This window comes from Spermophilus citellus, assembly GCF_964194105.1.
Source record: "Spermophilus citellus genome assembly, chromosome: 16".
In the NCBI taxonomy this organism is placed as follows: domain Eukaryota; kingdom Metazoa; phylum Chordata; class Mammalia; order Rodentia; family Sciuridae; genus Spermophilus; species Spermophilus citellus.
In genome coordinates this window covers 24383391-24671748 of record NC_138196.1, presented here as the reverse complement: position 1 = coordinate 24671748, position 288358 = coordinate 24383391, and positions in this window count along the sequence as shown.

Below are 288358 nucleotides of genomic sequence, written 5' to 3'. Positions count from 1 at the left end.
GTCATCAAGATTGTGTGAAAAAATGTGTGCTGAGATTTCAGGAAACTCGTAGTTTTTTGGAAACTTGGCAACCCCTTTCCATGAAAGTGTTTTGCGCCGGTCTCTGCTTAGGGCTACATCAATAGGAAACAAACCATAGAGACAGAACTTGGAACTAATATATTGTGTTAAGTTTCAAAGAGCTAGCCCAAACCGTGTTGGATTTAGAGTTCCAACTACATGTATCCATATAGGAGAAAACAGAGTGAAACCTAAAAATTAAAACTGTTACTGCCAACGAACGGTTTAACCTAGAAGAACGAAATTTGGTGAGCCAAGTGGGAATGGGGTACTGATCATTACCTGAAATTGTCATCAAGATTGGGCGAAAAAATGTGTGCTGTTTTCATGAAACTCGTAGTTTTTTGGAAGCTTGGCAACCCCTTTCCAAGAAAGTGATTTGCGCCGGTCTCTGCTTAGGGCTACATCAATAGGAAACAAACCATAGAGATAGAACTTGGAACTACTTTATTGTGTCAAGTTTCAAAAGCTAGCACAAACCGTGTTTGATTTAGAGTTCCAACTACATGTATCCATATATTAGAAAACAGAGTGAAACCTAAAAATTAAAACTGTTACTGCCAACGAACGGTTTAACCTAGAAGAACGAAATTTGGTGAGCCAAGTGGGATTGGGGTACTGATCATTACCTGAAAGTGTCATCCAGATTGGTTGAAAAATGTGTGCTGTGATTTCAGGAATCTCGTAGTTTTTTGGAAGCTTGGAAACCCCTTTCCAAGAAAGTATTTGTGCTGGTTTCTGCTTAGGGCTACATCAATAGGAAACAAACCATAGAGATAGAACTTGGAACTACTTTATTGTGTCAAGTTTCAAAGAGCTAGCACAAACCGTGTTGGATTTAGAGTTCCAACTACATGTATCCATATAGGAGAAAACACAGTGAAACCTAAAATTTAAAACTGTTACTGCCAATGAACGGATTAACCTAGAAGAACAAAATTTGGTGAGCCAAGTGGGATTGGGGTACTGATCATTACCTGAGAGTGTCATCCAGATTGGGTGAAAAAATGTGTGCTGAGATTTCAGGAAACTCCTAGTTTTTTGGAAGCTTGGGAATCCCTTTCCATGAAAGTGTTTTGCGCCGGTCTCTGCTTAGGGCTACATCAATAGGAAACAAACCATAGAGATAGAACTTGGAACTACTTTATTGTGTCAAGTTTCAAAGAGCTAGCACAAACCGTGTTTGATTTAGAGTCCCAACTACATGTATCCATATAGGAGAAAGCAGAGTGAAACCTAAAAATTAAAACTGTTACTGCCAACAAACTGTTTAACCTAGAAGAACGAAATTTGGTGGGCCAAGGGGGATTGGGGTACTGATCATTACCTGAAAGTGTCATCAAGATTGGGTGAAAAAATGTGTGCTGTGATTTCAGGAAACTCGTAGTTTTTTGGAAGCTTGGCAACCCCTTTCCATGAAAGTGTTTTGCGCCGGTCTCTGCTTAGGGCTACATCAATAGGAAACAAACCATAGAGATAGAACTTGGAAATAATATATTGTGGCAAGGTTCAAAGAGCTCGCACAAACCGTGTTTGATTTAGAGTCCCAACTACATGTATCCATATAGGAGAAAACAGAGTGAAACCTAAAACTTAAAACTGTTACTGCCCACGAACGGTTTATCCTAAAAGAACGTAATTTTTGAGCCAAGTGGGATTGGGGTACTGATCATTACCTGAAAGTGTCATCCAGATTGGGTGAAAAAATGTGTGCTGTGATTTCAGGAAACTCGTAGTTTTTTGGAAGCTTGGCAACCCCTTTCCATGAAAGTGATTTGTGCTGGTCTCTGCTTAGGGCTACATCAATAGGAAACAAACAATAGAGAGAGAACTTGGAACTACTTTATTGTGTCAAGTTTCAAAGAGCTAGCACAAACCGTGTTTGATTTAGAGTTCCAACTACATGTATCCATATAGGACAAAACAGAGTGAAACCTAAAAATTAAAACTGTTACTGCCAACGAACGGTTTAACCTAGAAGAACGAAATTTGGTGAGGCAAGGGGGATTGGGGTACTGATCATTACCTGAAAGTGTCATCAAGATTGGGTGAAAAAATGTGTGCTGAGATTTCAGGAAACTCGTAGTTTTTTGGAAGCTTGGCAACCCCTTTCCATGAAAGTGTTTCGCGCCGGTCTCTGATTAGGGCTACATCAATAGGAAACAAACCATAGAGATAGAACTTGGAACTAATATATTGTTTCAAGGTTCAAAGAGCTAGCACAAGCCGTGTTTGATTTAGAGTCCCAACTACATGTATCCATATAGGAGAAAACAGAGTGAAACCTAAAAATTAAAACTGTTACTGCCCACGAACGGTTTAACCTAGAAGAATGAAATTTGGTGAGCCAAGTGGGATTGGGGTACTGATCATTAAGTGAAAGTGTAATCCAGATTGGTTGAAAAAATGTGTGCTGGGATTTCAGGAATCTCGTAGTTTTTTGGATGCTTGGCAACCCCTTTTCATGAAAGTGATTTGCTCCATTCTCTGCTTAGGGCTACATCAATATGAAACAAACCATAGAGATAGAACTTGGAACTACTTTATTGTGTCAAGTTTCAAAGAGCTAGCACAAACCGTGTTGGATTTAGAGTTCCAACTACATGTATCCATATAGGAGAAAACAGAGTGAAACCTAAAAATTAAAACTGTTACTGCCAACGAACGGTTTAACCTAGAAGAACGAAATTTGGTGATCCAAGGGGGATTGGGGTACTGATCATTACCTGAAAGTGTCATCAAGTTTGGGTGAAAAAATGTGTGCTGAGATTTCAGGAAACTCGTAGTTTTTTGGAAGCTTGGCAACCCCTTTCCATGAAAGTGTCTCGCGCCAGTCTCTGATTAGGGCTACATCAATAGGAATCAAAACATAGAGATAGAACTTGGAACTTATATATTGTTTCAAGGTTCAAAGAGCTAGCACAAGCCGTGTTAGATTTAGAGTCCCAACTACATGTATCCATATAGGAGAAAACAGAGTGAAACCTAAAAATTAAAACTGTTACTGCCCACGAACGAGTTAACCTAGAAGAATGAAACTTGGTGAGCCAAGTGGGATTGGGGTACTGATCATTAACTGAAAGTGTCATACAGATTGGTTGAAAAAATGTGTGCTGGGATTTCAGGAAACTCGTAGTTTTTTAGAAGCTTGGCAACCCCTTTCCATGAAAGTGATTTGCGCCAGTCTCTGCTTAGGGTTACATGAATAGGAAACAAACCATAGAGATAGAACTTGGAACTACTTTATTGTGTCAAGTTTCAAAGAGCTAGCACAAACCGTGTTGGATTTAGAGTTCCACCTACATGTATCCATATAGGAGAAAACAGAGTGAAACCTAAAATTTAAAACAGTTACTGCCAACGAACGGATTAACCTAGAAGAACAAAATTTGGTGAGGCAAGGGGGATTGGGGTACTTATCATTACCTGAAAGTGTCATCAAGATTGGGTGAAAAAATGTGTGCTGAGATTTCAGGAAACTCGTATTTTTTTGGAAGCTTGGCAACCCCTTTCCAAGAAAGTTATTTGCGCTGGTCTCTGCTTAGGGCTACATCAATAGGAAACAAACCATAGAGATAGAACTTGGAACTACTTTATTGTGTCAAGTTTCAAAGAGCTAGCACAAACCGTGTTGGATTTAGAGTTCCAACTACATGTATCCATATAGGAGAAAACACAGTGAAACCTAAAATTTAAAACTGTTACTGCCAACAAACGGATTAACCTAGAAGAACAAAATTTGTGAGCCAAGGGTGATTGAGGTACTGATCATTACCTGAAAGTGTCATCCAGATTGGGTGAAAAAATGTGTGCTGAGATTTCAGGAAACTCCTAGTTTTTTGGATGCTTGGCAATCCCTTTCTAAGAAAGTGTTTTGCACCGGTCTCTGCTTAGGTCTACATCAATAGGAAACAAACCATAGAGATAGAACTTGGAACTACTTTATTGTGTCAAGTTTCAAAGAGCTAGCACAAACCGTGTTTGATTTAGAGACCCAACTACATGTATCCATATAGGAGAAAACAGAGTGAAACCTAAAAATTAAAACTGTTACTGCCAACGAACGGTTTAACATAGAAGAACGAAATTTGGTGAGCCAACTGGGATTGGGGTACTGATCATTAACTGAAAGTGTCATCCAGATTGGTTGAAAAAATGTGTGCTGTGATTTCAGGAAACACGTAGCTTTTTAGAAGCTTGGCAACCCCTGTCCATGAAAGTGATTTGCGCCGGTCTCTGCTTAGGGCTACATCAATAGGAAACAAAATATAGAGATAGAACTTGGAACTACTTTATTGTGTCAAGTTTCAAAGAGCTAGCAGAAACCGTGTTGGATTTAGAGTTCCAACTACATGTATCCATATAGGAGAAAACAGAGTGAAACCTAAAAATTAAAACTGTTACTGCCAACGAACGGTTTAAACTAGAAGAACGAAATTTGGTGAGCCAAGGGTGATTGGGGTACTGATCATTACCTGAAAGTCTCATCAAGATTGGGTGAAAAAATATGTGCTGAAATTTCAGGAAACTCGTAGTTTTTTGGAAGCTTGGCAACTTCTTTCCAAGAAAGTTTTTGCGCCGGTCTCTGCTTAGGGCTACATCAATAGGAAACAAACCATAGAGATAGAACTTGGAACTACTTTATTGTGTCAAGTTTCAAAGAGCTAGCACAAACCATGTTTGATTTAGAGTTCCAACTACATGTATCCATATAGGAGAAAACAGAGTGAAACCTAAAAATTAAAACTGTTACTGCCAACGAACGGTTTAACCTAGAAGAACGAAATTTGGTGAGTCAAGTGGGATTGGGGTACTGATCATTACCTGAAAGTGTCATCAAGATTTGGTGAAAAAATGTGTGCTGATTTCATGAAAATTGTAGTTTTTCGAAGCTTGGCAACCCCTTTCGAAGAAAGTGATTTGCGCCGGTCTCTGCTTAGGGCTACATCAATAGGAAACAATCCGTAAAGAAAGAACTTGGAACTACTTTATTGGGTCAAGTATCAAACAGCTAGCACAAACCGTGTTTCATTTAGAGTTCGAACTACATGTATCCATATAGGAGAAAACAGAGTGAAACCTAAAAATTAAAACTATTACTGCAAACGAACGGTTTAAACTAGAAGAACGAAATTTGGTGAGCCAAGTGGGATAGGGGTACTGATCATTACCTGAAATGTCATCAAGATTGGTTGAAAAAATGTGTGCTGAGATTTCAGGAAACTCGTAGATTTTTTGAAGCTTGGCAACCCATTTCTATGAAAGTGATTTGCGCCTGTCTGTTCTTAGGGCTACATCAATAGGAAACAAACCATAGAGATAGAACTTGGAACTACTTTATTGTGTCAAGTTTCAAAGAGCTAGCACAAACCGTGTTTGATTTAGAGTTCCAAATACATGTATCCATATAGGAGAAAACAGTGAAACCTAAAAATTAAAAGTGTTACTGCCAACGAACGCTTTAACCAAGAAGACCGAAATTTGGTGAGCCAAGTGGAACTGGAGTACTGATCATTACCTGAAAGTGTCATCAAGATTGGGTGAAAAAATGTGTGCTGAGATTTCAGGAAACTCATAGTTTTTTGGAAGCTTGAGAACCCCTTTACATGAAAGTGATTTGCACTAGTCTCTGCTTAGGGCTATGTCAATAGGAAAAAAACCATAGAGATAGAACTTGGAACTACTTTATTGTGTCAAGTTTCAAAGAGCTGCACAAACCGTGTTTGATTTAGAGTTCCAACTACATTTATCCATATAGGAGAAAACAGAGCAAAACCTAAAAACTAAAACTGTTACTGCCAACGAACGGTTTAACCAAGAAGAACGAAAATTGGTGAGCCAAGTGGAATTGGGGTCCTCATCATTACCTGAAAGTGTTATCAATATTTGGTGATAAAATGTGTGCTGAGATTTCAGGAAACTCGTAGTTTTTGGAAGCTAGGTATCCCCTTTCCATGAAAGTTATTTGCACCAGTCTCTCCTTAGGGCTACATCAATAGGAAACAAACCATAGAGATAGAACTTGGAACTACTTTATTGTGTGAAGTTTGAAAGAGCTAGCACAAAACGTTTTTGATTTAGAGTTCCATCTACATGTATCCATGTAGGAGAAAACAGAGTGAAACCTAAAAATTAAAACTGTTCCTGCCAATGAACGGTTTAAACTAGAAGAACGAAATTTGGTGAGCCAAGTGGGATTGGGGTACTGATAATTACCTGAAAGTGTCATCCAGATTGGGTGAAAAAATGTGTGCTGAGATTTCAGGAAACTCGTAGTTTTTTGGAAGCTTGGCAACCCCTTTCCATGAAAGTGATTTGCGCCAGTCTCTGCTTAGGGCTACATCAATAGGAAACAAACCATAGAGATAGAACATGGAACTACTTTATTGTGTCAAGTTTCAAAGAGCTAGCTCAAATGTGTTTGATTTAGAGTTCCAACTACATGTATCCATATAGGAGAAAACAGAGTGAAACCTAAAATTTAAAACTGTTACTGCCAACGAACGGTTTAACATAGAAGAACGGAATTTGATGAGCCAAGTGGGATTGGGGTACTGATAATTACCTGAAAGTGTCATCCAGATTGGGTGAAAAAATGTGTGCTGAGATTTCAGGAAACTCGTAGTTTTTTGGAAGCTTGGCAACCACTTTCCATGAAAGTGATTTGCGCCACTCTCTGCTTAGGGCTACATAAAGAGGAAACAAACCATAGAGATAGAACTTGGAACTACTTTATTGTGTCAAGTTTCAAAGAGCTATCACAAACCGTGTTTGATTTAGAGTTCCACCTACATATATCCATATAGGAGAAAACACAGTGAAACCTAAAAATTAAAACTGTTCCTGCCAACGAACGGTTTAACCTAGAAGAAGAAAATTTGGTGAGCCAAGTGGGACTGGAGTACTGATCATTACCTGAAAGTGTCATCAAGATTGGGTGAAAAAATGTGTGCTGAGATTTCAGGAAACTCGTAGTTTTTTGGAAGCTTGACAACACCTTTCCATGAAAGTGATTTACACGAGTCTCTGCTTAGGGCTACGTCAATAGGAAAAAAAAACATAGAGATAGAACTTGGAACTACTTTATTGTGTCAAGTTTCAAAGAGCTAGCACAAAACGTTTTTGATTTAGAGTTCCAAATACATGTATCAATATAGGAGAAAACAGAGCAAAACCTAAAAATTAAAACTGTTACTGCCAACGAACGGTTTAACCTAGATGAACGAAATTTGGTGAGCCTAGAGGGATTGGGGTACTGATCATTACCTGAAAGTGTCATCCAGATTTGGTTAAAAAATGTGTGCTGAGATTTCAGAAAACTCGTAGTTTTGGAATCTTGGCAACCCCTTTCCATGAAATTTATTTGCGCCAGTATCTGCTTACGGCTACATCAATAGGAAACAAACCATAGTGATAGAACTTGGAACTACTTTATTGTGTCAAGTTTCAAAGAGCTAGCACAAACCGTCTTTGATTTAGAGTTCCAACTACATGTATCCACATAGGAGAAAACAGATAGAAACCTAAAAATTCAAACTGTAACTGCCAACGAACGGTTTAACCTAGAAGAACGAAATTTGGTGAGCCAAGTGGGATTGGAGTACTGATCATTACCTTTAAGTGTCATCAAGATTGGGTGAAAAAATGTGTGCTGATTTCATGAAAATTGTCGTTTTTTGGAAGCTTGGCAACCCCTTTCGAAGAAAGTGATTTGCGCCGGTCTCTGCTTAGGGCTACATCAATAGGAAACAATCCGTAGAGAAAGAACTTGGAACTACTTTATTGGGTCAAGTTTCAAACAGCTAGCACAAACCGTGTTTGATTTAGAGTTCGAACTACATGTATGCATATAGGAGAAAACAGAGTGAAACCTAAAAATTAAAAGTGTTACTGCCAACGAACGGTTTAACCAAGAAGAACGAAATTTGGTGACCAAGTGGGATTGGTGTACTGATCATTACCTGAAAGTGTCATCAAGATTGGGTGAAAAAATGTGTGCTGAGATTTCAGGAAACTCGTAGTTTTTTGGAAGCTTGACAACCCCTTTCCATGAAAGTGAATTGCACTAGTCTCTGCTTAGGGCTACGTCAATAGGAAACAAACCATAGGGATAGAACTTGGAACTAATATATTGTGTCAAGTTTCAAAGAGCTGCACAAACCGTGTTTCATTTAGAGTTCCAACTACATGTATCCATATAGGAGAAAACAGAGCAAAACCTAAAAACTAAAACTGTTACTGCCAACGAACGGTTTAACCTAGAAGAACGAAAATTGGTGAGCCAAGTGGGATTGGGGTCCTCATCATTACCTGAAAGTGTTATCAATATTTGGTGATAAAATGTGTGCTGAGATTTCAGGAAACTCGTAGTTTTTTGGAAGCTTGGCAACCCCTTTCCATGAAAGTGATTTGCGCCAGTCTCTGCTTAGGGCTACATCAATAGGAAACAAACCATAGAGATAGAACTTGGAACTACTCTATTGTGTCAAGTTTCAAAGAGCTAGCACAAACTGTGTTTGATTTAGAGTCCCATCTACATGTATCCATGTAGGAGAAAACAGAGTGAAACCTAAAAATTAAAACTGTTACTGCCAACGAACGGTTTAACCTTGAAGAACGAAATTTGGTGAGCCAAGGGGGATTGGGGTACTGATCATTACCTGAAAGTGTCATCAAGATTGGGTGAAAAAATGTGTGCTGAGATTTCAGGAAACTCGTAGTTTTTTGGAAGCTTGCCAACCCCTTTCCATGAAAGTTATTTGCGCCAGTCTCTGCTTAGGGCTACATCAATAGGAAACAAACTATAGAGATAGAACTTGGAACTACTTTATTGTGTCAAGTTTCAAAGAGCTAGCACAAACCGTGTTTGATTTAGAGTTCTCCATACCTATATCCATATAGGAGAAAAAAGAGTGAAAGGTAAAAATTAAAACTGTTACTGCCAACGAACGGTTTAAACTAGAAGAACGAAATTTAGTGAGCCAAGTGGGATTGGGGTACTGATCATTACCTGAAAGTGTCGTCAAGATAGGGTGAAAAAATGTGTGCTGAGATTTCAGGAAACTCGTAGTTTTTTGGCAGCTTGGCAACGCCTTTCCATGAAAGTGATTTGCGCCAGTCTCTGCTTAGGGCTACATCAATAGGAAACACACCATAGAAATAGAACTTGGAACTACTTTATTGTGTCAAGTTTCAAAGAGCTAGCACAAACCGTGTTTGATTTAGAGTTCCAACTACATGTATCCATAAAGGAGAAAACAGAGTGAAACCTAAAAATTAAAACTGTTCCTGCCAATGAACCGTTTAACCTAGAAGAAGAAAATTTGGTGAGCCAAGTGGGATTGGGGTACTGATCATATCCTGAAAGTGTCATCCAGTTTTGGTGAAAAAATATGTGCTGAGATTTCAGAAAACTCGTAGTTTTGGAATCTTGGCAACCCTTTCCATGAAATTGATTTCTGCCAGTATCTGCTTACGGCTACATCAATAGGATACAAACCATAGAGATAGAACTTGGAACTACTTTATTTTGTCAAGTTTCAAAGAGCTAGCACAAACCGTCTTTGATTTAGAGTTCCAACTACATGTATCCATATAGGAGAAAACAGAGCGAAACCCAAAAATTAAATCTGTTACTGCCAAGGAACGGTTTAACACAGAAGAACGAAATTTGGTGAGCCAAGTGGAATTGGGGTACTGATCATTACCTGAAAGTGTCATGCAGATAGGGTCAAAAAATGTGTGCTGAGATTTCAGGAAACTCGTAGTTTTTTGGAAGCTTGGCAACCTCTTTCCATGAAAGTGATTTGTGCCAGTCTCTGCTTAGGGCTACATCAATAGGAAACAAACCATAGAGACAGAACTTGGAACTACATTATTGTGTCAAGTTTCAATGAGCTAGCACAAACCGTCTTTGATTTAGAGTCCCAAATACATGTATCCATATAGGAGAAAAGAGAGTGAAACCTAAAAATTTAAACTGTTACTGCCAACGAACGGTTTAACCTAGAAGAACTTAATTTGGTGAGACAAGTGGGATTGTGGTACTGATCATTACCTGAAAGTGTCATCGAGATTTGGTGAAAAAATGTGTGCTGAGATTTCAGGAAATTCGTAGTTTTTTGGAAGCTTGGCAACCCCTTTCCATGAAAGTGATTTGCGCCAGTCTCTGCTTAGTGCTACATCAATAGGAAACAACCATAGAGATAGAACTTGGAACTACTTTATTGTGTCAAGTTTCAAAAAGCTAGCACAAAACGTGTTTGATTTAGAGTTCCAACTACATGTATCCATATAGGAGAAAACAGAGTGAAACCTAAAAATTAAAACTGTTACTGCTAAAGAACCGTTTAACCTAGAAGAACGGAATTTGGTGAGCCAAGTGGGATTGCGGTACTGATCATTACTTGAAAGTGACATCAAGATTGGGTGAAAAAATGTGTGCTGAGATATAGGGAAACTTGTAGATATTTGGAAGCTTGGCAACCCCTTTCCATTAAAGTGATTTGCGCCGGTCTCTGCTTAGGGCTACATCAATAGGAAACAAACCACAAAGATAAAACTTGGAACTACTTTGTTGTGTCAAGTTTCAAAGAGCTAGCACAAACCGTGTTTGATTTAGAGTTCCAACTGCATGTATTAATGTAGGAGAAATCAGAGTGAAACCTAAAAATTAAAACTGTTACTGACAACGAACGGTTTAACCTAGAAGAACGAAATTTGGTGATCCAAGTGGGGATGGGGTACTGATCATTACATGAAAGTGACATCCAGATTCGGTGAAAAAATGTGTGCTGAGATTTCAAGAAACTCGCAGTTTTTTGGAAGCATGGCAACCCCTTTCAATGAAAGTGACTTGCACCAGTCTCTGCTTACGGCTACATCAATAGGAAACAAACAATAGAGATAGAACTTGGAACTACTTTATTGTGTCAAGTTTCAAAGAGCTAGCACAAACCATGCTTTTTAGAGTTCCCACTACATGTATCCATATAGGAGAAAACAGAGTGAAACCTAAAAATTTAAACTGTTACTCTCAACGAACGGTTTAACCTAGAAAAACGAAATTTGGAGAGTCAAGTGGGACTGGGGTCCTGATCATTATCTGAAAGTGTCATCCGGATTGGGTGAAAAAATGTGTGCTGAGATTTCAGGAAACTCGTAGTTTATGGAAGCTTGGCAACCCCTTTCCATGAAAGTGATTTGCGCTGGTCTCTGCATAGGGCTATATAAATAGGAAACAAACCATAGAGATAGAACTTGGAACTACTTTATTGTGTCAAGTTTCAAAGAACTAGCACAAACCGTGTTTGATTTAGAGTTCCAACTACATGTATCCATATAGGAGAAAACAGAGTGAAACCTAAAAATTTAAATTGTTACTGCCAACGAACGGTTTAACCTAGAAGGACAAAATAAGGTGAGCCAAGTAGGATTGGGGTACTGATCATTACATGAAAGTATCATCAAGATTGGGTGAAAAAATGTGTGCTGAGATTTCAGGAAACTCGTAGTTTTTGGAAGCTTGGTAACCCCTTTCCATGGAAGTGATTTGCGCCAGTCTCTGCATAGGGCTACATCAATAGGAAATAAACCATAGAGATAGAACTTGGAACTACTTTATAGTGTCAAGTTCCAAAGAGCTAGCACAAACCGTGTTTGATTTAGAGTTCCAACTACATGTATCCATATAGGAGAAAACAGAGTGAAACCTAAAAATTAAAACTGTTACTGCAAATGAACAGTTTAACCTAGAAGAACGAAATTTGGTGATCCAAGGGGGATTGGGGTACTGATCATTACCTGAAAGTGTCATCAAGTTTGGGTGAAAAAATGTGTGCTGAGATTTCAGGAAACTCGTAGTTTTTTGGAAGCTTGGCAACCCCTTTCCATGAAAGTGTCTCGCGCCAGTCTCTGATTAGGGCTACATCAATAGGAATCAAAACATAGAGATAGAACTTGGAACTTATATATTGTTTCAAGGTTCAAAGAGCTAGCACAAGCCGTGTTAGATTTAGAGTCCCAACTACATGTATCCATATAGGAGAAAACAGAGTGAAACCTAAAAATTAAAACTGTTACTGCCCACGAACGAGTTAACCTAGAAGAATGAAACTTGGTGAGCCAAGTGGGATTGGGGTACTGATCATTAACTGAAAGTGTCATACAGATTGGTTGAAAAAATGTGTGCTGGGATTTCAGGAAACTCGTAGTTTTTTAGAAGCTTGGCAACCCCTTTCCATGAAAGTGATTTGCGCCAGTCTCTGCTTAGGGTTACATGAATAGGAAACAAACCATAGAGATAGAACTTGGAACTACTTTATTGTGTCAAGTTTCAAAGAGCTAGCACAAACCGTGTTGGATTTAGAGTTCCACCTACATGTATCCATATAGGAGAAAACAGAGTGAAACCTAAAATTTAAAACAGTTACTGCCAACGAACGGATTAACCTAGAAGAACAAAATTTGGTGAGGCAAGGGGGATTGGGGTACTTATCATTACCTGAAAGTGTCATCAAGATTGGGTGAAAAAATGTGTGCTGATATTTCAGGAAACTCGTATTTTTTTGGAAGCTTGGCAACCCCTTTCCAAGAAAGTTATTTGCGCTGGTCTCTGCTTAGGGCTACATCAATAGGAAACAAACCATAGAGATAGAACTTGGAACTACTTTATTGTGTCAAGTTTCAAAGAGCTAGCACAAACCGTGTTGGATTTAGAGTTCCAACTACATGTATCCATATAGGAGAAAACACAGTGAAACCTAAAATTTAAAACTGTTACTGCCAACAAACGGATTAACCTAGAAGAACAAAATTTGTGAGCCAAGGGTGATTGAGGTACTGATCATTACCTGAAAGTGTCATCCAGATTGGGTGAAAAAATGTGTGCTGAGATTTCAGGAAACTCCTAGTTTTTTGGATGCTTGGCAATCCCTTTCTAAGAAAGTGTTTTGCACCGGACTCTGCTTAGGTCTACATCAATAGGAAACAAACCATAGAGATAGAACTTGGAACTACTTTATTGTGTCAAGTTTCAAAGAGCTAGCACAAACCGTGTTTGATTTAGAGACCCAACTACATGTATCCATATAGGAGAAAACAGAGTGAAACCTAAAAATTAAAACTGTTACTGCCAACGAACGGTTTAACCTATAAGAACGAAATTTGGTGAGCCAACTGGGATTGGGGTACTGATCATTAACTGAAAGTGTCATCCAGATTGGTTGAAAAAATGTGTGCTGTGATTTCAGGAAACACGTAGCTTTTTAGAAGCTTGGCAACCCCTTTCCATGAAAGTGATTTGCGCCGGTCTCTGCTTAGGGCTACATCAATAGGAAACAAAATATAGAGATAGAACTTGGAACTACTTTATTGTGTCAAGTTTCAAAGAGCTAGCAGAAACCGTGTTGGATTTAGAGTTCCAACTACATGTATCCATATAGGAGAAAACAGAGTGAAACCTAAAAATTAAAACTGTTACTGCCAACGAACGGTTTAAACTAGAAGAACGAAATTTGGTGAGCCAAGGGTGATTGGGGTACTGATCATTACCTGAAAGTGTCATCAAGATTGGGTGAAAAAATATGTGCTGAAATTTCAGGAAACTCGTAGTTTTTTGGAAGCTTGGCAACTTCTTTCCAAGAAAGTTTTTGCGCCGGTCTCTGCTTAGGGCTACATCAATAGGAAACAAACCATAGAGATAGAACTTGGAACTACTTTATTGTGTCAAGTTTCAAAGAGCTAGCACAAACCATGTTTGATTTAGAGTTCCAACTACATGTATCCATATAGGAGAAAACAGAGTGAAACCTAAAAATTAAAACTGTTACTGCCAACGAACGGTTTAACCTAGAAGAACGAAATTTGGTGAGTCAAGTGGGATTGGGGTACTGATCATTACCTGAAAGTGTCATCAAGATTTGGTGAAAAAATGTGTGCTGATTTCATGAAAATTGTAGTTTTTCGAAGCTTGGCAACCCCTTTCGAAGAAAGTGATTTGCGCCGGTCTCTGCTTAGGGCTACATCAATAGGAAACAATCCGTAAAGAAAGAACTTGGAACTACTTTATTGGGTCAAGTATCAAACAGCTAGCACAAACCGTGTTTCATTTAGAGTTCGAACTACATGTATCCATATAGGAGAAAACAGAGTGAAACCTAAAAATTAAAACTATTACTGCAAACGAACGGTTTAAACTAGAAGAACGAAATTTGATGAGCCAAGTGGGATAGGGGTACTGATCATTACCTGAAATGTCATCAAGATTGGTTGAAAAAATGTGTGCTGAGATTTCAGGAAACTCGTAGATTTTTTGAAGCTTGGCAACCCATTTCTATGAAAGTGATTTGCGCCTGTCTGTTCTTAGGGCTACATCAATAGGAAACAAACCATAGAGATAGAACTTGGAACTACTTTATTGTGTCAAGTTTCAAAGAGCTAGCACAAACCGTGTTTGATTTAGAGTTCCAAATACATGTATCCATATAGGAGAAAACAGTGAAACCTAAAAATTAAAAGTGTTACTGCCAACGAACGCTTTAACCAAGAAGACCGAAATTTGGTGAGCCAAGTGGAACTGGAGTACTGATCATTACCTGAAAGTGTCATCAAGATTGGGTGAAAAAATGTGTGCTGAGATTTCAGGAAACTCGTAGTTTTTTGGAAGCTTGAGAACCCCTTTCCATGAAAGTGATTTGCACTAGTCTCTGCTTAGGGCTATGTCAATAGGAAAAAAACCATAGAGATAGAACTTGGAACTACTTTATTGTGTCAAGTTTCAAAGAGCTGCACAAACCGTGTTTGATTTAGAGTTCCAACTACATTTATCCATATAGGAGAAAACAGAGCAAAACCTAAAAACTAAAACTGTTACTGCCAACGAACGGTTTAACCAAGAAGAACGAAAATTGGTGAGCCAAGTGGAATTGGGGTCCTCATCATTACCTGAAAGTGTTATCAATATTTGGTGATAAAATGTGTGCTGAGATTTCAGGAAACTCGTAGTTTTTGGAAGCTAGGTATCCCCTTTCCATGAAAGTTATTTGCACCAGTCTCTCCTTAGGGCTACATCAATAGGAAACAAACCATAGAGATAGAACTTGGAACTACTTTATTGTGTGAAGTTTGAAAGAGCTAGCACAAAACGTTTTTGATTTAGAGTTCCATCTACATGTATCCATGTAGGAGAAAACAGAGTGAAACCTAAAAATTAAAACTGTTCCTGCCAATGAACGGTTTAAACTAGAAGAATGAAATTTGGTGAGCCAAGTGGGATTGGGGTACTGATCATTACCTGAAAGTGTCACCAAGGTTGGGTGAAAAAATGTGTGCTGAGATTTCAGGAAACTCGTAGTTTTTTGGAAGCTTGGCAACCACTTTCCATGAAAGTGATTTGCGCCACTCTCTGCTTAGGGCTACATAAAGAGGAAACAAACCATAGAGATAGAACTTGGAACTACTTTATTGTGTCAAGTTTCAAAGAGCTATCACAAACCGTGTTTGATTTAGAGTTCCACCTACATATATCCATATAGGAGAAAACACAGTGAAACCTAAAAATTAAAACTGTTCCTGCCAACGAACGGTTTAACCTAGAAGAAGAAAATTTGGTGAGCCAAGTGGGACTGGAGTACTGATCATTACCTGAAAGTGTCATCAAGATTGGGTGAAAAAATGTGTGCTGAGATTTAAGGAAACTCGTAGTTTTTTGGAAGCTTGACAACACCTTTCCATGAAAGTGATTTACACGAGTCTCTGCTTAGGGCTACGTCAATAGGAAAAAAAAACATAGAGATAGAACTTGGAACTACTTTATTGTGTCAAGTTTCAAAGAGCTAGCACAAAACGTTTTTGATTTAGAGTTCCAAATACATGTATCAATATAGGAGAAAACAGAGCAAAACCTAAAAATTAAAACTGTTACTGCCAACGAACGGTTTAACCTAGATGAACGAAATTTGGTGAGCCTAGAGGGATTGGGGTACTGATCATTACCTGAAAGTGTCATCCAGATTTGGTTAAAAAATGTGTGCTGAGATTTCAGAAAACTCGTAGTTTTGGAATCTTGGCAACCCCTTTCCATGAAATTTATTTGCGCCAGTATCTGCTTACGGCTACATCAATAGGAAACAAACCATAGTGATAGAACTTGGAACTACTTTATTGTGTCAAGTTTCAAAGAGCTAGCACAAACCGTCTTTGATTTAGAGTTCCAACTACATGTATCCACATAGGAGAAAACAGATAGAAACCTAAAAATTCAAACTGTAACTGCCAACGAACGGTTTAACCTAGAAGAACGAAATTTGGTGAGCCAAGTGGGATTGGAGTACTGATCATTACCTTTAAGTGTCATCAAGATTGGGTGAAAAAATGTGTGCTGATTTCATGAAAATTGTAGTTTTTTGGAAGCTTGGCAACCCCTTTCGAAGAAAGTGATTTGCGCCGGTCTCTGCTTAGGGCTACATCAATAGGAAACAATCCGTAGAGAAAGAACTTGGAACTACTTTATTGGGTCAAGTTTCAAAGAGCTAGCACAAACCGTGTTTGATTTAGAGTTCGAACTACATGTATGCATATAGGAGAAAACAGAGTGAAACCTAAAAATTAAAAGTGTTACTGCCAACGAACGGTTTAACCAAGAAGAACGAAATTTGGTGACCAAGTGGGATTGGTGTACTGATCATTACCTGAAAGTGTCATCAAGATTGGGTGAAAAAATGTGTGCTGAGATTTCAGGAAACTCGTAGTTTTTTGGAAGCTTGACAACCCCTTTCCATGAAAGTGAATTGCACTAGTCTCTGCTTAGGGCTACGTCAATAGGAAACAAACCATAGGGATAGAACTTGGAACTAATATATTGTGTCAAGTTTCAAAGAGCTGCACAAACCGTGTTTCATTTAGAGTTCCAACTACATGTATCCATATAGGAGAAAACAGAGCAAAACCTAAAAACTAAAACTGTTACTGCCAACGAACGGTTTAACCTAGAAGAACGAAAATTGGTGAGCCAAGTGGGATTGGGGTCCTCATCATTACCTGAAAGTGTTATCAATATTTGGTGATAAAATGTGTGCTGAGATTTCAGGAAACTCGTAGTTTTTTGGAAGCTTGGCAACCCCTTTCCATGAAAGTGATTTGCGCCAGTCTCTGCTTAGGGCTACATCAATAGGAAACAAACCATAGAGATAGAACTTGGAACTACTCTATTGTGTCAAGTTTCAAAGAGCTAGCACAAACTGTGTTTGATTTAGAGTCCCATCTACATGTATCCATGTAGGAGAAAACAGAGTGAAACCTAAAAATTAAAACTGTTACTGCCAACGAACGGTTTAACCTAGAAGAACGAAATTTGGTGAGCCAAGGGGGATTGGGGTACTGATCATTACCTGAAAGTGTCATCAAGATTGGGTGAAAAAATGTGTGCTGAGATTTCAGGAAACTCGTAGTTTTTTGGAAGCTTGCCAACCCCTTTCCATGAAAGTTATTTGCGCCAGTCTCTGCTTAGGGCTACATCAATAGGAAACAAACTATAGAGATAGAACTTGGAACTACTTTATTGTGTCAAGTTTCAAAGAGCTAGCACAAACCGTGTTTGATTTAGAGTTCTCCATACCTATATCCATATAGGAGAAAAAAGAGTGAAAGGTAAAAATTAAAACTGTTACTGCCAACGAACGGTTTAAACTAGAAGAACGAAATTTAGTGAGCCAAGTGGGATTGGGGTACTGATCATTACCTGAAAGTGTCGTCAAGATAGGGTGAAAAAATGTGTGCTGAGATTTCAGGAAACTCGTAGTTTTTTGGCAGCTTGGCAACGCCTTTCCATGAAAGTGATTTGCGCCAGTCTCTGCTTAGGGCTACATCAATAGGAAACACACCATAGAAATAGAACTTGGAACTACTTTATTGTGTCAAGTTTCAAAGAGCTAGCACAAACCGTGTTTGATTTAGAGTTCCAACTACATGTATCCATAAAGGAGAAAACAGAGTGAAACCTAAAAATTAAAACTGTTCCTGCCAATGAACCGTTTAACCTAGAAGAAGAAAATTTGGTGAGCCAAGTGGGATTGGGGTACTGATCATATCCTGAAAGTGTCATCCAGTTTTGGTGAAAAAATATGTGCTGAGATTTCAGAAAACTCGTAGTTTTGGAATCTTGGCAACCCTTTCCATGAAATTGATTTCTGCCAGTATCTGCTTACGGCTACATCAATAGGATACAAACCATAGAGATAGAACTTGGAACTACTTTATTTTGTCAAGTTTCAAAGAGCTAGCACAAACCGTCTTTGATTTAGAGTTCCAACTACATGTATCCATATAGGAGAAAACAGAGCGAAACCCAAAAATTAAATCTGTTACTGCCAAGGAACGGTTTAAAACAGAAGAACGAAATTTGGTGAGCCAAGTGGAATTGGGGTACTGATCATTACCTGAAAGTGTCATGCAGATAGGGTCAAAAAATGTGTGCTGAGATTTCAGGAAACTCGTAGTTTTTTGGAAGCTTGGCAACCTCTTTCCATGAAAGTGATTTGTGCCAGTCTCTGCTTAGGGCTACATCAATAGGAAACAAACCATAGAGACAGAACTTGGAACTACATTATTGTGTCAAGTTTCAATGAGCTAGCACAAACCGTCTTTGATTTAGAGTCCCAAATACATGTATCCATATAGGAGAAAAGAGAGTGAAACCTAAAAATTTAAACTGTTACTGCCAACGAACGGTTTAACCTAGAAGAACTTAATTTGGTGAGACAAGTGGGATTGTGGTACTGATCATTACCTGAAAGTGTCATCGAGATTTGGTGAAAAAATGTGTGCTGAGATTTCAGGAAATTCGTAGTTTTTTGGAAGCTTGGCAACCCCTTTCCATGAAAGTGATTTGCGCCAGTCTCTGCTTAGTGCTACATCAATAGGAAACAACCATAGAGATAGAACTTGGAACTACTTTATTGTGTCAAGTTTCAAAAAGCTAGCACAAAACGTGTTTGATTTAGAGTTCCAACTACATGTATCCATATAGGAGAAAACAGAGTGAAACCTAAAAATTAAAACTGTTACTGCTAAAGAACCGTTTAACCTAGAAGAACGGAATTTGGTGAGCCAAGTGGGATTGCGGTACTGATCATTACTTGAAAGTGACATCAAGATTGGGTGAAAAAATGTGTGCTGAGATATAGGGAAACTTGTAGATATTTGGAAGCTTGGCAACCCCTTTCCATTAAAGTGATTTGCGCCGGTCTCTGCTTAGGGCTACATCAATAGGAAACAAACCACAAAGATAAAACTTGGAACTACTTTGTTGTGTCAAGTTTCAAAGAGCTAGCACAAACCGTGTTTGATTTAGAGTTCCAACTGCATGTATTAATGTAGGAGAAATCAGAGTGAAACCTAAAAATTAAAACTGTTACTGACAACGAACGGTTTAACCTAGAAGAACGAAATTTGGTGATCCAAGTGGGGATGGGGTACTGATCATTACATGAAAGTGACATCCAGATTCGGTGAAAAAATGTGTGCTGAGATTTCAAGAAACTCGCAGTTTTTTGGAAGCATGGCAACCCCTTTCAATGAAAGTGACTTGCACCAGTCTCTGCTTACGGCTACATCAATAGGAAACAAACAATAGAGATAGAACTTGGAACTACTTTATTGTGTCAAGTTTCAAAGAGCTAGCACAAACCGTGCTTTTTAGAGTTCCCACTACATGTATCCATATAGGAGAAAACAGAGTGAAACCTAAAAATTTAAACTGTTACTCCCAAAGAACGGTTTAACCTAGAAAAACGAAATTTGGAGAGTCAAGTGGGACTGGGGTCCTGATCATTATCTGAAAGTGTCATCCGGATTGGGTGAAAAAATGTGTGCTGAGATTTCAGGAAACTCGTAGTTTATGGAAGCTTGGCAACCCCTTTCCATGAAAGTGATTTGCGCTGGTCTCTGCATAGGGCTATATAAATAGGAAACAAACCATAGAGATAGAACTTGGAACTACTTTATTGTGTCAAGTTTCAAAGAACTAGCACAAACCGTGTTTGATTTAGAGTTCCAACTACATGTATCCATATAGGAGAAAACAGAGTGAAACCTAAAAATTTAAATTGTTACTGCCAACGAACGGTTTAACCTAGAAGGACAAAATAAGGTGAGCCAAGTAGGATTGGGGTACTGATCATTACATGAAAGTATCATCAAGATTGGGTGAAAAAATGTGTGCTGAGATTTCAGGAAACTCGTAGTTTTTGGAAGCTTGGTAACCCCTTTCCATGGAAGTGATTTGCGCCAGTCTCTGCATAGGGCTACATCAATAGGAAATAAACCATAGAGATAGAACTTGGAACTACTTTATAGTGTCAAGTTCCAAAGAGCTAGCACAAACCGTGTTTGATTTAGAGTTCCAACTACATGTATCCATATAGGAGAAAACAGAGTGAAACCTAAAAATTAAAACTGTTACTGCAAATGAACAGTTTAACCTAGAAGAACGAAATCTGGTGAGCCAAGTGGGATTGAGGTACTGATCATTACCTGAAAGTGTCATCAAGATTGGGTGAAAAAATGGGTGCTGAGATTTCAGGAAACTCGTAGTTTTTTGGAAGATTGGCAACCCGTTTCCATGAAAGTGACTTGTGCCAGTCTCTGCTTAGGGCTACATAAATAGGAAACAAACCTGAGAGATAGAACTTGGAACTACTTTATTGTGTCAAGTTTCAAAGAGCTAGCACAAACCGTGTTTGATTTAGGGTCCCAACTACATGTATCCATATAGGAGAAAACAGAGTGAAACCTAAAAATTAAAACTGTTATTTGCCAACGAACGGTTTAACCTAGAAGGAAGAAATTTGGTGAGCCAAGTAGGATTGGGGTACAGATCATTACCTGAAAGTGTCATCAAGATTGGGTGAAAAAATGTTTGCTGAGATTTCAGGAAACTCGTAGTTCTTTGGAAGCTTGGCAAACCCTTTCCATGAAAGTGATTTGCGCCAGTCTCTGCTTAGGGTGACATCAATAGGAAACAAACCATAGAGATAGAACTTCTTATTGTGTCAAGTTTTAAAGAGCTAGCAAAACCGTGTTTGATTTAGAGTTCCCACTACATGTATCCATATAGGAGAAAACAGAGTGAAACCTAAAAATTTAAACTGTTACTGCCAACGAAAAGTTTAACCTAGAAGAACGAAATTTGTGAGCCAAGTGGGATTGGGGTACTGATCATTACCTGAAAGTGTCATCAAGATTGGGTTAAAAAATGGGTGCTGAGATTTCAGGAACCTCGTAGTTTTTTGGAAGCTTGGCAACCCATTTCCATGAAAGTGGTTTGCGCCAGTCTCTGCTAAGGGCTACATCAATAGGAAGCAAACCATAGAGAGAGAACTTGGAACTACTTTATTGTGTCAAGTTTCAAAGAGCTAGCACAAACCGTGTTTGAATTAGAGTTCCAAAAATATGTACCATGTAGGAGAAAACAGAGTGAAACCTAAAAATTAAAACTGTTACTGCCAACGAACGGTTTAACCTAGAAGAACGAAATTTGGTGAGCCAAGTGGGATTGGGGTACTGATCATTATTTGAAAGTGTCATCAAGATTGGGTGAAAAAAGGTGTGCTGAGATTTCAGGAAACTCGTAGTTTTTTGAAGCTTGGCAACCCCTTTCGATGAAAGTGATTTGCGCCAGTCTCTGCTTAGGGCTACATCAATAGGAAACAAACCATATAGATAGAACTTGGAACTTCTTTATTGTGTCAAATTTCAAAGACCTAGCACAAACTGTGTTTGATATAGAGTTCCAACTACATGTATCCATATACGAGAAAACAGAGTGAAACATAAAAATTAAAACTGTTACTGCCAACTAACGGTTTAACCTAGAAGAACGAAATTTGGTGAGCCAAGTGGGATTGGAAACCTCATCATTACCTGAAAGTGTCATCAAGATTGGGTGAAAAAATGTGTGCTGGTATTTCAGGAAACTCATAGTTTTTTGGAAGCTTGGCAACCCCTTTCCATGAAAGTGATTTGCGCCGGTCTTGGCTTAGGGCTACATCAATAGGAAACAAATCAAAGAGATAGAACTTGGAACAACTTTATTGTGTCAAGTTTCAAAGACCTAGCACAAACCGTGTTGGATTTAGAGTTCCAACTACATGTATCCATATAGGAAAAAACAGAGTGAAAGCTAAAAATTAAAACTGTTACTGCCAACGAACGTTTTAACCTAGAAAAACGAAATTTGGTGAGCTAAGTGGGATTGGGGAACTGATCATTACCTGAAAGTGTCATCAATACAGGGTGAAAAAAAGTGTGCTGAGATTTCAGGAAACTCGTAGTTTTTTGGAAGCTTGGCAACCACTTTCCATGAACGTGATTTGCGCCAGTCTCTGATTAGGGCTACATCAATAGGAAACAAACCATATAGATAGAACTTGGAACTACTTTATTGTGTCAAGTTTCAAAGAGCTAGCACAATCTGTGTTTGATTTAGAGTTCCAAATACATGTATCCATATAGAAGAAACAGAGCGAAACCTAAAAATTAAAACTGTAACTGCCAAGGAACTGTTTAACCCCAAAGAACGAAATTTGGTGAGCCAAGTGGGATTGGAAAACTGATCATTACCTGAAAGTGTCATCAAGATTGGGTGAAAAAATGTGTGCTGAGATTTCAGGAAACTCGTAGTTTTTTGGAAGCTTGGCAACCCCTTTCCATGAAAGTGATTTGCGCCGGTCTTGGCTTATGGCTACATCAATAGGAAACAAACCATAGAGATAGAACTTGGAACAACTTTATTGTGTCAAGTTTCAAAGACCTAGCACAAACCGTGTTTGATTTAGAGTTCCAACTACATGTATCCATATAGGAGAAAACAGAGTGAAACCTAAAAATTAAAACTGTTACTGCCAACGATCGGTTTAACCTACAAGAACAAAATTTGGTGAGCCAAGTGGGATTGGGGTACTGATCATTATCTGAAAGTGTCATCAAGATAGGGTGAAAAATTGGTGCTGAGATTTCAGGAAACTCTTAGTTTTTTGGAAGCTTGGCAACCCCTTTCCATGAAAGTGATTTGCGCCAGTCTCTGGTTATGGCTACATCAATAGGAAACAAATCATAGAGATAGAACTTGGAACTACTTTATTGTGTCAAGTTTCATAGAGCTAGCACAAACCGTTTTTGATTTAGAGTTCCAACTACATGTATCCATATAGGAGAAAACAGAGTGAAACCTAAAAATTGAAACTGTTAGTTCCAATGACCGGTTTAACATAGAAGAACGAAATTTGGTGAGCCATGTGGGATTGGGGTACTGATCATTACCTGAAACTGTCATCAAGATTGGGTGAAAAAATGTGTGCTGAGATTTCAGGAAACTCTTAGTTTTTTGGAAGCTTGGCAACACCTTTCCATGAAAGTGATTTGCGCCGGTCTCTGCTTAGGGCTACATCAATAGGAAACCATCAATACAGAATGATCTTGGAACTACTTTATTGTGTCAAGTTTCAAAGGGCTAGCACAAACCGTGTTTGATTTAGAGTCCCAAATACATGTATCCATATAGGAGAAAAGAGAGTGAAACCTAAAAATTTAAACTGTTACTGCCAACGAACGGTTTAACCTAGAAGAACTTAATTTGGTGAGACAAGTGGGATTGGGTACTTGTCATTGCCTGAAAGTGTCATCCAGATTGGGTGAAAAAATATGTGCTGAGATTTCAGGAAACACGTAGTTTTTTGGAAGCTTGGCAACCCCTTTCCATGAAACTGATTTGCGCCGGTCTCTGCTTAGGGCTACAAAAATAGGAAACAAACCATAGAGATAGAACTTTTTATTGTGTCAAGTTTTAAAGAGCTAGCACAAACCGTGTGTGATTTAGAGTTTCAACTACATGTATCCATATAGGAGAAAACAGAGTGAAATCTAAAAATGTAAACTGTTACTGCCAACGAACGGTTTAACCTAGAAGAACGGAATTTGGTGAGGCAAGTGTGATTGGGGTACTGATCATTACCTGAAAGTGCCATCAAGATAGGTTGAAAAAATGTGTGCTGAGATTTCACGAAACTCGTAGTTTTGTGGAAGCTTGGCAATCCCTTTCCATGAAAGTGATTTCCGCCAGTCACTGCTTAGGGCTACATCAATAAGAAACAAACCATAGAGATATAACTTGGAACTAGTTTATTGTGTCAAGTTTCAAAGAGCTAGCACAAACCGTGTTTGATTTAGAGTTCCAACTACATGTATCCATATAGGAGAAAACAGAGTGAAACCTAAAAATTTAAACTGTTACTGCCAACGAATGGTTTAACCTAGAAGAACGAAATTTGGTGACCCAAGTGGGATTGGGGTACTGATCATTACCTGAAAGTGTCATCAAGATTGGGTGAAAAAATGTGTGCTGAGATTTCAGGAAACTCGTAGTTTTTTAAAAGCTTGGCAACCCATTTCCACGAAAGTGATTTGCGCCAGTCTCTGCTTAGGGCTACATCAATAGAAAACAAACCATAGAGATAGAACTTGGAACTACTTTATTGTGTCAAGTTTCAAAGAGCTAGCAGAAACCGTGTTTGAATTAGATTTCCAACTACATGTATCCATATAGGAGAAAACAGAGTGAAACCTAAAAATTAAAACTGTTACTGCCAATGTACGGTTTAACCTAGAAGAACGAAATTTGGTGAGCCAAGTGGGATTGGGGTACTGATCATTACCTGAAAGTGTCATCGAGATTGGGTGAAAAAATGTGTGCTGAGATTTCAGGAAATTCGTAGTTTTTTGGAAGCTTGGCAACCCCTTTCCATGAAAGTGATTTGCGCCAGTCTCTGCTTAGGGCTACATCAATAGGAAACAACCATAGAGATAGAACTTGGAACTACTTTATTGTGTCAAGTTTCAAAAAGCTAGCACAAACCTTGTTTGATTTAGAGTTCCAACTCCATGTATCCATACAGGAGAAAACAGAGTGAAACCTAAAAATTAAAACTGTTACTGCCTACGAACCGTTTAACCTAGAAGAACGGAATTTGGTGAGCAAAGTGGGATTGGGGAACTGATAATTACTTGAAAGTGACATCAAGATTGGGTGAAAAAATGTGTGCTGAGATATAGGGAAAATTGTAGATTTTTGGAAGCTTGGCAACCCCTTTCCATTAAAGTGATTTGCGCTGGTCTCTGCTTAGGGCTACATCAATAGGAACAAACCACAGAGATAGAACTTGGAACTACTTTATTGTGTCAAGTTTCAAAGAGCTAGCACAAACCGTGTTTGATTTAGAGTTCCAACTACATGTATTAATATAGGAGAAATCAGAGTGAAACCTAAAAATTAAAACTGTTACTGCCAACGAACGGTTTAACCTAGTAGTACGAAATTTGGTGAGCCAAGTGGGATTGGGGTACTGATCATTACTTGAAAGTGACATCCAGATTCGGTGAAAAAATGTGTGCTGAGATTTCAGGAAACTCGCAGTTTTTTGGAAGCTTGGCAACCCCTATTAATGAAAGTGACTTGCGCCAGTCTCTGCTTACGGCTACATCAATAGGAAAAAAACCATAGAGATAGAATTTGGAACTACTTTATTGTGTCAAATTTCAAAGAGCTAGCACAAACCATGCTTGATTTAGAGTTCCCACTACATGTATCCATATAGGAGAAAACAGAGTGAAACCTAAAAATTTAAACTGTTACTCCCAACGAACGGTTTAACCTAGAAGAACGAAATTTGGTGAGCCAAGTGTGACTGGGGTCCTGATCATTACCTGAAAGTGTCATCCGGATTGGGCGAAAAAATGTGTGCTGAGATTTCAGGAAACTCGTAGTTTTTTGGAAGCTTGGCAACCCCTTTCCATGAAAGTGATTTGCGCTGGTCTCTGCATAGGGCTACATCAACTGGTAACAAACCATAGAGATAGAACTTGGAACTACTTTAATGTGTCAAGTTTCAAAAAGCTAGCACAAACCGTGTTTGATTTAGAGTTCCAACTACATGTATCCATATAGGAGAAAACAGAGTGAAACCTAAAAATTTAAATTGTTACTGCCAACGAACGGTTTAACCTAGAAGGATGAAATAAAGTGAGCCAAGTAGGATTGGGGTACTGCTCATTACCTGAAAGTGTCATCAAGATTGGGTGAAAAAATGTGTGCTGAGATTTCAGGAAACTCGTAGTTTTTTGGAAGCTTGGTAACCCCTTTCCATGGAAGTGATTTGCGCCAGTCTCTGCATAGGGCTACATCAATAGGAAATAAACCATAGAGATAGAACTTGGAACTACTTTATAGTGTCAAGTTCCAAAGAGCTAGCACAAACCGTGTTTGATTTAGAGTTCCAACTACATGTATCCATATAGGAGAAAACAGAGTGAAACCTAAAAATTAAAACTGTTACTGCCAACGAAAAGTTTAACCTAGAAGAACGAAATCTGGTGAGCCAAGTGGGATTGGGGTACTGAACATTACCTGAAAGCGTCATCAAGATTGGGTGAAAAAATGGGTCCTGAGATTTCAGGGAACTCGTAGTTATTGGAAGCTTGGCAACCCGTTTCCATGTAAGTGACTTGCGTCAGTCTCTACTTAGGGCTACATAAACAGGAAACAAACCACAGAGATAGAACTTGGAACTACTTTATTGTGTCAAGTTTCAAAGAGCTAGCACAAACCGTCTTTGATTTAGGGTCCCAAATACATGTATCCATATAGGAGAAAACAGAGTGAAACCTAAAAATTAAAACTGTTATTTGCCAACGAACGGTTTAACCTAGAAGGAAGAAATTTGGTGAGCCAAGTAGGATTGGGGTACAGATCATTACCTGAAAGTGTCATCAAGATTGGGTGAAAAAATGTTTGCTGAGATTTCAGGAAACTCGTAGTTCTTTGGAAGCTTGGCAAACCCTTTCCATGAAAGTGATTTGCGCCAGTCTCTGCTTAGGGTGACATCAATAGGAAACAAACCATAGAGATAGAACTTCTTATTGTGTCAAGTTTTAAAGAGCTAGCAAAACCGTGTTTGATTTAGAGTTCCCACTACATGTATCCATATAGGAGAAAACAGAGTGAAACCTAAAAATTTAAACTGTTACTGCCAACGAACAGTTTAACCTAGAAGAACGAAATTTGGTGAGCCAAGTGGGATTGGGGTACTGATCATTACCTGAAAGTGTCATCAAGATTGGGTTAAAAAATGGGTGCTGAGATTTCAGGAAACTCGTAGTTTTTTGGAAGCTTGGCAACCCATTTCCATGAAAGTGGTTTGCGCCAGTCTCTGCTAAGGGCTACATCAATAGGAAACAAACCATAGAGATAGAACTTGGAACTACTTTATTGTGTCAAGTTTCAAAGAGCTAGCACAAACCGTGTTTGATTTAGAGTTCCAGCTACATGTATCCATATAGGACAAAACAGAGTGAAACCTAAAAATTAAAACTGTTACTTCCAACGAACGGTTTAACCTATAAGAACGAAATTTGGTGAGCCAAGGGGCATTGATGTACTGATCATTACCTGAAAGTGTCATCAAGATTGGGTGAAAAAATATGTGCTGAGATTTCAGGAAACTCGTAGTTTTTTGGAAGCTTCGCAACCCCTTTCCATGAAAGTGATTTGCGCCAGTCTCTGCTTAGGGCTACATCAATAGGAGACAAACCATAGAGAGAGAACTTGGAACTACTTTATTGTGTCAAGTTTCAAAGAGCTAGCACAAACCGTGTTTGAATTAGAGTTCCAAAAACATGTACCATGTAGGAGAAAACAGAGTGAAACCTAAAAATTAAAACTGTTACTGCCAACGAACGGTTTAACCTAGAAGAACGAAATTTGGTGAGCCAAGTGGGATTGGGGTACTGATCATTATTTGAAAGTGTCATCAAGATTGGGTGAAAAAAGGTGTGCTGAGATTTCAGGAAACTCGTAGTTTTTTGAAGCTTGGCAACCCCTTTCGATGAAAGTGATTTGCGCCAGTCTCTGCTTAGGGCTACATCAATAGGAAACAAACCATATAGATAGAACTTGGAACTTCTTTATTGTGTCAAGTTTCAAAGACCTAGCACAAACTGTGTTTGATATAGAGTTCCAACTACATGTATCCATATACGAGAAAACAGAGTGAAACATAAAAATTAAAACTGTTACTGCCAACTAACGGTTTAACCTAGAAGAACGAAATTTGGTGAGCCAAGTGGGATTGGAAACCTCATCATTACCTGAAAGTGTCATCAAGATTGGGTGAAAAAATGTGTGCTGGGATTTCAGGAAACTCATAGTTTTTTGGAAGCTTGGCAACCCCTTTCCATGAAAGTGATTTGCGCCGGTCTTGGCTTAGGGCTACATCAATAGGAAACAAATCAAAGAGATAGAACTTGGAACAACTTCATTGTGTCAAGTTTCAAAGACCTAGCACAAACCGTGTTGGATTTAGAGTTCCAACTACATGTATCCATATAGGAAAAAACAGAGTGAAAGCTAAAAATTAAAACTGTTACTGCCAACGAACGTTTTAACCTAGAAAAACGAAATTTGGTGAGCTAAGTGGGATTGGGGTACTGATCATTACCTGAAAGTGTCATCAATACAGGGTGAAAAAAAGTGTGCTGAGATTTCAGGAAACTCGTAGTTTTTTGGAAGCTTGGCAACCACTTTCCATGAACGTGATTTGCGCCAGTCTCTGATTAGGGCTACATCAATAGGAAACAAACCATATAGATAGAACTTGGAACTACTTTATTGTGTCAAGTTTCAAAGAGCTAGCACAAACTGTGTTTGATTTAGAGTTCCAACTACATGTATCCATATAGAAGAAACAGAGCGAAACCTAAAAATTAAAACTGTAACTGCCAAGGAACTGTTTAACCCCGAAGAACGAAATTTGGTGAGCCAAGTGGGATTGGAAAACTGATCATTACCTGAAAGTGTCATCAAGATTGGGTGAAAAAATGTGTGCTGAGATTTCAGGAAACTCTTAGTTTTTTGGAAGCTTGGCAACCCCTTTCCATGAAAGTGATTTGCGCAGGTCTCTGCTTATGGCTACAACAATAGGAAACAAACAATAGAGATAGAACTTGGAACTACTTTATTGTGTCAAGTTTCAAAGAGCTAGCACAAACCGTTTTTGATTTAGTGTCCCAACTATATGTATCCATATAGGAGAAAACAGAGTGAAACCTAAAAATTAAAACTGTTCCTGCCAACGAACGGTTTTACCTAGAAGAAAGAAATTTGGTGATCCAAGTGGGATTGGGGTAGTGATCATTACCTGAAAGTGTCATCCAGATTGGGTGAAAAAATATGTGCTGAGATTTCAGGAAACTCGTAGTTTTTTGGAAGCTTGGCAACCCCTTTCCATGAAAGTGATTTGCGCCAGTCTCTGCTTAGGGCTACATCAATAGGAAACAAACCATAGAGATAGAACTTGGAACAACTTTATTGTGTCAAGTTTCAAAGACCTAGCACAAACCGTGTTTGATTTAGAGTTCCAACTACATGTATCCATATAGGAGAAAACACAGTGAAACCTAAAAATTAAAACTGTTACTGCCAACGATCGGTTTAACCTACAAGAACAAAATTTGGTGAGCCAAGTGGGATTGGGGTACTGATCATTATCTGAAAGTGTCATCAAGATAGGGTGAAAAATTGGTGCTGAGATTTCAGGAAACTCTTAGTTTTTTGGAAGCTTGGCAACCCCTTTCCATGAAAGTGATTTGCGCCAGTCTCTGGTTATGGCTACATCAATAGGAAACAAATCATAGAGATAGAACTTGGAACTACTTTATTGTGTCAAGTTTCATAGAGCTAGCACAAACCGTTTTTGATTTAGAGTTCCAACTACATGTATCCATATAGGAGAAAACAGAGTGAAACCTAAAAATTGAAACTGTTAGTTCCAATGACCGGTTTAACATAGAAGAACGAAATTTGGTGAGCCATGTGGGATTGGGGTACTGATCATTACCTGAAACTGTCATCAAGATTGGGTGAAAAAATGTGTGCTGAGATTTCAGGAAACTCTTAGATTTTTGGAAGCTTGGCAACACCTTTCCATGAAAGTGATTTGCGCCGGTCTCTGCTTAGGGCTACATCAATAGGAAACCATCAATACAGAATGATCTTGGAACTACTTTATTGTGTCAAGTTTCAAAGGGCTAGCACAAACCGTGTTTGATTTAGAGTCCCAAATACATGTATCCATATAGGAGAAAAGAGAGTAAAACCTAAAAATTTAAACTGTTACTGCCAACGAACGGTTTAACCTAGAAGAACTTAATTTGGTGAGACAAGTGGTATTGGGTACTTGTCATTGCCTGAAAGTGTCATCCAGATTGGGTGAAAAAATATGTGCTGAGATTTCAGGAAACACGTAGTTTTTTGGAAGCTTGGCAACCCCTTTCCATGAAACTGATTTGCGCCGGTCTCTGCTTAGGGCTACAAAAATAGGAAACAAACCATAGAGATAGAACTTTTTATTGTGTCAAGTTTTAAAGAGCTAGCACAAACTGTGTGTGATTTAGAGTTCCAACTACATGTATCCATATAGGAGAAAACAGAGTGAAATCTAAAAATTAAACTGTTACTGCCAACGAACGGTTTAACCTAGAAGAACGGAATTTGGTGAGCCAAGTGTGATTGGGGTACTGATCATTACCTGAAAGTGCCATCAAGATAGGTTGAAAAAATGTGTGCTGAGATTTCACGAAACTCGTAGTTTTGTGGAAGCTTGGCAATCCCTTTCCATGAAAGTGATTTCCGCCAGTCACTGCTTAGGGCTACATCAATAGGAAACAAACCATAGAGATATAACTTGGAACTAGTTTATTGTGTCAAGTTTCAAAGAGCTAGCACAAACCGTGTTTGATTTAGAGTTCCAACTACATGTATCCATATAGGAGAAAACAGAGTGAAACCTAAAAATTTAAACTGTTACTGCCAACGAATGGTTTAACCTAGAAGAACGAAATTTGGTGACCCAAGTGGCATTGGGGTACTGATCATTACCTGAAAGTGTCATCAAGATTGGGTGAAAAAATGTGTGCTGAGATTTCAGGAAACTCGTAGTTTTTTAAAAGCTTGGCAACCCATTTCCATGAAAGTGATTTGCGCCAGTCTCTGCTTAGGGCTACATCAATAGAAAACAAACCATAGAGATAGAACTTGGAACTACTTTATTGTGTCAAGTTTCAAAGAGCTAGCAGAAACCGTGTTTGAATTAGATTTCCAACTACATGTATCCATATAGGAGAAAACAGAGTGAAACCTAAAAATTAAAACTGTTACTGCCAATGAACGGTTTAACCTAGAAGAACGAAATTTGGTGAGCCAAGTGGGATTGGGGTACTGATCATTACCTGAAAGTGTCATCGAGATTGGGTGAAAAAATGTGTGCTGAGATTTCAGGAAATTCGTAGTTTTTTGGAAGCTTGGCAAACACTTTCCATGAAAGTGATTTGCGCCAGTTTCTGCTTAGGGCTACATCAATAGGAAACAACCATAGAGATAGAACTTGGAACTACTTTATTGTGTCAAGTTTCAAAAAGCTAGCACAAACCTTGTTTGATTTAGAGTTCCAACTCCATGTATCCATACAGGAGAAAACAGAGTGAAACCTAAAAATTAAAACTGTTACTGCCTACGAACCGTTTAACCTAGAAGAACGGAATTTGGTGAGCAAAGTGGGATTGGGGAACTGATAATTACTTGAAAGTGACATCAAGATTGGGTGAAAAAATGTGTGCTGAGATATAGGGAAAATTGTAGATTTTTGGAAGCTTGGCAACCCCTTTCCATTAAAGTGATTTGCGCTGGTCTCTGCTTAGGGCTACATCAATAGGAACAAACCACAGAGATAGAACTTGGAACTACTTTATTGTGTCAAGTTTCAAAGAGCTAGCACAAACCGTGTTTGATTTAGAGTTCCAACTACATGTATTAATATAGGAGAAATCAGAGTGAAACCTAAAAATTAAAACTGTTACTGCCAACGAACGGTTTAACCTAGTAGTACGAAATTTGGTGAGCCAAGTGGGATTGGGGTACTGATCATTACTTGAAAGTGACATCCAGATTCGGTGAAAAAATGTGTGCTGAGATTTCAGGAAACTCGCAGTTTTTTGGAAGCTTGGCAACCCCTTTTAATGAAAGTGACTTGCGCCAGTCTCTGCTTACGGCTACATCAATAGGAAACAAACCATAGAGATAGAACGTGGAACTACTTTATTGTGTCAAGTTCCAAAGAGCTAGCACAAACCGTGTTTGATTTAGAGTTCCAACTACATGTATCCATATAGGAGAAAACAGAGTGAAACCTAAAAATTAAAACTGTTACTGCCAACGAACAGTTTAACCTAGAAGAACGAAATCTGGTGAGCCAAGTGGGATTGGGGTACTGATCATTACCTGAAAGCGTCATCAAGATTGGGTGAAAAAATGGGTGCTGAGATTTCAGGGAACTCGTAGTTTTTGGAAGCTTGGCAACCCGTTTCCATGAAAGTGACTTGCGTCAGTCTCTACTTAGGGCTACATAAACAGGAAACAAACCACAGAGATAGAACTTGGAACTACTTTATTGTGTCAAGTTTCAAAGAGCTAGCACAAACCATCTTTGATTTAGGGTCCCAACTACATGTATCCATATAGGAGAAAACAGAGTGAAACCTAAAAATTAAAACTGTTATTGCCAACGAACGGTTTAACCTAGAAGGAAGAAATTTGGGGAGCCAAGTAGGATTGGGGTACTGATCATTACCTGAAAGAGTCATCAAGATTGGGTGAAAAAATGTGTGCTGAGATTTCAGGAAACTCGTAGTTCTTTGGAAGCTTGGCAACCCCTTTCCCATAAAGTGATTTGCGCCAGTCTCTGCTTAGGGCTACATCAATAGGAATGAAACCATAGAAATAGAACTTGGAACTACTTTATTGGGTCAACTTTCAAAGAGCTAGCACAAACCGTGTTTGATTTAGTGTTCAAACTAGATGTATCCATATAGGAGAAAACAGAGTGAAACCTAAAAATTAAACTGTTACTGACAACGAACGGTATAACCTAGAAGAACGAAATTTGGTGAGCCAAGTGGGATTGGGGTACTGATCATTACCTGAAAGTGTCAGTAAGTTTGGGTGAAAAAATGTGTGCTGAGATTTCAGGAAACTCGTAGTTTTTTGGAAGCTTGGCAACTTTTTCCATGAAAGTGATTTGCGCCGGTCTCTGCTTTGGGCTACATCAATAGGAAACAAACATTAGAGATAGAACTTGGAACTACGTTATTGTGTCAAGTTACAAAGAGCTAGCACAAACCGTGTTTGATTTAGAGTTCCAAATACTTTTATCCATATAGGAGAAAACAGAGTGAAACCTAAAATTTAAAACTGTTACTGAAAACGAACGGTTTAACCTAGAAGAACGAAATTTGGTGAGCCAAGTGGGATTCGGGTACTGATCACTATTTGAAAGAGTCATCAAGATTGGGTGAAAAAATGTGTGCTGAGATTTCAGGAAACTCGTAGTTTTTTGGAATCTTGGCAACCCCTTTCCATTAAACTGATTTGCGCCAGTCTCTGCTTAGGGCTACATCAATAGGAAACAAACCATAGAGATAGAACTTGGAACTACTTTATTGTGTCAAGTTTCAAAGAGCAGCAGAAACCGTGTTTGAATTAGAGTTCCAACTACATGTATCCATATAGGAGAAAAGAGAGTGAAACCTAAAAATTAAAACTGTTACTGCCAACGAACGGTTTAACCTAGAAGAACGAAATTTGGTGAGCCAAGTGGGAATAAGGTACTGATCACTATTTGTAAGTCTCATGAAGATTGGGTGAAAAAATGTGTGCTGAGATTTCAAGAAACTCGTAGATTTTGGAAGCTTGGAAACCCCTTTCAATGAAAGTGACTTGCGCCAGTCTCTGCTTATGGCTACATCAATAGGAAACAAACCATAGAGATAGAACTTGGAACTACTATATTGTGTCAAGTTTCAAAGAGCTAGCACAAAATATGCTTGATTTAGAGTTCCAACTACATGTATCCATATAGGAGAAAACAGAGTGAAACCTAAACATTTAAACTGTTACTGCCAAGGAATGGATTAACCTAGAAGAACGAAATTTGGTGAGCCAAGTGGGATTGAAGTTCTGATCATTACCTGAAAGTGTCATCAAGATTGGGTGAAAAAATTGGTGCTGAGATTTCAGGAAACTCGTAGTTTTTTGGAAGGTTGGCAACCCCTTTCAATTAAAGTGACTTGAGCCAGTCTCTGCTAAGGGCTACATCAATAGGAAACAAACCATAGAGATAGAACTTGGAACTAATTTATTGTGTCAACTTTCAAAGAGCTAGCACAAACTGTGTTTGATTTAGAGATCCAACTACATGTATCCATATAGGAGAAAACAGAGTGAAACATAAAAATTAAACTGCTACTGCCAACGAACGGTTTAACCTGGAAGAAGGCAATTTGGTGAGCCAAGTGGGATTGGGGTACTGATCATTACCTGAAAGTGTCATCAAGATTGGGTGAAAAAATGTGTGCAGAGATCAGGAAACTCGTAGTTTTTTTGGAAGCTTGGCAACCCCTTTCAATGAAAGTTACTTGTGCCATTCTCTGCTTACAGCTATGTCTATAGGAAACAAATCATAGAGATAGAACTTGGAACTACTTTATGTTGTCAAGTTTCAAAGAGCTAGCACAAACCGTGTTTTATTTAGAGTTCCAACTACATGTATCGATATAGGAGAAAACAGAGTGAAACCGAAAAATTAAAACTGATACTGCCAACGAACGGTTTAACCTAGAAGAACGAAATTTGGTGAGCCAAGTGGTATTGGGATACTGATCATTATTTGAAAGTGTCATCAAGATTGGGTGAAAAAATGTGTGCTGAGATTTCAGGATCTCGTAGTTTTTTGGAAGCTTGGCAACCCCTTTCCAAGAAAGTGATTTGCGCCAGTCTCTGCTTAGGGCTACATCAATAGGAAACAAACCATAGAGATAGAACTTGGAACTACTATATTGTGTCAAGTTTCAAAGAGCTAGCACAAAATATGCTTGATTTAGAGTTCCAAATACATGTATCCATATATGAGAAAACAGAGTGAAACCTAAAAATTTAAACTGTTACTGCCAACGAATGGTTTAACCTAGAAGAACGAAATTTGGTGAGCCAAGTGGGATTGAAGTTCTGATCATTACCTGAACGTGTCATCAAGATTGGGTGAAAAAATTGGTGCTGAGATTTCAGGAAACTCGTAGTTTTTTGGAAGTTTGGCAACCCCTTTCCAATAAAGTGATTTGCGCCAGTCTCTGCTTAGGGCTACATCAATAGGAATGAAACCATAGTAATAGAACGTGGAACTACTTTATTGGGTCAACTTTCAAAGAGCTAGCACAAACCGTGTTTGATTTAGTGTTCGATCTACGTGTATCCATATAGGAGAAAACAGAGTGAAACCTAAAAATTAAACTGTTACTGACAACGAACGGTATACCCTAGAAGAACGAAATTTGGTGAGCCAAGTGGGATTGGGGTACTGATAATTACATGAAAGTGTCATTAAGTTTGGGTGAAAAAATGTGTGCTGAGATTTCAGGAAACTCGTAGTTTTTTGGAAGCTTGGCAACTTTTTCCATGAAAGTGATTTGCGCCGGTCTCTGCTTTGGGCTACATCAATAGGAAACAAACATTAGAGATAGAACATGGAACTACGTTATTGTGTCAAGTTGCAAAGAGCTAGCACAAACCGTGTTTGATTTAGAGTTCCAAATACATTTATCCATATAGGAGAAAACAGAGTGAAACCTAAAATTTAAAAATGTTACTGAAAACGAACGGTTTAAACTAGAAGAACGAAATTTGGTGAGCCAAGTGGGATTGGGGTACTGATCATTATTTGAAAGTGTCATCAAGATTGGGTGAAAAAATGTGTGCTGAGATTTCAGGAAACTCGTAGTTTTTTGGAAGCTTCGAAACCCCTTTCCAATAAAGTGATTTGCGCAAGTCTCTGCTTAGGGATACATCAATAGGAATGAAACCATAGAAATAGAACTTGGAACTACTTTATTGGGTCAACTTTCAAAGAGCTAGCACAAACCGTGTTTGATTTAGAGTTCGAACTACATGTATCCATATAGGAGAAAACAGAGTGAAACCTAAAAATTAAACTGTTACTGACAACGAACGGTATAACCTAGAAGAACGAAATTTGGTGAGCCAAGTGGGATTGGGGTACTGATCATTACCTGAAAGTGTCATTATGTTTGGGTGAAAAAATGTGTGCTGAGATTTCAGGAAACTCGTAGTTTTTTGGAAGCTTGGCAACTTTTTCCATGAAAGTGATTTGTGCCGGTCTCTGCTTTGGGCTACATCAATAGGAATCAAACCATAGAGATAGAACTTGGAACTACTTTATTGAGTCAAGATTCATAGAGCTAGCACAAACCGTGTTTGATTTAGAATTCCAACTATATGTATCCATATAGGAGAAAACAGAGTGAAACCTAAAAATTAAACTTTTACTGCCAACGAACGGTTTAACCTGGAAGAACGAAATTTGGTGAGGCAAGTGGGATTGGGGTACTGATCATTACCTGAAAGTGTCATCAAGTTTGGGTGAAAAAATGTGTGCTGAGATTTCAGGAAACTCGTAGTTTTTTGGAAGCTTGGCAACCCCTTTCCATGAAAGTGATTTGCGCCAGTCTCTGCTTAGGGCTACATCAATAGGAGACAAACCGTAGAGATAGAACTTGGTACTACTTTATTGTGTCAAGTTACAAAGAGCCAGCACAAACCGTGTTTGATTTAGAGTTCCAAATACATTTATCCATATAGGAGAAAACAGAGTGAAACCTAAAATTTAAAACTGTTACTGAAAACGAACGGTTTAACCTAGAAGAACGAAATTTGGTGAGCCAAGTTGGATTGGGGTACTGATCACTATTTTAAAGTGTCATCAATATTGGGTGAAAAAATGTGTGCTGAGATTTCAGGAAACTCGTAGTTTTTTGGAAGCTTGACAACCCCTTTCCATGAAAGTGATTTGCGCCAGTCTCTGCTTAGGGCTATATCAGTAGGAAACAAACCATAGAGGTAGAACTTGGAACTACTTTATTGTGTCAAGTTTCAAAGAGGTAGCACAAACCGTGTTTGACTTAGAGTTCCAACTACATGTATCCATGTAGGAGAAAACAGAGTGAAACCTAAAAATTAAAACTGCTACTGCCAACGAACGGTTTAACCTAGAAGAACGAAATTTGGTGAGCCAATTGGGATTGGGGTACTGATCATTACCTGAAAGTGTCATCCAGATTGGGTGAAAAAATGTGTGCTGAGATTTCAGGAAACTCGTAGTATTTTGGAAGCTTGGCAACGCCATTCCATGAAAGTGATTTGTGCCGGTTTCTGCTTAGGGCTACATCAATAGGAAACAAACCATAGAAATAGAACTTGGAACTACTTTATTGGGTCAAGTTTCAAAGAGCTAGCACAAACCGTGTTTGATTTAGAGTTCCAACTACATGTATCCATATAGGAGAAAACAGAGTGAAACCTAAAAATTAAAACTATTACTGCCAACGAACGGTTTAACCTAGGAGAATGAAATTTGGTGAGCCAAGTGGGATTGGGGTACTGATCATTACCTAAAAGTGTCATCAAGATTGGGTGAAAAAATGTGTGCTGAGATTTCAGGAAACTCGTAGTTTTTTGGAAGCTTGGCAACCCCTTTCCATGAAAGTGATTTGCACGAGTCTCTGCTTAGGGCTACGTCAATAGGAAACAAACCATAGAGATAGAACCTGGAACTACTTTATAGTGTCAAGTTTCAAAGAGCTAGCACAAACCGTGTTTGATTTGGAGTTCCAACTACATGTATCCATATAGGAGAAATCAGAGTGAAACCTAAAAATTAAAACTGTTACTGCCAACGAACGGTTTAACCTAGAAGAACAAAATTTGGTGGGCCAAGTGGGATTGGGGTACTGATCATTGCCTGAAAGGGTCATCCAGATTGGGTGAAATAATGTGTGTTGAGATTTCAGGGAACTCGTAGTTTTTTGGAAGCTTGGCAACCCCTTTCCATGAAAGTGATTTGCGCCAGTCTCTGCTTAGGGCTACATCAATAGGAAACAAACCATAGAAATAGAACCTGGAACTACTTTATTGTGTCAAGTTTCAAAGAGCTAGCACAAACCGTGTTTGATTTAGAGTTCCAACTACATGTATCCATATAGGAGAAAAGAGAGTGAAACCTAAAAATTAAAACTGTTACTGCCAACGAATGGTTTAACCTAGGAGAACGAAATTTGGTGAGCCAAGTGGGATTGATGTACTGATCATTACCTGAAAGTGTCATCAAGATTGGGTGAAAAAATGTGTGCTGAGATTTCAGGAAACTCGTAGTTTTTTGGAAGCTTGGCAACACCTTTCCATGAAAGTGATTTGCGCCGGTCGCTGCTTAGGGCTACATCAATAGAAAACAAACCATAGTGATAGAAATTGTATCTAATTTATGGTGTGAAATTTCAGATAGGTAGCACAAACCGTGTTTGATTTAGAGTTCCAAATACATGTGTCCATATAGGAATAAACAGAGTGAAACCTAAAAATTAAAACTGTTACGGCCAAAGAACGGTTTAACCTAGAAGAACGAAATTTGGTGAGCCAAGTGGGATTGGGGTACTGATCATTACCTGAAAGTGTCATCAAGATTGGGTGAAAAAATGTGTGCTGAGATTTCAGGAAACTCATAGTTTTTTGGAAGCTTGACAACCCCTTTCCATGAAAATGATTTGCGCCAGTCTCTGCTTAGGGCTACATCAGTAGGAAACAAACCATAGAGGTAGAACTTGGAACTACTTTATTGTGTCAAGTTTCAAAGAGGTAGCACAAACCGTGTTTGATTTAGAGTTCCAACTACATGTATCCATATAGGAGAAAACAGAGTGAAACCTAAAAATTAAAACTGCTACTGCCAACGAACGGTTTAACCTAGAAGAACGAAATTTGGTGAGCCAATCGGGATTGGGGTACTGATCATTACCTGAAAGTGTCATCCAGATTGGGTGAAAAAATGTGTGCTGAGATTTCAGGAAACTCGTAGTTTTTTGGAAGCTTGGCAACCCCTTTCCATGAAAGTGATTGGCGCCAGTCTGTTCTTAGGGCTACATCAATAGGAAACAAACCATAGAGAGAGAACTTGGAACTACTTTATTGTGTCAAGTTTCAAAGAGGTAGCACAAACCGTGTTTGATTTAGAGTTCCAACTACATGTATCCATATAGGAGAAAATACAGTGAAACCTAAAAATTAAAACTGTTACTGCCAACGAACGGTTTAACCTAGAAGAATGAAATTTGTTGAGCCAAGTGGGATTGGCGTACTGATCATTACCTGAAAGTGTCACCACGATTGGGTGAAAAAATGTGTGCTGAGATTTCAGGAAACTCGTAGTTTTTTGGAAGCTTGGCAACCCCTTTCCATGAAAGTGATTTGCGCCAGTCTCTGCTTAGGGCTACATCAATAGGAGACAAACCGTAGAGATAGAACTTCGAACTACTTTATTGTGTCAAGTTTCAAAGAGCTAGCACAAACCGTGTTTGATTTTGAGTTCCAACTACATGTATCCATATAGAAGAAAACAGAGTGAAACCTAAAAATTAAAAGTGTTACTGCCAACGAACGTTTTAACCTAGAAGAACGAAATTTGGTGAGCCAAGTGGGCTTGGGGTCCTGATCATTATTTGAAAGTGACATCAAGATTGGGTGAAAAAATGTGTGCTGATATTTCAGGAAGCTTGTTGTTTTTGGAAACTTGGCAACCCCTTTCCATTAAACTGATTTGCGCCAGTCTCTGCTAAGGGCTACATCAATAGGAAACAAACCATAGAGATAGAACTTGGAATTACTTTATTGTGTCAAGTTTCAAAGAGCTAGCAAAAACCGTGTTTGATTTAGAGTTCCAAATACATTTATCCATATAGGAGAAAACAGAGTGAAACCTAAAAATTTAAACTATTACTGCCAAAGAACAGTTTAACCTAGAAGAACAAAATTTGGTGAGCCAAGTGGGATTGGGGTACTGATCATTACCTGAAAGTATCATCCAGATTGGGTGAAAAAATGTGTGCTGAGATTTCAGGAAACTCGTAGTTTTTTGGAAGCTTGGCAACCCCTTTCCATGAAAATGATTTGCGCCAGTCTCTGCTTAGGGCTACATCAGTAGGAAACAAACCATAGAGGTAGAACTTGGAACTACTTTATTGGTTCAAGTTTCAAAGACCTAGCACAAACAGTGTTTGATTTAGAGTTCCAACTACATGTATCCATATAGGAGAAAAGAGAGTGAAACCTAAAAATTAAAACTGTTACTGACAACGAACGGTTTAACCTAGAAGAACGAAATTTGGTGATCCAAGTGGGGATGGGGTACTGATCATTACCTGAAAGTGTCATCAAGTTTGGGTGAAAAAATGTGTGCTGAGATTTCAGGAAACTCGTAATTTTTTGGAAGCTTGGCAACCGTTTTCCATGAAAGTGATTTGCGCCGGTCTCTGCTTTGGGCTACATCAATAGGAAACATACCATAGAGATAGAACTTGGAACTACTTTATTGAGTCAAGTTTCATAGAGCTAGCACAAACCGTGTTTTATTTAGAGTTCCAAATACATGTATCCATATAGGATAAAACAGAGTGAAACCTAAAAATTAAAACTGTTACTGCCAACGAACGGTTTAACCTAGAAGAACGAAATTTGGTGAGCCAAGTGGGATTGAGGTACTGATCATTACCTGAAAGTGTCCTCAAGATTGGGTGAAAAAATGTGTGCTGAGATTTCAGGAAACTCGTAGTTTTTTGGAAGCTTGGCAACCCCTTTCCAAGAAAGTGATTTGCGCCAGTCTCTGCTTAGGGCTACATCAATAGAAGACAAACCATAGAGAGAGAACTTGGAACTACTTTATTGGTTCAAGTTTCAAAGACCTAGCACAAACAGTGTTTGATTTAGAGTTCCAACTACATGTGTCCATATGGGAGAAAACAGAGTGAAACCTAAAAATTTAAACTATTACTGCCAATGAACGGTTTAACCTAGAAGAACAAAATTTGGTGAGCCAAGTGGGATTACGATACTGGTCATTACCTGAATCTGTCATCAAGATTGGGTGAATAAATGTTTGCTGAGATTTCAGGAAACTCATAGTTTTTTGGAAGCTTGGCAACCCCTTTCCATGAAAGTGATTTGCGCCAGTCTCTGCTTAGGGCTACATCAATAGGAAACAAACCATAGAGATAGTACTTGGAACTACATTATTGTGTCAAGTTTCAAAGAGCTAGCACAAACCGTGTTTGATTTAGAGTTCCAACTACATGTGTCCATATGGGAGAAAACAGAGTGAAACCTAAAAATTAAAACTGTTACTGCCAATGAACGGTTTAACCTAGAAGAACGAAATTTGGTGAGCCAAGTGGAATCGGGGTACTGATCATTGCCTGAAAGTGTCATCAAGATTTGGTGAAAACATGTGTGCTGAGATTTCAGGAAACCCGTAGTTTTTGGAAGCTTGGCAACCCCTTACCATGAAAGTGATTTGCGCCAGTCTCTGCTTAGGGCTACATCAATAGGAAAGAACACATAGAGATACAATTTGGAACTACTTTATTTTGTCAAATTTCAAAGAGCAAGCACAAACCGTGTTTGATTTAGAGTTCCAATTACATGTATCCATATAGGAGAAAACAGAGTGAAACCTAAAAATTTAAACTGTTACAGCCAAAGACCGGTTTAACCTAGAAGAATGAAATTTGGTGAGCCAAGTGGGATTGTGGTACTGATCATTACCTGAAAGTGTCATCAAGATTGGGTGAAAAAATGTGTGCTGAGATTTCAGGAAACTCGTAGATTTTGGAAGCTTGGCAACCCCTTTCCATGAAAGTGATTTGTGCCAGTCTCTGCTTAGGGCTACATCAATAGGAAACAAACGATAGAGATAGAACTTGAAACTACTTTATTGTGTCAATTTGAAAGAGCTAGCACAAACCGTGTGTGATTTAGAGTTCCAACTGCATGTAACCATATAGGAGAAAACAGAGTGAAACCAAAAAATTAAAACAGTTACTGCCAACGAATGGTTTAAACTAGAAGAACGAAATTTGGTGAGCCTAGTGGGATTGGGGTACTGATCATTACCTGAAAGTGTCATCAAGATTGGGTGAAAAAATGTGTGCTGAGATTTCAGGAAACTCGTAGTTTTTTGGAAGCTTGACAACCACTTTCCATGAAAGTGATTTGTGCCAGTCTCTGCTTAGGGCTACATCAATAGGAAAGAAACCATAGAGATAGAATTTGGAACTAGTTTATTGTGTCAAGTTTCAAAGAGCTAGCACAAAAAGTGTTTGATTTAGAGTTCCAATTACATGTATCCATATAGGAGAAAACAGAGTGAAAACTACAAATTAAAACTGTTACAGCCAACGACCGGTTTAACCAAGAAGAATGAAATTTGGTGAGCCAAGTGGGATTGCGGTACTGATCATTACCTGAAAGTGTCATCAAGATTGGGTGAAAAAATGTGTGCTGAGATTTCAGGAAACTCGTAGTTTTTTGGAAGCTTGGCAACCCCTTTTCATGAAAGTGATTTGCGCCAGTCTCTGCTTAGGGCTACATCAATAGAAACAAACCATAGAGATAGAACTTGGAACTACTTTATTGTGTCAAGTTTCAAAGAGCTAGCACAAACCGTGTGTGATTTAGAGTTCCAAATACATGTAACCATATAAGAGAAAACAGAGTGAAACCAAAAAATTAAAACAGTTACTGCCAACAAACGGTTTAAACTAGAAGAATAAAATTTGGGGAGCCTAGTGGGATTGGTGTACTGATCATTACCTGAAAGTGTCATCAGGATTGGGTGAAAAAATGTGTGCTGAGATTTCAGGAAACTCGTAGTTTTTTGGAAGCTTGGCAAACCCTTTCCATGAAAGTGATTTGCGCCAGTCTCTGCTTAGTGCTACATCAATAGGAAACAAACCATAGAGATAGAACTTGGAACTACATTATTGTGTCAAGATTCAAAGAGCTAGCCCAAACCTTTTTTGATTTAGAGTTCCAACTACATGTATCCATATAGAAGAAAATAGAATGAAACCTAAAAATTTAACTGTTACTGCCAACGAATTGTTTAACCTAGAAGAACGAAATTTGGTGAGCCAAGTGGGATTGGGGTACTGATCATTAACTGAAACTGTCATCAAGATTGGGTGAACAAATATGTGCTGAGATTTCAGGAAACTCGTAGTTTTTTGGAAGCTTGGCAACCCCTTTCCAAGAAAGTGATTTGCGCCAGTCTCTGCTTAGGGCTACATCAATAGAAGACAAACCATAGAGAGAGAACTTGGAACTACTTTATTGGTTCAAGTTTCAAAGACCTAGCACAAACAGTGATTGATTTAGAGTTCCAACTACATGTGTCCATATGGGAGAAAACAGAGTGAAACCTAAAAATTTAAACTATTACTGCCAACGAACGGTTTAACCTAGAAGAACAAAATTTGGTGAGCCAAGTGGGATTACGATACTGATCATTACCTGAATCTGTCATCAAGATTGGGTGAATAAATGTTTGCTGAGATTTCAGGAAACTCATAGTTTTTTGGAACCTTGGCAACCCATTTCCATGAAAGTGATTTGCGCCAGTCTCTGCTTACGGCTACATCAATAGGAAACAAACCATACAGATAGTACTTGGAACTACATTATTGTGTCAAGTTTCAAAGAGCTAGCACAAACCGTGTTTGATTTAGAGTTCCAACTACATGTGTCCATAGGGGAGAAAACAGAGTGAAACCTAAAAATTAAAACTGTTACTGCCAATGAACGGTTTAACCTAGAAGAACGAAATTTGGTGAGCCAAGTGGAATCGGGGTACTGATCATTGCCTGAAAGTGTCATCAAGATTTGGTGAAAACATGTGTGCTGAGATTTCAGGAAACCCGTAGTTTTTGGAAGCTTGGCAACCCCTTACCATGAAAGTGATTTGCGCCAGTCTCTGCTTAGGGCTACATCAATAGGAAAGAAAACATAGAGATACAATTTGGAACTACTTTATTTTGTCAAATTTCAAAGAGCAAGCACAAACCGTGTTTGATTTAGAGTTCCAATTACATGTATCCATATAGGAGAAAACAGAGTGAAACCTAAAAATTTAAACTGTTACAGCCAAAGACCGGTTTAACCTAGAAGAACGAAATTTGGTGAGCCAAGTGGGATTGTGGTACTGATCATTACCTGAAAGTGTCATCAAGATTGGGTGAAAAAATGTGTGCTGAGATTTCAGGAAACTCGTAGATTTTGGAAGCTTGGCAACCCCTTTCCATGAAAGTGATTTGTGCCAGTCTCTGCTTAGGGCTACGTCAATAGGAAACAAACCATAGAGATAGAACCTGGAACTACTTTATTGTGTCAAGTTTCAAAGAGCTAGCACAAACCGTGTTTGATTTAGTGTTCCAACTACATGTATCCATATAGGATTAAACAGAGTGAAACCTAAAATTTAAAACTGTTACGGCCAAAGAACGGTTTAACCTAGAAGAACGAAATTTGGTGAGCCAAGTGGGATTGGGGTACTGATCATTACCTGAAAGTGTCATCAAGATTGGGTGAAAAAATGTGTGCTGAGATTTCAGGAAACTCGTAGTGTTTTGGAAGCTTGGCAACCCCTTTCCATGAAAGTGATTTGCGCCGGTCTCTGCTTAGGGCTACATCAATAGGAAACAAACCATAGAGATAGAATTTGGAACTACTTTATTGTGTCAAGTTTCAAAGAGCTAGCACAAACCGTGTTTGATTTAGAGTTCCAACTACATGTATCCATATAGGAGAAAACAGAGTGAAACCTAAATATTTAAACTGTTACTGCCAACGAACGGTTTAACCTAGAAGAACGAAATTTGGTGAGCCAAGTGGGATTGGGTTACTGATCATTACCTGAAAATGTCATCAAGATTGGGTGAAAAAATGTGTGCTGGGATTTCGGGAAACTCGTAGTTTTTTGGAAGCTTGGCAACGCCTTTCAATTGAAGTGATTTGTGCCGGTCTCTGCTTAGGGCTACATCAATAGGAAGCAAACCATAGAAATAGAACTTGGAACTACTGTATTGGGTCAAGTTTCAAAGAGCTAGCACAAAATGTGTTTGATTTAGAGTTCCAACTACATGTATCCATATAGGCGAAAACACAGTGAAACGTAAAAATTAAAACTGTTACTGCCAACGAACGGTTTAACCTAGAAGAACGAAATTTGCTGAGCCAATTGGGATTGGGGTACTGATCATTAGCTGAAAGTGTCATCCAGATTGGGTGAAAAAATGTATGCGGTGATTTCTGGAAACTCGTAGTTTTTTGGAAGCTTGGCAACCCCTTTCCATAAAAGTGATTTACGCCGGTCTCTGCTTAGGGCTACATCAAAAGAAAACAAACCATAGAGATAGAACTTGGAACTACTTTTTTGTGTCAAGTTTCAAAGAGGTAGCACAAACCGTGTTTGATTTAGAGTTCCAACTACATGTATCCATATAGGAGAAAACACAGTGAAACCTAATATTTAATCTGTTACTGCCAACGAACGGTTTAACCAAGAAGAATGAAATTTGGAGAGCCAAGTGGGATTGGGGTACTGATCATTACCTGAAAGTGTCATCAAGATTGGGTGATAAAATGTGTGCTGGGATTTCGGGAAACTCGTAGTTTTTTGGAAGCTTGGCAACCCCTTTCCATGAAAGTGATTTGCGCCAGTCTCTGCTTAGGGCTAAATCAACAGGAAACAAATCATAGAGATAGAACTAGGAACTAATTTATTGTGTCAAGTTTCAAAGTGCTAGCACAAACCGTGTTTGATTTAGAGTTCCAACTACATGTATCCATATAGGAGAAAACAGAGTGAAACCTAAAAATTAAAACTGTTACTGCCAACGAACGGTTTAACCTAGAAGAACGAAATTTGGTGAGCCAAGTGGCATTGGGGTACTGATCATTAGCTGAAAGTGTCATCCAGATTGGGTGAAAAAATGTGTGCGGTGATTTCTGGAAACTCGTAGTTTTTTGGAAGCTTGGCAAACCCTTTCCATGAAAGTGATTTGTGCCCGTCTCTGCTTTGGGCTACATCAATAGGAAACAAACCATAGAGATAGAACTTGGAACTACTTTATTGTGTCAAGTTTCAAAGAGCTAGCACAAACCGTGTTGGATTTAGAGTTCCAAATACATGTATCCATATAGGAGAAAACAGAGTGCAAACTAAATATTTAAACAGTTACTGCCAACGAAAGGTTTAACCTAGAAGAACCAAATTTGGTTAGCCAAGTGGGATTGGGATACTGATCATTACCTGAAAGTGTCATCAACATTGGGTGAAAAAATGTGTGCTGAGATTTCAGGAAACTCGTAGTTTTTTGGAAGCTTGGCACCCCTTTCCATGAAAGTGATTAGCACGAGTCTCTGCTTAGGGCTACGTCAATAGGAAACAAACCATAGAGATAGACCTTGGAACTTCTTTATTGTGTCAAGTTTCAAAGAGCTAGCACAAACCGTGTTTGATTTAGAGTTCCAAATACATGTATCCATATAGGAGAAAACACATTGAAACCTAAAAATTAAATCTGTTACTGCCAACGAACAGTTTAACCTAGAAGAACGAAATTTGGTGAGCCAAGTGGGATTGGGGTACTGATCATTACCGGAAAGTGTCATCAAGATTTGGTGAAAAAATGTGTGCTGAGATTTCAGGAAACTCGTAGTTTTTTGGAAGCTTGGCACCCCTTTCCATGAAAGTGATTAGCACGAGTCTCTGCTTAGGGCTACGTCAATAGGAAACAAATCATAGAGATAGACCTTGGAACTTCTTTATTGTGTCAAGTTTCAAAGAGCTAGCACAAACCGTGTTTGATTTAGAGTTCCAAATACATGTATCCATATAGGAGAAAACACATTGAAACCTAAAAATTAAATCTGTTACTGCCAACGAACGGTTTAACCTAGGAGAACGAAATTTGGTGAGCCAAGTGGGATTGGGGTACTGATCATTACCGGAAAGTGTCATCAAGATTTGGTGAAAAAATGTGTGCTGAGATTTCAGGAAACTCGTAGTGTTTTGGAAGCTTGGCAACCCCTTTCCATGAAAGTGATTTGCGCCGGTCTCTGCTTAGGGCTACATCAATAGAAAACAAACCATAGAGATAGAACTTGGAACTAGTTTATTGTGTCAAGTTTCAAAGAGCTAGCACAAACCATGTTTGATTTAGAGTTCCAACTACATGTATCCACATAGGAGAAAACAGAGTGAAACCTAAATATTTAAACTGTTACTGCCAACGAACGGTTTAACCTAGAACAACGAAATTTGGTCAGCCAAGTCGGATTGGGGTACTGATCATTACCTCAAAGTGTCATCAAGATTGGGTTAAAAAATGTGTGCTGAGATTTTAGGAAATTCGTAGTTTTTTGGAAGCTTGGCAACCCCTTTCCATGAAAGTGATTTCCGCCAGTCTCTGCTTAGGGCTACATCAATAGGAAAAAACCATAGAGATAGAACTTGGAACTTCTTTACTGTGTCAAGTTTCAAAGAGCTAGCACAAACCGTGTTTGATTTTGAGTTCCAACTACATGTATCCATATAGGAGAAAACAGAGTGAAACCTAAATATTTAAACTGTTACTGCCAACGAACGGTTTAACCTGGAAGAACGAAATTTGCTGAGCCAATTGGGATTGGGGTACTGATCATTAGCTGAAAGTGTCATCCAGATTGGGTGAAAAAATGAATGCGGTGATTTCTGGAAACTCGTAGTTTTTTGGAAGCTTGGCAACCCCTTTCCATGAAAGTGATTTGCGCCGGTCTCTGCTTAGGGCTACATCAATAGGAAACAAACCATAAAGATAGAACTTAGAACTACTTTATTGTGTCAAGTTTCAAAGAGCTAGCACAAACCGTGTTTGATTTAGAGTTCCAACTATATGTATCCATATAGGAGAAAACAGAGTGAAACCTAAATATTTAAACTCTTACTGCCAACGAATGGTTTAACCTAGAAGAACGAAATTTGGTGAGCCAAGTGGGATTGGGGTACTGATCATTACCTGAAAGTGTCATCAAGATTGGGTGAAAAAATGTGTGCTGAGATTTCAGGAAACTCGTAGTTTTTTGGAAGCTTGGCAACCCCTTTCCATGAAAGTGTTGGCGCCAGACTGTTCTTAGGGCTACATAAATTGGAAACAAACCATAGAGATAGAACTTGGAACCACTTTATTGTTTCAAGTTTCAAAGAGCTAGCACAAACCGTTTTTGATATAGAGTTCCAACTACGTTTATCCATATAGGAGAAAACACAGTGAAACCTAAAAATTAAAACTGTTACTGCCAACGAACGGTTTAACCTAGGAGAACGAAATTTGGTGAGCCAAGTGGGATTGGGGTACTGATCATTAGCTGAAAGTTTCATCCAGATTGGGTGAAAAAATGTGTGCTGGGATTTCATGAAACTCGTAGTTTTTTGGAAGCTTGGCAACGCCTTTCCATGAAAGTGATTTGTGCCGGTCTCTGCTTAGGGCTACATCAATAGGAAACAAACCATAGAGATAGAAGTTGGAACTACTTTATTGTGTCAAGTTTCAAAGAGCTAGCACAAACCGTATTTGATTTAGAGTTCCAACTACATGTATCCATATAGGAGAAAACACAGTGAAACCTAAAAATTAAAAGTGTTACTGCCAACGAACGGTTTAACCTAGAAGATCGAAATTTGGTGAGCCAAGTGGGATTGGGGTACTGATCATTACCTGAAAGTGTCTTCAAGTTTGGGTGAAAAATTGTGTGCTGAGATTTCAGGAAACTCATAGTTTTTTGGAAGCTTGGCAACCCGTTTCCATGAAAGTGATTTGTACCGGTCTCTGCTTAGGGCTACATCAATAGGAAACAAACCACATAGATAGAACTTGGAAATACTTTATTGTGCCAAGTTTCAAAGAGCTAGCACAAACCGTTTGGATTTAGGGTTCCAACAACATGTATCCATATAGGAGAAAACAGAGTGAAACCTAAAAATTAAAACTATTACTGCCAACGAACGGTTTAACCTAGAAGAACGAAATTTGGCGAGCCAAGTGGAATTGGGGTACTGATCATTACCTAAAAGTGTCATCAAGATTGGGTGAAAAAATGTGTGCTGAGTTTTCAGGAAACTCGTAGTTTTTTGGAAGCTTGGCAACCCCTTTCCATGAAAGTGATTTGTACCAGTCTCTGCTTAGGGCTAAATCAATAGGAAACAAACCATAGAGATAGAACTTGGAACTACATTATTGTGTCAAGTTTCAAAGAGCTAGCACAAACCGTGTTGGATTTAGAGTTCCGAATACATGTATCCACATAGGAGAAAACACAGTGAAACCTAAAAATTAAAACTGTTACTTCCAACGAACGGTTTAACCTAGAAGAACAAAATTTGGTGAGCCAAGTGGGATTGGCGTACTGATCATTACCTGAAAGTGTCATCAAGATTGGGTGAAAAAATGTGTGCTGAGATTTCAGGAAACACGTAGTTTTTGGAAGCTTGGCAACCCCTTTCCATGAAAGTGATTTGCGCCGGTCTCTGCTTAGGGCTACATCAATAGAAAACAAACCATAGAGATAGAACTTGGAACTAGTTTATTGTGTCAAGTTTCAAAGAGCTAGCACAAACCATGTTTGATTTAGAGTTCCAATTACATGTATCCATATAGGAGAAAACAGAGTGAAACCTAAAAATTTAAACTGTTACAGCCAAAGACCGGTTTAAACTAGAAGAATGAAATTTGGTGAGCCAAGTGGGATTGTGGTACTGATCATTACCTGAAAGTGTCATCAAGATTGGGTGAAAAAATGTGTGCTGAGATTTCAGGAAACTCGTAGATTTTGGAAGCTTGGCAACCCCTTTCCATGAAAGTGATTTGTGCCAGTCTCTGCTTAGGGCTACGTCAATAGGAAACAAACCATAGAGATAGAACCTGGAACTACTTTATTGTGTCAAGTTTCAAAGAGCTAGCACAAACCGTGTTTGATTTAGTGTTCCAACTACATGTATCCATATAGGATTAAACAGAGTGAAACCTAAAATTTAAAACTGTTACGGCCAAAGAACGGTTTAACCTAGAAGAACGAAATTTGGTGAGCCAAGTGGGATTGGGGTACTGATCATTACCTGAAAGTGTCATCAAGATTGGGTGAAAAAATGTGTGCCGAGATTTCAGGAAACTCGTAGTGTTTTGGAAGCTTGGCAACCCCTTTCCATGAAAGTGATTTGCGCCGGTCTCTGCTTAGGGCTACATCAATAGGAAACAAACCATAGAGATAGAATTTGGAACTACTTTATTGTGTCAAGTTTCAAAGAGCTAGCACAAACCGTGTTTGATTTTGAGTTCCAACTACATGTATCCATATAGGGGAAAACAGAGTGAAACCTAAATATTTAAACTGTTACTGCCAACGAACGGTTTAACCTAGAAGAACGAAATTTGGTGAGCCAAGTGGGATTGGGGTACTGACCATTACCTGAAAATGTCATCAAGATTGGGTGAAAAAATGTGTGCTGGGATTTCGGGAAACTCGTAGTTTTTTGGAAGCTTGGCAACGCTTTTCAATTGAAGTGATTTGTGCCGGTCTCTGCTTAGGGCTACATCAATAGGAAGCAAACCATAGAAATAGAACTTGGAACTACTTTATTGGGCCAAGTTTCAAAGAGCTAGCACAAAATGTGTTTGATTTAGAGTTCCAACTACATGTATCCATATAGGCGAAAACACAGTGAAACGTAAAAATTAAAACTGTTACTGCCAACGAACGGTTTAACCTAGAAGAACGAAATTTGGTGAGCCAAGTGGCATTGGGGTACTGATCATTAGCTGAAAGTGTCATCCAGATTGGGTGAAAAAATGTGTGCGGTGATTTCTGGAAACTCGTAGTTTTTTGGAAGCTTGGCAAACCCTTTCCATGAAAGTGATTTGTGCCCGTCTCTGCTTTGGGCTACATCAATAGGAAACAAACCATAGAGATAGAACTTGGAACTACTTTATTGTGTCAAGTTTCAAAGAGCTAGCACAAACCGTGTTGGATTTAGAGTTCCAAATACATGTATCCATATAGGAGAAAACAGAGTGCAAACTAAATATTTAAACAGTTACTGCCAACGAAAGGTTTAACCTAGAAGAACCAAATTTGGTTAGCCAAGTGGGATTGGGATACTGATCATTACCTGAAAGTGTCATCAACATTGGGTGAAAAAATGTGTGCTGAGATTTCAGGAAACTCGTAGTTTTTTGGAAGCTTGGCACCCCTTTCCATGAAAGTGATTAGCACGAGTCTCTGCTTAGGGCTACGTCAATAGGAAACAAACCATAGAGATAGACCTTGGAACTTCTTTATTGTGTCAAGTTTCAAAGAGCTAGCACAAACCGTGTTTGATTTAGAGTTCCAAATACATGTATCCATATAGGAGAAAACACATTGAAACCTAAAAATTAAATCTGTTACTGCCAACGAACGGTTTAACCTAGAAGAACGAAATTTGGTGAGCCAAGTGGGATTGGGGTACTGATCATTACCGGAAAGTGTCATCAAGATTTGGTGAAAAAATGTGTGCTGAGATTTCAGGAAACTCGTAGTTTTTTGGAAGCTTGGCACCCCTTTCCATGAAAGTGATTAGCACGAGTCTCTGCTTAGGGCTACGTCAATAGGAAACAAATCATAGAGATAGACCTTGGAACTTCTTTATTGTGTCAAGTTTCAAAGAGCTAGCACAAACCGTGTTTGATTTAGAGTTCCAAATACATGTATCCATATAGGAGAAAACACATTGAAACCTAAAAATTAAATCTGTTACTGCCAACGAACGGTTTAACCTAGGAGAACGAAATTTGGTGAGCCAAGTGGGATTGGGGTACTGATCATTACCGGAAACTGTCATCAAGATTTGGTGAAAAAATGTGTGCTGAGATTTCAGGAAACTCGTAGTGTTTTGGAAGCTTGGCAACCCCTTTCCATGAAAGTGATTTGCGCCGGTCTCTGCTTAGGGCTACATCAATAGAAAACAAACCATAGAGATAGAACTTGGAACTAGTTTATTGTGTCAAGTTTCAAAGAGCTAGCACAAACCATGTTTGATTTAGAGTTCCAACTACATGTATCCACATAGGAGAAAACAGAGTGAAACCTAAATATTTAAACTGTTACTGCCAACGAACGGTTTAACCTAGAACAACGAAATTTGGTCAGCCAAGTCGGATTGGGGTACTGATCATTACCTCAAAGTGTCATCAAGATTGGGTTAAAAAATGTGTGCTGAGATTTTAGGAAATTCGTAGTTTTTTGGAAGCTTGGCAACCTCTTTCCATGAAAGTGATTTCCGCCAGTCTCTGCTTAGGGCTACATCAATAGGAAACAAACCATAGAGATAGAACTTGGAACTTCTTTACTGTGTCAAGTTTCAAAGAGCTAGCACAAACCGTGTTTGATTTTGAGTTCCAACTACATGTATCCATATAGGAGAAAACAGAGTGAAACCTAAATATTTAAACTGTTACTGCCAACGAACGGTTTAACCTGGAAGAACGAAATTTGCTGAGCCAATTGGGATTGGGGTACTGATCATTAGCTGAAAGTGTCATCCAGATTGGGTGAAAAAATGAATGCGGTGATTTCTGGAAACTCGTAGTTTTTTGGAAGCTTGGCAACCCCTTTCCATGAAAGTGATTTGCGCCGGTCTCTGCTTAGGGCTACATCAATAGGAAACAAACCATAAAGATAGAACTTGGAACTACTTTATTGTGTCAAGTTTCAAAGAGCTAGCACAAACCGTGTTTGATTTAGAGTTCCAACTATATGTATCCATATAGGAGAAAACAGAGTGAAACCTAAATATTTAAACTGTTACTGCCAACGAATGGTTTAACCTAGAAGAACGAAATTTGGTGAGCCAAGTGGGATTGGGGTACTGATCATTACCTGAAAGTGTCATCAAGATTGGGTGAAAAAATGTGTGCTGAGATTTCAGGAAACTCGTAGTTTTTTGGAAGCTTGGCAACCCCTTTCCATGAAAGTGTTGGCGCCAGACTGTTCTTAGGGCTACATAAATTGGAAACAAACCATAGAGATAGAACTTGGAACCACTTTATTGTTTCAAGTTTCAAAGAGCTAGCACAAACCGTTTTTGATATAGAGTTCCAACTACGTTTATCCATATAGGAGAAAACACAGTGAAACCTAAAAATTAAAACTGTTACTGCCAACGAACGGTTTAACCTAGGAGAACGAAATTTGGTGAGCCAAGTGGGATTGGGGTACTGATCATTAGCTGAAAGTTTCATCCAGATTGGGTGAAAAAATGTGTGCTGGGATTTCATGAAACTCGTAGTTTTTTGGAAGCTTGGCAACGCCTTTCCATGAAAGTGATTTGTGCCGGTCTCTGCTTAGGGCTACATCAATAGGAAACAAACCATAGAGATAGAAGTTGGAACTACTTTATTGTGTCAAGTTTCAAAGAGCTAGCACAAACCGTATTTGATTTAGAGTTCCAACTACATGTATCCATATAGGAGAAAACAGAGTGAAACCTAAATATTTAAACTGTTACTGCCAACGAACGGTTTAACCTGGAAGAACGAAATTTGCTGAGCCAATTGGGATTGGGGTACTGATCATTAGCTGAAAGTGTCATCCAGATTGGGTGAAAAAATGAATGCGGTGATTTCTGGAAACTCGTAGTTTTTTGGAAGCTTGGCAACCCCTTTCCATGAAAGTGATTTGCGCCGGTCTCTGCTTAGGGCTACATCAATAGGAAACAAACCATAAAGATAGAACTTGGAACTAATTTATTGTGTCAAGTTTCAAAGAGCTAGCACAAACCGTGTTTGATTTAGAGTTCCAACTATATGTATCCATATAGGAGAAAACAGAGTGAAACCTAAATATTTAAACTGTTACTGCCAACGAATGGTTTAACCTAGAAGAACGAAATTTGGTGAGCCAAGTGGGATTGGGGTACTGATCATTACCTGAAAGTGTCATCAAGATTGGGTGAAAAAATGTGTGCTGAGATTTCAGGAAACTCGTAGTTTTTTGGAAGCTTGGCAACCCCTTTCCATGAAAGTGTTGGCGCCAGACTGTTCTTAGGGCTACATAAATTGGAAACAAACCATAGAGATAGAACTTGGAACCACTTTATTGTTTCAAGTTTCAAAGAGCTAGCACAAACCGTTTTTGATATAGAGTTCCAACTACGTTTATCCATATAGGAGAAAACACAGTGAAACCTAAAAATTAAAACTGTTACTGCCAACGAACGGTTTAACCTAGGAGAACGAAATTTGGTGAGCCAAGTGGGATTGGGGTACTGATCATTAGCTGAAAGTTTCATCCAGATTGGGTGAAAAAATGTGTGCTGGGATTTCATGAAACTCGTAGTTTTTTGGAAGCTTGGCAACGCCTTTCCATGAAAGTGATTTGTGCCGGTCTCTGCTTAGGGCTACATCAATAGGAAACAAACCATAGAGATAGAAGTTGGAACTACTTTATTGTGTCAAGTTTCAAAGAGCTAGCACAAACCGTATTTGATTTAGAGTTCCAACTACATGTATCCATATAGGAGAAAACACAGTGAAACCTAAAAATTAAAACTGTTACTGCCAACGAACGGTTTAACCTAGAAGAACGAAATTTGGTGAGCCAAGTGGGATTGGGGTACTGATCATTACCTGAAAGTGTCTTCAAGTTTGGGTGAAAAATTGTGTGCTGAGATTTCAGGAAACTCATAGTTTTTTGGAAGCTTGGCAACCCGTTTCCATGAAAGTGATTTGTACCGGTCTCTGCTTAGGGCTACATCAATAGGAAACAAACCACATAGATAGAACTTGGAAATACTTTATTGTGCCAAGTTTCAAAGAGCTAGCACAAACCGTTTGGATTTAGGGTTCCAACAACATGTATCCATATAGGAGAAAACAGAGTGAAACCTAAAAATTAAAACTATTACTGCCAACGAACGGTTTAACCTAGAAGAACGAAATTTGGCGAGCCAAGTGGAATTGGGGTACTGATCATTACCTAAAAGTGTCATCAAGATTGGGTGAAAAAATGTGTGCTGAGTTTTCAGGAAACTCGTAGTTTTTTGGAAGCTTGGCAACCCCTTTCCATGAAAGTGATTTGTACCAGTCTCTGCTTAGGGCTAAATCAATAGGAAACAAACCATAGAGATAGAACTTGGAACTACATTATTGTGTCAAGTTTCAAAGAGCTAGCACAAACCGTGTTGGATTTAGAGTTCCGAATACATGTATCCACATAGGAGAAAACACAGTGAAACCTAAAAATTAAAACTGTTACTTCCAACGAACGGTTTAACCTAGAAGAACAAAATTTGGTGAGCCAAGTGGGATTGGCGTACTGATCATTACCTGAAAGTGTCATCAAGATTGGGTGAAAAAATGTGTGCTGAGATTTCAGGAAACACGTAGTTTTTGGAAGCTTGGCAACCCCTTTCCATGAAAGTGATTTGCGCCGGTCTCTGCTTAGGGCTACATCAATAGAAAACAAACCATAGAGATAGAACTTGGAACTAGTTTATTGTGTCAAGTTTCAAAGAGCTAGCACAAACCATGTTTGATTTAGAGTTCCAATTACATGTATCCATATAGGAGAAAACAGAGTGAAACCTAAAAATTTAAACTGTTACAGCCAAAGACCGGTTTAAACTAGAAGAATGAAATTTGGTGAGCCAAGTGGGATTGTGGTACTGATCATTACCTGAAAGTGTCATCAAGATTGGGTGAAAAAATGTGTGCTGAGATTTCAGGAAACTCGTAGATTTTGGAAGCTTGGCAACCCCTTTCCATGAAAGTGATTTGTGCCAGTCTCTGCTTAGGGCTACGTCAATAGGAAACAAACCATAGAGATAGAACCTGGAACTACTTTATTGTGTCAAGTTTCAAAGAGCTAGCACAAACCGTGTTTGATTTAGTGTTCCAACTACATGTATCCATATAGGATTAAACAGAGTGAAACCTAAAATTTAAAACTGTTACGGCCAAAGAACGGTTTAACCTAGAAGAACGAAATTTGGTGAGCCAAGTGGGATTGGGGTACTGATCATTACCTGAAAGTGTCATCAAGATTGGGTGAAAAAATGTGTGCCGAGATTTCAGGAAACTCGTAGTGTTTTGGAAGCTTGGCAACCCCTTTCCATGAAAGTGATTTGCGCCGGTCTCTGCTTAGGGCTACATCAATAGGAAACAAACCATAGAGATAGAATTTGGAACTACTTTATTGTGTCAAGTTTCAAAGAGCTAGCACAAACCGTGTTTGATTTTGAGTTCCAACTACATGTATCCATATAGGGGAAAACAGAGTGAAACGTAAATATTTAAACTGTTACTGCCAACGAACGGATTAACCTAGAAGAACGAAATTTGGTGAGCCAAGTGGGATTGGGGTACTGACCATTACCTGAAAATGTCATCAAGATTGGGTGAAAAAATGTGTGCTGGGATTTCGGGAAACTCGTAGTTTTTTGGAAGCTTGGCAACGCCTTTCAATTGAAGTGATTTGTGCCGGTCTCTGCTTAGGGCTACATCAATAGGAAGCAAACCATAGAAATAGAACTTGGAACTACTTTATTGGGCCAAGTTTCAAAGAGCTAGCACAAAATGTGTTTGATTTAGAGTTCCAACTACATGTATCCATATAGGCGAAAACACAGTGAAACGTAAAAATTAAAACTGTTACTGCCAACGAACGGTTTAACCTAGAAGAACGAAATTTGCTGAGCCAATTGGGATTGGGGTACTGATCATTAGCTGAAAGTGTCATCCAGATTGGGTGAAAAAATGTATGCGGTGATTTCTGGAAACTCGTAGTTTTTTGGAAGCTTGGCAACCCCTTTCCATAAAAGTGATTTACGCCGGTCTCTGCTTAGGGCTACATCAAAAGAAAACAAACCATAGAGATAGAACTTGGAACTACTTTTTTGTGTCAAGTTTCAAAGAGGTAGCACAAACCGTGTTTGATTTAGAGTTCCAACTACATGTATCCATATAGGAGAAAACACAGTGAAACCTAATATTTAATCTGTTACTGCCAATGAACGGTTTAACCAAGAAGAATGAAATTTGGAGAGCCAAGTGGGATTGGGGTACTGATCATTACCTGAAAGTGTCATCAAGATTGGGTGATAAAATGTGTGCTGGGATTTCGGGAAACTCGTAGTTTTTTGGAAGCTTGGCAACCCCTTTCCATGAAAGTGATTTGCGCCAGTCTCTGCTTAGGGCTAAATCAACAGGAAACAAATCATAGAGATAGAACTAGGAACTAATTTATTGTGTCAAGTTTCAAAGTGCTAGCACAAACCGTGTTTGATTTAGAGTTCCAACTACATGTATCCATATAGGAGAAAACAGAGTGAAACCTAAAAATTAAAAATGTTACTGCCAACGAACGGTTTAACCTAGAAGAACGAAATTTGGTGAGCCAAGTGGCATTGGGGTACTGATCATTAGCTGAAAGTGTCATCCAGATTGGGTGAAAAAATGTGTGCGGTGATTTCTGGAAACTCGTAGTTTTTTGGAAGCTTGGCAAACCCTTTCCATGAAAGTGATTTGTGCCCGTCTCTGCTTTGGGCTACATCAATAGGAAACAAACCATAGAGATAGAACTTGGAACTACTTTATTGTGTCAAGTTTCAAAGAGCTAGCACAAACCGTGTTGGATTTAGAGTTCCAACTACATGTATCCATATAGGAGAAAACAGAGTGAAACCTAAATATTTAAACTGTTACTGCCAACGAACGGTTTAACCTAGAACAACGAAATTTGGTCAGCCAAGTCGGATTGGGGTACTGATCATTACCTCAAAGTGTCATCAAGATTGGGTGAAAAAATGTGTGCTGAGATTTCAGGAAACTCGTAGTTTTTTGGAAGCTTGGCACCCCTTTCCATGAAAGTGATTAGCACGAGTCTCTGCTTAGGGCTACGTCAATAGGAAACAAACCATAGAGATAGACCTTGGAACTTCTTTATTGTGTCAAGTTTCAAAGAGCTAGCACAAACCGTGTTTGATTTAGAGTTCCAAATACATGTATCCATATAGGAGAAAACACATTGAAACCTAAAAATTAAATCTGTTACTGCCAACGAACGGTTTAACCTAGAAGAACGAAATTTGGTGAGCCAAGTGGGATTGGGGTACTGATCATTACCGGAAAGTGTCATCAAGATTTGGTGAAAAAATGTGTGCTGAGATTTCAGGAAACTCGTAGTTTTTTGGAAGCTTGGCACCCCTTTCCATGAAAGTGATTAGCACGAGTCTCTGCTTAGGGCTACGTCAATAGGAAACAAACCATAGAGATAGACCTTGGAACTTCTTTATTGTGTCAAGTTTCAAAGAGCTAGCACAAACCGTGTTTGATTTAGAGTTCCAAATACATGTATCCATATAGGAGAAAACACATTGAAACCTAAAAATTAAATCTGTTACTGCCAACGAACGGTTTAACCTAGAAGAACGAAATTTGGTGAGCCAAGTGGGATTGGGGTACTGATCATTACCGGAAAGTGTCATCAAGATTTGGTGAAAAAATGTGTGCTGAGATTTCAGGAAACTCGTAGTGTTTTGGAAGCTTGGCAACCCCTTTCCATGAAAGTGATTTGCGCCGGTCTCTGCTTAGGGCTACATCAATAGAAAACAAACCATAGAGATAGAACTTGGAACTAGTTTATTGTGTCAAGTTTCAAAGAGCTAGCACAAACCATGTTTGATTTAGAGTTCCAACTACATGTATCCACATAGGAGAAAACAGAGTGAAACCTAAATATTTAAACTGTTACTGCCAACGAACGGTTTAACCTAGAACAACGAAATTTGGTCAGCCAAGTCGGATTGGGGTACTGATCATTACCTCAAAGTGTCATCAAGTTTGGGTTAAAAAATGTGTGCTGAGATTTTAGGAAATTCGTAGTTTTTTGGAAGCTTGGCAACCCCTTTCCATGAAAGTGATTTCCGCCAGTCTCTGCTTAGGGCTACATCAATAGGAAACAAACCATAGAGATAGAACTTGGAACTTCTTTACTGTGTCAAGTTTCAAAGAGCTAGCACAAACCGTGTTTGATTTAGAGTTCCTACTACATGTATCCATATAGGAGAAAACAGAGTGAAACCTAAATATTTAAACTGTTACTGCCAACGAACGGTTTAACCTGGAAGAACGAAATTTGCTGAGCCAATTGGGATTGGGGTACTGATCATTAGCTGAAAGTGTCATCCAGATTGGGTGAAAAAATGTATGCGGTGATTTCTGGAAACTCGTAGTTTTTTGGAAGCTTGGCAACCCCTTTCCATGAAAGTGATTTGCGCCGGTCTCTGCTTAGGGCTACATCAATAGGAAACAAACCATAAAGATAGAACTTGGAACTACTTTATTGTGTCAAGTTTCAAAGAGCTAGCACAAACCGTGTTTGATTTAGAGTTCCAACTATATGTATCCATATAGGAGAAAACAGAGTGAAACCTAAATATTTAAACTGTTACTGCCAACGAATGGTTTAACCTAGAAGAACGAAATTTGGTGAGCCAAGTGGGATTGGGGTACTGATCATTACCTGAAAGTGTCATCAAGATTGGGTGAAAAAATGTGTGCTGAGATTTCAGGAAACTCGTAGTTTTTTGGAAGCTTGGCAACCCCTTTCCATGAAAGTGTTGGCGCCAGACTGTTCTTAGGGCTACATAAATTGGAAACAAACCATAGAGATAGAACTTGGAACCACTTTATTGTTTCAAGTTTCAAAGAGCTAGCACAAACCGTTTTTGATATAGAGTTCCAACTACGTTTATCCATATAGGAGAAAACACAGTGAAACCTAAAAATTAAAACTGTTACTGCCAACGAACGGTTTAACCTAGGAGAACGAAATTTGGTGAGCCAAGTGGGATTGGGGTACTGATCATTAGCTGAAAGGTTCATCCAGATTGGGTGAAAAAATGTGTGCTGGGATTTCGTGAAACTCGTAGTTTTTTGGAAGCTTGGCAACGCCTTTCCATGAAAGTGATTTGTGCCGGTCTCTGCTTAGGGCTACATCAATAGGAAACAAACCATAGAGATAGAAGTTGGAACTACTTTATTGTGTCAAGTTTCAAAGAGCTAGCACAAACCGTATTTGATTTAGAGTTCCAACTACATGTATCCATATAGGAGAAAACACAGTGAAACCTAAAAATTAAAACTGTTACTGCCAACGAACGGTTTAACCTAGAAGAACGAAATTTGGTGAGCCAAGTGGGATTGGGGTACTGATCATTACCTGAAAGTGTCTTCAAGTTTGGGTGAAAAATTGTGTGCTGAGATTTCAGGAAACTCGTAGTTTTTTGGAAGCTTGGCAACCCGTTTCCATGAAAGTGATTTGTACCGGTCTCTGCTTAGGGCTACATCAATAGGAAACAAACCACAGAGATAGAACTTGGAAATACTTTATTGTGCCAAGTTTCAAAGAGCTAGCACAAACCGTTTGGATTTAGGGTTCCAACAACATGTATCCATATAGGAGAAAACAGAGTGAAACCTAAAAATTAAAACTATTACTGCCAACGAACGGTTTAACCTAGAAGAACGAAATTTGGCGAGCCAAGTGGAATTGGGGTACTGATCATTACCTAAAAGTGTCATCAAGATTGGGTGAAAAAATGTGTGCTGAGTTTTCAGGAAACTCGTAGTTTTTTGGAAGCTTGGCAACCCCTTTCCATGAAAGTGATTTGTACCAGTCTCTGCTTAGGGCTAAATCAATAGGAAACAAACCATAGAGATAGAACTTGGAACTACATTATTGTGTCAAGTTTCAAAGAGCTAGCACAAACCGTGTTGGATTTAGAGTTCCGAATACATGTATCCACATAGGAGAAAACACAGTGAAACCTAAAAATTAAAACTGTTACTTCCAACGAACAGTTTAACCTAGAAGAACAAAATTTGGTGAGCCAAGTGGGATTGGCGTACTGATCATTACCTGAAAGTGTCATCAAGATTGGGTGAAAAAATGTGTGCTGAGATTTCAGGAAACTCGTAGTGTTTTGGAAGCTTGGCAACCCATTTCAATGAAAGTGATTTGTGCCGGTCTCTGCTTAGGGCTACATCAATAGGAAAGAAACCATAGAGATAGAACTTGGAACTAATTTATCGTGTCAAGTTTCAAAGAGCTAGCACAAACCGTGTTTGATTTAGAGTTCCAAATACTTGTATCCATATAGGAGAAAACAGAGTGAAACCTAAATATTTAAATTGTTATTTCCAACGAACTGTTTAACCTAGAAGAACGAAATTTGGTGAGTCAAGTGGGATTGGGGTACTGATCATTACCTGAAAGTGTCATCAAGATTGGGTGAAAAAATGTGTGCTGAGATTTCAGGAAACTCATTGTTTTTTGGAAGCTTGGCAAGCCCTTTCCATGAAATTGATTGGCGCCAGTCTGTTCTTAGGGCTACATCAATAGGAAACATACCATACAGATAGGACTTGGAAGTACTTTATTGTGTCAACTTTCAAAGAGCTAGCACAAACCGTGTTTGATTTAGAGTTCCAACTACATGTATCCATATAGGAGAAAACACAGTGAAACCTAAAAATTAAAATTGTTACTGCCAACGAATGGTTTAACCTAGAAGAACGAAATTTGGTGAGCCAAGTGGGATTGGGGTACTGATCATTACCTGAAAGTGTCTTCAAGTTTGGGTGAAAAAATGTGTACTGAGATTTCAGGAAACTCGTAGTTTTTTGGAAGCTTAGCAACGCCTTTCCATGAAAGTGATTTGCGCCAGTCTCTCCTTAGGGCTACGTGAATAGGAAACAAACCATAGAGATAGAACTTGGAACTACTTTATTGTATCAAGTTTCAAAGAGCTAGCACAAACCGTGTTTGATTTAGAGTTCCAAATACATGTATCCATACAGGAGAAAACAGAGTGAAAACTAGAAATTAAAACTCTTACTGCCCATAACGGTTTAATCTATAAGAACGAAATTTGGTGAGCCAAGTGGGATTGGGGTACTGATCATTACCTGAAAGTGTCATCAAGATTGGGTGAAAAATATGTGCTGAGATTTCAGGAAACTCGTAGTTTTTTGGAAGTTTGGCATCCCCTTTTCATGAAAGTGATTTGCACCAGTCTCTGCTTAGGGCTACATCAATAGGAAACAAACCACAGAGATAGAACTTGGAAATACTTTATTGTGTCAAGTTTCAAAGAGCTAGCACAAACCGTGTTTATTTAGAGTTCCAACTACATGTATCCATATAGGAAAAAACAGAGTGAAACCTAAAAATTAAAACTGTTACTGCCAACGAACGGTTTAACCTAGAAGAACAAACTTTGGTTAGATAAGTGGGATTGGGGAACTGATCATTAACTGAAAGTGTCATCAAGATTGGGTGAAAAAATGTGTGCTGAGATTTCAGGAAACTCGAAGTTTTTTGGAAGCTTGGCAACCCCTTTCCATGAAAGTGAATTGCACGAGTCTCTGCTTAGGGCTACATCAATAGAAAAAAACCATAGAGATAGAACTTGGTACTAATTTATCATGTCAAGATTCAAAGAGCTAGCACAAACCAGTTTGATTTAGAATTCCAACTACATGTATCCATATAGGAGAAAACAGAGTGAAACCTAAATATTTAAACTGTTACTTCCAACGAACGGTTTAACCTAGAAGAATGAAATTTGGTGAGCCAAGTGGGATTGGGGTACTCATCATTACATGAAAGTGTCATCAAGATTAGGTGAAAAAATATGTGCTGGGATTTCGGGAAACTCGTAGTTTTTTGGAAGCTTGGCAACGCCTTTCCATGAAAGTGATTTGTGCTGGTCTCTGCTTAGGGCTACATCAATAGGAAACAAACCATAGAAATAGAACTTGGAACTACTTTATTGGGTGAAGTTTCAAAGAGCTAGCACAAACCGTGTTTGATTTAGAGTTCCAACTACATGTATCCATATAGGAGAAAACACAGTGAAACCTAAAAATTAAAACTGTTACTGCCAACGAACGGTTTAACCTAGAAGAACGAAATTTGGTCAGCCAATTGGGATTGGGGTACTGATCATTAGCTGAAAGTGTCATCCAGATTGGGTGAAAAAATATGCTCTGAGATTTCGGGAACCTCGTAGTTTTTTGGAAGCTTGGCAACCCCTTTCCATGAAAGTGATTGGCGCCAGTCTGTTCTTAGGGCTACATCAATAGGAAACAAACCATAGAGATAGAACTTGGAACTACTTTATTGTGTCAAGTTTCAAAGAGCTAGCACAAACCGTGTTTGATTTAGAGTTCCAACTACATGTATCCATATAGGAGAAAACAGAGTGAAACCTAAAAATTAAAACTGTTACTGCCAACGAACGGTATAAGCTAGAAGAACGAAATTTGGTGAGCCAAGTGGGATTGGGGTACTGATCATTAGCTGAAAGTGTCATCCAGATTGGGTGAAAAAATGTGTGCGGTGATTTCTGGAAACTCGTAGTTTTTTGGAAGCTTGGCAACCCTTTTCCATGAAAGTGATTTGCGCCCGTCTCTGCTTTGGGCTACATCAATAGGAAACAAACCATAGAGATAGAAATTGGAACTATTTTTTGTGTCAAGTTTCAAAGAGCTAGCACTAACCGTCTTTGATTTAGAGTTCCAACTACATGTATCCATATAGGAGAAAACAGAGTGAAACCTAAAAATTAAAAGTATTACTGACAACGAACGGTTTAACCTAGAAGAACGAAATTTGGCGAGCCAAGTGGAATTGGGGTACTGATCACTACCTAAAAGTGTCATCAAGATTGGTTCAAAAAATGTGTGCTGAGATTTTAGTAAACTCGTAGTTTTTTGGAAGCTTGGCAACCCCTTTCCATTAAAGTGATTTGTACCGGTCTCCGCTTAGGGCTAAATCAATAGGAAACAAACCATAGAGACAGAACTTGGAACTACTTCATTGTGTCAAGGTTCAAAGAGCTAGCACAAACCGTGTTTGATTTAGAGTTCCAAATACATGTATCCATATAGGAGAAAACAGAGTGAAAACTAAAAATTAAAACTGTTACTGCCAACAAACGGTTTAACCTATAAGAACGAAATTTGGTGAGCCAAGTAGGATTGGCGTACTGATCATTACCTGAAAATGTCATCAAGATTGGGTGAAAAAATGTGTGCTGAGATTTCAGGAAACTCGTAGTGTTTTGGAAGCTTGGCAACCCCTTTCCATGAAAGTCATTTGCGCCAGTCTCTGCTTAGGGCTACATCAATAGGAAACAAACCATAGAGATAGAACTTGGAACTACTTTATTGTGTCAAGTTTCAAAGAGCCTGCACAAACCGTGTTGGATTTAGAGTTCCAAATACATGTATCCACATAGGAGAAAACACAGTGAAACCTAAAAATTAAAACTGTTACTGCCAACGAACGGTTTAACCTAGAAGAACGTAATTTGGTGAGCCAAGTGGGATTGGGGTACTGATCATTCCATGAAAGTGTCATCAATATTGGGTGAAAAATTGTGTGCTGAGATTTCAGGAAACTCATTTTTTTTTCTAAGCTTGGCAACACCTTTCCATGAAAGTGATTGGCGCCAGTCTGTTCTTAGGGCTACATCAATAAGAAACAAACCATAGAGATAGGACTTGGAAGTATTTTATTGTGTCAAGCTTCAAAGAGCTAGAACAAACTGTGTTTGATTTAGAGTTCCAACTACATGTATCCATACAGGAGAAAACACAGTGAAACCTAAAAATTAAAACTGTTACTGCCAACGAACGGTTTAACCTAGAAGAACGAAATTTGGTGAGCCAAGTGGGATTGGGGTACTGATCATTACCTGAAAGTGTCTTCAAGTTTGGGTGAAAAAATGTGTGCTGAGATTTCAGGAAACTCGTAGTTTTTTGGAAGCTTGGCAACGCCTTTCCATGAAAGTGATTTGCGCCAGTCTCTGCTTAGGGCTACATCAATAGGAAACAAACCATAGAGATAGAACTTGGAACTACTCTATTGTGTCACGTTTCAAAGAGCTAGCACAAACCTGTTTGATTTAGAGTTCCAACTACATGTATCCATATAGGAGAAAACAGAGTGAAACCTAAAAATTAAAACTGTTACTCCAACGAACGGTTTAACCTAGAAGAACGAAATTTGGTGAGCCAAGTGGGATTGGTGTACTGATCATTACCTGAAAGTGTCATCAAGATTGGGTGAAAAAATGTGTGCTGAGATTTCAGGAAACTCGTAGTGTTTTGGAAGCTTGGCAACCCCTTTCCATGAAAGTGATTTGTGCCGGTCTCTGCTTAGGGCTACATCAATAGGAAACAAACCATAGAGATAGAACTTGGAACTAATTTATCGTGTCAAGTTTCAAAGAGCTAGCACAAACCGTGCTTGATTTAGAGTTCCAACTACTTGTATCCATATAGGAGAAAACAGAGTGAAACCTAAATATTTAAACTGTTACTTCAAACGAACGGTTTAACCTAGAAAAACGAAATTTGGTGAGCCAATTGGGATTGGGGAACTGATCATTACATGAAGGTGTCATCAAGATTGGGTGAAAAAATGTGTGCTGAGATTTCAGGAAACTCGTAGTGTTTTGGAAGCTTGGCAACCCCTTTCCATGAAAGTGATTTACGCCGGTCTCTGCTTAGGGCTACATCAATAGGAAACAAACCATAGAGATAGAACTTGGAACTACTTTATTGTGTCAAGTTTCAAAGAGCTAGCACAAACCATGTTTATTTATAGTTCCAACTACATGTATCCATATAGGAGAAAACAGAGTGAAACCTAAATATTTAAAGTGTTACTGCCAACGAATGGTTTAACCTAGAAGATGGAAATTTGGTCAGCCAAGTCGGATTGGGGTACTGATCATTACCTCAAAGTGTCATCAAGATTGGGTTAAAAAATGTGTGCTGAGATTTCAGGAAACTCGTAGTTTTTTGGAAACTTGACAACCCCTTTCAATGAAAGTGATTTGCGCCAGTCTCTGCTTAGGGCTACATCAATAGGAAACAAACCATAGAGATAGAACTTGGAACTACTTTATTGTGTCAAATTTCAAAGAGCTAGCACAAACCTGTTTGATTTAGAGTTCCAACTACATGTATCCATATAGGAGAAAACAGAGTGAAACCTAAAAATTAAAACTGATACTGCCAACGAATGGTTTAACCTAGAAGAACGAAATTTGGTGAGCCAAGTGGGATTGGGGTACTGATCATTACCTGAAAGTGTCATCAAGATTGGGTGAAAAAATGTGTGCTCTGATTTCGGGAAACTCGTAGTTTTTTGGAAGCTTGGCAACCCCTTTCCGTGAAAGTGATTTACAGGAGTCTCTGCTTAGGACTACGTCAATAGGAAACAAACCATAGAGATAGCACTTGGAACTACTTTATTGTGTCAAGTTTCAAAGAGCTAGCACAAACCGTGTTTGATTTAGAGTTCCAACTACATGTATCCATATAGGCGAAAACAGAGTGAAACCTAAAAATTAAAACTGTTACGGCCAACGAACGGTTAAACCTAGAAGAACGAAATTTAGTGAGCCAAGTGGGATTGGGGTACTGATCATTACCTGAAAGTGTCATCAAGATTGGGTGAAAAAATGTGTGCTGAGATTTCAGGAAACTCGTAGTGTTTTGGAAGCTTGGCAACCCCTTTCCATGAAAGTGATTTGCACCGGTCTCTGCTTAGGGCTACAACAATAGGAAACAAACCACAGAGATAGAACTTGGAAATACTTTATTGTGTCAAGTTTCAAAGAGCTAGCACAAACCGTGTTTGATTTAGGGTTCCAACTACATGTATCCATATAGGAGAAAACAGAGTGAAACCTAAAAATTAAAACTATTACTGCGAACGAACGGTTTAACCTAGAAGAACGAAATTAGGCGAGCCAAGTGGGATTGGGGTACTGATCATTACCTAAAAGTGTCATCCAGATTGAGTCAAAAAATGTGTGCAGAGATTTCAGTAAACTCGTAGTTTTTTGGAAGCTTGGCAACCCCTTTCCATGAAAGTGATTTGTGCCAGTCTCTCCTTAGGGCTAAATCAATAGGAAACAAACCATAGAGATTGAACTTGTATCTACTTTATTGTGTCAAGGTTCAAAGAGCTAGCACAAACCGTGTTTGATTTAGAGTTCCAAATACATGTATCCATATAGGAGAAAACAGAGTGAAAACTAAAAATTAAAACTGTTACTGCCAACAAACGGTTTAACATAGAGGAACGAAATTTGGTGAGCCAAGTGGGATTGGGGTACTGATCATTACCTGAAAGTGTCATCAAGATTGGGTGAAAAAATGTGTGCTTAGATTTCAGGAAACTCGTAGTGTTTTGGAAGCTTGGCAACCCCTTTCCATGAAAGTGATTTGCGCTAGTCTCTGCTTAGGGCTACATCAATAGAAAACAAACCATAGAGATAGAACTTGGAACTACATTATTGTGTCAAGTTTCAAAGAGCTAGCACAAACCGTGTTTGATTTAGAGTTCCAACTACATGTATCCATATAGGAGACAACAGAGTGAAACCTAAAAATTAAAACTGTTACACCCAACGAACGGTTTATCCTAGAAGAATGAAATTTGTTATGCCAAGTGGGATTGGGGTACTGATCATTACCTGAAAGTGTCATCAAGATTGGGTGAAAAAATGTGTGCTGAGATTTCAGGAAACTCGTAGTTTTTTGGAAGGTTGGCAACCCCTTTCCATGAAAGTGATTTGCGCCAGTCTCTGCTTAGTGCTACATCAATAGGAAACAAACCATATAGACAGAACTTGGAACTACTTTATTGTGTCAAGTTTCAAAGAGCTAGCACAAACCGTCTTTGTTTTAGAGTTCCAAATACATGTACCCATATAGGAGAAAACAGAGTGAAACCTAAAATTTAAACTGTTACTGCCAACGAACGGTTTAACCTAGAATCATGAAATTTGGTGAGCCAAGTCGGATTCGGGTACTGATCATTACCTGAAAGTGTCATCAATTTTGGGTGTAAAAATGTGTGCTGAGATTTCAAGAAACTCGTAGTTTTTTGGAAGCTTGGCAACCCCTTTCCATGAAAGTGATTTGCGCCAGTCTCTGCTTAGGGCTACATCAATAGGAAACAAACCATGGAGATAGAACTTGGAACTACTTTATTGTGTCAAGTTTCAAAGAGCTAGCACATACCTTCTTTGATTTAGAGTTCCAACTACATGTATCCATATAGAGAAAACAGAGTGAAACCTAAAAATTAAAACTGTTACTGCCAACGAACGGTTTAACCTAGAAGAACGAAATTTGGTGAGCCAAGTGGGATTGGGGTACTCATCATTACCTGAAAGTGTCATCAAGTTTTGGTGTTAAAATGTGTGCTGAGATTTCAGGAAACTCATTGTTTTGGAAGCTTGGCAACCCCTTTCCATGAAAGTGATTTGCGCCAGTCTCGGCTTAGGGCTACATCAATAGGAAAAAAAACATAGAGAAAGAACATGAAACTACGTTATTGTGTCAAGTTGCAAAGAGCTAGCACAAACCGTGTTTGATTTAGAGTTCCACTACATTTATCCATATAGGAGAAAACAGAGTGAAACCTAAAAATTAAAACTGTTACTGCCAACGAACGGTTTAACCTAGAATCATGAAATTTGGTGAGCCAAGTCGGATTGGGGTACTGATCATTACCTGAAAGTGTCATCAAGATTGGGTGAAAAAATGTGTGCTGAGGTTTCAGGAAACTCGTAGTTTTTTGGAAGCTTGGCAACCCCTTTACATGAAAGTGATTTGCACCAGTCTCTGATTAGGGCTACATCAATAGGAAACAAACCATAGAGATAGAACTTGGAACTACTTTATTGTGTCAAGTTTCAAAGAGCTAGCACAAACCTTCTTTGATTTAGAGTTCCAACTACATGTGTCCATATAGAAAAAACAGAGCAAAACCTAGAAATTAAAACTGTTACTGCCAACGAACGGTTTAACCTAGAAGAACGAAATTTGGTGAGCCAAGTGGGATTGGGGTACTGATCATTACCTGAAAGTGTCATCAAGATTGGGTGAAAAAATGTGTGCTGAGATGTCAGGAAACTCGTAGGTTTTTGGAAGCTTAGCAACCCCTTTCCATGAAAGTGATTTGCACCAGTCTGTGCTTACGGCTACATCAATAGGAAACAAACAATAGAGATAGAACTTGGAACTACTTTATTGTGTCAATTTTCAAAGAGCTAGCAAAAACCTTCTTTGATTTAGAGTTCCAACTACATGTATCCATATAGAGAAAACAGAGCAAAACATAAAATTAAAACTGTTACTGCCAACGAACTGTTTAACCTAGAAGAACGAAATTTGGTGAGCCAAGTGGGATTGGGGTACTCATCATTACCTGAAAGTGTCATCAAGTTTTGGTGAAAAAATGAGTGCTGAGATTTCAGGAAACTCGTAGTTTTGGGAAGCTTGGCCACACCTTTCCATGAAAGTGATTTGCACCAGTCTCTGCATAGGGCTACATCAATAGGAAACAAACTGTAGAGATAGAACTTGGAACTACTTTATTGTGTCAAGTTTCAAAGAGCTAGCACAAACCGTGTTTGATTTAGAGTTCCAACTACATGTATCCATATAGGAGAAAACAGATTGAAACCTAAAAATTAAAACTTTTACTGCCAACGAACGGTTTAACCTAGAAGAACGAAATTTGGTGAGCCAAGTGGGATTGGGGTACTGATCATTACCTGAAAGTTTCATCAAGATTGGGTGAAAAATTGTGTGCTGAGATTTCAGGAAACTCGTAATGTTTTGGAAGCTTGGCAAACCCTTTCCATGAAAGTGATTTGCGCTGGTCTCTGCTTAGGGCTACATCAATAGGAAACAAACCATAGAGATAGAACTTGGAACTACTTTATTGTGTCAAGTTTCAAACAGGTAGCACAAACCGTGTTTACTTAGAGTTCCAACTACATGTATCCATATAGAAGATAACAGAGTGAAACCTAAATATTTAAACTGTTACTGCCAACGAACGGTTTAACCTAGAAGATCGAAATTTGGTCAGCCAAGTCGGATTGGCGTACTGATCATTACCTCAAAGTGTCATCAAGATTGGGTTAAAAAATGTGTGCTTAGATTTCAGGAAACTCCTAGTTTTTTGGAAACTTGACAACCCCTTTCCATGAAAGTGATTTGCGCCAGTCTCTGCTTAGGGCTACATCAATAGGAAACAAACCATAGAGATAGAACTTGGAACTACTTTATTGTGTCAAGTTTCAAAGAGCTAGCACGAACCTGTTTGATTTAGAGTTCCAACTACATGTATCCATATAGGAGAAAACAGAGTGAAACCTGAAACTTTAAACTCTTACTGCCAACGAACGGTTTAACCTAGAAGTAACAAATTTGGTGAGCCAAGTGGGATTGGGGTACTCATCATTACCTGAAAATGTCATCAAGTTTTGGTGAAAAAATGTGTGCTGAGATTTCAGGAAACTCATAGTTTTAGGAAGCTTGGCAACCCCCTTCCATTAAAACTGATTTGCGCCAGTCTCTGCTTAGGGCTACGTCAATAGGAAACAAACCATAGAGATAGAACTTGGAACTACTTTATTGTGTCAAGTTTCAAAGAGCTAGCACAAACCGTGTTTGATTTAGAGTTCCAAATACATGTATCCATACAGGAGAAAACAGAGCGAAACCTAAAAATTAAAACTGTAACTGCCAATGAACAGTTTAACCTAGAAGAACGAAATTTGGTGAGCCAAGTGGGATTGGGGTACTGATCATTACGTGAAAGTGTCATCCAGACTGGGTGAAAATATATGTGCTGAGATTTCAGGAACCTCGTAGTTTTTTGGAAGCTTGGCAACCCCTTTCCATGAAATTGATTTGCGCCAGTCTCTGCTTAGTTCTACATCAATAGGAAACAAACCATAGAGATAGAACTTGGAACTACTTTATTGTGTCAAGTTTCAAAGAGCTAGCACTAACCGTGTTTGATTTAGAGTTCCAACTACATGTATCCATATAGGAGAAAACAGAGTGAAACCTAAAAATTAAAACTGTTACTGCCAACGAACGGTTTAACCTAGAAGAACGAAATTTGGTGAGCCAAGTGGGATTGGGGTACTGATCATTACCTGAAAGTGTCATCAAGATTGGGTGAAAAAATGTGTGCTGTGATTTCGGGAAACTCGTAGTTTTTTGGAAGCTTGGCAACGCCTTTCCATGAAAGTGATTTGTGCTGGTCTCTGCTTAGGGCTACATCAATAGGAAACAAACCAGAGAAATAGAACTTGGAACTACTTTATTGGGTCAAGTTTCAAAGAGCTAGCACAAACCGTGTTTGATTTAGAGTTCCAACTACATGTATCCATATAGGAGAAAACAGAGTGAAACCTAAAAATTAAAACTTTTATTGCAGACGAACGGTTTAACCTAGAAGAACGAAATTTGGTGAGCCAAGTGGGATTGGGGTACTGATCATTACCTGAAAGTGTCATCAAGATTGGGTGAAAAATTGTGTGCTGAGATTTCAGGAAACTCGTAGTGTTTTGGAAGCTTTACAAACCCTTTCCATGAAAGTGATTTGCGCCGGTCTCTGCTTAGGGCTACATCAATAGGAAACAAACCATAGAGATAGAACTTGGAACTACTTTATTGTGTCAAGTTTCAAAGAGGTAGCACAAACCGTGTTTATTTAGAGTTCCAACTATATGTATCCATATAGGAGAAAACAGAGTGAAACCTAAATATTTAAACTGTTACTGCCAATGAACGGTTTAACCTAGAAGATCGAAATTTGGTCACCCAAGTCGGATTGGCGTACTGATCATTAACTCAAAGTGTCATCAAGATTGGGTTAAAAAATGTGTGCTGAGATTTCAGGAAACTCGTAGTTTTTTGGAAACTTGACAACCCCTTTCCATGAAAGTGATTTGCGCCAGTCTCTGCTTAGGGCTACATCAATAGGAAACAAACCATAGAGATAGAACTTGGAACTACTTTATTGTGTCAAGTTTCAAAGAGCTAGCACAAACCTGTTTGATTTGGAGTTCCAACTACATGTATCCATATAGGAGAAAACAGAGTGAAACCTAAAAATTTAAACTTTTACTGCCAACGAACGGTTTAACCTAGAAGAAAGAAATTTGGTGAGCCAAGTTGGATTGGGGTACTGATCATTACCTGACAGTGTCATCAAGATTGGGTGAAAAAATGTGTGCTGAGATTTCAGGAAACTCATAGTTTTTTGGAAGCTTGGCAACCCCTTTCCATGAAAGTGATTTGCAGGAGTCTCTGCTTAGGGCTACGTCAATAGGAAACAAACCATAGAGATAGCACTTGGAACTACTTTATTGTGTCAAGTTTCAAAGATCTAGCACAAACCGTGTTTGATTTAGAGTTCCAAATACATGTATCCATACAGGAGAAAACAGAGCGAAACCTAAAAATTAAAACTGTTACTCCCAACGAACGGTTAATCCTAGAAGAATGAAATTTGGTGTGCCAAGTGGGATTGCGGTACAGATCATTACCTGAAAGTGTCATCAAGATTGGGTGAAAAAATGTGTGCTGAGATTTCAGGAAACTCGTAGTGTTTTGGCAGCTTGGCAACCCCTTTCCATGAAAGTGATTTGCGCCTGTCTCTGCTTAGTGCTACATCAATAGGAAACAAACCATATAGACAGAACTTGGAACTACTTTATTTGTCAAGTTTCAAAGAGCTAGCACAAACCGTCTTTGATTTAGAGTTCCAAATACATGTACCCATATAGGAGAAAACAGAGTGAAACCTAAAAATTTAAACTGTTACGGCCAACGAACGGTTTAAACTAGAAGAACGAAATTTGGTGAGCCAAGTGGGATTGGGGTCCTGATCATTACCTGAACGTGTCATCCAGATTGGGTGAAAAAATGTGTGCTGAGATTTCAGGAAACTCTTAGTTTTTTGGAAGCTTGGCAACAACTTTCCATGAAAGTGAATTGCGCCAGTCTCTGCTTAGGGCTACATCAATAGGAAACAAACCATAGAGATAGAACTTGGAACTACTTTATTGTGTCAGGTTTCAAAGCGCTAGCACAAACCGTGTTTGATTTAGAATTCCAACTACATGTATCCATATAGGAGAAAACAGAGTGAAACCTAGAAATTAAAATTGTTTCTGCCAACGAACGGTTTAACCTAGAAGAACAAAATTTGGTGAGAAAAGTGGGATTGGGGTACTGATCATATCCTGAAAGTGTCATCCAGATTGGGTGAAAAAAATGTGTGCTGAGATTTCAGGAAACTCGTAGTGTTTTGGAAGCTTGGCAACCCCTTTCCATGAAAGTGATTTGTGCCGGTCTCTGCTTAATGCTACATCAATAGGAAACAAACCATAGAGATAGAACTTGGAACTACTTTATTGTGTCAAGTTTCAAAGATCTAGCACAAACCTGTTTGATTTAGAGTTCCAACTACATGTATCCATATAGGAAAAATTCAGAGTGAAACCTAAAAATTAAAACGGTGACTCCAACGAACGGTTTAACCTAGAAGAACGAAATTTGGTGAGCCTAGTGGGATTGGTGTACTGATCATTACCTAAAAGTGTCATCAAGATTGGGTGAAAAAATGTGTGCTGATATTTCAGGAAGCTCGTAGTGTTTTGGAAGCTTGGCAACCCCTTTCCATGAAAGTGATTTGTGCCAGTCTCTGCTTAGGACTACATCAATAGGAAACAAACCATAGTGATAGAACTTTGAACTAATTTATCGTGTCAAGTTTCAAAGAGCTAGCACAAACCGTGTTTGATTTAGAGTTCCAACTACTTGTATCCATATAGGAGAAAACAGAGTGAAACCTAAATATTTAAACTGTTACTTCCAACGAACGGTTTAACCTAGAAGAACAAAATTTGGTGAGCCAAGTGAGATTGGGGTACTGATCATTACCTGGAAGTGTCATCAAGATTGGGTGAAAAAATGTGTGCTGGGATTTCGGGAAACTCGTAGTTTATTGGAAGCTTGGCAACGCCTTTCCATGAAAGTGATTTGTGCTGGTCTCTGCTTAGGGCTACATCAATAGGAAACAATGCATAGAAATAGAACTTGGAAGTACTTTATTGTGTCAAGTTTCAAAGAGCTAGCACAAACCGTGTTTGATTTAGAGTTCCAAATACATGTATCCATATAGGAGAAAACAGAGTGAAACCTAAAAATTAAAACTGTTACTCCAACGAACGGTTTAACCTAGAAGAACGAAATTTGGTGAGCCAAGTGGGATTGGTGTACTGATCATTACCTGAACGTGTCATCAATATTGGGTGAAAAAATGTGTGCTGAGATTTCAGGAAACTCGTAGTTTTTCGGAAGCTTGGCAACCCCTTTACATGAAAGTGATTTGCGCCAGTCTCTGATTAGGGCTACATCAATAGTAAACAAACCATAGAGATAGAACTTGGAACTACTTTATTGTGTCAAGTTTCAAAGAGCTAGCACAAACCTTCTTTGATTTAGAGTTCCAACTACATGTATCCATATAGAAAAAACAGAGCAAAACCTAGAAATTAAAACTGTTACTGCCAACGAACGGTTTAACCTAGAAGAACGAAATTTGGTGAGCCAAGTGGGATTGGGGTACTCATCATTACCTGAAAGTGTCATCAAGTTTTGGTGAAAAAATGTGTGGTGTGATTTCAGGAAACTCATTGTTTTGGAAGCTTGGCAACCCCTTTCCATGAAAGTGATTTGCGCCAGTCTCTGCTTAGGGCTACATCAATAGGAAACAAACCATAGAGATAGAACTTGGAACTACTTTATTGTGTCAAGTTTCAAAGAGCTAGCACAAACCGTGTTGGATTTAGAGTTCCACTACATGTATCCATATAGGAGAAAACAGAGCGAAACCTAAAAATTAAAACTGTTACTGCCAACGAACGGTTTATCCTAGAATCATGAAATTTGGTGAGCCAAGTCGGATTGGAGTACTGATCATTACCTGAAAGTGTCATCAAGATTGGGTGAAAAAATGTATGCTTAGATGTCAGGAAACTCGTAGGTTTTTGGAAGCTTGGCAACCCCTTTCCATGAAAGTGATTTGCACCAGTCTGTGCTAAGGGCTACATCAATAGGAAACAAACAATATAGATAGAACTTGGAACTACTTTATTGTGTCAAGTTTCAAAGAGCTAGCACAAACCTTCTTTGATTTAGAGTTCCAAATACATGTATACATATAGAGAAAACAGAGCAAAACCTAAAAATTAAAACTGTTACTGCCAACGAACGGTTTAACCTAGAAGAAAGAAATTTGGTGAGCCAAGTGGGATTGGGGTACTCATCATTACCTGAAAGTGTCATCAAGTTTTGGTGAAAAAATGAGTGCTCAGATTTCAGGAAACTCGTAGTTTTGGGAAGCTTGGCAACCCCTTTCCATGAAAGTGATTTGCGCCAGTCTCTGCTTAGGGCTACATCAATGGGAAACAAACTGTAGAGATAGAACTTGGAACTACTTTATTGTGTCAAGTTTCAAAGAGCTAGCACAAACCGTGTTTGATTTAGAGTTCCAACTACATGTATCCATATAGGAGAAAACAGAGTGAAACCTAAAAATTAAAACTTTTACTGCCAACGAACGGTTTAACCTAGAAGAACAAAATTTGGTGAGCCAAGTGGGATTGGGGTACTGATCATTACCTGAAAGTGTCATCAAGATTGGGTGAAAAATTGTGTGCTGTGATTTCAGGAAACTCGTAGTGTTTTGGAAGCTTGGCAAACCCTTTCCATGAAAGTGATTTGCGCCGGTCTCTGCTTAGGGCTACATCAATAGGAAACAAACCATAGAGATAGAAATTGGAACTACTTTATTGTGTCAAGTTTCAAAGAGGTAGCACAAACCGTGTTTATTTAGAGTTCCAACTACATGTATCCATATAGAAGAAAACAGAGTGAAACCTAAATATTTAAACTGTTACTGCCAACGAACGGTTTAACCTAGAAGATCGAAATTTGGTCAGCCAAGTCGGATTGGTGTACTGATCATTACCTCAAAGTGTCATCAAGATTGGGTTAAAAAATGTGTGCTTAGATTTCAAGAAACTCCTAGTTTTTTGGAAACTTGACAACCCCTTTCCATGAAAGTGATTTGCGCCAGTCTCTGCTTAGGGCTACATCAATAGGAAACAAACCATAGAGATAGAACTTGGAACTACTTTATTGTTTCAAGTTTCAAAGAGCTAGCACAAACCTGTTTGATTTAGAGTTCCAACTACATGTATCCATATAGGAGAAAAGAGAGTGAAACCTAAAACTTTAAACTGTTACTGCCAACAAACGGTTTAACCTAGAAGAAAGAAATTTGGTGAGCCAAGTGGGATTGGGGTACTCATCATTACCTGAAAATGTCATCAAGTTTTGGTGAAAAAATGTGTGCTGAGATTTCAGGAAACTCATAGTTTTAGGAAGCTTGGCAACCCCTTTCCATGAAAGTGATTTGCGCCAGTCTCTGCTTAGGGCTACATCAATAGGAAACAAACCATAGAGATAGAACTTGGAACTACTTTATTGTGTCAAGTTTCAAAAAGCTAGCACAAACCGTGTTTGATTTAGAGTTCCAAATACATGTACCCATATAGGAGAAAACAGAGTGAAACCTAAAAATTAAAACTGTAACTGCCAATGAACAGTTTAACCTAGAAGAACGAAATTTGGTGAGCCAAGTGGGATTGGGGTACTGATCATTACGTGAAAGTGTCATCCAGATTGGGTGAAAATATATGTGCTGAGATTTCAGGAACCTCGTAGTTTTTTGGAAGCTTGGCAACCCCTTTCCATTAAATTGATTTGCGCCAGTCTCTGCTTAGGTCTACATCAATAGGAAACAAACCATAGAGATAGAACTTGGAACTACTTTATTGTGTCAAGTTTCAAAGAGCTAGCACTAACCGTGTTTGATTTAGAGTTCCAACTACATGTATCCATATAGGAGAAAACAGAGTGAAACCTAAAAATTAAAACTGTTACTGCCAACGAACGGTTTAACCTAAAAGAACGAAATTTGGTGAGAAAAGTGGGATTGGGGTACTGATCATATCCTGAAAGTGTCATCCAGATTGGGTGAAAAAAATGTGTGCTGAGATTTCAGGAAACTCGTAGTGTTTTGGAAGCTTGGCAACCCCTTTCCATGAAAGTGATTTGTGCCGGTCTCTGCTTAAGGCTACATCAATAGGAAACGAACCATAGAGATAGAACTTGGAACTACTTTATTGTGTCAAGTTTCAATGATCTAGCACAAACCTGTTTGATTTAGAGTTCCAACTACATGTATCCATATAGGAAAAAACAGAGTGAAACCTAAATTTAAAACGGTGACTCCAACGAACGGTTTAACCTAGAAGAACGAAATTTGGTGAGCCTAGTGGGATTGGTGTTCTGATCATTACCTAAAAGTGTCATCAAGATTGGGTGAAAAATTGTGTGCTGAGATTTCAGGAAGCTTGTAGTGTTTTGGAAGCTTGGCAAACCTTTCCATGAAAGTGATTTGTGCCAGTCTCTGCTTAGGACTACATCAATAGGAAACAAACCATAGAGATAGAACTTTGATCTAATTTATCGTGTCAAGTTTCAAAGAGCTAGCACAAACCGTGTTTGATTTAGAGTTCCAACTACTTGTATCCATATAGGAGAAAACAGAGTGAAACCTAAATATTTAAACTGTTACTTCCAACGAACGGTTTAACCTAGAAGAACAAAATTTGGTGAGCCAAGTGAGATTGGGGTACTGATCATTACCTGGAAGTGTCATCAAGATTGGGTGAAAAAATGTGTGCTGGGATTTCGGGAAACTCGTAGTTTATTGGAAGCTTGGCAACGCCTTTCCATGAAAGTGATTTGTGCTGGTCTCTGCTTAGGGCTACATCAATAGGAAACAAAGCATAGAAATAGAACTTGGAAGTACTTTATTGTGTCAAGTTTCAAAGAGCTAGCACAAACCGTGTTTGATTTAGAGTTCCAAATACATGTATCCATATAGGAGAAAACAGAGTGAAACCTAAAAATTAAAACTGTTACTGCCAACGAACGGTTTAACCTAGAATCATGAAATTTGGTGAGCCAAGTCGGATTGGGGTACTCATCATTACCTGAAAGTGTCATCAAGATTGGGTGAAAAAATGTGTGCTGAGATTTCAGGAAACTCGTAGTTTTTTGGAAGCTTGGCAACCCCTTTACATGAAAGTGATTTACGCCAGTCTCTGATTAGGGCTACATCAATAGGAAACAAACCATAGAGATAGAACTTGGAACTACTTTATTGTGTCAAGTTTCAAAGAGCTAGCACAAACCTTCTTTGATTTAGAGTTCCAACTACATGTATCCATATAGAAAAAACAGAGCAAAACCTAGAAATTAAAACTGTTACTGCCAACGAACGGTTTAACCTAGAAGAACGAAATTTGGTGAGCCAAGTGGGATTGGGGTACTCATCATTACCTGAAAGTGTCATCAAGTTTTGGTGAAAAAATGTGTGCTGTGATTTCAGGAAACTCATTGTTTTGGAAGCTTGGCAACCCCTTTCCATGAAAGTGATTTGCGCCAGTCTCTGCTTAGGGCTACATCAATAGGAAACAAACCATAGAGATAGAACTTGGAACTACTTTATTGTGTCAAGTTTCAAAGAGCTAGCACAAATCGTGTTGGATTTAGAGTTCCACTACATGTATCCATATAGGAGAAAACAGAGCGAAACCTAAAAATTAAAACTGTTACTGCCAACGAACGGTTTATCCTAGAAACATGAAATTTGGTGAGCCAAGTCGGATTGGAGTACTAATCATTACCTGAAAGTGTCATCAAGATTGGGTGAAAAAATGTGTGCTGAGATGTCAGGAAACTCGTAGGTTTTTGGAAGCTTGGCAACCCCGTTCCATGAAAGTGATTTGCACCAGTCTGTTCTTAGGGCTACATCAATAGAAAACAAACAATAGAGATAGAACTTGGAACTACTTTATTGTGTCAAGTTTCAAAGAGCTAGCACAAACCTTCTTTGATTTAGAGTTCCAAATACATGTATCCATATAGAGAAAACAGAGCAAAACCTAAAAATTAAAACTGTTACTGCCAACGAACGGTTTAACCTAGAAGAACGAAATTTGCAGAGCCAAGTGGGATTGGGGTACTCATCATTACCTGAAAGTGTCATCAAGTTTTGGTGAAAAAATGAGTGCTGAGATTTCAGGAAACTCGTAGTTTTGGGAAGCTTGGCAACCCCTTTCCATGAAAGTGATTTGCGCCAGTCTCTGCTTAGGGCTACATCAATAGGAAACAAACTGTAGAGATAGATCTTGGAACTACTTTATTGTGTCAAGTTTCAAAGAGCTAGCACAAACCGTGTTTGATTTAGAGTTCCAACTACATGTATCCATATAGGAGAAAACAGAGTGAAACATAAAAATTAAAACTTTTACTGCCAACGAACGGTTTAACCTAGAAGAACAAAATTTGGTGAGCCAAGTGGGATTGGGGTACTGATCATTACCTGAAAGTGTCATCAAGATTGGGTGAAAAATTGTGTGCTGTGATTTCAGGAAACTCGTAGTGTTTTGGAAGCTTGGCAAACCCTTTCCATGAAAGTGATTTGCGCCGGTCTCTGCTTAGGGCTACATCAATAGGAAACAAACCATAGAGATAGAAATTGGAACTACTTTATTGTGTCAAGTTTCAAAGAGGTAGCACAAACCGTGTTTATTTAGAGTTCCAACTACATGTATCCATATAGAAGAAAACAGAGTGAATCCTAAATATTTAAACTGTTACTGCCAACGAACGGTTTAACCTAGAAGATCGAAATTTGGTCAGCCAAGTCGGATTGGTGTACTGATCATTACCTCAAAGTGTCATCAAGATTGGGTTAAAAAATGTGTGCTTAGATTTCAAGAAACTCCTAGTTTTTTGGAAACTTGACAACCCCTTTCCATGAAAGTGATTTGCGCCAGTCTCTGCTTAGGGCTACATCAATAGGAAACAAACCATAGAGATAGAACTTGGAACTACTTTATTGTTTCAAGTTTCAAAGAGCTAGCACAAACCTGTTTGATTTAGAGTTCCAACTACATGTATCCATATAGGAGAAAAGAGAGTGAAACCTAAAACTTTAAACTGTTACTGCCAACAAACGGTTTAACCTAGAAGAAAGAAATTTGGTGAGCCAAGTGGGATTGGGGTACTCATCATTACCTGAAAATGTCATCAAGTTTTGGTGAAAAAATGTGTGCTGAGATTTCAGGAAACTCATAGTTTTAGGAAGCTTGGCAACCCCTTTCCATGAAAGTGATTTGCGCCAGTCTCTGCTTAGGGCTACATCAATAGGAAACAAACCATAGAGATAGAACTTGGAACTACTTTATTGTGTCAAGTTTCAAAAAGCTAGCACAAACCGTGTTTGATTTAGAGTTCCAAATACATGTACCCATATAGGAGAAAACAGAGTGAAACCTAAAAATTAAAACTGTAACTGCCAATGAACAGTTTAACCTAGAAGAACGAAATTTGGTGAGCCAAGTGGGATTGGGGTACTGATCATTACGTGAAAGTGTCATCCAGATTGGGTGAAAATATATGTGCTGAGATTTCAGGAACCTCGTAGTTTTTTGGAAGCTTGGCAACCCCTTTCCATTAAATTGATTTGCGCCAGTCTCTGCTTAGGTCTACATCAATAGGAAACAAACCATAGAGATAGAACTTGGAACTACTTTATTGTGTCAAGTTTCAAAGAGCTAGCACTAACCGTGTTTGATTTAGAGTTCCAACTACATGTATCCATATAGGAGAAAACAGAGTGAAACCTAAAAATTAAAACTGTTACTGCCAACGAACGGTTTAACCTAGAAGAACGAAATTTGGTGAGAAAAGTGGGATTGGGGTACTGATCATATCCTGAAAGTGTCATCCAGATTGGGTGAAAAAAATGTGTGCTGAGATTTCAGGAAACTCGTAGTGTTTTGGAAGCTTGGCAACCCCTTTCCATGAAAGTGATTTGTGCCGGTCTCTGCTTAAGGCTACATCAATAGGAAACGAACCATAGAGATAGAACTTGGAACTACTTATTGTGTCAAGTTTCAAAGATCTAGCACAAACCTGTTTGATTTAGAGTTCCAACTACATGTATCCATATAGGAAAAAACAGAGTGAAACCTAAATTTAAAACGGTGACTCCAACGAACGGTTTAACCTAGAAGAACGAAATTTGGTGAGCCTAGTGGGATTGGTGTTCTGATCATTACCTAAAAGTGTCATCAAGATTGGGTGAAAAATTGTGTGCTGAGATTTCAGGAAGCTTGTAGTGTTTTGGAAGCTTGGCAACCCTTTCCATGAAAGTGATTTGTGCCAGTCTCTGCTTAGGACTACATCAATAGGAAACAAACCATAGAGATAGAACTTTGATCTAATTTATCGTGTCAAGTTTCAAAGAGCTAGCACAAACCGTGTTTGATTTAGAGTTCCAACTACTTGTATCCATATAGGAGAAAACAGAGTGAAACCTAAATATTTAAACTGTTACTTCCAACGAACGGTTTAACCTAGAAGAACAAAATTTGGTGAGCCAAGTGAGATTGGGGTACTGATCATTACCTGGAAGTGTCATCAAGATTGGGTGAAAAAATGTGTGCTGGGATTTCGGGAAACTCGTAGTTTATTGGAAGCTTGGCAACGCCTTTCCATGAAAGTGATTTGTGCTGGTCTCTGCTTAGGGCTACATCAATAGGAAACAAAGCATAGAAATAGAACTTGGAAGTACTTTATTGTGTCAAGTTTCAAAGAGCTAGCACAAACCGTGTTTGATTTAGAGTTCCAAATACATGTATCCATACAGGAGAAAACAGAGCGAAACCTAAAAATTAAAACTGTTACTCCCAACGAACGGTTAATCCTAGAAGAATGAAATTTGGTGTGCCAAGTGGGATTGCGGTGCAGATCATTACCTGAAAGTGTCATCAAGATTGGGTGAAAAAATGTGTGCTGAGATTTCAGGAAACTCGTAGTGTTTTGGCAGCTTGGCAACCCCTTTCCATGAAAGTGATTTGCGCCAGTCTCTGCTTAGTGCTACATCAATAGGAAACAAACCATATAGACAGAACTTCGAACTACTTTATTGTGTCAAGTTTCAAAGAGCTAGCACAAACCGTCTTTGATTTAGAGTTCCAAATACATGTACCCATATAGGAGAAAACAGATTGAAACCTAAAAATTTAAACTGTTACTGCCAACGAACGGTTTAAACTAGAAGAACGAAATTTGGTGAGCCAAGTGGGATTGGGGTCCTGATCATTACCTGAAAGTGTCATTCAGATTGGGTGAAAAAATATGTGCTGAGATTTCAGGAAACTCGTTGTTTTTTGGAAGCTTGGCAACCCCTTTCCATGAAAGTGATTTGCGCAAGTCTCTGCTTAGGGCTACATCAATATGAAACAAACCATAGAGATAGAACTTGAAACTACTTTATTGTGTCAAGTTTCAAAGAGCTAGCACAAACCTGTCTGATTTAGAGTTCCAACTACATGTATCCCTATAGGAGAAAACAGAGTGAAACCTAAAAATTTAAACTGTTACTGCCAACGAACGGTTTAACCTAGAAGAACGAAATTTGGTGAGCCAAGTGGGATTGGGGTACTGATCATTACCTGAAAGTGTCATCAAGATTGGGTGAAAAAATGTGTGCTGAGATTTCAGGAAACTCGTAGTTTTTTGGAAGCTTGGCAACCACTTTCCATGAAAGTGATTTGCGCCAGTCTCTGCTTAGGGCCACATCAATAGGAAACAATCCATAGAGATAGAACTTGGAACTACTTTATTGTGTCAAGGTTCAAAGAGCTAGCACAAACCGTCTTTGATTTAGAGTTCCAAATACATGTACCCATATAGGAGAAAACAGATTGAAACCTAAAAATTTAAACTGTTACTGCCAACGAACGGTTTAAACTAGAAGAACGAAATTTGGTGAGCCAAGTGGGATTGGGGTCCTGATCATTACCTGAAAGTGTCATTCAGATTGGGTGAAAAAATATGTGCTGAGATTTCAGGAAACTCGTTGTTTTTTGGAAGCTTGGCAACCCCTTTCCATGAAAGTGATTTGCGCAAGTCTCTGCTTAGGGCTACATCAATAGGAAACAAACCATATAGACAGAACTTGGAACTACTTTATTGTGTCAAGTTTCAAAGAGCTAGCACAAACCGTCTTTGATTTAGAGTTCCAAATACATGTATTTATAGGAGAAAACAGATTGAAACCTAAAAATTTAAACTGTTACTGCCAACGAACGGTTTAAACTAGAAGAACGAAATTTGGTGAGCCAAGTGGGATTGGGGTCCTGATCATTACCTGAAAGTGTCATTCAGATTGGGTGAAAAAATATGTGCTGAGATTTCAGGAAACTCGTTGTTTTTTGGAAGCTTGGCAACCCCTTTCCATGAAAGTGATTTGCGCAAGTCTCTGCTTAGGGCTACATCAATAGGAAACAAACCATAGAGATAGAACTTGGAACTACTTTATTGTGTCAAGGTTCAAAGAGCTAGCACAAACCGTGTTTGATTTAGAGTTCCAACCACATGTATCCATATAGGAGTAAACAGAGTGAAACCTAAAAATTAAAACTGTTACTGCCAACGAACGGTTTAACCTAGAAGAACGAAATTTGGTGAGCCAAGTGGGATTGGGGTACTGATCATTACCTAAAAGTGTCATCAAGATTGGGTGAAAAAATGTGTGATGAGATTTCAGGAAACTCGTAGTGTTTTGGAAGCTTGGCAACCCCTTTCCATGAAAGTGATTTGTGCCGGTCTCTGCTTAGGGCTACATCAATAGGAAACAAACCATAGAGATAGAACTTTGAACTAATTTATCGTGTCAAGTTTCAAAGAGCTAGCACAAACCGTGTTTGATTTAGAGTTCCAACTACTTGTATTCATATAGGAGAAAACAGAGTGAAACCTAAATATTTAAACTGTTACTTCCAACGAACAGTTTAACCTAGAAGAACAATATTTGGTGAGCCAAGTGGGATTGGGGTACTGAACATTACCTGGAAGTGTCATCAAGATTTGGTGAAAAAATGTGTGCTGGGATTTCGGGAAACTCGTAGTTTATTGGAAGCTTGGCAACGCCTTTCCATGAAAGTGATTTGTGCTGGTCTCTGCTTAGGGCTACATCAATAGGAAACAAAGCATAGAAATAGAACTTTGAAGTACTTTATTGTGTCAAGTTTCAAATAGCTGGCACAAACCGTGTTTGATTTAGAGTTCCAACTACATGTATACATATAGGAGAAAACAGAGTGAGACCTAAAAATTAAAACTGTTACTGCCAACGAACGGTTTAATCTAGAAGAACGAAATTTGATGAGCCAAGTGGGATTGGGGAACTGATCATTCCCTGAAAGTGTCATCAAGATTGGGTCAAAAAATGTGTGCTGAGGTTTCAGGAAACTCGTTGTTTTTTGGAAGCTTGGCAACCCCTTTCCATGAAAGTGATTGGCGCCAGTCTGTTCTTAGGGCTACATCAATAGGAAACAAACCATAGAGATAGGACTTGGAAGTACTTTATTGTGTCAAGTTTCAAAGAGCTAGCACAAACCGTGTTTGATTTAGAGTTCCAACTACATGTATCCATATAGGAGAAAACAGAGTGAAACCTAAAAATTAAAACTGTTACTGCCAACAAACGGTTTAACCTAGAAGAACGAAATTTGGTGAGCCAAGTGGGATTGGGTTACTCATCATTACCTGAAAATGTCATCAAGTTTTGGTGAAAAAATGTGTGCTGAGATTTCAGGAAACTCATAGTTTTTGGAAGCTTGGCAACCCCTTTCCATGAAAGTGATTTGCGCCAGTCTCTGCATAGGGCTACATCAATAGGAAACAAACCATAGAGATAGAACTTGGAACTACTTTATTGTGTCAAGTTTTAAAGAGCTAGTACAAACCGTGTTTGATTTACAGTTCCTAATACATGTATCCATATAGGAGAAAACAGAGTGAAACCTAAAAATTAAAACTGTAACTGCCAATGAACAGTTTAACCTAGAAGAACAAAATTTGGTGAGCCAAGTGGGATTGGGGTACAGATCATTACCTGAAAGTGTCATCAAGATTGCGTGAAAAAATGTGTGCTTAGATTTCAGGAAACTCGTAGTTGTTGGAAGCTGGCAACCCCTTTCCATGAAAGTGATATGCGCCAGTCTCTGCTTAGGGCTACAACAATAGGAAACAAACCATAGAGATAGAACTTGGAACTACGTTATTTTGTCAGGTTTCAAAGAGCTAGCACAAACCGTGTTTGATTTAGAGTTCCACTACATTTATCCATATAGGAGAAAACAGAGTGAAACCTAAATATTAAAACTGTTACTGTCAATGATCGGTTTAACCTAGAATCATGAAATTTGGTGAGCCAAGTCGGATTGGGGTACTGATCATTACCTGAAAGTGTCATCAAGATTGGGTGAAAAAATGTGTGCTGAGATTTCAGGAAACTCGTAGATTTTGGAAGCTTGGCAACCCCTTTCCATGAAAGTGATTTGCGCCAGTCTCTCCTTAGGGCTACATCAATAGAAAACAAACCATAGAGATAGAACTTGGAACTACTTTATTGTGTCAAGTTTCAAAGAGCTAGCACAAACCTTCTTTGATTTAGAGTTCCAACTACATGTATCCATATAGAGAAAACAGAGTGAAACCTAAAAATTAAAACTGTTACTGCCAATGAATGGTTTATCCTAGAAGAACGAAATTTGGTGAGCCAAGTGGGATTGGGGTACTCATCATTACCTGAAAGTGTCATCAAGTTTTGGTAAAAAATTTGTCCTGAGATTTCAGGAAACTCATTGTTTCGGAAGCTTGGCAACCCCTTTCCATGAAAGTGATTTGCGCCAATCTCGGCTTAGGGCTACATCAATAGGAAAAAAACCATAGAGATAGAACTTGGAAGTACTTTATTGTGTCAAGTTTCAAAGAGCTAGCACAAACCGTGTTTGATTTAGAGTTCCACTACATGTATCCATATAGGAGAAAACAGAGTGAAACCTAAAAATTAAAACTGTTACTGCCAACGAACGGTTTAACCTAGAATCATGAAATTTGGTGAGTCAAGTCGGATTGGGGTACTGATCATTACCTGAAAGTGTCATCCAGATTGGGTGAAAAAATGTGTGCTGAGATTTCAGGGAACTCGTAGTTTTTTGGAAGCTTGGCAACCCCTTTCAATTATAGTGATTTCCGCCAGTCTCTGCTTATGGGTACATCAATAGGAAACAAACCATAGAAATAGAACTTGGAACTACTTTATTGTGTCAAGTTTCAAAGACCTAGCACAAACCGTGTTTGATTTGGTGTTTCAACTACATGTATCCATATAGGAGAAAACAGAGTGAAACCTAAAAATTAAAACTGTTACTGCCAACGAACGGTTTAACCTAGAAGAACGAAATTTGGTGAGCCAAGTGGGATTGGGGTAGTGATCATTACCTGAAAGTGTCATCCAGATTGGGTGAAAAAATATGTGCTGAGATTTCAGGAAACTCGTAGTTTTTTGGAAGCTTGGCAACCCCTTTCCATGAAAATGATTTGCGCCAGTCTCTGCTTAGGGCTACATCAATAGGAAACAAACCATAGAAGTAGAACTTGGAACTACTTTATTGTGTCAAGTTTCAAAGAGCTAGCACAAACCGTGTTTGATTTGGAGTTCCAACTACATGTATCCATAGAGGAGAAAACAGAGTGAAACCTAAAAATTAAAACTGTTCCTGCCAACGAACGGTTTAACCTAGAAGAACGAAATTTGGTGAGCCAAGTGGGATTGGGGTACTGATAATTGCCTGAGAGTGTCATCCAGATTGGGTGAAAAAATGTGTGCTGAGATTTCCGGTACCTCGTAGTTTTTTGGAAGCTTGGCAACCCCTTTCCATGGATTTGATTTGCGCCAGTCTCTGCTTAGGGCTACATCAATAGGAAACAAACCGTAGAGATAGAACTTGGAACTATTTTATTGTGTCAAGATTCAAAGAGCTAGCACAAACCTTCTTTGATTTACAGTTCCAACTACATGTATCCATATAGAGAAAACAGAGCAAAACCTAAAAATTAAAACTGGTACTGCCAACAAACGGTTTAACCTAGAAGAACGAAATTTGGTGAGCCAAGTGGGATTGGGGTACTCATCATTACCTGAAAATGTCATCAAGTTTTGGTGAAAAAATGTGTGCTGAGATTTCAGGAAACTCATAGTTTTTGGAAGCTTGGCAACCCCTTTCCATGAAAGTGATTTGCGCCAGTCTCTGCATAGGGCTACATCAATAGGAAACAAACCATAGGGATAGAACTTGGAACTACTTTATTGTGTCAAGTTTTAAAGAGCTATCAAAAACCTTGTTTGATTTAGAGTTCCAACTACATGTATCCATATAGGAGAAAACAGAGTGAAACCTAAAAATTAAAACTGTAACTGCCAACGAACAGTTTAACCTAGAAGAACAAAATTTGGTGAGCCAAGTGGGATTGTGGTACAGATCATTACCTGAAAGTGTCATCAAGATTGCGTGAAAAAATGTGTGCTGAGATTCAGGAAATTCGTAGTTGTTGGAAGCTGGCAACCCCTTTCCATGAAAGAGATATGCGCCAGTCTCTGCTTAGGGCTACAACAATAGGAAACAAACCATAGAGATAGAACTTGGAACTACGTTATTTTGTCAGGTTTCAAAGAGCTGGCACAAACCGTGTTTGATTTAGAGTTCCACTACATTTATCCATATAGGAGAAAACAGAGTGAAACCTAAAAATTAAAACTGTTACTGCCAACGAACGGTTTTACCTAGAAGAACGAAATTTGGTGAGCCAAGTGGGATTCGGGTAGTGATCATTACCTGAAAGTGTCATCCAGATTTGGTTAAAAAATGTGTGCTGGGATTTCGGGAAACTCGTAGTTTATTGGAAGCTTGGCAACACCTTTCCATGAAAGTGATTTGTGCTGGTCTCTGCTTAGGGCTACATCAATAGGAAACAAAGCATAGAAATAGAACTTGGAAGTACTTTATTGTGTCAAGTTTCAAAGAGCTAGCACAAACCGTCTTTGATTTAGAGTTCCAAATACATGTAGCCATATAGGAGAAAACAGAGTGAAATCTAAAAATTAAAACTGTTACTGCCAACGAAAGGTTTAACCTAGAATCATGAAATTTGGTGAGCCAAGTCGGATTGGGGTACTCATCATTACCTGAAAGTGTCATCAAGATTGGGTGAAAAAATGTGTGCTGAGATTTCAGGAAACTCGTAGTTTTTTGGAAGCTTGGCAACCCCTTTACATGAAAGTGATTTGCGCCAGTCTCTCATTAGGGCTACATCAATAGGAAACAAACCATAGAGATAGAACTTGGAACTACTTTATTGTGTCAAGTTTCAAAGAGCTAGCACAAACCTTCTTTGATTTAGAGTTCCAACTACATGTATCCATATAGAAAAAACAGAGCAAAACCTAGAAATTAAAACTGTTACTGCCAACGAACGGTTTAACCTAGAAGAACGAAATTTGGTGAGCCAAGTGGGATTGGGGTACTCATCATTACCTGAAAGTGTCATCAAGTTTTGGTGAAAAAATGTGTGCTGTGATTTCAGGAAACTCATTGTTTTGGAAGCTTGGCAACCCCTTTCCATGAAAGTGATTTGCGCCAGTCTCTGCTTAGGGCTACATCAATAGGAAACAAACCATAGAGATAGAACGTGGAACTACTTTATTGTGTCAAGTTTCAAAGAGCTAGCACAAACCGTGTTGGATTTAGAGTTCCACTACATGTATCCATATAGGAGAAAACAGAGCGAAACCTAAAAATTAAAACTGTTACTGCCAACGAACGGTTTATCCTAGAATCATGAAATTTGGTGAGCCAAGTCGGATTGGAGTACTGATCATTACCTGAAAGTGTCATCAAGATTGGGTGAAAAAATGTCTGCTGAGATGTCAGGAAACTCGTAGGTTTTTGGAAGCTTGGCAACCCCTTTCCATGAAAGTGATTTGCACCAGTCTGTGCTTAGGGCTACATCAATAGGAAACAAACAATAGAGATAGAACTTGGAACTACTTTATTGTGTCAAGTTTCAAAGAGCTAGCACAAACCTTCTTTGATTTAGAGTTCCAAATACATGTATCCATATAGAGAAAACAGAGCAAAACCTAAAAATTAAAACTGTTACTGCCAACGAACGGTTTAACCTAGAAGAAAGAAATTTGGTGAGCCAAGTCGGATTGGGGTACTCATCATTACCTGAAAGTGTCATCAAGATTGGGTGAAAAAATGTGTGCTGAGATTTCAGGAAACTCGTAGTTTTTTGGAAGCTTGGCAACCCCTTTACATGAAAGTGATTTGCGCCAGTCTCTCATTAGGGCTACATCAATAGGAAACAAACCATAGAGATAGAACTTGGAACTACTTTATTGTGTCAACTTTCAAAGAGCTAGCACAAACCGTGTTTGATTTAGAGTTCCAACTACATGTATCCATATAGGAGAAAACAGAGTGAAACCTAAAAATTAAAACTTTTATTGCCAACGAACGGTTTAACCTAGAAGAACGAAATTTGGTGAGCCAAGTGGGATTGGGGTACTGATCATTACCTGAAAGTGTCATCAAGATTGGGTGAAAAATTGTGTGCTGAGATTTCAGGAAACTCGTAGTGTTTTGGAAGCTTTGAAAACCCTTTCCATGAAAGTGATTTGCGCCGGTCTCTGCTTAGGGCTACATCAATAGGAAACAAACCATAGAGATAGAACTTGGAACTACTTTATTGTGTCAAGTTTCAAAGAGGTAGCACAAACCGTGTTTATTTAGAGTTCCAACTATATGTATCCATATAGGAGAAAACAGAGTGAAACCTAAATATTTAAACTGTTACTGCCAATGAACGGTTTAACCTAGAAGATCGAAATTTGGTCACCCAAGTCGTATTGGCGTACTGATCATTACCTGAAAGTGTCATCAAGATTGGGTTAAAAAATGTGTCCTGAGATTTCAGGAAACTCGTAGTTTTTTGGAAACTTGACAACCCCTTTCCATAAAAGTGATTTGCGCCAGTCTCTGCATAGGGCTACATCAATAGGAAACAAACCATAGAGATAGAACTTGGAACTACTTTATTGTGTCAAGTTTCAAAGAGCTAGCACAAACCTGTTTGATTTAGAGTTCCAACTACATGTATCCATATAGGAGAAAACAGAGTGAAACCTAAAAATTTAAACTGTTACTGCCAACGAACGGTTTAACCTAGAAGAACGAAATTTGGTGAGCCAAGTGGGATTGGGGTACTGATCATTACCTGACAGTGTCATCAAGATTGGGTGAAAAAATGTGTGCTGAGATTTCAGGAAACTCGTAGTTTTTTGGAAGCTTGGCAACCCCTTTCCATGAAAGTGATTTGCAGGAGTCTCTGCTTAGGGCTACGTCAATAGGAAACAAACCATAGAGATAGCACTTGGAACTACTTTATTGTGTCAAGTTTCAAAGAGCTAGCACAAACCGTGTTTGATTTAGAGTTCCAAATACATGTATCCATACAGGAGAAAACAGAGCGAAACCTAAAAATTAAAACTGTTACTCCCAACGAACGGTTAATCCTAGAAGAATGAAATTTGGTGTGCCAAGTGGGATTGCGGTACAGATCATTACCTGAAAGTGTCATCAAGATTGGGTGAAAAAATGTGTGCTGAGATTTCAGGAAACTCGTAGTGTTTTGGCAGCTTGGCAACCCCTTTCCATGAAAGTGATTTGCGCCAGTCTCTGCTTAGTGCTACATCAATAGGAAACAAACCATATAGACAGAACTTGGAACTACTTTATTTTGTCAAGTTTCAAAGAGCTAGCACAAACCGTCTTTGATTTAGAGTTCCAAATACATGTACCCATATAGGAGAAAACAGAGTGAAACCTAGAAATTAAAATTGTTACTGCCAACGAACGGTTTAACCTAGAAGAACGAAATTTGGTGAGAAAAGTGGGATTGGGGTACTGATCATATCCTGAAAGTGTCATCCAGATTGGGTGAAAAAAATGTGTGCTGAGATTTCAGGAAACTCGTAGTGTTTTGGAAGCTTGGCAACCCCTTTCCATGAAAGTGATTTGTGCCGGTCTCTGCTTAAGGCTACATCAATAGGAAACGAACCATAGAGATAGAACTTGGAACTACTTTATTGTGTCAAGTTTCAAAGATCTAGCACAAAATTGTTTGATTTAGAGTTCCAACTACATGTATCCATATAGGAAAAAACAGAGTGAAACCTAAATTTAAAACGGTGACTCCAACGAACGGTTTAACCTAGAAGAACGAAATTTGGTGAGCCTAGTGGGATTGGTGTTCTGATCATTACCTAAAAGTGTCATCAAGATTGGGTGAAAAATTGTGTGCTGAGATTTCAGGAAGCTTGTAGTGTTTTGGAAGCTTGGCAACCCCTTTCCATGAAAGTGATTTGCAGGAGTCTCTGCTTAGGGCTACGTCATTAGGAAACAAACCATAGAGATAGCACTTGGAACTACTTTATTGTGTCAAGTTTCAAAGAGCTAGCACAAACCGTGTTTGATTTAGAGTTCCAAATACATGTATCCATACAGGAGAAAACAGAGCGAAACCTAAAAATTAAAACTGTTACTCCCAACGAACGGTTAATCCTAGAAGAATGAAATTTGGTGTGCCAAGTGGGATTGCGGTACAGATCATTACCTGAAAGTGTCATCAAGATTGGGTGAAAAAATGTGTGCTGAGATTTCAGGAAACTCGTAGTGTTTTGGCAGCTTGGCAACCCCTTTCCATGAAAGTGATTTGCGCCAGTCTCTGCTTAGTGCTACATCAATAGGAAACAAACCATATAGACAGAACTTGGAACTACTTTATTTTGTCAAGTTTCAAAGAGCTAGCACAAACCGTCTTTGATTTAGAGTTCCAAATACATGTACCCATATAGGAGAAAACAGAGTGAAACCTAGAAATTAAAATTGTTACTGCCAACGAACGGTTTAACCTAGAAGAACGAAATTTGGTGAGAAAAGTGGGATTGGGGTACTGATCATATCCTGAAAGTGTCATCCAGATTGGGTGAAAAAATGTGTGCTGAGATTTCAGGAAGCTTGTAGTGTTTTGGAAGCTTGGCAACCCCTTTCCATGAAAGTGATTTGTGCCAGTCTCTGCTTAGGACTACATCAATAGGAAACAAACCATAGAGATAGAACTTTGAACTAATTTATCGTGTCAAGTTTCAAAGAGCTAGCACAAACCGTGTTTGATTTAGAGTTCCAATTACTTGTATCCATATAGGAGAAAACAGAGTGAAACCTAAATATTTAAACTGTTACTTCCAACGAACGGTTTAACCTAGAAGAACAAAATTTGGTGAGCCAAGTGAGATTGGGGTACTGATCATTACCTGGAAGTGTCATCAAGATTGGGTGAAAAAATGTGTGCTGGGATTTCGGGAAACTCGTAGTTTATTGGAAGCTTGGCAACGCCTTTCCATGAAAGTGATTTGTGCTGGTCTCTGCTTAGGGCTACATCAATAGGAAACAAAGCATAGAAATAGAACTTGGAAGTACTTTATTGTGTCAAGTTTCAAAGAGCTAGCACAAACCGTGTTTGATTTAGAGTTCCAAATACATGTATCCATATAGGAGAAAACAGAGTGAAACCTAAAAATTAAAACTGTTACTGCCAACGAACGGTTTAACCTAGAATCATGAAATTTGGTGAGCCAAGTCGGATTGGGGTACTCATCATTACCTGAAAGTGTCATCAAGATTGGGTGAAAAAATGTGTGCTGAGATTTCAGGAAGCTCGTAGTTTTTTGGAAGCTTGGCAACCCCTTTACATGAAAGTGATTTACGCCAGTCTCTGATTAGGGCTACATCAATAGGAAACAAACCATAGAGATAGAACTTGGAACTACTTTATTGTGTCAAGTTTCAAAGAGCTAGCACAAACCTTCTTTGATTTAGAGTTCCAACTACATGTATCCATATAGAAAAAACAGAGCAAAACCTAGAAATTAAAACTGTTACTGCCAATGAACGGTTTAACCTAGAAGAACGAAATTTTGTGAGCCAAGTGGGATTGGGGTACTCATCATTACCTGAAAGTGTCATCAAGTTTTGGTGAAAAAATGTGTGCTGTGATTTCAGGAAACTCATTGTTTTGGAAGCTTGGCAACCCCTTTCCATGAAAGTGATTTGCACCAGTCTGTGCTTAGGGCTACATCAATAGAAAACAAACAATAGAGATAGAACTTGGAACTACTTTATTGTGTCAAGTTTCAAAGAGCTAGCACAAACCTTCTTTGATTTAGAGTTCCAAATACATGTATCCATATAGAGAAAACAGAGCAAAACCTAAAAATTAAAACTGTTACTGCCAACGAACGGTTTAACCTAGAAGAACGAAATTTCCTGAGCCAAGTGGGATTGGGGTACTCATCATTACCTGAAAGTGTCATCAAGTTTTGGTGAAAAAATGTGTGCTGAGATTTCAGGAAACTCGTAGTTTTGGGAAGCTTGGCAACCCCTTTCCATGAAAGTGATTTGCGCCAGTCTCTGCTTAGGGCTACATCAATAGGAAATAAACTGTAGAGATAGATCTTGGAACTACTTTATTGTGTCAAGTTTCAAAGAGCTAGCACAAACCGTGTTTGATTTAGAGTTCCAACTACATGTATCCATATAGGAGAAAACAGAGTGAAACATAAAAATTAAAACTTTTACTGCCAACGAACGGTTTAACCTAGAAGAACAAAATTTGGTGAGCCAAGTGGGATTGGGGTACTGATCATTACCTGAAAGTGTCATCAAGATTGGGTGAAAAATTGTGTGCTGTGATTTCAGGAAACTCGTAGTGTTTTGGAAGCTTGGCAAACCCTTTCCATGAAAGTGATTTGCGCCGGTCTCTGCTTAGGGCTACATCAATAGGAAACAAACCATAGAGATAGAAATTGGAACTACTTTATTGTGTCAAGTTTCAAAGAGGTAGCACAAACCGTGTTTATTTAGAGTTCCAACTACATGTATCCATATAGAAGAAAACAGAGTGAAACCTAAATATTTAAACTGTTACTGCCAACGAACGGTTTAACCTAGAAGATCGAAATTTGGTCAGCCAAGTCGGATTGGTGTACTGATCATTACCTCAAAGTGTCATCAAGATTGGGTTAAAAAATGTGTGCTTAGATTTCAAGAAACTCCTAGTTTTTTGGAAACTTGACAACCCCTTTCCATGAAAGTGATTTGCGCCAGTCTCTGCTTAGGGCTACATCAATAGGAAACTAACCATAGAGATAGAACTTGGAACTACTTTATTGTTTCAAGTTTCAAAGAGCTAGCACAAACCTGTTTGATTTAGAGTTCCAACTACATGTATCCATATAGGAGAAAACAGAGTGAAACCTAAAACTTTAAACTGTTACTGCCAACAAACGGTTTAACCTAGAAGAAAGAAATTTGGTGAGCCAAGTGGGATTGGGGTACTGATCATTACCTGAAAATGTCATCAAGTTTTGGTGAAAAAATGTGTGCTGAGATTTCAGGAAACTCATAGTTTTAGGAAGCTTGGCAACCCCTTTCCATTAAAGTGATTTGCGCCAGTCTCTGCTTAGGGCTACATCAATAGGAAACAAACCATAGAGATAGAACTTGGAACTACTTTATTGTGTCAAGTTTCAAAAAGCTAGCACAAACTGTGTTTGATTTAGAGTTCCAAATACATGTACCCATATAGGAGAAAACAGAGTGAAACCTAAAAATTAAAACTGTAACTGCCAATGAACAGTTTAACCTAGAAGAACGAAATTTGGTGAGCCAAGTGGGATTGGGGTACTGATCATTACGTGAAAGTGTAATCCAGATTGGGTGAAAATATATGTGCTGAGATTTCAGGAACCTCGTAGTTTTTTGGAAGCTTGGCAACCCCTTTCCATGAAATTGATTTGCGCCAGTCTCTGCTTAGGTCTACATCAATAGGAAACAAACCATAGAGATAGAACTTGGAACTACTTTATTGTGTCAAGTTTCAAAGAGCTAGCACTAACCGTGTTTGATTTAGAGTTCCAACTACATGTATCCGTATAGGAGAAAACAGAGTGAAACCTAAAAATTAAAACTGTTACTGCCAACGAACGGTTTAACCTAGAAGAACGAAATTTGGTGAGCCAAGTGGGATTGGGGTACTGATCATTACCTGAAAGTGTCATCAAGATTGGGTGAAAAAATGTGTGCTGTGATTTCGGGAAACTCGTAGTTTTTTGGAAGCTTGGCAACGCCTTTCCATAAAAGTGATTTGTGCCGGTATCTGCTTAGGGCTACATCAATAGGAAACAAACCAGAGAAATAGAACTTGGAACTACTTTATTGGGTCAAGTTTCAAAGAGCTAGCACAAACCGTGTTTGATTTAGAGTTCCAACTACATGTATCCATATAGGAGAAAACAGAGTGAAACCTAAAAATTAAAACTTTTATTGCCAACGAACGGTTTAACCTAGAAGAACGAAATTTGGTGAGCCAAGTGGGATTGGGGTACTGATCATTACCTGAATGTGTCATCAAGATTGGGTGAAAAATTGTGTGCTGAGATTTTAGGAAACTCGTAGTGTTTTGGAAGCTTTGCAAACCCTTTCCATGAAAGTGATTTGCGCCGGTCTCTGCTTAGGGCTACATCAATAGGAAACAAACCATAGAGATAGAACTTGGAACTACTTTATTGTGTCAAGTTTCAAAGAGGTAGCACAAACCGTGTTTATTTAGAGTTCCAACTATATGTATCCATATAGGAGAAAACAGAGTGAAACCTAAACATTTAAACTGTTACTGCCAACGAACGGTTTAACATAGAAGAACGAAATTTGGTGAGCCAAGTGGGATTGGGGTACTGATCATTACCTGACAGTGGCATCAAGATTGGGTGAAAAAATGTGTGCTGAGATTTCAGGAAACTCGTAGTTTTTTGGAAGCTTGGCAACCCCTTTCCATGAAAGTGATTTGCAGGAGTCTCTGCTTAGGGCTACGTCAATAGGAAACAAACCATAGAGATAGCACTTGGAACTACTTTATTGTGTCAAGTTTCAAAGAGCTAGCACAAACCGTGTTTGATTTAGAGTTCCAAATACATGTATCCATACAGGAGAAAACAGAGCGAAACCTAAAAATTAAAACTGTTACTCCCAACGAACGGTTAATCCTAGAAGAATGAAATTTGTTGTGCCAAGTGGGATTGCGGTGCAGATCATTACCTGAAAGTGTCATCAAGATTGGGTGAAAAAATGTGTGCTGAGATTTCAGGAAACTCGTAGTGTTTTGGCAGCTTGGCAACCCCTTTCCATGAAAGTGATTTGCGCCAGTCTCTGCTTAGTGCTACATCAATAGGAAACAAACCATATAGACAGAACTTGGAACTACTTTATTGTGTCAAGTTTCAAAGAGCTAGCACAAACCGTCTTTGATTTAGAGTTCCAAATACATGTACCCATATAGGAGAAAACAGATTGAAACCTAAAAATTTAAACTGTTACTGCCAACGAACGGTTTAAACTAGAAGAACGAAATTTGGTGAGCCAAGTGGGATTGGGGTCCTGATCATTACCTGAAAGTGTCATTCAGATTGGGTGAAAAAATATGTGCTGAGATTTCAGGAAACTCGTTGTTTTTTGGAAGCTTGGCAACCCCTTTCCATGAAAGTGATTTGCGCAAGTCTCTGCTTAGGGCTACATCAATATGAAACAAACCATAGAGATAGAACTTGAAACTACTTTATTGTGTCAAGTTTCAAAGAGCTAGCACAAACCTGTTTGATTTAGAGTTCCAACTACATGTATCCATATAGGAGAAAACAGAGTGAAACCTAAAAATTTAAACTGTTACTGCCAACGAACGGTTTAACCTAGAAGAACGAAATTTGGTGAGCCAAGTGGGATTGGGGTACTGATCATTACCTGAAAGTGTCATCAAGATTGGGTTAAAAAATGTGTGCTGAGATTTCAGGAACCTCGTAGTTTTTTGGAAGCTTGGCAACCACTTTCCATGAAAGTGATCTGCGCCAGTCTCTGCTTAGGGCTACATCAATAGGAAACAAACCATAGAGATAGAACTTGGAACTACTTTATTGTGTCAAGGTTCAAAGAGCTAGCACAAACCGTGTTTGATTTAGAGTTCCAACCACATGTATCCATATAGGAGTAAACAGAGTGAAACCTAAAAATTAAAACTGTTACTGCCAACGAACGGTTTAACCTAGAAGAACGAAATTTGGTGAGCCAAGTGGGATTGGGGTACTGATCATTACCTAAAAGTGTCATCAAGATTGGGTGAAAAAATGTGTGATGAGATTTCAGGAAGCTCGTAGTGTTTTGGAAGCTTGGCAACCCCTTTCCATGAAAGTGATTTGTGCCGGTCTCTGCTTAGGGCTACATCAATAGGAAACAAACCATAGAGATAGAACTTTGAACTAATTTATCGTGTCAAGTTTCAAAGAGCTAGCACAAACCGTGTTTGATTTAGAGTTCCAACTACTTGTATTCATATAGGAGAAAACAGAGTGAAACCTAAATATTTAAACTGTTACTTCCAACGAACAGTTTAACCTAGAAGAACAATATTTGGTGAGCCAAGTGGGATTGGGGTACTGATCATTACCTGGAAGTGTCATCAAGATTTGGTGAAAAAATGTGTGCTGGGATTTCGGGAAACTCGTAGTTTATTGGAAGCTTGGCAACGCCTTTCCATGAAAGTGATTTGTGCTGGTCTCTGCTTAGGGCTACATCAATAGGAAACAAAGCATAGAAATAGAACTTTGAAGTACTTTATTGTGTCAAGTTTCAAATAGCTAGCACAAACCGTGTTTGATTTAGAGTTCCAACTACATGTATTCATATAGGAGAAAACAGAGTGAAACCTAAAAATTAAAACTGTTACTGTCAATGAACGGTTTAACCTAGAATCATGAAATTTGGTGAGCCAAGTCGGATTGGGGTACTGATCATTACCTGAAAGTGTCATCAAGATTGGGTGAAAAAATGTGTGCTGAGATTTCAGGAAACTCGTAGTTTTTTGGAAGCTTGGCAACCCCTTTCCATGAAAGTGATTTGCGCCAGTCTCTCCTTAGGGCTACATCAATAGAAAACAAACCATAGAGATAGAACTTAGAACTACTTTATTGTGTCAAGTTTCAAAGAGCTAGCACAAACCTTCTTTGATTTAGAGTTCCAACTACATGTATCCATATAGAGAAAACAGAGTGAAATCTAAAAATTAAAACTGTTACTGCCAATGAATGGTTTAACCTAGAAGAACGAAATTTGGTGAGCCAAGTGGGATTGGGGTCCTCATCATTACCTGAAAGTGTCATCAAGTTTTGGTAAAAAATTTGTCCTGAGATTTCAGGAAACTCATTGTTTCGGAAGCTTGGCAACCCCTTTCCATGAAAGTGATTTGCGCCAATCTCGGCTTAGGGCTACATCAATAGGAAAAAAACCATAGAGATAGAACTTGGAACTACTTTATTGTGTCAAGTTTCAAAGAGCTAGCACAAACCGTGTTTGATTTAGAGTTCCACTACATGTATCCATATAGGAGAAAACAGAGTGAAACCTAAAAATTAAAACTGTTACTGCCAACGAACGGTTTAACCTAGAATCATGAAATTTGGTGAGCCAAGTCGGATTGGGGTACTGATCATTACCTGAAAGTGTCATCCAGATTGGGTGAAAAAATGTGTGCTGAGATTTCAGGGAACTCGTAGTTTTTTGGAAGCTTGGCAACCCCTTTCCATGAAAGTGATTTCCGCCAGTCTCTGCTTATGGCTACATCAATAGGAAACAAAGCATAGAGATAGAACTTGGAACTACTTTATTGTGTCAAGTTTCAAAGAGCTAGCACAAACCGTGTTTGATTTGGAGTTCCAACTACATGTATCCATATAGGAGAAAACAGAGTGAAACCTAAAAATTAAAACTGTTACTGCCAACGAACGGTTTAATCCAGAAGATCGAAATTTGGTTAGCCAACTGGGATTGGGGTAATGACCATTACCTGAAAGTGTCATCCAGATTGGGTGAAAAAATGGGTGCTGAGATTTCAGGAAACTCGTAGTTTTTTGGAAGCTTGGCAACCCCTTTCCATGTAAGTGATTTGCGCCAGTCTCTGCTTAGGGCTACATCAATAGGAAACAAACCATAGAGATAGAACTTGGAACTACTTTATTGTGTCAAGTTTCAAAGAGCTAGCACTAACCGTGTTTGATTTAGAGTTCCAACTACATGTATCCATATAGGAGAAAACAGAGTGAAACCTAAAAATTAAAACTGTTATTGCCAACGAAAGGTTTAACCTAGAAAAACGAAATTTGGTGAGCCAAGTGGGATCAGGGTACTGATCATTTCCTGAAAGTGTCATCCAGATTGGGTGAAAAAATGTATGCTGAGATTTCAGGGAACTCGTAGTTTTTTGGAAGCTTGGCAACCCCTTTCAATTATAGTGATTTCCGCCAGTCTCTGCTTATGGGTACATCAATAGGAAACAAACCATAGAAATAGAACTTGGAACTACTTTATTGTGTCAAGTTTCAAAGACCTAGCACAAACCGTGTTTGATTTGGTGTTTCAACTACATGTATCCATATAGGAGAAAACAGAGTGAAACCTAAAAATTAAAACTGTTACTGCCAACGAACGGTTTAACCTAGAAGAACGAAATTTGTTGAGCCAAGTGGGATTGGGGTAGTGATCATTACCTGAAAGTGTCATCCAGATTGGGTGAAAAAATATGTGCTGAGATTTCAGGAAACTCGTAATTTTTTGGAAGCTTGGCAACCCCTTTCCATGAAAATGATTTGCGCCAGTCTCTGCTTAGGGCTACATCAATAGGAAACAAACCATAGAAGTAGAACTTGGAACTACTTTATTGTGTCAAGTTTCAAAGAGCTAGCACAAACCGTGTTTGATTTGGAGTTCCAACTACATGTATCCATAGAGGAGAAAACAGAGTGAAACCTAAAAATTAAAACTGTTCCTGCCAACGAACGGTTTAACCTAGAAGAACGAAATTTGGTGAGCCAAGTGGGATTGGGGTACTGATAATTGCCTGAGAGTGTCATCCAGATTTGGGGAAAAAATGTGTGCTGAGATTTCAGGTACCTCGTAGTTTTTTGGAAGCTTGGCAACCCCTTTCCATGGATTTGATTTGCGCCAGTCTCTGCTTAGGGCTACATCAATAGGAAACAAACCGTAGAGATAGAACTTGGAACTACTTTATTGTGTCAAGATTCAAAGAGCTAGCACAAACCTTCTTTGATTTACAGTTCCAACTACATGTATCCATATAGAGAAAACAGAGCAAAACCTAAAAATTAAAACTGTTACTGCCAACAAACGGTTTAACCTAGAAGAACAAAATTTGGTGAGCCAAGTGGGACTGGGGTACTCATCATTACCTGAAAATGTCATCAAGTTTTGGTGAAAAAATGTGTGCTGAGATTTCAGGAAACTCATAGTTTTTGGAAGCTTGGCAACCCCTTTCCATGAAAGTGATTTGCGCCAGTCTCTGCATAGGGCTACATCAATAGGAAACAAACCATAGGGATAGAACTTGGAACTACTTTATTGTGTCAAGTTTTAAAGAGCTATCAAAAACCTTGTTTGATTTAGAGTTCCAACTACATGTATCCATATAGGAGAAAACAGAGTGAAACCTAAAAATTAAAACTGTAACTGCCAACGAACAGTTTAACCTAGAAGAACAAAATTTGGTGAGCCAAGTGGGATTGGGGTACAGATCATTACCTGAAAGTGTCATCAACATTGCGTGAAAAAAATGTGTGCTGAGATTTCAGGAAACTCGTAGTTGTTGGAAGCTGGCAACCCCTTTCCATGAAAGAGATATGCGCCAGTCTCTGCTTAGGGCTACAACAATAGGAAACAAACCATAGAGATAGAACTTAGAACTACGTTATTTTGTCAGGTTTCAAAGAGCTAGCACAAACCGTGTTTGATTTAGAGTTCCACTACATTTATCCATATAGGAGAAAACAGAGAGAAACCTAAAAATTAAAACTGTTACTGCCAACAAACGGTTTTACCTAGAAGAACGAAATTTGGTGAGCCAAGAGGGAATGGGGTAGTGATCATTACCTGAAAGTGTCATCCAGATTGGGTGAAAAAATATGTGCTGAGATTTCAAGAAACTCGTAGTTTTTTGGAAGCTTGGCAACCCCTTTACATGAAAGGGATTTGCGCCAGTCTCTGCTTAGGGCTACATCAATAGGAAACAAACCATAGAGATAGAACTTGGAACTACTTTATTGTGTCAAGTTTCAAAGAGCTAGCACAAACCGTGTTTGATTTGGATTTCCAACTACATGTATCCATATAGGAGAAAACAGAGTGAAACCTAAAAATTAAAACTGTTACTGCCAACAAACGGTTTAACCTAGAAGAACGAAATTTGGTGAGCCAAGTGGGATTGGGGTACTGATCATTTCCTGAAAGTGTAATCCAGATTGGGTGAAAAAATGTGTGCTGAGATATCAGGGAACTCGTAGTTTTTTGGCAGCTTGGCAACCCCTTTCCATGAAAGTGATTTCCGCCAGTCTCTGCTTATGGCTACATCAATAGGAAACAAAGCATAGAGATAGAACTTGGAACTAATTTATTGTGTCAAGTTTCAAAGAGCTAGCACAAACCGTGTTTGATTTGGAGTTCCAACTACATGTATCCGTATAGGAGAAAACAGAGTGAAACCTAAAAATTAAAACTGTTACTGCCAACGAACGGTTTAATCCAGAAGATCGAAATTTGGTTAGCCAACTGGGATTGGGGTAATGACCATTACCTGAAAATGGCATCCAGATTGGGTGAAAAAATGGGTGCTGAGATTTCAGGAAACTTGTAGTTTTTTGGAAGCTTGGCAACCCCTTTCCATGTAAGTGATTTGCGCCAGTCTCTGCTTAGGGCTACATCAATAGGAAACAAACCATAGAGATAGAACTTGGAACTACTTTATTGTGTCAAGTTTCAAAGAGCTAGCACTAACCGTGTTTGATTATAGAGTTCCAACTACATGTATCCATATAGGAGAAAACAGAGTGAAACCTAAAAATTAAAACTGTTATTGCCAACGAAAGGTTTAACCTAGAAAAACGAAATTTGGTGAGCCAAGTGGGATCGGGGTACTGATCATTTCCTGAAAGTGTCATCCAGATTGGGTGAAAAAATGTATGCTGAGATTTCAGGGAACTCGTAGTTTTTTGGAAGCTTGGCAACCCCTTTCAATTATAGTGATTTCCGCCAGTCTCTGCTTATGGGTACATCAATAGGAAACAAACCATAGAAATAGAACTTGGAACTACTTTATTGTGTCAAGTTTCAAAGACCTAGCACAAACCGTGTTTGATTTGGTGTTTCAACTACATGTATCCATATAGGAGAAAACAGAGTGAAACCTAAAAATTAAAACTGTTACTGCCAACGAACGGTTTAACCTAGAAGAACGAAATTTGGTGAGCCAAGTGGGATTGGGGTAGTGATCATTACCTGAAAGTGTCATCCAGATTGGGTGAAAAAATATGTGCTGAGATTTCAAAAAACTCGTAGTTTTTTGGAAGCTTGGCAACCCCTTTCCATGAAAATGATTTGCGCCAGTCTCTGCTTAGGGCTACATCAATAGGAAACAAACCATAGAAGTAGAACTTGGAACTACTTTATTGTGTCAAGTTTCAAAGAGCTAGCACAAACCGTGTTTGATTTGGAGTTCCAACTACATGTATCCATAGAGGAGAAAACAGAGTGAAACCTAAAAATTAAAACTGTTCCTGCCAACGAACGGTTTAACCTAGAAGAACGAAATTTGGTGAGCCAAGTGGGATTGGGGTACTGATAATTGCCTGAGAGTGTCATCCAGATTGGGTGAAAAAATGTGTGCTGAGATTTCAGGTACCTCGTAGTTTTTTGGAAGCTTGGCAACCCCTTTCCATGGATTTGATTTGCGCCAGTCTCTGCTTAGGGCTACATCAATAGGAAACAAACCGTAGAGATAGAACTTGGAACTACTTTATTGTGTCAAGATTCAAAGAGCTAGCACAAACCTTCTTTGATTTACAGTTCCAACTAAGTGTATCCATATAGAGAAAATAGAGCAAAACCTAAAAATTAAAACTGTTACTGCCAACAAACGGTTTAACCTAGAAGAACGAAATTTGGTGAGCCAAGTGGGATTGGGGTACTCATCATTACCTGAAAATGTCATCAAGTTTTGGTGAAACAATGTGTGCTGAGATTTCAGGAAACTCATAGTTTTTGGAAGCTTGGCAACCCCTTTCCATGAAAGTGATTTGCGCCAGTCTCTGCATAGGGCTACATCAATAGGAAACAAACCATAGAGATAGAACTTGGAACTACTTTATTGTGTCAAGTTTCAAAGAGCTAGCACAAACCATGTTTGATTTGGAGTTCCAACTACATGTATCCATATAGGAGAAAACAGAGTGAAACCTAAAAATTAAAACTGTTACTGCCAACAAACGGTTTAACCTAGAAGAACGAAATTTGGTGAGCCAAGTGGGATTGGGGTACTGATCATTTCCTGAAAGTGTCATCCAGATTGGTTGAAAAAATGTGTGCTGAGATATCAGGGAACTCGTAGTTTTTTGGAAGCTTGGCAACCCCTTTCCATGAAAGTGATTTGCGCCAGTCTCTGCTTATGCCTACATCAATAGGAAACAAACCATAGAGATAGAACTTGGAACTACTTTATTGTGTCAAATTTCAAAGAGCTAGCACAAACAGTTTTTGATTTAGAGTCCCAACTACAAGTATCCATATAGGAAAAAACAGAGTGAAACCTAAAAATTAAAACTGTTATTGCCAACGAACGGTTAAACCTAGAAGAATGAAATTTGGTGAGCCAAGTGGGATTGGGGTAGTGATCATTACCTGAAAGTGTCATCCAGATTGGGTGAAAAAAATGTGTGCTGAGATCTCAGGGAACTCTTAGTTTTTTGTAAGCTTGGCAACCCCTTTCCATGAAAGTGATTTGCGCCAGTCTCTGCTTACGGCTACAACAATAGGAAACAAACCATAGAGATAGAACTTGGAACTACTTTATTGTGTCAAGTTTCAAAGAGCTAGCACAAACCGTTTTTGATTTAGGGTCCCAACAACATGTATCCATATAGGAGAAAACAGAGTGAAACCTAAAAATTTAAACTGTTCCTAACAACAAACGGTTTAACCTAGAAGAACGAAATTTGGTGATCCAAGTGGGATTGGGGTACTGATCATTACCTGAAAGTGTCATCTACATTGGGTGAAAAAATGTGTGCTGAGATTTCAGGAAACTCGTAGTTTTTTGAAGCTTGGCAACCCCTTTCCATGAAAGTGATTTGCGCCAGTCTCTGCTTAGGGCTACATCAATAGGAAACAAACCATAGAGATAGAACTTGGAACTACTATATTGTGTCAAGTTTCAAAGAGCTAGCACAAACCGTGTTGGATTTAGAGTTCCAACTACATGTATCTATATAGGAGAAAACAGTGTGAAACCTAAAAATTAAAACTGTTACTGCCAACGAACGGTTTAACCTAGAAGAACGAAATTTGGTGAGCCAAGTGGGATTGGGGTAGTGATCATTGCCTGAAAGTGTCATCCAGATTGGGTGAAAAAAATGTGTGCTGAGATTTCAGGGAACTCGTAGTTTTTTGGAAGCTTGGCAACCCCTTTCCATGAAAGTGATTTGCGCCAGTCTCCGCTTATGGCTACATCAATAGGAAACAAACCATCGAAATAGAACTTGGAACTACTTTATTGTGTCAAGTTTCAAAGAGCTAGCACAAACCGTTTTTGATTTAGAGTCCCAACTACATGTATCCATATAGGAGAAAACAGAGTGAAACCTAAAAATTAAAACTGTTCCTGCCAACGAACAGTTTAACCTAGAAGAACGAAATTTGGTGAGCCAAGTGGGATTGGGGTAGTGATCATTACCTGAAAGTGTCATCCAGATTGGGTGAAAAAATATGTGCTGTGATTTCAGGAAACTCGTAGTTTTTTGGAAGCTTGGCAACCCCTTTCCATGAAAGTGATTTGTGCCAGTCTATGCTTAGGGCTACATCAATAGGAAACAAACAATAGAGATAGAACTTGGAACTACTTTATTGTGTCAAGTTTCAAAGAGCTAGCACTAACCTTGTTTGATTTAGAGTTCCAACTACATGTATCCATATAGGAGAAAACAGAGTGAAACCTAAAAATTAAAACTGTTACTGCCAACGAACGGTTTAACCCAGAAGAACGAAATTTGGTGAGCCAAGTGGGATTGGGGTACTGACCATTACCTGAAAGTGTCATCTAGATTGGGTGAAAAAATGGGTGCTGAGATTTCAGGAAACTCGTAGTTTTTTGGAAGCTTGGCAACCCCTTTCCATGTAAGTGATTTGCACCAGTCTCTGCTTAGGGCTACATCAATAGGAAACAAACCATAGAGATAGAACTTGGAACTACTTTATTGTGTCAAGTTTCAAAGAGCTAGCACTAACCGTGTTTGATTTAGAGTTCCAACTACATGTATTTATATAGGGGAAAACAGAGTGAAACCTAAAAATTAAAACTGTTACTGCCAACGAACGGTTTAACCTAGAAGAACGAAATTTGGTGAGCCAAGTGGGATTGGGGTACTGATCATTACCTGAAATTGTCATCAAGATTGGGTGTAAAAATGTGTGCTGAGATTTCAGGAAACTCTTAGTTTTTTGGAAGCTTGGCAACCCCTTTCCATGACAGTGATATGCGCAGGTCTCTGCTTAGGGCTACATCAATAGAAAACAAACCATAGAGATAGAAATTGCAACTACTTTATTGTGTCAAGTTTCAAAGAGCTAGCACAAACCGTCTTTGATTTAGAGTTCCATATAGGCGAAAACAGAGTGAAACCTAAAATTAAAACTGTTACTGCCAACGAACGGTTTAACCTAGAAGAACAAAATTTGGTGAGCCAAGTGGGATTGGGGTACTGATCATTACCTGAAAGTGTCATCCAGATTGGGTGAAAAAATGTGTGCTGAGATTTCAGGAAACTCGTAGTTTTTTGGAAGCTTGGCAACCCCTTTCCATGAAAGTGATTTGCGCCAGTCTCTGCTTAGGGCTACATCAATAGGAAACAAACCATAGAGATAGTAATTGGAACTACTTTATTGTGTCAAGTTTCAAACAGCTTGCACAAACCGTGTTTGATTTAGAGGTCCAACTACATGTATCCATATAGGCGAAAACAGAGTGAAACCTAAAAATTTAAACTGTTACTGCCAACGAACGGTTTAACCTAGAAGAACTAAATTTGGTGAGCCAAGTGGGATTGGGGTACTGATCATTACTTGAAAGTGTCATCAAGATTGGGTGAAAAAATGTGTGCTGAGATTTCAGGAAACTCGTAGTTTTTTGGAAGCTTGGCAACCCCTTTCCATGAAAGTGATTTGCGCAAGTCTCTGCTTAGGGCTACATCAATAAGAAACAAACCATAGAGATAGAACTTGGAACTACTTTATTGTGTCAAGTTTCAAAGAGCTAGCACAAACCGTCTTTGATTTAGAGTTCAAACTACATGTATCCATATAGTAGAAAACAGAGTGAAACCTAAAAATTAAAACTGTTACTGCCAACGAACGGTTTAACCTAGAAGAACGAAATTTGGTGAGCCAAGTGGGATTGGGGTACTGATCATTTCCTGAAAGTGTCATCCAGATTGGGTTAAAAAATGTGTGCTGAGATTTCAGGGAACTCGTAGTTTTTTGGAAGCTTGGCAACCCCTTTCCATGAAAGTGATTTGCGCCAGTCTCTGCTTATGCCTACATCAATAGGAAACAAACCATAGAGATAGAACTTGGAACTACTTTATTGTGTCAAGTTTCAAAGAGCTAGCACAAACAGTTTTTGATTTAGAGTCCCAACTACATGTATCCATATAGGAGAAAACAGAGTGAAACCTAAAAATTAAACCTGTTACTGCCAACGAACGGTTTAAACTAGAAGAACGAAATTTGGTGAGCCAAGTGGGATTGGGGTAGTGATCATTACCTGAAAGTGTCATCCAGATTGGGTGAAAAAATGTGTGCTGAGATTTCAGGGAACTCTTAGTTTTTTGTAAGCTTGGCCACCTCTTTCCATGAAAGTGATTTGCGCCAGTCTCTGCTTAGGGCTACATCAATAGGAAACAAACCATAGAGATAGAACTTGGAACTACTTTATTGTGTCAAGTTTCAACGAGCTAGCACAAACCGTGTTTGATTTGGAGTTCCAACTACATGTATCCATATAGGAGAAAACAGAGTGAAACCTAAAAATTAAAACTGTTACTGCCAACGAACGGTTTAACCTAGAAGAACGAAATTTGGTGAGCCAAGTGGGATTGGGGTACTGATCATTTCCTGAAAGTGTCATCCAGATTGGGTGAAAAAATGTGTGCTGAGATTTCAGGGAACTCGTAGTTTTTTGGAAGCTTGGCAACCCCTTTCCATGAAAATGATTTGCGCCAGTCTCTGCTTATGCCTACATCAATAGGAAACAAACCATAGAGATAGAACTTGGAACTACTTTATTGTGTCAAGTTTCAAAGAGCTAGCAAAAAGAGTTTTGGATTTAGAGTCCCAACTACATGTATCCATATAGGAGAAAACAGAGTGAAACCTAAAAATTAAAACTGTTATTGCCAACGAACGGTTTCATCTAGAAGAACGAAATTTGGTGAGCCAAGTGGGATTGGGGTAGTGATCATTACCTGAAAGTGTCATCCAGATTGGGTGAAAAAATGTGTGCTGAGATTTCAGGAAACTCGTAGTTTTTAAAAGCTTGGCAAAACCTTTCCATGAAAGTGATTTGCGCCAGTCTCTGCTTAGGGCTACATCAATAAGAAACAAACCATAGAGACAGATCTTGGAACTACTTTATAGTGTCAAGTTTCAAAGAGCTAGCACAAACCGTCTTTGATTTAGAGTTCCAAATACATGTATCCATATAGGAGAAAACAGTGAAACCTAAAAATTTAAACTGTTACTGCCAACGAACGGTTTAACATAGAAGAATGAAATATGTGAACCATGTGGGATTGGGGTACTGATCATTACCTAAAAGTGTCATCAATATTGGGTGAAAAAATGTGTGCTGAGATTTCAGGAAACTCGAAGTTTTTTGGAAGCTTGGCAATCCCTTTCCATGAAAGTGATTTGTGCCAGTCTCTGCTTATGGCTACATCAATTGGAAACAAACCATAGAGATATAACTTGGAACTACATTATTGTGTCAAGTTTCAAAAAGCTAGCACAAACCATCCTTGATTTAGAGTTCCTACTACATGTATCCATATAGGAGAAAACAGAGTGAAACCTAAAAATTTAAACTGTTACTGCCAACGAACGGTTTAAACTAGAAGAACAAAATTAGGTGAGCCAAGTGGGATTGGGGTACTGATCATTACCTGAAAGTGTCATCCAGATTGGGTGAAAAAATGTGTGCTGAGATTTCAGGGAACTCGTAGTTTTTTGGAAATTTGGCAACCCCAATCCATGAAAGAGATTTGCGCCAGTCTCTGCTTACGGCTACATTAATAGGAAACAAACCATAGAGATAGAACGTGGACTACTTTATTGTGTCAAGTTTCAAAGAGCTAGCACAAACCGTCTTTGATTTAGAGTTCCAACAACATGTATGCATATAGGAGACAACAGAGCGAAACCTAAAAATTAAAACTGTTACTGCCAACGAACGGTTTAACCTAGAAGAACGAAATTTGGTGAGCCAAGTGGGATTGGGGTACTGATCATTACCTGCAAGTGTCATCAAGATTGGGTGAAAAAATGTGTGCTGAGATTTCAGGAAACTCGTAGTTTTTTGGAAGCTTGGCAACCCCTTTCCATGAAAGTGATTTGCGCCAGTCTCTGCTTAGGGCTACATCAATAGGAAACAAACCATAGAGATAGAACTTGGAACTACTTTATTGTGTCAACCTTCAAAGAGCTAGCACAAACCGTGTTTGATTTAGAGTTCCAACTACATGTATCCATATAGGAGAAAACAGAATGAAACCTAAAAATTAAAACTGTTACTGCCAACGAACGGTTTAACCTAGAAGAACGAAATTTGGTGAGCCAAGTGGGATTGGGGTACTGATCATTACCTGCAAGTGTCATCAAGATTGGGTGAAAAAATGTGTGCTGAGATTTCAGGAAACTCTTAGTTTTTTGGAAGCTTGGCAACCCCTTTCCATGAAAGTGATTTGCGCAGGTCTCTGCTTATGGCTACAACAATAGGAAACAAACAATAGAGATAGAACTTGGAACTACTTTATTGTGTCAAGTTTCAAAGAGCTAGCACAAACCGTTTTTGATTTAGTGTCCCAACTATATGTATCCATATAGGAGAAAACAGAGTGAAACCTAAAAATTAAAACTGTTCCTGCCAACGAACGGTTTTACCTAGAAGAAAGAAATTTGGTGATCCAAGTGGGATTGGGGTAGTGATCATTACCTGAAAGTGTCATCCAGATTGGGTGAAAAAATATGTGCTGAGATTTCAGGAAACTCGTAGTTTTTTGGAAGCTTGGCAACCCCTTTCCATGAAAGTGATTTGCGCCAGTCTCTGCTTAGGGCTACATCAATAAGAAACAAATCATAGAGATAGAACTTGGAACTACTTTATTGTGTCAAGTTTCAAAGAGCTAGAACTATCCGTGTTTGATTTAGAGTTCCAACTACATGTATCCATATAGGAGAAAACAGAGTGAAACCTAAAAATTTAAACTGTTACTGCCAACGAACGGTTTAACCTAGAATAACTAAATTTGGTGAGCCAAGTGGGATTGGGGTACTTGTCATTGCCTGAAAGTGTCATCCAGATTGGGTGAAAAAATGTGTGCTGAGATTTCAGGGAACTCTTAGTTTTTTCGAAGCTTGGCAACCCCTTTCAATGAAAGTGATTTGCGCCAGTCTCTGCTTATGGCTACAACAATAGGAAACAAACCATAGAGATAGAAATTGGAACTACTTTATTGTGTCAAGTTTCAAAGAGCTAGCACAAAGAGTTTTTGATTTAGAGTCCCAACTACATGTATCCATATAGGAGAAAACAGAGTGAAACCTAAAAAGTAAATCTGTTACTGCCAACGAACGGTTTAACCTAGAAGAACGAAATTTGGTGAGCCAAGTGGGATTGGGGTACTGATCATTACCTGAAAGTGTGATCAAGATTGGGTGAAAAATCGTGTGCTGAGATTTCAGGAAACTCGTAGTTTTTTGGAAGCTTGGCAACCCTTTCCATGAAAGTGATTTGCGCAAGTCTCTGCTTATGCCTACATCAATAGGAAACAAACCATAGAGATAGAACTTTGAACTACTTTATTGTGTCAAGTTTCAAAGAGCTAGCACAAATAGTTTTTGATTTAGAGTCCCAACTACATGATCCATATAGGAGAAAACAGAGTGAAACCTAAAAATTAAAACTGTTACTGCCAACGAACTGTTTAACCTAGAAGAACGAAATTTGGTGAGCCAAGTGGGATTGGGGTAGTGATCATTACCTGAAAGTGTCATCCAGATTGGGTGAAAAAATATGTGCTGAGATTTAAGGGAACTCTTAGTTTTTTGGAAGCTTGGCAACCCCTTTCCATGAAAGTGATTTGCGCCAGTCTCTGCTTAGGGCTACATCAATAAGAAACAAACCATAGAGATAGAACTTGGAACTACTTTATTGTGTCAAGTTTCAAAGAGCTAGCACAAACCGTGTTTGATTTGGAATTCCAACTACATGTATCCATATAGGAGAAAACAGAGTGAAACCTAAAAATTAAAACTGTTACTGCCAACGAACGGTTTAACCTAGAAGAACGAAATTTGGTGAGCCAAGTGGGATTGGGGTACTCATCATTACCTGAAAGTGTCATCTAGATTGGGTGAAAAAATGTGTGCTGAGATTTCAGGGAACTCGTAGTTTTTTGGAAGCTTGGCAACCCCTGTCCATGAAAGTGATTTGCGCCAGTCTCTGCTTAGGGCTACATCAGTAGGAAACAAACCATACAGATAGAACTTGGAACTACTTTATTGTGTCAAGTTTCAAAGAGCTAGCACAAACCGTGTTTGATTTGGAGTTCCAACTACATGTATCCATATAGGAGAAAACAGAGTGAAACCTAAAAATTAAAACTGTTACTGCCAACGAACGGTTACCCTAGAAGAACGAAATTTGGTGAGCCAAGTGGGATTGGGGTACTGATCATTTCCTGAAAGTGTCATCCAGATTGGGTGAAAAAATGTGTGCTGAGATTTCAGGGAACTCGTAGTTTTTTGGAAGCTTGGCAACCCCTTTCCATGAAAATGATTTGCGCCAGTCTCTGCTTATGCCTACATCAATAGGAAACAAACCATAGAGATAGAACTTGGAACTACTTTATTGTGTCAAGTTTCAAAGAGCTAGCAAAAAGAGTTTTGGATTTAGAGTCCCAACTACATGTATCCATATAGGAGAAAACAGAGTGAAACCTAAAAATTAAAACTGTTATTGCCAACGAACGGTTTCATCTAGAAGAACGAAATTTGGTGAGCCAAGTGGGATTGGGGTAGTGATCATTACCTGAAAGTGTCATCCAGATTGGGTGAAAAAATGTGTGCTGAGATTTCAGGAAACTCGTAGTTTTTAAAAGCTTGGCAACCCCTTTCCATGAAAGTGATTTGTGCCAGTCTCTGCTTATGGCTACATCAATTGGAAACAAACCATAGAGATATAACTTGGAACTACATTATTGTGTCAAGTTTCAAAAAGCTAGCACAAACCATCCTTGATTTAGAGTTCCAACTACATGTATCCATATAGGAGAAAACAGAGTGAAACATAAAAATTTAAACTGTTACTGCCAACGAACGGTTTAACCTTGAAGAACGAAATTTGGTGAGCCAAGTGGGATTGGGGTACTGATCTTTACCTGAACGTGTCATCCAGATTGGGTGAAAAAATGTGTGCTGAGATTTCAGGGAACTCGTAGTTTTTTGGAAATTTGGCAACCCCAATCCATGAAAGAGATTTGCGCCAGTCTCTGCTTACGGCTACATTAATAGGAAACAAACCATAGAGATAGAACGTGGACTACTTTATTGTGTCAAGTTTCAAAGAGCTAGCACAAACCGTCTTTGATTTAGAGTTCCAACAACATGTATGCATATAGGAGACAACAGAGCGAAACCTAAAAATTAAAACTGTTACTGCCAACGAACGGTTTAACCTAGAAGAACGAAATTTGGTGAGCCAAGTGGTATTGGCGTACTGATCATTACCTGCAAGTGTCATCAAGATTGGGTGAAAAAATGTGTGCTGAGATTTCAGGAAACTCGTAGTTTTTTGGAAGCTTGGCAACCCCTTTCCATGAAAGTGATTTGCGCCAGTTTCTGCTTAGGGCTACATCAATAGGTAACAAACCATAGAGATAGAACTTGGAACTACTTTATTGTGTCAAGTTTCAAAGAGCTAGCACAACCGTCTTTGATTTCGAGTTCCAACTACATGTATCCATATAGGCAAAAACAGAGTGAAACCTAAAAATTAAAACTGTTACTGCCAACGAACGGTTTAACCTAGAAGAACTAAATTTGGTGAGCCAAGTGGGATTGGGGTACTGATCATTACCTGAAATTGTCATCAAAATTGGGTGTAAAAATGTGTGCTGAGATTTCAGGAAACTCGTAGTTTTTTGGAAGCTTTGCAACCCCTTTCCATGAATGTGATATGCGCAGGTCTCTGCTTAGGGCTACATCAATAGAAAACAAACCATAGAGATAGAAATTGCAACTACTTTATTGTGTCAAGTTTCAAAGAGCTAGCACAAACGGTTTTGTATTTAGAGTTCCAACTACATGTATCCATATAGGCGAAAACAGAGTGAAACCTAAAAATTAAAACTGTTACTGCCAACGAACGGTTTAAACTAGAAGAACGAAATTTGGTGAGCCAAGTTGGATTGGGGTACTGATCATTACCTGAAAGGGTGATCCAGATTGGGTGAAAAAATGTGTGCTGAGATTTCAGGAAACTCGTAGTTTTTTGGAAGCTTGGCAACCCCTTTACATGAAAGTGATTTGCGCCAGTCTCTGATTAGGGCTACATCAATAGGAAACAAACCATAGAGATAGAACTTGGAACTACTTTATTGTGTCAAGTTTCAAAGAGCTAGCACAAACCTTCTTTGATTTAGAGTTCCAACTACATGTATCCATATAGAAAAAACAGAGCAAAACCTAGAAATTAAAACTGTTACTGCCAACGAACGGTTTAACCTAGAAGAACGAAATTTGGTGAGCCAAGTGGGATTGGGGTACTCATCATTACCTGAAAGTGTCATCAAGTTTTGGTGAAAAAATGTGTGCTGTGATTTCAGGAAACTCATTGTTTTTGAAGCTTGGCAACGCCTTTCCATGAAAGTGATTTGTGCCGGTCTCTGCTTAGGGCTACATCAATAGGAAACAAACCATAGAGATAGAACTTGGAACTACTTTATTGTGTCAAGTTTCAAAGAGCTAGCACAAACCGTGTTGGATTTAGAGTTCCACTACATGTATCCATATAGGAGAAAACAGAGGGAAACCTAAAAATTAAAACTGTTACTGCCAACGAACTGTTTATCCTAGAATCATGAAATTTGGTGAGCCAAGTCGGATTGGAGTACTGATCATTACCTGAAAGTGTCATCAAGATTGGGTGAAAAAATGTGTGCTGAGATGTCAGGAAACTCGTAGGTTTTTGGAAGCTTGGCAACCCCTTTCCATGAAAGTGATTTGCACCAGTCTGTGCTTAGGGCTACATCAATAGGAAACAAACAATAGAGATAGAACTTGGAACTACTTTATTGTGTCAAGTTTCAAAGAGCTAGCACAAACCTTCTTTGATTTAGATTTCCAAATACATGTATCCATATAGAGAAAACAGACTAAAACCTAAAATTTAAAACTGTTACTGCCAACGAACGGTTTAACCTAGAAGAAAGAAATTTGGTGAGCCAAGTGGGATTGGGGTACTCATCATTACCTGAAAGTGTCATCAAGTTTTGGTGAAAAAATGAGTGCTCAGATTTCAGGAAACTCGTAGTTTTGGGAAGCTTGGCAACCCCTTTCCATGAAAGTGATTTGCGCCAGTCTCTGCTTAGGGCTACATCAATAGGAAACAAACTGTAGAGATAGAACTTGGAACTACTTTATTGTGTCAAGTTTCAAAGAGCTAGCACAAACCGTGTTTGATTTAGAGTTCCAACTACATGTATCCATATAGGAGAAAACAGAGTGAAACCTAAAAATTAAAACTTTTACTGCCAACGAACGGTTTAACCTAGAAGAACGAAATTTGGTGAAGCCAAGTGGGATTGGGGTACTGATCATTACCTGAAAGTGTCATCAAGATTGCGTGGAAAATTGTGTGCTCTGATTTCAGGAAACTCGTAGTGTTTTGGAAGCTTGGCAAACCCTTTCCATGAAAGTGATTTGCGCCGGTCTCTGCTTAGGGCTACATCAATAGGAAACAAACCATAGAGATAGAAATTGGAACTACTTTATTGTGTCAAGTTTCAAAGAGGTAGCACAAACCGTGTTTATTTAGAGTTCCAACTACATGTATCCATATAGAAGAAAACAGAGTGAAACCTAAATATTTAAACTGTTACTGCCAAGGAACGGTTTAACCTAGAAGATCGAAATTTGGTCAGCCAAGTCGGATTGGCGTACTGATCAGTACCTCAAAGTGTCATCAAGATTGGGTTAATAAATGTGTGCTTAGATTTCAAGAAACTCGTAGTTTTTTGGAAACTTGACAACCCCTTTCCATGAAAGTGATTTGCGCCAGTCTCTGCTTAGGGCTACATCAATAGGAAACAAACCATACAGATAGAACTTGGAACTACTTTATTGTGTCAAGTTTCAAAGAGCTAGCACAAACCTGTTTGATTTAGAGTTCCAACTACATGTATCCATATAGGAGAAAACAGAGTGAAACCTAAAATTTTAAACTGTTACTGCCAACAAACGGTTTAACCTAGAAGAAAGAAATTTGGTGAGCCAAGTGGGATTGGGGTACTCATCATTACCTGAAAATGTCATCAAGTTTTGGTGAAAAAATATGTGCTGAGATTTCAGGAAACTCATAGTTTTAGGAAGCTTGGCAACCCCTTTCCATTAAAGTGATTTGCGCCAGTCTCTGCTTAGGGCTACATCAATAGAAAACAAACCATAGAGATAGAACTTGGAACTACTTTATTGTGTCAAGTTTCAAAAAGCTAGCACAAACCGTGTTTGATTTAGAGTTCCAAATACATGTACCCATATAGGAGAAAACAGAGTGAAACCTAAAAATTAAAACTGTAACTGCCAATGAACAGTTTAACCTAGAAGAACGAAATTTGGTGAGCCAAGTGGGATTGGGGTACTGATCATTACCTGAAAGTGTCATCAAGATTGGGTGAAAAAATGTGTGCTGTGATTTCAGGAAACTCGTAGTTTTTTGGAAGCTTGGCAACGCCTTTCCATGAAAGTGATTTGTGCCGGTCTCTGCTTAGGGCTACATCAATAGGAAACAAACCAGAGAAATAGAACTTGGAACTACTTTATTGGGTCAAGTTTCAAAGAGCTAGCACAAACCGTGTTTGATTTAGAGTTCCAACTACATGTATCCATATAGGAGAAAACAGAGTGAAACCTAAAAATTAAAACTTTTATTGCCAACGAACGGTTTAACCTAGAAGAACGAAATTTGGTGAGCCAAGTGGGATTGGGGTACTGATCATTACCTGAAAGTGTCATCAAGATTGGGTGAAAAATTGTGTGCTGAGATTTCAGGAAACTCGTAGTGTTTTGGAAGCTTTGCAAACCCTTTCCATGAAAGTGATTTGCGCCGGTCTCTGCTTAGGGCTACATCAATAGGAAAAAAACCATAGAGATAGAACTTGGAACTACTTTATTGTGTCAAGTTTCAAAGAGGTAGCACAAACCGTGTTTATTTAGAGTTCCAACTATATGTATCCATATAGGAGAAAACAGAGTGAAACCTAAATATTTAAACTGTTACTGCCAATGAACGGTTTAACCTAGAAGATCGAAATTTGGTCACCCAAGTCGGATTGGCGTACTGATCATTAACTAAAAGTGTCATCAAGATTGGGTGAAAAATTGTGTGCTGAGATTTCAGGAAGCTTGTAGTGTTTTGGAAGCTTGGCAATCCCTTTCCATGAAAGTGATTTGTGCCAGTCTCTGCTTAGGACTACATCAATAGGAAACAAACCATAGAGATAGAACTTTGAACTAATTTATCGTGTCAAGTTTCAAAGAGCTAGCACAAACCGTGTTTGATTTAGAGTTCCAACTACTTGTATCCATATAGGAGAAAACAGAGTGAAACCTAAATATTTAAACTGTTACTTCCAACGAACGGTTTAACCTAGAAGAACAAAATTTGGTGAGCCAAGTGAGATTGGGGTACTGACCATTACCTGGAAGTGTCATCAAGATTGGGTGAAAAAATGTGTGCTGGGATTTCGGGAAACTCGTAGTTTATTGGAAGCTTGGCAACGCCTTTCCATGAAAGTTATTTGTGCTGGTCTCTGCTTAGGGCTACATCAATAGGAAACAAAGCATAGAAATTGAACTTGGAAGTACTTTATTGTGTCAAGTTTCAAAGAGCTAGCACAAACCGTCTTTGATTTAGAGTTCAAACTACATGTATCCATATAGTAGAAAACAGAGTGAAACCTAAAAATTAAAACTGTTACTGCCAACGAACGGTTTAACCTAGAAGAACGAAATTTGGTGAGCCAAGTGGGATTGGGGTACTGATCATTTCCTGAAAGTGTCATCCAGATTGGGTTAAAAAATGTGTGCTGAGATTTCAGGGAACTCGTAGTTTTTTGGAAGCTTGGCAACCCCTTTCCATGAAAGTGATTTGCGCCAGTCTCTGCTTATGCCTACATCAATAGGAAACAAACCATAGAGATAGAACTTGGAACTACTTTATTGTGTCAAGTTTCAAAGAGCTAGCACAAACAGTTTTTGATTTAGAGTCCCAACTACATGTATCCATATAGGAGAAAACAGAGTGAAACCTAAAAATTAAACCTGTTACTGCCAACGAACGGTTTAAACTAGAAGAACGAAATTTGGTGAGCCAAGTGGGATTGGGGTAGTGATCATTACCTGAAAGTGTCATCCAGATTGGGTGAAAAAATGTGTGCTGAGATTTCAGGGAACTCTTAGTTTTTTGTAAGCTTGGCCACCTCTTTCCATGAAAGTGATTTGCGCCAGTCTCTGCTTAGGGCTACATCAATAGGAAACAAACCATAGAGATAGAACTTGGAACTACTTTATTGTGTCAAGTTTCAACGAGCTAGCACAAACCGTGTTTGATTTGGAGTTCCAACTACATGTATCCATATAGGAGAAAACAGAGTGAAACCTAAAAATTAAAACTGTTACTGCCAACGAACGGTTTAACCTAGAAGAACGAAATTTGGTGAGCCAAGTGGGATTGGGGTACTGATCATTTCCTGAAAGTGTCATCCAGATTGGGTGAAAAAATGTGTGCTGAGATTTCAGGGAACTCGTAGTTTTTTGGAAGCTTGGCAACCCCTTTCCATGAAAATGATTTGCGCCAGTCTCTGCTTATGCCTACATCAATAGGAAACAAACCATAGAGATAGAACTTGGAACTACTTTATTGTGTCAAGTTTCAAAGAGCTAGCAAAAAGAGTTTTGGATTTAGAGTCCCAACTACATGTATCCATATAGGAGAAAACAGAGTGAAACCTAAAAATTAAAACTGTTATTGCCAACGAACGGTTTCATCTAGAAGAACGAAATTTGGTGAGCCAAGTGGGATTGGGGTAGTGATCATTACCTGAAAGTGTCATCCAGATTGGGTGAAAAAATGTGTGCTGAGATTTCAGGAAACTCGTAGTTTTTAAAAGCTTGGCAAAACCTTTCCATGAAAGTGATTTGCGCCAGTCTCTGCTTAGGGCTACATCAATAAGAAACAAACCATAGAGACAGATCTTGGAACTACTTTATAGTGTCAAGTTTCAAAGAGCTAGCACAAACCGTCTTTGATTTAGAGTTCCAAATACATGTATCCATATAGGAGAAAACAGTGAAACCTAAAAATTTAAACTGTTACTGCCAACGAACGGTTTAACATAGAAGAATGAAATATGTGAACCATGTGGGATTGGGGTACTGATCATTACCTAAAAGTGTCATCAATATTGGGTGAAAAAATGTGTGCTGAGATTTCAGGAAACTCGAAGTTTTTTGGAAGCTTGGCAATCCCTTTCCATGAAAGTGATTTGTGCCAGTCTCTGCTTATGGCTACATCAATTGGAAACAAACCATAGAGATATAACTTGGAACTACATTATTGTGTCAAGTTTCAAAAAGCTAGCACAAACCATCCTTGATTTAGAGTTCCTACTACATGTATCCATATAGGAGAAAACAGAGTGAAACCTAAAAATTTAAACTGTTACTGCCAACGAACGGTTTAACCTAGAAGAACAAAATTAGGTGAGCCAAGTGGGATTGGGGTACTGATCATTACCTGAAAGTGTCATCCAGATTGGGTGAAAAAATGTGTGCTGAGATTTCAGGGAACTCGTAGTTTTTTGGAAATTTGGCAACCCCAATCCATGAAAGAGATTTGCGCCAGTCTCTGCTTACGGCTACATTAATAGGAAACAAACCATAGAGATAGAACGTGGACTACTTTATTGTGTCAAGTTTCAAAGAGCTAGCACAAACCGTCTTTGATTTAGAGTTCCAACAACATGTATGCATATAGGAGACAACAGAGCGAAACCTAAAAATTAAAACTGTTACTGCCAACGAACGGTTTAACCTAGAAGAACGAAATTTGGTGAGCCAAGTGGGATTGGGGTACTGATCATTACCTGCAAGTGTCATCAAGATTGGGTGAAAAAATGTGTGCTGAGATTTCAGGAAACTCGTAGTTTTTTGGAAGCTTGGCAACCCCTTTCCATGAAAGTGATTTGCGCCAGTCTCTGCTTAGGGCTACATCAATAGGAAACAAACCATAGAGATAGAACTTGGAACTACTTTATTGTGTCAACCTTCAAAGAGCTAGCACAAACCGTGTTTGATTTAGAGTTCCAACTACATGTATCCATATAGGAGAAAACAGAATGAAACCTAAAAATTAAAACTGTTACTGCCAACGAACGGTTTAACCTAGAAGAACGAAATTTGGTGAGCCAAGTGGGATTGGGGTACTGATCATTACCTGCAAGTGTCATCAAGATTGGGTGAAAAAATGTGTGCTGAGATTTCAGGAAACTCTTAGTTTTTTGGAAGCTTGGCAACCCCTTTCCATGAAAGTGATTTGCGCAGGTCTCTGCTTATGGCTACAACAATAGGAAACAAACAATAGAGATAGAACTTGGAACTACTTTATTGTGTCAAGTTTCAAAGAGCTAGCACAAACCGTTTTTGATTTAGTGTCCCAACTATATGTATCCATATAGGAGAAAACAGAGTGAAACCTAAAAATTAAAACTGTTCCTGCCAACGAACGGTTTTACCTAGAAGAAAGAAATTTGGTGATCCAAGTGGGATTGGGGTAGTGATCATTACCTGAAAGTGTCATCCAGATTGGGTGAAAAAATATGTGCTGAGATTTCAGGAAACTCGTAGTTTTTTGGAAGCTTGGCAACCCCTTTCCATGAAAGTGATTTGCGCCAGTCTCTGCTTAGGGCTACATCAATAAGAAACAAATCATAGAGATAGAACTTGGAACTACTTTATTGTGTCAAGTTTCAAAGAGCTAGAACTATCCGTGTTTGATTTAGAGTTCCAACTACATGTATCCATATAGGAGAAAACAGAGTGAAACCTAAAAATTTAAACTGTTACTGCCAACGAACGGTTTAACCTAGAATAACTAAATTTGGTGAGCCAAGTGGGATTGGGGTACTTGTCATTGCCTGAAAGTGTCATCCAGATTGGGTGAAAAAATGTGTGCTGAGATTTCAGGGAACTCTTAGTTTTTTCGAAGCTTGGCAACCCCTTTCAATGAAAGTGATTTGCGCCAGTCTCTGCTTATGGCTACAACAATAGGAAACAAACCATAGAGATAGAAATTGGAACTACTTTATTGTGTCAAGTTTCAAAGAGCTAGCACAAAGAGTTTTTGATTTAGAGTCCCAACTACATGTATCCATATAGGAGAAAACAGAGTGAAACCTAAAAAGTAAATCTGTTACTGCCAACGAACGGTTTAACCTAGAAGAACGAAATTTGGTGAGCCAAGTGGGATTGGGGTACTGATCATTACCTGAAAGTGTGATCAAGATTGGGTGAAAAATCGTGTGCTGAGATTTCAGGAAACTCGTAGTTTTTTGGAAGCTTGGCAACCCTTTCCATGAAAGTGATTTGCGCAAGTCTCTGCTTATGCCTACATCAATAGGAAACAAACCATAGAGATAGAACTTTGAACTACTTTATTGTGTCAAGTTTCAAAGAGCTAGCACAAATAGTTTTTGATTTAGAGTCCCAACTACATGATCCATATAGGAGAAAACAGAGTGAAACCTAAAAATTAAAACTGTTACTGCCAACGAACTGTTTAACCTAGAAGAACGAAATTTGGTGAGCCAAGTGGGATTGGGGTAGTGATCATTACCTGAAAGTGTCATCCAGATTGGGTGAAAAAATATGTGCTGAGATTTAAGGGAACTCTTAGTTTTTTGGAAGCTTGGCAACCCCTTTCCATGAAAGTGATTTGCGCCAGTCTCTGCTTAGGGCTACATCAATAAGAAACAAACCATAGAGATAGAACTTGGAACTACTTTATTGTGTCAAGTTTCAAAGAGCTAGCACAAACCGTGTTTGATTTGGAATTCCAACTACATGTATCCATATAGGAGAAAACAGAGTGAAACCTAAAAATTAAAACTGTTACTGCCAACGAACGGTTTAACCTAGAAGAACGAAATTTGGTGAGCCAAGTGGGATTGGGGTACTCATCATTACCTGAAAGTGTCATCTAGATTGGGTGAAAAAATGTGTGCTGAGATTTCAGGGAACTCGTAGTTTTTTGGAAGCTTGGCAACCCCTGTCCATGAAAGTGATTTGCGCCAGTCTCTGCTTAGGGCTACATCAGTAGGAAACAAACCATACAGATAGAACTTGGAACTACTTTATTGTGTCAAGTTTCAAAGAGCTAGCACAAACCGTGTTTGATTTGGAGTTCCAACTACATGTATCCATATAGGAGAAAACAGAGTGAAACCTAAAAATTAAAACTGTTACTGCCAACGAACGGTTACCCTAGAAGAACGAAATTTGGTGAGCCAAGTGGGATTGGGGTACTGATCATTTCCTGAAAGTGTCATCCAGATTGGGTGAAAAAATGTGTGCTGAGATTTCAGGGAACTCGTAGTTTTTTGGAAGCTTGGCAACCCCTTTCCATGAAAATGATTTGCGCCAGTCTCTGCTTATGCCTACATCAATAGGAAACAAACCATAGAGATAGAACTTGGAACTACTTTATTGTGTCAAGTTTCAAAGAGCTAGCAAAAAGAGTTTTGGATTTAGAGTCCCAACTACATGTATCCATATAGGAGAAAACAGAGTGAAACCTAAAAATTAAAACTGTTATTGCCAACGAACGGTTTCATCTAGAAGAACGAAATTTGGTGAGCCAAGTGGGATTGGGGTAGTGATCATTACCTGAAAGTGTCATCCAGATTGGGTGAAAAAATGTGTGCTGAGATTTCAGGAAACTCGTAGTTTTTAAAAGCTTGGCAACCCCTTTCCATGAAAGTGATTTGTGCCAGTCTCTGCTTATGGCTACATCAATTGGAAACAAACCATAGAGATATAACTTGGAACTACATTATTGTGTCAAGTTTCAAAAAGCTAGCACAAACCATCCTTGATTTAGAGTTCCAACTACATGTATCCATATAGGAGAAAACAGAGTGAAACATAAAAATTTAAACTGTTACTGCCAACGAACGGTTTAACCTTGAAGAACGAAATTTGGTGAGCCAAGTGGGATTGGGGTACTGATCTTTACCTGAACGTGTCATCCAGATTGGGTGAAAAAATGTGTGCTGAGATTTCAGGGAACTCGTAGTTTTTTGGAAATTTGGCAACCCCAATCCATGAAAGAGATTTGCGCCAGTCTCTGCTTACGGCTACATTAATAGGAAACAAACCATAGAGATAGAACGTGGACTACTTTATTGTGTCAAGTTTCAAAGAGCTAGCACAAACCGTCTTTGATTTAGAGTTCCAACAACATGTATGCATATAGGAGACAACAGAGCGAAACCTAAAAATTAAAACTGTTACTGCCAACGAACGGTTTAACCTAGAAGAACGAAATTTGGTGAGCCAAGTGGTATTGGCGTACTGATCATTACCTGCAAGTGTCATCAAGATTGGGTGAAAAAATGTGTGCTGAGATTTCAGGAAACTCGTAGTTTTTTGGAAGCTTGGCAACCCCTTTCCATGAAAGTGATTTGCGCCAGTTTCTGCTTAGGGCTACATCAATAGGTAACAAACCATAGAGATAGAACTTGGAACTACTTTATTGTGTCAAGTTTCAAAGAGCTAGCACAACCGTCTTTGATTTCGAGTTCCAACTACATGTATCCATATAGGCAAAAACAGAGTGAAACCTAAAAATTAAAACTGTTACTGCCAACGAACGGTTTAACCTAGAAGAACTAAATTTGGTGAGCCAAGTGGGATTGGGGTACTGATCATTACCTGAAATTGTCATCAAAATTGGGTGTAAAAATGTGTGCTGAGATTTCAGGAAACTCGTAGTTTTTTGGAAGCTTTGCAACCCCTTTCCATGAATGTGATATGCGCAGGTCTCTGCTTAGGGCTACATCAATAGAAAACAAACCATAGAGATAGAAATTGCAACTACTTTATTGTGTCAAGTTTCAAAGAGCTAGCACAAACGGTTTTGTATTTAGAGTTCCAACTACATGTATCCATATAGGCGAAAACAGAGTGAAACCTAAAAATTAAAACTGTTACTGCCAACGAACGGTTTAAACTAGAAGAACGAAATTTGGTGAGCCAAGTTGGATTGGGGTACTGATCATTACCTGAAAGGGTGATCCAGATTGGGTGAAAAAATGTGTGCTGAGATTTCAGGAAACTCGTAGTTTTTTGGAAGCTTGGCAACCCCTTTACATGAAAGTGATTTGCGCCAGTCTCTGATTAGGGCTACATCAATAGGAAACAAACCATAGAGATAGAACTTGGAACTACTTTATTGTGTCAAGTTTCAAAGAGCTAGCACAAACCTTCTTTGATTTAGAGTTCCAACTACATGTATCCATATAGAAAAAACAGAGCAAAACCTAGAAATTAAAACTGTTACTGCCAACGAACGGTTTAACCTAGAAGAACGAAATTTGGTGAGCCAAGTGGGATTGGGGTACTCATCATTACCTGAAAGTGTCATCAAGTTTTGGTGAAAAAATGTGTGCTGTGATTTCAGGAAACTCATTGTTTTTGAAGCTTGGCAACGCCTTTCCATGAAAGTGATTTGTGCCGGTCTCTGCTTAGGGCTACATCAATAGGAAACAAACCATAGAGATAGAACTTGGAACTACTTTATTGTGTCAAGTTTCAAAGAGCTAGCACAAACCGTGTTGGATTTAGAGTTCCACTACATGTATCCATATAGGAGAAAACAGAGGGAAACCTAAAAATTAAAACTGTTACTGCCAACGAACTGTTTATCCTAGAATCATGAAATTTGGTGAGCCAAGTCGGATTGGAGTACTGATCATTACCTGAAAGTGTCATCAAGATTGGGTGAAAAAATGTGTGCTGAGATGTCAGGAAACTCGTAGGTTTTTGGAAGCTTGGCAACCCCTTTCCATGAAAGTGATTTGCACCAGTCTGTGCTTAGGGCTACATCAATAGGAAACAAACAATAGAGATAGAACTTGGAACTACTTTATTGTGTCAAGTTTCAAAGAGCTAGCACAAACCTTCTTTGATTTAGATTTCCAAATACATGTATCCATATAGAGAAAACAGACTAAAACCTAAAATTTAAAACTGTTACTGCCAACGAACGGTTTAACCTAGAAGAAAGAAATTTGGTGAGCCAAGTGGGATTGGGGTACTCATCATTACCTGAAAGTGTCATCAAGTTTTGGTGAAAAAATGAGTGCTCAGATTTCAGGAAACTCGTAGTTTTGGGAAGCTTGGCAACCCCTTTCCATGAAAGTGATTTGCGCCAGTCTCTGCTTAGGGCTACATCAATAGGAAACAAAGCATAGAAATTGAACTTGGAAGTACTTTATTGTGTCAAGTTTCAAAGAGCTAGCACAAACCGTGTTTGATTTAGAGTTCCAAATACATGTATCCATATAGGAGAAAACAGAGTGAAACCTAAAAATTAAAACTGTTACTGCCAACGAACGGTTTAACCTAGAATCATGAAATTTGGTGAGCCAAGTCGGATAGGTGTACTCATCATTACCTGAAAGTGTCATCAAGATTGGGTGAAAAAATGTGTGCTGAGATTTCAGGAAACTCGTAGTTTTTTGGAAGCTTGGCAACCCCTTTACATGAAAGTGATTTACGCCAGTCTGTGATTAGGGCTACATCAATAGGAAACAAACCATAGAGATAGAACTTGGAACTACTTTATTGTGTCAAGTTTCAAAGAGCTAGCACAAACCTTCTTTGATTTAGAGTTCCAACTACATGTATCCATATAGAAAAAACAGAGCAAAACCTAGAAATTAAAACTGTTACTGGCAACGAACGGTTTAACCTAGAAGAACGAAATTTGGTGAGCCAAGTGGGATTGGGGTACTGATCATTACCTGAAAGTGTCATCAAGATTGGGTGAAAAATTGTGTGCTGTGATTTCAGGAAACTCGTAGTGTTTTGGAAGCTTGGCAAACCCTTTCCATGAACGTGATTTGCGCCGGTCTCTGCTTAGGGCTACATCAATAGGAAACAAACCATAGAGATAGAAATTGGAACTACTTTATTGTGTCAAGTTTCAAAGAGGTAGCACAAACCGTGTTTATTTAGAGTTCCAACTACATGTATCCATATAGAAGAAAACAGAGTGAAACCTAAATATTTAAACTGTTACTGCCAACGAACGGTTTAACCTAGAAGATCGAAATTTGGTCAGCCAAGTCGGATTGGCGTACTGATCATTACCTCAAAGTGTCATCAAGATTGGGTTAAAAAATGTGTGCTTAGATTTCAAGAAACTCCTAGTTTTTTGGAAACTTGACAACCCCTTTCCATGAAAGTGATTTGCGCCAGTCTCTGCTTAGGGCTACATCAATAGGAAACAAACCATAGAGATAGAACTAGGAACTACTTTATTGTGTCAAGTTTCAAAGAGCTAGCACAAACCTGTTTGATTTAGAGTTCCAACTACATGTATCCATATAGGAGAAAACAGAGTGAAACCTAAAACTTTAAACTGTTACTGCCAACAAACGGTTTAACCTAGAAGAAAGAAATTTGGTGAGCCAAGTGGGATTGGGGTACTCATCATTACCTGAAAATGTCATCAAGTTTTGGTGAAAAAATGTGTGCTGAGATTTCAGGAAACTCATAGTTTTAGGAAGCTTGGCAACCCCTTTCCATTAAAGTGATTTGCGCCAGTCTCTGCTTAGGGCTACATCAATAGGAAACAAACCATAGAGATAGAACTTGGAACTACTTTATTCTGTCAAGTTTCAAAAAGCTAGGACAAACCGTGTTTGATTTAGAGTTCCAAATACATGTACCCATATAGGAGAAAACAGAGTGAAACCTAAAAATTAAAACTGTAACTGCCAATGAACAGTTTAACCTAGAAGAACGAAATTTGGTGAGCCAAGTGGGATTGGGGTACTGATCATTACGTGAAAGTGTCATCCAGATTTGGTGAAAATATATGTGCTGAGATTTCAGGAACCTCGTAGTTTTTTGGAAGCTTGGCAACCCCTTTCTATGAAATTGATTTGCGCCAGTCTCTGCTTAGGTGTACATCAATAGGAAACAAACCACAGAGATAGAACTTGGAACTACTTTATTGTGTCAAGTTTCAAAGAGCTAGCACTAACCGTGTTTGATTTAGAGTTCCAACTACATGTATCCATATAGGAGAAAACAGAGTGAAACCTAAAAATTAAAACTGTTACTGCCAACGAACGGTTTAACCTAGAAGAACGAAATTTGGTGAGCCAAGTGGGATTGGGGTACTGATCATTACCTGAAAGTGTCATCAAGATTGGGTGAAAAAATGTGTGCTGTGATTTCGGGAAACTCGTAGTTTTTTGGAAGCTTGGCAACGCCTTTCCATAAAAGTGATTTGTGCCGGTATCTGCTTAGGGCTACATCAATAGGAAACAAACCAGAGAAATAGAACTTGGAACTACTTTATTGGGTCAAGTTTCAAAGAGCTAGCACAAACCGTGTTTGATTTAGAGTTCCAACTACATGTATCCATATAGGAGAAAACAGAGTGAAACCTAAAAATTAAAACTTTTATTGCCAACGAACGGTTTAACCTAGAAGAACGAAATTTGGTGAGCCAAGTGGGATTGGGGTACTGATCATTACCTGAATGTGTCATCAAGATTGGGTGAAAAATTGTGTGCTGAGATTTCAGGAAACTCGTAGTGTTTTGGAAGCTTTGCAAACCCTTTCCATGAAAGTGATTTGCGCCGGTCTCTGCTTAGGGCTACATCAATAGGAAACAAACCATAGAGATAGAACTTGGAACTACTTTATTGTGTCAAGTTTCAAAGAGGTAGCACAAACCGTGTTTATTTAGAGTTCCAACTATATGTATCCATATAGGAGAAAACAGAGTGAAACCTAAATATTTAAACTGTTACTGCCAACGAACGGTTTAACCTAGAAGAACGAAATTTGGTGAGCCAAGTGGGATTGGGGTACTGATCTTTACCTGACAGTGTCATCAAGATTGGGTGAAAAAATGTGTGCTGAGATTTCAGGAAACTCGTAGTTTTTTGGAAGCTTGGCAACCCCTTTCCATGAAAGTGATTTGCAGGAGTCTCTGCTTAGGGCTACGTCAATAGGAAACAAACCATAGAGATAGCACTTGGCACTACTTTATTGTGTCAAGTTTCAAAGAGCTAGCACAAACCGTGTTTGATTTAGAGTTCCAAATACATGTATCCATACAGGAGAAAACAGAGCGAAACCTAAAAATTAAAACTGTTACTCCCAACGAACGGTTAATCCTAGAAGAATGAAATTTGGTGTGCCAAGTGGGATTGCGGTACAGATCATTACCTGAAAGTGTCATCAAGATTGGGTGAAAAAATGTGTGCTGAGATTTCAGGAAACTCGTAGTGTTTTGGCAGCTTGGCAACCCCTTTCCATTAAAGTGATTTGCGCCAGTCTCTGCTTAGTGCTACATCAATAGGAAACAAACCATATAGACAGAACTTGGAACTACTTTATTGTGTCAAGTTTCAAAGAGCTAGCACAAACCGTCTTTGATTTAGAGTTCCAAATACATGTACCCATATAGGAGAAAACAGAGTGAAACCTAAAAATTTAAACTGTTACTGCCAACGAACGGTTTAAACTAGAAGAACGAAATTTGGTGAGCCAAGTGGGATTGGGGTCCTGATCATTACCTGAAAGTGTCATCCAGATTGGGTGAAAAAATGTGTGCTGAGATTTCAGGAAACTCTTACTTTTTTGGAAGCTTGGCAACCACTTTCCATGAAAGTGAATTGCGCCAGTCTCTGCGTAGGGCTACATCAATAGGAAACAAACCATAGAGATAGAACTTGGAACTACTTTATTGTGTCAGGTTTCAAAGCGCTAGCACAAACCGTGTTTGATTTAGAATTCCAACTACATGTATCCATATAGGAGAAAACAGAGTGAAACCTAGAAATTAAAATTGTTACTGCCAACGAACGGTTTAACCTAGAAGAACGAAATTTGGTGAGAAAAGTGGGATTGGGGTACTGATCATATCCTGAAAGTGTCATCCAGATTGGGTGAAAAAAATGTGTGCTGAGATTTCAGGAAACTCGTAGTGTTTTGGAAGCTTGGCAACCCCTTTCCATGAAAGTGATTTGTGCCGGTCTCTGCTTAAGGCTACATCAATAGGAAACAAACCATAGAGATAGAACTTGGAACTACTTTATTGTGTCAAGCTTCAAAGATCTAGCACAAACCTGTTTGATTTAGAGTTCCAACTACATGTATCCATATAGGAAAAAACAGAGTGAAACCTAAAAATTAAAACTGTTACTCCAACGAACGGTTTAACCTAGAAGAACGAAATTTGGTGAGCCTAGTGGGATTGGTGTACTGATCATTACCTAAAAGTGTCATCAAGATTGGGTGAAAAAATGTGTGCTGATATTTCAGGAAGCTCGTAGTGTTTTGGAAGCTTGGCAACCCCTTTCCATGAAAGTGATTTGTGCCAGTCTCTGCTTAGGACTACATCAATAGGAAACAAACCATAGAGATAGAACTTTGAACTAATTTATCATGTCAAGTTTCAAAGAGCTAGCACAAACCGTGTTTGATTTAGAGTTCCAACTACTTGTATCTATATAGGAGAAAACAGAGTGAAACCTAAATATTTAAACTGTTACTTCCAATGAACGGTTTAACCTAGAAGAACAAAATTTGGTGAGCCAAGTGAGATTGGGGTACTGATCATTACCTGGAAGTGTCATCAAGATTGGGTGAAAAAATGAGTGCTGGGATTTCGGGAAACTCGTAGTTTATTGGAAGCTTGGCAACGCCTTTCCATGAAAGTGATTTGTGCTGGTCTCTGCTTAGGGCTACATCAATAGGAAACAAAGCATAGAAATAGAACTTGGAAGTACTTTATTGTGTCAAGTTTCAAAGATCTAGCACAAAACTGTTTGATTTAGAGTTCCAAATACATGTATCCATATAGGAGAAAACAGAGTGAAACCTAAAAATTAAAACTGTTACTGCCAACGAACGGTTTAACCTAGAAGAACGAAATTTGGTGAGCCAAGTGGGATTGGGGTACTGATCATTACCTGAAAGTGTCATCAAGATTGGGTGAAAAAATGTGTGCTGTGATTTCGGGAAACTCGTAGTTTTTTGGAAGCTTGGCAACGCCTTTCCATAAAAGTGATTTGTGCCGGTATCTGCTTAGGGCTACATCAATAGGAAACAAACCAGAGAAATAGAACTTGGAACTACTTTATTGGGTCAAGTTTCAAAGAGCTAGCACAAACCGTGTTTGATTTAGAGTTCCAACTACATGTATCCATATAGGAGAAAACAGAGTGAAACCTAAAAATTAAAACTTTTATTGCCAATGAACGGTTTAACCTAGAAGAACGAAATTTGGTGAGCCAAGTGGGATTGGGGTACTGATCATTACCTGAATGTGTCATCAAGATTGGGTGAAAAATTGTGTGCTGAGATTTCAGGAAACTCGTAGTGTTTTGGAAGCTTTGCAAACCCTTTCCATGAAAGTGATTTGCGCCGGTCTCTGCTTAGGGCTACATCAATAGGAAACAAACCATAGAGATAGAACTTGGAACTACTTTATTGTGTCAAGTTTCAAAGAGGTAGCACAAACCGTGTTTATTTAGAGTTCCAACTATATGTATCCATATAGGAGAAAACAGAGTGAAACCTAAAAATTTAAACTGTTACTGCCAATGAACGGTTTAACCTAGAAGAACGAAATTTGGTGAGCCAAGTGGGATTGGGGTACTGATCATTACCTGACAGTGTCATCAAGATTGGGTGAAAAAATGTGTGCTGAGATTTCAGGAAACTCGTAGTTTTTTGGAAGCTTGGCAACCCCTTTCCATGAAAGTGATTTGCAGGAGTCTCTGCTTAGGGCTACGTCAATAGGAAACAAACCATAGAGATAGCACTTGGAACTACTTTATTGTGTCAAGTTTCAAAGAGCTAGCACAAACCGTGTTTGATTTAGAGTTCCAAATACATGTATCCATACAGGAGAAAACAGAGCGAAACCTAAAAATTAAAACTGTTACTCCCAACGAACGGTTAATCCTAGAAGAATGAAATTTGGTGTGCCAAGTGGGATTGCGGTACAGATCATTACCTGAAAGTGTCATCAAGATTGGGTGAAAAAATGTGTGCTTAGATTTCAGGAAACTCGTTGTTTTTTGGAAGCTTGGCAACCCCTTTCCATGAAAGTGATTGGCGCCAGTCTGTTCTTAGGGCTACATCAATAGGAAACAAAATATAGAGATAGGACTTGGAAGTACTTTATTGTGTCAAGTTTCAAAGAGCTAGCACAAACCGTGTTTGATTTAGAGTTCCAACTACATGTATCCATATAGGAGAAAACACAGTGAAAACTAAAAATTAAAACTGTTACTGCCAACAAATGGTTTAAACTAGAAGAACGAAATTTGGTGAGCCAAGTGGGATAGGCGTACTGATCATTACCTGAAAGTGTCATCAAGATTGGGTGAAAAATTGTGTGCTGACATTTCAGGAAACTCGTAGTGTTTTGGAAGCTTGGCAACCCCTTTCCATGAAAGTGATTGGCGCCAGTCTGTTCTTAGGGCTACATCAATAGGAAACAAACCATAGAGATAGAACTTGGAACTACTTTATTGTGTCAAGTTTCAAAGAGGTAGCACAAACCGTGTTTATTTAGAGTTCCAACTACATGTATCCATATAGGAGAAAACAGAGTGAAACCTAAATATTTAAACTGTTACTGCCAACAAACGGTGTAACCTCGAAGATCGAAATTTGGTCAGCCAAGTCGGATTGGGGTACTGATCATTACCTCAAAGTGTCGTCAAGATTGGGTTAAAAAATGTGTGCTGAGATTTCAGGAAACTCGTAGTTTTTTGGAAACTTGACAACCCCTTTCCATGAAAGTGATTTGCGCAAGTCTGTGCTTAGGGCTACATCAATACGAAACAAACCATAGAGATAGAACTTGAAACTACTTTATTGTGTCAAGTTTCAAAGAGCTAGCACAAACCTGTTTGATTTAGAGTTCCAACTACATGTATCCATATAGGAGAAAAGAGAGTGAAACCTAAAAATTTAAACTGTTACTGCCAACGAACGGTTTAACCTAGAAGAACGAAATTTGGTGAGCCAAGTGGGATTGGGGTACTGATCATTACCTGAAAGTGTCATCAAGATTGGGTGAAAAAATGTGTGCTGAGATTTCAGGAAACTCGTAGTTTTTTGGAAGCTTGGCAACCACTTTCCATGAAAGTGATTTGCGCCAGTCTCTGCTTAGGGCTACATCAATAGGAAACAAATCATAGAGATAGAACTTGGAACTATTTATTGTGTCAAGGTTCAAAGAGCTAGCACAAACCGTGTTTGATTTAGAGTTCCAACCACATGTATCCATATAGGAGTAAACAGAGTGAAACCTAAAAATTGAAACTGTTACTGACAACGAACGGTTTAACCTAGAAGAACGAAATTTGGTGAGCCAAGTGGGATTGGGGTACTGATCATTACCTAAAAGTGTCATCAAGATTGGGTGAAAAAATGTGTGATGAGATTTCAGGAAGCTCGTAGTGTTTTGGAAGCTTGGCAACCCCTTTCCATGAAAGTGATTTGTGCCGGTCTCTGCTTAGGGCTACATCAATAGGAAACAAACCATAGAGATAGAACTTTGAACTAATTTATCGTGTCAAGTTTCAAAGAGCTAGCACAAACCGTGTTTGATTTAGAGTTCCAACTACTTGTATTCATATAGGAGAAAACAGAGTGAAACCTAAATATTTAAACTGTTACTTCCAACGAACAGTTTAACCTAGAAGAACAATATTTGGTGAGCCAAGTGGGATTGGGGTACTGATCATTACCTGGAAGTGTCATCAAGATTTGGTGAAAAAATGTGTGCTGGGATTTCGGGAAACTCGTAGTTTATTGGAAGCTTGGCAACGCCTTTCCATGAAAGTGATTTGTGCTGGTCTCTGCTTAGGGCTACATCAATAGGAAACAAAGCATAGAAATAGAACTTTGAAGTACTTTATTGTGTCAAGTTTCAAATAGCTAGCACAAAGCGTGTTTGATTTAGAGTTCCAACTACATGTATCCATATAGGAGAAAACAGAGTGAAACCTAAAAATTAAAACTGTTACTGCCAACGAACGGTTTAATCTAGAAGAACGAAATTTGATGAGCCAAGTGGGATTGGGGAAATGATCATTACCTGAAAGTGTCATCAAGATTGGGTCAAAAAATGTGTGCTGAGATTTCAGGAAACTCGTTGTTTTTTGGAAGCTTGGCAACCCCTTTCCATGAAAGTGATTGGCGCCAGTCTGTTCTTAGGGCTACATCAATAGGAAACAAACCATAGAGATAGGACTTGGAAGTACTTTATTGTGTCAAGTTTCAAAGAGCTAGCACAAACCGTGTTTGATTTAGAGTTCCAACTACATGTATCCATATAGGAGAAAACAGAGTGAAACCTAAAAATTAAAACTGTTACTGCCAACGAACGGTTTAACCTAGAAGAACGAAATTTGGTGAGCCAAGTGGGATTGGGGTACTGATCATTACCTGACAGTGTCATCAAGATTGGGTGAAAAAATGTGTGCTGAGATTTCAGGAAACTCGTAGTTTTTTGGAAGCTTGGCAACCCCTTTCCATGAAAGTGATTTGCAGGAGTCTCTGCTTAGGGCTACGTCAATAGGAAACAAACCATAGAGATAGCACTTGGAACTACTTTATTGTGTCAAGTTTCAAAGAGCTAGCACAAACCGTGTTTGATTTAGAGTTCCAAATACATGTATCCATACAGGAGAAAACAGAGCGAAACCTAAAAATTAAAACTGTTACTCCCAACGAACGGTTAATCCTAGAAGAATGAAATTTGGTGTGCCAAGTGGGATTGCGGTACAGATCATTACCTGAAAGTGTCATCAAGATTGGGTGAAAAAATGTGTGCTGAGATTTCAGGAAACTCGTAGTGTTTTGGCAGCTTGGCAACCCCTTTCCATGAAAGTGATTTGCGCCAGTCTCTGCTTAGTGCTACATCAATAGGAAACAAACCATATAGACAGAACTTGGAACTACTTTATTGTGTCAAGTTTCAAAGAGCTAGCACAAACCGTCTTTGATTTAGAGTTCCAAATACATGTACCCATATAGGAGAAAACAGAGTGAAACCTAAAAATTTAAACTGTTACTGCCAACGAACAGTTTAAACTAGAAGAACGAAATTTGGTGAGCCAAGTGGGATTGGGGTCCTGATCATTACCTGAAAGTGTCTTCCAGATTGGGTGAAAAAATGTGTGCTGAGATTTCAGGAAACTCTTAGTTTTTTGGAAGCTTGGCAACCACTTTCCATGAAAGTGAATTGCGCCAGTCTCTGCGTAGGGCTACATCAATAGGAAACAAACCATAGAGATAGAACTTGGAACTACTTTATTGTGTCAGGTTTCAAAGCGCTAGCACAAACCGTGTTTGATTTAGAATTCCAACTACATGTATCCATATAGGAGAAAACAGAGTGAAACCTAGAAATTAAAATTGTTACTGCCAACGAACGGTTTAACCTAGAAGAACGAAATTTGGTGAGAAAAGTGGGATTGGGGTACTGATCATATCCTGAAAGTGTCATCCAGATTGGGTGAAAAAAATGTGTGCTGAGATTTCAGGAAACTCGTAGTGTTTTGGAAGCTTGGCAACCCCTTTCCATGAAAGTGATTTGTGCCGGTCTCTGCTTAAGGCTACATCAATAGGAAACAAACCATAGAGATAGAACTTGGAACTACTTTATTGTGTCAAGCTTCAAAGATCTAGCACAAACCTGTTTGATTTAGAGTTCCAACTACATGTATCCATATAGGAAAAAACAGAGTGAAACCTAAAAATTAAAACTGTTACTCCAACGAACGGTTTAACCTAGAAGAACGAAATTTGGTGAGCCTAGTGGGATTGGTGTACTGATCATTACCTAAAAGTGTCATCAAGATTGGGTGAAAAAATGTGTGCTGATATTTCAGGAAGCTCGTAGTGTTTTGGAAGCTTGGCAACCCCTTTCCATGAAAGTGATTTGTGCCAGTCTCTGCTTAGGACTACATCAATAGGAAACAAACCATAGAGATAGAACTTTGAACTAATTTATCGTGTCAAGTTTCAAAGAGCTAGCACAAACCGTGTTTGATTTAGAGTTCCAACTACTTGTATCTATATAGGAGAAAACAGAGTGAAACCTAAATATTTAAACTGTTACTTCCAACGAACGGTTTAACCTAGAAGAACAAAATTTGGTGAGCCAAGTGAGATTGGGGTACTGATCATTACCTGGAAGTGTCATCAAGATTGGTGAAAAAATGTGTGCTGGGATTTCGGGAAACTCGTAGTTTATTGGAAGCTTGGCAACGCCTTTCCATGAAAGTGATTTGTGCTGGTCTCTGCTTAGGGCTACATCAATAGGAAACAAAGCATAGAAATAGAACTTGGAAGTACTTTATTGTGTCAAGTTTCAAAGATCTAGCACAAACCTGTTTGATTTAGAGTTCCAAATACATGTATCCATATAGGAGAAAACAGAGTGAAACCTAAAAATTAAAACTGTTACTGCCAACGAACGGTTTAACCTAGAAGAACGAAATTTGGTGAGCCAAGTGGGATTGGGGTACTGATCATTACCTGAAAGTGTCATCAAGATTGGGTGAAAAAATGTGTGCTGTGATTTCGGGAAACTCGTAGTTTTTTGGAAGCTTGGCAACGCCTTTCCATAAAAGTGATTTGTGCCGGTATCTGCTTAGGGCTACATCAATAGGAAACAAACCAGAGAAATAGAACTTGGAACTACTTTATTGTGTCAAGTTTCAAAGAGGTAGCACAAACCGTGTTTATTTAGAGTTCCAACTATATGTATCCATATAGGAGAAAACAGAGTGAAACCTAAAAATTTAAACTGTTACTGCCAATGAACGGTTTAACCTAGAAGAACGAAATTTGGTGAGCCAAGTGGGACTGGGGTACTGATCATTACCTGACAGTGTCATCAAGATTGGGTGAAAAAATGTGTGCTGAGATTTCAGGAAACTCGTAGTTTTTTGGAAGCTTGGCAACCCCTTTCCATGAAAGTGATTTGCAGGAGTCTCTGCTTAGGGCTACGTCAATAGGAAACAAACCATAGAGATAGCACTTGGAACTACTTTATTGTGTCAAGTTTCAAAGAGCTAGCACAAACCGTGTTTGATTTAGAGTTCCAAATACATGTATCCAAACAGGAGAAAACAGAGCGAAACCTAAAACTTAAAACTGTTACTCCCAACGAACGGTTAATCCTAGAAGAATGAAATTTGGTGTGCCAAGTGGGATTGCGGTACAGATCATTACCTGAAAGTGTCATCAAGATTGGGTGAAAAAATGTGTGCTTAGATTTCAGGAAACTCGTTGTTTTTTGGAAGCTTGGCAACCCCTTTCCATGAAAGTGATTGGCGCCAGTCTGTTCTTAGGGCTACATCAATAGGAAACAAAAAATAGAGATAGGACTTGGAAGTACTTTATTGTGTCAAGTTTCAAAGAGCTAGCACAAACCGTGTTTGATTTAGAGTTCCAACTACATGTATCCATATAGGAGAAAACACAGTGAAAACTAAAAATTAAAACTGTTACTGCCAACAAATGGTTTAAACTAGAAGAACGAAATTTGGTGAGCCAAGTGGGATAGGCGTACTGATCATTACCTGAAAGTGTCATCAAGATTGGGTGAAAAATTGTGTGCTGACATTTCAGGAAACTCGTAGTGTTTTGGAAGCTTGGCAACCCCTTTCCATGAAAGTGATTGGCGCCAGTCTGTTCTTAGGGCTACATCAATAGGAAACAAACCATAGAGATAGAACTTGGAACTACTTTATTGTGTCAAGTTTCAAAGAGGTAGCACAAACCGTGTTTATTTAGAGTTCCAACTACATGTATCCATATAGGAGAAAACAGAGTGAAACCTAAATATTTAAACTGTTACTGCCAACGAACGGTTTAACCTCGAAGATCGAAATTTGGTCAGCCAAGTCGGATTGGGGTACTGATCATTACCTCAAAGTGTCGTCAAGATTGGGTTAAAAAATGTGTGCTGAGATTTCAGGAAACTCGTAGTTTTTTGGAAACTTGACAACCCCTTTCCATGAAAGTGATTTGCGCAAGTCTGTGCTTAGGGCTACATCAATACGAAACAAACCATAGAGATAGAACTTGAAACTACTTTATTGTGTCAAGTTTCAAAGAGCTAGCACAAACCTGTTTGATTTAGAGTTCCAACTACATGTATCCATATAGGAGAAAAGAGAGTGAAACCTAAAAATTTAAACTGTTACTGCCAACGAACGGTTTAACCTAGAAGAACGAAATTTGGTGAGCCAAGTGGGATTGGGGTACTGATCATTACCTGAAAGTGTCATCAAGATTGGGTGAAAAAATGTGTGCTGAGATTTCAGGAAACTCGTAGTTTTTTGGAAGCTTGGCAACCACTTTCCATGAAAGTGATTTGCGCCAGTCTCTGCTTAGGGCTACATCAATAGGAAACAAATCATAGAGATAGAACTTGGAGCTACTTTATTGTGTCAAGGTTCAAAGAGCTAGCACAAACCGTGTTTGATTTAGAGTTCCAACCACATGTATCCATATAGGAGTAAACAGAGTGAAACCTAAAAATTGAAACTGTTACTGACAACGAACGGTTTAACCTAGAAGAACGAAATTTGGTGAGCCAAGTGGGATTGGGGTACTGATCATTACCTAAAAGTGTCATCAAGATTGGGTGAAAAAATGTGTGATGAGATTTCAGGAAGCTCGTAGTGTTTTGGAAGCTTGGCAACCCCTTTCCATGAAAGTGATTTGTGCCGGTCTCTGCTTAGGGCTACATCAATAGGAAACAAACCATAGAGATAGAACTTTGAACTAATTTATCGTGTCAAGTTTCAAAGAGCTAGCACAAACCGTGTTTGATTTAGAGTTCCAACTACTTGTATTCATATAGGAGAAAACAGAGTGAAACCTAAATATTTAAACTGTTACTTCCAACGAACAGTTTAACCTAGAAGAACAATATTTGGTGAGCCAAGTGGGATTGGGGTACTGATCATTACCTGGAAGTGTCATCAAGATTTGGTGAAAAAATGTGTGCTGGGATTTCGGGAAACTCGTAGTTTATTGGAAGCTTGGCAACGCCTTTCCATGAAAGTGATTTGTGCTGGTCTCTGCTTAGGGCTACATCAATAGGAAACAAAGCATAGAAATAGAACTTTGAAGTACTTTATTGTGTCAAGTTTCAAATAGCTAGCACAAAGCGTGTTTGATTTAGAGTTCCAACTACATGTATCCATATAGGAGAAAACAGAGTGAAACCTAAAAATTAAAACTGTTACTGCCAACGAACGGTTTAATCTAGAAGAACGAAATTTGATGAGCCAAGTGGAATTGGGGAACTGATCATTACCTGAAAGTGTCATCAAGATTGGGTGAAAAAATGTGTGCTGAGATTTCAGGAAACTCGTTGTTTTTTGGAAGCTTGGCAACCCCTTTCCATGAAAGTGATTGGCGCCAGTCTGTTCTTAGGGCTACATCAATAGGAAACAAACCATAGAGATAGGACTTGGAAGTACTTTATTGTGTCAAGTTTCAAAGAGCTAGCACAAACCGTGTTTGATTTAGAGTTCCAACTACATGTATCCATATAGGAGAAAACAGAGTGAAACCTAAAAATTAAAACTGTTACTGCCAACGAACGGTTTAACCTAGAAGAACGAAATTTGGTGAGAAAAATGGGATTGGGGTACTGATCATTACCTGAAAGTGTCATCAAGATTGGGTGAAAAAATTTGTGCTGAGATTTCAGGAAACTCGTAGTTTTTTGTAAGCTTGGCAACCCCTTTACATGAAAGTGATTTGCGCCAGTCTCTGCTTAGGGCTACATCAATAGGAAACAAACAATAGAGATAGAACTTGGAACTACTTTATTGTGTCAAGTTTCAAAGAGCTAGCACAAACCTTCTTTGATTTACAGTTCCAACTACATGTATCCATATAGAGAAAACAGAGCAAAACCTAAAAATTAAAACTGTTACTGCCAACAAACGGTTTAACCTAGAAGAACGAAATTTGGTGAGCCAAGTGGGATTGGGGTACTAATCATTACCTGAAAATGTCATCAAGTTTTGGTGAAAAAATGTGTGCTGAGATTTCAGGAAACTCATAGTTTTTGGAAGCTTGGCAACCCCTTTCCATGAAAGTGATTTGCGCCAGTCTCTGCATAGGGCTACATCAATAGGAAACAAACCATAGAGATAGAACTTGGAACTACTTTATTGTGTCAAGTTTTAAAGAGCTAGTACAAACCGTGTTTGATTTACAGTTCCTAATACATGTATCCATATAGGAGAAAACAGAGTGAAACCTAAAAATTAAAACTGTAACTGCCAACGAACAGTTTAACCTAGAAGAACAAAATTTGGTGAGCCAAGTGGGATTGGGGTACAGATCATTACCTGAAAGTGTCATCAAGATTGCGTGAAAAAATGTGTGCTGAGATTTCAGGAAACTCGTAGTTGTTGGAAGCTGGCAACCCCTTTCCATGAAAGTGATATGCGCCAGTCTCTGCTTAGGGCTACAACAATAGGAAACAAACCATAGAGATAGAACTTGGAACTACGTTATTTTGTCAGGTTTCAAAGAGCTAGCACAAACCGTGTTTGATTTAGAGTTCCACTACATTTATCCATATAGGAGAAAACAGAGTGAAACCTAAATATTAAAACTGTTACTGTCAATGAACGGTTTAACCTAGAATCATGAAATTTGGTGAGCCAAGTCGGATTGGGGTACTGATCATTACCTGAAAGTGTCATCAAGATTGGGTGAAAAAATGTGTGCTGAGATTTCAGGAAACTCGTAGTTTTTTGGAAGCTTGGCAACCCCTTTCCATGAAAGTGATTTGCGCCAGTCTCTCCTTAGGGCTACATCAATAGAAAACAAACCATAGAGGTAGAACTTGGAACTACTTTATTGTGTCAAGTTTCAAAGAGCTAGCACAAACTTTCTTTGATTTAGAGTTCCAACTACATGTATCCATATAGAGAAAACAGAGTGAAACCTAAAAATTAAAACTGTTACTGCCAATGAATGGTTTAACCTAGAAGAACGAAATTTGGTGAGCCAAGTGGGATTGGGGTACTCATCATTACCTGAAAGTGTCATCAAGTTTTGGTGAAAAAATGTGTCCTGAGATTTCAGGAAACTCATTGTTTCGGAAGCTTGGCAACCCCTTTCCATGAAAGTGATTTGCGCCAATCTCGGCTTAGGGCTACATCAATAAGAAAAAAACCATAGAGATAGAACTTGGAACTACTTTATTGTGTCAAGTTTCAAAGAGCTAGCACAAACCGTGTTTGATTTAGAGTTCCACTACATGTATCCATATAGGAGAAAACAGAGTGAAACCTAAAAATTAAAACTGTTACTGCCAACGAACGGTTTAACCTAGAATCATGAAATTTGGTGAGCCAAGTCAGATTGGGGTACTGATCATTACCTGAAAGTGTCATCCAGATTGGGTGAAAAAATGTGTGCTGAGATTTCAGGGAACTCGTAGTTTTTTGGAAGCTTGGCAACCCCTTTCCATGAAAGTGATTTCCGCCAGTCTCTGCTTATGGCTACATCAATAGGAAACAAAGCATAGAGATAGAACTTGGAACTACTTTATTGTGTCAAGTTTCAAAGAGCTAGCACAAACCGTGTTTGATTTGGAGTTCCAACTACATGTATCCATATAGGAGAAAACAGAGTGAAACCTAAAAATTAAAACTGTTACTGCCAACGAACGGTTTAATCCAGAAGATCGAAATTTGGTTAGCCAACTGGGATTGGGGTAATGACCATTAACTGAAAGTGTCATCCAGATTGGGTGAAAAAATGGGTGCTGAGATTTCAGGAAACTCGTAGTTTTTTGGAAGCTTGGCAACCCCTTTCCATGTAAGTGATTTGCACCAGTCTCTGCTTAGGGCTACATCAATAGGAAACAAACCATAGAGATAGAACTTGGAACTACTTTATTGTGTCAAGTTTCAAAGAGCTAGCACTAACCGTGTTTGATTTAGAGTTCCAACTACATGTATCCATATAGGAGAAAACAGAGTGAAACCTAAAAATTAAAACTGTTATTGCCAACGAAAGGTTTAACCTAGAAAAACGAAATTTGGTGAGCCAAGTGGGATCGGGGTACTGATCATTTCCTGAAAGTGTCATCCAGATTGGGTGAAAAAATGTATGCTGAGATTTCAGGGAACTTGTAGTTTTTTGGAAGCTTGGCAACCCCTTTCAATTATAGTGATTTCCGCCAGTCTCTGCTTATGGGTACATCAATAGGAAACAAACCATAGAAATAGAACTTGGAACTACTTTATTGTGTCAAGTTTCAAAGACCTAGCACAAACCGTGTTTGATTTGGTGTTTCAACTACATGTATCCATATAGGAGAAAACAGAGTGAAACCTAAAAATTAAAACTGTTACTGTCAATGAACGGTTTAACCTAGAAGAACGAAATTTGGTGAGCCAAGTGGGATTGGGGTAGTGATCATTACCTGAAAGTGTCATCCAGATTGGGTGAAAAAATATGTGCTGAGATTTCAGGAAACTCGTAGTTTTTTGGAAGCTTGGCAACCCCTTTCCATGAAAATGATTTGCGCCAATCTCTGCTTATGGCTACATCAATAGGAAACAAACCCTAGAAGTAGAACTTGGAACTACTTTATTGTGTCAAGTTTCAAAGAGCTAGCACAAACCGTGTTTGATTTGGAGTTCCAACTACATGTATCCATAGAGGAGAAAACAGAGTGAAACCTAAAAATTAAAACTGTTCCTGCCAACGAACGGTTTAACCTAGAAGAACGAAATTTGGTGAGCCAAGTGGGATTGGGGTACTGATAATTGCCTGAGAGTGTCATCCAGATTGGGTGAAAAAATGTGTGCTGAGATTTTAGGTACCTCGTAGTTTTTTGGAAGCTTGGCAACCCCTTTCCATGGATTTGATTTGCACCAGTCTCTGCTTAGGGCTACATCAATAGGAAACAAACCGTAGAGATAGAACTTGGAACTACTTTATTGTGTCAAGTTTCAAAGAGCTAGCACAAACCTTCTTTGATTTACAGTTCCAACTACATGTATCCATATAGAGAAAACAGAGCAAAACCTAAAAATTAAAACTGTTACTGCCAACAAACGGTTTAACCTAGAAGAACGAAATTTGGTGAGCCAAGTGGGATTGGGGTACAGATCATTACCTGAAAGTGTCATCAAGATTGCGTGAAAAAATGTGTGCTGAGATTTCAGGAAACTCGTAGTTGTTGGAAGCTGGCAACCCCTTTCCATGAAAGTGATATGCGCCAGTCTCTGCTTAGGGCTACAACAATAGGAAACAAACCATAGAGATAGAACTTGGAACTACGTTATTTTGTCAGGTTTCAAAGAGCTAGCACAAACCGTGTTTGATTTAGAGTTCCACTACATTTATCCATATAGGAGAAAACAGAGTGAAACCTAAAAATTAAAACTGTTACTGCCAACGAACGGTTTAACCTTGAAGAACGAAATTTGGTGAGCCAAGTGGGATTGGGGTACTGATCATTTCCTGAAAGTGTCATCCAGATTGGGTGAAAAAATGTGTGCTGAGATATCAGGGAACTCGTAGTTTTTTGGAAGCTTGGCAACCCCTTTCCATGAAAGTGATTTGCGCCAGTCTCTGCGTATGCCTACATCAATAGGAAACAAACCATAGAGATAGAACTTGGAACTACTTTATTGTGTCAAATTTCAAAGAGCTAGCACAAACAGTTTTTGATTTAGAGTCCCAACTACATGTATCCATATAGGAGAAAACAGAGTGAAACCTAAAAATTAAAACTGTTATTGCCAACGAACAGTTTAACCTAGAAGAATGAAATTTGGTGAGCCAAGTGGGATTGGGGTAGTGATCATTACCTGAAAGTGTCATCCAGATTCGGTGAAAAAATATGTGCTGAGATTTCGGGAAACTCGTAGTTTTTTAGAAGCTTGGCAACCCCTTTCCATGAAAGTGATTTGCGCCAGTCTCTGCTTAGGGCAACATCAATAGGAAACAAACCATAGAGAAAGAACTTGGAACTACTTTATTGTGTCAAGTTTCAAAGAGCTAGCACAAACCGTGTTTGATTTGGAGTTCCAACAACATGTATCCATATAGGAGAAAACAGAGTGAAACCTAAAAATTAAAACTGTTACTGCCAACAAACGGTTTAACCTAGAAGAACGAAATTTGGTGAGCCAAGTGTGATTAGGGTACTGATCATTTCCTGAAAGTGTCATCCAGATTGGGTGAAAAAATGTGTGCTGAGATTTCAGGGAACTCGTAGTTTTTTGGAAGCTTGGCAACCGCTTTCCATGAAAGTGATTTGCGCCAGTCTCTGCTTATGCCTACATCAATAGGAAACAAACCATAGAGATAGAACTTGGAACTACTTTATTGTGTCAATTTTCAAAGAGCTAGCACAAACAGTTTTTGATTTAGAGTCCCAACTACATGTATCCATATAGGAGAAAACAGAGTGAAACCTAAAAATTAAAACTGTTACTGCCAACGAACGGTTTAACCTAGAAGAACGAAATTTGGTGAGCCAAGTGGGATTCGGGTAGTGATCATTACCTGAAAGTGTCATCCAGATTGGGTGAAAAAATGTGTGCTGAGATCTCAGGGAACTCTTAGTTTTTTGTAAGCTTGGCAACCCCTTTCCATGAAAGTGATTTGCGCCAGTCTCTGCTTACGGCTACAACAATAGGAAACAAACCATAGAGATAGAACTTGGAACTACTTTATTGTGTCAAGTTTCAAAGAGCTAGCACAAACCGTTTTTGATTTAGGGTCCCAAAAACATGAATCCATATAGGAGAAAACAGAGTGAAACCTAAAAATTTAAACTGTTCCTAACAACAAACGGTTTAACCTAGAAGAACGAAATTTGGTGAACCATGTGGGATTGGGGTACTGATCATTACCTGAAAGTGTCATCTACATTGGGTGAAAAAATGTGTGCTGAGATTTCAGGAAACTCGTAGTTTTTTGAAGCTTGGCAACCACTTTCCATGAAAGTGATTTGCGCCAGTCTCTGCTTAGGGCTACATCAATAGGAAACAAACCATAGAGATAGAACTTGGAACTACTTTATTGTGTCAAGTTTCAAAGAGCTAGCACAAACCGTGTTGGATTTAGAGTTCCAACTACATGTATCTATATAGGAGAAAACAGTGTGAAACCTAAAAATTAAAACTGTTACTGCCAACGAACGGTTTAACCTAGAAGAACGAAATTTGGTGAGCCAAGTGGGATTGGGGTAGTGATCATTGCCTGAAAGTGTCATCCAGATTGGGTGAAAAAAATGTGTGCAGAGATTTCAGGGAACTCGTAGTTTTTTGGAAGCTTGGCAACCCCTTTCCATGAAAGTGATTTGCGCCAGTCTCCGCTTATGGCTACATCAATAGGAAACAAACCATCGAAATAGAACTTGGAACTACTTTATTGTGTCAAGTTTCAAAGAGCTAGCACAAACCGTTTTGATTTAGAGTCCCAACTACATGTATCCATATAGGAGAAAACAGAGTGAAACCTAAAAATTAAAACTGTTCCTGCCAACGAACAGTTTAACCTAGAAGAACGAAATTTGGTGAGCCAAGTGGGATTGGGGTAGTGATCATTACCTGAAAGTGTCATCCAGATTGGGTGAAAAAATATGTGCAGAGACTTCAGGAAACTCGTAGTTTTTTGGAAGCTTGGCAACCCCTTTCCATGAAAGTGATTTGTGCCAGTCTCTGCTTAGGACTACATCAATAGGAAACAAAGCATAGAAATTGAACTTGGAAGTACTTTATTGTGTCAAGTTTCAAAGAGCTAGCACAAACCGTGTTTGATTTAGAGTTCCAAATACATGTATCCATATAGGAGAAAACAGAGTGAAACCTTAAAATTAAAACTGTTACTGCCAACGAACGGTTTAACCTAGAATCATGAAATTTGGTGAGCCAAGTCGGATTGGGGTACTCATCATTACCTGAAAGTGTCATCAAGATTGGGTGAAAAAATGTGTGCTGAGATTTCAGGAAACTCGTAGTTTTTTGGAAGCTTGGCAACCCCTTTACATGAAAGTGATTTACGCCAGTCTCTGATTAGGGCTACATCAATAGGAAACAAACCATAGAGATAGAACTTGGAACTACTTTATTGTGTCAAGTTTCAAAGAGCTAGCACAAACCGTTTTGATTTAGAGTCCCAACTACATGTATCCATATAGGAGAAAACAGAGTGAAACCTAAAAATTAAAACTGTTCCTGCCAACGAACAGTTTAACCTAGAAGAAAGAAATTTGGTGAGCCAAGTGGGATTGGGGTACTCATCATTACCTGAAAATGTCATCAAGTTTTGGTGAAAAAATGTGTGCTGAGATTTCAGGAAACTCATAGTTTTAGGAAGCTTGGCAACCCCTTTCCATTAAAGTGATTTGCGCCAGTCTCTGCTTAGGGCTACATCAATAGGAAACAAACCATAGAGATAGAACTTGGAACTACTTTATTGTGTCAAGTTTCAAAAAGCTAGCACAAACCGTGTTTGATTTAGAGTTCCAAATACATGTACCCATATAGGAGAAAACAGAGTGAAACCTAAAAATTAAAACTGTAACTGCCAATGAACAGTTTAACCTTGAAGAACGAAATTTGGTGAGCCAAGTGGGATTGGGGTACTGATCATTTCCTGAAAGTGTCATCCAGATTGGGTGAAAAAATGTGTGCTGAGATATCAGGGAACTCGTAGTTTTTTGGAAGCTTGGCAACCCCTTTCCATGAAAGTGATTTGCGCCAGTCTCTGCTTATGCCTACATCAATAGGAAACAAACCATAGAGATAGAACTTGGAACTACTTTATTGTGTCAAATTTCAAAGAGCTAGCACAAACAGTTTTTGATTTAGAGTCCCAACTACATGTATCCATATAGGAGAAAACAGAGTGAAACCTAAAAATTAAAACTGTTATTGCCAACGAACGGTTTAACCTAGAAGAATGAAATTTGGTGAGCCAAGTGGGATTGGGGTAGTGATCATTACCTGAAAGTGTCATCCAGATTCGGTGAAAAAATATGTGCTGAGATTTCGGGAAACTCGTAGTTTTTTAGAAGCTTGGCAACCCCTTTCCATGAAAGTGATTTGCGCCAGTCTCTGCTTAGGGCAACATCAATAGGAAACAAACCATAGAGAAAGAACTTGGAACTACTTTATTGTGTCAAGTTTCAAAGAGCTAGCACAAACCGTGTTTGATTTGGAGTTCCAACAACATGTATCCATATAGGAGAAAACAGAGTGAAACCTAAAAATTAAAACTGTTACTGCCAACAAACGGTTTAACCTAGAAGAACGAAATTTGGTGAGCCAAGTGTGATTAGGGTACTGATCATTTCCTGAAAGTGTCATCCAGATTGGGTGAAAAAATGTGTGCTGAGATTTCAGGGAACTCGTAGTTTTTTGGAAGCTTGGCAACCGCTTTCCATGAAAGTGATTTGCGCCAGTCTCTGCTTATGCCTACATCAATAGGAAACAAACCATAGAGATAGAACTTGGAACTACTTTATTGTGTCAATTTTCAAAGAGCTAGCACAAACAGTTTTTGATTTAGAGTCCCAACTACATGTATCCATATAGGAGAAAACAGAGTGAAACCTAAAAATTAAAACTGTTACTGCCAACGAACGGTTTAACCTAGAAGAACGAAATTTGGTGAGCCAAGTGGGATTCGGGTAGTGATCATTACCTGAAAGTGTCATCCAGATTGGGTGAAAAAATGTGTGCTGAGATCTCAGGGAACTCTTAGTTTTTTGTAAGCTTGGCAACCCCTTTCCATGAAAGTGATTTGCGCCAGTCTCTGCTTATGGCTACAACAATAGGAAACAAACCATAGAGATAGAACTTGGAACTACTTTATTGTGTCAAGTTTCAAAGAGCTAGCACAAACCGTTTTTGATTTAGGGTCCCAAAAACATGAATCCATATAGGAGAAAACAGAGTGAAACCTAAAAATTTAAACTGTTCCTAACAACAAACGGTTTAACCTAGAAGAACGAAATTTGGTGAACCATGTGGGAATGGGGTACTGATCATTACCTGAAAGTGTCATCTACATTGGGTGAAAAAATGTGTGCTGAGATTTCAGGAAACTCGTAGTTTTTTGAAGCTTGGCAACCACTTTCCATGAAAGTGATTTGCGCCAGTCTCTGCTTAGGGCTACATCAATAGGAAACAAACCATAGAGATAGAACTTGGAACTACTTTATTGTGTCAAGTTTCAAAGAGCTAGCACAAACCGTGTTGGATTTAGAGTTCCAACTACATGTATCTATATAGGAGAAAACAGTGTGAAACCTAAAAATTAAAACTGTTACTGCCAACGAACGGTTTAACCTAGAAGAACGAAATTTGGTGAGCCAAGTGGGATTGGGGTAGTGATCATTGCCTGAAAGTGTCATCCAGATTGGGTGAAAAAAATGTGTGCAGAGATTTCAGGGAACTCGTAGTTTTTTGGAAGCTTGGCAACCCCTTTCCATGAAAGTGATTTGCGCCAGTCTCCGCTTATGGCTACATCAATAGGAAACAAACCATCAAAATAGAACTTGGAACTACTTTATTGTGTCAAGTTTCAAAGAGCTAGCACAAACCGTTTTGATTTAGAGTCCCAACTACATGTATCCATATAGGAGAAAACAGAGTGAAACCTAAAAATTAAAACTGTTCCTGCCAACGAACAGTTTAACCTAGAAGAACAAAATTTGGTGAGCCAAGTTGGATTGGGGTAGTGATCATTACCTGAAAGTGTCATCCAGATTGGGTGAAAAAATATGTGCAGAGACTTCAGGAAACTCGTAGTTTTTTGGAAGCTTGGCAACCCCTTTCCATGAAAGTGATTTGTGCCAGTCTCTGCTTAGGACTACATCAATAGGAAACAAAGCATAGAAATTGAACTTGGAAGTACTTTATTGTGTCAAGTTTCAAAGAGCTAGCACAAACCGTGTTTGATTTAGAGTTCCAAATACATGTATCCATATAGGAGAAAACAGAGTGAAACCTAAAAATTAAAACTGTTACTGCCAACGAACGGTTTAACCTAGAATCATGAAATTTGGTGAGCCAAGTCGGATTGGGGTACTCATCATTACCTGAAAGTGTCATCAAGATTGGGTGAAAAAATGTGTGCTGAGATTTCAGGAAACTCGTAGTTTTTTGGAAGCTTGGCAACCCCTTTACATGAAAGTGATTTACGCCAGTCTCTGATTAGGGCTACATCAATAGGAAACAAACCATAGAGATAGAACTTGGAACTACTTTATTGTGTCAAGTTTCAAAGAGCTAGCACAAACCGTTTTGATTTAGAGTCCCAACTACATGTATCCATATAGGAGAAAACAGAGTGAAACCTAAAAATTAAAACTGTTCCTGCCAACGAACAGTTTAACCTAGAAGAAAGAAATTTGGTGAGCCAAGTGGGATTGGGGTACTCATCATTACCTGAAAATGTCATCAAGTTTTGGTGAAAAAATGTGTGCTGAGATTTCAGGAAACTCATAGTTTTAGGAAGCTTGGCAACCCCTTTCCATTAAAGTGATTTGCGCCAGTCTCTGCTTAGGGCTACATCAATAGGAAACAAACCATAGAGATAGAACTTGGAACTACTTTATTGTGTCAAGTTTCAAAAAGCTAGCACAAACCGTGTTTGATTTAGAGTTCCAAATACATGTACCCATATAGGAGAAAACAGAGTGAAACCTAAAAATTAAAACTGTAACTGCCAATGAACAGTTTAACCTTGAAGAACGAAATTTGGTGAGCCAAGTGGGATTGGGGTACTGATCATTTCCTGAAAGTGTCATCCAGATTGGGTGAAAAAATGTGTGCTGAGATATCAGGGAACTCGTAGTTTTTTGGAAGCTTGGCAACCCCTTTCCATGAAAGTGATTTGCGCCAGTCTCTGCTTATGCCTACATCAATAGGAAACAAACCATAGAGATAGAACTTGGAACTACTTTATTGTGTCAAGTTTCAAAGAGCTAGCACTAACCGTGTTTGATTTAGAGTTCCAACTACATGTATCCATATAGGAGAAAACAGAGTGAAACCTAAAAATTAAAACTGTTACTGCCAACGAAGGGTTTAACCTAGAAGAACGAAATTTGGTGAGCCAAGTGGGATTGGGGTACTGATCATTACCTGAAAGTGTCATCAAGATTGGGTGAAAAAATGTGTGCTGTGATTTCGGGAAACTCGTAGTTTTTTGGAAGCTTGGCAACGCCTTTCCATAAAAGTGATTTGTGCCGGTATCTGCTTAGGGCTACATCAATAGGAAACAAACCAGAGAAATAGAACTTGGAACTACTTTATTGGGTCAAGTTTCAAAGAGCTAGCACAAACCGTGTTTGATTTAGAGTTCCAACTACATGTATCCATATAGGAGAAAACAGAGTGAAACCTAAAAATTAAAACTTTTATTGCCAACGAACGGTTTAACCTAGAAGAACGAAATTTGGTGAGCCAAGTGGGATTGGGGTACTGATCATTACCTGAATGTGTCATCAAGATTGGGTGAAAAATTGTGTGCTGAGATTTCAGGAAACTCGTAGTGTTTTGGAAGCTTTGCAAACCCTTTCCATGAAAGTGATTTGCGCCGGTCTCTGCTTAGGGCTACATCAATAGGAAACAAACCATAGAGATAGAACTTGGAACTACTTTATTGTGTCAAGTTTCAAACAGGTAGCACAAACCGTGTTTATTTAGAGTTCCAACTATATGTATCCATATAGGAGAAAACAGAGTGAAACCTAAAAATTTAAACTGTTACTGCCAACGAACGGTTTAACCTAGAAGAACGAAATTTGGTGAGCCAAGTGGGATTGGGGTACTGATCATTACCTGACAGTGTCATCAAGATTGGGTGAAAAAATGTGTGCTGAGATTTCAGGAAACTCGTAGTTTTTTGGAAGCTTGGCAACCCCTTTCCATGAAAGTGATTTGCAGGAGTCTCTGCTTAGGGCTACGTCAATAGGAAACAAACCATAGAGATAGCACTTGGAACTACTTTATTGTGTCAAGTTTCAAAGAGCTAGCACAAACCGTGTTTGATTTAGAGTTCCAAATACATGTATCCATACAGGAGAAAACAGAGCGAAACCTAAAAATTAAAACTGTTACTCCCAACGAACGGTTAATCCTAGAAGAATGAAATTTGGTGTGCCAAGTGGGATTGCGGTACAGATCATTACCTGAAAGTGTCATCAAGATTGGGTGAAAAAATATGTGCTGAGATTTCAGGAAACTCGTAGTGTTTTGGCAGCTTGGCAACCCCTTTCCATGAAAGTGATTTGCGCCAGTCTCTGCTTAGTGCTACATCAATAGGAAACAAACCATATAGACAGAACTTAGAAGTACTTTATTGTGTCAAGTTTCAAAGAGCTAGCACAAACCGTCTTTGATTTAGAGTTCCAAATACATGTACCCATATAGGAGAAAACAGAGTGAAACCTAAAAATTTAAACTGTTACTGCCAACGAACGGTTTAAACTAGAAGAACGAAATTTGGTGAGCCAAGTGGGATTGGGGTCCTGATCATTACCTGAAAGTGTCATCCAGATTGGGTGAAAAAATGTGTGCTGAGATTTCAGGAAACTCTTAGTTTTTTGGAAGCTTGGCAACCACTTTCCATGAAAGTGAATTGCGCCAGTCTCTGCGTAGGGCTACATCAATAGGAAACAAACCATAGAGATAGAACTTGGAACTACTTTATTGTGTCAGGTTTCAAAGCGCTAGCACAAACCGTGTTTGATTTAGAATTCCAACTACATGTATCCATATAGGAGAAAACAGAGTGAAACCTAGAAATTAAAATTGTTACTGCCAACGAACGGTTTAACCTGGAAGAACGAAATTTGGTGAGAAAATTGGGATTGGGGTACTGATCATATCCTGAAAGTGTCATCCAGATTGGGTGAAAAAAATGTGTGCTGAGATTTCAGGAAACTCATAGTTTTTGGAAGCTTGGCAACCCCTTTCCATGAAAGTGATTTGCGCCAGTCTCTGCATAGGGCTACATCAATAGGAAACAAACCATAGAGATAGAACTTGGAACTACTTTATTGTGTCAAGTTTTAAAGAGCTAGTACAAACCGTGTTTGATTTACAGTTCCTAATACATGTATCCATATAGGAGAAAACAGAGTGAAACCTAAAAATTAAAACTGTAACTGCCAACGAACAGTTTAACCTAGAAGAACAAAATTTGGTGAGCCAAGTGGGATTGGGGTACAGATCATTACCTGAAATTGTCATCAAGATTGCGTGAAAAAATGTGTGCTGAGATTTCAGGAAACTCGTAGTTGTTGGAAGCTGGCAACCCCTTTCCATGAAAGTGATATGCGCCAGTCTCTGCTTAGGGCTACAACAATAGGAAACAAACCATAGAGATAGAACTTGGAACTACGTTATTTTGTCAGGTTTCAAAGAGCTAGCACAAACCGTGTTTGATTTAGAGTTCCACTACATTTATGCATATAGGAGAAAACAGAGTGAAACCTAAATATTAAAACTGTTACTGTCAATGAACGGTTTAACCTAGAATCATGAAATTTGGTGAGCCAAGTCGGATTGGGGTACTGATCATTACCTGAAAGTGTCATCAAGATTGGGTGAAAAAATGTGTGCTGAGATTTCAGGAAACTCGTTGTTTTTTGGAAGCTTGGCAACCCCTTTCCATGAAAGTGATTGGAGCCAGTCTGTTCTTAGGGCTACATCAATAGGAAACAAACCATAGAGATAGGACTTGGAAGTACTTTATTGTGTCAAGTTTCAAAGAGCTAGCACAAACCGTGTTTGATTTAGAGTTCCAACTACATGTATCCATATAGGAGAAAACAGAGTGAAACCTAAAAATTAAAACTGTTACTGCCAACGAACGGTTTAACTTAGACGAACGAAATTTGGTGAGAAAAATGGGATTGGGGTACTGATCATTACCTGAAAGTGTCATCAAGATTGGGTGAAAAAATTTGTGCTGAGATTTCAGGAAACTCGTAGTTTTTTGTAAGCTTGGCAACCCCTTTACATGAAAGTGATTTGTGCCAGTCTCTGCTTAGGGCTACATCAATAGGAAACAAACAATAGAGATAGAACTTGGAACTACTTTATTGTGTCAAGTTTCAAAGAGCTAGCACAAACCTTCTTTGATTTACAGTTCCAACTACATGTATCCATATAGAGAAAACAGAGCAAAACCTAAAAATTAAAACTGTTACTGCCAACAAACGGTTTAACCTAGAAGAACGAAATTTGGTGAGCCAAGTGGGATTGGGGTACTAATCATTACCTGAAAATGTCATCAAGTTTTGGTGAAAAAATGTGTGCTGAGATTTCAGGAAACTCATAGTTTTTGGAAGCTTGGCAACCCCTTTCCATGAAAGTGATTTGCGCCAGTCTCTGCATAGGGCTACATCAATAGGAAACAAACCATAGAGATAGAACTTGGAACTACTTTATTGTGTCAAGTTTTAAAGAGCTAGTACAAACCGTGTTTGATTTACAGTTCCTAATACATGTATCCATATAGGAGAAAACAGAGTGAAACCTAAAAATTAAAACTATAACTGCCAACGAACAGTTTAACCTAGAAGAACAAAATTTGGTGAGCCAAGTGGGATTGGGGTACAGATCATTACCTGAAAGTGTCATCAAGATTGCGTGAAAAAATGTGTGCTGAGATTTCAGGAAACTCGTAGTTGTTGGAAGCTGGCAACCCCTTTCCATGAAAGTGATATGCGCCAGTCTCTGCTTAGGGCTACAACAATAGGAAACAAACCATAGAGATAGAACTTGGAACTACGTTATTTTGTCAGGTTTCAAAGAGCTAGCACAAACCGTGTTTGATTTAGAGTTCCACTACTTTTATCCATATAGGAGGAAACAGAGTGAAACCTAAATATTAAAACTGTTACTGTCAATGAACGGTTTAACCTAGAATCATGAAATTTGGTGAGCCAAGTCGGATTGGGGTACTGATCATTACCTGAAAGTGTCATCAAGATTGGGTGAAAAAATGTGTGCTGAGATTTCAGGAAACTCGTAGTTTTTTGGAAGCTTGGCAACCCCTTTCCATGAAAGTGATTTGCGCCAGTCTCTCCTTAGGGCTACATCAATAGAAAACAAACCATAGAGGTAGAACTTGGAACTACTTTATTGTGTCAAGTTTCAAAGAGCTAGCACAAACTTTCTTTGATTTAGAGTTCCAACTACATGTATCCATATAGAGAAAACAGAGTGAAACCTAAAAATTAAAACTGTTACTGCCAATGAATGGTTTAACCTAGAAGAACGAAATTTGGTGAGCCAAGTGGGATTGGGGTACTCATCATTACCTGAAAGTGTCATCAAGTTTTGGTGAAAAAATGTGTCCTGAGATTTCAGGAAACTCATTGTTTCGGAAGCTTGGCAACCCCTTTCCATGAAAGTGATTTGCGCCAATCTCGGCTTAGGGCTACATCAATAAGAAAAAAACCATAGAGATAGAACTTGGAACTACTTTATTGTGTCAAGTTTCAAAGAGCTAGCACAAACCGTGTTTGATTTAGAGTTCCACTACATGTATCCATATAGGAGAAAACAGAGTGAAACCTAAAAATTAAAACTGTTACTGCCAACGAACGGTTTAACCTAGAATCATGAAATTTGGTGAGCCAAGTCAGATTGGGGTACTGATCATTACCTGAAAGTGTCATCCAGATTGGGTGAAAAAATGTGTGCTGAGATTTCAGGGAACTCGTAGTTTTTTGGAAGCTTGGCAACCCCTTTCCATGAAAGTGATTTCCGCCAGTCTCTGCTTATGGCTACATCAATAGGAAACAAAGCATAGAGATAGAACTTGGAACTACTTTATTGTGTCAAGTTTCAAAGAGCTAGCACAAACCGTGTTTGATTTGGAGTTCCAACTACATGTATCCATATAGGAGAAAACAGAGTGAAACCTAAAAATTAAAACTGTTACTGCCAACGAACGGTTTAATCCAGAAGATCGAAATTTGGTTAGCCAACTGGGATTGGGGTAATGACCATTAACTGAAAGTGTCATCCAGATTGGGTGAAAAAATGGGTGCTGAGATTTCAGGAAACTCGTAGTTTTTTGGAAGCTTGGCAACCCCTTTCCATGTAAGTGATTTGCACCAGTCTCTGCTTAGGGCTACATCAATAGGAAACAAACCATAGAGATAGAACTTGGAACTACTTTATTGTGTCAAGTTTCAAAGAGCTAGCACTAACCGTGTTTGATTTAGAGTTCCAACTACATGTATCCATATAGGAGAAAACAGAGTGAAACCTAAAAATTAAAACTGTTATTGCCAACGAAAGGTTTAACCTAGAAAAACGAAATTTGGTGAGCCAAGTGGGATCGGGGTACTGATCATTTCCTGAAAGTGTCATCCAGATTGGGTGAAAAAATGTATGCTGAGATTTCAGGGAACTTGTAGTTTTTTGGAAGCTTGGCAACCCCTTTCAATTATAGTGATTTCCGCCAGTCTCTGCTTATGGGTACATCAATAGGAAACAAACCATAGAAATAGAACTTGGAACTACTTTATTGTGTCAAGTTTCAAAGACCTAGCACAAACCGTGTTTGATTTGGTGTTTCAACTACATGTATCCATATAGGAGAAAACAGAGTGAAACCTAAAAATTAAAACTGTTACTGTCAATGAACGGTTTAACCTAGAAGAACGAAATTTGGTGAGCCAAGTGGGATTGGGGTAGTGATCATTACCTGAAAGTGTCATCCAGATTGGGTGAAAAAATATGTGCTGAGATTTCAGGAAACTCGTAGTTTTTTGGAAGCTTGGCAACCCCTTTCCATGAAAATGATTTGCGCCAATCTCTGCTTATGGCTACATCAATAGGAAACAAACCCTAGAAGTAGAACTTGGAACTACTTTATTGTGTCAAGTTTCAAAGAGCTAGCACAAACCGTGTTTGATTTGGAGTTCCAACTACATGTATCCATAGAGGAGAAAACAGAGTGAAACCTAAAAATTAAAACTGTTCCTGCCAACGAACGGTTTAACCTAGAAGAACGAAATTTGGTGAGCCAAGTGGGATTGGGGTACTGATAATTGCCTGAGAGTGTCATCCAGATTGGGTGAAAAAATGTGTGCTGAGATTTCAGGTACCTGGTAGTTTTTTGGAAGCTTGGCAACCCCTTTCCATGTATTTGATTTGCGCCAGTCTCTGCTTAGGGCTACATCAATAGGAAACAAACCGTAGAGATAGAACTTGGAACTACTTTATTGTGTCAAGTTTCAAAGAGCTAGCACAAACCTTCTTTGATTTACAGTTCCAACTACATGTATCCATATAGAGAAAACAGAGCAAAACCTAAAAATTAAAACTGTTACTGCCAACAAACGGTTTAACCTAGAAGAACGAAATTTGGTGAGCCAAGTGGGATTGGGGTACAGATCATTACCTGAAAGTGTCATCAAGATTGCGTGAAAAAATGTGTGCTGAGATTTCAGGAAACTCGTAGTTGTTGGAAGCTGGCAACCCCTTTCCATGAAAGTGATATGCGCCAGTCTCTGCTTAGGGCTACAACAATAGGAAACAAACCATAGAGATAGAACTTGGAACTAAGTTATTTGGTCAGGTTTCAAAGAGCTAGCACAAACCGTGTTTGATTTAGAGTTCCACTACATTTATCCATATAGGAGAAAACAGAGTGAAACCTAAAAATTAAAACTGTTATTGCCAACGAACGGTTTAACCTAGAAGAATGAAATTTGGTGAGCCAAGTGGGATTGGGGTACTGATCATTACCTGAAAGTGTCATCCAGATTCGGTGAAAAAATATGTGCTGAGATTTCGGGAAACTCGTTGTTTTTTAGAAGCTTGGCAACCCCTTTCCATGAAAGTGATTTGCGCCAGTCTCTGCTTAGGGCAACATCAATAGGAAACAAACCATAGAGAAAGAACTTGGAACTACTTTATTGTGTCAAGTTTCAAAGAGCTAGCACAAACCGTGTTTGATTTGGAGTTCCAACAACATGTATCCATATAGGAGAAAACAGAGTGAAACCTAAAAATTAAAACTGTTACTGCCAACAAACAGTTTAACCTAGAAGAACGAAATTTGGTGAGCCAAGTGTGATTAGGGTACTGATCATTTCCTGAAAGTGTCATCCAGATTGGGTGAAAAAATGTGTGCTGAGATTTCAGGGAACTCGTAGTGTTTTGGAAGCTTGGCAACCGCTTTCCATTAAAGTGATTTGCGCCAGTCTCTGCTTATGCCTACATCAATAGGAAACAAACCATAGAGATAGAACTTGGAACTACTTTATTGTGTCAATTTTCAAAGAGCTAGCACAAACAGTTTTTGATTTAGAGTCCCAACTACATGTATCCATATAGGAGAAAACAGAGTGAAACCTAAAAATTAAAACTGTTACTGCCAACGAACGGTTTAACCTAGAAGAACGAAATTTGGTGAGCCAAGTGGGATTCGGGTAGTGATCATTACCTGAAAGTGTCATCCAGATTGGGTGAAAAAATGTGTGCTGAGATCTCAGGGAACTCTTAGTTTTTTGTAAGCTTGGCAACCCCTTTCCATGAAAGTGATTTGCGCCAGTCTCTGCTTACGGCTACAACAATAGGAAACAAACCATAGAGATAGAACTTGGAACTACTTTATTGTGTCAAGTTTCAAAGAGCTAGCACAAACCGTTTTTGATTTAGGGTCCCAACAACATGTATCCATATAGGAGAAAACAGAGTGAAACCTAAAAATTTAAACTGTTCCTAACAACAAACGGTTTAACCTAGAAGAACGAAATTTGGTGAACCAAGTGGGATTGGGGTACTGATCATTACCTGAAAGTGTCATCTACATTGGGTGAAAAAATGTGTGCTGAGATTTCAGGAAACTCGTAGTTTTTTGAAGCTTGGCAACCATTTTCCATGAAAGTGATTTGCGCCAGTCTCTGCTTAGGGCTACATCAATAGGAAACAAACCATAGAGATAGAACTTGGAACTACTTTATTGTGTCAAGTTTCAAAGAGCTAGCACAAACCGTGTTGGATTTAGAGTTCCAACTACATGTATCTATACAGGAGAAAACAGTGTGAAACCTAAAAATTAAAACTGTTACTGCCAACGAACGGTTTAACCTAGAAGAACGAAATTTGGTGAGCCAAGTGGGATTGGGGTAGTGATCATTGCCTGAAAGTGTCATCCAGATTGGGTGAAAAAAATGTGTGCAGAGATTTCAGGGAACTCGTAGTTTTTTGGAAGCTTGGCAACCCCTTTCCATGAAAGTGATTTGCGCCAGTCTCTGCTTACGGCTACAACAATAGGAAACAAACCATAGAGACAGAACTTGGAACTACTTTATTGTGTCAAGTTTCAAAGAGCTAGCACAAACCGTGTTTGATTTAGAGTTCCAAATACATGTATCCATATAGGAGAAAACAGAGTGAAACCTAAAAATTAAAACTGTTACTGCCAACGAACGGTTTAACCTAGAAGAACAAAATTAGGTGAGCCAAGTGGGATTGGGGTACTGATCATTACCTGAAAGTGTCATCTACATTGGGTGAAAAAATGTGTGCTGAGATTTCAGGGAACTCGTAGTTTTTTGGAAATTTGGCAACCCCAATCCATGAAAGAGATTTGCGCCAGTCTCTGCTTACGGCTACATTAATAGGAAACAAACCATAGAGATAGAACGTGGACTACTTTATTGTGTCAAGTTTCAAAGAGCTAGCACAAACCGTGTTTTATTTAGAGTTCCAACTACATGTATCCATATAGGAGAAAACAGAATGAAACCTAAAAATTAAAACTGTTACTGCCAACGAACGGTTTAACCTAGAAGAACGAAATTTGGTGAGCCAAGTGGGATTCGGGTACTGATCATTACCTGCAAGTGTCATCAAGATTGGGTGAAAAAATGTGTGCTGAGATTTCAGGAAACTCTTAGTTTTTTGGAAGCTTGGCAACCCCTTTCCATGAAAGTGATTTGCGCAGGTCTCTGCTTATGGCTACAACAATAGGAAACAAACAATAGAGATAGAACTTGGAACTACTTTATTGTGTCAATTTTCAAAGAGCTAGCACAAACAGTTTTTGATTTAGAGTCCCAACTACATGTATCCATATAGGAGAAAACAGAGTGAAACCTAAAAATTAAAACTGTTACTGCCAACGAACGGTTTAACCTAGAAGAACGAAATTTGGTGAGCCAAGTGGGATTCGGGTAGTGATCATTACCTGAAAGTGTCATCCAGATTGGGTGAAAAAATGTGTGCTGAGATCTCAGGGAACTCTTAGTTTTTTGTAAGCTTGGCAACCCCTTTCCATGAAAGTGATTTGCGCCAGTCTCTGCTTACGGCTACAACAATAGGAAACAAACCATAGAGATAGAACTTGGAACTACTTTATTGTGTCAAGTTTCAAAGAGCTAGCACAAACCGTTTTTGATTTAGGGTCCCAACAACATGTATCCATATAGGAGAAAACAGAGTGAAACCTAAAAATTTAAACTGTTCCTAACAACAAACGGTTTAACCTAGAAGAACGAAATTTGGTGAACCAAGTGGGATTGGGGTACTGATCATTACCTGAAAGTGTCATCTACATTGGGTGAAAAAATGTGTGCTGAGATTTCAGGAAACTCGTAGTTTTTTGAAGCTTGGCAACCATTTTCCATGAAAGTGATTTGCGCCAGTCTCTGCTTAGGGCTACATCAATAGGAAACAAACCATAGAGATAGAACTTGGAACTACTTTATTGTGTCAAGTTTCAAAGAGCTAGCACAAACCGTGTTGGATTTAGAGTTCCAACTACATGTATCTATACAGGAGAAAACAGTGTGAAACCTAAAAATTAAAACTGTTACTGCCAACGAACGGTTTAACCTAGAAGAACGAAATTTGGTGAGCCAAGTGGGATTGGGGTAGTGATCATTGCCTGAAAGTGTCATCCAGATTGGGTGAAAAAAATGTGTGCAGAGATTTCAGGGAACTCGTAGTTTTTTGGAAGCTTGGCAACCCCTTTCCATGAAAGTGATTTGCGCCAGTCTCTGCTTACGGCTACAACAATAGGAAACAAACCATAGAGACAGAACTTGGAACTACTTTATTGTGTCAAGTTTCAAAGAGCTAGCACAAACCGTGTTTGATTTAGAGTTCCAAATACATGTATCCATATAGGAGAAAACAGAGTGAAACCTAAAAATTAAAACTGTTACTGCCAACGAACGGTTTAACCTAGAAGAACAAAATTAGGTGAGCCAAGTGGGATTGGGGTACTGATCATTACCTGAAAGTGTCATCTACATTGGGTGAAAAAATGTGTGCTGAGATTTCAGGGAACTCGTAGTTTTTTGGAAATTTGGCAACCCCAATCCATGAAAGAGATTTGCGCCAGTCTCTGCTTACGGCTACATTAATAGGAAACAAACCATAGAGATAGAACGTGGACTACTTTATTGTGTCAAGTTTCAAAGAGCTAGCACAAACCGTGTTTTATTTAGAGTTCCAACTACATGTATCCATATAGGAGAAAACAGAATGAAACCTAAAAATTAAAACTGTTACTGCCAATGAACGGTTTAACCTAGAAGAACGAAATTTGGTGAGCCAAGTGGGATTCGGGTACTGATCATTACCTGCAAGTGTCATCAAGATTGGGTGAAAAAATGTGTGCTGAGATTTCAGGAAACTCTTAGTTTTTTGGAAGCTTGGCAACCCCTTTCCATGAAAGTGATTTGCGCAGGTCTCTGCTTATGGCTACAACAATAGGAAACAAACAATAGAGATAGAACTTGGAACTACTTTATTGTGTCAAGTTTCAAAGAGCTAGCACAAACCGTTTTTGATTTAGTGTCCCAACTATATGTATCCATATAGGAGAAAACAGAGTGAAACCTAAAAATTAAAACTGTTCCTGCCAACGAACGGTTTTACCTAGAAGAAAGAAATTTGGTGATCCAAGTGGGATTGGGGTAGTGATCATTACCTGAAAGTGTCATCCAGATTGGGTGAAAAAATATGTGCTGAGATTTCAGGAAACTCGTAGTTTTTTGGAAGCTTGGCAACCCCTTTCCATGAAAGTGATTTGCGCCAGTCTCTGCTTAGGGCTACATCAATAAGAAACAAATCATAGAGATAGAACTTGGAACTACTTTATTGTGTCAAGTTTCAAAGAGCTAGAACTAACCGTGTTTGATTTAGAGTTTCAACTACATGTATCCATATAGGAGAAAACAGAGTGAAACCTAAAAATTTAAACTGTTACTGCCAACGAACGGTTTAACCTAGAATAACTAAATTTGGTGAGCCAAGTGGGATTGGGGTACTTGTCATTGCCTGAAAGTGTCATCCAGATTGGGTGAAAAAATGTGTGCTGAGATTTCAGGGAACTCTTAGTTTTTTCGAAGCTTGGCAACCCCTTTCCATGAAAGTGATTTGCGCCAGTCTCTGCTTATGGCTACAACAATAGGAAACAAACCATAGAGATAGAAATTGGAACTACTTTATTGTGTCAAGTTTCAAAGAGCTAGCACAAAGAGTTTTTGATTTAGAGTCCCAACTACATGTATCCATATAGGAGAAAACAGAGTGAAACCTAAAAAGTAAAACTGTTACTGCCAACGAACGGTTTAACCTAGAAGAACGAAATTTGGTGAGCCAAGTGGGATTGGGGTACTGATCATTACCTGAAAGTGTGATCAAGATTGGGTGAAAAATCGTGTGCTGAGATTTCAGGAAACTCGTAGTTTTTTGGAAGCTTGGCAACCCTTTCCATGAAAGTGATTTGCGCAAGTCTCTGCTTATGCCTACATCAATAGGAAACAAACCATAGAGATAGAACTTTGAACTACTTTATTGTGTCAAGTTTCAAAGAGCTAGCACAAATAGTTTTTGATTTATAGTCCCAACTACATGATCCATATAGGAGAAAACAGAGTGAAACCTAAAAATTAAAACTGTTACTGCCAACGAACTGTTTAACCTAGAAGAACGAAATTTGGTGAGCCAAGTGGGATTGGGGTAGTGATCATTACCTGAAAGTGTCATCCAGATTGGGTGAAAAAATATGTGCTGAGATTTAAGGGAACTCTTAGTTTTTTGGAAGCTTGGCAACCCCTTTTTATGAAAGTGATTTGCGCCAGTCTCTGCTTAGGGCTACATCAATAAGAAACAAACCATAGAGATAGAACTTGGAACTACTTTATTGTGTCATGTTTCAAAGAGCTAGCACAAACCGTGTTTGATTTGGAATTCCAACTACATGTATCCATATAGGAGAAAACAGAGTGAAACCTAAAAATTAAAACTGTTACTGCCAACGAACGGTTTAAACTAGAAGAACGAAATTTGGTGAGCCAAGTGGGATTGGGGTACTCATCATTACCTGAAAGTGTCATCTAGATTGGGTGAAAAAATGTGTGCTGAGATTTCAGGGAACTCGTAGTTTTTTGGAAGCTTGGCAACCCCTTTCCATGAAAGTGATTTGCGCCAGTCTCTGCTTAGGGCTACATCAGTAGGAAACAAACCATACAGATAGAACTTGGAACTACTTTATTGTGTCAAGTTTCAAAGAGCTACCACAAACCGTGTTTGATTTAGAGTTCCAACTACATGTATCCATATAGGAGAAAACAGAGTGAAAACTAAAAATTAAAACTGTTACTGCCAATGAACGGTTTAACATAGAAGAACGAAATTTGGTGAGCCAAGTCGGATTGGGGTACTGATCATTACCTGAAAGTGTCATTCAGATTGGGTGAAAAAATATGTGCTGAGATTTCAGGAAACTCGTAGTTTTTTGGAAGCTTGGCCACATCTTTCCATGAAAGTGATTTGAGCCAGTCTCTGCTTAGGGCTACATCAATAGGAAACAAGCATAGAGATAGAACTTGGAACTACTTTATTGTGTCAAGTTTCAAAGAGCTAGCACAAACCGTGTTTGATTTGGAGTTCCAACTACATGTATCCATATAGGAGAAAACAGAGTGAAACCTAAAAATTAAAACTGTTACTGCCAACGAACGGTTACCCTAGAAGAACGAAATTTGGTGAGCCAAGTGGGATTGGGGTACTGATCATTTCCTGAAAGTGTCATCCAGATTGGGTGAAAAAATGTGTGCTGAGATTTCAGGGAACTCGTAGTTTTTTGGAAGCTTGGCAACCCCTTTCCATGAAAATGATTTGCGCCAGTCTCTGCTTATGCCTACATCAATAGGAAACAAACCATAGAGATAGAACTTGGAACTACTTTATTGTGTCAAGTTTCAAAGAGCTAGCAAAAAGAGTTTTGGATTTAGAGTCCCAACTACATGTATCCATATAGGAGAAAACAGAGTGAAACCTAAAAATTAAAACTGTTATTGCCAACGAACGGTTTCACCTAGAAGAACGAAATTTGGTGAGCCAAGTGGGATTGGGGTAGTGATCATTACCTGAAAGTGTCATCCAGATTGGGTGAAAAAATGTGTGCTGAGATTTCAGGAAACTCGTAGTTTTTAAAAGCTTGGCAACCCCTTTCCATGAAAGTGATTTGTGGCAGTCTCTGCTTATGGCTACATCAATTGGAAACAAACCATAGAGATATAACTTGGAACTACATTATTGTGTCAAGTTTCAAAAAGCTAGCACAAACCATCCTTGATTTAGAGTTCCAACTACATGTATCCATATAGGAGAAAACAGAGTGAAACATAAAAATTTAAACTGTTACTGCCAACGAACGGTTTAACCTTGAAGAACGAAATTTGGTGAGCCAAGTGGGATTGGGGTACTGATCTTTACCTGAACGTGTCATCCAGATTGGGTGAAAAAATGTGTGCTGAGATTTCAGGGAACTCGTAGTTTTTTGGAAATTTGGCAACCCCAATTCATGAAAGAGATTTGCGCCAGTCTCTGCTTACGGCTACATTAATAGGAAACAAACCATAGAGATAGAACGTGGACTACTTTATTGTGTCAAGTTTCAAAGAGGTAGCACAAACCGTCTTTGATTTAGAGTTCCAAAAACATGTATGCATATAGGAGACAACAGAGCGAAACCTAAAAATTAAAACTGTTACTGCCAACGAACGGTTTAACCTAGAAGAACGAAATTTGGTGAGCCAAGTGGTATTGGCGTACTGATCATTACCTGCAAGTGTCATCAAGATTGGGTGAAAAAATGTGTGCTGAGATTTCAGGAAACTCGTAGTTTTTTGGAAGCTTGGCAACCCCTTTCCATGAAAGTGATTTGCGCCAGTTTCTGCTTAGGGCTACATCAATAGGTAACAAACCATAGAGATAGAACTTGGAACTACTTTATTGTGTCAAGTTTCAAAGAGCTAGCACAACCGTCTTTGATTTCGAGTTCCAACTACATATATCCATATAGGCGAAAACAGAGTGAAACCTAAAAATTAAAACTGTTACTGCCAACGAACGGTTTAACCTAGAAGAACTAAATTTGGTGAGCCAAGTGGGATTGGGGTACTGATCATTACCTGAAATTGTCATCAAAATTGGGTGTAAAAATGTGTGCTGAGATTTCAGGAAACTCGTAGTTTTGTGGAAGCTTTGCAACCCCTTTCCATGAATGTGATATGCGCAGGTCTCTGCTTAGGGCTACATCAATAGAAAACAAACCATAGAGATAGAAATTGCAACTACTTTATTGTGTCAAGTTTCAAAGAGCTAGCACAAACGGTTTTGTATTTAGAGTTCCAACTACATGTATCCATATAGGCGAAAACAGAGTGAAACCTAAAAATTAAAACTGTTACTGCCAACGAACGGTTTAAACTAGAAGAACGAAATTTGGTGAGCCAAGTTGGATTGGGGTACTGATCATTACCTGAAAGGGTGATCCAGATTGGGTGAAAAAATGTGTGCTGAGATTTCAGGAAACTCGTAGTTTTTTGGAAGCTTGGCAACCCCTTTACATGAAAGTGATTTGCGCCAGTCTCTGATTAGGGCTACATCAATAGGAAACAAACCATAGAGATAGAACTTGGAACTACTTTATTGTGTCAAGTTTCAAAGAGCTAGCACAAACCTTCTTTGATTTAGAGTTCCAACTACATGTATCCATATAGAAAAAACAGAGCAAAACCTAGAAATTAAAACTGTTACTGCCAACGAACGGTTTAACCTAGAAGAACGAAATTTGGTGAGCCAAGTGGGATTGGGGTACTCATCATTACCTGAAAGTGTCATCAAGTTTTGGTGAAAAAATGTGTGCTGTGATTTCAGGAAACTCATTGTTTTTGAAGCTTGGCAACGCCTTTCCATGAAAGTGATTTGTGCCGGTCTCTGCTTAGGGCTACATCAATAGGAAACAAACCATAGAGATAGAACTTGGAACTACTTTATTGTGTCAAGTTTCAAAGAGCTAGCACAAACCGTGTTGGATTTAGAGTTCCACTACATGTATCCATATAGGAGAAAACAGAGGGAAACCTAAAAATTAAAACTGTTACTGCCAACGAACGGTTTATCCTAGAATCATGAAATTTGGTGAGCCAAGTCGGATTGGAGTTCTGATCATTACCTGAAAGTGTCATCAAGATTGGGTGAAAAAATGTGTGCTGAGATGTCAGGAAACTCGTAGGTTTTTGGAAGCTTGGCAACCCCTTTCCATGAAAGTGATTTGCACCAGTCTGTGCTTAGGGCTACATCAATAGGAAACAAACAATAGAGATAGAACTTGGAACTACTTTATTGTGTCAAGTTTCAAAGAGCTAGCACAAACCTTCTTTGATTTAGATTTCCAAATACATGTATCCATATAGAGAAAACAGACTAAAACCTAAAATTTAAAACTGTTACTGCCAACGAACGGTTTAACCTAGAAGAAAGAAATTTGGTGAGCCAAGTGGGATTGGGGTACTCATCATTACCTGAAAGTGTCATCAAGTTTTGGTGAAAAAATGAGTGCTCAGATTTCAGGAAACTCGTAGTTTTGGGAAGCTTGGCAACCCCTTTCCATGAAAGTGATTTGCGCCAGTCTCTGCTTAGGGCTACATCAATAGGAAACAAACTGTAGAGATAGAACTTGGAACTACTTTATTGTGTCAAGTTTCAAAGAGCTAGCACAAACCGTGTTTGATTTAGAGTTCCAACTACATGTATCCATATAGGAGAAAACAGAGTGAAACCTAAAAATTAAAACTTTTACTGCCAACGAACGGTTTAACCTAGAAGAACGAAATTTGGTGAAGCCAAGTGGGATTGGGGTACTGATCATTACCTGAAAGTGTCATCAAGATTGCGTGAAAAATTGTGTGCTCTGATTTCAGGAAACTCGTAGTGTTTTGGAAGCTTGGCAAACCCTTTCCATGAAAGTGATTGCGCCGGTCTCTGCTTAGGGCTACATCAATAGGAAACAAACCATAGAGATAGAAATTGGAACTACTTTATTGTGTCAAGTTTCAAAGAGGTAGCACAAACCGTGTTTATTTAGAGTTCCAACTACATGTATCCATATAGAAGAAAACAGAGTGAAACCTAAATATTTAAACTGTTACTGCCAACGAACGGTTTAACCTAGAAGATCGAAATTTGGTCAGCCAAGTCGGATTGGCGTACTGATCAGTACCTCAAAGTGTCATCAAGATTGGGTTAAAAAATGTGTGCTTAGATTTCAAGAAACTCCTAGTTTTTTGGAAACTTGACAACCCCTTTCCATGAAAGTGATTTGCGCCAGTCTCTGCTTAGGGCTACATCAATAGGAAACAAACCATACAGATAGAACTTGGAACTGCTTTATTGTGTCATGTTTCAAAGAGCTAGCACAAACCTGTTTCATTTAGAGTTCCAACTACATGTATCCATATAGGAGAAAACAGAGTGAAACCTAAAACTTTAAACTGTTACTGCCAACAAACGGTTTAACCTAGAAGAAAGAAATTTGGTGAGCCAAGTGGGATTGGGGTACTCATCATTACCTGAAAATGTCATCAAGTTTTGGTGAAAAAATATGTGCTGAGATTTCAGGAAACTCATAGTTTTAGGAAGCTTGGCAACCCCTTTCCATTAAAGTGATTTGCGCCAGTCTCTGCTTAGGGCTACATCAATAGGAAACAAACCATAGAGATAGAACTTGGAACTACTTTATTGTGTCAAGTTTCAAAAAGCTAGCACAAACCGTGTTTGATTTAGAGTTCCAAATACATGTACCCATATAGGAGAAAACAGAGTGAAACCTAAAAATTAAAACTGTAACTGCCAATGAACAGTTTAACCTAGAAGAACGAAATTTGGTGAGCCAAGTGGGATTGGGGTACTGATCATTACCTGAAAGTGTCATCAAGATTGGGTGAAAAAATGTGTGCTGTGATTTCAGGAAACTCGTAGTTTTTTGGAAGCTTGGCAACGCCTTTCCATGAAAGTGATTTGTGCCGGTCTCTGCTTAGGGCTACATCAATAGGAAACAAACCAGAGAAATAGAACTTGGAACTACTTTATTGGGTCAAGTTTCAAAGAGCTAGCACAAACCGTGTTTGATTTAGAGTTCCAACTACATGTATCCATATAGGAGAAAACAGAGTGAAACCTAAAAATTAAAACTTTTATTGCCAACGAACGGTTTAACCTAGAAGAACGAAATTTGGTGAGCCAAGTGGGATTGGGGTACTGATCATTACCTGAAAGTGTCATCAAGATTGGGTGAAAAATTGTGTGCTGAGATTTCAGGAAACTCGTAGTGTTTTGGAAGCTTTGCAAACCCTTTCCATGAAAGTGATTTGCGCCGGTCTCTGCTTAGGGCTACATCAATAGGAAAAAAACCATAGAGATATAACTTGGAACTACTTTATTGTGTCAAGTTTCAAAGAGGTAGCACAAACCGTGTTTATTTAGAGTTCCAAGTATATGTATCCATATAGGAGAAAACAGAGTGAAACCTAAATATTTAAACTGTTACTGCCAAAGAACGGTTTAACCTAGAAGATCGAAATTTGGTCACCCAAGTCGGATTGGCGTACTGATCATTACCTCAAAGTGTCATCAAGATTGGGTTAAAAAATGTGTGCTGAGATTTAAGGAAATTCGTAGTTTTTTGGAAACTTGACAACCCCTTTCCATGAAAGTGATTTGCGCCAGTCTCTGCTTAGGGCTACATCAATAGGAAACAAACCATAGAGATAGAACTTGGAACTACTTTATTGTGTCAAGTTTCAAAGAGCTAGCACAAACCTGTTTGATTTAGAGTTCCAACTACATGTATCCATATAGGAGAAAACAGAGTGAAACCTAAAAATTAAAACTGTTACTCCCAACGAACGGTTAATCCTAGAAGAACGAAATTTGGTGAGCCAAGTGGGATTGGGGTACTGATCATTACCTGACAGTGTCATCAAGATTGGGTGAAAAAATGTGTGCTGAGATTTCAGGAAACTCGTAGTTTTTTGGAAGCTTGGCAACCCCTTTCCATGAAAGTGATTTGCAGGAGTCTCTGCTTAGGGCTACGTCAATAGGAAACAAACCATAGAGATAGCACTTGGAACTACTTTATTGTGTCAAGTTTCAAAGAGCTAGCACAAACCGTGTTTGATTTAGAGTTCCAAATACATGTATCCATACAGGAGAAAACAGAGCGAAACCTAAAAATTAAAACTGTTACTCCCAACGAACGGTTAATCCTAGAAGAATGAAATTTGGTGTGCCAAGTGGGATTGCGGTACAGATCATTACCTGAAAGTGTCATCAAGATTGGGTGAAAAAATGTGTGCTGAGATTTCAGGAAACTCGTAGTGTTTTGGCAGCTTGGCAACCCCTTTCCATGAAAGTGATTTGCGCCAGTCTCTGCTTAGTGCTACATCAATAGGAAACAAACCATATAGACAGAACTTGGAACTACTTTATTTTGTCAAGTTTCAAAGAGCTAGCACAAACCGTCTTTGATTTAGATTTCCAAATACATGTACCCATATAGGAGAAAACAGAGTGAAACCTAAAAATTTAAACTGTTACTGCCATCGAACGGTTTAAACTAGAAGAACGAAATTTGGTGAGCCAAGTGGGATTGGGGTCCTGATCATTACCTGAACGTGTCATCCAGATTGGGTGAAAAAATGTGTGCTGAGATTTCAGGAAACTCGTAGTTTTTTGGAAGCTTGGCAACCACTTTCCATGAAAGTGAATTGCGCCAGTCTCTGCTTAGGGCTACATAAATAGGAAACAAACCATAGAGATAGAACTTGGAACTACTTTATTGTGTCAGGTTTCAAAGCGCTAGCACAAACGGTGTTTGATTTAGAATTCCAACTACATGTATCCATATAGGAGAAAACAGAGTGAAACCTAGAAATTAAAATTGTTACTGCCAACGAACGGTTTAACCTAGAAGAACGAAATTTGGTGAGAAAAGTGGGATTGGGGTACTGATCATATCCTGAAAGTGTCATCCAGATTGGGTGAAAAAATATGTGCTGAGATTTCAGGAAACTCGTAGTTTTTTGGAAGCTTGGCAACCCCTTTCCATGAAAATGATTTGCGCCAATCTCTGCTTATGGCTACATCAATAGGAAACAAACCCTAGAAGTAGAACTTGGAACTACTTTATTGTGTCAAGTTTCAAAGAGCTAGCACAAACCGTGTTTGATTTGGAGTTCCAACTACATGTATCCATAGAGGAGAAAACAGAGTGAAACCTAAAAATTAAAACTGTTCCTGCCAACGAACGGTTTAACCTAGAAGAACGAAATTTGGTGAGCCAAGTGGGATTGGGGTACTGATAATTGCCTGAGAGTGTCATCCAGATTGGGTGAAAAAATGTGTGCTGAGATTTCAGGTACCTCGTAGTTTTTTGGAAGCTTGGCAACCCCTTTCCATGTATTTGATTTGCGCCAGTCTCTGCTTAGGGCTACATCAATAGGAAACAAACCGTAGAGATAGAACTTGGAACTACTTTATTGTGTCAAGTTTCAAAGAGCTAGCACAAACCTTCTTTGATTTACAGTTCCAACTACATGTATCCATATAGAGAAAACAGAGCAAAACCTAAAAATTAAAACTGTTACTGCCAACAAACGGTTTAACCTAGAAGAACGAAATTTGGTGAGCCAAGTGGGATTGGGGTACAGATCATTACCTGAAAGTGTCATCAAGATTGCGTGAAAAAATGTGTGCTGAGATTTCAGGAAACTCGTAGTTGTTGGAAGCTGGCAACCCCTTTCCATGAAAGTGATATGCGCCAGTCTCTGCTTAGGGCTACAACAATAGGAAACAAACCATAGAGATAGAACTTGGAACTACGTTATTTTGTCAGGTTTCAAAGAGCTAGCACAAACCGTGTTTGATTTAGAGTTCCACTACATTTATCCATATAGGAGAAAACAGAGTGAAACCTAAAAATTAAAACTGTTATTGCCAACGAACGGTTTAACCTAGAAGAATGAAATTTGGTGAGCCAAGTGGGATTGGGGTACTGATCATTACCTGAAAGTGTCATCCAGATTCGGTGAAAAAATATGTGCTGAGATTTCGGGAAACTCGTTGTTTTTTAGAAGCTTGGCAACCCCTTTCCATGAAAGTGATTTGCGCCAGTCTCTGCTTAGGGCAACATCAATAGGAAACAAACCATAGAGAAAGAACTTGGAACTACTTTATTGTGTCAAGTTTCAAAGAGCTAGCACAAACCGTGTTTGATTTGGAGTTCCAACAACATGTATCCATATAGGAGAAAACAGAGTGAAACCTAAAAATTAAAACTGTTACTGCCAACAAACAGTTTAACCTAGAAGAACGAAATTTGGTGAGCCAAGTGTGATTAGGGTACTGATCATTTCCTGAAAGTGTCATCCAGATTGGGTGAAAAAATGTGTGCTGAGATTTCAGGGAACTCGTAGTGTTTTGGAAGCTTGTCAACCGCTTTCCATTAAAGTGATTTGCGCCAGTCTCTGCTTATGCCTACATCAATAGGAAACAAACCATAGAGATAGAACTTGGAACTACTTTATTGTGTCAATTTTCAAAGAGCTAGCACAAACAGTTTTTGATTTAGAGTCCCAACTACATGTATCCATATAGGAGAAAACAGAGTGAAACCTAAAAATTAAAACTGTTACTGCCAACGAACGGTTTAACCTAGAAGAACGAAATTTGGTGAGCCAAGTGGGATTCGGGTAGTGATCATTACCTGAAAGTGTCATCCAGATTGGGTGAAAAAATGTGTGCTGAGATCTCAGGGAACTCTTAGTTTTTTGTAAGCTTGGCAACCCCTTTCCATGAAAGTGATTTGCGCCAGTCTCTGCTTACGGCTACAACAATAGGAAACAAACCATAGAGATAGAACTTGGAACTACTTTATTGTGTCAAGTTTCAAAGAGCTAGCACAAACCGTTTTTGATTTAGGGTCCCAACAACATGTATCCATATAGGAGAAAACAGAGTGAAACCTAAAAATTTAAACTGTTCCTAACAACAAACGGTTTAACCTAGAAGAACGAAATTTGGTGAACCAAGTGGGATTGGGGTACTGATCATTACCTGAAAGTGTCATCTACATTGGGTGAAAAAATGTGTGCTGAGATTTCAGGAAACTCGTAGTTTTTTGAAGCTTGGCAACCACTTTCCATGAAAGTGATTTGCGCCAGTCTCTGCTTAGGGCTACATCAATAGGAAACAAACCATAGAGATAGAACTTGGAACTACTTTATTGTGTCAAGTTTCAAAGAGCTAGCACAAACCGTGTTGGATTTAGAGTTCCAACTACATGTATCTATACAGGAGAAAACAGTGTGAAACCTAAAAATTAAAACTGTTACTGCCAACGAACGGTTTAACCTAGAAGAACGAAATTTGGTGAGCCAAGTGGGATTGGGGTAGTGATCATTGCCTGAAAGTGTCATCCAGATTGGGTGAAAAAAATGTGTGCAGAGATTTCAGGGAACTCGTAGTTTTTTGGAAGCTTGGCAACCCCTTTCCATGAAAGTGATTTGCGCCAGTCTCTGCTTACGGCTACAACAATAGGAAACAAACCATAGAGATAGAACTTGGAACTACTTTATTGTGTCAAGTTTCAAAGAGCTAGCACAAACCGTGTTTGATTTAGAGTTCCAAATACATGTATCCATATAGGAGAAAACAGAGTGAAACCTAAAATTTAAAACTGTTACTGCCAACGAACGGTTTAACCTAGAAGAACAAAATTAGGTGAGCCAAGTGGGATTGGGGTACTGATCATTACCTGAAAGTGTCATCTACATTGGGTGAAAAAATGTGTGCTGAGATTTCAGGGAACTCGTAGTTTTTTGGAAATTTGGCAACCCCAATCCATGAAAGAGATTTGCGCCAGTCTCTGCTTACGGCTACATTAATAGGAAACAAACCATAGAGATAGAACGTGGACTACTTTATTGTGTCAAGTTTCAAAGAGCTAGCACAAACCGTGTTTTATTTAGAGTTCCAACTACATGTATCCATATAGGAGAAAACAGAATGAAACCTAAAAATTAAAACTGTTACTGCCAACGAACGGTTTAACCTAGAAGAACGTAATTTGGTGAGCCAAGTGGGATTCGGGTACTGATCATTACTTGCAAGTGTCATCAAGATTGGGTGAAAAAATGTGTGCTGAGATTTAAGGAAACTCTTAGTTTTTTGGAAGCTTGGCAACCCCTTTCCATGAAAGTGATTTCGCAGGTCTCTGCTTATGGCTACAACAATAGGAAACAAACAATAGAGATAGAACTTGGAACTACTTTATTGTGTCAAGTTTCAAAGAGCTAGCACAAACCGTTTTTGATTTAGTGTCCCAACTATATGTATCCATATAGGAGAAAACAGAGTGAAACCTAAAAATTAAAACTGTTCCTGCCAACGAACGGTTTTACCTAGAAGAAAGAAATTTGGTGATCCAAGTGGGATTGGGGTAGTGATCATTACCTGAAAGTGTCATCCAGATTGGGTGAAAAAATATGTGCTGAGATTTCAGGAAACTCGTAGTTTTTTGGAAGCTTGTCAACCCCTTTCCATGAAAGTGATTTGCGCCAGTCTCTGCTTAGGGCTACATCAATAAGAAACAAATCATAGAGATAGAACTTGGAACTACTTTATTGTGTCAAGTTTCAAAGAGCTAGAACTAACCGTGTTTGATTTAGAGTTCCAACTACATGTATCCATATAGGAGAAAACAGAGTGAAACCTAAAAATTTAAACTGTTACTGCCAACGAACGGTTTAACCTAGAATAACTAAATTTGGTGAGCCAAGTGGGATTGGGGTACTTGTCATTGCCTGAAAGTGTCATCCAGATTGGGTGAAAAAATGTGTGCTGAGATTTCAGGGAACTCTTAGTTTTTTCGAAGCTTGGCAACCCCTTTCCATGAAAGTGATTTGCGCCAGTCTCTTCTTATGGCTACAACAATAGGAAACAAACCATAGAGATAGAAATTGGAACTACTTTATTGTGTCAAGTTTCAAAGAGCTAGCACAAACCGTGTTTGATTTAGAGTTCCAACTACATGTATCCATATAGGAGAAAACAGAGTGAAACCTAAAAAGTAAAACTGTTACTGCCAACGAACGGTTTAACCTAGAAGAACGAAATTTGGTGAGCCAAGTGGGATTGGGGTACTGATCATTACCTGAAAGTGTGATCAAGATTGGGTGAAAAATCGTGTGCTGAGATTTCAGGAAACTCGTAGTTTTTTGGAAGCTTGGCAACCCTTTCCATGAAAGTGATTTGCGCAAGTCTCTGCTTATGCCTACATCAATAGGAAACAAACCATAGAGATAGAACTTTGAACTACTTTATTGTGTCAAGTTTCAAAGAGCTAGCACAAATAGTTTTTGATTTAGATTCCCAACTACATGATCCATATAGGAGAAAACAGAGTGAAACCTAAAAATTAAAACTGTTACTGCCAACGAACTGTTTAACCTAGAAGAACGAAATTTGGTGAGCCAAGTGGGATTGGGGTAGTGATCATTACCTGAAAGTGTCATCCAGATTGGGTGAAAAAATATGTGCTGAGATTTAAGGGAACTCTTAGTTTTTTGGAAGCTTGGCAACCCCTTTCCATGAAAGTGATTTGCGCCAGTCTCTGCTTAGGGCTACATCAATAAGAAACAAACCATAGAGATAGAACTTGGAACTACTTTATTGTGTCAAGTTTCAAAGAGCTAGCACAAACCGTGTTTGATTTGGAATTCCAACTACATGTATCCATATAGGAGAAAACAGAGTGAAACCTAAAAATTAAAACTGTTACTGCCAACGAACGGTTTAACCTAGAAGAACGAAATTTGGTGAGCCAAGTGGGATTGGGGTACTCATCATTACCTGAAAGTGTCATCTAGATTGGGTGAAAAAATGTGTGCTGAGATTTCAGGGAACTCGTAGTTTTTTGGAAGCTTGGCAACCCCTTTCCATGAAAGTGATTTGCGCCAGTCTCTGCTTAGGGCTACATCAGTAGGAAACAAACCATACAGATAGAACTTGGAACTACTTTATTGTGTCAAGTTTCAAAGAGCTACCACAAACCGTGTTTGATTTAGAGTTCCAACTACATGTTTCCATATAGGAGAAAACAGAGTGAAAACTAAAAATTAAAACTGTTACTGCCAATGAACGGTTTAATATAGAAGAACGAAATTTGGTGAGCCAAGTCGGATTGGGGTACTGATCATTACCTGAAAGTGTCATTCAGATTGGGTGAAAAAATATGTGCTGAGATTTCAGGAAACTCGTAGTTTTTTGGAAGCTTGGCCACATCTTTCCATGAAAGTGATTTGCGCCAGTCTCTGCTTAGGGCTACATCAATAGGAAACAAACCATAGAGATAGAACTTGGAACTACTTTATTGTGTCAAGTTTCAAAGAGCTAGCACAAACCGTGTTTGATTTGGAGTTCCAACTACATGTATCCATATAGGAGAAAACAGAGTGAAACCTAAAAATTAAAACTGTTACTGCCAACGAACGGTTACCCTAGAAGAACGAAATTTGGTGAGCCAAGTGGGATTGGGGTACTGATCATTTCCTGAAAGTGTCATCCAGATTGGGTGAAAAAATGTGTGCTGAGATTTCAGGGAACTCGTAGTTTTTTGGAAGCTTGGCAACCCCTTTCCATGAAAATGATTTGCGCCAGTCTCTGCTTATGCCTACATCAATAGGAAACAAACCATAGAGATAGAACTTGGAACTACTTTATTGTGTCAAGTTTCAAAGAGCTAGCAAAAAGAGTTTTGGATTTAGAGTCCCAACTACATGTATCCATATAGGAGAAAACAGAGTGAAACCTAAAAATTAAAACTGTTATTGCCAACGAACGGTTTCACCTAGAAGAACGAAATTTGGTGAGCCAAGTGGGATTGGGGTAGTGATCATTACCTGAAAGTGTCATCCAGATTGGGTGAAAAAATGTGTGCTGAGATTTCAGGAAACTCGTAGTTTTTAAAAGCTTGGCAACCCCTTTCCATGAAAGTGATTTGTGCCAGTCTCTGCTTATGGCTACATCAATTGGAAACAAACCATAGAGATATAACTTGGAACTACATTATTGTGTCAAGTTTCAAAAAGCTAGCACAAACCATCCTTGATTTAGAGTTCCAACTACATGTATCCATATAGGAGAAAACAGAGTGAAACATAAAAATTTAAACTGTTACTGCCAACGAACGGTTTAACCTTGAAGAACGAAATTTGGTGAGCCAAGTGGGATTGGGGTACTGATCTTTACCTGAACGTGTCATCCAGATTGGGTGAAAAAATGTGTGCTGAGATTTCAGGGAACTCGTAGTTTTTTGGAAATTTGGCAACCCCAATCCATGAAAGAGATTTGCGCCAGTCTCTGCTTACGGCTACATTAATAGGAAACAAACCATAGAGATAGAACGTGGACTACTTTATTGTGTCAAGTTTCAAAGAGCTAGCACAAACCGTCTTTGATTTAGAGTTCCAAAAACATGTATGCATATAGGAGACAACAGAGCGAAACCTAAAAATTAAAACTGTTACTGCCAACGAACGGTTTAACCTAGAAGAACGAAATTTGGTGAGCCAAGTGGTATTGGCGTACTGATCATTACCTGCAAGTGTCATCAAGATTGGGTGAAAAAATGTGTGCTGAGATTTCAGGAAACTCGTAGTTTTTTGGAAGCTTGGCAACCCCTTTCCATGAAAGTGATTTGCGCCAGTTTCTGCTTAGGGCTACATCAATAGGTAACAAACCATAGAGATAGAACTTGGAACTACTTTATTGTGTCAAGTTTCAAAGAGCTAGCACAACCGTCTTTGATTTCGAGTTCCAACTACATATATCCATATAGGCGAAAACAGAGTGAAACCTAAAAATTAAAACTGTTACTGCCAACGAACGGTTTAACCTAGAAGAACTAAATTTGGTGAGCCAAGTGGGATTGGGGTACTGATCATTACCTGAAATTGTCATCAAAATTGGGTGTAAAAATGTGTGCTGAGATTTCAGGAAACTCGTAGTTTTGTGGAAGCTTTGCAACCCCTTTCCATGAATGTGATATGCGCAGGTCTCTGCTTAGGGCTACATCAATAGAAAACAAACCATAGAGATAGAAATTGCAACTACTTTATTGTGTCAAGTTTCAAAGAGCTAGCACAAACGGTTTTGTATTTAGAGTTCCAACTACATGTATCCATATAGGCGAAAACAGAGTGAAACCTAAAAATTAAAACTGTTACTGCCAACGAACGGTTTAAACTAGAAGAACGAAATTTGGTGAGCCAAGTTGGATTGGGGTACTGATCATTACCTGAAAGGGTGATCCAGATTGGGTGAAAAAATGTGTGCTGAGATTTCAGGAAACTCGTAGTTTTTTGGAAGCTTGGCAACCCCTTTACATGAAAGTGATTTGCGCCAGTCTCTGATTAGGGCTACATCAATAGGAAACAAACCATAGAGATAGAACTTGGAACTACTTTATTGTGTCAAGTTTCAAAGAGCTAGCACAAACCTTCTTTGATTTAGAGTTCCAACTACATGTATCCATATAGAAAAAACAGAGCAAAACCTAGAAATTAAAACTGTTACTGCCAACGAACGGTTTAACCTAGAAGAACGAAATTTGGTGAGCCAAGTGGGATTGGGGTACTCATCATTACCTGAAAGTGTCATCAAGTTTTGGTGAAAAAATGTGTGCTGTGATTTCAGGAAACTCATTGTTTTTGAAGCTTGGCAACGCCTTTCCATGAAAGTGATTTGTGCCGGTCTCTGCTTAGGGCTACATCAATAGGAAACAAACCATAGAGATAGAACTTGGAACTACTTTATTGTGTCAAGTTTCAAAGAGCTAGCACAAACCGTGTTGGATTTAGAGTTCCACTACATGTATCCATATAGGAGAAAACAGAGGGAAACCTAAAAATTAAAACTGTTACTGCCAACGAACGGTTTATCCTAGAATCATGAAATTTGGTGAGCCAAGTCGGATTGGAGTTCTGATCATTACCTGAAAGTGTCATCAAGATTGGGTGAAAAAAATGTGTGCTGAGATGTCAGGAAACTCGTAGGTTTTTGGAAGCTTGGCAACCCCTTTCCATGAAAGTGATTTGCACCAGTCTGTGCTTAGGGCTACATCAATAGGAAACAAACAATAGAGATAGAACTTGGAACTACTTTATTGTGTCAAGTTTCAAAGAGCTAGCACAAACCTTCTTTGATTTAGATTTCCAAATACATGTATCCATATAGAGAAAACAGACTAAAACCTAAAATTTAAAACTGTTACTGCCAACGAACGGTTTAACCTAGAAGAAAGAAATTTGGTGAGCCAAGTGGGATTGGGGTACTCATCATTACCTGAAAGTGTCATCAAGTTTTGGTGAAAAAATGAGTGCTCAGATTTCAGGAAACTCGTAGTTTTGGGAAGCTTGGCAACCCCTTTCCATGAAAGTGATTTGCGCCAGTCTCTGCTTAGGGCTACATCAATAGGAAACAAACCATACAGATAGAACTTGGAACTACTTTATTGTGTCAAGTTTCAAAGAGCTAGCACAAACCTGTTTGATTTAGAGTTCCAACTACATGTATCCATATAGGAGAAAACAGAGTGAAACCTAAAATTTTAAACTGTTACTGCCAACAAACGGTTTAACCTAGAAGAAAGAAATTTGGTGAGCCAAGTGGGATTGGGGTACTCATCATTACCTGAAAATGTCATCAAGTTTTGGTGAAAAAATATGTGCTGAGATTTCAGGAAACTCATAGTTTTAGGAAGCTTGGCAACCCCTTTCCATTAAAGTGATTTGCGCCAGTCTCTGCTTAGGGCTACATCAATAGAAAACAAACCAGAGAAATAGAACTTGGAACTACTTTATTGGGTCAAGTTTCAAAGAGCTAGCACAAACCGTGTTTGATTTAGAGTTCCAACTACATGTATCCATATAGGAGAAAACAGAGTGAAACCTAAAAATTAAAACTGTAACTGCCAATGAACAGTTTAACCTAGAAGAACGAAATTTGGTGAGCCAAGTGGGATTGGGGTACTGATCATTACCTGAAAGTGTCATCAAGATTGGGTGAAAAAATGTGTGCTGTGATTTCAGGAAACTCGTAGTTTTTTGGAAGCTTGGCAACGCCTTTCCATGAAAGTGATTTGTGCCGGTCTCTGCTTAGGGCTACATCAATAGGAAACAAACCAGAGAAATAGAACTTGGAACTACTTTATTGGGTCAAGTTTCAAAGAGCTAGCACAAACCGTGTTTGATTTAGAGTTCCAACTACATGTATCCATATAGGAGAAAACAGAGTGAAACCTAAAAATTAAAACTTTTATTGCCAACGAACGGTTTAACCTAGAAGAACGAAATTTGGTGAGCCAAGTGGGATTGGGGTACTGATCATTACCTGAAAGTGTCATCAAGATTGGGTGAAAAATTGTGTGCTGAGATTTCAGGAAACTCGTAGTGTTTTGGAAGCTTTGCAAACCCTTTCCATGAAAGTGATTTGCGCCGGTCTCTGCTTAGGGCTACATCAATAGGAAAAAAACCATAGAGATAGAACTTGGAACTACTTTATTGTGTCAAGTTTCAAAGAGGTAGCACAAACCGTGTTTATTTAGAGTTCCAACTATATGTATCCATATAGGAGAAAACAGAGTGAAACCTAAATATTTAAACTGTTACTGCCAATGAACGGTTTAACCTAGAAGATCGAAATTTGGTCACCCAAGTCGGATTGGCGTACTGATCATTACCTCAAAGTGTCATCAAGATTGGGTTAAAAAATGTGTGCTGAGATTTCAGGAAACTCGTAGTTTTTTGGAAACTTGACAACCCCTTTCCATGAAAGTGATTTGCGCCAGTCTCTGCTTAGGGCTACATCAATAGGAAACAAACCATAGAGATAGAACTTGGAACTACTTTATTGTGTCAAGTTTCAAAGAGCTAGCACAAACCTGTTTGATTTAGAGTTCCAACTACATGTATCCATATAGGAGAAAACAGAGTGAAACCTAAAAATTTAAACTGTTACTCCCAACGAACGGTTAATCCTAGAAGAACGAAATTTGGTGAGCCAAGTGGGATTGGGGTACTGATCATTACCTGACAGTGTCATCAAGATTGGGTGAAAAAATGTGTGCTGAGATTTCAGGAAACTCGTAGTTTTTTGGAAGCTTGGCAACCCCTTTCCATGAAAGTGATTTGCAGGAGTCTCTGCTTAGGGCTACGTCAATAGGAAACAAACCATAGAGATAGCACTTGGAACTACTTTATTGTGTCAAGTTTCAAAGAGCTAGCACAAACCGTGTTTGATTTAGAGTTCCAAATACATGTATCCATACAGGAGAAAACAGAGCGAAACCTAAAAATTAAAACTGTTACTCCCAACGAACGGTTAATCCTAGAAGAATGAAATTTGGTGTGCCAAGTGGGATTGCGGTACAGATCATTACCTGAAAGTGTCATCAAGATTGGGTGAAAAAATGTGTGCTGAGATTTCAGGAAACTCGTAGTGTTTTGGCAGCTTGGCAACCCCTTTCCATGAAAGTGATTTGCGCCAGTCTCTGCTTAGTGCTACATTAATAGGAAACAAACCATATAGACAGAACTTGGAACTTCTTTATTGTGTCAAGTTTCAAAGAGCTAGCACAAACCGTCTTTGATTTAGAGTTCCAACTACATGTATCCATATAGGAGAAAACAGAGTGAAACATAAAAATTTAAACTGTTACTGCCAACGAACGGTTTAACCTTGAAGAACGAAATTTGGTGAGCCAAGTGGGATTGGGGTACTGATCTTTACCTGAACGTGTCATCCAGATTGGGTGAAAAAATGTGTGCTGAGATTTCAGGGAACTCGTAGTTTTTTGGAAATTTGGCAACCCCAATCCATGAAAGAGATTTGCGCCAGTCTCTGCTTACGGCTACATTAATAGGAAACAAACCATAGAGATAGAACGTGGACTACTTTATTGTGTCAAGTTTCAAAGAGCTAGCACAAACCGTCTTTGATTTAGAGTTCCAACAACATGTATGCATATAGGAGACAACAGAGCGAAACCTAAAAATTAAAACTGTTACTGCCAACGAACGGTTTAACCTAGAAGAACGAAATTTGGTGAGCCAAGTGGTATTGGCGTACTGATCATTACCTGCAAGTGTCATCAAGATTGGGTGAAAAAATGTGTGCTGAGATTTCAGGAAACTCGTAGTTTTTTGGAAGCTTGGCAACCCCTTTCCATGAAAGTGATTTGCGCCAGTTTCTGCTTAGGGCTACATCAATAGGTAACAAACCATAGAGATAGAACTTGGAACTACTTTATTGTGTCAAGTTTCAAAGAGCTAGCACAACCGTCTTTGATTTCGAGTTCCAACTACATGTATCCATATAGGCGAAAACAGAGTGAAACCTAAAAATTAAAACTGTTACTGCCAACGAACGGTTTAACCTAGAAGAACTAAATTTAGTGAGCCAAGTGGGATTGGGGTACTGATCATTACCTGAAATTGTCATCAAAATTGGGTGTAAAAATGTGTGCTGAGATTTCAGGAAACTCGTAGTTTTTTGGAAGCTTTGCAACCCCTTTCCATGAATGTGATATGCGCAGGTCTCTGCTTAGGGCTACATCAATAGAAAACAAACCATAGAGATAGAAATTGCAACTACTTTATTGTGTCAAGTTTCAAAGAGCTAGCACAAACGGTTTTGTATTTAGAGTTCCAACTACATGTATCCATATAGGCGAAAACAGAGTGAAACCTAAAAATTAAAACTGTTACTGCCAACGAACGGTTTAAACTAGAAGAACGAAATTTGGTGAGCCAAGTTGGATTGGGGTACTGATCATTACCTGAAAGGGTGATCCAGATTGGGTGAAAAAATGTGTGCTGAGATTTCAGGAAACTCGTAGTTTTTTGGAAGCTTGGCAACCCCTTTACATGAAAGTGATTTGCGCCAGTCTCTGATTAGGGCTACATCAATAGGAAACAAACCATAGAGATAGAACTTGGAACTACTTTATTGTGTCAAGTTTCAAAGAGCTAGCACAAACCTTCTTTGATTTAGAGTTCCAACTACATGTATCCATATAGAAAAAACAGAGCAAAACCTAGAAATTAAAACTGTTACTGCCAACGAACGGTTTAACCTAGAAGAACGAAATTTGGTGAGCCAAGTGGGATTGGGGTACTCATCATTAACTGAAAGTGTCATCAAGTTTTGGTGAAAAAATGTGTGCTGTGATTTCAGGAAACTCATTGTTTTTGAAGCTTGGCAACGCCTTTCCATGAAAGTGATTTGTGCCGGTCTCTGCTTAGGGCTACATCAATAGGAAACAAACCATAGAGATAGAACTTGGAACTACTTTATTGTGTCAAGTTTCAAAGAGCTAGCACAAACCGTGTTGGATTTAGAGTTCCACTACATGTATCCATATAGGAGAAAACAGAGGGAAACCTAAAAATTAAAACTGTTACTGCCAACGAACTGTTTATCCTAGAATCATGAAATTTGGTGAGCCAAGTCGGATTGGAGTACTGATCATTACCTGAAAGTGTCATCAAGATTGGGTGAAAAAATGTGTGCTGAGATGTCAGGAAACTCGTTGGTTTTTGGAAGCTTGGCAACCCCTTTCCATGAAAGTGATTTGCACCAGTCTGTGCTTAGGGCTACATCAATAGGAAACAAACAATAGAGATAGAACTTGGAACTACTTTATTGTGTCAAGTTTCAAAGAGCTAGCACAAACCTTCTTTGATTTAGATTTCCAAATACATGTATCCATATAGAGAAAACAGACTAAAACCTAAAATTTAAAACTGTTACTGCCAATGAACGGTTTAACCTAGAAGAAAGAAATTTGGTGAGCCAAGTGGGATTGGGGTACTCATCATTACCTGAAAGTGTCATCAAGTTTTGGTGAAAAAATGAGTGCTCAGATTTCAGGAAACTCGTAGTTTTGGGAAGCTTGGCAACCCCTTTCCATGAAAGTGATTTGCGCCAGTCTCTGCTTAGGGCTACATCAATAGGAAACAAACTGTAGAGATAGAACTTGGAACTACTTTATTGTGTCAAGTTTCAAAGAGCTAGCACAAACCGTGTTTGATTTAGAGTTCCAACTACATGTATCCATATAGGAGAAAACAGAGTGAAACCTAAAAATTAAAACTTTTACTGCCAACGAACGGTTTAACCTAGAAGAACGAAATTTGGTGAAGCCAAGTGGGATTGGGGTACTGATCATTACCTGAAAGTGTCATCAAGATTGCGTGAAAAATTGTGTGCTCTGATTTCAGGAAACTCGTAGTGTTTTGGAAGCTTGGCAAACCCTTTCCATGAAAGTGATTTGCGCCGGTCTCTGCTTAGGGCTACATCAATAGGAAACAAACCATAGAGATAGAAATTGGAACTACTTTATTGTGTCAAGTTTCAAAGAGGTAGCACAAACCGTGTTTATTTAGAGTTCCAACTACATGTATCCATATAGAAGAAAACAGAGTGAAACCTAAATATTTAAACTGTTACTGCCAAGGAACGGTTTAACCTAGAAGATCGAAATTTGGTCAGCCAAGTCGGATTGGCGTACTGATCAGTACCTCAAAGTGTCATCAAGATTGGGTTAAAAAATGTGTGCTTAGATTTCAAGAAACTCGTAGTTTTTTGGAAACTTGACAACCCCTTTCCATGAAAGTGATTTGCGCCAGTCTCTGCTTAGGGCTACATCAATAGGAAACAAACCATACAGATAGAACTTGGAACTACTTTATTGTGTCAAGTTTCAAAGAGCTAGCACAAACCTGTTTGATTTAGAGTTCCAACTACATGTATCCATATAGGAGAAAACAGAGTGAAACCTAAAATTTTAAACTGTTACTGCCAACAAACGGTTTAACCTAGAAGAAAGAAATTTGGTGAGCCAAGTGGGATTGGGGTACTCATCATTACCTGAAAATGTCATCAAGTTTTGGTGAAAAAATATGTGCTGAGATTTCAGGAAACTCATAGTTTTAGGAAGCTTGGCAACCCCTTTCCATTAAAGTGATTTGCGCCAGTCTCTGCTTAGGGCTACATCAATAGAAAACAAACCAGAGAAATAGAACTTGGAACTACTTTATTGGGTCAAGTTTCAAAGAGCTAGCACAAACCGTGTTTGATTTAGAGTTCCAACTACATGTATCCATATAGGAGAAAACAGAGTGAAACCTAAAAATTAAAACTGTAACTGCCAATGAACAGTTTAACCTAGAAGAACGAAATTTGGTGAGCCAAGTGGGATTGGGGTACTGATCATTACCTGAAAGTGTCATCAAGATTGGGTGAAAAAATGTGTGCTGTGATTTCAGGAAACTCGTAGTTTTTTGGAAGCTTGGCAACGCCTTTCCATGAAAGTGATTTGTGCCGGTCTCTGCTTAGGGCTACATCAATAGGAAACAAACCAGAGAAATAGAACTTGGAACTACTTTATTGGGTCAAGTTTCAAAGAGCTAGCACAAACCGTGTTTGATTTAGAGTTCCAACTACATGTATCCATATAGGAGAAAACAGAGTGAAACCTAAAAATTAAAACTTTTATTGCCAACGAACGGTTTAACCTAGAAGAACGAAATTTGGTGAGCCAAGTGGGATTGGGGTACTGATCATTACCTGAAAGTGTCATCAAGATTGGGTGAAAAATTGTGTGCTGAGATTTCAGGAAACTCGTAGTGTTTTGGAAGCTTTGCAAACCCTTTCCATGAAAGTGATTTGCGCCGGTCTCTGCTTAGGGCTACATCAATAGGAAAAAAACCATAGAGATAGAACTTGGAACTACTTTATTGTGTCAAGTTTCAAAGAGGTAGCACAAACCGTGTTTATTTAGAGTTCCAACTATATGTATCCATATAGGAGAAAACAGAGTGAAACCTAAATATTTAAACTGTTACTGCCAATGAACGGTTTAACCTAGAAGATCGAAATTTGGTCACCCAAGTCGGATTGGCGTACTGATCATTACCTCAAAGTGTCATCAAGATTGGGTTAAAAAATGTGTGCTGAGATTTCAGGAAACTCGTAGTTTTTTGGAAACTTGACAACCCCTTTCCATGAAAGTGATTTGCGCCAGTCTCTGCTTAGGGCTACATCAATAGGAAACAAACCATAGAGATAGAACTTGGAACTACTTTATTGTGTCAAGTTTCAAAGAGCTAGCACAAACCTGTTTGATTTAGAGTTCCAACTACATGTATCCATATAGGAGAAAACAGAGTGAAACCTAAAAATTTAAACTGTTACTCCCAACGAACGGTTAATCCTAGAAGAACGAAATTTGGTGAGCCAAGTGGGATTGGGGTACTGATCATTACCTGACAGTGTCATCAAGATTGGGTGAAAAAATGTGTGCTGAGATTTCAGGAAACTCGTAGTTTTTTGGAAGCTTGGCAACCCCTTTCCATGAAAGTGATTTGCAGGAGTCTCTGCTTAGGGCTACGTCAATAGGAAACAAACCATAGAGATAGAACTTGGAACTACTTTATTGTGTCAAGTTTCAAAGAGCTAGCACAAACCGTGTTTGATTTAGAGTTCCAAATACATGTATCCATACAGGAGAAAACAGAGCGAAACCTAAAAATTAAAACTGTTACTCCCAACAAACGGTTAATCCTAGAAGAATGAAATTTGGTGTGCCAAGTGGGATTGCGGTACAGATCATTACCTGAAAGTGTCATCAAGATTGGGTGAAAAAATGTGTGCTGAGATTTCAGGAAACTCGTAGTGTTTTGGTAGCTTGGCAACCCCTTTCCATGAAAGTGATTTGCGCCAGTCTCTGCTTAGTGCTACATCAATAGGAAACAAACCATATAGACAGAACTTGGAACTACTTTATTTTGTCAAGTTTCAAAGAGCTAGCACAAACCGTCTTTGATTTAGAGTTCCAAATACATGTACCCATATAGGAGAAAACAGAGTGAAACCTAAAAATTTAAACTGTTACTGCCATCGAACGGTTTAAACTAGAAGAACGAAATTTGGTGAGCCAAGTGGGATTGGGGTCCTGATCATTACCTGAACGTGTCATCCAGATTGGGTGAAAAAATGTGTGCTGAGATTTCAGGAAACTCGTAGTTTTTTGGAAGCTTGGCAACCACTTTCCATGAAAGTGAATTGCGCCAGTCTCTGCTTAGGGCTACATAAATAGGAAACAAACCATAGAGATAGAACTTGGAACTACTTTATTGTGTCAGGTTTCAAAGCGCTAGCACAAACGGTGTTTGATTTAGAATTCCAACTACATGTATCCATATAGGAGAAAACAGAGTGAAACCTAGAAATTAAAATTGTTACTGCCAACGAACGGTTTAACCTAGAAGAACGAAATTTGGTGAGAAAAGTGGGATTGGGGTACTGATCATATCCTGAAAGTGTCATCCAGATTGGGTGAAAAAAATGTGTGCTGAGATTTCAGGAAACTCGTAGTGTTTTGGAAGCTTGGCAACCCCTTTCCATGATAGTGATTTGTGCCGGTCTCTGCTTAAGGCTACATCAATAGGAAACAAACCATAGAGATAGAACTTGGAACTACTTTATTGTGTCAAGTTTCAAAGATCTAGCACAAACCTGTTTGATTTAGAGTTCCAACTACATGTATCCATATAGGAAAAAACAGAGTGAAACCTAAAAATTAAAACGGTGACTCCAACGAACGGTTTAACCTAGAAGAACGAAATTTGGTGAGCCTAGTGGGATTGGTGTACTGATCATTACCTAAAAGTGTCATCAAGATTGGGTGAAAAATTGTGTGCTGAGATTTCAGGAAGCTTGTAGTGTTTTGGAAGCTTGGCAATCCCTTTCCATGAAAGTGATTTGTGCCAGTCTCTGCTTAGGACTACATCAATAGGAAACAAACCATAGAGATAGAACTTTGAACTAATTTATCGTGTCAAGTTTCAAAGAGCTAGCACAAACCGTGTTTGATTTAGAGTTCCAACTACTTGTATCCATATAGGAGAAAACAGAGTGAAACCTAAATATTTAAACTGTTACTTCCAACGAACGGTTTAACCTAGAAGAACAAAATTTGGTGAGCCAAGTGAGATTGGGGTACTGATCATTACCTGGAAGTGTCATCAAGATTGGGTGAAAAAATATGTGCTGGGATTTCGGGAAACTCGTAGTTTATTGGAAGCTTGGCAACGCCTTTCCATGAAAGTGATTTGTGCTGGTCTCTGCTTAGGGCTACATCAATAGGAAACAAAGCATAGAAATTGAACTTGGAAGTACTTTATTGTTTCAAGTTTCAAAGAGCTAGCACAAACCGTGTTTGATTTAGAGTTCCAAATACATGTATCCATATAGGAGAAAACAGAGTGAAACCTAAAAATTAAAACTGTTACTGCCAACGAACGGTTTAACCTAGAATCATGAAATTTGGTGAGCCAAGTCGGATAGGTGTACTCATCATTACCTGAAAGTGTCATCAAGATTGGGTGAAAAAATGTGTGCTGAGATTTCAGGAAACTCGTATTTTTTGGAAGCTTGGCAACCCCTTTACATGAAAGTGATTTACGCCAGTCTGTGATTAGGGCTACATCAATAGGAAACAAACCATAGAGATAGAACTTGGAACTACTTTATTGTGTCAAGTTTCAAAGAGCTAGCACAAACCTTCTTTGATTTAGAGTTCCAACTACATGTATCCATATAGAAAAAACAGAGCAAAACCTAGAAATTAAAACTGTTACTGGCAACGAACGGTTTAACCTAGAAGAACGAAATTTGGTGAGCCAAGTGGGATTGGGGTACTGATCATTACCTGAAAGTGTCATCAAGATTGGGTGAAAAATTGTGTGCTGTGATTTCAGGAAACTCGTAGTGTTTTGGAAGCTTGGCAAACCCTTTCCATGAACGTGATTTGCGCCGGTCTCTGCTTAGGGCTACATCAATAGGAAACAAACCATAGAGATAGAAATTGGAACTACTTTATTGTGTCAAGTTTCAAAGAGGTAGCACAAACCGTGTTTATTTAGAGTTCCAACTACATGTATCCATATAGAAGAAAACAGAGTGAAACCTAAATATTTAAACTGTTACTGCCAACGAACGGTTTAACCTAGAAGATCGAAATTTGGTCAGCCAAGTCGGATTGGCGTACTGATCATTACCTCAAAGTGTCATCAAGATTGGGTTAAAAAATGTGTGCTTAGATTTCAAGAAACTCCTAGTTTTTTGGAAACTTGACAACCCCTTTCCATGAAAGTGATTTGCGCCAGTCTCTGCTTAGGGCTACATCAATAGGAAACAAACCATAGAGATAGAACTAGGAACTACTTTATTGTGTCAAGTTTCAAAGAGCTAGCACAAACCTGTTTGATTTAGAGTTCCAACTACATGTATCCATATAGGAGAAAACAGAGTGAAACCTAAAACTTTAAACTGTTACTGCCAACAAACGGTTTAACCTAGAAGAAAGAAATTTGGTGAGCCAAGTGGGATTGGGGTACTCATCATTACCTGAAAATGTCATCAAGTTTTGGTGAAAAAATGTGTGCTGAGATTTCAGGAAACTCATAGTTTTAGGAAGCTTGGCAACCCCTTTCCATTAAAGTGATTTGCGCCAGTCTCTGCTTAGGGCTACATCAATAGGAAACAAACCATAGAGATAGAACTTGGAACTACTTTATTCTGTCAAGTTTCAAAAAGCTAGGACAAACCGTGTTTGATTTAGAGTTCCAAATACATGTACCCATATAGGAGAAAACAGAGTGAAACCTAAAAATTAAAACTGTAACTGCCAATGAACAGTTTAACCTAGAAGAACGAAATTTGGTGAGCCAAGTGGGATTGGGGTACTGATCATTACGTGAAAGTGTCATCCAGATTTGGTGAAAATATATGTGCTGAGATTTCAGGAACCTCGTAGTTTTTTGGAAGCTTGGCAACCCCTTTCTATGAAATTGATTTGTGCCAGTCTCTGCTTAGGTGTACATCAATAGGAAACAAACCACAGAGATAGAACTTGGAACTACTTTATTGTGTCAAGTTTCAAAGAGCTAGCACTAACCGTGTTTGATTTAGAGTTCCAACTACATGTATCCATATAGGAGAAAACAGAGTGAAACCTAAAAATTAAAACTGTTACTGCCAACGAACGGTTTAACCTAGAAGAACGAAATTTGGTGAGCCAAGTGGGATTGGGGTACTGATCATTACCTGAAAGTGTCATCAAGATTGGGTGAAAAAATGTGTGCTGTGATTTCGGGAAACTCGTAGTTTTTTGGAAGCTTGGCAACGCCTTTCCATAAAAGTGATTTGTGCCGGTATCTGCTTAGGGCTACATCAATAGGAAACAAACCAGAGAAATAGAACTTGGAACTACTTTATTGGGTCAAGTTTCAAAGAGCTAGCACAAACCGTGTTTGATTTAGAGTTCCAACTACATGTATCCATATAGGAGAAAACAGAGTGAAACCTAAAAATTAAAACTTTTATTGCCAACGAACGGTTTAACCTAGAAGAACGAAATTTGGTGAGCCAAGTGGGATTGGGGTACTGATCATTACCTGAATGTGTCATCAAGATTGGGTGAAAAATTGTGTGCTGAGATTTCAGGAAACTCGTAGTGTTTTGGAAGCTTTGCAAACCCTTTCCATGAAAGTGATTTGCGCCGGTCTCTGCTTAGGGCTACATCAATAGGAAACAAACCATAGAGATAGAACTTGGAACTACTTTATTGTGTCAAGTTTCAAAGAGGTAGCACAAACCGTGTTTATTTAGAGTTCCAACTATATGTATCCATATAGGAGAAAACAGAGTGAAACCTAAATATTTAAACTGTTACTGCCAACGAACGGTTTAACCTAGAAGAACGAAATTTGGTGAGCCAAGTGGGATTGGGGTACTGATCTTTACCTGACAGTGTCATCAAGATTGGGTGAAAAAATGTGTGCTGAGATTTCAGGAAACTCGTAGTTTTTTGGAAGCTTGGCAACCCCTTTCCATGAAAGTGATTTGCAGGAGTCTCTGCTTAGGGCTACGTCAATAGGAAACAAACCATAGAGATAGCACTTGGCACTACTTTATTGTGTCAAGTTTCAAAGAGCTAGCACAAACCGTGTTTGATTTAGAGTTCCAAATACATGTATCCATACAGGAGAAAACAGAGCGAAACCTAAAAATTCAAACTGTTACTCCCAACGAACGGTTAATCCTAGAAGAATGAAATTTGGTGTGCCAAGTGGGATTGCGGTACAGATCATTACCTGAAAGTGTCATCAAGATTGGGTGAAAAAATGTGTGCTGAGATTTCAGGAAACTCGTAGTGTTTTGGCAGCTTGGCAACCCCTTTCCATGAAAGTGATTTGCGCCAGTCTCTGCTTAGTGCTACATCAATAGGAAACAAACCATATAGACAGAACTTGGAACTACTTTATTGTGTCAAGTTTCAAAGAGCTAGCACAAACCGTCTTTGATTTAGAGTTCCAAATACATGTACCCATATAGGAGAAAACAGAGTGAAACCTAAAAATTTAAACTGTTACTGCCAACGAACGGTTTAAACTAGAAGAACGAAATTTGGTGAGCCAAGTGGGATTGGGGTCCTGATCATTACCTGAACGTGTCATCCAGATTGGGTGAAAAAATGTGTGCTGAGATTTCAGGAAACTCTTACTTTTTTGGAAGCTTGGCAACCACTTTCCATGAAAGTGAATTGCGCCAGTCTCTGCGTAGGGCTACATCAATAGGAAACAAACCATAGAGATAGAACTTGGAACTACTTTATTGTGTCAGGTTTCAAAGCGCTAGCACAAACCGTGTTTGATTTAGAATTCCAACTACATGTATCCATATAGGAGAAAACAGAGTGAAACCTAGAAATTAAAATTGTTTCTGCCAACGAACGGTTTAACCTAGAAGAACGAAATTTGGTGAGAAAAGTGGGATTGGGGTACTGATCATATCCTGAAAGTGTCATCCAGATTGGGTGAAAAAAATGTGTGCTGAGATTTCAGGAAACTCGTAGTGTTTTGGAAGCTTGGCAACCCCTTTCCATGAAAGTGATTTGTGCCGGTCTCTGCTTAAGGCTACATCAATAGGAAACAAACCATAGAGATAGAACTTGGAACTACTTTATTGTGTCAAGCTTCAAAGATCTAGCACAAACCTGTTTGATTTAGAGTTCCAACTACATGTATCCATATAGGAAAAAACAGAGTGAAACCTAAAAATTAAAACTGTTACTCCAACGAACGGTTTAACCTAGAAGAACGAAATTTGGTGAGCCTAGTGGGATTGGTGTACTGATCATTACCTAAAAGTGTCATCAAGATTGGGTGAAAAAATGTGTGCTGATATTTCAGGAAGCTCGTAGTGTTTTGGAAGCTTGGCAACCCCTTTCCATGAAAGTGATTTGTGCCAGTCTCTGCTTAGGACTACATCAATAGGAAACAAACCATAGAGATAGAACTTTGAACTAATTTATCATGTCAAGTTTCAAAGAGCTAGCACAAACCGTGTTTGATTTAGAGTTCCAACTACTTGTATCTATATAGGAGAAAACAGAGTGAAACCTAAATATTTAAACTGTTACTTCCAACGAACGGTTTAACCTAGAAGAACAAAATTTGGTGAGCCAAGTGAGATTGGGGTACTGATCATTACCTGGAAGTGTCATCAAGATTGGGTGAAAAAATGAGTGCTGGGATTTCGGGAAACTCGTAGTTTATTGGAAGCTTGGCAACGCCTTTCCATGAAAGTGATTTGTGCTGGTCTCTGCTTAGGGCTACATCAATAGGAAACAAAGCATAGAAATAGAACTTGGAAGTACTTTATTGTGTCAAGTTTCAAAGATCTAGCACAAAACTGTTTGATTTAGAGTTCCAAATACATGTATCCATATAGGAGAAAACAGAGTGAAACCTAAAAATTAAAACTGTTACTGCCAACGAACGGTTTAACCTAGAAGAACGAAATTTGGTGAGCCAAGTGGGATTGGGGTACTGATCATTACCTGAAAGTGTCATCAAGATTGGGTGAAAAAATGTGTGCTGTGATTTCGGGAAACTCGTAGTTTTTTGGAAGCTTGGCAACGCCTTTCCATAAAAGTGATTTGTGCCGGTATCTGCTTAGGGCTACATCAATAGGAAACAAACCAGAGAAATAGAACTTGGAACTACTTTATTGGGTCAAGTTTCAAAGAGCTAGCACAAACCGTGTTTGATTTAGAGTTCCAACTACATGTATCCATATAGGAGAAAACAGAGTGAAACCTAAAAATTAAAACTTTTATTGCCAATGAACGGTTTAACCTAGAAGAACGAAATTTGGTGAGCCAAGTGGGATTGGGGTACTGATCATTACCTGAATGTGTCATCAAGATTGGGTGAAAAATTGTGTGCTGAGATTTCAGGAAACTCGTAGTGTTTTGGAAGCTTTGCAAACCCTTTCCATGAAAGTGATTTGCGCCGGTCTCTGCTTAGGGCTACATCAATAGGAAACAAACCATAGAGATAGAACTTGGAACTACTTTATTGTGTCAAGTTTCAAAGAGGTAGCACAAACCGTGTTTATTTAGAGTTCCAACTATATGTATCCATATAGGAGAAAACAGAGTGAAACCTAAAAATTTAAACTGTTACTGCCAATGAACGGTTTAACCTAGAAGAACGAAATTTGGTGAGCCAAGTGGGATTGGGGTACTGATCATTACCTGACAGTGTCATCAAGATTGGGTGAAAAAATGTGTGCTGAGATTTCAGGAAACTCGTAGTTTTTTGGAAGCTTGGCAACCCCTTTCCATGAAAGTGATTTGCAGGAGTCTCTGCTTAGGGCTACGTCAATAGGAAACAAACCATAGAGATAGCACTTGGAACTACTTTATTGTGTCAAGTTTCAAAGAGCTAGCACAAACCGTGTTTGATTTAGAGTTCCAAATACATGTATCCATACAGGAGAAAACAGAGCGAAACCTAAAAATTAAAACTGTTACTCCCAACGAACGGTTAATCCTAGAAGAATGAAATTTGGTGTGCCACGTGGGATTGCGGTACAGATCATTACCTGAAAGTGTCATCAAGATTGGGTGAAAAAATGTGTGCTTAGATTTCAGGAAACTCGTTGTTTTTTGGAAGCTTGGCAACCCCTTTCCATGAAAGTGATTGGCGCCAGTCTGTTCTTAGGGCTACATCAATAGGAAACAAAATATAGAGATAGGACTTGGAAGTACTTTATTGTGTCAAGTTTCAAAGAGCTAGCACAAACCGTGTTTGATTTAGAGTTCCAACTACATGTATCCATATAGGAGAAAACACAGTGAAAACTAAAAATTAAAACTGTTACTGCCAACAAATGGTTTAAACTAGAAGAACGAAATTTGGTGAGCCAAGTGGGATAGGCGTACTGATCATTACCTGAAAGTGTCATCAAGATTGGGTGAAAAATTGTGTGCTGACATTTCAGGAAACTCGTAGTGTTTTGGAAGCTTGGCAACCCCTTTCCATGAAAGTGATTGGCGCCAGTCTGTTCTTAGGGCTACATCAATAGGAAACAAACCATAGAAATAGAACTTGGAACTACTTTATTGTGTCAAGTTTCAAAGAGGTAGCACAAACCGTGTTTATTTAGAGTTCCAACTACATGTATCCATATAGGAGAAAACAGAGTGAAACCTAAATATTTAAACTGTTACTGCCAACAAACGGTGTAACCTCGAAGATCGAAATTTGGTCAGCCAAGTCGGATTGGGGTACTGATCATTACCTCAAAGTGTCGTCAAGATTGGGTTAAAAAATGTGTGCTGAGATTTCAGGAAACTCGTAGTTTTTTGGAAACTTGACAACCCCTTTCCATGAAAGTGATTTGCGCAAGTCTGTGCTTAGGGCTACATCAATACGAAACAAACCATAGAGATAGAACTTGAAACTACTTTATTGTGTCAAGTTTCAAAGAGCTAGCACAAACCTGTTTGATTTAGAGTTCCAACTACATGTATCCATATAGGAGAAAAGAGAGTGAAACCTAAAAATTTAAACTGTTACTGCCAACGAACGGTTTAACCTAGAAGAACGAAATTTGGTGAGCCAAGTGGGATTGGGGTACTGATCATTACCTGAAAGTGTCATCAAGATTGGGTGAAAAAATGTGTGCTGAGATTTCAGGAAACTCGTAGTTTTTTGGAAGCTTGGCAACCACTTTCCATGAAAGTGATTTGCGCCAGTCTCTGCTTAGGGCTACATCAATAGGAAACAAATCATAGAGATAGAACTTGGAACTATTTATTGTGTCAAGGTTCAAAGAGCTAGCACAAACCGTGTTTGATTTAGAGTTCCAACCACATGTATCCATATAGGAGTAAACAGAGTGAAACCTAAAAATTGAAACTGTTACTGACAACGAACGGTTTAACCTAGAAGAACGAAATTTGGTGAGCCAAGTGGGATTGGGGTACTGATCATTACCTAAAAGTGTCATCAAGATTGGGTGAAAAAATGTGTGATGAGATTTCAGGAAGCTCGTAGTGTTTTGGAAGCTTGGCAACCCCTTTCCATGAAAGTGATTTGTGCCGGTCTCTGCTTAGGGCTACATCAATAGGAAACAAACCATAGAGATAGAACTTTGAACTAATTTATCGTGTCAAGTTTCAAAGAGCTAGCACAAACCGTGTTTGATTTAGAGTTCCAACTACTTGTATTCATATAGGAGAAAACAGAGTGAAACCTAAATATTTAAACTGTTACTTCCAACGAACAGTTTAACCTAGAAGAACAATATTTGGTGAGCCAAGTGGGATTGGTGTACTGATCATTACCTGGAAGTGTCATCAAGATTTGGTGAAAAAATGTGTGCTGGGATTTCGGGAAACTCGTAGTTTATTGGAAGCTTGGCAACGCCTTTCCATGAAAGTGATTTGTGCTGGTCTCTGCTTAGGGCTACATCAATAGGAAACAAAGCATAGAAATAGAACTTTGAAGTACTTTATTGTGTCAAGTTTCAAATAGCTAGCACAAAGCGTGTTTGATTTAGAGTTCCAACTACATGTATCCATATAGGAGAAAACAGAGTGAAACCTAAAAATTAAAACTGTTACTGCCAACGAACGGTTTAATCTAGAAGAACGAAATTTGATGAGCCAAGTGGGATTGGGGAAATGATCATTACCTGAAAGTGTCATCAAGATTGGGTCAAAAAATGTGTGCTGAGATTTCAGGAAACTCGTTGTTTTTTGGAAGCTTGGCAACCCCTTTCCATGAAAGTGATTGGCGCCAGTCTGTTCTTAGGGCTACATCAATAGGAAACAAACCATAGAGATAGGACTTGGAAGTACTTTATTGTGTCAAGTTTCAAAGAGCTAGCACAAACCGTGTTTGATTTAGAGTTCCAACTACATGTATCCATATAGGAGAAAACAGAGTGAAACCTAAAAATTAAAACTGTTACTGCCAACGAACGGTTTAACCTAGAAGAACGAAATTTGGTGAGCCAAGTGGGATTGGGGTACTGATCATTACCTGACAGTGTCATCAAGATTGGGTGAAAAAATGTGTGCTGAGATTTCAGGAAACTCGTAGTTTTTTGGAAGCTTGGCAACCCCTTTCCATGAAAGTGATTTGCAGGAGTCTCTGCTTAGGGCTACGTCAATAGGAAACAAACCATAGAGATAGCACTTGGAACTACTTTATTGTGTCAAGTTTCAAAGAGCTAGCACAAACCGTGTTTGATTTAGAGTTCCAAATACATGTATCCATACAGGAGAAAACAGAGCGAAACCTAAAAATTAAAACTGTTACTCCCAACGAACGGTTAATCCTAGAAGAATGAAATTTGGTGTGCCAAGTGGGATTGCGGTACAGATCATTACCTGAAAGTGTCATCAAGATTGGGTGAAAAAATGTGTGCTGAGATTTCAGGAAACTCGTAGTGTTTTGGCAGCTTGGCAACCCCTTTCCATGAAAGTGATTTGCGCCAGTCTCTGCTTAGTGCTACATCAATAGGAAACAAACCATATAGACAGAACTTGGAACTACTTTATTGTGTCAAGTTTCAAAGAGCTAGCACAAACCGTCTTTGATTTAGAGTTCCAAATACATGTACCCATATAGGAGAAAACAGAGTGAAACCTAAAAATTTAAACTGTTACTGCCAACGAACGGTTTAAACTAGAAGAACGAAATTTGGTGAGCCAAGTGGGATTGGGGTCCTGATCATTACCTGAAAGTGTCTTCCAGATTGGGTGAAAAAATGTGTGCTGAGATTTCAGGAAACTCTTAGTTTTTTGGAAGCTTGGCAACCACTTTCCATGAAAGTGAATTGCGCCAGTCTCTGCGTAGGGCTACATCAATAGGAAACAAACCATAGAGATAGAACTTGGAACTACTTTATTGTGTCAGGTTTCAAAGCGCTAGCACAAACCGTGTTTGATTTAGAATTCCAACTACATGTATCCATATAGGAGAAAACAGAGTGAAACCTAGAAATTAAAATTGTTACTGCCAACGAACGGTTTAACCTAGAAGAACGAAATTTGGTGAGAAAAGTGGGATTGGGGTACTGATCATATCCTGAAAGTGTCATCCAGATTGGGTGAAAAAAATGTGTGCTGAGATTTCAGGAAACTCGTAGTGTTTTGGAAGCTTGGCAACCCCTTTCCATGAAAGTGATTTGTGCCGGTCTCTGCTTAAGGCTACATCAATAGGAAACAAACCATAGAGATAGAACTTGGAACTACTTTATTGTGTCAAGCTTCAAAGATCTAGTACAAACCTGTTTGATTTAGAGTTCCAACTACATGTATCCATATAGGAAAAAACAGAGTGAAACCTAAAAATTAAAACTGTTACTCCAACGAACGGTTTAACCTAGAAGAACGAAATTTGGTGAGCCTAGTGGGATTGGTGTACTGATCATTACCTAAAAGTGTCATCAAGATTGGGTGAAAAAATGTGTGCTGATATTTCAGGAAGCTCGTAGTGTTTTGGAAGCTTGGCAACCCCTTTCCATGAAAGTGATTTGTGCCAGTCTCTGCTTAGGACTACATCAATAGGAAACAAACCATAGAGATAGAACTTTGAACTAATTTATCGTGTCAAGTTTCAAAGAGCTAGCACAAACCGTGTTTGATTTAGAGTTCCAACTACTTGTATCTATATAGGAGAAAACAGAGTGAAACCTAAATATTTAAACTGTTACTTCCAACGAACGGTTTAACCTAGAAGAACAAAATTTGGTGAGCCAAGTGAGATTGGGGTACTGATCATTACCTGGAAGTGTCATCAAGATTGGTGAAAAAATGTGTGCTGGGATTTCGGGAAACTCGTAGTTTATTGGAAGCTTGGCAACGCCTTTCCATGAAAGTGATTTGTGCTGGTCTCTGCTTAGGGCTACATCAATAGGAAACAAAGCATAGAAATAGAACTTGGAAGTACTTTATTGTGTCAAGTTTCAAAGATCTAGCACAAACCTGTTTGATTTAGAGTTCCAAATACATGTATCCATATAGGAGAAAACAGAGTGAAACCTAAAAATTAAAACTGTTACTGCCAACGAACGGTTTAACCTAGAAGAACGAAATTTGGTGAGCCAAGTGGGATTGGGGTACTGATCATTACCTGAAAGTGTCATCAAGATTGGGTGAAAAAATGTGTGCTGTGATTTCGGGAAACTCGTAGTTTTTTGGAAGCTTGGCAACGCCTTTCCATAAAAGTGATTTGTGCCGGTATCTGCTTAGGGCTACATCAATAGGAAACAAACCAGAGAAATAGAACTTGGAACTACTTTATTGGGTCAAGTTTCAAAGAGCTAGCACAAACCGTGTTTGATTTAGAGTTCCAACTACATGTATCCATATAGGAGAAAACAGAGTGAAACCTAAAAATTAAAACTTTTATTGCCAATGAACGGTTTAACCTAGAAGAACGAAATTTGGTGAGCCAAGTGGGATTGGGGTACTGATCATTACCTGAATGTGTCATCAAGATTGGGTGAAAAATTGTGTGCTGAGATTTCAGGAAACTCGTAGTGTTTTGGAAGCTTTGCAAACCCTTTCCATGAAAGTGATTTGCGCCGGTCTCTGCTTAGGGCTACATCAATAGGAAACAAACCATAGAGATAGAACTTGGAACTACTTTATTGTGTCAAGTTTCAAAGAGGTAGCACAAACCGTGTTTATTTAGAGTTCCAACTATATGTATCCATATAGGAGAAAACAGAGTGAAACCTAAAAATTTAAACTGTTACTGCCAATGAACGGTTTAACCTAGAAGAACGAAATTTGGTGAGCCAAGTGGGACTGGGGTACTGATCATTACCTGACAGTGTCATCAAGATTGGGTGAAAAAATGTGTGCTGAGATTTCAGGAAACTCGTAGTTTTTTGGAAGCTTGGCAACCCCTTTCCATGAAAGTGATTTGCAGGAGTCTCTGCTTAGGGCTACGTCAATAGGAAACAAACCATAGAGATAGCACTTGGAACTACTTTATTGTGTCAAGTTTCAAAGAGCTAGCACAAACCGTGTTTGATTTAGAGTTCCAAATACATGTATCCATACAGGAGAAAACAGAGCGAAACCTAAAACTTAAAACTGTTACTCCCAACGAACGGTTAATCCTAGAAGAATGAAATTTGGTGTGCCAAGTGGGATTGCGGTACAGATCATTACCTGAAAGTGTCATCAAGATTGGGTGAAAAAATGTGTGCTTAGATTTCAGGAAACTCGTTGTTTTTTGGAAGCTTGGCAACCCCTTTCCATGAAAGTGATTGGCGCCAGTCTGTTCTTAGGGCTACATCAATAGGAAACAAAAAATAGAGATAGGACTTGGAAGTACTTTATTGTGTCAAGTTTCAAAGAGCTAGCACAAACCGTGTTTGATTTAGAGTTCCAACTACATGTATCCATATAGGAGAAAACACAGTGAAAACTAAAAATTAAAACTGTTACTGCCAACAAATGGTTTAAACTAGAAGAACGAAATTTGGTGAGCCAAGTGGGATAGGCGTACTGATCATTACCTGAAAGTGTCATCAAGATTGGGTGAAAAATTGTGTGCTGACATTTCAGGAAACTCGTAGTGTTTTGGAAGCTTGGCAACCCCTTTCCATGAAAGTGATTGGCGCCAGTCTGTTCTTAGGGCTACATCAATAGGAAACAAACCATAGAGATAGAACTTGGAACTACTTTATTGTGTCAAGTTTCAAAGAGGTAGCACAAACCGTGTTTATTTAGAGTTCCAACTACATGTATCCATATAGGAGAAAACAGAGTGAAACCTAAATATTTAAACTGTTACTGCCAACGAACGGTTTAACCTCGAAGATCGAAATTTGGTCAGCCAAGTCGGATTGGGGTACTGATCATTACCTCAAAGTGTCGTCAAGATTGGGTTAAAAAATGTGTGCTGAGATTTCAGGAAACTCGTAGTTTTTTGGAAACTTGACAACCCCTTTCCATGAAAGTGATTTGCGCAAGTCTGTGCTTAGGGCTACATCAATACGAAACAAACCATAGAGATAGAACTTGAAACTACTTTATTGTGTCAAGTTTCAAAGAGCTAGCACAAACCTGTTTGATTTAGAGTTCCAACTACATGTATCCATATAGGAGAAAAGAGAGTGAAACCTAAAAATTTAAACTGTTACTGCCAACGAACGGTTTAACCTAGAAGAACGAAATTTGGTGAGCCAAGTGGGATTGGGGTACTGATCATTACCTGAAAGTGTCATCAAGATTGGGTGAAAAAATGTGTGCTGAGATTTCAGGAAACTCGTAGTTTTTTGGAAGCTTGGCAACCACTTTCCATGAAAGTGATTTGCGCCAGTCTCTGCTTAGGGCTACATCAATAGGAAACAAATCATAGAGATAGAACTTGGAGCTACTTTATTGTGTCAAGGTTCAAAGAGCTAGCACAAACCGTGTTTGATTTAGAGTTCCAACCACAAGTATCCATATAGGAGTAAACAGAGTGAAACCTAAAAATTGAAACTGTTACTGACAACGAACGGTTTAACCTAGAAGAACGAAATTTGGTGAGCCAAGTGGGATTGGGGTACTGATCATTACCTAAAAGTGTCATCAAGATTGGGTGAAAAAATGTGTGATGAGATTTCAGGAAGCTCGTAGTGTTTTGGAAGCTTGGCAACCCCTTTCCATGAAAGTGATTTTTGCCGGTCTCTGCTTAGGGCTACATCAATAGGAAACAAACCATAGAGATAGAACTTTGAACTAATTTATCGTGTCAAGTTTCAAAGAGCTAGCACAAACCGTGTTTGATTTAGAGTTCCAACTACTTGTATTCATATAGGAGAAAACAGAGTGAAACCTAAATATTTAAACTGTTACTTCCAACGAACAGTTTAACCTAGAAGAACAATATTTGGTGAGCCAAGTGGGATTGGGGTACTGATCATTACCTGGAAGTGTCATCAAGATTTGGTGAAAAAATGTGTGCTGGGATTTCGGGAAACTCGTAGTTTATTGGAAGCTTGGCAACGCCTTTCCATGAAAGTGATTTGTGCTGGTCTCTGCTTAGGGCTACATCAATAGGAAACAAAGCATAGAAATAGAACTTTGAAGTACTTTATTGTGTCAAGTTTCAAATAGCTAGCACAAAGCGTGTTTGATTTAGAGTTCCAACTACATGTATCCATATAGGAGAAAACAGAGTGAAACCTAAAAATTAAAACTGTTACTGCCAACGAACGGTTTAATCTAGAAGAACGAAATTTGATGAGCCAAGTGGAATTGGGGAACTGATCATTACCTGAAAGTGTCATCAAGATTGGGTGAAAAAATGTGTGCTGAGATTTCAGGAAACTCGTTGTTTTTTGGAAGCTTGGCAACCCCTTTCCATGAAAGTGATTGGCGCCAGTCTGTTCTTAGGGCTACATCAATAGGAAACAAACCATAGAGATAGGACTTGGAAGTACTTTATTGTGTCAAGTTTCAAAGAGCTAGCACAAACCGTGTTTGATTTAGAGTTCCAACTACATGTATCCATATAGGAGAAAACAGAGTGAAACCTAAAAATTAAAACTGTTACTGCCAACGAACGGTTTAACCTAGAAGAACGAAATTTGGTGAGAAAAATGGGATTGGGGTACTGATCATTACCTGAAAGTGTCATCAAGATTGGGTGAAAAAATTTGTGCTGAGATTTCAGGAAACTCGTAGTTTTTTGTAAGCTTGGCAACCCCTTTACATGAAAGTGATTTGCGCCAGTCTCTGCTTAGGGCTACATCAATAGGAAACAAACAATAGAGATAGAACTTGGAACTACTTTATTGTGTCAAGTTTCAAAGAGCTAGCACAAACCTTCTTTGATTTACAGTTCCAACTACATGTATCCATATAGAGAAAACAGAGCAAAACCTAAAAATTAAAACTGTTACTGCCAACAAACGGTTTAACCTAGAAGAACGAAATTTGGTGAGCCAAGTGGGATTGGGGTACTAATCATTACCTGAAAATGTCATCAAGTTTTGGTGAAAAAATGTGTGCTGAGATTTCAGGAAACTCATAGTTTTTGGAAGCTTGGCAACCCCTTTCCATGAAAGTGATTTGCGCCAGTCTCTGCATAGGGCTACATCAATAGGAAACAAACCATAGAGATAGAACTTGGAACTACTTTATTGTGTCAAGTTTTAAAGAGCTAGTACAAACCGTGTTTGATTTACAGTTCCTAATACATGTATCCATATAGGAGAAAACAGAGTGAAACCTAAAAATTAAAACTGTTACTGCCAACGAACAGTTTAACCTAGAAGAACAAAATTTGGTGAGCCAAGTGGGATTGGGGTACAGATCATTACCTGAAAGTGTCATCAAGATTGCGTGAAAAAATGTGTGCTGAGATTTCAGGAAACTCGTAGTTGTTGGAAGCTGGCAACCCCTTTCCATGAAAGTGATATGCGCCAGTCTCTGCTTAGGGCTACAACAATAGGAAACAAACCATAGAGATAGAACTTGGAACTACGTTATTTTGTCAGGTTTCAAAGAGCTAGCACAAACCGTGTTTGATTTAGAGTTCCACTACATTTATCCATATAGGAGAAAACAGAGTGAAACCTAAATATTAAAACTGTTACTGTCAATGAACGGTTTAACCTAGAATCATGAAATTTGGTGAGCCAAGTCGGATTGGGGTACTGATCATTACCTGAAAGTGTCATCAAGATTGGGTGAAAAAATGTGTGCTGAGATTTCAGGAAACTCGTAGTTTTTTGGAAGCTTGGCAACCCCTTTCCATGAAAGTGATTTGCGCCAGTCTCTCCTTAGGGCTACATCAATAGAAAACAAACCATAGAGGTAGAACTTGGAACTACTTTATTGTGTCAAGTTTCAAAGAGCTAGCACAAACTTTCTTTGATTTAGAGTTCCAACTACATGTATCCATATAGAGAAAACAGAGTGAAACCTAAAAATTAAAACTGTTACTGCCAATGAATGGTTTAACCTAGAAGAACGAAATTTGGTGAGCCAAGTGGGATTGGGGTACTCATCATTACCTGAAAGTGTCATCAAGTTTTGGTGAAAAAATGTGTCCTGAGATTTCAGGAAACTCATTGTTTCGGAAGCTTGGCAACCCCTTTCCATGAAAGTGATTTGCGCCAATCTCGGCTTAGGGCTACATCAATAAGAAAAAAACCATAGAGATAGAACTTGGAACTACTTTATTGTGTCAAGTTTCAAAGAGCTAGCACAAACCGTGTTTGATTTAGAGTTCCACTACATGTATCCATATAGGAGAAAACAGAGTGAAACCTAAAAATTAAAACTGTTACTGCCAACGAACGGTTTAACCTAGAATCATGAAATTTGGTGAGCCAAGTCAGATTGGGGTACTGATCATTACCTGAAAGTGTCATCCAGATTGGGTGAAAAAATGTGTGCTGAGATTTCAGGGAACTCGTAGTTTTTTGGAAGCTTGGCAACCCCTTTCCATGAAAGTGATTTCCGCCAGTCTCTGCTTATGGCTACATCAATAGGAAACAAAGCATAGAGATAGAACTTGGAACTACTTTATTGTGTCAAGTTTCAAAGAGCTAGCACAAACCGTGTTTGATTTGGAGTTCCAACTACATGTATCCATATAGGAGAAAACAGAGTGAAACCTAAAAATTAAAACTGTTACTGCCAACGAACGGTTTAATCCAGAAGATCGAAATTTGGTTAGCCAACTGGGATTGGGGTAATGACCATTAACTGAAAGTGTCATCCAGATTGGGTGAAAAAATGGGTGCTGAGATTTCAGGAAACTCGTAGTTTTTTGGAAGCTTGGCAACCCCTTTCCATGTAAGTGATTTGCACCAGTCTCTGCTTAGGGCTACATCAATAGGAAACAAACCATAGAGATAGAACTTGGAACTACTTTATTGTGTCAAGTTTCAAAGAGCTAGCACTAACCGTGTTTGATTTAGAGTTCCAACTACATGTATCCATATAGGAGAAAACAGAGTGAAACCTAAAAATTAAAACTGTTATTGCCAACGAAAGGTTTAACCTAGAAAAACGAAATTTGGTGAGCCAAGTGGGATCGGGGTACTGATCATTTCCTGAAAGTGTCATCCAGATTGGGTGAAAAAATGTATGCTGAGATTTCAGGGAACTTGTAGTTTTTTGGAAGCTTGGCAACCCCTTTCAATTATAGTGATTTCCGCCAGTCTCTGCTTATGGGTACATCAATAGGAAACAAACCATAGAAATAGAACTTGGAACTACTTTATTGTGTCAAGTTTCAAAGACCTAGCACAAACCGTGTTTGATTTGGTGTTTCAACTACATGTATCCATATAGGAGAAAACAGAGTGAAACCTAAAAATTAAAACTGTTACTGTCAATGAACGGTTTAACCTAGAAGAACGAAATTTGGTGAGCCAAGTGGGATTGGGGTAGTGATCATTACCTGAAAGTGTCATCCAGATTGGGTGAAAAAATATGTGCTGAGATTTCAGGAAACTCGTAGTTTTTTGGAAGCTTGGCAACCCCTTTCCATGAAAATGATTTGCGCCAATCTCTGCTTATGGCTACATCAATAGGAAACAAACCCTAGAAGTAGAACTTGGAACTACTTTATTGTGTCAAGTTTCAAAGAGCTAGCACAAACCGTGTTTGATTTGGAGTTCCAACTACATGTATCCATAGAGGAGAAAACAGAGTGAAACCTAAAAATTAAAACTGTTCCTGCCAACGAACGGTTTAACCTAGAAGAACGAAATTTGGTGAGCCAAGTGGGATTGGGGTACTGATAATTGCCTGAGAGTGTCATCCAGATTGGGTGAAAAAATGTGTGCTGAGATTTCAGGTACCTCGTAGTTTTTTGGAAGCTTGGCAACCCCTTTCCATGGATTTGATTTGCACCAGTCTCTGCTTAGGGCTACATCAATAGGAAACAAACCGTAGAGATAGAACTTGGAACTACTTTATTGTGTCAAGTTTCAAAGAGCTAGCACAAACCTTCTTTGATTTACAGTTCCAACTACATGTATCCATATAGAGAAAACAGAGCAAAACCTAAAAATTAAAACTGTTACTGCCAACAAACGGTTTAACCTAGAAGAACGAAATTTGGTGAGCCAAGTGGGATTGGGGTACAGATCATTACCTGAAAGTGTCATCAAGATTGCGTGAAAAAATGTGTGCTGAGATTTCAGGAAACTCGTAGTTGTTGGAAGCTGGCAACCCCTTTCCATGAAAGTGATATGCGCCAGTCTCTGCTTAGGGCTACAACAATAGGAAACAAACCATAGAGATAGAACTTGGAACTACGTTATTTTGTCAGGTTTCAAAGAGCTAGCACAAACCGTGTTTGATTTAGAGTTCCACTACATTTATCCATATAGGAGAAAACAGAGTGAAACCTAAAAATTAAAACTGTTACTGCCAACGAACGGTTTAACCTTGAAGAACGAAATTTGGTGAGCCAAGTGGGATTGGGGTACTGATCATTTCCTGAAAGTGTCATCCAGATTGGGTGAAAAAATGTGTGCTGAGATATCAGGGAACTCGTAGTTTTTTGGAAGCTTGGCAACCCCTTTCCATGAAAGTGATTTGCGCCAGTCTCTGCGTATGCCTACATCAATAGGAAACAAACCATAGAGATAGAACTTGGAACTACTTTATTGTGTCAAATTTCAAAGAGCTAGCACAAACAGTTTTTGATTTAGAGTCCCAACTACATGTATCCATATAGGAGAAAACAGAGTGAAACCTAAAAATTAAAACTGTTATTGCCAACGAACGGTTTAACCTAGAAGAATGAAATTTGGTGAGCCAAGTGGGATTGGGGTAGTGATCATTACCTGAAAGTGTCATCCAGATTCGGTGAAAAAATATGTGCTGAGATTTCGGGAAACTCGTAGTTTTTTAGAAGCTTGGCAACCCCTTTCCATGAAAGTGATTTGCGCCAGTCTTTGCTTAGGGCAACATCAATAGGAAACAAACCATAGAGAAAGAACTTGGAACTACTTTATTGTGTCAAGTTTCAAAGAGCTAGCACAAACCGTGTTTGATTTGGAGTTCCAACAACATGTATCCATATAGGAGAAAACAGAGTGAAACCTAAAAATTAAAACTGTTACTGCCAACAAACGGTTTAACCTAGAAGAACGAAATTTGGTGAGCCAAGTGTGATTAGGGTACTGATCATTTCCTGAAAGTGTCATCCAGATTGGGTGAAAAAATGTGTGCTGAGATTTCAGGGAACTCGTAGTTTTTTGGAAGCTTGGCAACCGCTTTCCATGAAAGTGATTTGCGCCAGTCTCTGCTTATGCCTACATCAATAGGAAACAAACCATAGAGATAGAACTTGGAACTACTTTATTGTGTCAATTTTCAAAGAGCTAGCACAAACAGTTTTTGATTTAGAGTCCCAACTACATGTATCCATATAGGAGAAAACAGAGTGAAACCTAAAAATTAAAACTGTTACTGCCAACGAACGGTTTAACCTAGAAGAACGAAATTTGGTGAGCCAAGTGGGATTCGGGTAGTGATCATTACCTGAAAGTGTCATCCAGATTGGGTGAAAAAATGTGTGCTGAGATCTCAGGGAACTCTTAGTTTTTTGTAAGCTTGGCAACCCCTTTCCATGAAAGTGATTTGCGCCAGTCTCTGCTTACGGCTACAACAATAGGAAACAAACCATAGAGATAGAACTTGGAACTACTTTATTGTGTCAAGTTTCAAAGAGCTAGCACAAACCGTTTTTGATTTAGGGTCCCAAAAACATGAATCCATATAGGAGAAAACAGAGTGAAACCTAAAAATTTAAACTGTTCCTAACAACAAACGGTTTAACCTAGAAGAACGAAATTTGGTGAACCATGTGGGATTGGGGTACTGATCATTACCTGAAAGTGTCATCTACATTGGGTGAAAAAATGTGTGCTGAGATTTCAGGAAACTCGTAGTTTTTTGAAGCTTGGCAACCACTTTCCATGAAAGTGATTTGCGCCAGTCTCTGCTTAGGGCTACATCAATAGGAAACAAACCATAGAGATAGAACTTGGAACTACTTTATTGTGTCAAGTTTCAAAGAGCTAGCACAAACCGTGTTGGATTTAGAGTTCCAACTACATGTATCTATATAGGAGAAAACAGTGTGAAACCTAAAAATTAAAACTGTTACTGCCAACGAACGGTTTAACCTAGAAGAACGAAATTTGGTGAGCCAAGTGGGATTGGGGTAGTGATCATTGCCTGAAAGTGTCAGCCAGATTGGGTGAAAAAAATGTGTGCAGAGATTTCAGGGAACTCGTAGTTTTTTGGAAGCTTGGCAACCCCTTTCCATGAAAGTGATTTGCGCCAGTCTCCGCTTATGGCTACATCAATAGGAAACAAACCATCGAAATAGAACTTGGAACTACTTTATTGTGTCAAGTTTCAAAGAGCTAGCACAAACCGTTTTGATTTAGAGTCCCAACTACATGTATCCATATAGGAGAAAACAGAGTGAAACCTAAAAATTAAAACTGTTCCTGCCAACGAACAGTTTAACCTAGAAGAACGAAATTTGGTGAGCCAAGTGGGATTGGGGTAGTGATCATTACCTGAAAGTGTCATCCAGATTGGGTGAAAAAATATGTGCAGAGACTTCAGGAAACTCGTAGTTTTTTGGAAGCTTGGCAACCCCTTTCCATGAAAGTGATTTGTGCCAGTCTCTGCTTAGGACTACATCAATAGGAAACAAAGCATAGAAATTGAACTTGGAAGTACTTTATTGTGTCAAGTTTCAAAGAGCTAGCACAAACCGTGTTTGATTTAGAGTTCCAAATACATGTATCCATATAGGAGAAAACAGAGTGAAACCTTAAAATTAAAACTGTTACTGCCAACGAACGGTTTAACCTAGAATCATGAAATTTGGTGAGCCAAGTCGGATTGGGGTACTCATCATTACCTGAAAGTGTCATCAAGATTGGGTGAAAAAATGTGTGCTGAGATTTCAGGAAACTCGTAGTTTTTTGGAAGCTTGGCAACCCCTTTACATGAAAGTGATTTACGCCAGTCTCTGATTAGGGCTACATCAATAGGAAACAAACCATAGAGATAGAACTTGGAACTACTTTATTGTGTCAAGTTTCAAAGAGCTAGCACAAACCGTTTTGATTTAGAGTCCCAACTACATGTATCCATATAGGAGAAAACAGAGTGAAACCTAAAAATTAAAACTGTTCCTGCCAACGAACAGTTTAACCTAGAAGAAAGAAATTTGGTGAGCCAAGTGGGATTGGGGTACTCATCATTACCTGAAAATGTCATCAAGTTTTGGTGAAAAAATGTGTGCTGAGATTTCAGGAAACTCATAGTTTTAGGAAGCTTGGCAACCCCTTTCCATTAAAGTGATTTGCGCCAGTCTCTGCTTAGGGCTACATCAATAGGAAACAAACCATAGAGATAGAACTTGGAACTACTTTATTGTGTCAAGTTTCAAAAAGCTAGCACAAACCGTGTTTGATTTAGAGTTCCAAATACATGTACCCATATAGGAGAAAACAGAGTGAAACCTAAAAATTAAAACTGTAACTGCCAATGAACAGTTTAACCTTGAAGAACGAAATTTGGTGAGCCAAGTGGGATTGGGGTACTGATCATTTCCTGAAAGTGTCATCCAGATTGGGTGAAAAAATGTGTGCTGAGATATCAGGGAACTCGTAGTTTTTTGGAAGCTTGGCAACCCCTTTCCATGAAAGTGATTTGCGCCAGTCTCTGCTTATGCCTACATCAATAGGAAACAAACCATAGAGATAGAACTTGGAACTACTTTATTGTGTCAAATTTCAAAGAGCTAGCACAAACAGTTTTTGATTTAGAGTCCCAACTACATGTATCCATATAGGAGAAAACAGAGTGAAACCTAAAAATTAAAACTGTTATTGCCAACGAACGGTTTAACCTAGAAGAATGAAATTTGGTGAGCCAAGTGGGATTGGGGTAGTGATCATTACCTGAAAGTGTCATCCAGATTCGGTGAAAAAATATGTGCTGAGATTTCGGGAAACTCGTAGTTTTTTAGAAGCTTGGCAACCCCTTTCCATGAAAGTGATTTGCGCCAGTCTCTGCTTAGGGCAACATCAATAGGAAACAAACCATAGAGAAAGAACTTGGAACTACTTTATTGTGTCAAGTTTCAAAGAGCTAGCACAAACCGTGTTTGATTTGGAGTTCCAACAACATGTATCCATATAGGAGAAAACAGAGTGAAACCTAAAAATTAAAACTGTTACTGCCAACAAACGGTTTAACCTAGAAGAACGAAATTTGGTGAGCCAAGTGTGATTAGGGTACTGATCATTTCCTGAAAGTGTCATCCAGATTGGGTGAAAAAATATGTGCTGAGATTTCAGGGAACTCGTAGTTTTTTGGAAGCTTGGCAACCGCTTTCCATGAAAGTGATTTGCGCCAGTCTCTGCTTATGCCTACATCAATAGGAAACAAACCATAGAGATAGAACTTGGAACTACTTTATTGTGTCAATTTTCAAAGAGCTAGCACAAACAGTTTTTGATTTAGAGTCCCAACTACATGTATCCATATAGGAGAAAACAGAGTGAAACCTAAAAATTAAAACTGTTACTGCCAACGAACGGTTTAACCTAGAAGAACGAAATTTGGTGAGCCAAGTGGGATTCGGGTAGTGATCATTACCTGAAAGTGTCATCCAGATTGGGTGAAAAAATGTGTGCTGAGATCTCAGGGAACTCTTAGTTTTTTGTAAGCTTGGCAACCCCTTTCCATGAAAGTGATTTGCGCCAGTCTCTGCTTATGGCTACAACAATAGGAAACAAACCATAGAGATAGAACTTGGAACTACTTTATTGTGTCAAGTTTCAAAGAGCTAGCACAAACCGTTTTTGATTTAGGGTCCCAAAAACATGAATCCATATAGGAGAAAACAGAGTGAAACCTAAAAATTTAAACTGTTCCTAACAACAAACGGTTTAACCTAGAAGAACGAAATTTGGTGAACCATGTGGGATTGGGGTACTGATCATTACCTGAAAGTGTCATCTACATTGGGTGAAAAAATGTGTGCTGAGATTTCAGGAAACTCGTAGTTTTTTGAAGCTTGGCAACCACTTTCCATGAAAGTGATTTGCGCCAGTCTCTGCTTAGGGCTACATCAATAGGAAACAAACCATAGAGATAGAACTTGGAACTACTTTATTGTGTCAAGTTTCAAAGAGCTAGCACAAACCGTGTTGGATTTAGAGTTCCAACTACATGTATCTATATAGGAGAAAACAGTGTGAAACCTAAAAATTAAAACTGTTACTGCCAACGAACGGTTTAACCTAGAAGAACGAAATTTGGTGAGCCAAGTGGGATTGGGGTAGTGATCATTGCCTGAAAGTGTCATCCAGATTGGGTGAAAAAAATGTGTGCAGAGATTTCAGGGAACTCGTAGTTTTTTGGAAGCTTGGCAACCCCTTTCCATGAAAGTGATTTGCGCCAGTCTCCGCTTATGGCTACATCAATAGGAAACAAACCATCAAAATAGAACTTGGAACTACTTTATTGTGTCAAGTTTCAAAGAGCTAGCACAAACCGTTTTGATTTAGAGTCCCAACTACATGTATCCATATAGGAGAAAACAGAGTGAAACCTAAAAATTAAAACTGTTCCTGCCAACGAACAGTTTAACCTAGAAGAACGAAATTTGGTGAGCCAAGTTGGATTGGGGTAGTGATCATTACCTGAAAGTGTCATCCAGATTGGGTGAAAAAATATGTGCAGAGACTTCAGGAAACTCGTAGTTTTTTGGAAGCTTGGCAACCCCTTTCCATGAAAGTGATTTGTGCCAGTCTCTGCTTAGGACTACATCAATAGGAAACAAAGCATAGAAATTGAACTTGGAAGTACTTTATTGTGTCAAGTTTCAAAGAGCTAGCACAAACCGTGTTTGATTTAGAGTTCCAAATACATGTATCCATATAGGAGAAAACAGAGTGAAACCTAAAAATTAAAACTGTTACTGCCAACGAACGGTTTAACCTAGAATCATGAAATTTGGTGAGCCAAGTCGGATTGGGGTACTCATCATTACCTGAAAGTGTCATCAAGATTGGGTGAAAAAATGTGTGCTGAGATTTCAGGAAACTCATAGTTTTTTGGAAGCTTGGCAACCCCTTTACATGAAAGTGATTTACGCCAGTCTCTGATTAGGGCTACATCAATAGGAAACAAACCATAGAGATAGAACTTGGAACTACTTTATTGTGTCAAGTTTCAAAGAGCTAGCACAAACCGTTTTGATTTAGAGTCCCAACTACATGTATCCATATAGGAGAAAACAGAGTGAAACCTAAAAATTAAAACTGTTCCTGCCAACGAACAGTTTAACCTAGAAGAAAGAAATTTGGTGAGCCAAGTGGGATTGGGGTACTCATCATTACCTGAAAATGTCATCAAGTTTTGGTGAAAAAATGTGTGCTGAGATTTCAGGAAACTCATAGTTTTAGGAAGCTTGGCAACCCCTTTCCATTAAAGTGATTTGCGCCAGTCTCTGCTTAGGGCTACATCAATAGGAAACAAACCATAGAGATAGAACTTGGAACTACTTTATTGTGTCAAGTTTCAAAAAGCTAGCACAAACCGTGTTTGATTTAGAGTTCCAAATACATGTACCCATATAGGAGAAAACAGAGTGAAACCTAAAAATTAAAACTGTAACTGCCAATGAACAGTTTAACCTTGAAGAACGAAATTTGGTGAGCCAAGTGGGATTGGGGTACTGATCATTTCCTGAAAGTGTCATCCAGATTGGGTGAAAAAATGTGTGCTGAGATATCAGGGAACTCGTAGTTTTTTGGAAGCTTGGCAACCCCTTTCCATGAAAGTGATTTGCGCCAGTCTCTGCTTATGCCTACATCAATAGGAAACAAACCATAGAGATAGAACTTGGAACTACTTTATTGTGTCAAGTTTCAAAGAGCTAGCACTAACCGTGTTTGATTTAGAGTTCCAACTACATGTATCCATATAGGAGAAAACAGAGTGAAACCTAAAAATTAAAACTGTTACTGCCAACGAAGGGTTTAACCTAGAAGAACGAAATTTGGTGAGCCAAGTGGGATTGGGGTACTGATCATTACCTGAAAGTGTCATCAAGATTGGGTGAAAAAATGTGTGCTGTGATTTCGGGAAACTCGTAGTTTTTTGGAAGCTTGGCAACGCCTTTCCATAAAAGTGATTTGTGCCGGTATCTGCTTAGGGCTTCATCAATAGGAAACAAACCAGAGAAATAGAACTTGGAACTACTTTATTGGGTCAAGTTTCAAAGAGCTAGCACAAACCGTGTTTGATTTAGAGTTCCAACTACATGTATCCATATAGGAGAAAACAGAGTGAAACCTAAAAATTAAAACTTTTATTGCCAACGAACGGTTTAACCTAGAAGAACGAAATTTGGTGAGCCAAGTGGGATTGGGGTACTGATCATTACCTGAATGTGTCATCAAGATTGGGTGAAAAATTGTGTGCTGAGATTTCAGGAAACTCGTAGTGTTTTGGAAGCTTTGCAAACCCTTTCCATGAAAGTGATTTGCGCCGGTCTCTGCTTAGGGCTACATCAATAGGAAACAAACCATAGAGATAGAACTTGGAACTACTTTATTGTGTCAAGTTTCAAACAGGTAGCACAAACCGTGTTTATTTAGAGTTCCAACTATATGTATCCATATAGGAGAAAACAGAGTGAAACCTAAAAATTTAAACTGTTACTGCCAACGAACGGTTTAACCTAGAAGAACGAAATTTGGTGAGCCAAGTGGGATTGGGGTACTGATCATTACCTGACAGTGTCATCAAGATTGGGTGAAAAAATGTGTGCTGAGATTTCAGGAAACTCGTAGTTTTTTGGAAGCTTGGCAACCCCTTTCCATGAAAGTGATTTGCAGGAGTCTCTGCTTAGGGCTACGTCAATAGGAAACAAACCATAGAGATAGCACTTGGAACTACTTTATTGTGTCAAGTTTCAAAGAGCTAGCACAAACCGTGTTTGATTTAGAGTTCCAAATACATGTATCCATACAGGAGAAAACAGAGCGAAACCTAAAAATTAAAACTGTTACTCCCAACGAACGGTTAATCCTAGAAGAATGAAATTTGGTGTGCCAAGTGGGATTGCGGTACAGATCATTACCTGAAAGTGTCATCAAGATTGGGTGAAAAAATATGTGCTGAGATTTCAGGAAACTCGTAGTGTTTTGGCAGCTTGGCAACCCCTTTCCATGAAAGTGATTTGCGCCAGTCTCTGCTTAGTGCTACATCAATAGGAAACAAACCATATAGACAGAACTTAGAAGTACTTTATTGTGTCAAGTTTCAAAGAGCTAGCACAAACCGTCTTTGATTTAGAGTTCCAAATACATGTACCCATATAGGAGAAAACAGAGTGAAACCTAAAAATTTAAACTGTTACTGCCAACGAACGGTTTAAACTAGAAGAACGAAATTTGGTGAGCCAAGTGGGATTGGGGTCCTGATCATTACCTGAAAGTGTCATCCAGATTGGGTGAAAAAATGTGTGCTGAGATTTCAGGAAACTCTTAGTTTTTTGGAAGCTTGGCAACCACTTTCCATGAAAGTGAATTGCGCCAGTCTCTGCGTAGGGCTACATCAATAGGAAACAAACCATAGAGATAGAACTTGGAACTACTTTATTGTGTCAGGTTTCAAAGCGCTAGCACAAACCGTGTTTGATTTAGAATTCCAACTACATGTATCCATATAGGAGAAAACAGAGTGAAACCTAGAAATTAAAATTGTTACTGCCAACGAACGGTTTAACCTAGAAGAACGAAATTTGGTGAGAAAATTGGGATTGGGGTACTGATCATATCCTGAAAGTGTCATCCAGATTGGGTGAAAAAAATGTGTGCTGAGATTTCAGGAAACTCATAGTTTTTGGAAGCTTGGCAACCCCTTTCCATGAAAGTGATTTGCGCCAGTCTCTGCATAGGGCTACATCAATAGGAAACAAACCATAGAGATAGAACTTGGAACTACTTTATTGTGTCAAGTTTTAAAGAGCTAGTACAAACCGTGTTTGATTTACAGTTCCTAATACATGTATCCATATAGGAGAAAACAGAGTGAAACCTAAAAATTAAAACTGTAACTGCCAACGAACAGTTTAACCTAGAAGAACAAAATTTGGTGAGCCAAGTGGGATTGGGGTACAGATCATTACCTGAAATTGTCATCAAGATTGCGTGAAAAAATGTGTGCTGAGATTTCAGGAAACTCGTAGTTGTTGGAAGCTGGCAACCCCTTTCCATGAAAGTGATATGCGCCAGTCTCTGCTTAGGGCTACAACAATAGGAAACAAACCATAGAGATAGAACTTGGAACTACGTTATTTTGTCAGGTTTCAAAGAGCTAGCACAAACCGTGTTTGATTTAGAGTTCCACTACATTTATGCATATAGGAGAAAACAGAGTGAAACCTAAATATTAAAACTGTTACTGTCAATGAACGGTTTAACCTAGAATCATGAAATTTGGTGAGCCAAGTCGGATTGGGGTACTGATCATTACCTGAAAGTGTCATCAAGATTGGGTGAAAAAATGTGTGCTGAGATTTCAGGAAACTCGTTGTTTTTTGGAAGCTTGGCAACCCCTTTCCATGAAAGTGATTGGAGCCAGTCTGTTCTTAGGGCTACATCAATAGGAAACAAACCATAGAGATAGGACTTGGAAGTACTTTATTGTGTCAAGTTTCAAAGAGCTAGCACAAACCGTGTTTGATTTAGAGTTCCAACTACATGTATCCATATAGGAGAAAACAGAGTGAAACCTAAAAATTAAAACTGTTACTGCCAACGAACGGTTTAACTTAGACGAACGAAATTTGGTGAGAAAAATGGGATTGGGGTACTGATCATTACCTGAAAGTGTCATCAAGATTGGGTGAAAAAATTTGTGCTGAGATTTCAGGAAACTCGTAGTTTTTTGTAAGCTTGGCAACCCCTTTACATGAAAGTGATTTGTGCCAGTCTCTGCTTAGGGCTACATCAATAGGAAACAAACAATAGAGATAGAACTTGGAACTACTTTATTGTGTCAAGTTTCAAAGAGCTAGCACAAACCTTCTTTGATTTACAGTTCCAACTACATGTATCCATATAGAGAAAACAGAGCAAAACCTAAAAATTAAAACTGTTACTGCCAACAAACGGTTTAACCTAGAAGAACGAAATTTGGTGAGCCAAGTGGGATTGGGGTACTAATCATTACCTGAAAATGTCATCAAGTTTTGGTGAAAAAATGTGTGCTGAGATTTCAGGAAACTCATAGTTTTTGGAAGCTTGGCAACCCCTTTCCATGAAAGTGATTTGCGCCAGTCTCTGCATAGGGCTACATCAATAGGAAACAAACCATAGAGATAGAACTTGGAACTACTTTATTGTGTCAAGTTTTAAAGAGCTAGTACAAACCGTGTTTGATTTACAGTTCCTAATACATGTATCCATATAGGAGAAAACAGAGTGAAACCTAAAAATTAAAACTATAACTGCCAACGAACAGTTTAACCTAGAAGAACAAAATTTGGTGAGCCAAGTGGGATTGGGGTACAGATCATTACCTGAAAGTGTCATCAAGATTGCGTGAAAAAATGTGTGCTGAGATTTCAGGAAACTCGTAGTTGTTGGAAGCTGGCAACCCCTTTCCATGAAAGTGATATGCGCCAGTCTCTGCTTAGGGCTACAACAATAGGAAACAAACCATAGAGATAGAACTTGGAACTACGTTATTTTGTCAGGTTTCAAAGAGCTAGCACAAACCGTGTTTGATTTAGAGTTCCACTACTTTTATCCATATAGGAGGAAACAGAGTGAAACCTAAATATTAAAACTGTTACTGTCAATGAACGGTTTAACCTAGAATCATGAAATTTGGTGAGCCAAGTCGGATTGGGGTACTGATCATTACCTGAAAGTGTCATCAAGATTGGGTGAAAAAATGTGTGCTGAGATTTCAGGAAACTCGTAGTTTTTTGGAAGCTTGGCAACCCCTTTCCATGAAAGTGATTTGCGCCAGTCTCTCCTTAGGGCTACATCAATAGAAAACAAACCATAGAGGTAGAACTTGGAACTACTTTATTGTGTCAAGTTTCAAAGAGCTAGCACAAACTTTCTTTGATTTAGAGTTCCAACTACATGTATCCATATAGAGAAAACAGAGTGAAACCTAAAAATTAAAACTGTTACTGCCAATGAATGGTTTAACCTAGAAGAACGAAATTTGGTGAGCCAAGTGGGATTGGGGTACTCATCATTACCTGAAAGTGTCATCAAGTTTTGGTGAAAAAATGTGTCCTGAGATTTCAGGAAACTCATTGTTTCGGAAGCTTGGCAACCCCTTTCCATGAAAGTGATTTGCGCCAATCTCGGCTTAGGGCTACATCAATAAGAAAAAAACCATAGAGATAGAACTTGGAACTACTTTATTGTGTCAAGTTTCAAAGAGCTAGCACAAACCGTGTTTGATTTAGAGTTCCACTACATGTATCCATATAGGAGAAAACAGAGTGAAACCTAAAAATTAAAACTGTTACTGCCAACGAACGGTTTAACCTAGAATCATGAAATTTGGTGAGCCAAGTCAGATTGGGGTACTGATCATTACCTGAAAGTGTCATCCAGATTGGGTGAAAAAATGTGTGCTGAGATTTCAGGGAACTCGTAGTTTTTTGGAAGCTTGGCAACCCCTTTCCATGAAAGTGATTTCCGCCAGTCTCTGCTTATGGCTACATCAATAGGAAACAAAGCATAGAGATAGAACTTGGAACTACTTTATTGTGTCAAGTTTCAAAGAGCTAGCACAAACCGTGTTTGATTTGGAGTTCCAACTACATGTATCCATATAGGAGAAAACAGAGTGAAACCTAAAAATTAAAACTGTTACTGCCAACGAACGGTTTAATCCAGAAGATCGAAATTTGGTTAGCCAACTGGGATTGGGGTAATGACCATTAACTGAAAGTGTCATCCAGATTGGGTGAAAAAATGGGTGCTGAGATTTCAGGAAACTCGTAGTTTTTTGGAAGCTTGGCAACCCCTTTCCATGTAAGTGATTTGCACCAGTCTCTGCTTAGGGCTACATCAATAGGAAACAAACCATAGAGATAGAACTTGGAACTACTTTATTGTGTCAAGTTTCAAAGAGCTAGCACTAACCGTGTTTGATTTAGAGTTCCAACTACATGTATCCATATAGGAGAAAACAGAGTGAAACCTAAAAATTAAAACTGTTATTGCCAACGAAAGGTTTAACCTAGAAAAACGAAATTTGGTGAGCCAAGTGGGATCGGGGTACTGATCATTTCCTGAAAGTGTCATCCAGATTGGGTGAAAAAATGTATGCTGAGATTTCAGGGAACTTGTAGTTTTTTGGAAGCTTGGCAACCCCTTTCAATTATAGTGATTTCCGCCAGTCTCTGCTTATGGGTACATCAATAGGAAACAAACCATAGAAATAGAACTTGGAACTACTTTATTGTGTCAAGTTTCAAAGACCTAGCACAAACCGTGTTTGATTTGGTGTTTCAACTACATGTATCCATATAGGAGAAAACAGAGTGAAACCTAAAAATTAAAACTGTTACTGTCAATGAACGGTTTAACCTAGAAGAACGAAATTTGGTGAGCCAAGTGGGATTGGGGTAGTGATCATTACCTGAAAGTGTCATCCAGATTGGGTGAAAAAATATGTGCTGAGATTTCAGGAAACTCGTAGTTTTTTGGAAGCTTGGCAACCCCTTTCCATGAAAATGATTTGCGCCAATCTCTGCTTATGGCTACATCAATAGGAAACAAACCCTAGAAGTAGAACTTGGAACTACTTTATTGTGTCAAGTTTCAAAGAGCTAGCACAAACCGTGTTTGATTTGGAGTTCCAACTACATGTATCCATAGAGGAGAAAACAGAGTGAAACCTAAAAATTAAAACTGTTCCTGCCAACGAACGGTTTAACCTAGAAGAACGAAATTTGGTGAGCCAAGTGGGATTGGGGTACTGATAATTGCCTGAGAGTGTCATCCAGATTGGGTGAAAAAATGTGTGCTGAGATTTCAGGTACCTGGTAGTTTTTTGGAAGCTTGGCAACCCCTTTCCATGTATTTGATTTGCGCCAGTCTCTGCTTAGGGCTACATCAATAGGAAACAAACCGTAGAGATAGAACTTGGAACTACTTTATTGTGTCAAGTTTCAAAGAGCTAGCACAAACCTTCTTTGATTTACAGTTCCAACTACATGTATCCATATAGAGAAAACAGAGCAAAACCTAAAAATTAAAACTGTTACTGCCAACAAACGGTTTAACCTAGAAGAACGAAATTTGGTGAGCCAAGTGGGATTGGGGTACAGATCATTACCTGAAAGTGTCATCAAGATTGCGTGAAAAAATGTGTGCTGAGATTTCAGGAAACTCGTAGTTGTTGGAAGCTGGCAACCCCTTTCCATGAAAGTGATATGCGCCAGTCTCTGCTTAGGGCTACAACAATAGGAAACAAACCATAGAGATAGAACTTGGAACTAAGTTATTTGGTCAGGTTTCAAAGAGCTAGCACAAACCGTGTTTGATTTAGAGTTCCACTACATTTATCCATATAGGAGAAAACAGAGTGAAACCTAAAAATTAAAACTGTTATTGCCAACGAACGGTTTAACCTAGAAGAATGAAATTTGGTGAGCCAAGTGGGATTGGGGTACTGATCATTACCTGAAAGTGTCATCCAGATTCGGTGAAAAAATATGTGCTGAGATTTCGGGAAACTCGTTGTTTTTTAGAAGCTTGGCAACCCCTTTCCATGAAAGTGATTTGCGCCAGTCTCTGCTTAGGGCAACATCAATAGGAAACAAACCATAGAGAAAGAACTTGGAACTACTTTATTGTGTCAAGTTTCAAAGAGCTAGCACAAACCGTGTTTGATTTGGAGTTCCAACAACATGTATCCATATAGGAGAAAACAGAGTGAAACCTAAAAATTAAAACTGTTACTGCCAACAAACAGTTTAACCTAGAAGAACGAAATTTGGTGAGCCAAGTGTGATTAGGATACTGATCATTTCCTGAAAGTGTCATCCAGATTGGGTGAAAAAATGTGTGCTGAGATTTCAGGGAACTCGTAGTGTTTTGGAAGCTTGGCAACCGCTTTCCATTAAAGTGATTTGCGTCAGTCTCTGCTTATGCCTACATCAATAGGAAACAAACCATAGAGATAGAACTTGGAACTACTTTATTGTGTCAATTTTCAAAGAGCTAGCACAAACAGTTTTTGATTTAGAGTCCCAACTACATGTATCCATATAGGAGAAAACAGAGTGAAACCTAAAAATTAAAACTGTTACTGCCAACGAACGGTTTAACCTAGAAGAACGAAATTTGGTGAGCCAAGTGGGATTCGGGTAGTGATCATTACCTGAAAGTGTCATCCAGATTGGGTGAAAAAATGTGTGCTGAGATCTCAGGGAACTCTTAGTTTTTTGTAAGCTTGGCAACCCCTTTCCATGAAAGTGATTTGCGCCAGTCTCTGCTTACGGCTACAACAATAGGAAACAAACCATAGAGATAGAACTTGGAACTACTTTATTGTGTCAAGTTTCAAAGAGCTAGCACAAACCGTTTTTGATTTAGGGTCCCAACAACATGTATCCATATAGGAGAAAACAGAGTGAAACCTAAAAATTTAAACTGTTCCTAACAACAAACGGTTTAACCTAGAAGAACGAAATTTGGTGAACCAAGTGGGATTGGGGTACTGATCATTACCTGAAAGTGTCATCTACATTGGGTGAAAAAATGTGTGCTGAGATTTCAGGAAACTCGTAGTTTTTTGAAGCTTGGCAACCATTTTCCATGAAAGTGATTTGCGCCAGTCTCTGCTTAGGGCTACATCAATAGGAAACAAACCATAGAGATAGAACTTGGAACTACTTTATTGTGTCAAGTTTCAAAGAGCTAGCACAAACCGTGTTGGATTTAGAGTTCCAACTACATGTATCTATACAGGAGAAAACAGTGTGAAACCTAAAAATTAAAACTGTTACTGCCAACGAACGGTTTAACCTAGAAGAACGAAATTTGGTGAGCCAAGTGGGATTGGGGTAGTGATCATTGCCTGAAAGTGTCATCCAGATTGGGTGAAAAAAATGTGTGCAGAGATTTCAGGGAACTCGTAGTTTTTTGGAAGCTTGGCAACCCCTTTCCATGAAAGTGATTTGCGCCAGTCTCTGCTTACGGCTACAACAATAGGAAACAAACCATAGAGATAGAACTTGGAACTACTTTATTGTGTCAAGTTTCAAAGAGCTAGCACAAACCGTGTTTGATTTAGAGTTCCAAATACATGTATCCATATAGGAGAAAACAGAGTGAAACCTAAAAATTAAAACTGTTACTGCCAACGAACGGTTTAACCTAGAAGAACAAAATTAGGTGAGCCAAGTGGGATTGGGGTACTGATCATTACCTGAAAGTGTCATCTACATTGGGTGAAAAAATGTGTGCTGAGATTTCAGGGAACTCGTAGTTTTTTGGAAATTTGGCAACCCCAATCCATGAAAGAGATTTGCGCCAGTCTCTGCTTACGGCTACATTAATAGGAAACAAACCATAGAGATAGAACGTGGACTACTTTATTGTGTCAAGTTTCAAAGAGCTAGCACAAACCGTGTTTTATTTAGAGTTCCAACTACATGTATCCATATAGGAGAAAACAGAATGAAACCTAAAAATTAAAACTGTTACTGCCAACGAACGGTTTAACCTAGAAGAACGAAATTTGGTGAGCCAAGTGGGATTCGGGTACTGATCATTACCTGCAAGTGTCATCAAGATTGGGGGAAAAAATGTGTGCTGAGATTTCAGGAAACTCTTAGTTTTTTGGAAGCTTGGCAACCCCTTTCCATGAAAGTGATTTGCGCAGGTCTCTGCTTATGGCTACAACAATAGGAAACAAACAATAGAGATAGAACTTGGAACTACTTTATTGTGTCAAGTTTCAAAGAGCTAGCACAAACCGTTTTTGATTTAGTGTCCCAACTATATGTATCCATATAGGAGAAAACAGAGTGAAACCTAAAAATTAAAACTGTTCCTGCCAACGAACGGTTTTACCTAGAAGAAAGAAATTTGGTGATCCAAGTGGGATTGGGGTAGTGATCATTACCTGAAAGTGTCATCCAGATTGGGTGAAAAAATATGTGCTGAGATTTCAGGAAACTCGTAGTTTTTTGGAAGCTTGGCAACCCCTTTCCATGAAAGTGATTTGCGCCAGTCTCTGCTTAGGGCTACATCAATAAGAAACAAATCATAGAGATAGAACTTGGAACTACTTTATTGTGTCAAGTTTCAAAGAGCTAGAACTAACCGTGTTTGATTTAGAGTTCCAACTACATGTATCCATATAGGAGAAAACAGAGTGAAACCTAAAAATTTAAACTGTTACTGCCAACGAACGGTTTAACCTAGAATAACTAAATTTGGTGAGCCAAGTGGGATTGGGGTACTTGTCATTGCCTGAAAGTGTCATCCAGATTGGGTGAAAAAATGTGTGCTGAGATTTCAGGGAACTCTTAGTTTTTTCGAAGCTTGGCAACCCCTTTCCATGAAAGTGATTTGCGCCAGTCTCTGCTTATGGCTACAACAATAGGAAACAAACCATAGAGATAGAAATTGGAACTACTTTATTGTGTCAAGTTTCAAAGAGCTAGCACAAAGAGTTTTTGATTTAGAGTCCCAACTACATGTATCCATATAGGAGAAAACAGAGTGAAACCTAAAAAGTAAAACTGTTACTGCCAACGAACGGTTTAACCTAGAAGAACGAAATTTGGTGAGCCAAGTGGGATTGGGGTACTGATCATTACCTGAAAGTGTGATCAAGATTGGGTGAAAAATCGTGTGCTGAGATTTCAGGAAACTCGTAGTTTTTTGGAAGCTTGGCAACCCTTTCCATGAAAGTGATTTGCGCAAGTCTCTGCTTATGCCTACATCAATAGGAAACAAACCATAGAGATAGAACTTTGAACTACTTTATTGTGTCAAGTTTCAAAGAGCTAGCACAAATAGTTTTTGATTTAGAGTCCCAACTACATGATCCATATAGGAGAAAACAGAGTGAAACCTAAAAATTAAAACTGTTACTGCCAACGAACTGTTTAACCTAGAAGAACGAAATTTGGTGAGCCAAGTGGGATTGGGGTAGTGATCATTACCTGAAAGTGTCATCCAGATTGGGTGAAAAAATATGTGCTGAGATTTAAGGGAACTCTTAGTTTTTTGGACGCTTGGCAACCCCTTTTTATGAAAGTGATTTGCGCCAGTCTCTGCTTAGGGCTACATCAATAAGAAACAAACCATAGAGATAGAACTTGGAACTACTTTATTGTGTCAAGTTTCAAAGAGCTAGCACAAACCGTGTTTGATTTGGAATTCCAACTACATGTATCCATATAGGAGAAAACAGAGTGAAACCTAAAAATTAAAACTGTTACTGCCAACGAACGGTTTAAACTAGAAGAACGAAATTTGGTGAGCCAAGTGGGATTGGGGTACTCATCATTACCTGAAAGTGTCATCTAGATTGGGTGAAAAAATGTGTGCTGAGATTTCAGGGAACTCGTAGTTTTTTGGAAGCTTGGCAACCCCTTTCCATGAAAGTGATTTGCGCCAGTCTCTGCTTAGGGCTACATCAGTAGGAAACAAACCATACAGATAGAACTTGGAACTACTTTATTGTGTCAAGTTTCAAAGAGCTACCACAAACCGTGTTTGATTTAGAGTTCCAACTACATGTATCCATATAGGAGAAAACAGAGTGAAAACTAAAAATTAAAACTGTTACTGCCAATGAACGGTTTAACATAGAAGAACGAAATTTGGTGAGCCAAGTCGGATTGGGGTACTGATCATTACCTGAAAGTGTCATTCAGATTGGGTGAAAAAATATGTGCTGAGATTTCAGGAAACTCGTAGTTTTTTGGAAGCTTGGCCACATCTTTCCATGAAAGTGATTTGAGCCAGTCTCTGCTTAGGGCTACATCAATAGGAAACAAACCATAGAGATAGAACTTGGAACTACTTTATTGTGTCAAGTTTCAAAGAGCTAGCACAAACCGTGTTTGATTTGGAGTTCCAACTACATGTATCCATATAGGAGAAAACAGAGTGAAACCTAAAAATTAAAACTGTTACTGCCAACGAACGGTTACCCTAGAAGAACGAAATTTGGTGAGCCAAGTGGGATTGGGGTACTGATCATTTCCTGAAAGTGTCATCCAGATTGGGTGAAAAAATGTGTGCTGAGATTTCAGGGAACTCGTAGTTTTTTGGAAGCTTGGCAACCCCTTTCCATGAAAATGATTTGCGCCAGTCTCTGCTTATGCCTACATCAATAGGAAACAAACCATAGAGATAGAACTTGGAACTACTTTATTGTGTCAAGTTTCAAAGAGCTAGCAAAAAGAGTTTTGGATTTAGAGTCCCAACTACATGTATCCATATAGGAGAAAACAGAGTGAAACCTAAAAATTAAAACTGTTATTGCCAACGAACGGTTTCACCTAGAAGAACGAAATTTGGTGAGCCAAGTGGGATTGGGGTAGTGATCATTACCTGAAAGTGTCATCCAGATTGGGTGAAAAAATGTGTGCTGAGATTTCAGGAAACTCGTAGTTTTTAAAAGCTTGGCAACCCCTTTCCATGAAAGTGATTTGTGCCAGTCTCTGCTTATGGCTACATCAATTGGAAACAAACCATAGAGATATAACTTGGAACTACATTATTGTGTCAAGTTTCAAAAAGCTAGCACAAACCATCCTTGATTTAGAGTTCCAACTACATGTATCCATATAGGAGAAAACAGAGTGAAACATAAAAATTTAAACTGTTACTGCCAACGAACGGTTTAACCTTGAAGAACGAAATTTGGTGAGCCAAGTGGGATTGGGGTACTGATCTTTACCTGAACGTGTCATCCAGATTGGGTGAAAAAATGTGTGCTGAGATTTCAGGGAACTCGTAGTTTTTTGGAAATTTGGCAACCCCAATCCATGAAAGAGATTTGCGCCAGTCTCTGCTTACGGCTACATTAATAGGAAACAAACCATAGAGATAGAACGTGGACTACTTTATTGTGTCAAGTTTCAAAGAGGTAGCACAAACCGTCTTTGATTTAGAGTTCCAAAAACATGTATGCATATAGGAGACAACAGAGCGAAACCTAAAAATTAAAACTGTTACTGCCAACGAACGGTTTAACCTAGAAGAACGAAATTTGGTGAGCCAAGTGGTATTGGCGTACTGATCATTACCTGCAAGTGTCATCAAGATTGGGTGAAAAAATGTGTGCTGAGATTTCAGGAAACTCGTAGTTTTTTGGAAGCTTGGCAACCCCTTTCCATGAAAGTGATTTGCGCCAGTTTCTGCTTAGGGCTACATCAATAGGTAACAAACCATAGAGATAGAACTTGGAACTACTTTATTGTGTCAAGTTTCAAAGAGCTAGCACAACCGTCTTTGATTTCGAGTTCCAACTACATATATCCATATAGGCGAAAACAGAGTGAAACCTAAAAATTAAAACTGTTACTGCCAACGAACGGTTTAACCTAGAAGAACTAAATTTGGTGAGCCAAGTGGGATTGGGGTACTGATCATTACCTGAAATTGTCATCAAAATTGGGTGTAAAAATGTGTGCTGAGATTTCAGGAAACTCGTAGTTTTTTGGAAGCTTTGCAACCCCTTTCCATGAATGTGATATGCGCAGGTCTCTGCTTAGGGCTACATCAATAGAAAACAAACCATAGAGATAGAAATTGCAACTACTTTATTGTGTCAAGTTTCAAAGAGCTAGCACAAACGGTTTTGTATTTAGAGTTCCAACTACATGTATCCATATAGGCGAAAACAGAGTGAAACCTAAAAATTAAAACTGTTACTGCCAACGAACGGTTTAAACTAGAAGAACGAAATTTGGTGAGCCAAGTTGGATTGGGGTACTGATCATTACCTGAAAGGGTGATCCAGATTGGGTGAAAAAATGTGTGCTGAGATTTCAGGAAACTCGTAGTTTTTTGGAAGCTTGGCAACCCCTTTACATGAAAGTGATTTGCGCCAGTCTCTGATTAGGGCTACATCAATAGGAAACAAACCATAGAGATAGAACTTGGAACTACTTTATTGTGTCAAGTTTCAAAGAGCTAGCACAAACCTTCTTTGATTTAGAGTTCCAACTACATGTATCCATATAGAAAAAACAGAGCAAAACCTAGAAATTAAAACTGTTACTGCCAACGAACGGTTTAACCTAGAAGAACGAAATTTGGTGAGCCAAGTGGGATTGGGGTACTCATCATTACCTGAAAGTGTCATCAAGTTTTGGTGAAAAAATGTGTGCTGTGATTTCAGGAAACTCATTGTTTTTGAAGCTTGGCAACGCCTTTCCATGAAAGTGATTTGTGCCGGTCTCTGCTTAGGGCTACATCAATAGGAAACAAACCATAGAGATAGAACTTGGAACTACTTTATTGTGTCAAGTTTCAAAGAGCTAGCACAAACCGTGTTGGATTTAGAGTTCCACTACATGTATCCATATAGGAGAAAACAGAGGGAAACCTAAAAATTAAAACTGTTACTGCCAACGAACGGTTTATCCTAGAATCATGAAATTTGGTGAGCCAAGTCGGATTGGAGTTCTGATCATTACCTGAAAGTGTCATCAAGATTGGGTGAAAAAATGTGTGCTGAGATGTCAGGAAACTCGTAGGTTTTTGGAAGCTTGGCAACCCCTTTCCATGAAAGTGATTTGCACCAGTCTGTGCTTAGGGCTACATCAATAGGAAACAAACAATAGAGATAGAACTTGGAACTACTTTATTGTGTCAAGTTTCAAAGAGCTAGCACAAACCTTCTTTGATTTAGATTTCCAAATACATGTATCCATATAGAGAAAACAGACTAAAACCTAAAATTTAAAACTGTTACTGCCAACGAACGGTTTAACCTAGAAGAAAGAAATTTGGTGAGCCAAGTGGGATTGGGGTACTCATCATTACCTGAAAGTGTCATCAAGTTTTGGTGAAAAAATGAGTGCTCAGACTTCAGGAAACTCGTAGTTTTGGGAAGCTTGGCAACCCCTTTCCATGAAAGTGATTTGCGCCAGTCTCTGCTTAGGGCTACATCAATAGGAAACAAACTGTAGAGATAGAACTTGGAACTACTTTATTGTGTCAAGTTTCAAAGAGCTAGCACAAACCGTGTTTGATTTAGAGTTCCAACTACATGTATCCATATAGGAGAAAACAGAGTGAAACCTAAAAATTAAAACTTTTACTGCCAACGAACGGTTTAACCTAGAAGAACGAAATTTGGTGAAGCCAAGTGGGATTGGGGTACTGATCATTACCTGAAAGTGTCATCAAGATTGCATGAAAAATTGTGTGCTCTGATTTCAGGAAACTCGTAGTGTTTTGGAAGCTTGGCAAACCCTTTCCATGAAAGTGATTGCGCCGGTCTCTGCTTAGGGCTACATCAATAGGAAACAAACCATAGAGATAGAAATTGGAACTACTTTATTGTGTCAAGTTTCAAAGAGGTAGCACAAACCGTGTTTATTTAGAGTTCCAACTACATGTATCCATATAGAAGAAAACAGAGTGAAACCTAAATATTTAAACTGTTACTGCCAACGAACGGTTTAACCTAGAAGATCGAAATTTGGTCAGCCAAGTCGGATTGGCGTACTGATCAGTACCTCAAAGTGTCATCAAGATTGGGTTAAAAAATGTGTGCTTAGATTTCAAGAAACTCCTAGTTTTTTGGAAACTTGACAACCCCTTTCCATGAAAGTGATTTGCGCCAGTCTCTGCTTAGGGCTACATCAATAGGAAACAAACCATACAGATAGAACTTGGAACTACTTTATTGTGTCATGTTTCAAAGAGCTAGCACAAACCTGTTTCATTTAGAGTTCCAACTACATGTATCCATATAGGAGAAAACAGAGTGAAACCTAAAACTTTAAACTGTTACTGCCAACAAACGGTTTAACCTAGAAGAAAGAAATTTGGTGAGCCAAGTGGGATTGGGGTACTCATCATTACCTGAAAATGTCATCAAGTTTTGGTGAAAAAATATGTGCTGAGATTTCAGGAAACTCATAGTTTTAGGAAGCTTGGCAACCCCTTTCCATTAAAGTGATTTGCGCCAGTCTCTGCTTAGGGCTACATCAATAGGAAACAAACCATAGAGATAGAACTTGGAACTACTTTATTGTGTCAAGTTTCAAAAAGCTAGCACAAACCGTGTTTGATTTAGAGTTCCAAATACATGTACCCATATAGGAGAAAACAGAGTGAAACCTAAAAATTAAAACTGTAACTGCCAATGAACAGTTTAACCTAGAAGAACGAAATTTGGTGAGCCAAGTGGGATTGGGGTACTGATCATTACCTGAAAGTGTCATCAAGATTGGGTGAAAAAATGTGTGCTGTGATTTCAGGAAACTCGTAGTTTTTTGGAAGCTTGGCAACGCCTTTCCATGAAAGTGATTTGTGCTGGTCTCTGCTTAGGGCTACATCAATAGGAAACAAACCAGAGAAATAGAACTTGGAACTACTTTATTGGGTCAAGTTTCAAAGAGCTAGCACAAACCGTGTTTGATTTAGAGTTCCAACTACATGTATCCATATAGGAGAAAACAGAGTGAAACCTAAAAATTAAAACTTTTATTGCCAACGAACGGTTTAACCTAGAAGAACGAAATTTGGTGAGCCAAGTGGGATTGGGGTACTGATCATTACCTGAAAGTGTCATCAAGATTGGGTGAAAAATTGTGTGCTGAGATTTCAGGAAACTCGTAGTGTTTTGGAAGCTTTGCAAACCCTTTCCATGAAAGTGATTTGCGCCGGTCTCTGCTTAGGGCTACATCAATAGGAAAAAAACCATAGAGATATAACTTGGAACTACTTTATTGTGTCAAGTTTCAAAGAGGTAGCACAAACCGTGTTTATTTAGAGTTCCAAGTATATGTATCCATATAGGAGAAAACAGAGTGAAACCTAAATATTTAAACTGTTACTGCCAAAGAACGGTTTAACCTAGAAGATCGAAATTTGGTCACCCAAGTCGGATTGGCGTACTGATCATTACCTCAAAGTGTCATCAAGATTGGGTTAAAAAATGTGTGCTGAGATTTCAGGAAATTCGTAGTTTTTTGGAAACTTGACAACCCCTTTCCATGAAAGTGATTTGCGCCAGTCTCTGCTTAGGGCTACATCAATAGGAAACAAACCATAGAGATAGAACTTGGAACTACTTTATTGTGTCAAGTTTCAAAGAGCTAGCACAAACCTGTTTGATTTAGAGTTCCAACTACATGTATCCATATAGGAGAAAACAGAGTGAAACCTAAAAATTAAAACTGTTACTCCCAACGAACGGTTAATCCTAGAAGAACGAAATTTGGTGAGCCAAGTGGGATTGGGGTACTGATCATTACCTGACAGTGTCATCAAGATTGGGTGAAAAAATGTGTGCTGAGATTTCAGGAAACTCGTAGTTTTTTGGAAGCTTGGCAACCCCTTTCCATGAAAGTGATTTGCAGGAGTCTCTGCTTAGGGCTACGTCAATAGGAAACAAACCATAGAGATAGCACTTGGAACTACTTTATTGTGTCAAGTTTCAAAGAGCTAGCACAAACCGTGTTTGATTTAGAGTTCCAAATACATGTATCCATACAGGAGAAAACAGAGCGAAACCTAAAAATTAAAACTGTTACTCCCAACGAACGGTTAATCCTAGAAGAATGAAATTTGGTGTGCCAAGTGGGATTGCGGTACAGATCATTACCTGAAAGTGTCATCAAGATTGGGTGAAAAAATGTGTGCTGAGATTTCAGGAAACTCGTAGTGTTTTGGCAGCTTGGCAACCCCTTTCCATGAAAGTGATTTGCGCCAGTCTCTGCTTAGTGCTACATCAATAGGAAACAAACCATATAGACAGAACTTGGAACTACTTTATTTTGTCAAGTTTCAAAGAGCTAGCACAAACCGTCTTTGATTTAGATTTCCAAATACATGTACCCATATAGGAGAAAACAGAGTGAAACCTAAAAATTTAAACTGTTACTGCCATCGAACGGTTTAAACTAGAAGAACGAAATTTGGTGAGCCAAGTGGGATTGGGGTCCTGATCATTACCTGAACGTGTCATCCAGATTGGGTGAAAAAATGTGTGCTGAGATTTCAGGAAACTCGTAGTTTTTTGGAAGCTTGGCAACCACTTTCCATGAAAGTGAATTGCGCCAGTCTCTGCTTAGGGCTACATAAATAGGAAACAAACCATAGAGATAGAATTGGAACTACTTTATTGTGTCAGGTTTCAAAGCGCTAGCACAAACGGTGTTTGATTTAGAATTCCAACTACATGTATCCATATAGGAGAAAACAGAGTGAAACCTAGAAATTAAAATTGTTACTGCCAACGAACGGTTTAACCTAGAAGAACGAAATTTGGTGAGAAAAGTGGGATTGGGGTACTGATCATATCCTGAAAGTGTCATCCAGATTGGGTGAAAAAATATGTGCTGAGATTTCAGGAAACTCGTAGTTTTTTGGAAGCTTGGCAACCCCTTTCCATGAAAATGATTTGCGCCAATCTCTGCTTATGGCTACATCAATAGGAAACAAACCCTAGAAGTAGAACTTGGAACTACTTTATTGTGTCAAGTTTCAAAGAGCTAGCACAAACCGTGTTTGATTTGGAGTTCCAACTACATGTATCCATAGAGGAGAAAACAGAGTGAAACCTAAAAATTAAAACTGTTCCTGCCAACGAACGGTTTAACCTAGAAGAACGAAATTTGGTGAGCCAAGTGGGATTGGGGTACTGATAATTGCCTGAGAGTGTCATCCAGATTGGGTGAAAAAATGTGTGCTGAGATTTCAGGTACCTCGTAGTTTTTTGGAAGCTTGGCAACCCCTTTCCATGTATTTGATTTGCGCCAGTCTCTGCTTAGGGCTACATCAATAGGAAACAAACCGTAGAGATAGAACTTGGAACTACTTTATTGTGTCAAGTTTCAAAGAGCTAGCACAAACCTTCTTTGATTTACAGTTCCAACTACATGTATCCATATAGAGAAAACAGAGCAAAACCTAAAAATTAAAACTGTTACTGCCAACAAACGGTTTAACCTAGAAGAACGAAATTTGGTGAGCCAAGTGGGATTGGGGTACAGATCATTACCTGAAAGTGTCATCAAGATTGCGTGAAAAAATGTGTGCTGAGATTTCAGGAAACTCGTAGTTGTTGGAAGCTGGCAACCCCTTTCCATGAAAGTGATATGCGCCAGTCTCTGCTTAGGGCTACAACAATAGGAAACAAACCATAGAGATAGAACTTGGAACTACGTTATTTTGTCAGGTTTCAAAGAGCTAGCACAAACCGTGTTTGATTTAGAGTTCCACTACATTTATCCATATAGGAGAAAACAGAGTGAAACCTAAAAATTAAAACTGTTATTGCCAACGAACGGTTTAACCTAGAAGAATGAAATTTGGTGAGCCAAGTGGGATTGGGGTACTGATCATTACCTGAAAGTGTCATCCAGATTCGGTGAAAAAATATGTGCTGAGATTTCGGGAAACTCGTTGTTTTTTAGAAGCTTGGCAACCCCTTTCCATGAAAGTGATTTGCGCCAGTCTCTGCTTAGGGCAACATCAATAGGAAACAAACCATAGAGAAAGAACTTGGAACTACTTTATTGTGTCAAGTTTCAAAGAGCTAGCACAAACCGTGTTTGATTTGGAGTTCCAACAACATGTATCCATATAGGAGAAAACAGAGTGAAACCTAAAAATTAAAACTGTTACTGCCAACAAACAGTTTAACCTAGAAGAACGAAATTTGGTGAGCCAAGTGTGATTAGGGTACTGATCATTTCCTGAAAGTGTCATCCAGATTGGGTGAAAAAATGTGTGCTGAGATTTCAGGGAACTCGTAGTGTTTTGGAAGCTTGGCAACCGCTTTCCATTAAAGTGATTTGCGCCAGTCTCTGCTTATGCCTACATCAATAGGAAACAAACCATAGAGATAGAACTTGGAACTACTTTATTGTGTCAATTTTCAAAGAGCTAGCACAAACAGTTTTTGATTTAGAGTCCCAACTACATGTATCCATATAGGAGAAAACAGAGTGAAACCTAAAAATTAAAACTGTTACTGCCAACGAACGGTTTAACCTAGAAGAACGAAATTTGGTGAGCCAAGTGGGATTCGGGTAGTGATCATTACCTGAAAGTGTCATCCAGATTGGGTGAAAAAATGTGTGCTGAGATCTCAGGGAACTCTTAGTTTTTTGTAAGCTTGGCAACCCCTTTCCATGAAAGTGATTTGCGCCAGTCTCTGCTTACGGCTACAACAATAGGAAACAAACCATAGAGATAGAACTTGGAACTACTTTATTGTGTCAAGTTTCAAAGAGCTAGCACAAACCGTTTTTGATTTAGGGTCCCAACAACATGTATCCATATAGGAGAAAACAGAGTGAAACCTAAAAATTTAAACTGTTCCTAACAACAAACGGTTTAACCTAGAAGAACGAAATTTGGTGAACCAAGTGGGATTGGGGTACTGATCATTACCTGAAAGTGTCATCTACATTGGGTGAAAAAATGTGTGCTGAGATTTCAGGAAACTCGTAGTTTTTTGAAGCTTGGCAACCATTTTCCATGAAAGTGATTTGCGCCAGTCTCTGCTTAGGGCTACATCAATAGGAAACAAACCATAGAGATAGAACTTGGAACTACTTTATTGTGTCAAGTTTCAAAGAGCTAGCACAAACCGTGTTGGATTTAGAGTTCCAACTACATGTATCTATACAGGAGAAAACAGTGTGAAACCTAAAAATTAAAACTGTTACTGCCAACGAACGGTTTAACCTAGAAGAACGAAATTTGGTGAGCCAAGTGGGATTGGGGTAGTGATCATTGCCTGAAAGTGTCATCCAGATTGGGTGAAAAAAATGTGTGCAGAGATTTCAGGGAACTCGTAGTTTTTTGGAAGCTTGGCAACCCCTTTCCATGAAAGTGATTTGCGCCAGTCTCTGCTTACGGCTACAACAATAGGAAACAAACCATAGAGATAGAACTTGGAACTACTTTATTGTGTCAAGTTTCAAAGAGCTAGCACAAACCGTGTTTGATTTAGAGTTCCAAATACATGTATCCATATAGGAGAAAACAGAGTGAAACCTAAAAATTAAAACTGTTACTGCCAACGAACGGTTTAACCTAGAAGAACAAAATTAGGTGAGCCAAGTGGGATTGGGGTACTGATCATTACCTGAAAGTGTCATCTACATTGGGTGAAAAAATGTGTGCTGAGATTTCAGGGAACTCGTAGTTTTTTGGAAATTTGGCAACCCCAATCCATGAAAGAGATTTGCGCCAGTCTCTGCTTACGGCTACATTAATAGGAAACAAACCATAGAGATAGAACGTGGACTACTTTATTGTGTCAAGTTTCAAAGAGCTAGCACAAACCGTGTTTTATTTAGAGTTCCAACTACATGTATCCATATAGGAGAAAACAGAATGAAACCTAAAAATTAAAACTGTTACTGCCAACGAACGGTTTAACCTAGAAGAACGAAATTTGGTGAGCCAAGTGGGATTCGGGTACTGATCATTACCTGCAAGTGTCATCAAGATTGGGTGAAAAAATGTGTGCTGAGATTTCAGGAAACTCTTAGTTTTTTGGAAGCTTGGCAACCCCTTTCCATGAAAGTGATTTGCGCAGGTCTCTGCTTATGGCTACAACAATAGGAAACAAACAATAGAGATAGAACTTGGAACTACTTTATTGTGTCAAGTTTCAAAGAGCTAGCACAAACCGTTTTTGATTTAGTGTCCCAACTATATGTATCCATATAGGAGAAAACAGAGTGAAACCTAAAAATTAAAACTGTTCCTGCCAACGAACGGTTTTACCTAGAAGAAAGAAATTTGGTGATCCAAGTGGGATTGGGGTAGTGATCATTACCTGAAAGTGTCATCCAGATTGGGTGAAAAAATATGTGCTGAGATTTCAGGAAACTCGTAGTTTTTTGGAAGCTTGGCAACCCCTTTCCATGAAAGTGATTTGCGCCAGTCTCTGCTTAGGGCTACATCAATAAGAAACAAATCATAGAGATAGAACTTGGAACTACTTTATTGTGTCAAGTTTCAAAGAGCTAGAACTAACCGTGTTTGATTTAGAGTTCCAACTACATGTATCCATATAGGAGAAAACAGAGTGAAACCTAAAAATTTAAACTGTTACTGCCAACGAACGGTTTAACCTAGAATAACTAAATTTGGTGAGCCAAGTGGGATTGGGGTACTTGTCATTGCCTGAAAGTGTCATCCAGATTGGGTGAAAAAATGTGTGCTGAGATTTCAGGGAACTCTTAGTTTTTTCGAAGCTTGGCAACCCCTTTCCATGAAAGTGATTTGCGCCAGTCTCTGCTTATGGCTACAACAATAGGAAACAAACCATAGAGATAGAAATTGGAACTACTTTATTGTGTCAAGTTTCAAAGAGCTAGCACAAAGAGTTTTTGATTTAGAGTCCCAACTACATGTATCCATATAGGAGAAAACAGAGTGAAACCTAAAAAGTAAAACTGTTACTGCCAACGAACGGTTTAACCTAGAAGAACGAAATTTGGTGAGCCAAGTGGGATTGGGGTACTGATCATTACCTGAAAGTGTGATCAAGATTGGGTGAAAAATCGTGTGCTGAGATTTCAGGAAACTCGTAGTTTTTTGGAAGCTTGGCAACCCTTTCCATGAAAGTGATTTGCGCAAGTCTCTGCTTATGCCTACATCAATAGGAAACAAACCATAGAGATAGAACTTTGAACTACTTTATTGTGTCAAGTTTCAAAGAGCTAGCACAAATAGTTTTTGATTTAGAGTCCCAACTACATGATCCATATAGGAGAAAACAGAGTGAAACCTAAAAATTAAAACTGTTACTGCCAACGAACTGTTTAACCTAGAAGAACGAAATTTGGTGAGCCAAGTGGGATTGGGGTAGTGATCATTACCTGAAAGTGTCATCCAGATTGGGTGAAAAAATATGTGCTGAGATTTAAGGGAACTCTTAGTTTTTTGGAAGCTTGGCAACCCCTTTTTATGAAAGTGATTTGCGCCAGTCTCTGCTTAGGGCTACATCAATAAGAAACAAACCATAGAGATAGAACTTGGAACTACTTTATTGTGTCAAGTTTCAAAGAGCTAGCACAAACCGTGTTTGATTTGGAATTCCAACTACATGTATCCATATAGGAGAAAACAGAGTGAAACCTAAAAATTAAAACTGTTACTGCCAACGAACGGTTTAAACTAGAAGAACGAAATTTGGTGAGCCAAGTGGGATTGGGGTACTCATCATTACCTGAAAGTGTCATCTAGATTGGGTGAAAAAATGTGTGCTGAGATTTCAGGGAACTCGTAGTTTTTTGGAAGCTTGGCAACCCCTTTCCATGAAAGTGATTTGCGCCAGTCTCTGCTTAGGGCTACATCAGTAGGAAACAAACCATACAGATAGAACTTGGAACTACTTTATTGTGTCAAGTTTCAAAGAGCTACCACAAACCGTGTTTGATTTAGAGTTCCAACTACATGTATCCATATAGGAGAAAACAGAGTGAAAACTAAAAATTAAAACTGTTACTGCCAATGAACGGTTTAACATAGAAGAACGAAATTTGGTGAGCCAAGTCGGATTGGGGTACTGATCATTACCTGAAAGTGTCATTCAGATTGGGTGAAAAAATATGTGCTGAGATTTCAGGAAACTCGTAGTTTTTTGGAAGCTTGGCCACATCTTTCCATGAAAGTGATTTGAGCCAGTCTCTGCTTAGGGCTACATCAATAGGAAACAAACCATAGAGATAGAACTTGGAACTACTTTATTGTGTCAAGTTTCAAAGAGCTAGCACAAACCGTGTTTGATTTGGAGTTCCAACTACATGTATCCATATAGGAGAAAACAGAGTGAAACCTAAAAATTAAAACTGTTACTGCCAACGAACGGTTACCCTAGAAGAACGAAATTTGGTGAGCCAAGTGGGATTGGGGTACTGATCATTTCCTGAAAGTGTCATCCAGATTGGGTGAAAAAATGTGTGCTGAGATTTCAGGGAACTCGTAGTTTTTTGGAAGCTTGGCAACCCCTTTCCATGAAAATGATTTGCGCCAGTCTCTGCTTATGCCTACATCAATAGGAAACAAACCATAGAGATAGAACTTGGAACTACTTTATTGTGTCAAGTTTCAAAGAGCTAGCAAAAAGAGTTTTGGATTTAGAGTCCCAACTACATGTATCCATATAGGAGAAAACAGAGTGAAACCTAAAAATTAAAACTGTTATTGCCAACGAACGGTTTCACCTAGAAGAACGAAATTTGGTGAGCCAAGTGGGATTGGGGTAGTGATCATTACCTGAAAGTGTCATCCAGATTGGGTGAAAAAATGTGTGCTGAGATTTCAGGAAACTCGTAGTTTTTAAAAGCTTGGCAACCCCTTTCCATGAAAGTGATTTGTGCCAGTCTCTGCTTATGGCTACATCAATTGGAAACAAACCATAGAGATATAACTTGGAACTACATTATTGTGTCAAGTTTCAAAAAGCTAGCACAAACCATCCTTGATTTAGAGTTCCAACTACATGTATCCATATAGGAGAAAACAGAGTGAAACATAAAAATTTAAACTGTTACTGCCAACGAACGGTTTAACCTTGAAGAACGAAATTTGGTGAGCCAAGTGGGATTGGGGTACTGATCTTTACCTGAACGTGTCATCCAGATTGGGTGAAAAAATGTGTGCTGAGACTTCAGGGAACTCGTAGTTTTTTGGAAATTTGGCAACCCCAATCCATGAAAGAGATTTGCGCCAGTCTCTGCTTACGGCTACATTAATAGGAAACAAACCATAGAGATAGAACGTGGACTACTTTATTGTGTCAAGTTTCAAAGAGGTAGCACAAACCGTCTTTGATTTAGAGTTCCAAAAACATGTATGCATATAGGAGACAACAGAGCGAAACCTAAAAATTAAAACTGTTACTGCCAACGAACGGTTTAACCTAGAAGAACGAAATTTGGTGAGCCAAGTGGTATTGGCGTACTGATCATTACCTGCAAGTGTCATCAAGATTGGGTGAAAAAATGTGTGCTGAGATTTCAGGAAACTCGTAGTTTTTTGGAAGCTTGGCAACCCCTTTCCATGAAAGTGATTTGCGCCAGTTTCTGCTTAGGGCTACATCAATAGGTAACAAACCATAGAGATAGAACTTGGAACTACTTTATTGTGTCAAGTTTCAAAGAGCTAGCACAACCGTCTTTGATTTCGAGTTCCAACTACATATATCCATATAGGCGAAAACAGAGTGAAACCTAAAAATTAAAACTGTTACTGCCAACGAACGGTTTAACCTAGAAGAACTAAATTTGGTGAGCCAAGTGGGATTGGGGTACTGATCATTACCTGAAATTGTCATCAAAATTGGGTGTAAAAATGTGTGCTGAGATTTCAGGAAACTCGTAGTTTTTTGGAAGCTTTGCAACCCCTTTCCATGAATGTGATATGCGCAGGTCTCTGCTTAGGGCTACATCAATAGAAAACAAACCATAGAGATAGAAATTGCAACTACTTTATTGTGTCAAGTTTCAAAGAGCTAGCACAAACGGTTTTGTATTTAGAGTTCCAACTACATGTATCCATATAGGCGAAAACAGAGTGAAACCTAAAAATTAAAACTGTTACTGCCAACGAACGGTTTAAACTAGAAGAACGAAATTTGGTGAGCCAAGTTGGATTGGGGTACTGATCATTACCTGAAAGGGTGATCCAGATTGGGTGAAAAAATGTGTGCTGAGATTTCAGGAAACTCGTAGTTTTTTGGAAGCTTGGCAACCCCTTTACATGAAAGTGATTTGCGCCAGTCTCTGATTAGGGCTACATCAATAGGAAACAAACCATAGAGATAGAACTTGGAACTACTTTATTGTGTCAAGTTTCAAAGAGCTAGCACAAACCTTCTTTGATTTAGAGTTCCAACTACATGTATCCATATAGAAAAAACAGAGCAAAACCTAGAAATTAAAACTGTTACTGCCAACGAACGGTTTAACCTAGAAGAACGAAATTTGGTGAGCCAAGTGGGATTGGGGTACTCATCATTACCTGAAAGTGTCATCAAGTTTTGGTGAAAAAATGTGTGCTGTGATTTCAGGAAACTCATTGTTTTTGAAGCTTGGCAACGCCTTTCCATGAAAGTGATTTGTGCCGGTCTCTGCTTAGGGCTACATCAATAGGAAACAAACCATAGAGATAGAACTTGGAACTACTTTATTGTGTCAAGTTTCAAAGAGCTAGCACAAACCGTGTTGGATTTAGAGTTCCACTACATGTATCCATATAGGAGAAAACAGAGGGAAACCTAAAAATTAAAACTGTTACTGCCAACGAACGGTTTATCCTAGAATCATGAAATTTGGTGAGCCAAGTCGGATTGGAGTTCTGATCATTACCTGAAAGTGTCATCAAGATTGGGTGAAAAAATGTGTGCTGAGATGTCAGGAAACTCGTAGGTTTTTGGAAGCTTGGCAACCCCTTTCCATGAAAGTGATTTGCACCAGTCTGTGCTTAGGGCTACATCAATAGGAAACAAACAATAGAGATAGAACTTGGAACTACTTTATTGTGTCAAGTTTCAAAGAGCTAGCACAAACCTTCTTTGATTTAGATTTCCAAATACATGTATCCATATAGAGAAAACAGACTAAAACCTAAAATTTAAAACTGTTACTGCCAACGAACGGTTTAACCTAGAAGAAAGAAATTTGGTGAGCCAAGTGGGATTGGGGTACTCATCATTACCTGAAAGTGTCATCAAGTTTTGGTGAAAAAATGAGTGCTCAGACTTCAGGAAACTCGTAGTTTTGGGAAGCTTGGCAACCCCTTTCCATGAAAGTGATTTGCGCCAGTCTCTGCTTAGGGCTACATCAATAGGAAACAAACTGTAGAGATAGAACTTGGAACTACTTTATTGTGTCAAGTTTCAAAGAGCTAGCACAAACCGTGTTTGATTTAGAGTTCCAACTACATGTATCCATATATGAGAAAACAGAGTGAAACCTAAAAATTAAAACTTTTACTGCCAACGAACGGTTTAACCTAGAAGAACGAAATTTGGTGAAGCCAAGTGGGATTGGGGTACTGATCATTACCTGAAAGTGTCATCAAGATTGCATGAAAAATTGTGTGCTCTGATTTCAGGAAACTCGTAGTGTTTTGGAAGCTTGGCAAACCCTTTCCATGAAAGTGATTGCGCCGGTCTCTGCTTAGGGCTACATCAATAGGAAACAAACCATAGAGATAGAAATTGGAACTACTTTATTGTGTCAAGTTTCAAAGAGGTAGCACAAACCGTGTTTATTTAGAGTTCCAACTACATGTATCCATATAGAAGAAAACAGAGTGAAACCTAAATATTTAAACTGTTACTGCCAACGAACGGTTTAACCTAGAAGATCGAAATTTGGTCAGCCAAGTCGGATTGGCGTACTGATCAGTACCTCAAAGTGTCATCAAGATTGGGTTAAAAAATGTGTGCTTAGATTTCAAGAAACTCCTAGTTTTTTGGAAACTTGACAACCCCTTTCCATGAAAGTGATTTGCGCCAGTCTCTGCTTAGGGCTACATCAATAGGAAACAAACCATACAGATAGAACTTGGAACTACTTTATTGTGTCATGTTTCAAAGAGCTAGCACAAACCTGTTTCATTTAGAGTTCCAACTACATGTATCCATATAGGAGAAAACAGAGTGAAACCTAAAACTTTAAACTGTTACTGCCAACAAACGGTTTAACCTAGAAGAAAGAAATTTGGTGAGCCAAGTGGGATTGGGGTACTCATCATTACCTGAAAATGTCATCAAGTTTTGGTGAAAAAATATGTGCTGAGATTTCAGGAAACTCATAGTTTTAGGAAGCTTGGCAACCCCTTTCCATTAAAGTGATTTGCGCCAGTCTCTGCTTAGGGCTACATCAATAGGAAACAAACCATAGAGATAGAACTTGGAACTACTTTATTGTGTCAAGTTTCAAAAAGCTAGCACAAACCGTGTTTGATTTAGAGTTCCAAATACATGTACCCATATAGGAGAAAACAGAGTGAAACCTAAAAATTAAAACTGTAACTGCCAATGAACAGTTTAACCTAGAAGAACGAAATTTGGTGAGCCAAGTGGGATTGGGGTACTGATCATTACCTGAAAGTGTCATCAAGATTGGGTGAAAAAATGTGTGCTGTGATTTCAGGAAACTCGTAGTTTTTTGGAAGCTTGGCAACGCCTTTCCATGAAAGTGATTTGTGCCGGTCTCTGCTTAGGGCTACATCAATAGGAAACAAACCAGAGAAATAGAACTTGGAACTACTTTATTGGGTCAAGTTTCAAAGAGCTAGCACAAACCGTGTTTGATTTAGAGTTCCAACTACATGTATCCATATAGGAGAAAACAGAGTGAAACCTAAAAATTAAAACTTTTATTGCCAACGAACGGTTTAACCTAGAAGAACGAAATTTGGTGAGCCAAGTGGGATTGGGGTACTGATCATTACCTGAAAGTGTCATCAAGATTGGGTGAAAAATTGTGTGCTGAGATTTCAGGAAACTCGTAGTGTTTTGGAAGCTTTGCAAACCCTTTCCATGAAAGTGATTTGCGCCGGTCTCTGCTTAGGGCTACATCAATAGTTAAAAAACCATAGAGATATAACTTGGAACTACTTTATTGTGTCAAGTTTCAAAGAGGTAGCACAAACCGTGTTTATTTAGAGTTCCAAGTATATGTATCCATATAGGAGAAAACAGAGTGAAACCTAAATATTTAAACTGTTACTGCCAAAGAACGGTTTAACCTAGAAGATCGAAATTTGGTCACCCAAGTCGGATTGGCGTACTGATCATTACCTCAAAGTGTCATCAAGATTGGGTTAAAAAATGTGTGCTGAGATTTCAGGAAATTCGTAGTTTTTTGGAAACTTGACAACCCCTTTCCATGAAAGTGATTTGCGCCAGTCTCTGCTTAGGGCTACATCAATAGGAAACAAACCATAGAGATAGAACTTGGAACTACTTTATTGTGTCAAGTTTCAAAGAGCTAGCACAAACCTGTTTGATTTAGAGTTCCAACTACATGTATCCATATAGGAGAAAACAGAGTGAAACCTAAAAATTAAAACTGTTACTCCCAACGAACGGTTAATCCTAGAAGAACGAAATTTGGTGAGCCAAGTGGGATTGGGGTACTGATCATTACCTGACAGTGTCATCAAGATTGGGTGAAAAAATGTGTGCTGAGATTTCAGGAAACTCGTAGTTTTTTGGAAGCTTGGCAACCCCTTTCCATGAAAGTGATTTGCAGGAGTCTCTGCTTAGGGCTACGTCAATAGGAAACAAACCATAGAGATAGCACTTGGAACTACTTTATTGTGTCAAGTTTCAAAGAGCTAGCACAAACCGTGTTTGATTTAGAGTTCCAAATACATGTATCCATACAGGAGAAAACAGAGCGAAACCTAAAAATTAAAACTGTTACTCCCAACGAACGGTTAATCCTAGAAGAATGAAATTTGGTGTGCCAAGTGGGATTGCGGTACAGATCATTACCTGAAAGTGTCATCAAGATTGGGTGAAAAAATGTGTGCTGAGATTTCAGGAAACTCGTAGTGTTTTGGCAGCTTGGCAACCCCTTTCCATGAAAGTGATTTGCGCCAGTCTCTGCTTAGTGCTACATCAATAGGAAACAAACCATATAGACAGAACTTGGAACTACTTTATTTTGTCAAGTTTCAAAGAGCTAGCACAAACCGTCTTTGATTTAGATTTCCAAATACATGTACCCATATAGGAGAAAACAGAGTGAAACCTAAAAATTTAAACTGTTACTGCCATCGAACGGTTTAAACTAGAAGAACGAAATTTGGTGAGCCAAGTGGGATTGGGGTCCTGATCATTACCTGAACGTGTCATCCAGATTGGGTGAAAAAATGTGTGCTGAGATTTCAGGAAACTCGTAGTTTTTTGGAAGCTTGGCAACCACTTTCCATGAAAGTGAATTGCGCCAGTCTCTGCTTAGGGCTACATAAATAGGAAACAAACCATAGAGATAGAACTTGGAACTACTTTATTGTGTCAGGTTTCAAAGCGCTAGCACAAACGGTGTTTGATTTAGAATTCCAACTACATGTATCCATATAGGAGAAAACAGAGTGAAACCTAGAAATTAAAATTGTTACTGCCAACGAACGGTTTAACCTAGAAGAACGAAATTTGGTGAGAAAAGTGGGATTGGGGTACTGATCATATCCTGAAAGTGTCATCCAGATTGGGTGAAAAAATATGTGCTGAGATTTCAGGAAACTCGTAGTTTTTTGGAAGCTTGGCAACCCCTTTCCATGAAAATGATTTGCGCCAATCTCTGCTTATGGCTACATCAATAGGAAACAAACCCTAGAAGTAGAACTTGGAACTACTTTATTGTGTCAAGTTTCAAAGAGCTAGCACAAACCGTGTTTGATTTGGAGTTCCAACTACATGTATCCATAGAGGAGAAAACAGAGTGAAACCTAAAAATTAAAACTGTTCCTGCCAACGAACGGTTTAACCTAGAAGAACGAAATTTGGTGAGCCAAGTGGGATTGGGGTACTGATAATTGCCTGAGAGTGTCATCCAGATTGGGTGAAAAAATGTGTGCTGAGATTTCAGGTACCTCGTAGTTTTTTGGAAGCTTGGCAACCCCTTTCCATGTATTTGATTTGCGCCAGTCTCTGCTTAGGGCTACATCAATAGGAAACAAACCGTAGAGATAGAACTTGGAACTACTTTATTGTGTCAAGTTTCAAAGAGCTAGCACAAACCTTCTTTGATTTACAGTTCCAACTACATGTATCCATATAGAGAAAACAGAGCAAAACCTAAAAATTAAAACTGTTACTGCCAACAAACGGTTTAACCTAGAAGAACGAAATTTGGTGAGCCAAGTGGGATTGGGGTACAGATCATTACCTGAAAGTGTCATCAAGATTGCGTGAAAAAATGTGTGCTGAGATTTCAGGAAACTCGTAGTTGTTGGAAGCTGGCAACCCCTTTCCATGAAAGTGATATGCGCCAGTCTCTGCTTAGGGCTACAACAATAGGAAACAAACCATAGAGATAGAACTTGGAACTACGTTATTTTGTCAGGTTTCAAAGAGCTAGCACAAACCGTGTTTGATTTAGAGTTCCACTACATTTATCCATATAGGAGAAAACAGAGTGAAACCTAAAAATTAAAACTGTTATTGCCAACGAACGGTTTAACCTAGAAGAATGAAATTTGGTGAGCCAAGTGGGATTGGGGTACTGATCATTACCTGAAAGTGTCATCCAGATTCGGTGAAAAAATATGTGCTGAGATTTCGGGAAACTCGTTGTTTTTTAGAAGATTGGCAACCCCTTTCCATGAAAGTGATTTGCGCCAGTCTCTGCTTAGGGCAACATCAATAGGAAACAAACCATAGAGAAAGAACTTGGAACTACTTTATTGTGTCAAGTTTCAAAGAGCTAGCACAAACCGTGTTTGATTTGGAGTTCCAACAACATGTATCCATATAGGAGAAAACAGAGTGAAACCTAAAAATTAAAACTGTTACTGCCAACAAACAGTTTAACCTAGAAGAACGAAATTTGGTGAGCCAAGTGTGATTAGGGTACTGATCATTTCCTGAAAGTGTCATCCAGATTGGGTGAAAAAATGTGTGCTGAGATTTCAGGGAACTCGTAGTGTTTTGGAAGCTTGGCAACCGCTTTCCATTAAAGTGATTTGCGCCAGTCTCTGCTTATGCCTACATCAATAGGAAACAAACCATAGAGATAGAACTTGGAACTACTTTATTGTGTCAATTTTCAAAGAGCTAGCACAAACAGTTTTTGATTTAGAGTCCCAACTACATGTATCCATATAGGAGAAAACAGAGTGAAACCTAAAAATTAAAACTGTTACTGCCAACGAACGGTTTAACCTAGAAGAACGAAATTTGGTGAGCCAAGTGGGATTCGGGTAGTGATCATTACCTGAAAGTGTCATCCAGATTGGGTGAAAAAATGTGTGCTGAGATCTCAGGGAACTCTTAGTTTTTTGTAAGCATGGCAACCCCTTTCCATGAAAGTGATTTGCGCCAGTCTCTGCTTACGGCTACAACAATAGGAAACAAACCATAGAGATAGAACTTGGAACTACTTTATTGTGTCAAGTTTCAAAGAGCTAGCACAAACCGTTTTTGATTTAGGGTCCCAACAACATGTATCCATATAGGAGAAAACAGAGTGAAACCTAAAAATTTAAACTGTTCCTAACAACAAACGGTTTAACCTAGAAGAACGAAATTTGGTGAACCAAGTGGGATTGGGGTACTGATCATTACCTGAAAGTGTCATCTACATTGGGTGAAAAAATGTGTGCTGAGATTTCAGGAAACTCGTAGTTTTTTGAAGCTTGGCAACCACTTTCCATGAAAGTGATTTGCGCCAGTCTCTGCTTAGGGCTACATCAATAGGAAACAAACCATAGAGATAGAACTTGGAACTACTTTATTGTGTCAAGTTTCAAAGAGCTAGCACAAACCGTGTTGGATTTAGAGTTCCAACTACATGTATCTATACAGGAGAAAACAGTGTGAAACCTAAAAATTAAAACTGTTACTGCCAACGAACGGTTTAACCTAGAAGAACGAAATTTGGTGAGCCAAGTGGGATTGGGGTAGTGATCATTGCCTGAAAGTGTCATCCAGATTGGGTGAAAAAAATGTGTGCAGAGATTTCAGGGAACTCGTAGTTTTTTGGAAGCTTGGCAACCCCTTTCCATGAAAGTGATTTGCGCCAGTCTCTGCTTACGGCTACAACAATAGGAAACAAACCATAGAGATAGAACTTGGAACTACTTTATTGTGTCAAGTTTCAAAGAGCTAGCACAAACCGTGTTTGATTTAGAGTTCCAAATACATGTATCCATATAGGAGAAAACAGAGTGAAACCTAAAAATTAAAACTGTTACTGCCAACGAACGGTTTAACCTAGAAGAACAAAATTAGGTGAGCCAAGTGGGATTGGGGTACTGATCATTACCTGAAAGTGTCATCTACATTGGGTGAAAAAATGTGTGCTGAGATTTCAGGGAACTCGTAGTTTTTTGGAAATTTGGCAACCCCAATCCATGAAAGAGATTTGCGCCAGTCTCTGCTTACGGCTACATTAATAGGAAACAAACCATAGAGATAGAACGTGGACTACTTTATTGTGTCAAGTTTCAAAGAGCTAGCACAAACCGTGTTTTATTTAGAGTTCCAACTACATGTATCCATATAGGAGAAAACAGAATGAAACCTAAAAATTAAAACTGTTACTGCCAACGAACGGTTTAACCTAGAAGAACGAAATTTGGTGAGCCAAGTGGGATTCGGGTACTGATCATTACTTGCAAGTGTCATCAAGATTGGGTGAAAAAATGTGTGCTGAGATTTCAGGAAACTCTTAGTTTTTTGGAAGCTTGGCAACCCCTTTCCATGAAAGTGATTTCGCAGGTCTCTGCTTATGGCTACAACAATAGGAAACAAACAATAGAGATAGAACTTGGAACTACTTTATTGTGTCAAGTTTCAAAGAGCTAGCACAAACCGTTTTTGATTTAGTGTCCCAACTATATGTATCCATATAGGAGAAAACAGAGTGAAACCTAAAAATTAAAACTGTTCCTGCCAACGAACGGTTTTACCTAGAAGAAAGAAATTTGGTGATCCAAGTGGGATTGGGGTAGTGATCATTACCTGAAAGTGTCATCCAGATTGGGTGAAAAAATATGTGCTGAGATTTCAGGAAACTCGTAGTTTTTTGGAAGCTTGGCAACCCCTTTCCATGAAAGTGATTTGCGCCAGTCTCTGCTTAGGGCTACATCAATAAGAAACAAATCATAGAGATAGAACTTGGAACTACTTTATTGTGTCAAGTTTCAAAGAGCTAGAACTAACCGTGTTTGATTTAGAGTTCCAACTACATGTATCCATATAGGAGAAAACAGAGTGAAACCTAAAAATTTAAACTGTTACTGCCAACGAACGGTTTAACCTAGAATAACTAAATTTGGTGAGCCAAGTGGGATTGGGGTACTTGTCATTGCCTGAAAGTGTCATCCAGATTGGGTGAAAAAATGTGTGCTGAGATTTCAGGGAACTCTTAGTTTTTTCGAAGCTTGGCAACCCCTTTCCATGAAAGTGATTTGCGCCAGTCTCTTCTTATGGCTACAACAATAGGAAACAAACCATAGAGATAGAAATTGGAACTACTTTATTGTGTCAAGTTTCAAAGAGCTAGCACAAACCGTGTTTGATTTAGAGTTCCAACTACATGTATCCATATAGGAGAAAACAGAGTGAAACCTAAAAAGTAAAACTGTTACTGCCAACGAACGGTTTAACCTAGAAGAACGAAATTTGGTGAGCCAAGTGGGATTGGGGTACTGATCATTACCTGAAAGTGTGATCAAGATTGGGTGAAAAATCGTGTGCTGAGATTTCAGGAAACTCGTAGTTTTTTGGAAGCTTGGCAACCCTTTCCATGAAAGTGATTTGCGCAAGTCTCTGCTTATGCCTACATCAATAGGAAACAAACCATAGAGATAGAACTTTGAACTACTTTATTGTGTCAAGTTTCAAAGAGCTAGCACAAATAGTTTTTGATTTAGATTCCCAACTACATGATCCATATAGGAGAAAACAGAGTGAAACCTAAAAATTAAAACTGTTACTGCCAACGAACTGTTTAACCTAGAAGAACGAAATTTGGTGAGCCAAGTGGGATTGGGGTAGTGATCATTACCTGAAAGTGTCATCCAGATTGGGTGAAAAAATATGTGCTGAGATTTAAGGGAACTCTTAGTTTTTTGGAAGCTTGGCAACCCCTTTCCATGAAAGTGATTTGCGCCAGTCTCTGCTTAGGGCTACATCAATAAGAAACAAACCATAGAGATAGAACTTGGAACTACTTTATTGTGTCAAGTTTCAAAGAGCTAGCACAAACCGTGTTTGATTTGGAATTCCAACTACATGTATCCATATAGGAGAAAACAGAGTGAAACCTAAAAATTAAAACTGTTACTGCCAACGAACGGTTTAACCTAGAAGAACGAAATTTGGTGAGCCAAGTGGGATTGGGGTACTCATCATTACCTGAAAGTGTCATCTAGATTGGGTGAAAAAATGTGTGCTGAGATTTCAGGGAACTCGTAGTTTTTTGGAAGCTTGGCAACCCCTTTCCATGAAAGTGATTTGCGCCAGTCTCTGCTTAGGGCTACATCAGTAGGAAACAAACCATACAGATAGAACTTGGAACTACTTTATTGTGTCAAGTTTCAAAGAGCTACCACAAACCGTGTTTGATTTAGAGTTCCAACTACATGTTTCCATATAGGAGAAAACAGAGTGAAAACTAAAAATTAAAACTGTTACTGCCAATGAACGGTTTAACATAGAAGAACGAAATTTGGTGAGCCAAGTCGGATTGGGGTACTGATCATTACCTGAAAGTGTCATTCAGATTGGGTGAAAAAATATGTGCTGAGATTTCAGGAAACTCGTAGTTTTTTGGAAGCTTGGCCACATCTTTCCATGAAAGTGATTTGCGCCAGTCTCTGCTTAGGGCTACATCAATAGGAAACAAACCATAGAGATAGAACTTGGAACTACTTTATTGTGTCAAGTTTCAAAGAGCTAGCACAAACCGTGTTTGATTTGGAGTTCCAACTACATGTATCCATATAGGAGAAAACAGAGTGAAACCTAAAAATTAAAACTGTTACTGCCAACGAACGGTTACCCTAGAAGAACGAAATTTGGTGAGCCAAGTGGGATTGGGGTACTGATCATTTCCTGAAAGTGTCATCCAGATTGGGTGAAAAAATGTGTGCTGAGATTTCAGGGAACTCGTAGTTTTTTGGAAGCTTGGCAACCCCTTTCCATGAAAATGATTTGCGCCAGTCTCTGCTTATGCCTACATCAATAGGAAACAAACCATAGAGATAGAACTTGGAACTACTTTATTGTGTCAAGTTTCAAAGAGCTAGCAAAAAGAGTTTTGGATTTAGAGTCCCAACTACATGTATCCATATAGGAGAAAACAGAGTGAAACCTAAAAATTAAAACTGTTATTGCCAACGAACGGTTTCACCTAGAAGAACGAAATTTGGTGAGCCAAGTGGGATTGGGGTAGTGATCATTACCTGAAAGTGTCATCCAGATTGGTTGAAAAAATGTGTGCTGAGATTTCAGGAAACTCGTAGTTTTTAAAAGCTTGGCAACCCCTTTCCATGAAAGTGATTTGTGCCAGTCTCTGCTTATGGCTACATCAATTGGAAACAAACCATAGAGATATAACTTGGAACTACATTATTGTGTCAAGTTTCAAAAAGCTAGCACAAACCATCCTTGATTTAGAGTTCCAACTACATGTATCCATATAGGAGAAAACAGAGTGAAACATAAAAATTTAAACTGTTACTGCCAACGAACGGTTTAACCTTGAAGAACGAAATTTGGTGAGCCAAGTGGGATTGGGGTACTGATCTTTACCTGAACGTGTCATCCAGATTGGGTGAAAAAATGTGTGCTGAGATTTCAGGGAACTCGTAGTTTTTTGGAAATTTGGCAACCCCAATCCATGAAAGAGATTTGCGCCAGTCTCTGCTTACGGCTACATTAATAGGAAACAAACCATAGAGATAGAACGTGGACTACTTTATTGTGTCAAGTTTCAAAGAGCTAGCACAAACCGTCTTTGATTTAGAGTTCCAAAAACATGTATGCATATAGGAGACAACAGAGCGAAACCTAAAAATTAAAACTGTTACTGCCAACGAACGGTTTAACCTAGAAGAACGAAATTTGGTGAGCCAAGTGGTATTGGCGTACTGATCATTACCTGCAAGTGTCATCAAGATTGGGTGAAAAAATGTGTGCTGAGATTTCAGGAAACTCGTAGTTTTTTGGAAGCTTGGCAACCCCTTTCCATGAAAGTGATTTGCGCCAGTTTCTGCTTAGGGCTACATCAATAGGTAACAAACCATAGAGATAGAACTTGGAACTACTTTATTGTGTCAAGTTTCAAAGAGCTAGCACAACCGTCTTTGATTTCGAGTTCCAACTACATATATCCATATAGGCGAAAACAGAGTGAAACCTAAAAATTAAAACTGTTACTGCCAACGAACGGTTTAACCTAGAAGAACTAAATTTGGTGAGCCAAGTGGGATTGGGGTACTGATCATTACCTGAAATTGTCATCAAAATTGGGTGTAAAAATGTGTGCTGAGATTTCAGGAAACTCGTAGTTTTTTGGAAGCTTTGCAACCCCTTTCCATGAATGTGATATGCGCAGGTCTCTGCTTAGGGCTACATCAATAGAAAACAAACCATAGAGATAGAAATTGCAACTACTTTATTGTGTCAAGTTTCAAAGAGCTAGCACAAACGGTTTTGTATTTAGAGTTCCAACTACATGTATCCATATAGGCGAAAACAGAGTGAAACCTAAAAATTAAAACTGTTACTGCCAACGAACGGTTTAAACTAGAAGAACGAAATTTGGTGAGCCAAGTTGGATTGGGGTACTGATCATTACCTGAAAGGGTGATCCAGATTGGGTGAAAAAATGTGTGCTGAGATTTCAGGAAACTCGTAGTTTTTTGGAAGCTTGGCAACCCCTTTACATGAAAGTGATTTGCGCCAGTCTCTGATTAGGGCTACATCAATAGGAAACAAACCATAGAGATAGAACTTGGAACTACTTTATTGTGTCAAGTTTCAAAGAGCTAGCACAAACCTTCTTTGATTTAGAGTTCCAACTACATGTATCCATATAGAAAAAACAGAGCAAAACCTAGAAATTAAAACTGTTACTGCCAACGAACGGTTTAACCTAGAAGAACGAAATTTGGTGAGCCAAGTGGGATTGGGGTACTCATCATTACCTGAAAGTGTCATCAAGTTTTGGTGAAAAAATGTGTGCTGTGATTTCAGGAAACTCATTGTTTTTGAAGCTTGGCAACGCCTTTCCATGAAAGTGATTTGTGCCGGTCTCTGCTTAGGGCTACATCAATAGGAAACAAACCATAGAGATAGAACTTGGAACTACTTTATTGTGTCAAGTTTCAAAGAGCTAGCACAAACCGTGTTGGATTTAGAGTTCCACTACATGTATCCATATAGGAGAAAACAGAGGGAAACCTAAAAATTAAAACTGTTACTGCCAACGAACGGTTTATCCTAGAATCATGAAATTTGGTGAGCCAAGTCGGATTGGAGTTCTGATCATTACCTGAAAGTGTCATCAAGATTGGGTGAAAAAATGTGTGCTGAGATGTCAGGAAACTCGTAGGTTTTTGGAAGCTTGGCAACCCCTTTCCATGAAAGTGATTTGCACCAGTCTGTGCTTAGGGCTACATCAATAGGAAACAAACAATAGAGATAGAACTTGGAACTACTTTATTGTGTCAAGTTTCAAAGAGCTAGCACAAACCTTCTTTGATTTAGATTTCCAAATATATGTATCCATATAGAGAAAACAGACTAAAACCTAAAATTTAAAACTGTTACTGCCAACGAACGGTTTAACCTAGAAGAAAGAAATTTGGTGAGCCAAGTGGGATTGGGGTACTCATCATTACCTGAAAGTGTCATCAAGTTTTGGTGAAAAAATGAGTGCTCAGATTTCAGGAAACTCGTAGTTTTGGGAAGCTTGGCAACCCCTTTCCATGAAAGTGATTTGCGCCAGTCTCTGCTTAGGGCTACATCAATAGGAAACAAACTGTAGAGATAGAACTTGGAACTACTTTATTGTGTCAAGTTTCAAAGAGCTAGCACAAACCGTGTTTGATTTAGAGTTCCAACTACATGTATCCATATAGGAGAAAACAGAGTGAAACCTAAAAATTAAAACTTTTACTGCCAACGAACGGTTTAACCTAGAAGAACGAAATTTGGTGAAGCCAAGTGGGATTGGGGTACTGATCATTACCTGAAAGTGTCATCAAGATTGCGTGAAAAATTGTGTGCTCTGATTTCAGGAAACTCGTAGTGTTTTGGAAGCTTGGCAAACCCTTTCCATGAAAGTGATTGCGCCGGTCTCTGCTTAGGGCTACATCAATAGGAAACAAACCATAGAGATAGAAATTGGAACTACTTTATTGTGTCAAGTTTCAAAGATTTAGCACAAACCGTGTTTATTTAGAGTTCCAACTACATGTATCCATATAGAAGAAAACAGAGTGAAACCTAAATATTTAAACTGTTACTGCCAACGAACGGTTTAACCTAGAAGATCGAAATTTGGTCAGCCAAGTCGGATTGGCGTACTGATCAGTACCTCAAAGTGTCATCAAGATTGGGTTAAAAAATGTGTGCTTAGATTTCAAGAAACTCCTAGTTTTTTGGAAACTTGACAACCCCTTTCCATGAAAGTGATTTGCGCCAGTCTCTGCTTAGGGCTACATCAATAGGAAACAAACCATACAGATAGAACTTGGAACTACTTTATTGTGTCATGTTTCAAAGAGCTAGCACAAACCTGTTTCATTTAGAGTTCCAACTACATGTATCCATATAGGAGAAAACAGAGTGAAACCTAAAACTTTAAACTGTTACTGCCAACAAACGGTTTAACCTAGAAGAAAGAAATTTGGTGAGCCAAGTGGGATTGGGGTACTCATCATTACCTGAAAATGTCATCAAGTTTTGGTGAAAAAATATGTGCTGAGATTTCAGGAAACTCATAGTTTTAGGAAGCTTGGCAACCCCTTTCCATTAAAGTGATTTGCTCCAGTCTCTGCTTAGGGCTACATCAATAGGAAACAAACCATAGAGATAGAACTTGGAACTACTTTATTGTGTCAAGTTTCAAAAAGCTAGCACAAACCGTGTTTGATTTAGAGTTCCAAATACATGTACCCATATAGGAGAAAACAGAGTGAAACCTAAAAATTAAAACTGTAACTGCCAATGAACAGTTTAACCTAGAAGAACGAAATTTGGTGAGCCAAGTGGGATTGGGGTACTGATCATTACCTGAAAGTGTCATCAAGATTGGGTGAAAAAATGTGTGCTGTGATTTCAGGAAACTCGTAGTTTTTTGGAAGCTTGGCAACGCCTTTCCATGAAAGTGATTTGTGCCGGTCTCTGCTTAGGGCTACATCAATAGGAAACAAACCAGAGAAATAGAACTTGGAACTACTTTATTGGGTCAAGTTTCAAAGAGCTAGCACAAACCGTGTTTGATTTAGAGTTCCAACTACATGTATCCATATAGGAGAAAACAGAGTGAAACCTAAAAATTAAAACTTTTATTGCCAACGAACGGTTTAACCTAGAAGAACGAAATTTGGTGAGCCAAGTGGGATTGGGGTACTGATCATTACCTGAAAGTGTCATCAAGATTGGGTGAAAAATTGTGTGCTGAGATTTCAGGAAACTCGTAGTGTTTTGGAAGCTTTGCAAACCCTTTCCATGAAAGTGATTTGCGCCGGTCTCTGCTTAGGGCTACATCAATAGGAAAAAAACCATAGAGATATAACTTGGAACTACTTTATTGTGTCAAGTTTCAAAGAGGTAGCACAAACCGTGTTTATTTAGAGTTCCAAGTATATGTATCCATATAAGAGAAAACAGAGTGAAACCTAAATATTTAAACTGTTACTGCCAATGAACGGTTTAACCTAGAAGATCGAAATTTGGTCACCCAAGTCGGATTGGCGTACTGATCATTACCTCAAAGTGTCATCAAGATTGGGTTAAAAAATGTGTGCTGAGATTTCAGGAAATTCGTAGTTTTTTGGAAACTTGACAACCCCTTTCCATGAAAGTGATTTGCGCCAGTCTCTGCTTAGGGCTACATCAATAGGAAACAAACCATAGAGATAGAACTTGGAACTACTTTATTGTGTCAAGTTTCAAAGAGCTAGCACAAACCTGTTTGATTTAGAGTTCCAACTACATGTATCCATATAGGAGAAAACAGAGTGAAACCTAAAAATTAAAACTGTTACTCCCAACGAACGGTTAATCCTAGAAGAACGAAATTTGGTGAGCCAAGTGGGATTGGGGTACTGATCATTACCTGACAGTGTCATCAAGATTGGGTGAAAAAATGTGTGCTGAGATTTCAGGAAACTCGTAGTTTTTTGGAAGCTTGGCAACCCCTTTCCATGAAAGTGATTTGCAGGAGTCTCTGCTTAGGGCTACGTCAATAGGAAACAAACCATAGAGATAGCACTTGGAACTACTTTATTGTGTCAAGTTTCAAAGAGCTAGCACAAACCGTGTTTGATTTAGAGTTCCAAATACATGTATCCATACAGGAGAAAACAGAGCGAAACCTAAAAATTAAAACTGTTACTCCCAACGAACGGTTAATCCTAGAAGAATGAAATTTGGTGTGCCAAGTGGCATTGCGGTACAGATCATTACCTGAAAGTGTCATCAAGATTGGGTGAAAAAATGTGTGCTGAGATTTCAGGAAACTCGTAGTGTTTTGGCAGCTTGGCAACCCCTTTCCATGAAAGTGATTTGCGCCAGTCTCTGCTTAGTGCTACATCAATAGGAAACAAACCATATAGACAGAACTTGGAACTACTTTATTTTGTCAAGTTTCAAAGAGCTAGCACAAACCGTCTTTGATTTATATTTCCAAATACATGTACCCATATAGGAGAAAACAGAGTGAAACCTAAAAATTTAAACTGTTACTGCCATCGAACGGTTTAAACTAGAAGAACGAAATTTGGTGAGCCAAGTGGGATTGGGGTCCTGATCATTACCTGAACGTGTCATCCAGATTGGGTGAAAAAATGTGTGCTGAGATTTCAGGAAACTCGTAGTTTTTTGGAAGCTTGGCAACCACTTTCCATGAAAGTGAATTGCGCCAGTCTCTGCTTAGGGCTACATAAATAGGAAACAAACCATAGAGATAGAACTTGGAACTACTTTATTGTGTCAGGTTTCAAAGCGCTAGCACAAACGGTGTTTGATTTAGAATTCCAACTACATGTATCCATATAGGAGAAAACAGAGTGAAACCTAGAAATTAAAATTGTTACTGCCAACGAACGGTTTAACCTAGAAGAACGAAATTTGGTGAGAAAAGTGGGATTGGGGTACTGATCATATCCTGAAAGTGTCATCCAGATTGGGTGAAAAAAATGTGTGCTGAGATTTCAGGAAACTCGTAGTGTTTTGGAAGCTTGGCAACCCCTTTCCATGATAGTGATTTGTGCCGGTCTCTGCTTAAGGCTACATCAATAGGAAACAAACCATAGAGATAGAACTTGGAACTACTTTATTGTGTCAAGTTTCAAAGATCTAGCACAAACCTGTTTGATATAGAGTTCCAACTACATGTATCCATATAGGAAAAAACAGAGTGAAACCTAAAAATTAAAACGGTGACTCCAACGAACGGTTTAACCTAGAAGAACGAAATTTGGTGAGCCTAGTGGGATTGGTGTACTGATCATTACCTGAAAGTGTCATCAAGATTGGGTGAAAAAATGTGTGCTGTGATTTCGGGAAACTCGTAGTTTTTTGGAAGCTTGGCAACGCCTTTCCATAAAAGTGATTTGTGCCGGTATCTGCTTAGGGCTACATCAATAGGAAACAAACCAGAGAAATAGAACTTGGAACTACTTTATTGGGTCAAGTTTCAAAGAGCTAGCACAAACCGTGTTTGATTTAGAGTTCCAACTACTTGTATTCATATAGGAGAAAACAGAGTGAAACCTAAATATTTAAACTGTTACTTCCAACGAACAGTTTAACCTAGAAGAACAATATTTGGTGAGCCAAGTGGGATTGGGGTACTGATCATTACCTGGAAGTGTCATCAAGATTTGGTGAAAAAATGTGTGCTGGGATTTCGGGAAACTCGTAGTTTATTGGAAGCTTGGCAACGCCTTTCCATGAAAGTGATTTGTGCTGGTCTCTGCTTAGGGCTACATCAATAGGAAACAAAGCATAGAAATAGAACTTTGAAGTACTTTATTGTGTCAAGTTTCAAATAGCTAGCACAAAGCGTGTTTGATTTAGAGTTCCAACTACATGTATCCATATAGGAGAAAACAGAGTGAAACCTAAAAATTAAAACTGTTACTGCCAACGAACGGTTTAATCTAGAAGAACGAAATTTGATGAGCCAAGTGGGATTGGGGAACTGATCATTACCTGAAAGTGTCATCAAGATTGGGTCAAAAAATGTGTGCTGAGATTTCAGGAAACTCGTTGTTTTTTGGAAGCTTGGCAACCCCTTTCCATGAAAGTGATTGGCGCCAGTCTGTTCTTAGGGCTACATCAATAGGAAACAAACCATAGAGATAGGACTTGGAAGTACTTTATTGTGTCAAGTTTCAAAGAGCTAGCACAAACCGTGTTTGATTTAGAGTTCCAACTACATGTATCCATATAGGAGAAAACAGAGTGAAACCTAAAAATTAAAACTGTTACTGCCAACGAACGGTTTAACCTAGAAGAACGAAATTTGGTGAGCCAAGTGGGATTGGGGTACTGATCATTACCTGAAAGTGTCATCAAGATTGGGTGAAAAAATTTGTGCTGAGATTTCAGGAAACTCGTAGTTTTTTGTAAGCTTGGCAACCCCTTTACATGAAAGTGATTTGCGCCAGTCTCTGCTTAGGGCTACATCAATAGGAAACAAACAATAGAGATAGAACTTGGAACTACTTTATTGTGTCAAGTTTCAAAGAGCTAGCACAAACCTTCTTTGATTTACAGTTCCAACTACATGTATCCATATAGAGAAAACAGAGCAAAACCTAAAAATTAAAACTGTTACTGCCAACAAACGGTTTAACCTAGAAGAACGAAATTTGGTGAGCCAAGTGGGATTGGGGTACTCATCATTACCTGAAAATGTCATCAAGTTTTGGTGAAAAAATGTGTACTGAGATTTCAGGAAAATCATAGTTTTTGGAAGCTTGGCAACCCCTTTCCATGAAAGTGATTTGCGCCAGTCTCTGCATAGGGCTACATCAATAGGAAACAAACCATAGAGATAGAACTTGGAACTACTTTATTGTGTCAAGTTTTAAAGAGCTAGTACAAACCGTGTTTGATTTACAGTTCCTAATACATGTATCCATATAGGAGAAAACAGAGTGAAACCTAAAAATTAAAACTGTAACTGCCAACGAACAGTTTAAACTAGAAGAACAAAATTTGGTGAGCCAAGTGGGATTGGGGTACAGATCATTACCTGAAAGTGTCATCAAGATTGCGTGAAAAAATGTGTGCTGAGATTTCAGGAAACTCGTAGTTGTTGGAAGCTGGCAACCCCTTTCCATGAAAGTGATATGCGCCAGTCTCTGCTTAGGGCTACAACAATAGGAAACAAACCATAGAGATAGAACTTGGAACTACGTTATTTTGTCAGGTTTCAAAGAGCTAGCACAAACCGTGTTTGATTTAGAGTTCCACTACATTTATGCATATAGGAGAAAACAGAGTGAAACCTAAATATTAAAACTGTTACTGTCAATGAACGGTTTAACCTAGAATCATGAAATTTGGTGAGCCAAGTCGGATTGGGGTACTGATCATTACCTGAAAGTGTCATCAAGATTGGGTGAAAAAATGTGTGCTGAGATTTCAGGAAACTCGTTGTTTTTTGGAAGCTTGGCAACCCCTTTCCATGAAAGTGATTGGCGCCAGTCTGTTCTTAGGGCTACATCAATAGGAAACAAACCATAGAGATAGGACTTGGAAGTACTTTATTGTGTCAAGTTTCAAAGAGCTAGCACAAACCGTGTTTGATTTAGAGTTCCAACTACATGTATCCATATAGGAGAAAACAGAGTGAAACCTAAAAATTAAAACTGTTACTGCCAACGAACGGTTTAACTTTGAAGAACGAAATTTGGTGAGAAAAATGGGATTGGGGTACTGATCATTACCTGAAAGTGTCATCAAGATTGGGTGAAAAAATTTGTGCTGAGATTTCAGGAAACTCGTAGTTTTTTGTAAGCTTGGCAACCCCTTTACATGAAAGTGATTTGTGCCAGTCTCTGCTTAGGGCTACATCAATAGGAAACAAACAATAGAGATAGAACTTGGAACTACTTTATTGTGTCAAGTTTCAAAGAGCTAGCACAAACCTTCTTTGATTTAGAGTTCCAACTACATGTATGCATATAGAGAAAACAGAGCAAAACCTAAAAATTAAAACTGTTACTGCCAACAAACGGTTTAACCTAGAAGAACGAAATTTGGTGAGCCAAGTGGGATTGGGGTACTAATCATTACCTGAAAATGTCATCATGTTTTGGTGAAAAAATGTGTGCTGAGATTTCAGGAAACTCATAGTTTTTGGAAGCTTGGCAACCCCTTTCCATGAAAGTGATTTGCGCCAGTCTCTGCATAGGGCTACATCAATAGGAAACAAACCATAGAGATAGAACTTGGAACTACTTTATTGTGTCAAGTTTTAAAGAGCTAGTACAAACCGTGTTTGATTTACAGTTCCTAATACATGTATCCATATAGGAGAAAACAGAGTGAAACCTAAAAATTAAAACTGTAACTGCCAACGAACAGTTTAACCTAGAAGAACAAAATTTGGTGAGCCAAGTGGGATTGGGGTACAGATCATTACCTGAAAGTGTCATCAAGATTGCGTGAAAAAATGTGTGCTGAGATTTCAGGAAACTCGTAGTTGTTGGAAGCTGGCAACCCCTTTCCATGAAAGTGATATGCGCCAGTCTCTGCTTAGGGCTACAACAATAGGAAACAAACCATAGAGATAGAACTTGGAACTACGTTATTTTGTCAGGTTTCAAAGAGCTAGCACAAACCGTGTTTGATTTAGAGTTCCACTACATTTATCCATATAGGAGAAAACAGAGTGAAACCTAAATATTAAAACTGTTACTGTCAATGAACGGTTTAACCTAGAATCATGAAATTTGGTGAGCCAAGTCGGATTGGGGTACTGATCATTACCTGAAAGTGTCATCAAGATTGGGTGAAAAAATGTGTGCTGAGATTTCAGGAAACTCGTAGTTTTTTGGAAGCTTGGCAACCCCTTTCCATGAAAGTGATTTGCGCCAGTCTCTCCTTAGGGCTACATCAATAGAAAACAAACCATAGAGGTAGAACTTGGAACTACTTTATTGTGTCAAGTTTCAAAGAGCTAGCACAAACTTTCTTTGATTTAGAGTTCCAACTACATGTATCCATATAGAGAAAACAGAGTGAAACCTAAAAATTAAAACTGTTACTGCCAATGAATGGTTTAACCTAGAAGAACAAAATTTGGTGAGCCAAGTGGGATTGGGGTACTCATCATTACCTGAAAGTGTCATCAAGTTTTGGTGAAAAAATGTGTCCTGAGATTTCAGGAAACTCATTGTTTCGGAAGCTTGGCAACCCCTTTCCATGAAAGTGATTTGCGCCAATCTCGGCTTAGGGCTACATCAATAGGAAAAAAACCATAGAGATAGAACTTGGAACTACTTTATTGTGTCAAGTTTCAAAGAGCTAGCACAAACCGTGTTTGATTTAGAGTTCCACTACATGTATCCATATAGGAGAAAACAGAGTGAAACCTAAAAATTAAAACTGTTACTGCCAACGAACGGTTTAACCTAGAATCATGAAATTTGGTGAGCCAAGTCGGATTGGGGTACTGATCATTACCTGAAAGTGTCATCCAGATTGGGTGAAAAAATGTGTGCTGAGATTTCAGGGAACTCGTAGTTTTTTGGAAGCTTGGCAACCCCTTTCCATGAAAGTGATTTCCGCCAGTCTCTGCTTATGGCTACATCAATAGGAAACAAAGCATAGAGATAGAACTTGGAACTACTTTATTGTGTCAAGTTTCAAAGAGCTAGCACTAACCGTGTTTGATTTAGAGTTCCAACTACATGTATCCATATAGGAGAAAACAGAGTGAAACCTAAAAATTAAAACTGTTATTGCCAACGAAAGGTTTAACCTAGAAAAACGAAATTTGGTGAGCCAAGTGGGATCGGGGTACTGATCATTTCCTGAAAGTGTCATCCAGTTTGGGTGAAAAAATGTATGCTGAGATTTCAGGGAACTTGTAGTTTTTTGGAAGCTTGGCAACCCCTTTCAATTATAGTGATTTCCGCCAGTCTCTGCTTATGGGTACATCAATAGGAAACAAACCATAGAAATAGAACTTGGAACTACTTTATTGTGTCAAGTTTCAAAGACCTAGCACAAACCGTGTTTGATTTGGTGTTTCAACTACATGTATCCATATAGGAGAAAACAGAGTGAAACCTAAAAATTAAAACTGTTACTGTCAATGAACGGTTTAACCTAGAAGAACGAAATTTGGTGAGCCAAGTGGGATTGGGGTAGTGATCATTACCTGAAAGTGTCATCCAGATTGGGTGAAAAAATATGTGCTGAGATTTCAGGAAACTCGTAGTTTTTTGGAAGCTTGGCAACCCCTTTCCATGAAAATGATTTGCGCCAATCTCTGCTTATGGCTACATCAATAGGAAACAAACCCTAGAAGTAGAACTTGGAACTACTTTATTGTGTCAAGTTTCAAAGAGCTAGCACAAACCGTGTTTGATTTGGAGTTCCAACTACATGTATCCATAGAGGAGAAAACAGAGTGAAACCTAAAAATTAAAACTGTTCCTGCCAACGAACAGTTTAACCTAGAAGAACGAAATTTGGTGAGCCAAGTGGGATTGGGGTACTGATAATTGCCTGAGAGTGTCATCCAGATTGGGTGAAAAAATGTGTGCTGAGATTTCAGGTACCTCGTAGTTTTTTGGAAGCTTGGCAACCCCTTTCCATGGATTTGATTTGCGCCAGTCTCTGCTTAGGGCTACATCAATAGGAAACAAACCGTAGAGATAGAACTTGGAACTACTTTATTGTGTCAAGTTTCAAAGAGCTAGCACAAACCTTCTTTGATTTACAGTTCCAACTACATGTATCCATATAGAGAAAACAGAGCAAAACCTAAAAATTAAAACTGTTACTGCCAACAAACTGTTTAACCTAGAAGAACGAAATTTGGTGAGCCAAGTGGGATTGGGGTACAGATCATTACCTGAAAGTGTCATCAAGATTGCGTGAAAAAATGTGTGCTGAGATTTCAGGAAACTCGTAGTTGTTGGAAGCTGGCAACCCCTTTCCATGAAAGTGATATGCGCCAGTCTCTGCTTAGGGCTACAACAATAGGAAACAAACCATAGAGATAGAACTTGGAACTACGTTATTTTGTCAGGTTTCAAAGAGCTAGCACAAACCGTGTTTGATTTAGAGTTCCACTACATTTATCCATATAGGAGAAAACAGAGTGAAACCTAAAAATTAAAACTGTTACTGCCAACGAACGGTTTAACCTTGAAGAACGAAATTTGGTGAGCCAAGTGGGATTGGGGTACTGATCATTTCCTGAAAGTGTCATCCAGATTGGGTGAAAAAATGTGTGCTGAGATATCAGGGAACTCGTAGTTTTTTGGAAGCTTGGCAACCGCTTTCCATGAAAGTGATTTGCGCCAGTCTCTGCTTATGCCTACATCAATAGGAAACAATCCATAGAGATAGAACTTGGAACTACTTTATTGTGTCAATTTTCAAAGAGCTAGCACAAACAGTTTTTGATTTAGAGTCCCAACTACATGTATCCATATAGGAGAAAACAGACTGAAACCTAAAAATTAAAACTGTTACTGCCAACGAACGGTTTAACCTAGAAGAACGAAATTTGGTGAGCCAAGTGGGATTCGGGTAGTGATCATTACCTGAAAGTGTCATCCAGATTGGGTGAAAAAATGTGTGCTGAGATCTCAGGGAACTCTTAGTTTTTTGTAAGCTTGGCAACCCCTTTCCATGAAAGTGATTTGCGCCAGTCTCTGCTTACGGCTACAACAATAGGAAACAAACCATAGAGATAGAACTTGGAACTACTTTATTGTGTCAAGTTTCAAAGAGCTAGCACTAACCGTTTTTGATTTAGGGTCCCAACAACATGTATCCATATAGGAGAAAACAGAGTGAAACCTAAAAATTTAAACTGTTCCTAACAACAAACGGTTTAACCTAGAAGAACGAAATTTGGTGAACCAAGTGGGATTGGGGTAGTGATCATTACCTGAAAGTGTCATCTACATTGGGTGAAAAAATGTGTGCTGAGATTTCAGGAAACTCGTAGTTTTTTGAAGCTTGGCAACCACTTTCCATGAAAGTGATTTGCGCCAGTCTCTGCTTAGGGCTACATCAATAGGAAACAAACCATAGAGATAGAACTTGGAACTACTTTTTGTGTCAAGTTTCAAAGAGCTAGCACAAACCGTGTTGGATTTAGAGTTCCAACTACATGTATCTATATAGGAGAAAACAGTGTGAAACCTAAAAATTAAAACTGTTACTGCCAACGAACGGTTTAACCTAGAAGAACGAAATTTGGTGAGCCAAGTGGGATTGGGGTAGTGATCATTGCCTGAAAGTGTCATCCAGATTGGGTGAAAAAAATGTGTGCAGAGATTTCAGGGAACTCGTAGTTTTTTGGAAGCTTGGCAACCCCTTTCCATGAAAGTGATTTGCGCCAGTCTCCGCTTATGGCTACATCAATAGGAAACAAACCATCGAAATAGAACTTGGAACTACTTTATTGTGTCAAGTTTCAAAGAGCTAGCACAAACTGTTTTGATTTAGAGTCCCAACTACATGTATCCATATAGGAGAAAACAGAGTGAAACCTAAAAATTAAAACTGTTCCTGCCAACGAACAGTTTAACCTAGAAGAACGAAATTTGGTGAGCCAAGTGGGATTGGGGTAGTGATCATTACCTGAAAGTGTCATCCAGATTGGGTGAAAAAATATGTGCAGAGATTTCAGGAAACTCGTAGTTTTTTGGAAGCTTGGCAACCCCTTTCCATGAAAGTGATTTGTGCCAGTCTCTGCTTAGGACTACATCAATAGGAAACAAAGCATAGAAATTGAACTTGGAAGTACTTTATTGTGTCAAGTTTCAAAGAGCTAGCACAAACCGTGTTTGATTTAGAGTTCCAAATACATGTATCCATATAGGAGAAAACAGAGTGAAACCTAAAAATTAAAACTGTTACTGCCAACGAACGGTTTAACCTAGAATCATGAAATTTGGTGAGCCAAGTCGGATTGGGGTACTCATCATTACCTGAAAGTGTCATCAAGATTGGGTGAAAAAATGTGTGCTGAGATTTCAGGAAACTCGTAGTTTTTTGGAAGCTTGGCAACCCCTTTACATGAAAGTGATTGGCGCCAGTCTGTTCTTAGGGCTACATCAATAGGAAACAAACCATAGAGATAGAACTTGGAACTACTTTATTGTGTCAAGTTTCAAAGAGCTAGCACAAACCTTCTTTGATTTAGAGTTCCAACTACATGTATCCATATAGAAAAAACAGAGCAAAACCTAGAAATTAAAACTGTTACTGCCAACGAACGGTTTAACCTAGAAGAACGAAATTTGGTGAGCCAAGTGGGATTGGGGTACTCATCATTACCTGAAAGTGTCATCAAGTTTTGGTGAAAAAATGTGTGCTGAGATTTCAGGAAACTCGTAGTTTTGGGAAGCTTGGCAACCCCTTTCCATGAAAGTGATTTGCGCCAGTCTCTGCTTAGGGCTACATCAATAGGAAACAAACCGTAGAGATAGATCTTGGAACTGCTTTATTGTGTCAAGTTTCAAAGAGCTAGCACAAACCGTGTTTGATTTAGAGTTCCAACTACATGTATCCATATAGGAGAAAACAGAGTGAAACCTAAAAATTAAAACTTTTACTGCCAACGAACGGTTTAACCTAGAAGAACAAAATTTGGTGAGCCAAGTGGGATTGGGGTACTGATCATTACCTGAAAGTGTCATCAAGATTGGGTGAAAAATTGTGTGCTGTGATTACAGGAAACTCGTAGTGTTTTGGAAGCTTGGCAAACCCTTTCCATGAACGTGATTTGCGCCGGTCTCTGCTTAGGGCTACATCAATAGGAAACAAACCATAGAGATAGAACTTGGAACTACTTTATTGTGTCAAGTTTCAAAGAGCTAGCACAAACCTGTTTGATTTAGAGTTCCAACTACATGTATCCATATAGGAGAAAACAGAGTGAAACCTAAAATTTTAAACTGTTACTGCCAACAAACGGTTTAACCTAGAAAAAAGAAATTTGGTGAGCCAAGTGGGATTGGGGTACTCATCATTACCTGAAAGTGTCATCAAGTTTTGGTGAAAAAATGTGTGCTGAGATTTCAGGAAACTCATAGTTTTAGGAAGCTTGGCAACCCCTTTCCATTAAAGTGATTTGCGCCAGTCTCTGCTTAGGGCTACATCAATAGGAAACAAACCATAGAGATAGAACTTGGAACTACTTTATTGTGTCAAGTTTCAAAAAGCTAGCACAAACCGTGTTTGATTTAGAGTTCCAAATACATGTACCCACATAGGAGAAAACAGAGTGAAACCTAAAAATTAAAACTGTAACTGCCAATGAACAGTTTAACCTAGAAGAACGAAATTTGGTGAGCCAAGTGGGATTGGGGTACTGATCATTACGTGAAAGTGTCATCCAGATTGGGTGAAAATATATGTGCTGAGATTTCAGGAACCTCGTTATTTTTTTGGAAGCTTGGCAACCCCTTTCCATGAAATTGATTTGCGCCAGTCTCTGCTTAGGTGTACATCAATAGGAAACAAACCATAGAGATAGAACTTGGAACTACTTTATTGTGTCAAGTTTCAAAGAGCTAGCACTAACCGTGTTTGATTTAGAGTTCCAACTACATGTATCCATATAGGAGAAAACAGAGTGAAACCTAAAAATTAAAACTGTTACTGCCAACGAACGGTTTAACCTAGAAGAACGAAATTTGGTGAGCCAAGTGGGATTGGGGTACTGATCATTACCTGAAAGTGTCATCAAGATTGGGTGAAAAAATGTGTGCAGTGATTTCGGGAAACTCGTAGTTTTTTGGAAGCTTGGCAACGCCTTTCCATAAAAGTGATTTGTGCCGGTATCTGCTTAGGGCTACATCAATAGGAAACAAACCAGAGAAATAGAACTTGGAACTACTTTATTGGGTCAAGTTTCAAAGAGCTAGCACAAACCGTGTTTGATTTAGAGTTCCAACTACATGTATCCATATAGGAGAAAACAGAGTGAAACCTAAAAATTAAAACTTTTATTGCCAACGAACGGTTTAACCTAGAAGAACGAAATTTGGTGAGCCAAGTGGGATTGGGGTACTGATCATTACCTGAATGTGTCATCAAGGTTGGGTGAAAAATTGTGTGCTGAGATTTCAGGAAACTCGTAGTGTTTTGGAAGCTTTGCAAACCTTTCCATGAAAGTGATTTGCGCCGGTCTCTGCTTAGGGCTACATCAATAGGAAACAAAACATAGAGATAGAACTTGGAACTACTTTATTGTGTCAAGTTTCAAAGAGGTAGCACAAACCGTGTTTATTTAGAGTTCCAACTATATGTATCCATATAGGAGAAAACAGAGTGAAACCTAAAATTTTAAACTGTTACTGCCAACGAACGGTTTAACCTAGAAGAACGAAATTTGGTGAGCCAAGTGGGATTGGGGTACTGATCATTACCTGACAGTGTCATCAAGATTGGGTGAAAAAATGTGTGCTGAGATTTCAGGAAACTCGTAGTTTTTTGGAAGCTTGGCAACCCCTTTCCATGAAAGTGATTTGCAGGAGTCTCTGCTTAGGGCTACGTCAATAGGAAACAAACCATAGAGATAGCACTTGGAACTACTTTATTGTGTCAAGTTTCAAAGAGCTAGCACAAACCGTGTTTGATTTAGAGTTCCAAATACATGTATCCATACAGGAGAAAACAGAGCGAAACCTAAAAATTAAAACTGTTACTTCCAACGAACGGTTAATCCTAGAAGAATGAAATTTGGTGTGCCAAGTGGGATTGCGGTACAGATCATTACCTGAAAGTGTCATCAAGATTGGGTGAAAAAATGTGTGCTGAGATTTCAGGAAACTCTTAGTTTTTTGGAAGCTTGGCAACCACTTTCCATGAAAGTGAATTGCGCCAGTCTCTGCGTAGGGCTACATCAATAGGAAACAAACCATAGAGATAGAACTTGGAACTACTTTATTGTGTCAGGTTTCAAAGCGCTAGCACAAACCGTGTTTGATTTAGAATTCCAACTACATGTATCCATATAGGAGAAAACAGAGTGAAACCTAGAAATTAAAATTGTTACTGCCAACGAACGGTTTAACCTAGAAGAACGAAATTTGGTGAGAAAATTGGGATTGGGGTACTGATCATATCCTGAAAGTGTCATCCAGATTGGGTGAAAAAAATGTGTGCTGAGATTTCAGGAAACTCGTAGTGTTTTGGAAGCTTGGCAACCCCTTTCCATGAAAGTGATTTGTGCCGGTCTCTGCTTAAGGCTACATCAATAGGAAACAAACCATAGAGATAGAACTTGGAACTACTTTATTGTGTCAAGCTTCAAAGATCTAGCACAAACCTGTTTGATTTAGAGTTCCAACTACATGTATCCATATAGGAAAAAACAGAGTGAAACCTAAAAATTAAACCTGTTACTCCAACGAACGGTTTAACCTAGAAGAACGAAATTTGGTGAGCCTAGTGGGATTGGTGTACTGATCATTACCTAAAAGTGTCATCAAGATTGGGTGAAAAAATGTGTGCTGATATTTCAGGAAACTCGTAGTGTTTTGGAAGCTTGGCAACCCCTTTCCATGAAAGTGATTTGTGCCAGTCTCTGCTTAGGACTACATCAATAGGAAACAAACCATAGAGATAGAACTTTGAACTAATTTATTTTGTCAGGTTTCATAGAGCTAGCACAAACCGTGTTTGATTTAGAGTTCCACTACATTTATCCATATAGGAGAAAACAGAGTGAAACCTAAATATTAAAACTGTTACTGTCAATGAACGGTTTAACCTAGAATCATGAAATTTGGTGAGCCAAGTCGGATTGGGGTACTGATCATTACCTGAAAGTGTCATCAAGATTGGGTGAAAAAATGTGTGCTGAGATTTCAGGAAACTCGTTGTTTTTTGGAAGCTTGGCAACCCCTTTCCATGAAAGTGATTGGCGCCAGTCTGTTCTTAGGGCTACATCAATAGGAAACAAACCATAGAGATAGGACGTGGAAGTACTTTATTGTGTCAAGTTTCAAAGAGCCAGCACAAACCGTGTTTGATTTAGAGTTCCAACTACATGTATCCATATAGGAGAAAACAGAGTGAAACCTAAAAATTAAAACTGTTACTGCCAACGAACGGTTTAACTTAGAAGAACGAAATTTGGTGAGAAAAATGGGATTGGGGTACTGATCATTACCTGAAAGTGTCATCAAGATTGGGTGAAAAAATTTGTGCTAAGATTTCAGGAAACTCGCAGTTTTTTGTAAGCTTGGCAACCCCTTTACATGAAAGTGATTTGTGCCAGTCTCTGCTTAGGGCTACATCAATAGGAAACAAACAATAGAGATAGAACTTGGAACTACTTTATTGTGTCAACTTTCAAAGAGCTAGCACAAACCTTCTTTGATTTACAGTTCCAACTACATGTATGCATATAGAGAAAACAGAGCAAAACCTAAAAATTAAAACTGTTACTGCCAACAAACGGTTTAACCTAGAAGAACGAAATTTGGTGAGCCAAGTGGGATTGGGGTACTAATCATTACCTGAAAATGTCATCAAGTTTTGGTGAAAAAATGTGTGCTGAGATTTCAGGAAACTCATAGTTTTTGGAAGCTTGGCAACCCCTTTCCATGAAAGTGATTTGCGCCAGTCTCTGCATAGGGCTACATCAATAGGAAACAAACCATAGAGATAGAACTTGGAACTACTTTATTGTGTCAAGTTTTAAAGAGCTAGTACTAACCGTGTTTGATTTACAGTTCCTAATACATGTATCCATATAGGAAAAAACAGAGTGAAACCTAAAAATTAAAACTGTAACTGCCAACGAACAGTTTAACCTAGAAGAACAAAATTTGGTGAGCCAAGTGGGATTGGGGTACAGATCATTACCTGAAAGTGTCATCAAGATTGCGTGAAAAAATGTGTGCTGAGATTTCAGGAAACTCGTAGTTGTTGGAAGCTGGCAACCCCTTTCCATGAAAGTGATATGCGCCAGTCTCTGCTTAGGGCTACAACAATAGGAAACAAACCATAGAGATAGAACTTGGAACTACGTTATTTTGTCAGGTTTCAAAGACCTAGCACAAACCGTATTTGATTTAGAGTTCCACTACATTTATCCATATAGGAGAAAACAGAGTGAAACCTAAATATTAAAACTGTTACTGTCAATGAACGGTTTAACCTAGAATCATGAAATTTGGTGAGCCAAGTCGGACTGGGGTACTGATCATTACCTGAAAGTCTCATCAAGATTGGGTGAAAAAATGTGTGCTGAGATTTCAGGAAACTCGTAGTTTTTTGGAAGCTTGGCAACCCCTTTCCATGAAAGTGATTTGCGCCAGTCTCTCCTTAGGGCTACATCAATAGAAAACAAACCATAGAGGTAGAACTTGGAACTACTTTATTGTGTCAAGTTTCAAAGAGCTAGCACAAACCGTGTTTGATTTGGAGTTCCAACTACATGTATCCATATAGGAGAAAACAGAGTGAAACCTAAAAATTAAAACTGTTACTGCCAACGAACGGTTTAATCCAGAAGATCGAAATTTGGTTAGCCAACTGGGATTGGGGTAATGACCATTACCTGAAAGTGTCATCCAGATTGGGTGAAAAAATGGGTGCTGAGATTTCAGGAAACTCGTAGTTTTTTGGAAGCTTGGCAACCCCTTTCCATGTAAGTGATTTGCACCAGTCTCTGCTTAGGGCTACATCAATAGGAAACAAACCATAGAGATAGAACTTGGAACTACTTTATTGTGTCAAGTTTCAAAGAGCTAGCACTAACCGTGTTTGATTTAGAGTTCCAACTACATGTATCCATATAGGAGAAAACAGAGTGAAACCTAAATTTAAAACTGTTATTGCCAACGAAAGGTTTAACCTAGAAAAACGAAATTTGGTGAGCCAAGTGGGATCGGGGTACTGATCATTTCCTGAAAGTGTCATCCAGATTGGGTGAAAAAATGTATGCTGAGATTTCAGGGAACTTGTAGTTTTTTGGAAGCTTGGCAACCCCTTTCAATTATAGTGATTTCCGCCAGTCTCTGCTTATGGGTACATCAATAGGAAACAAACCATAGAAATAGAACTTGGAACTACTTTATTGTGTCAAGTTTCAAAGACCTAGCACAAACCGTGTTTGATTTGGTGTTTCAACTACATGTATCCATATAGGAGAAAACAGAGTGAAACCTAAAAATTAAAACTGTTACTGTCAATGAACGGTTTAACCTAGAAGAACGAAATTTGGTGAGCCAAGTGGGATTGGGGTAGTGATCATTACCTGAAAGTGTCATCCAGATTGGGTGAAAAAATATGTGCTGAGATTTCAGGAAACTCGTAGTTTTTTGGAAGCTTGGCAACCCCTTTCCATGAAAATGATTTGCGCCAGTCTCTGCTTATGGCTACATCAATAGGAAACAAACCCTAGAAGTAGAACTTGGAACTACTTTATTGTGTCAAGTTTCAAAGAGCTAGCACAAACCGTGTTTGATTTGGAGTTCCAACTACATGTATCCATAGAGGAGAAAACAGAGTGAAACCTAAAAATTAAAACTGTTCCTGCCAACGAACGGTTTAACCTATAAGAACGAAATTTGGTGAGCCAAGTGGGATTGGGGTACTGATAATTGCCTGAGAGTGTCATCCAGATTGGGTGAAAAAATGTGTGCTGAGATTTCAGGTACCTCGTAGTTTTTTGGAAGCTTGGCAACCCCTTTCCATGGATTTGATTTGCGCCAGTCTCTGCTTAGGGCTACATCAATAGGAAACAAACCGTAGAGATAGAACTTGGAACTACTTTATTGTGTCAAGTTTCAAAGAGCTAGCACAAACCTTCTTTGATTTACAGTTCCAACTACATGTATCCATATAGAGAAAACAGAGCAAAACCTAAAAATTAAAACTGTTACTGCCAACAAACGGTTTAACCTAGAAGAACGAAATTTGGTGAGCCAAGTGGGATTGGGGTACAGATCATTACCTGAAAGTGTCATCAAGATTGCCTGAAAAAATGTGTGCTGAGATTTCAGGAAACTCGTAGTTGTTGGAAGCTGGCAACCCCTTTCCATGAAAGTGATATGCGCCAGTCTCTGCTTAGGGCTACAACAATAGGAAACAAACCATAGAGATAGAACTTGGAACTACGTTATTTTGTCAGGTTTCAAAGAGCTAGCACAAACCGTGTTTGATTTAGAGTTCCACTACATTTATCCATATAGGAGAAAACAGAGTGAAACCTAAAAATTAAAACTGTTACTGCCAACGAACGGTTTAACCTTGAAGAACGAAATTTGGTGAGCCAAGTGGGATTGGGGTACTGATCATTTCCTGAAAGTGTCATCCAGATTGGGTGAAAAAATGTGTGCTGAGATATCAGGGAACTCGTAGTTTTTTGGAAGCTTGGCAACCCCTTTCCATGAAAGTGATTTGCGCCAGTCTCTGCTTATGCCTACATCAATAGGAAACAAACCATAGAGATAGAACTTGGAACTACTTTATTGTGTCAAATTTCAAAGAGCTAGCACAAACAGTTTTTGATTTAGAGTCCCAACTACATGTATCCATATAGGAGAAAACAGAGTGAAACCTAAAAATTAAAACTGTTATTGCCAACGAACGGTTTAACCTAGAAGAATGAAATTTGGTGAGCCAAGTGGGATTGGGGTAGTGATCATTACCTGAAAGTGTCATCCAGATTCGGTGAAAAAATATGTGCTGAGATTTCGGGAAACTCATAGTTTTTTAGAAGCTTGGCAACCCCTTTCCATGAAAGTGATTTGCGCCAGTCTCTGCTTAGGGCAACATCAATAGGAAACAAACCATAAAGATAGAACTTGGAACTACTTTATTGTGTCAAGTTTCAAAGAGCTAGCACAAACCGTGTTTGATTTGGTGTTTCAACTACATGTATCCATATAGGAGAAAACAGAGTGAAACCTAAAAATTAAAACTGTTACTGTCAATGAACGGTTTAACCTAGAAGAACGAAATTTGGTGAGCCAAGTGGGATTGGGGTAGTGATCATTACCTGAAAGTGTCATCCAGATTGGGTGAAAAAATATGTGCTGAGATTTCAGGAAACTCGTAGTTTTTTGGAAGCTTGGCAACCCCTTTCCATGAAAATGATTTGCGCCAGTCTCTGCTTATGGCTACATCAATAGGAAACAAACCCTAGAAGTAGAACTTGGAACTACTTTATTGTGTCAAGTTTCAAAGAGCTAGCACAAACCGTGTTTGATTTGGAGTTCCAACTACATGTATCCATAGAGGAGAAAACAGAGTGAAACCTAAAAATTAAAACTGTTCCTGCCAACGAACGGTTTAACCTATAAGAACGAAATTTGGTGAGCCAAGTGGGATTGGGGTACTGATAATTGCCTGAGAGTGTCATCCAGATTGGGTGAAAAAATGTGTGCTGAGATTTCAGGTACCTCGTAGTTTTTTGGAAGCTTGGCAACCCCTTTCCATGGATTTGATTTGCGCCAGTCTCTGCTTAGGGCTACATCAATAGGAAACAAACCGTAGAGATAGAACTTGGAACTACTTTATTGTGTCAAGTTTCAAAGAGCTAGCACAAACCTTCTTTGATTTACAGTTCCAACTACATGTATCCATATAGAGAAAACAGAGCAAAACCTAAAAATTAAAACTGTTACTGCCAACAAACGGTTTAACCTAGAAGAACGAAATTTGGTGAGCCAAGTGGGATTGGGGTACAGATCATTACCTGAAAGTGTCATCAAGATTGCCTGAAAAAATGTGTGCTGAGATTTCAGGAAACTCGTAGTTGTTGGAAGCTGGCAACCCCTTTCCATGAAAGTGATATGCGCCAGTCTCTGCTTAGGGCTACAACAATAGGAAACAAACCATAGAGATAGAACTTGGAACTACGTTATTTTGTCAGGTTTCAAAGAGCTAGCACAAACCGTGTTTGATTTAGAGTTCCACTACATTTATCCATATAGGAGAAAACAGAGTGAAACCTAAAAATTAAAACTGTTACTGCCAACGAACGGTTTAACCTTGAAGAACGAAATTTGGTGAGCCAAGTGGGATTGGGGTACTGATCATTTCCTGAAAGTGTCATCCAGATTGGGTGAAAAAATGTGTGCTGAGATATCAGGGAACTCGTAGTTTTTTGGAAGCTTGGCAACCCCTTTCCATGAAAGTGATTTGCGCCAGTCTCTGCTTATGCCTACATCAATAGGAAACAAACCATAGAGATAGAACTTGGAACTACTTTATTGTGTCAAATTTCAAAGAGCTAGCACAAACAGTTTTTGATTTAGAGTCCCAACTACATGTATCCATATAGGAGAAAACAGAGTGAAACCTAAAAATTAAAACTGTTATTGCCAACGAACGGTTTAACCTAGAAGAATGAAATTTGGTGAGCCAAGTGGGATTGGGGTAGTGATCATTACCTGAAAGTGTCATCCAGATTCGGTGAAAAAATATGTGCTGAGATTTCGGGAAACTCATAGTTTTTTAGAAGCTTGGCAACCCCTTTCCATGAAAGTGATTTGCGCCAGTCTCTGCTTAGGGCAACATCAATAGGAAACAAACCATAAAGATAGAACTTGGAACTACTTTATTGTGTCAAGTTTCAAAGAGCTAGCACAAACCGTGTTTGATTTGGAGTTCCAACAACATGTATCCATATAGGAGAAAACAGAGTGAAACCTAAAAATTAAAACTGTTACTGCCAACAAACGGTTTAACCTAGAAGAACGAAATTTGGTGAGCCAAGTGTGATTAGGGTACTGATCATTTCCTGAAAGTGTCATCCAGATTGGGTGAAAAAATGTGTGCTGAGATTTCAGGGAACTCGTAGTTTTTTGGAAGCTTGGCAACCGCTTTCCATGAAAGTGATTTGCGCCAGTCTCTGCTTATGCCTACATCAATAGGAAACAAACCATAGAGATAGAACTTGGAACTACTTTATTGTGTCAATTTTCAAAGAGCTAGCACAAACAGTTTTTGATTTAGAGTCCCAACTACATGTATCCATATAGGAGAAAACAGAGTGAAACCTAAAAATTAAAACTGTTACTGCCAACGAACGGTTTAACCTAGAAGAACGAAATTTGGTGAGCCAAGTGGGATTCGGGTAGTGATCATTACCTGAAAGTGTCATCCAGATTGGGTGAAAAAATGTGTGCTGAGATCTCAGGGAACTCTTAGTTTTTTGTAAGCTTGGCAACCCCTTTCCATGAAAGTGATTTGCGCCAGTCTCTGCTTACGGCTACAACAATAGGAAACAAACCATAGAGATAGAACTTGGAACTACTTTATTGTGTCAAGTTTCAAAGAGCTAGCACAAACCGTTTTTGATTTAGGGTCCCAACAACATGTATCCATATAGGAGAAAACAGAGTGAAACCTAAAAATTTAAACTGTTCCTAACAACAAACGGTTTAACCTAGAAGAACGAAATTTGGTGAACCAAGTGGGATTGGGGTACTGATCATTACCTGAAAGTGTCATCTACATTGGGTGAAAAAATGTGTGCTGAGATTTCAGGAAACTCGTAGTTTTTTGAAGCTTGGCAACCACTTTCCATGAAAGTGATTTGCGCCAGTCTCTGCTTAGGGCTACATCAATAGGAAACAAACCATAGAGATTGAACTTGGAACTACTTTATTGTGTCAAGTTTCAAAGAGCTAGCACAAACCGTGTTGGATTTAGAGTTCCAACTACATGTATCTATATAGGAGAAAACAGTGTGAAACCTAAAAATTAAAACTGTTACTGCCAACGAACGGTTTAACCTAGAAGAACGAAATTTGGTGAGCCAAGTGGGATTGGGGTACTAATCATTACCTGAAAATGTCATCAAGTTTTGGTGAAAAAATGTGTGCTGAGATTTCAGGAAACTCATAGTTTTTGGAAGCTTGGCAACCCCTTTCCATGAAAGTGATTTGCGCCAGTCTCTGCATAGGGCTACATCAATAGGAAACAAACCATAGAGATAGAACTTGGAACTACTTTATTGTGTCAAGTTTTAAAGAGCTAGTACAAACCGTGTTTGATTTACAGTTCCTAATACATGTATCCATATAGGAGAAAACAGAGTGAAACCTAAAAATTAAAACTGTAACTGCCAACGAACAGTTTAACCTAGAAGAACAAAATTTGGTGAGCCAAGTGGGATTGGGGTACAGATCATTACCTGAAAGTGTCATCAAGATTGCGTGAAAAAATGTGTGCTGAGATTTCAGGAAACTCGTAGTTGTTGGAAGCTGGCAACCCCTTTCCATGAAAGTGATATGCGCCAGTCTCTGCTTAGGGCTACAACAATAGGAAACAAACCATAGAGATAGAACTTGGAACTACGTTATTTTGTCAGGTTTCAAAGACCTAGCACAAACCGTATTTGATTTAGAGTTCCACTACATTTATCCATATAGGAGAAAACAGAGTGAAACCTAAATATTTAAACTGTTACTGTCAATGAACGGTTTAACCTAGAATCATGAAATTTGGTGAGCCAAGTCGGACTGGGGTACTGATCATTACCTGAAAGTCTCATCAAGATTGGGTGAAAAAATGTGTGCTGAGATTTCAGGAAACTCGTAGTTTTTTGGAAGCTTGGCAACCCCTTTCCATGAAAGTGATTTGCGCCAGTCTCTCCTTAGGGCTACATCAATAGAAAACAAACCATAGAGGTAGAACTTGGAAGTACTTTATTGTGTCAAGTTTCAAAGAGCTAGCACAAACCGTGTTTGATTTGGAGTTCCAACTACATGTATCCATATAGGAGAAAACAGAGTGAAACCTAAAAATTAAAACTGTTACTGCCAACGAACGGTTTAATCCAGAAGATCGAAATTTGGTTAGCCAACTGGGATTGGGGTAATGACCATCACCTGAAAGTGTCATCCAGATTGGGTGAAAAAATGGGTGCTGAGATTTCAGGAAACTCGTAGTTTTTTGGAAGCTTGGCAACCCCTTTCCATGTAAGTGATTTGCACCAGTCTCTGCTTAGGGCTACATCAATAGGAAACAAACCATAGAGATAGAACTTGGAACTACTTTATTGTGTCAAGTTTCAAAGAGCTAGCACTAACCGTGTTTGATTTAGAGTTCCAACTACATGTATCCATATAGGAGAAAACAGAGTGAAACCTAAATTTAAAACTGTTATTGCCAACGAAAGGTTTAACCTAGAAAAACGAAATTTGGTGAGCCAAGTGGGATCGGGGTACTTATCATTTCCTGAAAGTGTCATCCAGATTGGGTGAAAAAATGTATGCTGAGATTTCAGGGAACTTGTAGTTTTTTGGAAGCTTGGCAACCCCTTTCAATTATAGTGATTTCCGCCAGTCTCTGCTTATGGGTACATCAATAGGAAACAAACCATAGAAATAGAACTTGGAACTACTTTATTGTGTCAAGTTTCAAAGACCTAGCACAAACCGTGTTTGATTTGGTGTTTCAACTACATGTATCCATATAGGAGAAAACAGAGTGAAACCTAAAAATTAAAACTGTTACTGTCAATGAACGGTTTAACCTAGAAGAACGAAATTTGGTGAGCCAAGTGGGATTGGGGTAGTGATCATTACCTGAAAGTGTCATCCAGATTGGGTGAAAAAATATGTGCTGAGATTTCAGGAAACTCGTAGTTTTTTGGAAGCTTGGCAACCCCTTTCCATGAAAATGATTTGCGCCAGTCTCTGCTTATGGCTACATCAATAGGAAACAAACCCTAGAAGTAGAACTTGGAACTACTTTATTGTGTCAAGTTTCAAAGAGCTAGCACAAACCGTGTTTGATTTGGAGTTCCAACTACATGTATCCATAGAGGAGAAAACAGAGTGAAACCTAAAAATTAAAACTGTTCCTGCCAACGAACGGCTTAACCTAGAAGAACGAAATTTGGTGAGCCAAGTGGGATTGGGGTACTGATAATTGCCTGAGAGTGTCATCCAGATTGGGTGAAAAAATGTGTGCTGAGATTTCAGGTACCTCGTAGTTTTTTGGAAGCTTGGCAACCCCTTTCCATGGATTTGATTTGCGCCAGTCTCTGCTTAGGGCTACATCAATAGGAAACAAACCGTAGAGATAGAACTTGGAACTACTTTATTGTGTCAAGTTTCAAAGAGCTAGCACAAACCTTCTTTGATTTACAGTTCCAACTACATGTATCCATATAGAGAAAACAGAGCAAAACCTAAAAATTAAAACTGTTACTGCCAACAAACGGTTTAACCTAGAAGAACGAAATTTGGTGAGCCAAGTGGGATTGGGGTACAGATCATTACCTGAAAGTGTCATCAAGATTGCCTGAAAAAATGTGTGCTGAGATTTCAGGAAACTCGTAGTTGTTGGAAGCTGGCAACCCCTTTCCATGAAAGTGATATGCGCCAGTCTCTGCTTAGGGCTACAACAATAGGAAACAAACCATAGAGATAGAACTTGGAACTACGTTATTTTGTCAGGTTTCAAAGAGCTAGCACAAACCGTGTTTCATTTAGAGTTCCACTACATTTATCCATATAGGAGAAAACAGAGTGAAACCTAAAAATTAAAACTGTTACTGCCAACGAACGGTTTAACCTTGAAGAACGAAATTTGGTGAGCCAAGTGGGATTGGGGTACTGATCATTTCCTGAAAGTGTCATCCAGATTGGGTGAAAAAATGTGTGCTGAGATATCAGGGAACTCGTAGTTTTTTGGAAGCTTGGCAACCCCTTTCCATGAAAGTGATTTGCGCCAGTCTCTGCTTATGCCTACATCAATAGGAAACAAACCATAGAGATAGAACTTGGAACTACTTTATTGTGTCAAATTTCAAAGAGCTAGCACAAACAGTTTTTGATTTAGAGTCCCAACTACATGTATCCATATAGGAGAAAACAGAGTGAAACCTAAAAATTAAAACTGTTATTGCCAACGAAAGGTTTAACCTAGAAGAATGAAATTTGGTGAGCCAAGTGGGATTGCGGTAGTGATCATTACCTGAAAGTGTCATCCAGATTCGGTGAAAAAATATGTGCTGAGATTTCGGGAAACTCATAGTTTTTTAGAAGCTTGGCAACCCCTTTCCATGAAAGTGATTTGCGCCAGTCTCTGCTTAGGGCAACATCAATAGGAAACAAACCATAGAGATAGAACTTGGAACTACTTTATTGTGTCAAGTTTCAAAGAGCTAGCACAAACCGTGTTTGATTTGGAGTTCCAACAACATGTATCCATATAGGAGAAAACAGAGTGAAACCTAAAAATTAAAACTGTTACTGCCAACAAACGGTTTAACCTAGAAGAACGAAATTTGGTGAGCCAAGTGTGATTAGGGTACTGATCATTTCCTGAAAGTGTCATCCAGAATGGGTGAAAAAATGTGTGCTGAGATTTCAGGGAACTCGTAGTTTTTTGGAAGCTTGGCAACCGCTTTCCATGAAAGTGATTTGCGCCAGTCTCTGCTTATGCCTACATCAATAGGAAACAAACCATAGAGATAGAACTTGGAACTACTTTATTGTGTCAATTTTCAAAGAGCTAGCACAAACAGTTTTTGATTTAGAGTCCCAACTACATGTATCCATATAGGAGAAAACAGAGTGAAACCTAAAAATTAAAACTGTTACTGCCAACGAACGGTTTAACCTAGAAGAACGAAATTTGGTGAGCCAAGTGGGATTCGGGTAGTGATCATTACCTGAAATTGTCATCCAGATTGGGTGAAAAAATGTGTGCTGAGATCTCAGGGAACTCTTAGTTTTTTGTAAGCTTGGCAACCCCTTTCCATGAAAGTGATTTGCGCCAGTCTCTGCTTACGGCTACAACAATAGGAAACAAACCATAGAGATAGAACTTGGAACTACTTTATTGTGTCAAGTTTCAAAGAGCTAGCACAAACCTTCTTTGATTTACAGTTCCAACTACATGTATCCATATAGGAGAAAACAGAGTGAAACCTAAAAATTTAAACTGTTCCTAACAACAAACGGTTTAACCTAGAAGAACGAAATTTGGTGAACCAAGTGGGATTGGGGTACTGATCATTACCTGAAAGTGTCATCTACATTGGGTGAAAAAATGTGTGCTGAGATTTCAGGAAACTCGTAGTTTTTTGAAGCTTGGCAACCACTTTCCATGAAAGTGATTTGCGCCAGTCTCTGCTTAGGGCTACATCAATAGGAAACAAACCATAGAGATAGAACTTGGAACTACTTTATTGTGTCAAGTTTCAAAGAGCTAGCACAAACCGTGTTTGATTTAGAGTTCCACTACATTTATCCATATAGGAGAAAACAGAGTGAAACCTAAAAATTAAAACTGTTACTGCCAACGAACGGTTTAACCTTGAAGAACGAAATTTGGTGAGCCAAGTGGGATTGGGGTACTGATCATTTCCTGAAAGTGTCATCCAGATTGGGTGAAAAAATGTGTGCTGAGATATCAGGGAACTCGTAGTTTTTTGGAAGCTTGGCAACCCCTTTCCATGAAAGTGATTTGCGCCAGTCTCTGCTTATGCCTACATCAATAGGAAACAAACCATAGAGATAGAACTTGGAACTACTTTATTGTGTCAAATTTCAAAGAGCTAGCACAAACAGTTTTTGATTTAGAGTCCCAACTACATGTATCCATATAGGAGAAAACAGAGTGAAACCTAAAAATTAAAACTGTTATTGCCAACGAACGGTTTAACCTAGAAGAATGAAATTTGGTGAGCCAAGTGGGATTGGGGTAGTGATCATTACCTGAAAGTGTCATCCAGATTCGGTGAAAAAATATGTGCTGAGATTTCGGGAAACTCATAGTTTTTTAGAAGCTTGGCAACCCCTTTCCATGAAAGTGATTTGCGCCAGTCTCTGCTTAGGGCAACATCAATAGGAAACAAACCATAGAGATAGAACTTGGAACTACTTTATTGTGTCAAGTTTCAAAGAGCTAGCACAAACCGTGTTTGATTTGGAGTTCCAACAACATGTATCCATATAGGAGAAAACAGAGTGAAACCTAAAAATTAAAACTGTTACTGCCAACAAACGGTTTAACCTAGAAGAACGAAATTTGGTGAGCCAAGTGTGATTAGGGTACTGATCATTTCCTGAAAGTGTCATCCAGATTGGGTGAAAAAATGTGTGCTGAGATTTCAGGGAACTCGTAGTTTTTTGGAAGCTTGGCAACCGCTTTCCATGAAAGTGATTTGCGCCAGTCTCTGCTTATGCCTACATCAATAGGAAACAAACCATAGAGATAGAACTTGGAACTACTTTATTGTGTCAATTTTCAAAGAGCTAGCACAAACAGTTTTTGATTTAGAGTCCCAACTACATGTATCCATATAGGAGAAAACAGAGTGAAACCTAAAAATTAAAACTGTTACTGCCAACGAACGGTTTAACCTAGAAGAACGAAATTTGGTGAGCCAAGTGGGATTCGGGTAGTGATCATTACCTGAAAGTGTCATCCAGATTGGGTGAAAAAATGTGTGCTGAGATCTCAGGGAACTGTCAGTTTTTAGTAAGCTTGGCAACCCCTTTCCATGAAAGTGATTTGCGCCAGTCTCTGCTTACGGCTACAACAATAGGAAACAAACCATAGAGATAGAACTTGGAACTACTTTATTGTGTCAAGTTTCAAAGAGCTAGCACAAACCGTTTTTGATTTAGGGTCCCAACAACATGTATCCATATAGGAGAAAACAGAGTGAAACCTAAAAATTTAAACTGTTCCTAACAACAAACGGTTTAACCTAGAAGAACGAAATTTGGTGAACCAAGTGGGATTGGGGTACTGATCATTACCTGAAAGTGTCATCTACATTGGGTGAAAAAATGTGTGCTGAGATTTCAGGAAACTCGTAGTTTTTTGAAGCTTGGCAACCACTTTCCATGAAAGTGATTTGCGCCAGTCTCTGCTTAGGGCTACATCAATAGGAAACAAACCATAGAGATAGAACTTGGAACTACTTTATTGTGTCAAGTTTCAAAGAGCTAGCACAAACCGTGTTGGATTTAGAGTTCCAACTACATGTATCTATATAGGAGAAAACAGTGTGAAACCTAAAAATTAAAACTGTTACTGCCAACGAACGGTTTAACCTAGAAGAACGAAATTTGGTGAGCCAAGTGGGATTGGGGTAGTGATCATTGCCTGAAAGTGTCATCCAGATTGGGTGAAAAAAATGTGTGCAGATATTTCAGGGAACTCGTAGTTTTTTGGAAGCTTGGCAACCCCTTTCCATGAAAGTGATTTGCGCCAGTCTCCGCTTATGGCTACATCAATAGGAAACAAACCATCGAAATAGAACTTGGAACTACTTTATTGTGTCAAGTTTCAAAGAGCTAGCACAAACCGTTTTTGATTTAGAGTCCCAACTACATGTATCCATATAGGAGAAAACAGAGTGAAACCTAAAAATTAAAACTATTCCTGCCAACGAACAGTTTAACCTAGAAGAACGAAATTTGGTGAGCCAAGTGGGATTGGGGTAGTGATCATTACCTGAAAGTGTCATCCAGATTGGGTGAAAAAATATGTGCAGAGATTTCAGGAAACTCGTAGTTTTTTGGAAGCTTGGCAACCCCTTTCCATGAAAGTGATTTGTGCCAGTCTCTGCTTAGGACTACATCAATAGGAAACAAAGCATAGAAATTGAACATGGAAGTACTTTATTGTGTCAAGTTTCAAAGAGCTAGCACAAACCGTGTTTGATTTAGAGTTCCAAATACATGTATCCATATAGGAGAAAACAGAGTGAAACCTAAAAATTAAAACTGTTACTGCCAACGAACGGTTTAACCTAGAATCATGAAATTTGGTGAGCCAAGTCGGATTGGGGTACTCATCATTACCTGAAAGTGTCATCCAGATTCGGTGAAAAAACGTGTGCTGAGATTTCAGGAAACTCGTAGTTTTTTGGAAGCTTGGCAACCCCTTTACATGAAAGTGATTTACGCCAGTCTCTGATTAGGGCTACATCAATAGGAAACAAACCATAGAGATAGATCTTGGAACTGCTTTATTGTGTCAAGTTTCAAAGAGCTAGCACAAACCGTGTTTGATTTAGAGTTCCAACTACATGTATCCATATAGGAGAAAACAGAGTGAAACCTAAAAATTAAAACTTTTACTGCCAACGAACGGTTTAACCTAGAAGAACAAAATTTGGTGAGCCAAGTGGGATTGGGGTACTGATCATTACCTGAAAGTGTCATCAAGATTGGGTGAAAAATTGTGTGCTGTGATTACAGGAAACTCGTAGTGTTTTGGAAGCTTGGCAAACCCTTTCCATGAACGTGATTTGCGCCGGTCTCTGCTTAGGGCTACATCAATAGGAAACAAACCATAGAGATAGAACTTGGAACTACTTTATTGTGTCAAGTTTCAAAGAGCTAGCACAAACCTGTTTGATTTAGAGTTCCAACTACATGTATCCATATAGGAGAAAACAGACTAAAACCTAAAATTTTAAACTGTTACTGCCAACAAACGGTTTAACCTAGAAGAAAGAAATTTGGTGAGCCAAGTGGGATTGGGGTACTCATCATTACCTGAAAATGTCATCAAGTTTTGGTGAAAAAATGTGTGCTGAGATTTCAGGAAACTCATAGTTTTAGGAAGCTTGGCAACCCCTTTCCATTAAAGTGATTTGCGCCAGTCTCTGCTTAGGGCTACATCAATAGGAAACAAACCATAGAGATAGAACTTGGAACTACTTTATTGTGTCAAGTTTCAAAAAGCTAGCACAAACCGTGTTTGATTTAGATTTCCAAATACATGTACCCATATAGGAGAAAACAGAGTGAAACCTAAAAATTAAAACTGTAACTGCCAATGAACAGTTTAACCTAGAAGAACGAAATTTGGTGAGCCAAGTGGGATTGGGGTACTGATCATTACGTGAAAGTGTCATCCAGATTGGGTGAAAATATATGTGCTGAGATTTCAGGAACCTCGTAGTTTTTTGGAAGCTTGGCAACCCCTTTCCATGAAATTGATTTGCGCCAGTCTCTGCTTAGGTGTACATCAATAGGAAACAAACCATAGAGATAGAACTTGGAACTACTTTATTGTGTCAAGTTTCAAAGAGCTAGCACTAACCGTGTTTGATTTAGAGTTCCAACTACATGTATCCATATAGGAGAAAACAGAGTGAAACCTAAAAATTAAAACTGTTACTGCCAACGAACGGTTTAACCTAGAAGAACGAAATTTGGTGAGCCAAGTGGGATTGGGGTACTGATCATTACCTGAAAGTGTCATCAAGATTGGGTGAAAAAATGTGTGCTGTGATTTCGGGAAACTCGTAGTTTTTTGGAAGCATGGCAACGCCTTTCCATAAAAGTGATTTGTGCCGGTATCTGCTTAGGGCTACATCAATAGGAAACAAACCAGAGAAATAGAACTTGGAACTACTTTATTGGGTCAAGTTTCAAAGAGCTAGCACAAACCGTGTTTGATTTAGAGTTCCCACTACATGTATCCATATAGGAGAAAACAGAGTGAAACCTAAAAATTAAAACTTTTATTGCCAACGAACGGTTTAACCTAGAAGAACGAAATTTGGTGAGCCAAGTGGGATTGGGGTACTGATCATTACCTGAATGTGTCATCAAGATTGGGTGAAAAATTGTGTGCTGAGATTTCAGGAAACTCGTAGTGTTTTGGAAGCTTTGCAAACCTTTCCATGAAAGTGATTTGCGCCGGTCTCTGCTTAGGGCTACATCAATAGGAAACAAACCATAGAGATAGAACTTGGAACTACTTTATTGTGTCAAGTTTCAAAGAGGTAGCACAAACCGTGTTTATTTAGAGTTCCAACTATATGTATCCATATAGGAGAAAACAGAGTGAAACCTAAAAATTTAAACTGTTACTGCCAACGAACGGTTTAACCTAGAAGAACGAAATTTGGTGAGCCAAGTGGGATTGGGGTACTGATCATTACCTGACAGTGTCATCAAGATTGGGTGAAAAAATGTGTGCTGAGATTTCAGGAAACTCGTAGTTTTTTGGAAGCTTGGCAACCCCTTTCCATGAAAGTGATTTGCAGGAGTCTCTGCTTAGGGCTACGTCAATAGGAAACAAACCATAGAGATAGCACTTGGAACTACTTTATTGTGTCAAGTTTCAAAGAGCTACCACAAACCGTGTTTGATTTAGAGTTCCAAATACATGTATCCATACAGGAGAAAACAGAGCGAAACCTAAAAATTAAAACTGTTACTCCCAACGAACGGTTAATCCTAGAAGAATGAAATTTGGTGTGCCAAGTGGGATTGCGGTACAGATCATTACCTGAAAGTGTCATCAAGATTGGGTGAAAAAATGTGTGCTGAGATTTCAGGAAACTCGTAGTGTTTTGGCAGCTTGGCAACCCCTTTCCATGAAAGTGATTTGCGCCAGTCTCTGCTTAGTGCTACATCAATAGGAAACAAACCATATAGACAGAACTTGGAACTACTTTATTGTGTCAAGTTTCAAAGAGCTAGCACAAACCGTCTTTGATTTAGAGTTCCAAATACATGTACCCATATAGGAGAAAACAGAGTGAAACCTAAAAATTTAAACTGTTACTGCCAACGAACGGTTTAAACTAGAAGAACGAAATTTGGTGAGCCAAGTGGGATTGGGGTCCTGATCATTACCTGAAAGTGTCATCCAGATTGGGTGAAAAAATGTGTGCTGAGATTTCAGGAAACTCTTAGTTTTTTGGAAGCTTGGCAACCACTTTCCATGAAAGTGAATTGCGCCAGTCTCTGCGTAGGGCTACATCAATAGGAAACAAACCATAGAGATAGAACTTGGAACTACTTTATTGTGTCAGGTTTCAAAGCGCTAGCACAAACCGTGTTTGATTTAGAATTCCAACTACATGTATCCATATAGGAGAAAACAGAGTGAAACCTGGAAATTAAAATTGTTACTGCCAACGAACGGTTTAACCTAGAAGAACGAAATTTGGTGAGAAAAGTGGGATTGGGGTACTGATCATATCCTGAAAGTGTCATCCAGATTGGGTGAAAAAAATGTGTGCTGAGATTTCAGGAAACTCGTAGTGTTTTGGAAGCTTGGCAACCCCTTTCCATGAAAGTGATTTGTGCCGGTCTCTGCTTAAGGCTACATCAATAGGAAACAAACCATAGAGATAGAACTTGGAACTACTTTATTGTGTCAAGCTTCAAAGATCTAGCACAAACCTGTTTGATTTAGAGTTCCAACTACATGTATCCATATAGGAAAAAACAGAGTGAAACCTAAAAATTAAAACTGTTACTCCAACGAACGGTTTAACCTAGAAGAACGAAATTTGTTGAGCCTAGTGGGATTGGTGTACTGATCATTACCTAAAAGTGTCATCAAGATTGGGTGAAAAAATGTGTGCTGATATTTCAGGAAGCTCGTAGTGTTTTGGAAGCTTGGCAACCCCTTTCCATGAAAGTGATTTGTGCCAGTCTCTGCTTAGGACTACATCAATAGGAAACAAACCATAGAGATAGAACTTTGAACTAATTTATCGTGTCAAGTTTCAAAGAGCTAGCACAAACCGTGTTTGATTTAGAGTTCCAACTACTTGTATGCATATAGGAGAAAACAGAGTGAAACCTAAATATTTAAACTGTTACTTCCAACGAACGGTTTAACCTAGAAGAACAAAATTTGGTGAGCCAAGTGAGATTGGGGTACTGATCATTACCTGGAAGTGTCATCAAGATTGGGTGAAAAAATGTGTGCTGGGATTTCGGGAAACTCGTAGTTTATTGGAAGCTTGGCAACGCCTTTCCATGAAAGTGATTTGTGCTGGTCTCTGCTTAGGGCTACATCAATAGGAAACAAAGCATAGAAATAGAACTTGGAAGTACTTTATTGTGTCAAGTTTCAAAGAGCTAGCACAAACCGTGTTTGATTTAGAGTTCCAACTACATGTATCCATATAGGAGAAAACACAGTGAAAACTAAAAATTAAAACTGTTACTGCCAACAAATGGTTGAAACTAGAAGAACGAAATTTGGTGAGCCAAGTGGGATAGGCGTACTGATCATTACCTGAAAGTGTCATCAAGATTGGGTGAAAAATTGTGTGCTGACATTTCAGGAAACTCGTAGTGTTTTGGAAGCTTGGCAACCCCTTTCCATGAAAGTGATTGGCGCCAGTCTGTTCTTAGGGCTACATCAATAGGAAACAAACCATAGAGATAGAACTTGGAACTACTTTATTGTGTCAAGTTTCAAAGAGGTAGCACAAACCGTGTTTATTTAGAGTTCCAACTACATGTATCCATATAGGAGAAAACAGAGTGAAACCTAAATATTTAAACTGTTACTGCCAACGAACGGTTTAACCTCGAAGATCGAAATTTGGTCAGCCAAGTCGGATTGGGGTACTGATCATTACCTCAAAGTGTCGTCAAGATTGGGTTAAAAAATGTGTGCTGAGATTTCAGGAAACTCGTAGTTTTTTGGAAACTTGACAACCCCTTTCCATGAAAGTGATTTGCGCAAGTCTGTGCTTAGGGCTACATCAATACGAAAGAAACCATAGAGATAGAACTTGAAACTACTTTATTGTGTCAAGTTTCAAAGAGCTAGCACAAACCTGTTTGATTTAGAGTTCCAACTACATGTATCCATATAGGAGAAAACAGAGTGAAACCTAAAAATTTAAACTGTTACTGCCAACGAACGGTTTAACCTAGAAGAACGAAATTTGGTGAGCCAAGTGGGATTGGGGTACTGATCATTACCTGAAAGTGTCATCAAGATTGGGTGAAAAAATGTGTGCTGAGATTTCAGGAAACTCGTAGTTTTTTGGAAGCTTGGCAACCACTTTCCATGAAAGTGATTTGCGCCAGTCTCTGCTTAGGGCTACATCAATAGGAAACAAACCATAGAGATAGAACTTGGAACTACTTTATTGTGTCAAGGTTCAAAGAGCTAGCACAAACCGTGTTTGATTTAGAGTTCCAACCACATGTATAAATATAGGAGTAAACGGAGTGAAACCTAAAAATTAAAACTGTTACTGCCAACGAACGGTTTAACCTAGAAGTACGAAATTTGGTGAGCCAAGTGGGATTGGGGTACAGATCATTACCTGAAAGTGTCATCAAGATTGCGTGAAAAAATGTGTGCTGAGATTTCAGGAAACTCGTAGTTGTTGGAAGCTGGCAACCCCTTTCCATGAAAGTGATATGCGCCAGTCTCTGCTTAGGGCTACAACAATAGGAAACAAACCATAGAGATAGAACTTGGAACTACGTTATTTTGTCAGGTTTCAAAGAGCTACCACAAACCGTGTTTGATTTAGAGTTCCACTACATTTATCCATATAGGAGAAAACAGAGTGAAACCTAAATATTAAAACTGTTACTGTCAATGAACGGTTTAACCTAGAATCATGAAATTTGGTGAGCCAAGTCGGATTGGGGTACTGATCATTACCTGAAAGTGTCATCAAGATTGGGTGAAAAAATGTGTGCTGAGATTTCAGGAAACTCGTAGTTTTTTGGAAGCTTGGCAACGCCTTTCCATAAAAGTGATTTGTGCCGGTATCTGCTTAGGGCTACATCAATAGGAAACAAACCAGAGAAATAAAACTTGGAACTACTTTATTGGGTCAAGTTTCAAAGAGCTAGCACAAACCGTGTTTGATTTAGAGTTCCAACTACATGTATCCATATAGGAGAAAACAGAGTGAAACCTAAAAATTAAAACTTTTATTGCCAACGAACGGTTTAACCTAGAAGAACGAAATTTGGTGAGCCAAGTGGGATTGGGGTACTGATCATTACCTGACAGTGTCATCAAGATTGGGTGAAAAAATGTGTGCTGAGATTTCAGGAAACTCGTAGTTTTTTGGAAGCTTGGCAACCCCTTTCCATGAAAGTGATTTGCAGGAGTCTCTGCTTAGGGCTACGTCAATAGGAAACAAACCATAGAGATAGCACTTGGAACTACTTTATTGTGTCAAGTTTCAAAGAGCTAGCACAAACCGTGTTTGATTTAGAGTTCCAAATACATGTATCCATACAGGAGAAAACAGAGCGAAACCTAAAAATTAAAACTGTTACTCCCAACGAACGGTTAATCCTAGAAGAATGAAATTTGGTGTGCCAAGTGGGATTGCGGTACAGATCATTACCTGAAAGTGTCATCAAGATTGGGTGAAAAAATGTGTGCTGAGATTTCAGGAAACTCGTAGTGTTTTGGCAGCTTGGCAACCCCTTTCCATGAAAGTGATTTGCGCCAGTCTCTGCTTAGTGCTACATCAATAGGAAACAAACCATATAGACAGAACTTGGAACTACTTTATTGTGTCAAGTTTCAAAGAGCTAGCACAAACCGTCTTTGATTTAGAGTTCCAAATACATGTACCCATATAGGAGAAAACAGAGTGAAACCTAAAAATTTAAACTGTTACTGCCAACGAACGGTTTAAACTAGAAGAACGAAATTTGGTGAGCCAAGTGGGATTGGGGTCCTGATCATTACCTGAAAGTGTCATCCAGATTGGGTGAAAAAATGTGTGCTGAGATTTCAGGAAACTCTTAGTTTTTTGGAAGCTTGGCAACCACTTTCCATGAAAGTGAATTGCGCCAGTCTCTGCGTAGGGCTACATCAATAGGAAACAAACCATAGAGATAGAACTTGGAACTACTTTATTGTGTCAGGTTTCAAAGCGCTAGCACAAACCGTGTTTGATTTAGAATTCCAACTACATGTATCCATATAGGAGAAAACAGAGTGAAACCTAGAAATTAAAATTGTTACTGCCAACGAACGGTTTAACCTAGAAGAATGAAATTTGGTGAGAAAAGTGGGATTGGGGTACTGATCATATCCTGAAAGTGTCATCCAGATTGGGTGAAAAAAATGTGTGCTGAGATTTCAGGAAACTCGTAGTGTTTTGGAAGCTTGGCAACGCCTTTCCATGAAAGTGATTTGTGCTGGTCTCTGCTTAGGGCTACATCAATAGGAAACAAAGCATAGAAATAGAACTTGGAAGTACTTTATTGTGTCAAGTTTCAAAGAGCTAGCACAAACCGTGTTTGATTTAGAGTTCCAAATACATGTATCCATATAGGAGAAAAGAGAGTGAAACCTAAAAATTAAAACTGTTACTGCCAACGAACGGTTTAATCTAGAAGAACGAAATTTGGTGAGCCAAGTGGGTTTGGGGTACTGATCATTCCCTGAAAGTGTCATCAAGATTGGGTGAAAAAATGTGTGCTTAGATTTCAGGAAACTCGTTGTTTTTTGGAAGATTGGAAAACCCTTTCCATGAAAGTGATTGGCGCCAGTCTGTTCTTAGGGCTACATCAATAGGAAACAAACCATAGAGATAGGACTTGGAAGTACTTTATTGTGTCAAGTTTCAAAGAGCTAGCACAAACCGTGTTTGATTTAGAGTTCCAACTACATGTATCCATATAGGAGAAAACACAGTGAAAACTAAAAATTAAAACTGTTACTGCCAACAAATGGTTTAAACTAGAAGAACGAAATTTGGTGCGCCAAGTGGGATAGGCGTACTGATCATTACCTGAAAGTGTCATCAAGATTGGGTGAAAAATTGTGTGCTGACATTTCAGGAAACTCGTAGTGTTTTGGAAGCTTGGCAAACCCTTTCCATGAAAGTGATTGGCGCCAGTCTGTTCTTAGGGCTACATCAATAGGAAACAAACCATAGAGACAGAACTTGGAACTACTTTATTGTGTCAAGTTTCAAAGAGGTAGCACAAACCGTGTTTATTTAGAGTTCCAACTACATGTATCCATATAGGAGAAAACAGAGTGAAACCTAAATATTTAAACTGTTACTGCCAACGAACGGTTTAACCTCGAAGATCGAAATTTGGTCAGCCAAGTCGGATTGGGGTACTGATCATTACCTCAAAGTGTCGTCAAGATTGGGTTAAAAAATGTGTGCTGAGATTTCAGGAAACTCGTAGTTTTTTGGAAACTTGACAACCCCTTTCCATGAAAGTGATTTGCGCAAGTCTGTGCTTAGGGCTACATCAATACGAAAGAAACCATAGAGATAGAACTTGAAACTACTTTATTGTGTCAAGTTTCAAAGAGCTAGCACAAACCTGTTTGATTTAGAGTTCCAACTACATGTATCCATATAGGAGAAAACAGAGTGAAACCTAAAAATTTAAACTGTTACTGCCAACGAACGGTTTAAACTAGAAGAACGAAATTTGGTGAGCCAAGTGGGATTGGGGTACTGATCATTACCTGAAAGTGTCATCAAGATTGGGTGAAAAAATGTGTGCTGAGATTTCAGGAAACTCGTAGTTTTTTGGAAGCTTGGCAACCACTTTCCATGAAAGTGCTTTGCGCCAGTCTCTGCTTAGGGCTACATCAATAGGAAACAAACCATAGAGATAGAACTTGGAACTACTTTATTGTGTCAAGGTTCAAAGAGCTAGCACAAACCGTGTTTGATTTAGAGTTCCAACCACATGTATCCATATAGGAGTAAACAGAGTGAAACCTAAAAATTAAAACTGTTACTGCCAACGAACGGTTTAACCTAGAAGAACGAAATTTGGTGAGCCAAGTGGGATTGGGGTACTGATCATTACCTGAAAGTGTCATCAAGATTGGGTGAAAAAATGTGTGCTGAGATTTCAGGAAACTCGTAGTTTTTTGGAAGCTTGGCAACCCCTTTCCATGAAAGTGATTTGCGCCAGTCTCTCCTTAGGGCTACATCAATAGAAAACAAACCATAGAGGTAGAACTTGGAACTACTTTATTGTGTCAAGTTTCAAAGAGCTAGCACAAACTTTCTTTGATTTAGAGTTCCAACTACATGTATCCATATAGAGAAAACAGAGTGAAACCTAAAAATTAAAACTGTTACTGCCAATGAATGGTTTAACCTAGAAGAACGAAATTTGGTGAGCCAAGTGGGATTGGGTACTCATCATTACCTGAAAGTGTCATCAAGTTTTGGTGAAAAAATGTGTCCTGAGATTTCAGGAAACTCATTGTTTCGGAAGCTTGGCAACCCCTTTCCATGAAAGTGATTTGCGCCAATCTCGGCTTAGGGCTACATCAATAGGAAAAAAACCATAGAGATAGAACTTGGAACTACTTTATTGTGTCAAGTTTCAAAGAGCTAGCACAAACCGTGTTTGATTTAGAGTTCCACTACATGTATCCATATAGGAGAAAACAGAGTGAAACCTAAAAATTAAAACTGTTACTGCCAACGAACGGTTTAACCTAGAATCATAAAATTTGGTGAGCCAAGTCGGATTGGGGTACTGATCATTACCTGAAAGTGTCATCCAGATTGGGTGAAAAAATTTGTGCTGAGATTTCAGGGAACTCGTAGTTTTTCGGAAGCTTGGCAACCCCTTTCCATGAAAGTGATTTCCGCCAGTCTCTGCTTATGGCTACATCAATAGGAAACAAAGCATAGAGATAGAACTTGGAAGTATTTTATTGTGTCAAGTTTCAAAGAGCTAGCACAAACCGTGTTTGATTTGGAGTTCCAACTACATGTATCCATATAGGAGAAAACAGAGTGAAACCGAAAAATTAAAACTGTTACAGCCAACGAACGGTTTAATCCAGAAGATCGAAATTTGGTTAGCCAACTGGGATTGGGGTAATGACCATTACCTGAAAGTGTCATCCAGATTGGGTGAAAAAATGGGTGCTGAGATTTCAGGAAACTCGTAGTTTTTTGGAAGCTTGGCAACCCCTTTCCATGTAAGTGATTTGCGCCAGTCTCTGCTTAGGGCTACATCAATAGGAAACAAACCATAGAGATAGAACTTGGAACTACTTTATTGTGTCAAGTTTCAAAGAGCTAGCACTAACCGTGTTTGATTTAGAGTTCCAACTACATGTATCCATATAGGAGAAAACAGAGTGAAACCTAAAAATTAAAACTGTTATTGCCAACGAAAGGTTTAACCTAGAAAAACGAAATTTGGTGAGCCAAGTGGGATCGGGGTACTGATCATTTCCTGAAAGTGTCATCCAGATTGGGTGAAAAAATGTATGCTGAGATTTCAGGTACCTCGTAGTTTTTTGGAAGCTTGGCAACCCCTTTCCATGGATTTGATTTGCGCCAGTCTCTGCTTAGGGCTACATCAATAGGAAACAAACCGTAGAGATAGAACTTGGAACTACTTTATTGTGTCAAGTTTCAAAGAGCTAGCACAAACCTTCTTTGATTTACAGTTCCAACTACATGTATCCATATAGAGAAAACAGAGCAAAACCTAAAAATTAAAACTGTTACTGCCAACAAACGGTTTAACCTAGAAGAACGAAATTTGGTGAGCCAAGTGGGATTGGGGTACAGATCATTACCTGAAAGTGTCATCAAGATTGCCTGAAAAAATGTGTGCTGAGATTTCAGGAAACTCGTAGTTGTTGGAAGCTGGCAACCCCTTTCCATGAAAGTGATATGCGCCAGTCTCTGCTTAGGGCTACAACAATAGGAAACAAACCATAGAGATAGAACTTGGAACTACGTTATTTTGTCAGGTTTCAAAGAGCTAGCACAAACCGTGTTTGATTTAGAGTTCCACTACATTTATCCATATAGGAGAAAACAGAGTGAAACCTAAAAATTAAAACTGTTACTGCCAACGAACGGTTTAACCTTGAAGAACGAAATTTGGTGAGCCAAGTGGGATTGGGGAACTGATCATTTCCTGAAAGTGTCATCCAGATTGGGTGAAAAAATGTGTGCTGAGATATCAGGGAACTCGTAGTTTTTTGGAAGCTTGGCAACCCCTTTCCATGAAAGTGATTTGCGCCAGTCTCTGCTTATGCCTACATCAATAGGAAACAAACCATAGAGATAGAACTTGGAACTACTTTATTGTGTCAAATTTCAAAGAGCTAGCACAAACAGTTTTTGATTTAGAGTCCCAACTACATGTATCCATATAGGAGAAAACAGAGTGAAACCTAAAAATTAAAACTGTTATTGCCAACGAACGGTTTAACCTAGAAGAATGAAATTTGGTGAGCCAAGTGGGATTGGGGTAGTGATCATTACCTGAAAGTGTCATCCAGATTCGGTGAAAAAATATGTGCTGAGATTTCGGGAAACTCGTAGTTTTTTAGAAGCTTGGCAACCCCTTTCCATGAAAGTGATTTGCGCCAGTCTCTGCTTAGGGCAACATCAATAGGAAACAAACCATAGAGAGAGAACTTGGAACTACTTTATTGTGTCAAGTTTCAAAGAGCTAGCACAAACCTTCTTTGATTTACAGTTCCAACTACATGTATCCATATAGGAGAAAACAGAGTGAAACCTAAAAATTAAAACTGTTACTGCCAACGAACGGTTTAACCCAGAAGAACGAAATTTGGTGAGCCAAGTGGGATTGGGGTACTGACCATTACCTGAAAGTGTGATCTAGATTGGGTGAAAAAATGGGTGCTGAGATTTCCAGAAACTCGTAGTTTTTTGTAAGCTTGACAACCCCTTTCCATGAAAGTGATTTGCGCCAGTCTCTGCTTATGGCTACATCAATAGGAAACAAACCATAGAGATAGAACTTGGAACTACTTTATTTTGTCAAGTTTCAAAGAGCTAGCACTAACCGTGTTTGATTTAGAGTTAAAACTACATGTATCCATGTAGGAGAAAACAGAGTGAAACCTAAAAATTAAAACTGTTACTGCCAACGAACGGTTTAACCTAGAAGAACGAAATTTGGTGAGCCAAGTGGGATTGGGGTACTGACCATTTCCTGAAAGTGTCATCCAGATTGGGTGAAAAAATGTGTGCTGAGATTTAAGGGAACTCGTAGTTTTTTGGAAGCTTGGCAACCCCTTTCCATGAAAGTGATTTGCGCCAGTCTCTGCTTACGGATACAACAATAGGAAACAAACGATAGAGATAGAACTTGGAACTACTTTATTGTGTCAAGTTTCAAAGAGCTAGCACAAACCGTTTT